At 39.5% G+C, this 288,358-nt stretch overlaps 1 protein-coding gene across 1 annotated transcript; it reads right to left on the reverse strand.

Moving 5' to 3' along the window:
- Positions 1-59,999: 59,999 nt before the first annotated feature.
- PDGFD (platelet derived growth factor D) lies at positions 60,000-196,310 on the reverse strand. Its single transcript, XM_062514587.1, has 7 exons — positions 195,855-196,310; positions 115,240-115,444; positions 111,103-111,283; positions 86,503-86,562; positions 81,037-81,238; positions 70,423-70,637; positions 60,000-60,134 (listed from the first exon to the last, which is right to left on the reverse strand). The coding sequence occupies exons 1-7, from the start codon at positions 195,982-195,984 to the stop codon at positions 60,000-60,002; spliced, it is 1,128 nt and encodes a 375-aa protein (XP_062370571.1). The 5' UTR covers positions 195,985-196,310.
- Positions 196,311-288,358: the final 92,048 nt, after the last annotated feature.

Here is a 288,358-nt window from a genome sequence, read left to right on the forward strand (position 1 = left end):
AGAACTTCCGCATCTGTCCCTTTTCTATGCGGTTTTTTTTTTTTAATATTCTCATGATAGTAGAAAAAAGTGTCAAGAAGGGAGACTTTTTATGTGAAGTCACTTTTTAATCTTGGGCCTTGCACTCCTCAGTTCACAATGCATGGATGTAAAAGGGTAAATTCTTCACAGACATAAAACTGTCATGAAATGTTCCTTGTTTTGGAATGTAGAAAGTAGCCACAGGCCACCTTTTTTAAAGTTGAATTTCAAAAAAAGACCTGAAACTGTGAAATCACTTCTTTAGTTTGTTTTCTACTTTCCTCTGTCTGAATAAACATGTCAATCAGTCTCAGATCCTCTATCTTTCATAGGCCTGGGAAAAGAACAAATAAAAGAGGTTTCTATCTTGTCTCATCAACTTCCTCTGTTTTCTTGAGTCCTAGTCCACAGGGTATGTTTGGAAAGAAATTAAGAGTCTTGACATCAGCTCTTAAAAGATCTGAACCTTTCTAAACTAAACGTTCCCCAAGCTTCACACAGGAAACATTTTACCTTAGCAGAAAACTAAGTGAGATCAGTGCTTGGAATCATAATGATAGAATCATAGGATGCTTTGGATTGGAAGGAACCTTGCAGATTATCCACCTTCTCTGCCATGAGCAGGGGTGGCTTCCACTAGATCAGGCTGGTCATCCAGCTTGGTGTTAAACAATTCCAGGGATGGGACAGCCACGACTTCTCTGGACAACCTGTGTTAGTGTCTCACCATTCTCATAGTGAAAAAAAAATCATAGTTTATTTTATTAAGTGATACTTAAATTAGCACCAGCAGTGTTAATTTTGTTTTATCATGAATACAGAAGAGAGCTAATATAAGAAAGGAAAAATGAGAGACAAATCAGATAGGTAGACATTTGTGGTCTGACTTGCTCAGTGATTAATTTCTCTATGCATTTTCCAGCTTCAAATGGAGTATTCTGGTCAATGTCATTCTCTCATGCAGCAGCACGTTTTTTCATGAATTATGTATTTGCACAAAGTACCTACGAGTCATGAATGGTGTGCTTAGTAGTCAGGTGCTTCTTTTTCCTATAAATTGGATAATATGTAAATGAAACAAAGACTGTAAAATTTCACCATAAATCTCTTTGGCTGTAGTTTATGGCTCCTCTACTGTTCATGTGTATTTTCTCTTTGCTGGTTTTTTTCTTTTTTTTTGCTCATCTTCTTGTGTGCAGGTTTTATTGCATCAGGTTCCCTTTCCAGGTCCTTATGCAGCACTATTAAGCTTTCAGTTTTTCAGTTCAGAACTGCTTACGCAGGCAAAACTTAGATTTTGTTCTCTTCACAGAGGGATTTACTTCAGTGAGACATACTCACAGTACTTCATTCTCCCCTGCAAGAATTTAGAGGGAGAAGGGAAGAGTTCAATTTCTTTTAAGATAAGTGACTCAAAGATAATATGATTAATAACTACTTAGAGAACACTGCAATAGATTATTTTTGCACCGAAAGATATCTGTGTTCATTAACAAATATTAGCTGACTTGTTACCTTTACAGATCCATGTGTTGGCTTTGTACTTCTATTAATTTTGTTTCCACTGTAAATGTAAAATACATTCTGTGTTGTAGAAGCTCTAATTAGCACTTGATATTGAAACTACAGACCTTTTTTCTTTTCTTTAGTCTTTTTGAGCTTTCACTATAACTTCAGGTTAGTATGTGCCTAGTTTGCGTCTGTCTGTAAAACTGACTTCATGTCGAATTATATATATATATATGTATATATACACATAAGAAACTAAAAGAAACAGCTTACAATCAGAAAAAAGAAAAGTTGAAGTCAACATGGGATAAAAGCAGGTTAGGTAAAGAGTATATTTTATTCATTTTGATGCCTATTAGCTGAGGAAATCCACCTTCCAAGTCCACATTTGCATGTTCACTATGTTCAATGCTGCCAGTGGACTGTAAATAGCAGGTATTCCAAGACTGTGTCTGATAAACCTTTACAAGACAAATAGCATAAAGGGGTCTTGTTTTAGCATCTAAAGTGTGGAAATCCGTGTGTCCCAAAATGTTTTGACAACTTAGTGGTCTGCACAGTGTCTGATTCTAGGTTGTAAAAACCCCTTCTAGCAATGGATTTCATAAATAGATACCTTATGGCAAACAAAACTAATCTTTTTTACCAGGTTTGTATTTCCTACTCCATAGTATAAGCTTCATTGTTCTCTAAGACACGGGTAAAGAAGCAGCTGAAGCTCCTTTGGTGTTCTGTGTTTAGCATTCCATGCAGAAATAAACAGTTTTGGTAAACAGATGCAGGAATTTCTGGCTTCAAAGTGAAATATTCTCCCAAAGTGACTTCCCCTATTACTGAAGTATATCAAAAAATATTTAAATTGAAAACAAAAATATGCAAACACAACACATCAAAACAACTTTTCCTGCTGAATCAAACTATTAAACTAAATGTAACCCTTTGGTTCAGTGGGCACAGGTAGCACCTGAAGGCTGCAGGTCATCCTGCCAGAGGAGGTGAGTACCCTGAAGCTTTTGTTGCAGGTGGACAATAACACTTTCCTCTCCTTCCCAGTGAAACAGCACAGCACTGCCTCCCATTGCCCAAAGAATAAACTAATGTTCTTTTGCACATTCTATTCTTCTTTGTACTTGAATTAAAAATCAGTTGAAGTTACTTGACAGTGAGCAACTTCAAGAGCATCTTGCTGGCTATAAAACAGCATGTAAGCACTGTTGGAAATCCCTCCACCACACTGTGAGTCTTTCTGAGAAACCTCTTTACTGGTTCTCTACATTAAGACTGCCAATTATTTTTCCAGTAAAGGCAAGTTATAGTGTTACCTTCTGTAAAGGGAAACCACAAGACTCCTTTCAATGAGCCATTGAGCAGGTTTTATGCACCTTTTCTTTTCTGTCACTGTCAATAGGAGCTGACTCCAGTAATGGCCTAACTTGCTGTGTCCCAGTCACTCTTTGTGGTTACTGAGGTGTCATTCAGTTCCAAGGGAACCTGAGGTTCATCTATCACTTTGATATTGTTCTGCTACTATAATTGCACAGATGACTCATCATGGACTGCAACAAAGTCTTCCAAGACACTTAATGGGAACAGTAAGGACTAAGATATTAGCTGCTGCTCACTCAGTGAAGAAGTTCCACTTTGTTTTTATGTGGGGTAGGACACTGGGTTCTGGCTGGCCCCTGTCCTTGATATGAAAGCCTAGCTATTCAACCATGCATAAACTAGTGGGTTTGGGATAGATCTCAAGAAATGGGTTCCAACAAGACTTTGCCCATGATACACTTACACTTGCTAAATATTTTCCCTTGCAGCTACTCCCTGAGTTTTCTAATCACTATGCATTTACATACAGTCATCCATCTTAAGCCCTACCTGCTCCCAGCTATGTTTAGAAAACTGTGGGGTCCATTAAATTATTTAAACAAGTGTTTAATACAGGAAGTGTTTGTTGGGTACTGGAGCTTATATGAAGAGTCTGGTAGCCTTAAAAGTAGGGAAATTCAGGTATGCTCCTGTATGAAGAAATTCCTATAACTTAGTATGTGGCTTCTGCTGACTATCTGGATATTCAGATTTATTTCCTGAGGTTTTCTGTTTGTAATAACAGTGACCTTTGGGTTTCCAATTAGTGCCAGGCATATAAAGTATTTGTGCTATGATATCCAACTTCAAGGTAAGTAAAACCATGCTGAGGCTTGCTCTGAAGTTTACTTCTCTTACCAAATCAATTGAGCCAATACAAGAAAATATGATGCGTAGAACTGTGGCAGAATCTTTATTATCGCTGAGATCCTAAACAATTAAATAAATCAGTGAGGCTATTGAAGAGCATATCCCTAAGTCAGTCTATCACTTTTCCTTGATGTGATGACTTGTATTTCATGCTGATGGTCAGGAAACCTGAAGAGATGATACTGCAATGGCTGCTTGTCTCTGTCTTTCACAAGACTTTCAGGATGGCTGAACAAAGGCTTGTCACAAGGAAAATGAAACTTTTCAAGACTTCTTGTTATTAGAAAATGTGAAGATAAAATTAAACTTGAGACTGCAAAAAAACCCAAGCTCTTAATTGTCTGGAGCTGCAGCAACTTAATTTACCTCCATATTGCATGTTGAAAAGTATCCAAAGAGTTAATGTACCTTTTCTAAAGCAACCAATACAGGCAAAGTTTTAACACTTTTTCCTTATTCAGTCTGCTGAAACATTCATCTGAAACTCATTCTTTCAGCTTGTTATATCTCCCTGCATTGCAATTTGTTCAGTACATTTTTTTCCTCCTAATTTTGTATTGTCCCTCTTTACTGAAATATGAAAGAGACCTATCAGCAGAGACAATTATTGTAGCTTTTCTCTCCAACTTCAGAACGTAATTGTTAGTCTTTTGATTTGCTTGGGTGCTATGGAGACTCTTAATTGACTTTTAATTAATAGCCAAGCTCAATACAGCTGAATATTGTTTAACTGGCATATATACCTTTAGGATTTAGAAACCACCACTAACCCACTTAAAACTGTGCTTGAGCATGCTAAAGATTATGCAGAGTTATTCAGAGAAAGGGAAGCTAAGAAGGGCAAAAGTTGCAGTCATATGCTTCCTGGGAACTTATCAAACAGAAACAAAGTCTATTTAAAAAAAGTCAAGGTTATTCCTTTGCCCAGGCTAATCTGTTGTCCTCTGACAGATCAAAACTTCAAGGTACAAACACAGTTTTGGAATAGAGAACTGCTGTGAGCCATGAATTTGCAAAAGTGGAGCTGGCAAAGAGGGTGAAGGTGAAGCAGTCTGGGCTTAGCTTTCAATGTGTGTTTTTAGACTACCTTCCTTATATTCCATTTCTTCTTTAAAGCTGTGGAATTTTTGCATAAAGGACATTTCTTTAGCTTTTCATAATTTCATTTCCTCTCCCTCTGATCTTTCTGTTGGCTGCTTACAAAGAAATCCGTAATAAATTATCACTGGACTAACTAGAAAAAGGCAAGGATGCCAATGCTAAATTTTGACATTTACAATATCTCCTATATTTCATCCTTATATTCAGTGATCTCAAATAATTTCAAATATTTTTGTGTAGACCACCTACAAAAATTGTACCCACAAAGAAATTATGGAAATACTTATGCATTCAGGAGCTGTCAACCTCTGCTCAGGATAGTGGATCCAGACTTCCAGAAAAATTCATCTGCAGAAGCCTGTTCCCTCCTGCCTTTTTATTTCAGAAGCCATCAGATATGGGTAAACAAGGTGAAGCAAGGGCTGTCCTGTTTTGGCCACCTGACAAGCGTTCAACCTGTTAGATGATGGGCTTGAGTAGATGTACGTGACCATCTTGATGGAAAGAGCTTAGTCAGCTTGATTTAAAGAGCATCTTATGGCTAATGACAAAGAAAATGTTGTGCGCCAAGATCACAAAGTTACACAATCCCATGTTATCTGTTTTGAAGCTGCAAAATGAAGCAATTCTGACTAGTGCTTGTCACAGGCAAATGCTCTGTTAGTGCAGTTACTCAGCCAGAGCAAACTGAATTTGCAAGAGAAATTTGTGAAGCTCTACTCCCATTTAAAGAATCTCAGTGGATGACTAGAAGCTCTATGCACTTGGGAACCTCTCCCTCTAAGTTGTGCATGGCCATGTGGTGGCTCAGCAGCGCAATGCAGGACCAAGAACTCCAGTTCACACACTTCCTGTGTCCTCTTTTTTTCCGATCACCTTTAACTCTAGCCCAGTATCTCAAATGTGTTTTGGTTCATAGAACTCTTAGGAACTTAAAAGAGTCTGTGAAGTCTTTATGGAGTCCAATGTAGTATACAAAAAAACAGGGGGTTTTATCATGCCTAGAAAAGTTGTTCTGATGACTGCAGAAATTTCTTTTCCAACCTTCATGGAAAGGGAAATCAGATATAGTAATTTTATAAAATAATCAGATTTTTTTGATGGTAGCATTTGAGATGTGTTTGTTATTATCAAAGAATCAGAATAACCAGTTGATATTTTGTCTTATCTACACTATTTTAAATGCTTTCATTGCATAGGTCAAGTTAATATGTTAGTAAATGAATATTAATATATCTCAATGTCACCTTTTGGGTTGTGAATTTTGATTTAATGACATGTCAATTTCCCTGGAATTACTCTCAATTTAAACTGGTAAAAAAGGAAACCAAAATGACTCAAAAGTTTATGAATCAAAGAGATTTTCTTTGATTTTGATAGGACATGCTTATATATTCATAGGCAGAATTGGTTGTGCAGCAATCATCTGGCATTTTGCAGCTCTCACACTACTTGAATACAGAAAATGAGAAAGAAGTTTTGGAAACTCAAATAGGTCTCATTACTAAGTGATGCATGAACACCCTCATGTGCACAGCCTGCAGCACCTAGGAGATATGAAAAATTAAGAATGGCATAAAATTAACACGGAGCTTGCTGTTCCTGTATCTCTTCAGATGTAATTTAATGATTAATTCTCCTGAGAATAGACTGTGTCAACTGATCAATGCAAATGAAAGCTGTTGAGTGGTTAATACCTGCAGTGATGGTTTGAAAAGTGGATGGAACGGGAAAGCCTTAAGCACCACAAGTAAAACTTGTATTACATTAAGAGACGCTCTTTTTGCTTCACTCAAAGGAAGTCTAGTGTGCCTGTGGAAGTCAGGAAAGACTCTCACTGCAAATAGGTATCTTGTGTGACCCAGGTTAAGTCTATAGGGTGCGATGGGACCATGTTGAGTATGCCCTTATGTCTTCTGAAAACTGTCTTATTCTTTATCTCCTGTGAAAATACAGTTTTCTCTACTTGTCCTAATGTATTTTCTCTTTGTCTTGATTCTGAGAGTCTGGAATTCTTAATTTGAACTTAAAGGAGGATATCATAAGTATCTTGGTATCTAAATATCTTTCACTAATATGTTGAGAGACATATAGCAAATAACTATACTTTCAAAAACACTATCAAAAACAGTGAGCAAGTAACTCACTGTCTAAAAATATCTGCATGATTCTTTTCTTGATTAATATTACATTATTGGTCACTGTTGCTCTTGTCCTCCATTAGTTCATCTCTGTCAGTTGATGCTGCTCTGCATCTCCAGCTGCTTATGTCTTATTCCACTGTTTTCTATTTTTCTTCTGTGGTCTTTATAGTTTTAAATTTCACTGATCCACTTTAACAAATTTCCGTTTATTTCCCTACATTCATTTCATGGACCATTACTTGCATAAATTTTTGAATGGCCCTATGGATTAAAATCTCTCTTGGATGAAGATTGGCAGTAAACCATGATTCAGAAAGTCTTATCAGGTATTACCAATTTATAACATCCCTCTTTTTCTGAAAGTCTTCCTCGGTTTTAGACCTTTAATGAAAAACTGCATTCCTTTTTTTTATGCTTAGGAAAGCAAGGGTGAATTCAAAATGAACAGTAAAGATGAAATAGAATTAAGAGCAGAAAAAGTACAAGACCTTTTCACTGAGTGTATATACTCACAAGGACAAAAAGTAGAGGACAATATGGTGTGGTATAGTGTGGTGTGGTACATAACTATCTCATGAAAATCTGTTTTGAGAAATGGCATCCTGTTGATATTAGCTTTGTCATAAAAACTGAGATTTCTCCTAAATTGGGCAACCTACTGAGAAAGCAGAAAGGATTGCCTGATGAACATTTACTTCCTGCTACAAGAACACTGTGCAACTAATAAGCATTAAGATGCCATTTATGATGGAATTATAAGAGCAAATCAGAATGTGCTTCCTTGAGTTCAGTGTAAGCTGAAAGCTTGTTTGACTTTTATATTTGGCTACACATATAAATGGATATAAAACTCCCTGACTTCATGGGATGGACAGCACCACAGCAGCACTATATGGTCCTTTATGAAGTTAGACCATTTGCTGTTTTTTTTTCAAAAGATGAAGACTAGAAAGGGATTTTAAACACATCTAAGCTTTCTTCAAAGCTACCTTAGCAATATAATCCATGTTGGAATAATGTCTGGCACATGTGATCATAGTTGTTGGATGGGTCACTGAAGCATTTAACACAAATCTGCATCCAAAACATCAACCCAATACTGCCTAACAGTTGCAAAGCAAATGGTGAGGCAAGTTCTGGCAAAAATTACATGACCGGAAATCATAAAGAGCTGGTCTGATGCTCACAGCTGCTGCACCTGCTTCTGAAATTCTTTCCAAAAATTATTGTATTAGGAAGAACAACAAACTTTATATTACTTTTTCTTCTTGCTCCAAATTCCTGGTTTAAATTATGTAAAAGTTGTTTCAGTTTAATAGTTTTTTAAATAAGAAGCATAGATTGTGTTAGGTATTGTAGACTTAATCAGCAGCATGATGGCTGTTGTGAAAATTTATTTTTAAGCCAAAATTTGGTTACTTTGTATGAAAAGCCCATTTTTGTGTCAAGGCTGATGAATCATATGCATAGCCTGAAGTAGCCATACATGCAGTGCAGGTGGAGGCAGTTTCTGGAAAAGCTCTGGTTGGAGGGAACCGGTCAAGACTACAGATCAAAGATTGAGAAGACATATGACAATTCTGAAATGTTCGTGCTTGGTGTTTTGGTGTTGCTGTGACTGCCAAACAGTGCAGGATTTGAGGAGTCTGTTGCCATTTTAAGCAAGCTAGGACAAAACAGGGTTCAGCACCTTTGTGATAACCTGGAACAACACCTAGAGATTTGATCCAGGCAGCAGTCTCCCAGCTACGTGACTTCATTAACTTCTCTGATCTGGTTGAAGTTGATGAATGTTGTGGGTTTGGACTTTATGTGCTCTAAGTCACAGCAAAGGCTTTAAGGAAGAGGAAGAGCCTGACAGTAGCTGGCTTGGTCTTCTCTTAGATGTCCTAGTGGTGCTCTTGTGGGAAAAATAAGACTTCTGGAATTGCATCATCACACTAGATAAAATGAAGATAAACAAGCACCATTTTTATCCTTGGAAGTGTATCGGAGGCACTAGCAAAAGACCTGAGCATATGTAACAAATATGATGAAATTTGACACACTGAGACAATGAGCCAACCTAGATTTCAGAGCATCATGCTAAGATTGTCCCAGAAAACAAACTTTTGTTCAGTTTTGAGACAGAGAGTTCTGTGCTGGTATATTTAGAACAGACCTTTCTAGTAAAATGATAACCCAAAATCCAATATGAGAGTGTTCGAAATCCTTTCTATATTCTTTTATTTTTCACTAAAACTGTTTTGAGTCCACATTGGCATTTATATAACACTATCAAGATTTTTTGGAGCTTCAGGTCAGGAGATATTTTTGATTATTTCAGCAAGTGATATCATCCACTCTAAGTAATGTTTGCAAACCACATTCAGCTATGAAATTCTTTTTATTTCCCTTATTTCAGTCATTATCAGGAAGTAAAAACTGCATATGTGAGGAATTTTTTTCAAGGAGGGCCTACTTAAAGTATAGTTTGTGTTTTGGGGAACCAATCATGTAAGTTTCATACACATTACTGGAAAGCACATACCCAAACATTCCCCCCAGCATAAATTCTGACAAGGTCCTACCAATTTATTATATCACAAAAGTTCCATTTGCATGTACAGATTTACATTATGCTTACATCATATTGCTAAATATCCTATGATCCTGCTATAGTCATAAGAAGATAAAGGCCAGTTTTTGAGCAGTTTTCAATGTCCATGGAATTTCTTCACATTGTCATTGTCTGTCACTTTGTTGGCTAAATTTCCCTCAGCTTCAAAATAAACAAAACAAGTTCTCATATTGCACAGAGAAGTTGGGGGTCACTGAAAGATAATGTTTATATGAATATAGTGAAAAAGTTAATGCCAAAAACTTCTTTCAGACTTCCTGCTTTGGCTGCTCTTACAGTGTTGGATGTGTCACATTTATGATCTTTTAACACCAAAAAACATATTAGATGCTTTCCAAAATGCCTCTGTTGATGGTCATTCTGACTCCGAGACAAAAAAAAGGTTCAGGTATTTACACCTGAGGATTTTAAATAATTCAACGTTGTTGTATGAAGACCCAGTTAGCAGAATCAAGTGAGTGCATATAAACATATTGGTTTTATATAAAAAATTTATTATATTTTACTATTACAAATATATAAACTCAAGAGCCAAATGTTTGAAAAATATAAGATAAATACTTGTTTCTTCAAATAAATATTCTCTCTGAATATGTAGGCTTAAGTGACACTTTTTGAACAGCAGGTGTTTGAGATTATTAAGAGAGGATCATACAAAATACTTAGCCTGACTTGCATTTCCCTGACTATTTAATGCAGGAGTTTCAGTGTTACTTCATTTTTGCCCTCTGTACTTTGTGATCAAGAGTGATATTATTGAGGAAGAGGTAGATTACTCAGTCAAATGCATATGTGATGATCACAAATATTTTCCAACAAAATTTGCAGTAATACCCAAAATATGCTCTAATTATTGTCCTTTTATTCTGGAATGCTCCATAATATTCTTGTGTATATTTATAATGTTGCTGTACACTGTCTTCTTCCTTCTTTTATCTGAATATTCAGTGTTATCTATTAAAAGGCATAAGATGAAAGGAGCTCCCTTTTGCAAGGTTTCAATTCATTGTAGAACTGCCTTACCTGTTCTATGTCATTCATCAGAAGCACAGGAGGGATTCATCCTATCCAGCTGTAGACATCCTTACTAATAGCCATAGCTGAGTTTGTGTCTCTAGCGTGTTCATAATGACTGGAGGGAAGTGGTAATCTGTGGTGTGCATCAGCTGGTCCATTCTAGACATCTACTCACAAAAAAATCCATGAGAGAAACACTAGGCCCTTTAATTTCTTCACTGACTATGAGAAGAGTCTAAGGCCACCACATATCTGAATTCAAGATATTGGCATTTACTCAGTTGACTCAGTCCCTTGGTGCATGTTGTCAGCCAATAATTTGTTCTACTATTTAGGACAGAGCAAAGTGGTACTCAGGATGAACATCTTCAGCAGACAGGCAAATGTCCCACACAGCATAAAACCTTGCTTTCAGAGCCATAGGTGGATTGGGTTTGATTGACAAGGAAGGCTGAGAGAAGGATTTTGGTTGGAGAAGTGTAAAAGCAAAAGAAACAAATGTCATTTCTAGCTATATGTATGAGAAAACTGCCAGCTAGCCATACTTTTTTCTTGGCTTTAGATATGCTTCAGTAACACAAAATAAGGATAACCATAATTTTCAGTGTGCTGTGAATTTCCATTACCATGTCTGACATATCTAATTAAGATTTAAGTAGAAGCAGCCTGACATCTTGAAATATGCCAAGCACCTAAAGCTTCTTCTCATTTCAATGTTTCTTGTTAGCCAGAGTCTCTGATAGCCAAGCAAAGAGATTTAAGGACTAACTATAGGCACTGAAGACAGAGACTGGGCCACAATAATCTGTAGCATTTCTAAACTAGTATAGCTATCTACGATGAGAGATATTAAGTGACCATAATCAGAACTGATGCAGAAATCCAAGGCTTTCAGAGGGAATTGGTCAGCTTTCTGGCCTTTTGACAATTGAGACTCTTATTCACATATTTCAGCACAAATGTCTCTAAAACCAGAACTAAGAATCTGTAAGAACTGTAACCATGGAACTATAAAGGTTACCACACCTGTAGTATCCTATGGTAACATACTCTACAATAATTAATGAAACCTTTCCTGGACTAATACAAACCTTTATGCAAATTATTTACAGCTGAATTTTGCAGACCTATTGTCTTCCACAGAATCTGGAACTAAATCTTGCACATGTCTAGAGTATAGGTTTACTTAAGAGTTCACAAGTCTCTCAATGCATCCTTCATAAGCATTGCTATAATAAAGATTGAACAATAGATATGCATTTTATGAGGAGTTTGCATGAGTTTATAAGATAATTTTTTCATCCCATCTTACCAGTGTCCTATTCCCAATAAGTACAATGTGCTTTAACATGGTCTCAAGGAGAAGTCTATTTGTGGTTTATAAATAAAGGCTGTTTTCCAGAGAGCTATCTGTTATATAATTACAAAGAACTCTGTAAAATGACCTCACAGTGTCTGTGGTGGTGCTGTTCAATGCTTCCTGGTGGCTTGAGAACAGATGAAAACATCTGTGCAGTCCTAGCTTCTCACCAAATTGGGCAGCTCTTGTATATTTGCTTTTTCTTAAACCACGCAAACACATTTTGTAATTTCATTCTCTCATTTATAGTGTATTGGGGGTAGGGATGAGATGTAAATTACTGTAGTTAACCCTTTTTCTTTCTGCAGGCAGGTAATATTTCTCTTTTTATGTGTCTGTGAGCGGCATGCTGGGCATTTTCTGGGGGACCTTGGGATGCAGCTGTGCCTGATATATCATTAAGAGGAGTAATATGCAGCAGGATCAGCAACTGAGAGGAAAAAAATCTTTCTTTTGACATTTGCATCACATCTAAGAAAAGAAGGAAGCATGACAGCCCTTGGTTTGTGCAGGAGCCTGCTAAGTGGACTCTGAGCAGGGTGTATCCCACCGATCTTCACTGGCATAAAGCACTCTGGCATCTGTGTGAGTCTGAGCAAGGCGCTGGATTCCTTCACCACTCTGTGAAATATTAATGTCAATATATAATCATCCAGCCTACTGTGAAAGGCTAGTTCTGTTGGTAATGGGCTTTGAGCTTCCAGAACACAAGGTGCCCCAGCAAACACAAAATATATGATGGTTCTGAGATTGAATTATATATCTAGCTGGATAAAGGAAAGGACCTTACATAGTGCATAGTGCACTGCATAGTGCTTCCAAATTGTTTTAAAATTCTTTGTACAGGTGTAAGAAACAACAAGGTGACCAGGTCTAGCAAAAATGTTATTTCTGTTAGTAGGTGGTAGGATTATACAGAAAAGAGGAAGTCCACCTTCTTCTTCCTAGCTTTCCTCCAATCTCACAGTGTAGTTCTTAGTAATGGAAAATCAACACAAAAATCAACCGTGTTTTCTTTTTCTGCTCTGTAAAACAAATCCTTAATAACAGACCCTTCTCAATAATCTCATAAACATCATTAAATACTATTGCAGGCTATGTTCTGATGAGCATCAGAACACATCATTATTGCATGAGTAGGAAAGAAGAAATTTTTATTTAACCTTCATATACAAATTTATGTATGGGGCTTAATAGATGGTTAATAGATATTTAAATAAATAATGAATTATTACAGAGTTTATCAGGTCATTATTTTGCCAATGTCATGTATGTACATGATTCACTTATAAGCATTTGGTACATGTCCAGCTTATACCTGTTCCATGCTCCTAATATCTATTAATTATTATAAGTAATTTTAAATTTTAATATTTTAATTATGTGTGAGTTTTTGCATATGAAAAATAGCCATTTCAGGTTTCTTAAAAGGAAATAATTATTTACTTATTGGTTGTATGTTCAATATGTTCAGCATCTAATCTAATTTTAGCTTCTCTTGGTTTATGACATGATCTTTCCCTGACAGCTTTCCTTTGACAGTGCCAATACTTGCAGTTGCTTGTTCATGTGTGAATACCATTTGTTAAGTCTCTATATCCATATGCTGTCATTATTCTGCAGTAAAACAAACCACCATCCTTTTCAGACATTGGTAGAATCAGATCAGAGCTTTTCTTTCCACATTAAGATAAAATAAAATGCTGAAGGACAGTATTGCCATGTTTTGGGAGCTTTTTGAACTGAGCTTATAAGGAAGCAATTAAAGACAGGAAAAAACAGTCCCACTGAATCCTTCTCATATAAATTACAGGACTCAGAAAAGCTTTTCCCATGTAGAAGCCTGATTCAAAAGTGCTGCTTTTGAAAGCTCTGCTGAGCAGTGACAAGTAAAAATACCTGATTTGTGAGCAATGCACAAAATGGACTAGTGTGAACAGGCATTAGTTCCAGGAGCTTGGAAACTGTGATTCACCTCTATTGTGTAATAAGTATTTTGGGGAGCTAGATGTCCAAGTCCTTCCAGATGTATTCACAGATTCTGAACAATAAAGAAGAGTTCTACTATGATTGCAAAATGTTAAATATTTCTCACTTACATTTCCTTCAGGGGTTAAAGGTCAGGTCTGCACCCTTCCTGACTGAGACAGAAGGCACAGGTTTAAAAAAAAAGTTTAATTCCTTGCCCACTGGAAGCAGATAGGAAGGGATAGTGCTTCATATTAAGGACTACAGATAATTCTTCAAGATGACATTTAGGGACTCACATATGATTTGCTGTGAGTCAAAGTCAGGCAGCTGCCTCTGAAAGTGCCAATTATCCAACCTGTTCCCAGGCTCAGGCAGACTCCCACCACCAGCACTGCTGCTGCTGCCAAGGATGTCCAAGTCTGGTACATGGGGATTGCCCTCCACAGCCACACAGGGAGGCTAGTGCAGCACTGGCCAGCACACCAGCTAGGTTTTTACTCAGACTGAGAGATGGAGCAGGGAGTGATAGAAATTGATTTTAGCAATTTTCAGTGTAGCTAAGCCATGTGTAGGAGTCCATTTTGCCTTACACCTCTTCCACAGAGTTGTGAATTCTTGCTGCTTGCAGGGTAAAGATAAAGGAAGCTCCAGTATAACAGAATGCTACAAAAAATATAGTAGAAGCCTCTCTTCCCTCCCTCCATCACAGGTGATTGTTGATTAAACAGTGGTGAAAAGATGTTCATGAACACAAGAGCTAAATTGACCTGTTAGTAGGGTTCCCTATATGCTTTTCATTCTTGCCAGTACCCTCACCCACATTACTCCTGGAAATGACACAAGGGCTATTTTCAAGGGGCTGCCTGGGTACAACGACATGATCTTGGAAGTTCTGAGAGATCACTCTATGAACACAAGCTAGATCAGCCCTGTGGGTCTCAGGGCCAAAGAAAGATCCCGGGCACATTTAGTTTACTCATATATGTGCACACACGGTCCTTAACTGATACATTGGAAAATCAGGTCCCTCTGCAACCACCCAGGATAGGGAGAATGGAGCAGACTGTCACCCTGGATCTCCCAGCTCCAGGTGGCTTTGGCAATGGTGGTGCTAGGGTGCTATGCATGGCTGCATAAGTGAGATCCTCACCCGACTCTTTATTCTCTCATTAGGGACTGCTGCTCTTGTCAGTCCCACGGTCAAGACAAGATTGTGTAAGAGAAATGAAAGCAGAGAACAAAGCTCCTGACCGTCACCACGTTAGCACAAATCAATGAAAAGCTGATGAGCAAAATGTTTTGTGAAAGATGATATTGAGCGCATTAATCTTGTTAAAGGGGAAATTAGATTCAAATTGTTGGAAAGCAGTGCAAATCAGGTATACAAGAAGTAACTCCTGGAAAAAACTCAGGGAAGTCAAGGGGCAAAATGCCACAGTATAATACACAGAAAGGAACATGGCTGTGACATTGATGGGGCATTGCATGATGGCACAGGGTTGCACCTGACAGGGAGGATAGAGGTAGAGAATTCTGCAGCTACTGTCCCCTCCAGCAGAGACACAACATGAGTAGAAGAGACAGCACACCAGGACAGGATCAGATTGCCCCAGTTCATTATTTCATCAGGGCCTTTGTGCATGGCAGACCCCTAGGCATCTCCAGTTTCAAGATTTGTAAAACCCAGAAATATGAAGTAAATTGATGTCTAGAGGTGAACAGCACTAAATCTTCTTACAGTGTTTAGTGCGAGGATCTCAATACCCTGTAAACTCATCACTGTTCAGAAACAGCAAGATGGTATTTTTATGCACAGATTTTTTTCTTGAACAGACAAATAGCAAAATCTAAAACCCATTAATTCAGTAAAGCATCACAAATAAGCACCCATTTACAATCCTAGTCCAACAAGTCATTTTTCAGTCTGTTTTAAACTTTTCCTTCTTTTTATATATGATAAGGAAAACAAATGTGATATTATAAAATCAAACCTAATTTATATAGGATACCCTATACATGCTAAATAATGTTAATTGCAAACTATCTCTACAGGGTTATGTACAACCACAATTTTCTCTTGCAATTTGTGCATTTGGCATCCCTATGGGATCCCTGATCTGGGGCTGATCTGGGAACCTTGTATTCCCATGGCAAGACCCATTAAGTAAGTGAAGATCAAGCCCATTTCTATTTCATTTAAAGGGCGGAATTCTTTCTATCTCTTACAGGAGTCCTAGGTAGTTAGCTTACATTAGATTCTAAATTTACAGATATCTAGACCCAAGCAGTGTGACTGTCAACACAGGTTAAAAAACAGAGGCCTTTATCCTAATAAAGGTTACATAAAGCTACAAAATTTCTTGCTATTTTGCTTTTAGCAGGAAGAAAAGCAAACAACAGTCACCCTCTTCTGTCCTGCAGCAAGGGTGGGAGAAAATGTATGGTAAAAGAGTTTATTTGTACAGTCCATGCAGAAAGGACTGACTTGAAGTCTTCCACCACTGCTGGAGGTGGGCACAAGAAAACCAATAAAGTCTAATGTTCCATTGCTGCTGCAATTGCTGTACTGCAGTGACCTCAAAGAACACCTGCCATACATCAGCACCTCACTGTGCCATGCTCCCACTAATGTAGGACAAAGGATGATCCTCCCAACAGGTTTACCATTCAAAAGCATAATAAAATATTCTTTCTGCTAACACTCCCTGATCCAAACTGGTCTGAGTCACAATAGAAGAGTGCACCTGAGACAAAACAATCTCTTCAGTGATATGAATAATGCCTGAATCTCTACTTTACAATTTATCTTTGACCACTGTTCTTCTAGCTCATGTGTCTGGAAGTGACCTGTAAGGCCATTTCTGCATGCTGCTGCTGGAGGACCTATCCATTCCCAGTCATCTGTACTTCCTTCCATTCTGTTTGCTTGGTTTTTCAAATGTATCCTCCTAATGATTCCCCATTCCTCCCAGATGAGTTTCACTCTCTCAATTGAAACAACTTCACCAGCATCTGGATGTTTCTGACATCTGGAAACTGGCAAAAAAGTTATTTTAAAAATGTCATGTAGTTGCCTCTTACATTATAAGTAATTGGCAGCTTTGAAGGCCTTTTTCAAGATAATCTGTGATGAGGGAATTTATACTGCATGTAATTAGCTGGGTTTGTTTTACGGAACTAAGGATAGGCACCTAAAAAAAAAGTGCATTAGCAGCAATTCTCCTTCCACAGAATTGGGCTCATCTAATGCATAGAATTTAATCCACCTAGTAGAAACACAGGTGTGTAGAAGGACATGAAATGACAGTGATGTAAAATATGGAGAAAAACATTCTGAGTTCAGTTAAGGGGTAATGTAATAGTGAAAAAATCAAGTGAACAGAATTTGTGCACACAAAATATATTGCTTTAAATTAATAGCATAGCACAGGCCTAGATGGCAATGAGCACAGCTATGTATTCGTCTTTGTCATAACCCTGCATTGAATACTAAATTAACTCAAAACCCAAAAACAATTCAGGGACATAGAAAGCTTGTCTAAGTCATCAGTGCAGGAATGCTGGTGTAGAGCCAGAGTAATATGGTTAGAACCAGGGACAGTGGTTAAATCAATTGTCCTGAGATGCTGCAGTTCTCTTAAAGAAAATAATTTATTTCCCTTGTGTGGGTCTCTGAGTAAAGACAGAAAAATGCAGTGGAGTCATAAATGAAGAAGCTTTTATGCAGCAAAATTCTAGCCTGATCCTGTAGAATAAATTATTAAAAAATAATTATAAACTCTCCCAAATATTGAAAGATAATTAAAGGAACAGTATCTGTTTCCCCTATTTGTCTTTCCTATTCAGTTCTAATCATTTTTATGTTTATATATAAACAACAATAATGTCAAGATCTTAAAAATGTTGGTAAGGCAGGCCATAGACACTACCTGCCTCACCTCCATTTGTGTAAAAAGAATCTGAACCTCTGACAGCAGCAAGGTGGAAACTATCTGGGAGAAATGATAAAAAACAAAATAGACTGACTTGCTCAGGGTGGAACCATCCTTCATCTGTGAAGAGCTGCTTGACACAGTATGGTCAACTGCTTTTGTCTGTGGATTAATCTTGCTAGAAGTCAAGAGAGAGAGGTCAGGGTTCAAAATGCTAATAGTGAAGGAAATTAATTTCCTCCCTCATCCTTCAGAAATTAATTGGAAAGCCTTCAAATACCTGACCAGAATGATGGTGTCCTGCCTAGCTCAAGGGCAGTAAGCAAGCTTCAGCATGGGTGGTTGTGGGGGAAAGGTCCAAATATGGTACAGGAACCAAGTGCCCTTCTGCTGTTTGGAAATATTTGAAGTTTTCAGGGTTGGTGTTGAAAAAGCAAAATAGGCCGGGAAATCTAAAGAGCTTTCTCAGCCTAGATGTGGCAACAAAGAATTGTGCAGACATGAACAAACCTTGTTGGCAGTCATCTAGAGGGGTAGAATCAACTCCCATAACTCCTGGTGTCCAAAGCATCTTGTTTATGGTAATCTCAGTTTCCTTTGGGGTGACTATAGGGATGGAGGACTGTTAAAAAAATACTATCAATTCCTCTCTGGATACACTTTTCTTTTTTCAGTGACTAGAGGAGGTCCAACAGCCTGCTTGGACCAGACACCATACTCAAGACGTATGGAATCAGGTAAATCCTATCTTTAGTAACCCAAAACATACCAGAATCTTGCCAGTCAAAGAGGGTGACAGAGACATGGGCCACACCAGGCTTGCAGCTATCATCAGAAGCTCCAGTATTTCTGTGTAAGAGTGGATTTTGGGACAAAACCAGCTCTCCATGTCAGCCTACTGTGAGACATTTCTACCAGCTCAGAAGCATGTTTCCATAGCTGCATGAAAGCTGGTCAGCCCAGATTCCTACAACACAGCTGGTGCTCAAAATTAGTGAGTGAGTGCTGTTTTGAGTGAGGATGGTAAAGCCATTGTGCTGAGTTTACCAGGGCTGGTAAAAATTTCTAACTTCTGGAAAAGAAGAAAAGATTTGAAAAATGGATTCCAAACATGAAATTGGTTTTCACATGAACATTTCTTCCACAAGGCCCCACAGTACATCCTCTTCACATGCCCTGCACAACACAGAGTATTCCATTTGATTAATTTGATTCTCCATTTTAAGTTACAAGCTTCTGATACCAAATTTGTAATGCACTTCCATCTCTATGGGCAAAAGATCCAGGGATGGTTATCCTCTCACTGTAATTCCTCAATCCCCAAAAAAGTTTGCTGAAAGGACTATAGATTACTTTTTGGATGGTGTTTAATTAATATTCTTGTGTGCACATGTGAAGAGACAGGTGCCAGATGTTGACTACAATATCTGTATGATCAAAATTCATAACCATTTTGCATTATTTGTTTCATCACCACCTTGAATGTATAACTCAGAAGCTGACTAGTGAACACTGGCTGCCATGATCTTAGCAGCGTGAAGAACAAACCTGGCAAAGATTTACTTAGGAGCTCAACACCTCATTAAATAAGGGACTGGAAAGAGATATAATAAAACAGCTATGAGGCTGAAAATAAAGAGTTTCACAAGTTTGCCCATGCCCAAGGGAATAGCTCTAGTTCAAAACATAAAAGGGATGCTTTGACTTACATATGGCATGCTTGTTTAACTCACAGCCATTAAATCTGCAAAAAATAAGTAAATATTCTGGCAGCTTTATTAGGCATTCTGCTGTCCCTAGAACGGCATATCCCAGACTGGATTCACTTCAGAAAGAGGTTCTCAGGCGTTACCAAAGCACAATATGCAGGAATTATATCACTCAATTGATGGAGCTGCCATACCTTCCCTTGGGAAACTTTTCAGTCTGGTAGAATCTCACCACAAGGAAAATCACACTAAACTGTCAGGTTGAGATTCAATATTTTTATTTCCCTTTTTAAATATTTTTTAAAAATATATCTTCCTCCCCCTTCAAATTAATGCAAAATATTGCTACAATCATCAGCACTGAGACATAAACCCTTCAACTTCTGATGTTAGTTGTCTTTTTCTTGATTTTTGAGCCTTTTTGGCTAAGTTTTAATAATTTCTAGTGCATTTCCTTTGACAGAATCAATCAGAACCTTAGCTACTGTAGTGACCAGATATTACTGCCAGCCAGGAAAACTTTCTACCTTCAGTAAAGCCTGTGGAGCCCTCTGTGCAATGCAAGGAGACATACAGGCATGTAAGCAGGGAATTTTCTGAAAACACAGAGAAAGAAGTATGATTTGTCTAATAAAATCTGACTCCTCATGAATCTCTGCCATTTAAAAATAGTGGCTATCCACTTGGCATTCCCAGTTAATGTATCCAGACCAACACTTCACCATGAAGGACCTTGAAGTCAATTGTCAGTGTGTTCCATAGGTGAGGTCTGTGTCCTCTCTTTTTTCCTCTAATTACTGCTGAGTGCAGTTAGAAAACTCATAGACTAGTCTCTATCATGCTCCTGTATTTTCTTCCAGAGAGAAGGATTTGACACGTCGCTGAGCTTTTGGATCTAACCTGCTCCAAGAAATGTACTTCTCTGCGTTTTGTGAGGACAATGGCCTTGTTTAGCCTCAGATGGGGTCAGTAGCAGAGGCTATGATGGGAGCTCTCAGCTGTCCATCAGGGACACATCGTTGGTGAGCTGGAACAAGCATGCAGACATGAACATAAGCACCTAATGGCTGTTGCTGTCTGTTTAGGCTCTCAGGTACTGTAAAGTGAGGTTGTAGTTGGGCAGAGGGCTTGAGAACTGAAATGACAGTTCACTGTGTCTCTGGAGAGACCTGAGACCTGTATTTGCCGTTGTGTACCTATTTGGTTTCCTAGAACTGAGAAAATGTTCCTTGAGCAGAAAGGAATATTTTTGAGGGAAAAGGGAGATTAAAATGTATGCAAAAAAAAATTAAAATAATTTTGTCTTTTCTTTTCCCAAAAAGAACTGAAAAATAATAGCAAAGTAGGTCTATAGTGGTTTCAAAGCAAAACCAGTGAGAGACTCCAAGTCAGAAATACAATTTAATAGGAAAAAAGAGAAAAATAAAATGCATGCAATAGTACAAAAGAATATCACTGATAGAGTCAGAATACAACCAAAACACAATCAAGATAGGGTGGTGGTTGCAGTCCAAATGGTCTTGTTGAAGGGATCCTGTAGAAAATTCTGGTAGCTCTTGTCCTCTGGAAACCAGTGGGTAAGGGCTGCCTTGGTGTTCCAAATCTCTGTTTTTATCTAGGTAGGAAATGTTTGGCTCCTCGCCCTGGGTGAAGCATCTCACAGTGGTATGATGCAATTTTATCAGTCATGCAGTGGGACTCAATGGCCCATTAACAGAAGATCTCTCCTAGGAGGAAGGATGGGTCATGGAAAAGATAAAGAACACTGCCCCACCCGGTTTATAACAGATGGCCCATTAACAAAGGATATCTCATACAGAGATAAAGATCACTGCCCCCATTGGTTTCAACAGATGGTGATAGAATATATACTGTTGGACACATCTTTACATTGTAACCTAGGACAAGTTACAGGTCCTGTAACTTGGTCCTACAAGTCCTACAAGAAAAGGTCCTACAAGAAAACTTTGATAGTGGTGAGAAGGTCGTGTGACTCTACTTGTTACGGATTTATTCTTGAAGCTGAAGTGAGTTTTGCAGCAAAACAGCACTGTCTGTGGTGACACCTGGCCTCTGTGAAGTCACTGGGAGAACCCCAATGATCCCAGAGAATGAGCAACCTTGAATGTGGAAACCAGTGAGCAGGATCCAATCTGCTGTCTGTCCTGTCTGCTTCTGAATCTCTGACAGCTGGGTGCTCAGCTGCAAGTACTTTGGAAGAATATGGTAAGTTTAAAATACTCAAATTCAGTATCTTGTAGCCAAGATATTGTCACTGTTTTTTGTCCTTAACCATGATTTTAGATTATTTAGACATGTTTTTCTCATTGCATGAGATGCTACCTGTGTTCTTTGGACACGGAAAAGCCACATCCTCAGCCTTGAAGACAAAACAACATTTCAATTTCTTTTTCACTGAGTTTCAGGTGATATTTTGTGCTGTCTCTTGAGCAGAATGCATTTTTTCGTGGTCCAGACCAAAAAGCTTCTGAACTAAAAAGCTTCTCCCTTACCCAAACCCCAAGGACTCATCATCAAAACTCATGAGATACCCAGTGCACTATGAAGTTTTCTTCTTTCTCTTTAGCATTTAACATGAGTTGGACAGAGAAATACAGAGTATGCAGAGCCCAAGACAGTCTGGCACTGCTGCTGAGACATGTCAAACGCATTAGTGGGAATAATGTATCAGCCTGCACCAAATTCTGCACAGGTTGGGACGTAACGCAGCCGCAGTCCTAATCACCACTGCCCTCCCAGGGGAATTCCGTGCATGCTTGTGAAACTTTTCCTAGGGGATGTCGCTGGCTGGGAGGGTGTGAGAATAGAGCAATGGACACAGCTGTTTTCCTCATTCTGTGTGCCAAATGTTTTCCCTTCTTGTTTACAATGCTATAAATTATTTTTTAGTTGAACCTTTGTTCTGGGTGCAGCTTAGCCTTGAGCTGGGTTTGCTTGTTTGTTTCCATTCCTGCTTCATTTCCTCTGCCTGCCTCCCAGCATGACTAACACTGTCTGTGCTGCTTCCCTTGTCTCCACAGCTTCCCTCCCAGTGCTCCATCCTGGATACAGGCAGCTGCCCTGCTGGTCCTCCCTGCGCTGCGAAAAAGCAGCATTGACCTGCGCAGCATTGAGCAGAGCGGGCAAGTCTGCTAGCAGTGATGGAGAGCTGCTGACTTCATAGAATCACAGAATTCTTTAGGCTGGGAAAGACCTCTGAGATCATTGAGTCTGGTTATTAACCCAGTGCTGCCAAATCCCCCACTTAAGCATGTCCCTAAGTGCTTGTCTTTTAAATGCCTCCAGGGATAGTGACTCCACCATTTCCCTGGGCAACAGATCTTTGTTTCTTGTTAAGAAAATGAAAACTTCACTAGGCTTTCCTTTTTAACTTACACTATGTGAGCAAAGAAAGATGGATGTGTGACAAAGAGAAATAAATCTGTGTTCCCTGATGTTGTAGTTTAACCCCCACCAGCAGCTAATCCCCATACAGCTGCTTGCTCACTGCCTCCAGAGGGATGGAGGAGAGAATCAGAGGGGTAAGCATGAGAAAACTCCTGGGCTGAGATCAAATACAGTTGAATAGGTAAAGCAAAAACTGTGCATGCAAACAAACCAAACAAGGAATTAATTCATCCCTTCCTTTGGTCAGGCAGGTGTTCAGCCACCCCCAGGAAAGCAGGGCTCAATCACACATAACAGGTTTTTGGGAAGACAACTCCATCCCTCTGAATGTGTCCCCCTTGCTTCTTTTTCTCCAGTTTGATATGCAGAGCATGATGCCATAAGGTATGGAATGTCCCTTGGATCAGCTGGGGTCAGCTGTCCCAGCTACGTCCCCCTCCAGCTCCTTTTGCACCCTCAGCCTCCTCACTGGTGGGGTGAGGAGCAGAAAAGCCTTATCTCTGTGTAAATCCTGCTCAGCATTAATGAAAACATCCCTGAGTTATCAACAGTGTCCAGTTTTTCCAAACCCCAAACACAGCCCCATAGTAGGTACTAGGAATAGCATTAACTCTGCCCCTGCAAAAACCAATACCTGGTGTAATTTTTGATGGATTAATGTGTCTGGGAGATGTAAAGTGGCACCTGCCTTCATTTGATCATTCATATTCATTTTGTACTGATATGCATTTTTCTTCTTTTACCTTGTCTTATATTTTGCTGGTCTGGGACAAGTTTTTTGCTCTCCTATAATCAATATAATACATCTTCATAGATAACAACTCACTCTATCATTTCAAGCTTGTTAAGCCTCCCTGCAGACCTCCACCACAGTCCTTCAGACTCTACAGTGCCTTTGTTGTCTCTGCAGCTGCTGGCAGCCTCTGAACTCAACTTCTGGTTTATGGGTTTTCAATGCTTCTCAGAAAGTGCAGACACCCCCTTAGCACAGGAATGGCTTCATGCAATAGTGGGTGACCATGAACTGCAAATGTGGACCTGGTGAACTGACTGGCTTGAGCAAAAAGGGTTGAAATATTTCCTTTATTTACTACTCCTTTAACGTCTTTTGCAAGTTGAAGTGAAAATGAACTTGAACCAAAGCCTGCTGGGGCTGGTGAAAAAATTCCTGCCTATTTCAGGGATACTGGAAACTGGCCATGAAACCTACAGCTCCTCAGGGTACCTGCATTGACCAGTTTTGCACCTCAAGTTATCCTACTGACTTCAGGCAAGTATTTAGAAGCTTTGCTTAATCCATTTGGAGCTCACAGGGACCATGCTTCAAAGGTTGTGCGGCAACAGAGCAATGACAGCTCAAAATGCAGGAAAGAAATGGGAAAAGCAAGAGTTCTGTTCCTTAACAGGAATGATTCCAGAGAATCAAAATAAATCACTGTAAGTTTGTGAGTGCATTTATTGAAAATTTTGCCAAACCTAGCACATGTTTTGCAATAGACAGAGTTCACAAAAAGAGAATGTTTTCTCTTTTGTGTTTTTTGTTTGTTTGTTTGTTTGTTTTGTTTTCTGGATTTTTTTTTTTTTTTAATTTCTCTGATATAAATTAAAATGTTGATGGCAGGTTTTTTTCACTCTGGACTGTTACCTGTCTCGTCTCAAGTGTGAAAAACAGTGTTGTGGGAGTTATTGTATCCAGAGCCTGGGATGCCTGTTGGGACTCAAAGGACCTGGATCATTCTACAGCTTTGTCATGGACATCATAGATGGTCTGTGTTAGTTACTGCATCCCATTTCATTGTTTTTAGAATATGGATTGCAGTGCCTTTCTGTTTTAGAGAATGTTGTCAGGATAATGCCTCCTAATGATTATGAGACAACAGATAGTGATTGAAAGCACACATGCATATAGATGAAACCTGCTGAGAGACACAGATTGACAAAAAACTAAACGGGGATAATCTGAACCCAGAGAATTGTTTTCTGTTGAATTGCACTGTAGCAAATCTGTTATTACACACACCACCCCAACACAAAAACAGATACACTGTATTCATCCTTTACAGGAATCCCTCTGAATGCATACGAGGTCCCAACAAACAAGGGGAAGTATTTCAGGATATTCTCAGTGCACAATCTTAGTCATTACTCATTGGAAGGAAGTAAGCCAGCTAAGCATTTCCCCAGCTTGTCAGCTTTCTGGGAAGCTGAAGCCAGGCCCTATCACTGAGCAGTCAGTGCCTGTTGAAGGTTTGTCTTTCTTTAACTGAGGAGCCCAGACCTGGACACAGCACTCCAGATGTGCCTCAGCAGGGCTGGGCAGAGGGGCGGGATCACCTCCCTCGACCTGCTGGCACTGCTCTTCCTAGTGCATCCCAGGACACCACTGGCCTTCTTGGCCAGGAGGGCACTGCTGGCTCAGGGACAGCGTGTTGTCCACCAGGACCCCCAGGTCCTTCTCTGCAGAGCTGCTTTCCAGCAGCTCAGCCCCCAGCCTGTGCTGGTGCCTGGGGTTATTCCTCCCCAGGTGCAAGACTCTGCACTACCCTTTGGATGTCAGTCCTTCCCCCCAGTTCTGCATCATTAGCAAACATCATCAGCTGAGGGTGCACACTGTCTCCACATCCAGATCACCGATTATTAAGTTGAATAGCTTGTTCAGTTTAGGCAAAGTTGTGCAACCTGCTGATTTCCGATTGCACATTTTATTACTGTTTAAGTCTGCTAAAATGCTCTAGCATGGAGGCATAGGAGCTTAAATAAATATTAGAATGCTGTGTAAAAACTATTTGCATTTTAAGCAATAAGTTCCCCATGCTGTAGGGGTCTTTTATGTATCATTCAACAAAAGGAATAAGGAAAGTTTATGCTTACTGATTTAAAATGTACTACAATTTAAAATTGAAAAATAAACTTAAAAATAATATTAAAATTTAAGTAGGCTGAAAACCAATGGCTGTTATTCTTTCTGGCCAAATACCTCACTTGTATGAAGTCCAGATGCCAGTTGTAAATTGTATAGTGCAATGCAAGTTCCTGGTACTGGAATATTGCTTTGCCCAAGTGTTTTATACAAAGTGTCAAATAACATGTTAATAACTTATTTAAATGCCAGTACATCCAGCAATTTCATTATATTGTTATTTAACCTATTCCCTAATTAAACTGAGAAAACTACAGCAGGAGAAGAAAGAAAGGTCAAAGAAGGTGAGATTTGAATGTAAATGTAACTCCATCAGGGACTTGGGGCTGGAAAGAAAGTATGCGTCCCATAATCCATATTATTTTTCAGAAAATATGGTTCACCTTAAAAAGGCAGCATCCAGACAGCTCATTATATAGACAACATGGAGTGAGAGAAAACCTCTGGCTTGCTCTAAAGAAATTTTTCAGAAAAAATACTTACTGAGGTCCCAAAGAGAACTGAACAAAGCTAAATAACTTGGAATTAAGAAAAAAAATATAAGAAAAATTATAAAAATTATGCAATGTGAACCCCAAGACAGTCAGGATAACCATCCAACCTCTCCTGAGGAAAACAAGGAAGACACATCTGCTCCCAGACCTTCTCCATGCAAAGACCCCAGGATGCTGACATCCCTAAAAAATTACTATCAGCATTAGTACCCAGAACAGCACTGACAGGGTGAGCATAACACCAAAGAAAAGGAGGACATACCAAGAAGGCTTTTCTGTATAAAATATTTTAAAGATATTGCAGTTTTTCTGTCTTAATTTGTGTTAGTCTACAGTGTGGAGAGATGGATGTGATGGGCAGATTGTGAGATGGATAGGAAAGTGGCTGGACAGTCACATCCAGAGGGTGATGATCAATGACTCAGAGTCCCAATGGACATCAGTGACAGATGGTGTCTCCCCAGGGGTCCATACTGGAACCAGTGATATTTAATATCTTCATTAATGACACAGATTAAGGGATTGAGTGCACCCTTAGCAGGTTTTGAGTGGACGCCAAGATGAGTGGTGCTTTGTTGACATACCTGAAGGACAGGATGCCATCCAGATGCTTGCCAACCTGGGCAAGCTTGAGAAGTGTGGCCATGGCAATGTCATAAAGTTTTACTAAATCAACTGCAGGGTGCTGCATCTGTTTCAGGACATCCCCCTGTATCAGCACAGGCTGGAAACAGATGGAGAGCAGCCCTGCTGAGGGGGTGGATGAGAGGCTGGACACGAGCTGCCAGTGTGCACTCCCAGCCCAGAAAGCCAAACGTGTCCTGGGCTGCATCCAGAGCAGCGTGGGCAGCAGGGCAGGGAGGGGATTCTGCCCCTCTGCTCTGCTCTGCTCAGACCCCACCTGCAGTGCTGCACCCAACTCTGGGGGGCCAGCACAGGGAGGACAGGGACCTGATGTAGAGAGTCCAGAGGAGGGACACCAGGATGATCAGAGGAACAGAGCACCTCTCATATGAGAAAAGCTCAGAGAATTGGGATTGTTCAGTCTGGGAAGGAGAAGGCTCTGGGGTGACCTAATTGCAGCCTTCCAGTACTGAAAGGAGCCTACAGGAAAGATGGAGAGACACTGTTTACAAGGGCATGTAGTGACAGGACAAGGGTGAATGGCTTCAAACTGAAAGAGTAAGTTTAGATTAGATATTAGAAAAAGACTTTTCATAATTATTCTTTACATTATAAATAACATATCCGAGTTTCTGAAAACAGCCTAGCTCTTCAGCAAAGCAACTAAAGTTCCTCAGACCATGGGGAGCCTATCCTATATGAATGATTCATGCACTGTAATAATTCTTCGTTGCAAAGCTATGACGTGTTTTATTTCTCATTTGTAGAGTTATATGCTATGATATAAGTTTTGGAGTGCATCATGTCAGTTTAAGTAAAACTTTCTTCACTGAATCATTTGCCATAAAGCTTTTTTCAGTGACTAAATTATGATTCTGCTAGTATCTTCCTGTTCTATTTTATTTTGATTAAAAAATAACTTCCTATTAAAAGGAGCTTAAAATAATAATAAAAAAATGTTTTACTTACAAGTTCAGCTGCAGCAGAAGGGATTATTTTTTGACAATTTGTTCATGAGCTGTTAGTTTGGCTGTTTAGAGGGCTCAGGCACAGGTGAAGTTTTCAGGTACTTCATATTTATCCTATAGGTAGAAACATGATACCACAGGAAATACGTGTTGGGGCAATTTTATGAAGAAAACAACTTAAACCTGAGACCACATTTTAGGAAGTGAGTACTTAAGTGATTTTCTTCAGATGAGTATTTTCAAAACTAGCCTTTTTAATTTTTTTTTAAATCAACATTTTGGTGACTGAAAATAGGACTGAGTTTTTAAAAGAACGTAAACACCACAAAGGTTTAAAATGAAACATTTGATGCACTGTAATTGTGTAGCCTTTGGCAAGTCATGTAATGGTTTTTGTGCTGGGTTATGTACCATGAAGCTGGTCCCCAAACACAGAGAATCCCTCAGAATCAGTGTGGGGAACCCCAGTTACATCTTAAGTGGCTGCTCCTTGGGCATCAACAGAGGGTGGCTAACCCCCTGAAGACTTGTTCCCTGCCATGAAGGACCTAAAGCACAGGGACATGTAGATTCCTGGTGTCCCTATCACTGACATGAGGCCCAATTCACCCTTCTGGGATGTTCTAGGGAGCCTCAGGTCCTGGGCTGGAGCACCTCATCACCACAAGCCAAAGGAAGAGTTGCCATCACCCCACTGAAAAAGGGGTCACTGCCCGGGATGTGAGGATCACCACTGGGGGGGCAGGGGAAGGATGTTTTAGGATTGCATGGGATTTATGGGATGTTCAGTGAAGGATGGGGGAAAGGGGGACCAAGGTGTTTTGGAGAGAGGTGAATGGGAAAACAGTAGGATAAGGGGATGCAATATACAAGTATGGGCTGGCCAGAGCACCTGCCTGGCTGTGCCCTATGTGTGACCAGTGCAGTCCATCCTGGACTGTGACTGAACCCCACTTCTAGCCATTTTTCCAGGCAAACAGCCCTGTCCTATGTGCAGGGGTTCTCAGTGACAGCCCCTCGACTGAAACTAGGGGCTGGAGGCCCCTGTCTCTTGGGTGGAAAGAAAGCTCTGGTGTCTGGAGAGACCAAGCTGGCTGCTGAAGGGACCAGAGGGTCCAGATCAGAGGGGCTGTGGAATCTGGATGTCAGCTGAGACCCACCTGTGTGTGCGTGTGTGTTTTTGCATATCAGAGGGTGGTCCGCAGCAGCAGCTGCAGGGTGGCAGCCTGAGAGGCTCGTATGTCCAAGTGCCAGCAGCTGGGGAAACTGGGAACCCCTGGCAACTCCTGAAACAGCTGAGTGTCTGAGCCCAGTTGCTGATGGAATTCACCTTGCAGGATCACATTTCCCAGCATGGGACATGCTTCCTGAACTGGCGGACAGAGGACAGAATGAGGCCACTGGTGTGTTTTGTGTCTTTTGGAGCTCTGTATTCTCTAGCTCTGTTGCTCTGTGTGGCCAGCTAGGTATATATGTACATATGATGTATATATGTGTTGTATATGCACCTGTGCCTCCTGGGGACACCAGGGCACTCTCACTGATGGCTGGATTTGGGGCTATGGGGATGTGGCAGCCTTGCCTCTGTCAGGCTGCAGGATTTAGCAATTTCCTAACATCACATGTAGCTTCACCTTCCTTCATGTGCCAGTAGCAAGGCAGTCCTCTGTTCTCTAATATACAATCAAAGTAAAGAAGTTGTCAGTAAACAATTTTTTACTTGGAACAAAAATATGGTGTTCAAAGGACTCAAAACAATTTATTATTCTGTGGTTGTGTGGTCTCTGATCCAAGGTGTGAGGCCAGGCAGTTCAGGGGAATAAGGAAATTATCTGGTGTCCAGGAATGGGAGTGCAAAGCCAATCTCAATGCAATCACTTGGAAATGCAGGTAGAAACTGAACCATGGGGAAGAAGCTATTGGACACTAGTCTTATTTTACAAATTGAAAAACTAAGTTGTGTTAATTTCCTTATCTGTGTTGAGATTTTGTTTCATGAGTCAATGTAAATAACTGTCTTGAGAATTACAGTAATTGCTGGGAAACAAAGCTGAAGTCCTAGACAGTGTCTCTTGGGTCAAAGCAGCTTTGACATTTATCAAAGATTTTTTTTCTCTCCCGTACTCAAGCTGTGCAGATGTGACAACTTCCTCTACACCAGACAATACAGAATGATTACTGTGACTGAAAGCACCAGACTTAGCCAATGACCAATTTTCAGTTTCTTTTTTCCTTGACATAAGAGGGTCATTTTCTATTTCATATTTCTCCCCGAGTCTTGCTGCCTGAATGGCAACAACATTACTGACATATGAGATGGATTACTGTGATGGATTGCTTGAGCCTAAGAGCCAGTGTGGGGAGAATACCAACAACTTATACAGACAGAGAAAACAGAGCAGGAACCAGCAGATGGCTGGGGTACACATCTATAAGAACTGTTTGTCAAACACCAAACAGAAACTCTAGAGGATCATTTTATAGGCACATTTTATGCATTGTTTGGTGCTTATTTAAAGACTTGCCATGTCTCTTTCCCAGTGAAGCCAGGTTGCAGAAAAACATAGCAAGCAGTTACATGTGAGACAGCCCATGGATTCCGGTTTAATTTGGTAATTGGTGTCTAATGGACAGTGGACATTCAGTGATGTAATTACAAGTATTAAAATTAAAGGACAAGTGATTTCCTGTTTCTCGGGGTCTCACAATGCAGTGAGGTGTATCACTCTGTCATTGCAATCCTCATGTTTCTTGTAAGACTCAAGGATAATTTTTGTCCCCCATAACAAGAAAATCCTGACCCTACAGCATCTCTTTGACATTCCATATTCTTAATTATTTCTCTCTATCTCTCATAGACACTATTTTTCACTTTTATAACAATATGCTTAGACATGCCATTTGATTATTCTGTTGTGATTTGCTTATTTAATTACAGAGCCTAGAGAAATACAAACCCATGAAACCTTAGTTCTTCATTCTAAACTATGAACTGAAGAAAGGTGAAGGGGCTGGTTGAATGAAGACAAGGGTCAAGTAAGAATATGCTCAGCTTACTTGTAAGTAGGATGTTGTTCGTGGGAAAGGCACGTGGATTTTCCATGCGATTCATCCCATAAGTTGCTTGGACAAGCCAAAAAATAGAAAAAGTGTGGGACCTGTGGGTCTTTTGTGCACCTGCTGAACTTATCATATAGTGGTGCAGTACTGCAATATTCCAAGAGTTACAAGCATAGGGAAGAGAATGCACAGGAGCCAAGGACCCTCACACAGACATCACATTTTATAAGAGGGACTCTAACACTCAGAGCAATTTATAACCACCCTGCAAGCTCTTGGATGCAATGTCTTTAAGAAAAAATGCTTTGCTGCAGAGTACAGCCATGCTTGCCCATCCTTGTCCTGACTTCCTAGAATCTGTACATCCTATGAGAGCAGATTACCAAAGCTTTCTCTGCTCTGGCAGCGTGGTGGTATCAGCTACTCAAGCCTGAAAACAATATACTGGTTACAGCACCTAAAGGCCTTGGGTATTAGCATTTGCACAGAGGTGTGTTACAGGATAGGGGTTTGGGTCCAAAATGTCATTCAAAGGAAAAAAAAAAAAAAAAAGAAGACTACATCAGTTTCAGAGTCTTCGTTTTTGGGACTTTTCTTCAAAGGGGAACATGACCAGAATTTCAGCAGTGTTTTTCCTCATGATACCTCCTCATGACTGACAGATTTTTGAGTTTAGAAGGTTAAAACAGGTTAATAAAAGTGGCACAGGGTTGATCTCCCCAGTCCCCATCCTGTAGCAGAGTGATTGGACTAACTGTGCTGAGTATTGCTGACTACTGCAACTTGTGTGGGTCAGTGCTCATGGCTGCCTTTTTTTTTTTTTTTTTTTGTGCATGTGCAGTTCACCAAGGGCACAATGATATGTTAATTCTGCATCTTTTTTTCAGTCTGGGGAGTTTCCATGATATTCCCAGTATTTCAGGTGAGGAGGGTTGCTCTTTGTGGACACCACCAGCCCCTCCAGCCCCCACTGTGCTGCCTCCAGCCCCATGGTTTGGCCACCCCCAGGCAGCAGTAGGGCTAGTGGGTGCTGATGGCACCAGCAAGGCCCTTGCAGTAGAGCTTGCACTGCTACAGCTGAACTCACAGCTGGTTAAGTGCAGGGGGATCTGTGCAAACGCAGATTGTGGTATTCTTGGGTTTAGATCACCTTTATATCAGCTTTATGGCTGATTGAATGAAGCTTATGTAGTCACAAAATCTTACCTCATGGTATTGACATTGCCACGATAGGCACTCTCAGACTCATTATTAGATGATGGTAAACAACTCTTAGAGACAGAGAGACTATACAGTGACAGTGATTTAGTGCCTGGGTGTCCAGATGCACAGAGCTAGCTGAAATCAATACCTGTTAGTTATCTGACCAGCTCCGAAGATCTGGGACAATGGACTCTAAAGCTTCAGCAGCTCAACAAGAGCAGCTTTTGCTCTGAAAAACAAGGGCGGAGGCTCCTGCTGAGTATCTAATAATGCCTCATTATGGCTGCTGATTTCACATAAGGGGTGCTCAGACCATCTGCAGATGGACAGCAGCACAAATCTTTCAGGATCTTTCTGCCTAGTAAACTCGGTGTTCAGTCCATTGGATGCTGCTGTTTCACATCGATGCTTCTTACGCTCCTTCTTGTTACAGCAGTGATAAACTGTCAGGCTTATCAGCAAGTTCTTGTCAAAAGTGTGACATGCATGTGCACTCAGAAATCTCTTTTTTCAGTCCTACTCTAGAGTTATCTATCAGCATAAATTTTAATCACTGTTATCTCAAGAGGAAATGCTATACTGCAATTAATGGCTCAAATAATTGTGCTTAGTATGCGATCTGGCTGACAGTCACAGCTCCTGTTAACTGTATGATAACTGTTGTGGCGTGTACTAGAAAATCATGTTATTACCATTCCAAGATAATCAGCATTAACTCTGTGAATGCGAGGCTGAGCAGGGCAGAGTCACACAGAGCAGAGTTACTCTCTGTAACATACTGCATTGCAGCAAGGCAGCTAATAACAGTGCAGCAAAGCACATTAGCTGTCAAGCAATGCACTACACTGTGGAGAACAGACTGACACCATGTCATATTTTGTAATCATGCATACACTGGGGGATTTTTTTAGGAGCTGAGGCATATTTCTAAGAGGGAGGCTAATATAATGAGCACTCAAATGCATTTCTTTCACTTCTGTTATTTGCAAAATATTACCACTCTGCTATTTGTAGATGTTGGTAAGATAATTCTCTATGTGTTAGAGTGCATGGTTTGCCTGATGGCACATGTCACTGGGGACAGAGAATGATGTGATGAGCCTGTTGCAGAAGTTATACCCTGATTTAAAGCAAAATCCAACAGCAAGAGTTACAGAGCCACATATTTTAGGATGATTCTACCTTTTCAGTGAGAATTTTCTCAGTCATGCAAACCAGAGATGGGCCTTTGTTTTCCAGTAAATATGAGCTGTTCCTCTACAACAAATGGAAATTTCACTGGAGAGTCATCTTTGCAGTAATGGTTGTCACTGTTTTGCCTTGTAATTGAGGAGGCTTGCAGCAGGGAAAGTATGAGAGCTAGACCTACTGCCATGAGTGAAAAACTACAGACCACACTACCTTCTCCCATGTCTTTGCAGGTGATTTGGGAACTCTCTGTTAACTCAGCTGTCCTGGACTTTCCCATTGGCCAGTGCATAGTAAGGGTGGTGGTGGGAAGAAAGAGAGGCCAAGTTTGATGGGTGCTCAAGAACCTGTGCAGACCTAAGCACAGTAATCACACTTTGCAGCACCTTTCAGACCGTGAGGTGACTTGTACCTCTACCTTTTGCTTTGCACCATTTCCTTACAAAAAAGTGTGTGCCAATCCCAAGAACTGGAGTATTTTCTCCCTAGGGCATGTCATTGCAGCCCATTAGTAGTTACAGATGCAAAAGGAGTGTTAATAAATCGTTCTCAGACAAAATATCCCTTAGCCTGTCCTCTAAAATCTGTCCTGAGAAACCATCCTTCCATTTCCCACACACCCAAGTCACCTAGCAATGCACTGGTAGATAAGATCAAGTAAAGGCTAACCATTACTTTACTGTCTAGTTGTATATTAACACATATTTAGACTTAATTGGGAGAAAAATCCGCTAGTTTTCTATGCATACGTAGAGAAAAATTTTCAAAATTACTTCAGAAGTATTCACAGAAGATGCAATTTAATAAGTGGGCGGTGAATCAGGTGGAAGACTTTTCCAGATTTGATTTTATTATGACAAATAAATAAAACAGCTTTCTGAATTTTCACTGAAATACTGAAAATGCTTTTAAAGAGCTCACATAAACTACACAGCAATCCAAAGTAAGAATCAGAGAATTTTAGTGCAGCACAAACTTAGAAAATTCACAAGGATATATTTTTTAAAAAACCCTCATTTATTGTACACAAAAATAGCTATGCAGAAAACTGAAGAAAGGAAAGCATCTTGCTGCAGTATCTATGCCAATAAATGGTTACATTGTATATATACAAACTAGGTATACCAAATTTTAGTGTAAACATAAAGACAACAGAGAAAAGACAATAGCTTCCTGTCTGGCTTCTAAATTTCTGATGAATCAGAGTGTGTGATTGTGGAGACAAATTATATAGTCTGGTCTACAGTCTATATGGTCTTTTAAACTTCGTCATAAAACAAATGAAGAATCATGCATAGAGATGTTGATCTCTTTAAAAGTGCTTTATATGAATGGAATATTTTAATAATAAAACAAAACAAATAGCAACAGCTGTTTAATGACCTTGAAGTGATCTAGCTCAAACTCTCTCCAAATACTCCTCTTGTCAGAGATAAATACAGGAAACTCCAGGTTTATAGACATCTTTTAGAGAAAAAAACAAGGAATGTGTGATAAATATTTGCCCAAATTCATAGCCTTAAATGCAGTGCCTTTTTTCAATAAATTAGGATTATTTAAAAATTTTTAAAATACAGATTTGTCTTTGCATCTTTGCATTCATAACTTTTATGAACATAAAAATATGTTTATGTAATTAAAATATTTTATTTAAAAATAAAATAAATAAAAAAATAAAATAAAATATTTTATTAAGGTGATTCCTGAAATTGGTTAGTCTTTATTAAACACATTTTAGGTTATGGGCAATTTTTGAGTGGTTCTCTGCACTATTTCTTCAGCTGTGTGACAGTTTTAAGCCATCATGATGCTTAAGACAGAAGGTGAAATTAGTTCTGTACAAGGAACCAGGGCAAATTATTTATGCCTGCCATGAATAAATTGATCATGATTTCCCTAGCAGTGTATCTCAAAGTATGATCAAGGGGACTTGTTTGTTATGTTACTGCTGTTATTTGCATCTTTGCAATGGGCTTCTGCAGCATCTATGAATATTTTGTCTCTAATTAAGTAATTTTGTTAACAAGTCAACCTGTTAATCAAAATGTATTCTGCTCCATGTTCAGGGAGTTAATCTTTCAGGATCTCTCTTGCTGACCAGTTAAAAAATCACCTGTAATATATATGTAAGAGGCAATACTAAGTTAACTAAAACATACAGAGATGAATAAACTACCCTTTATTTAAGAGTACTGATTTCCTGAAGTGTTGAGTTGTAGAGCTCTCTGCTCCTTATTTTAGCCTTAGAGTGAGCTTTTTAAACTTATTCTTTTAACAGCTCTTATGATTTTGGTGTGGAAAAGAAACAATATAGCTCAGCTAGGAAACACCACTTTCCCATCAGTAGCCTTGAATATTTTATCACCAAGTAACTAACAAAATGAAAAGTACTGAGACAATGTTCTCTTTCTTTGAAGTCATTTTGACAAAAGAATGGCATTAAAGAAGCGTTTTCTGCAGAGGATAAAAGGCTTCTGGGCTAACTAGCTGCTAGCAGAGCTTCTTGTGCTGTTTTGGGGTCAGTTTTGGCTCAGACTTAACAAGCTAGAGTCGATCTTGACTGGAACATGAAAAACCATGATGGTCTGAAAATGGTCTGGCTCCATCTCCTCTGTAATATCCCATCAGATAACTGTAGACAGCATCACCTGTTTTCCAGTCTCTTTTGCAGGGTGAACAGTGCCAGCTCACTCAGCTTCTCCCAGTATGACACACACTCCAAAGCATAAAGCATGCTTTTTTTCCCCATCACCATCGAGAATAGCACTCCACAAAGCTTAGTTAGAACTACCACATCTAAGAACTGGTTAAAGAAGTGAAGGATTTGTGTGTTCAACATCGACTGATCTCTGCTGTAATAGGCTCAAAAAGTAATCTTTTCAGCAAATTAAAAATAATTAGCTTCACTGTTTGAAAAAAAATACAATCTAATGCACTAATTTTGGAAACAGTCATGGCTCTCTTTTGGGTCATAGAAAAAGGAAGTGTGGTTTTAAATCACTTGGCCGTTCTTGTGAATCATGAGTTTCTTGTGTGCTTGTCTGCACAGACCCTTGTTAAGGTTCAGTTTCCACCTGCTCTGATTTGAAGCAGGCACTGAACAGGCACCTACAACAGAGACAATGCATGTCCCCTATCTACCTCTGCAAGTTGTTTTCCTGGGCACAGGTAAAACAAAACATCTACAGATTAATTTGTTTCGTGCTCGGTAAAAGAGTGTTAATCATTATGAACTAATGTGATTTTAATGGGAATGCCATAAGTACCCCAATGCAAATTCTATTTTAATGTAGCCATTAATTGTGCTATAATTTCTCCAAATGAGTAGCTTGCAATGCAGCATTAGAGCTGGTGCACTGAAATGATGTGATCTTTGATGCAGGCCTGTGTTACTGACAGGATCTTCCTACATAAACCTTGAAAACAGAGTGTGGGTCTGGTGGCTGGAAGGGGCTATGCACAGAACAAATTTGATTCTCTACTCTTGTTTTTTACATAATAATTAATCCAACTGAGGGAATCAAAAGCAGGCTACTAGAGGATGACTGGCTAATATTTGGGATAGAGAAACATAGTTTATAAATAATTTAGGACAAGAATTCTTAATTCTCAGAAGGAAAAGGACCTCTGTCTCCACTGACCAGTGTGTATTATTTCTTTGCACTCATTTATCTCTACTGGCATTTTCCCATTACTTGTAATATTTCCAAGAGGCATAGACAGGAGAATAGACCTTCCCATCTCACAGAGAAGTGGAGAAATTCTCTCTGTAGTGTAGCTGAAAGAAATGGCTATCTTCCCAGTGAGCTGGGACAGTAACAAGGGTACTTAGTCCTCAGTACCTGCATCAACAGTGGAGAAAGAGGTGCTTGGAGAGGTGTTTTGAGGCTGACATGCTCTGTCCCACACTTCTATGACCACCTTATACTGAAGTGGTCTTCTCACACCTCCCTAACTCATGTGATATCAGCCATAGACCTGCAGTGATCTTCAAAGAGAAGAGAGAAAGGGATGTTAACTCCTCGCAGCTACTGGTAGATGCAGGTGGTTGTCCTGACTTTGAGCAACATTTCTCTCTCTATCAGTGGGGAAGAGAAAGGCTGATTTCAGGGCACTGGATACAAGCAGGAGTCAAGGTCCCTTCCAGACATATTCTGTCCTCTCAGCTGGAATTTCACTTGCCTTCTTGAGTAATACCCCAGTTCTGCCAGCGTTGTGGTTTTTTTTTTTTTTTTTTTGTGAACTCAGGGCATATCCTGGGAAGGGAAGGGAACCAAAAACAAGGAATTCAAACCCTCAAAGCCTGAGAAGGAAAATATCCAAAATTTCTTTTTTCCTAGGCAGCAGTCTGGTTGATAAGTAGTCTTCCAAAGTAGACCTCTTCTAGAGGTCTAGATTTTGAATGGTCAAAGGAGCTACTTTGTATAAAAAGGGTTTAAAAGTAGGTTGCATATAAATTTATGCTGGCTCATTGTAAAAATCTGGGTAATATTTTTTCAAGGTGAGTAAGAGTAATTTGAACTCTAGGACTTCTCTGGCAGGAAAATTAATTGGAACAAATTGGTTATAAATAAAAATAGGTCAGAATTTACAAGAAATTTTCTAAACTTCTAAAAACTGAACCTCTGGTAGACTTTTCCAAAGCTCCTCCAACTGGGGAAACAAAGTCAACACTCTTTAAGGTAGAGTTTGTTCAAGATAATTAGGAGAAACTTATAACTTGGCTGAATGTAACATCAAGAGACTGGACTGAGTGAATCAGGAAGGCTTTTTAGTTTATATTCTTAGAGCTATCATCTTAGCAAGTGCCTTTGGGGCAAGACTTGGCAGCTTACATGAGAAGATTATGAGGGAATTGCTATTTTTCATCCAGTCAATTTTGCCTCTTGTTTCTGCCATTTCATTTCCACTTTTCATCCAAAGTGATACCTGTGATCAGGTTTTGTTGTTCTTGTTTTCAATCAGGATGAACAGAGGCAATAAACACCTGAAATAATCCCACAGCTGTTAGCAATTGGATTTCTTTTTTTTTTTTTCTTTAGGAAAGCCTTACAGATACTGAATTGGAATCAGAAATGAATTTGGGAGTCAAACAGTTTTCTGAGTGATGCACATTCCTGTTTTCTAGATGAGACTCCTGTCCCCCAGAGCAATGAGAACTACATGCAACTCATACAAAACTTGAGCCTTCACTTGTGGCTGTTTCCTGCAAAATATTTTCAGAGTAAATTCAATCTGCTGCATATATCTCAATTACACATTTATTCCAATTGTTAGATTCATTGTCAGGAGGATAATAAGGATAGTGGGGACAGGGAAGATTTATCTGGCTAGGAAAAATCATGTTGTGTTCAGACTCCCTGTAAAGCTTTCATTGACTTTGCTGCCAACACAGATTAGTGCAATGCAAAAATGTTAAATACAAGACCAGCACTTCCTATTTAAATGGTTCAAATAATTGGCAGTTCTGAGCCTTTCCACTTACATCTCTTTAACCGCTGGAAGACTAATTTTCAAAAATATATCTACATGTATTTGTCTGCTCCTTTAACACTTCTGAATTCAAAGTCTTTTACTGGGCAGTCAATAACTTTGAATAAATATCTTACCCAGTGCAACATCTTCAGAAGAATAATAAAGGCATTAAGTCACTGCCTCTTCACAAAATTAAAGAAGCCACATTTCATACGTAAATTAAATTATTCATTTATATCAGTCATATAACTCCTGCACCTACAGGGTTTTATATTGTGTGGTAGCATGAATACCATAAATTACTTTCTGATTGTCTTTCAATCAGATTTCTTTCTACTGAAGATATTCAGTCCTATCTTGACTTCAGTATCTAATAGTTTATAGAAAGCTGCCAATGTTTGCTCTCAGTTGTGAGGCAATGTGCCATTTCCAGACAGCCTGGTATTCAGCACAGGATAGGAAGGAAGTGAAGGAAGGATGGGTCTTCAAAGTGTAATATTGGGTTTTCATGGACAGGTTTTGGAACTGAAAGGGACTACAGGAGCAGCTTCTGTGAGAAGCTGCCGGAAGATTCCCCCATGTTTGAGAGAGCCAATGCCAGCTGGCTCCAAGATGGACATACGGCCACTGGCCAAGGCCAAGCCAATTGGCAATGGTGGTAGTGTCTTTCAGATAACAGATTTAAGAAGGAAAAAAGGTTATTGTGCAGGTGTAATTGTGGCCAGAAGAGAGAGGAGTGAGATTATGTGAGAGGAGCAGCCTTGTAGACCCCAAGGTCAGTAGAGAAGGAAGGGAAGGAGATGCTCCAGGTTCCAGAGCTGACATTTCCCTGCAGCCCCTGGTACAGACCATGGTGATGCAGTTGTTTCCCCATGGAAATCCATGACAGAGCAGACATCCACCTGCAGCCCCTGGAGGAACCCCATACTGGAGCAGGTAGATGCCCAGAAGGATGCCATGACCCTATGGGAAGCCCACACTGGACAAGGGTCCTAGTAGGACCTGTGGTCCCATAGAGAGAGAAGCCCACACTGGAGCAGATTTGCTGGCAGGACTCCCCTGTTCTAACACCCTGTGCCTAAGGACTTCACCCTGTGGAAGGGACACATGCAGGAGCAGTTCATGAAGATTTATAGCCTGTGGGAAGGACTCACACTGGAGATCATAGTTGACTTTCTCCTGAGGGAGAGATCTCAAACTGGAGCAGGGGAAGGAATCCTCCCCTGAGGAGGGAGCAGCAGAAGAAACAACATTGTATGAACTGATCATAAACCCCATTCTCATCTCCCTGTGCCACTGGAGGGGAGGAGATAGAGAAATTGGAATTAAGTGAAGCTGAGGAAGGAGGAAAGGGTGGTGGAAAGGTGTTTTTAAATTTAATTTTACTTCTCATTATTCTACTCTGATTTGATTAGTAATAAATTCAGGTAATTTCCCTAAGTCAAGTCTGTTTGGCCTGTGACAGTAACTGGTGAGTGATCTCTCCCTGTTTTAAGCCATGAGAATTTTATTATAATTTTTTCTCTCCTGTCCAGTTGCAGAGGTGAGCAATAGAGAAGCTTTGGTGGGCACTTGGTGTCCAGTCAGGATCAATTCCCCATATACAGTAATCTTGTCCTCAGCTCTATTTCAGATCCAAAGGGCTATACTTCAAGACAGGGATGGTACAGGAGTAAATAGTTTCTGTGTGTTCTTGGGTGTTTCATTATTGTTGTGTATGACCAGCACTTTCTCTGCATTGGTTTGTACATGCCATATAAAATTTTCCTTCTTCTGCCTTCTTGTCTGGCTGAGTGATACTCGAGATTTGCAGTAGAAGAGGCTCAGAATTCCAAAGACATGTGGAGAAAATAGTGATGGAGAGGAGGTGCACACTGTGTATAAATTGTCTACCTAAGAGCAAGTATTGCTTCGGACAAGGTAGAACCTTGAGAAAAAAAAAAGAGAAATGGGACTCTAAAATATTCTTATAGAAGGAAAAGCCACTGTGACCCTGCCAGAAGCCTATCCACCAAGCAGGTCGACTTCCTTTTCTTGTTTGCATACACCCACTTTCCCCAAAAAGGGACAACAGCAGGATTAAAGAGAACAGCATACACTTTGGCTGTACCATGTGATGACTGCAGATCCAGAACTCAGTGCAGTGGTATTTTTTAATTAGTTTTGATTTATGTCTTGCCTCCTGCCAGACTCTTTTGAGTCTGATACTTGACTTTAGAGAATTACCCCTATGAATTTGCAGGGACCACTTTGCTTAATCTGTTTTGAAATCACAGATGACTTCAGGGTATAAAATGGGAGACATTAATTGGTAATTGTAATGACCACATGGCTCAAGTCCAACCCTGTAAAAGTTGCTGCCTCCAAATCCTATGACCTTGTATCCTTGTATGCTCCCAGGCAAAAGGTCTTTACACTGGTAGCTGTGGAAAATCAATCTCAATTCCCTAAAGATGGAAGTGCTGTTGCTAAATGTCACTGACAGTTAGTGGCTGCTTTTCACTGGCTGTAGTTTGAAGAGAAATATTAAAAAACTGTTTTGGGGACTGTATACAGGTTCAAGTGTTTAGGTTGATGTTTCAACTGTGAATTTTAGGTTTTGGTATCCCTGTCTGAAGAGATTTTATCTCAGTGCACCCTGTTGTCTTTACCTCTCCTAATTTTTTAATGTCTTTTGGGGGTCATCCATAGATCTGCACATGTTGTGCGTTCTTATTCCAGGCGATGAAACTGAATGGGACTGAAATTCACATTATTTTGGTCCAATAAATACTCTGTGGATAACTGGTAAAACAAAATACCTGAATTCATGAGAATATATTCTTTTATTTAATTAACCAAATCAAACTCAGAACCAAAATATCTGAGGAAAAAGACCCCCCCAAAATTAATTAGTACAACTGACAACTAGAACATGTAAGTGTATACCAGTGTAGCTCTATTTGTGGTTTCTGCTGGGTATAATAAGCAGCGATTGATTGAGATTTTTATGTCTTTGTTGGTTTCTTGATGAAAATAAATAAAAAACCCAAAGAAAACCCAAAAATAACCAAAGGAAGAAAAACAGTGCAGGTGATTAAACATGGAATTAATAATGAAAAGTTTCAGAAGTCCCTAGACTCAGCTAAATCCCTATATTTCCTCAGTGTGTTTGGCAACTCCTGAAACCCTTTTCTCTCTAGAATATGGGCAAAATAAGATCTCTTTGTCTAATTCATTGTGAATTTGAGGCTTTCATAATAGTTATTTTTATGTTTTAACTGTTGTTACTCTGTTTTTTTAACACTCAAAACTGCTGAAGAGCAATATATTGAAAAATACAATAGCTATGGTTGTCTTCTATTTTTCTGTGGCTATTTAATTTCTCCTTCTAATTCTGAGTTGCACATCAGCAAATTATATCTCTGCCCAGATAATCCTGTATCTTCCTTTTCTTCCCAAATTTGTAATATTACAGTTATTAATTTGGATGACTGTTACTTATAAGCATTGGTGTCAGTCTTGAATACACAGATTGCAGAGTTAAAGGAAAATAGTGGTTAAAATGTAGTTGTGCTCTCAGGATATTCATAAATCCTTGTCAATGTGCTGACAAATACTTAAAGGCAGTACCATAAGACCCTGAAAATTATTTTAAATGAGATATTACAATTTTATGTTTTAATCAGCAGTATCAAATTATTGCTAACATTAACTATCTGCCACAACTGACATTTAAACAAAAAAGCTTCATTGAAATGTTAGCCTAGCCATGCTGCCACTGTGCTCAGAAGTACGATACACTATTTGACTAATAGGGTGGGATGCAGTCTTCTAAATACAGGTTTCAAGCTGCCTTTCTAGAAGGGTTTTGGGCTCTACAGACATTGTTTCACATCTCCTGGTCCCAGCTGGGTGTCTCAGATACCACAGTGCATCTAAGAAACGTGTTTCTGAATATCAGTGTTCAAGAAACTGGTCTCCTCTCACTATGTGTCTTATCTATTTGTTGATCTGCCCTGGGGGAAGGAAGGTAGAGAAAGAGGAAGAGGATACAAATTAGTTGCCATTTCCATATGTGGAACAGCTTTAAAAGACCTTGAAATTACTTAACTAATTTCTGAAAATTAAGTCCTCAGTCATTTATACTTTTCCTATGCTTCAGGACTATGTGGAAGTCTTGGAAAGTCACTTAAATGATTGGGAAGAAGTCCTGGAATCTTCTTGTCCAACCTCTTGCTCAAAGCAGGATGGCTACTGACACCTGATGATGGCTACATGGCTTTAGTAAGATGAGTCTTGAAAGCCTCCAAGGATGGAGGTTTGAAAGACTCTCTGGGCAGCCTGTGCCAGGGCTGCACTGCTACAAAATTTTTTTTCCTCATGTCCATGCAGAATGTCTCAAGCCAGGACCTGTGACATTTGTTCCTTCTTACACCATCTCATACCAAAATGTGTTTCACACTGCTGCTTCTCTAAGTTTCCTTCAAGCAGCCACTTACAATTATTAGCTTTTCCCTAACTCTCCTCTTCACCAGATCAAACAAACCCAATTCCTCAGCCTTTCCCTCTGAGCTCAAGGTTTCCTCACTGTCTTGTATTTTCTCCAGTCTTTCAATGTTTTTCTTGAACTAGGGGGACTAAATCTAGACATGGGATTCCTGATGTTGCCTCATCAGTGGTGAATGTGGGGGGGCACCACTTTCTCTTCAGCTGATGAAAAACACCCTGATGTATCTCAGGATGCAGTTTGCAGTATTTGCACTGAGAGCACACAGCTGGCTGATGTTCAGCCTGGTGCCAACAGTAATTGTCCTTCGACCACAGCTGCTACTCAGCTGGTCATCTCCCAGATTGCACTGGTGTACCAAGTTAGTCCATCTGGGCACAGAGATTTTTTCTTTCCTCTACTGAAATCCGTGTGATTTCTGCTGGCCAGCTCTCAAGGTCCTTCTGGACTGAGACTTTATAATGCACTGTCTTCACAGCACCTTCCTTTTTTTCACCTCCTATGTATTGTCATTTAAAGATATCCTTAAGTTTTTACTTCTCCATATACAGGACAATGATGAACACACTAAACAAGACTCTTTTGTACTGGCTTTTGGGTATCGTGTTTACAGTCTTGCAGAGAGTTCACAGCTGTTATCTGGTTTACATTATTTCCCACTCAGTACTTTGTTGTTTGTTCACATGTATCAGATTACACTGGCACTGCATATTCTTAAACTCAATAGACCTCTTAAATTAAAACAGACAGTTAAGGTCTAAGTGCTGGGAACATATGCTTCCCACAGAAAACAAAGACAGCTGGGTGAACTCAATAACTTAGAAGGAGTAGAGAAAAATTAGTTTAAATATGGACTTAGGTACTAATTTTTGTGATTAAATGTTTTATTCTTAATGAAATTTATGGCTTGTACAAGGTCCAGAGAATGCGCTAATTTCTACAGTCAGATATTTAACAGATGTCAAGGTAGAAGCTGTATTTCATTACTGAATTCAGTAAAGGAAGGTAAGAAGAGAAGCACAGCTCCATCCACACACAACTTTGTCCAGAGGGTACTTCATCCCACCTCAGTGGCACCTTTGACTCCTGCAGTGGGATTCCTCTCACCTGTTGTAAGAGGTCCACAGGGCAGATACTGAGCATTATGTTAAAATTGCAGTAGGGAAATAAACATTTTCAGGAATAGTTCTTCTGACTAAATGTAGAAATCCACCTTAGGTTGTGTGTTTGTCTCTCTTGGTTATGTATGGGATGTTCTTATTGTTGATTTACTTGTGAATGCTTATGTTATGGACGTCTTCATGTGGCCAACTGAATCTCATCCTTTTTGAGTATAGAGGGATCTCGTGGTTTACACAAATTCCAAACTTCCATTCCTAAATATAATTGAGTAAGTATGCTCCTTCTTTATGTTCTGCAGTGAAATGGAAGTTCTCACTTACTGATTTCTCTGACCTCAGATCAAGAGAAATTCATCAGTTGCTGTCAAATACCTCACCTAAATGCTTTGTAGCAACTTAAATCCATCTTTGCTATACTCATTTCTGTTCTACATTTTGGTTATTGTAAGAATGGGAACTCCAAATATCAGAGTTATCCTTTCTCCTGTACAGCCATGATGAGAGGACATGTCTGGAGATTATAAAAATACATCCTAGAAAGACGTGGTTTATACAAACTATAAAACAAAGAGTGATCTAATAGTAGTTGAAACTGCAGGAACAAAAAGAAAAATCTTTAATAGAATCAGAAGAGAAATAATCAGGAGGAACATCTAGAGGGATGACAGAACACAGTAAAATTCAGTATCCAAATAGAAAATTAGATGAGCCTTCCTTTACTCAGTTAGGCAAGACTGACTCCATCACAGTGAAAAAGCTGCTTACGTAGCTGTCATTTTTGTATTAGAATGTATGCACAAGATTTTAATTTCTTGCAATGGTACACAAATAACTAGAGACCTTGAATCACTAATTTTAACAGGATTGAAGAAGATACCTGCTGTTATTGCCATGTGGGAAGAAAAATGGACTGTCCCTAGAAATAATACAGCATAATACCATTAGTAGTATTAGGTGGCCACTAGTATCAAAGAATCACAGAATATCCTGAGCTGGAAGAGACCCATCAGGATCATCAACTCCTGGCCCTGCACAGGACACCCCATGAGTCAGTCACACCCTGTGCCTGAGAACATTTTCCAAATGCTTCCTGAACTCTGCCAGGTTGGTGCTGTGACCACTTCCCTGAGGAGCCTATTTCAGTGCCCAAGCACTGGAAGAACCTTTTCCTGATATCCAACCTAAATCTCCCCCAACTCAGCTTCACGCTGTTTCCTTGGGTCCTTACTTTTTTTTTTTTTCAGCTCTTTCCTTTGGGATCTGCTACCTAAAAAAACTTTCTTCTGCTTGATGTAGAATTTCTTTTGCAATCCTCAGCAATGTTCAATGTTCTAGCATAGAAGAGCCCTGACATAAGCCTGAGAGGCCTTTTTGTGTTATGGAACCACAACTTTGGACTTCAGTGGGTAAGGAGGATCCTTCACAAGGCAATGCCAAACACTACCTAGAAATCATATTTTGTTTGAAATAAAACTATTTTCTACTGTTTCATATTCTCTTTGTTGCATAGAATTCCTAGTCTGGGAATTGGACAGTTGCCCAGTTGATCTCAGTGGGAATTTCTGTAGTGAAAAAAGAGGTAGTTTATGTAGTGTTGCATATGATAAAATCCCTTAATGAAATCATGCTTTTATTGGCTATAAAACACACCTGTCCTGGTGTAGTAAAATTCTGTAGGTTCTACAGAAAGCGCTGATCTGCACTGCTCAGATAGAATTTCTTCCCTGGCAAGTGCTGAATCTTGCCTCAAAATCCAAAGTGGTAATGTATGCTTTCAGAAACTAATAAGCTGTTTAAGATTTCTACCTCTTTTAAACACTGTATAAAACTTACAGAATAGTTGTTCTGACTGCAGAGTGTAAAGAATCATTTGCTGACTGCAGCACAGTATTATTCATAAAAAAATTGCTGAAAAATTGGTGCTATTTACTATGCAGTCAGTAGGGGTGGCAGGTAACATTTAATTACATATTTAAATGCCTGCATGTTCTGCTATGAACATTCAAACAAGAGAAAATATCACATGTTTTAAATAACACTAATTCCCAGTCTGGCTATTGTTCTTCATGGCAGGTGGTGTTGCTAGGCTCACAGAGCTGTAATCAAAAGGGTATTAAAGCAAGATTGATAATTTTCAGAACATTTACTTTTTTCAACTTGCAGGATTTTTACAGTTTTTCAGAATGGTCTCACTTTGTGCCATTGCAATTCCATGCAAAGGCACAATTTTCTGCAGTTGCAGCTCTCTCCTTAAGCATTGGATTTCATTTTCTTTTTAATTTATGTGTTTCCCTCTCCTTCCTTCCTTCCTTCCTTCCTTCCTTCCTTCCTTCCTTCCTTCCTTCCTTCCTTCCTTCCTTCCTTCCTTCCTTCCTTCTTCCCTCTTCAAAGGGTCATAAATAAACTTGAGTTTAGCTAGCTAAGACAATTAATTAATTATTAAAATTACCTAATTTATGATAAAGAATTTACTTCCAACTGCAAAAATACAAAGCTGAATAAGCTCCACACTATGCTGTCATGGAAAAAGTTGATACTTCCTTCCCCAGCCAGCCTCTATTAACAGCTTAAAGTGATGATTCTGAGGTGGCTTTTTATTTTTTTTTCTCTTTTCAGTTAATTTTACTGCAGATACTTCCATGGTGCAGCTCACTTTGTGACTATGTGCTAGCAATAGTGGAGGTCAAGCAGAAGGAGCTAAAGTCCACTAGACTGATATCAAAGCTGCTGGAACTTTGCTTTTTTGGATGAAATACAAACTGTCCTATGTCAAAGTGACAACATTTCCAAACCTCATTACCTTCAAGAAATTAACTTAAGCATGCACACACAAGCTTTGCTGACATTCCATTGTGAACAAGTCTCTTTGAGATTCAGAGATTGAGGCTGTACCCTCTAGACATGCTCAGATCCATGAAACCAAACCAGAATTAATGACACACAAATTAGCTTGGTTTCCAGCTTATGATGAATTTTCTTATCAGCTTCCAGCTTTGGGACCCTTATACCTCTCTGGCATTTCTCTTTTTCTTTAAAGTTAAACCTTAAACCCAAAATCTTTTTAACTGCAGGAAACTGATGCTTTATATATTCTATATATATTTCTACCTCATTGTAGAATAGTTCTTGCAAATGGTCTTTCTGGATAATGTTTTCTGTCTGAAAAACTGCATAGGTAATTATCTGTAAGCTCACTTATGATATTTACTGTCTATAATTTAAAAAAATGTTTTGAGAAATAAACTGCAGCAGAAATCTGTTTTAGTGTTTAGAATCTGTCTCTGTTTACTAGATAAAAAAAAAAATTAATCCAGTCCTTCTCTACAGAATGAAAGCAGCACTAAATTAAATGGTATCATCCTCATCATTCTGCCAGTGTTGCTAAGAAATACAGCACTAAAAATAAGATGCCACAGTACCTATCTTGCACTTTAATTCCTGCAAGGCTTCTATCATTTGTTTCTCTGAAATCTAGGATTTCTTTAGCACAGTAAGAAACACAGGGAAGATTTTCGACAGAACAAAAGCATAATTTATAGCATGCTCCTTGACCCATTCCTCATCTAGGACGACCAGTTCTACCCTCTGTGATACCTGAATGTCATGGGGAGTTAATCATCAGAGCTTTTGGTTTTGTTGCACAGTTCCCACCAGGCTTACTGTACCACGGTTTCTCAGTCTAATATCTCTTCTCAAATTCATATTTCTTATCCTGTCCATATTATTCTGCTGAATTATTTCTTTGGGCTTTTTACTAATGCATCACACACTTCAGTAGGCCCAACATTGAGTAAATGAACACATTAGGCATCTACAAAAATTCTGAATTTCAAAAGTGATTTTCAATATCCAGTTTGTCTTTAATGTGACTGGGAATATATAATCAGCTATGCAAGACAGCTACTAGATAAATATTTTTAATTTTCTGGAACCAGAATCAGCGTGTCTGCATACCTGTGTCTCTTAAAAAAAATAATCCTGCTGGTTCTAGCTTTCTGTCATTACCTCTGCAATATCTACAGTTTCCTTGGGTGCTCTGGAGTTCAGCCTCTTCTGGCAGGTTTTATTGGCACCCATTGCTCAGGAATGAGCACTGGCTGATGCCAGTGAGGTTGGACTGAGCAATGTTGCTGCAGGGACACTAGGTGCAATCAGGGCTTGCAAATCACCAGCTGTGCACAGGTTGGAAAGGAACCTGTTTTAAAAATTGGATGTTTTTCTCAGGGGAAAAAAAAAAAAAAAAGGTTTTCGGTGAGATTTTATCCTCAATAACTCAGGAAAGCCTCTACAGAAAATAAGTATTTGTGAAGAAGGTACATACATATTCTAAGTTTTGCTATTTTTCCAAATATCACACATCAGGAAATTTGGGCAAGCTGAAACCCTGAGCTGCCTTCCATCCATTTTTGAATGTGTGCTCTTAGAATGTTTTTCTAGCTTGTGGTGATGTCACTTTGATACATGTAAATAAATACTCAGCACAAGCTGAAAACTATGGCTCAAGTGAAGCATGGCTGTTCTGATTTGCACGGAGAGGTTTGCCCCATCATTTTACCAAAATAACTTTCTTGCAGTCAAGATCTATAGAAAAATAATCAGCAGGACTACCCCAGAAAGAATAACTGTTTCATTGTGGACCAGAATCAGTTAACTTGTGAATTCACGGGAGAAGAAAACTGACAAGGACATGGGGTTAAAATGAAATCTTGTTTCTGTACACTACCTGATATGGAGGGACCTGAAAAACCTGGAGCAAACTGGTTGTGTTGGAATAGAAATAATAGAAATACCTGTGAGTGGTAAGCATGTACTCTTAACTAAGCTTGGAAGCTTAGGGATTGGCATTTTGCTGTGGAACTGCCTCACAAAACAATTGTAATGATCCTCACCACAAATGACATGATATATGACATTGTACTCCTGAATAGAATTGGTACTCTACAAGCGTGATGAATCCATCTGCCATCCTTCCCAAATGAAAGAGGAATTTCTATAGCTTCCTCTGTCTCACACAATCCATTTCAGCTGAATTCCAAACAACGGTTGGGCAGGGTAGATTTCCCAGCCACTTGTACATTCTCTTGTAATAATTCTTTTAGTGGAACTCGCTCTTCCTGTTGTTAGTCAGAATGTACTTTATAATTATCCATTGCTTCACTCTGTCCTAACTGTTCAGAATTAAGAAACAGTTCAGAATTAACAGACGGGAAGTTTCTGTTTTCTGCAGTTTTTATGGCTTTTTTGTTACATTGCATCCTGCCATTCAGTCATCACTGAAAAGAACAGAGAACATTGTTTATGGGAGAGGACTTTGCAGTGATCTATCATTTATTTTTAGTTTCAACAGATTTTAGTGTGAAATAATGGATGATGTAATCATCATGGCCAGTTTAGTTGGCAAACACTGTCTTGGACTAGGCAGTGTGAATAAACAGCATTGTATTAGTAATTTTCTTCAATGAGGAAAATTATTTATTTGCAATGCAGTAGTGTGCTTGTGCTTGAATTTACCTTACTCCCTACAGAACACGCTAACATACCTGCATTCTAGTCTTTAAAATGCTATCTCAAGACCATATTTAACAAATATAACTGCATTTAACATCATATTCATATTCCAGTTCAGGTCTGTGTAGCAATAGCATGTAAAACCACTGTTTTAGAAGGAAGAGGCGGGGAATGGTTACACAATCAAGTAGGAACAGCTAATCTAGATGACCTTTATTCAAAGCCCAGGGAGAGGTGTGTTTAGTTACCAGCAACAACTCAGTCCAATTATTTAGCTTTCCATCTACAAATGTGTCTACCGGGATCAGCTTTCAACCTTCACCAGAAAGTAACCCTCTGTATTACCTTGTATGAGGTGCTCTTCCCATGCCTCACCAGTCTCTACTTCTTATGGTACCACCTGCTAATTAGCTGTATGCATTAGGAGCCAAAGCTGTAGAAATTATACTGAAGTGAGCTTTTGGGTGACCTTGACAAGGGAGCGTTTCTTCCTCTCTGTTCTCCTTCCCTGACCTGTTTAGATATTTGTCTTACGGTCAGGGAAGCTTCCTTGCATGTGTCTGATTCTTTCCTGTGACTATCAGAGGATAAAAGGTTGGACCAGAGACATATTGCCAGGTATTTTAACAGTGCTAGTTTCTGGGCCAAAGATTCAGTTAATTACCCAGTGCTAATAACTGATAAGCAATGTACAATCATGATACTGAATTGAAGCAAAGAGTCTCGAAGCAAGACCAATCTTGCTGCTTTGAGAGGAAAGAAGGCTCATACTCATCATTCATCCTCCATGTGTCTTTTCCCACTCTCTCAAGACTGCTGTAGTACGTATTGGATAACTACTAAAGGTCTCCTCTCTCCATAGCTTGTGGCCCTATGAACGCGAGACTAATTGTCACCGTAGATGGAAATGATAGTGCTAGAGGGTTTTCTAGGAGTTACAGAGCAAGGTTGCTGCAAGTGAAATGAGGTAAGGAGGATGTTCATTCTTTCATGCAGTTCACCATTTCCCTAAGATCTTCAGGCTTTGCTGTATCTTGAGACAGTAAGACCTCAGGGTTCTTCTAACAGATATCTGAGGTTAACAGCAATGCCTAATTCAAAGACCTTGGCTGAGGTATATGTAGCATTTCCTCTTTTCTCGTGCACTGAATTTCTCTATCAAAGGCACGTTTCTTTGATGCCTTGTAGGTTTAAACACCCAAAAGACAAAGCATAGCTGTTGGCAGTCTTTCAAGTCTTATGCAGACAAACCAAACTACAAAATTCACAGAATGAAATTCAGCTGAAGAGTTTCAGTGAACTACAACTAACAACCTTCAGCAACTGTGTTGAGTCAACATCTCAGATTTTTTGTGTGAACAATGGAAGCCTGGAAGAGAAGACGGGAGAAAAGTGAGACTGGATTGTAGAGCACTTGTATTAAAAGCCTTCAGTGATTTTTAAAGAAAGGAAATTTACCTAGAGTGTAAGAATATTTCTCTTTGCCTGCTGGCAAATTTTATCTTGGTGAAGGATTTGAACTTTTTCTGCCTATTTTTAAATGTAGAGTTATGTAATAGTTTGTATATTTGTATATGAAAAAAAATTTATATACATGTGTGGCTATATTTATACGTAGAGATAAGTTCCCAAGATGCATTTGATCAGAGAATTGTTGCAATTTTTTATTAAACTGAGGAGAAGCAGCTGCTTGGAACAAAATGCAGTTGAAATTACTCTGGAAACTTCCTGAGACCAGAAAAATCACTACAACTTAAGAGTAATTTATCATACACAATTGTACAGCAAGTTTCTCTATTATTTGTTGCCTTATCAGGTGCTCTACATGCAGGAAAGTTCATAAGGTCCTTTGCACCTATCTAGGACCACCTAGATATTTTTTTTTTCTGGAGCATGCAGCCTCCATAAGTTTTCTCTGAGTTAAAGGCTTTAGCATGGTCTTCTAAAATTTTCAGCATTTATCTACAGGCAACTTTTTACCTGCTTTATGCTGCATGTAATTGTGTGTCTTACACACATTTTATGAAGAGGAAATAACAATATTGCATGTCAGCCTTCACTCTGATAAGATAAAGAAATGTCAGGTTGATTCTTTGGTCAAAGCAGTTGTTGAGTGTTTACTTGAATGCCCCTGAAGGTCAGTGTCACAGGGGATCAGACTGCAGTTTGTGTAATGTTAATCTGATTTAGAGTCAGGATGCAGTGGAAAAGGCAGGAGGTGTCAGTGGGAGGAAGGGCCCACCTGGCAAACGCCTCAAATATGGTTTATAGCTGTGTCATCACTTTCAGCTGATAAGTGGGTTATTACTTTGCTAAAATGTAGCCATTGTTGATTATTCAGTAGGGTTCTACATGAATATTCAACATGGTGGTTTGGAAACTAAAAGCAAACGGCTGCCTGTAAACACATCAGCTACAAGAAAACTATCTCAGCGCACACCCACAAAAGATTCTAAACACGCTGTGGTTTTCTTTTTTTTTTTTTTTTAAATGTATAGATCTGTGTGTCCATGGGAGCTCTGGTCTACTCAAGGAGTACCCATTGGTCTCTGTTTTTCAATAAGCACTTTTGTGAGGGTATTTGATGAAAGTTGCATAGCTTCTTAAAATGCTTGTCAGACAGAACTCAGATAAAATAAAAAGCTCTTGATGCTGGCTATAGGTCACTGCAATCAGCTATGATACTAAAATGCAAGGACTAGTTTTCATTTGCTCTTTCATTTAGCTTTATGTAGAAGGACTTTTCAAGGGATACTTCCATTTTGATTATCAAAATTGCCAACTCATTTGCTCCGAAACATTTCAGGTACACAGTAGCTGCATTTCCTAGTGAAACTAATATGCTTACCTTTTCTTGTCAGGGTCTTAATTTGGACCCAAGTGTCTTTACTTTAATTGAAAAAGAACAATTAGTCTTCTTTATGCAAGCCTACATGACTTATCTTCATTTAATAATCAGTTGTGTAATTGGTGCTCAGATACAGTTTAACTGAGAAAATTGCAGCATTTCGCCTATGTGGGATTATTTGAATACTGAAAGTGCAGCTTCCTATAATGTGATCAATTCCTTGAGGGCACACAAATCCTTGCCTGACCTTTTGAAATAAATTAGCAACAGAATCCAAGGGTTGGTATTTTGATGTAAAGGTTGCAATGAATGCCATCTGCCGGGTATCAGAACAGTTTAATGAAGGCCTCTTACATCCGGTGCTCTACAGGTTCAGGAGGATGCTCTGGGGGCTCTGCTCTGCGCTGTGTCAGACCTGGATACTCTGGGAAAGCTGGACAATTTGCTTTCCTATGCCTTAATGAGAGAATCTATCTGAAACCTTCAAAATAACTGCAGTCTCCAGTCTTCCCATGATGTAAAAAGGATCCCTGTGATGCCTTGCTGAACAGTGTTAGTGGTTCCTGAGTCTGGCAGCCGGATGGAGGCTGATGCAATCACCCTTCCATGATGATCCCATGGCAGTGACCACCCCTCCCTCTGAGGGTGATAGGGAACCTGTCCTCTTGGCTTGTGCTGGCGGGTATCCCACATCCCTGAGACTCTCCAGGGCAGTCTGGAGTGAGGGTGTTCGCGCCTCCACTGCTGTGGTGAGGTGACTGGGTCTCCCTCCCATGCCTTGTGTCCCTCTGCTCTTTCTTGTGCACTAGCAGAAGTCTTTGGTCATTTAAAGAAAAAAATTGTTTCCCCCATGCCTTGGGGGAAAAGTTCTCCGGCATGGATGTCTGGCCCTTCTCACACAACCTAAGATTTTCTGGTCCTGGAATTTACTGTCCTGGTGATACTGTTGGATATATGTGGCAGGGGGAAAAGCCTGGTCATCACAGACTGGAGAGTCTTCCATGAACCACAGCCCTCAAGGGTTCATCAAACTTTCCTGTCTCCACACAGTTTGGCAAATGCCTCACCCTTTCTCTATATAAAGTCTAGTGAAAAGAGCTGAATTGCCATCCTTGAAGAAATTCAAAAGCCAACTGGACAGGGCTGAGCACTGCTATAGTGCTGTAGATGACACTGCTCTGAACAGAGGGCTGGCCAAGACCATCTGCAGAGGTCCCTTCTCACCTCAGCCAGCCTGGGATTCTTCAATGTAAAATGGTCCCCCATTTTGGGGGAGGGAATCCTCTTTCTTCCTGTAATACATGCAAGTGGAAGTACAGTATTACCAAAGAATATGGGGTTTTTTTGGGTTTTGTTTTTTTGACAAAAAGTGATGAGAATGGGAGCACATAGACAGATTTGTCAGAATTGCATTGATATGAAGGGCAGCTCTCCAGCTTCATCTCAGAAAGAGTAAACTGATTTCAGACTGAAAAGAGAGAGCTCGTTTCAGTGTATCCCCTACTTGAGATGATATTCTCAAAACTCAGAACAAAAAGGTTAAGATGTCTGCTCCTATTTTTCTAAGGAAATGCAATGAATAAAAGTTAAGGGTTTTTTTCTTATGTCATAGAATTTGACCCTTTATGTCAAAATATTTGAAGGTACCCCGTCGTTTTTATCCCGTTTGCTTTGTACTAGTTCTGAAGCTGAAATTTTTTCAAGTGAAGCAGAAATCTTTGTCAGCTTGAAATTGGAGCATCAAATACACTAACTGTTATTACATAACTATTTCCATTTTTATTGAAGCATGTCTGTGCCACAGCAAGTTTCTATAAGCAATGCATAAATGAAGTTTTGAAACTCAGTTTCAACAATCAGGTTATATAAACTCAGGTTCAAAATATAATTTTTTGCTACAACAATTTCAGACCATCTTAAGACAAATCAGTTTTAGAAGACAGACTGAACTTAGATTATTTCCCTCCTATTATTCATGGCAGAGCATTTGCTGGTTTGGAAATTCCATTTCTAGGAGAAGAATCTGGAACTAGATGATCTTTAAGGTCCCTTCCAACCCAAGTCATTCTATGATTCTTTGAAAAGAAACAGAAAATTGAACTTTGAACACTTAAAGCAGATTTTATCAGCCTGTCAATGAATGACCAAATAAACTATGAATGTTATGTATTTCAGCATATTTGACTAAGACTGTCAATAAACAAAGTTAAGACTCCTAGAATGAGAGACAGGAATCCTGATTTCTAAATTTTCATTATGTGCTTCACTGGAGTCTCTGGGAGAATAAGTCCAAATTGGACCTCTGCTGAATTTACATCACAGCAGTGTGTATGGGCAATGCACTCCAGACAAGAGCAAGAGAAATCTTAATTGAATTTACAGGCAAGTATTTTTACAGCTGTTACAGATCTTAAAATTAGCTAGAGGAAGATTCTGTGTTCAAAAAGGAGAAGATGCATGTTTAAAAAACGCACTACTTTTAGAAAAAGGTGATGGGGAGTTCCTGAATGATGTGAACCATATACTTTTACAGATGAGGTGACGCAGAGCTGCTTTCCAAGTTTCAGATTTATTAACACAATTAACACAATTCTTGTCCTGTGAGCATAAGGACAAACTGGTGTTAGCTAGCCATTAGTTAGGGAGGTGTGTAGCAATGACAGGTGGGAGGAGCTTTATGCCATCCTTGAACATTTTGCAGTTGCTTAGTTGCTGCCTATGAAGTGTATTCAGTGCATTTCCAAAAGCCAAAAAATATTCCTCTATCCATTAACTATGGCCCTGTTCACTGTATGCAAGACAAATGATTCCTTTGTTACAAAATATTTCTTCTTACAGCCTTAAAAAAAAAAAGGAACAATATACAGTATTTCTTTTCTCTGAGTAACAAGGACCAAACCAAAGTGGACAAATATGCTCATCTGAATGGCTGACTGTTTCAGATCAGTAGCATTACTGTATAGAAAAATGCATGTCCTTATGCATGAGGACAGACTAAAAAGCTGGGTTCCCAGACTACTGTATGCTACCTGTATTTGCCTTATCAGACAGGGGATCTAGCTCAAGGGGATTTAGTGAATAATCAACTGGGAAAAAAATTAAAGTTCTTATTCAGTCCAAGATCCAGTGGATGCCTAAGGCAGCTTCAGCTTAACATGAGAACCTTAAATTGAAAGTAGTTATTGAAGCTTTGAAGGTTGTTATTTGCCACAACACAGCAGAAGTTGCTTCTGGCAAAGCTGGAGGAAATGTCCAAATGCAGGAGCACAGCTCAAATTTGCCCAGCTCGAGAAGCCCTAGGCTCCTTCAGCTGCTCTGCACATGTTGGATGCTCAGCTCTGCCCTTGCTCAGGTGAGACAGGTGAGCTCAGGTGAGCTTCTGCAGGTTTCCTTTGGCAGTAAGGAGCAGCTACAGCAAGACAAGTACAGACATCTCACCTGGAGCCAAGCCAAGCCTGCAGGAGCTGAGATCATCACCAAATATGGAGGGAGTGCGGGGAGGGGGGGGGGGGGTGTGCCCTAATCCAGGTCTAAGAAATGCTGTGCTGCTGTCACACTGCTGCTGCTCCACAAGGAAGCTCTGCCAGCTCAGGGGTTCAAACTTGATTATCCCAAAACTGCACTTTGGTCCTTCCCTGATGCTCCTGGGAATGAATGCTAAAATTCAAAAGAAGACCTTGTGAGTATGGATTGTGTCACGTTGTGGAAATGTCTTTCAGCAAGTAACAGGTTTTTCTTCATCCAAATATGAATAATCACTCAGACTATCTTATTTCAAAAGCAGTATTTATTTTTTCATCAAGACACAATACATACTGCATAAAGTAAAAAGTACTGCTAGGAAAGCTGCATTTAACTCAGATAAAAAAATATACATAGATTGCACTTGAGAAAGTAGGCTCTATCCCAGAAGAATATAGTAAATAAAAAGCTGATGAGTGGTTTGAAATTAGGACTCTTGCTGAATTGCCTTTGAAAATGTATTTATTTTGGGGGGTTCCAATTCCGCCAATTAAACTGAACCAGATTTGCTTTTTTTAACAGCTTTGCTCTTTAAGTTAAAATAGTATTATGTAAACAACAATTATACAAAAACAAAACAGGAAAAAGAACCATGGAGATACACCTTTGCAATTTCTTCTAATAAATATATAGAAAAAAATTTGCTGATATTTGGGTTCACCAGGGCCACTGCATCTCGGGGCTTAGGTTTTGAGTATTTTTAGTTCACATTTATGTTATCATCCTCACACTGCCACACAAAGCCCATCCTTGACCCTCCTGCACAGGCTGGGAGCATGGTGTCTGTATGGAAGCAGGAAGCAGGGAATGATTCTATCAATTAGTAAGTGTCCCAGTAGTAATACTTTAAACTTTGTAACAAGCCCAGCTTACATTTAAGAAAGCAAACCCATCATTATGCAAGATCATTTTTTTTTACTTTGCATCTGAATTTTTCTGTTGGACCCTGGCATTCACTGCTGCCTTTATCTAACTTAGTAGAATTCTCAGCTGTTCAGTCTTTAAAAAGAGTATTCATACTAACTACCTCTGTGTATCCCACTTAGATGCCCAAATCAAATTTCTAATCTTTCTATATAGTCAAGAGAGAGAAAGGAATACTCCCCAACTGGGTGATCTCAACCTTTGGACTAAGGCACACTATGGGAGAGCCTCTCCCAGTTGCCTCTAGGGGTAACTCAGGCTACCAGACAAGGCTGAATCCCCTGATCAGGAAGCATAAGGACCCCTCACAACACATGGCTGTTGGGAATTAAAGAACCAGTTGCAGCACAAAGCCTTGTGAAACTTGTGTATCCTGCCACCAATGCTCATATGAAATCAGAGTGCATGATTCAGTCAGAGATAGGAGTGTGGTATCTCCAAAACAATCCATACTGCCAAGGTCTTGCATGCAGGTTTATTCCAAACTTAGCTAAAACTTATGGAAGGCCTGGGCCAATCTTTTTATTAAGCTAGAGACAGAAAAAGAGTTAGATGTTCTTTAAATAGTCCTGAACTACAAAATTAAGGTGGTAATCTTTGGTTACAGGGCTGTTCTTTACATGTGAATTGCTTTGAAAAACGATGAATCACTTCCCAAGTAAGCATTCAGGAGGATTTTTAAACAGACATCTGGGAGTCAGAGAGGAAAAATTAATATAAATAATACCACCCCCCCCCCCCCGCCCACTTTCTGAATCTCCAAGGTTAAAGTACAGGAAAGAAAGTAACACAACATTTCTAAGGGATCTTTCAGCAAAGTTTAGCTAAAATTACAAAAAAGCACTTACAAAATACTTGAGCTGATAAAGAGGGAAAATGAGAACATTAGGGCGCTTTTGTAACAAACCTGTGGAGTACTAAAACATACTGGTTTAAAGGCCTTTTATTTTACAGCACATGCCATTTTCCACTAATTATAATGCATTATTGTCAACCCACTTCACTCTTTCAGAGAGACATAAAGAGCCAACACAGACAAGATGATTCGATGCAGCCTATGCCTACTATTAAACATAAAACCTCAGCCATTAAATGTGCCAGCCTATTCCCTCTGTTACATTCATGATAAAAACTACAGTTCTTTTCTAGACTTAAATCTGCCTGATTTCTTACATTTTTGGAGCAGCATTTGAAAATCCTTAAAGCTAGTCTGGAAGGATTCTTATCTTTTTTCAGCTAGAGCACTTTTATAATAGTTTAGAAGGCATAGGAAGTTATGCTGTAGCTTTTAAAGTGCTAATTTTATCATGAGGTGGTATTTAGTAATATTCTTCTGGAAGTGAAAAAATGATGCACATTTTCCATGACTGACAGACATTACTTAATGAGTTAATATGCTTCAGCAAAATGCAATCAAAAATAAAAAAAAAAAAAAAGAAAGAAATCCACTGTCAACACTTTAACCACAGAGCTGGAATGAGACAACTAACCTCAGATAACTAAGATTAATGCATATATGACAAAGTTAAAAAACAAATAAAGAACCCCAAACCAAATAATGATAATTAAATCACAAACACAGTTTTGTTTCCCAGTAACACAACTGCAAAACAAATCAATATTTTCAACATACAATTGCTCTGTCTTCACCTCCTCCACAGGAAAGCACGGCACTCCTTGGGCTGCTGCGAGGAGGATCCAAGGGGAGAGCTGCCTCTCCCTGCTTGTGTAGAGGGGGCTCCTTTGGGGCAACTGTGGGGCCATTCTGGGCAGGGGGCAAGAATCCAGATCAGGTAGGTAGTGACCAAATTCAGTCCCAGCCCGCAGGTATTTACCTGGGGAGCTGGCAGGAGCCCTCTCTTGCAGAAGCACTTGGGTGACGGCTGCCACGGAGCCACCGCAGCAAAAGCAGCAGCCTCGGCACCCCCTGCCACCCTCAGTGTCCTGGCTTATGCAAAGCATCTACTAATTTCAGCACATGATTTGCTCAAGTACAAACAGTGAGATTTGACTTTACTGATGTGTAATTTCATGTAATGGTGGATTTTACAGATTCTATCTCACTCTGTTGGGCCAGAATGCTGGGAAGCTCCCTCTGAGAGCGGGGCAGGCCATTTTGCACTCCTACAGGCTCAAGTTCTCTCTTCATTTATACCCACCATAAAACCATAATTACCATCAGGAGAGCCGGCGAGGTAGAAATGGGAGCAGAATTTGAGTGTAGGAACTGGTGAGTGAAAAACAAACCCAATGCTATTTCATTGCCAGCTACCACAAATACCTACATAGCTGGTACTTAAATTGAGTGGGCACTGTGTGCCTAAGGACTGCAATTTAGCTTTTAAAATCTCAACCCTCAGTATCTAGCTACAGATAACCACAATCCTAAATTCCTGGATGCTGATACATAAATGTATGATATATCTGTTTAGTTGCCATGACACTAATCAGCACAGCAATGATTTTTGCTAATTGCAAAGGCAGACTAGTAGCAAATTTTAAATGATTAGTGAGTAAAGGTCCTCAGAGCAATCCTGCTTGAAAGTAAATGTCCGGTAAGATGCAATTAGTGTGTCTGATGCAATTAGTGTGTCTGGCTTTTTCTTTTCTTTCTTCATTTTTCCTTTTTTATCGGGGTGGTCTTGAACTGCAGACACAATCACAACGCTCATGGTGATCCAGCTGTATATCTACCAAGGACATGTTGTTCCTGATTCTGCCTCTTCTTCTGGTATGACCAGCCTCAGGGACGAACTTCAGCACCTGGGAGGATCAACAAAATTGCATTGAATTAGAAAATGCTGTTGATCTGAGGATGAGAACGTTGGGGCCCCAAGGGCACCAACAGCCCTTAATGGCCCTGACCAGCATTAATTTGGACACATTTTGGTTTTATTTCCAGTTTTTCCTTTGCACCTTTTGACATCCTGCTGTACTGTTTGTCCTGGAGCTTGGACAGACGGTATTTTTTCCTATGTCTGGTACCTTTTTAGCATGCAGTTTCCTAACCATGTCCAGAGTTGCTCCTTTGCATGTGAACTATCAAGCGTGTTTTCTTTGGCTCATCTTTGCAGTCCCATAGCTATTTGAGTTGTCCTGTCCCTCCTCTTCCTTGTACAATATTTCTCCTCTTTAAGAACAAGGAACATCTTTTAACACAATTTGAAATTTCTGAAGCACGTATCATTAGAATTGGTCCAAAATTTAAATACTTGTGAAGGGCAGGAGATAAAGGAGCTCACACAGAATATGCGTCAGATACCACTGAGTTTCTGTGGAATATGAGCTTTGTTGGCTTACCTTAAAAATCTCTGCCTCAGCCTAAATGATTTCTGAAGAATTTATTGTGAAAAATGGCAAGCAAACAGGAAAACAAAATTGCTTCTGAGGGAAGTAAGCGTCATAATAGACATTTGTGAAAAAAATTCTATCTAGGCAAGATGATCTTGAGACCCCTAGGAAAGGGGTGGTAGCTTATAGAAAAGAGCTAGCTTGGCCAAGTGACTGCTAGATCAGCTGGATTTCTCTTGCTTGTTCAAAGATGGAGAGATGTCTTTTAAGTGCATGATCTACCAAAGACAGCGGACGACTGGGAAGTAGGACCTAAATGTCTGTAACACCTCAACTACTGAAGCACCCACATTTCTGCCCCAGCAGATTGTACTGATTTGTAACTTTAATAACTTTTATAACTGATTTATAACTAATTTATAGCAGATCACTCTGTTACTCAACAATCTTTTTTTTCTTTTTCAAAGTAGTTTCTGTAGTTTCTTTCTTCATTAATTTGCCCTATTAGAAATGCAGAAACATGTAATTTTACTTTTTTATTATTATTTTTTTAAGCAACAACAATATCGTATCTTTGAATTGATTTTAAACATTGGCTGCATCCAGACATGCAATTAATCCTGATGGACACTAGGAAAATTTGCTGTATCACACTGTCATCCCAAGCACAAAGGAACTGAACCCCATCAAGCTGCTGTAATTATTACAGAGCTAAAAACAGACCACATCTTCAAAGATGCTTTTTTTAAGAAAACATGATTTTAAAGTCAAGTACAGCTGCTGACATTGAGCCCATGATAAATTCCTTACTTAAACAAGTCTACCAGCAAAATATGACAAATGCAGATGACTGGCAGTTTGCAAGATCATGGGTAGGTAGATCTGATGTTTCCAGCTGAGAGCAAATCAAAGTATGCAATGGGATGAGAGCAAGATGTGGACTGTATTTAAGTTAACAGAACATCTGACAGCTTTCCCTGTGTTTTTTATCAAGAAGCATGAGCACAGTACTTCCTCAGACATGACAGGAAAATGGTGATTGAACACAGCTGAAATTATCAAATCATAGAATACTTTAGGTGGGAAAATACCTCTGAGATCAATCGTAATCCCAGCATTGCCAAGTCAACCACTAATTCCTGTTCCCTAATGCCACATCTCACATGCTTTTTGAATACTTCCACAAACAGCATCTCTTCCACTTCCCTGGGCAGCCTGTTTCAATGTCTGACCACCCCTGCAGTTAAGAAATTTTCCCTTATATCCACTCTAAACTTCCCCTTTTGCAACTTGAGGCTATGCCATCTTGTTCTACCTCTTTTATCTGGGAGAAGAAGCCCACCCCACCTGGCTACACCCTCCTTTCAGGCAGACTCATAGAGAGTGATAAGGTCCCCCCATGAGCCTCTTTTTTTCCAGTCTAAACACCCTCAAGCTCCCTCAGATGTATGACTTGTGCTCCAGACCCTTCTACAGCTCCGTTGCCCTTCTCTGGATTGGAGCTGTGGCCTCAGCAGTGCCCAGCACAGGGGGACGGTCACTGCCCTGCTCCTGCTGCCCACACCACTGCTGATCCAGGACAGGATGACAATGGCCTTCTTGGACACCTGGGCACACACTGGATCATGTCCAGCTGCTGTTGACCAGCACCCCCAGGTCCTTCTCTGTCAGGCAGTTTTCCAGACAATGCCCCCAGTCTGCAGCACTGCCTGGGGCTGTTGTGACCCAAGTGCAGGACTTGGCACTTGGCCTTGTTGAACCTCACACAACTGGTCTCAGATTCAGCCGGTCCAGATCCCTCTCCAGAGCTATTTTGATAGGTGATCACAGAACTGATATTCAGAGCTATCTGTCTCAATCCCACCTGATAGTTTTATTTTCATCTAACCACAAGGGAATTGAAAAGATTTTGGAAGTAAGTCCATTTCTGGTAACCAAAGTAGATGGAAGACAACCCTTTATTCTGCAAACAGCTGCTGCTTATTTATCACATGGTCACATCCTTAAAGCTGAGGAACTACTGAATTAATGAGAACAGTTCAAATAAATTCTGTCTGGGACACTTTATCACTATTTTTTTCATGGGATCAGTAGCTGTAAGAAAATATGGATATGACAGGTCTAGAATGCTCAAAAGATTTTTGATTTTTTTCGTGGGGGTGAAAATGAACAACCTTGTAGTTTTCAAATTAAAGGATCAGTGTCTGTCACTTCTCATCAAACTGCAGTGCCTCAGCTACTCAGATCACTGCCTCACAAAGAGCATGTAACTACAGTCATGTCCCTCTCATCAAGCACTTAGTAAATGGTGGTCATAAAACTATAAAAACAATTAAAATAAAATCAAGACAAATTCTTCTGCTTCTGAGCTGGATTTGGTGGCTATAGGTCATATGAAAAAAGTGCAGGGCACTTTCTGTGCAGAGAGCCCCATAGGAGCACACCAATATGCTGGATGACATTTTACTTTGTAGATGTGCCTGAGCATCTGAGAAGTTTCAAGGTAAGATGACTGTAGCCACCACGTAACTTTCCTTGGGGGCAGCGATGTAGGAAATATAAAGAAAATGCTTATATGTGTTTCCCTGTCAGCAATCTTGCTCCTTGAGCCTGTATTGAATCTGGATGCCAGCTTCTGAAAGCCTCCTTAAATGAGATCAAAGCCATGACAAAAACCAGGATCTGGAAGCTGAAGCAAGAAAAACTTCAAGTGGAATTAGGGCACACTTGTTTAAGTCAGGCCCACTCACTGCTTGGACAGCCCTCCAAGGAACTGGGGTGTTTCCAGCCTGTTTGAGGACTGCCTTTCCAGGAGGTGTGCTGTACCAGTCTGGGTTGTGCTCTGGGGGCAGCAGGTGCTCTCCTGTCGCCTGTGGAGCACAGGAAGTCAGGGCTGATGGCCCCTATCATCTCAACAGGTCTGTAAGAACACTGATTAACACTTCAAGATCAGGAGCTGAGGACAGCAGAGTTGCAATGACTGCCAAGAAGAGGACACAGCTGGAGGCAACCTGCTCACCCTGATCCATATGTGGCATGTCTCCAGTAGAAGCCACAATAAAGCAGCAACACAAGAGCATGATTCACCTGGAACACCCACTTCTGGTGGGACTAGCTCTGAGGACTAGGAAAGGAACCCAAAGCTTGGACTCACAAGTGTTAAGTGGGTAGAGCCAGATGAGGTGAACCAACCCTTCAGCATCTGCTGACAGTCCTAGACAGGTATCACTGACCCTTGAAGTCAGGCAACATTTAGATGTGACAGTCCATGATGGCCAATTTCTTTTTTATTAAAAGGCGAAGAGGGAAAGTTCCCCACAGGCATTTTTGACTTATCATTTACATATTAGTAACAACAGTAACATAACTTTTTTAAAATTCTTAATCAGTATTTTAAGACCTAACAGAAAAATGAAGCCTCACTCAAAAATCAGCTTTTTTTTCCTTTCTGTTTATCTTAAGAAGCCTACAGAAAATCAATAATACGACTGTGGCTTACCCAATATCTAATTAGCTTCTAATTCTTGTGACAGAGGATGGTGAGCTACTCTGGATGCTATTTTAGATAGTGAAATTTGTACTTTGCAGAACTTATTTTAGAATTTTGCTAGGCAGCATTATCTAATCTCCTTCTGGACATCTAAAAATAACAGCATTCTAGCATGCAAACCAAATTATATTTGTCTGAGATTCATGAAAGAGGAAGCATCAAAAGTACAAAACATTCAACACAGATCCAAGTTCTGAGAGACATAAAAAATCTTACTCCACAATTTTGGAAAGTTACCTAATCCAAAGGTCACTGACGGTTTAGCTGAGTATAAGAAGCCAAGCATTGTGGGAAGGTGGTTCATAATTTAGCATAAGGACCTTTACTCTAGTAGGAACATAGCCTAAACCAATGACATAGGCTCAAAGATGTATTCTTTCTTACCAGAAATAATTACAGGGTATCAGGGACAAGAAAAATGAGTTGGCTTGCTGATCAGTGGTGGCAGGCAAACTAAGGGATTATTAAATATTGATGTGATTATTAAATATAGATGGGATTAATGTTTCTTTTTATTTTTTTTATTTGTATGCATAAGAAACACCTGGTTTTAATGCAACAAACATGGGAAGAAAGAATTGGCTTAAAACTCAAGTACCTGAGGCACTCACTAAACCTACGATGCTTCTGACATATGTGACATCAAGACCCTCACTTTTGCTGATCTTGTCAGGAATTATGTGTGCATCATGATACAGCTGTTGTTTTATCACTGACTAGATACAGGTGTTCCTCCTTCACAAACTGCCTCTCTGTCCTGACATGTATCACAGGATGTCTCACTTGCTTCACTTCCAGATGTCAACCCAAGAACTTTATTTTTCATCTAGTTAAAAAATGAACCTTTTTCATCTCAGCGCACTTCTGTGTTCTCTCTGCTCATCCCGTGACCTAGCAGTCACTTCTGACTCATTTTGTTTCCTTGTACTTGCATTCCAAATAAATCCCATTGCTGCTTCTTGTATAATATTCCATGAATTAACTCTTTTGTCAGGCTAATTCTGTGCCTTTATTACCATAACAACCTTTTATCTCCTTTACACATGTACTATCAACTCCAGGACATACAGCAATCAGACAATATTCCTTACACACTACTTTGATGATTATAGCTCTTTTTAATCCCTTAGCAAATTCCCTTTGTTGTGTCAGCAGCATTCAGATAATTTTTGACCAGTTATGTTATGTTTCCCTGTGTAAATACACTGTGAGAATTACTGTCTTCTCTCTCAAGTGCCTCCTTAAGGTTTGCTTCTTATTTCTCAAAAAAATAAAATAAAAAACCAAAAAAGCCCCAGCAGCACCAAATTGTATTAGGTACATTTCTTAACTCCATTGCAGTAACTTTGTCTTACTGAAGTTTCACTTTTTAATTCTCTATTGTTCTTTTCTCCCGTATAATATTTCCTCTGTCTTGTTTTCCCTTTGCAAAGTTGAAGCTGTTTTCATGCCCCAGCAAGTTGTGCCAAAATACAGTATTGTATGCTCTGGAGTACCTATTGCCTCTCTCAAGGCAGCCAAAGGTTATGAAATTGCCACCCTAATGCTAATCAAAACCTTCTCTCTGAGAATTAACTGAATGCATGTCCTGTGAAAGCTCCAGTCAAGACTTGAATGGAGGCATAATGCTTTGAAAAGGGGTGTGGGTGGGGGAAGAAGCACTTTATAGACAGTGGACAACACATCAGTCTTTACAGGAGAGACAAATAAGTAGGTAAAAGTTGCAATCAGCTATCACCGTTTTTCTTTTTTCCTTACATACCCCTTAGCTGTGCAGCTCAGCACTGTGCAGAGGTTTATACATTCTGACAAATTTTGGTTGCTACCTTAAAAGCACTTACTCCCCACGGAAACTTATTTCACATCTCATCAGTTACAGCAATGACATGGGGAAACTGATTTCTTGTTTCTCTGAGGCTGGCTGGATAGCACTGCCACAGATACAGCTGAACTGAGTCCTGGCCTGAGTTCCCCCACACCTTCTCTGTGCTGAGTAATCTCTAGGTTTAAAGCCTGTGCCTCTTTAAAGAGCAGCTCCAGGTATTTTTAAGGAAATGAACTGCAGTGGGAAACACGCTTTTGCATCAGGTCCACTTTAGAAAGTTAGACAGCAGTAGGGCTTAGCTTTGATTAAGGTGTGCTGCATCCATTTCCTTTGCTTTATCTTTCCCTTGCACAGAGCATTGCAACGTAACTCAGTATCATTTATGGCAGACTATGCCTGAGAGACGTTTTCAGACACTGCCAGGACTTGGCCTGTTTGGTTTGAAGGGTTTGTGACATGATGTGGTAAGTCATGAGTATTTGTCCAGAGTATTTGCTCCGCTCCTAAGCAAACTCAGAAGCCATGGAAAACCACAGAGCATCACAAGACTCCTGCAAGTAAAAAAAATAAATAACCCACCAATAAAATTATCTGCTTACCCAAGTTATGACCCCATTCATTTCTAAAAATTGCTGAGTATTTTGGTAAAGTCATGGCAAACTTCCAGGCTATAAAGAAGACCAAAGATCTCATGATTAACATGTCCCAGGGCAATAAAGAAAAGCTCCCCTTACTGTGGCCATCTCATGTTCTCATTTTCCCTGCTGTTACATCACTTCTTCCAGTCGGACACGATAGAAAAGAGCTGTACATTCCATTCAGGGAACTGGAGCAGCACTCTCAGCTTGGGAAAATTAAAGGCTCCATGTGATAGCTATTAGTCCTGAGAGGCTAGGCAAGGAGAAAGTGCTCAGTGATTACAGTGGGAAGCTTTGAACAGGAACTGAGAGGGAACTAAAATGCATTAAGAGCAAGAGAAGAAGATAACCTTGAAATCTCTCTGGAATAGAAGCCTTTCTTTCAAGAAACACCCTGGCCTTTAAGGTTCCCATAGCTGCCAACATGCAGCTACTCCAGCACTCTCCACAAAGCCAAAAAGGAGCCTATGGCTTCTAGAAAATATGCCTGCTGTCTTTCTCACACCAAATACTGGGCAGCTCAGAAATGCTAGGGGACTTTTAAGTGATCTCCAAAGACATTTTTACTTTAGAGGACAAGCATATCCATTTGTAGGACACAAAGCTCTTGCAGGTTCAGGAGCTCAGTAGATGAAGCTCCAGGATACAACTTAGTCTGGCAAGAGAAAGAGTCTGGGGTCTGCAGGACTCCATTTCAGGTACTTGAAACACCTTCCTTCCTCCACGACCTAGTATTTCCTTCTGGTGTCTTCTGTAAATCAAATTAAAAGAGACTTCTGTTTGAATCTGGCCTATGTCCTCCTGGAGCAGAAGGCTGAGCTTTTTAACCAAATTAATGGTGCTGGGGATTTCATAAAGTGTAAGGCTCCATCCTTCGTTATGCAACTAAAGGCTCTTTGGATAAGGTTAGTGGGTTTCAAATTGGTTTTTAAGGGAGTAAACTGGCTCTATGGTTCTAAAACTGGCATGTGGATAAGCCTCTCTTCAGTGCCTTTTCTACCTGGTATTTATGTAAAATTAAAGTGTCAAAGGAGAATAAGAATAAAACTGATTAACTGTGTGTGGCTAATAATAATAATAAAGTGGAAAACATTTTGGACTAAAATTAATGGACACATCTTTAGTATGTCATACATGAATTTATCTGCATGACTTCCACTCATGTTAATGGGAGACACTTGGCTAAATATCTGCTCAGTGAGCTGTTAATTCATCCCTAAGGGATAAAATTTAAATTTGAACTTACAAAGACCATTTAATATTAAAGATGAAACACTGTCTTGAATTCATATGGTTTTCAGAGTAGAAATGAGTAGGAAAATAAACTAGCAGTGATATATTTGTGTCAATGTTGAATTTCCTGCATTTAGTGATTAATTTGGGGCAGTCATAAATCATGAAATCCTGATGCTGAGAAATACCTAGCTAGTGTGATATTCTGGTGTTCCACCACTAACTGTTTCCAAACACCTGAAAAAAGTAAGTGCTTGATAACATAATTATAATCAGCATTTTTCTTTCTAGTTGCTGTCAACAGTTGGCTTAATTTTTGATACAGGCATAACCCAGGATTCCTTAGCTTATATTTGACTTCTAGTTCTTTCAGAAATCTTCTGAATTATACACAACTCATATTTAAGTGTTGAAATTCCATACAGCTTTACTGTGAGAAAAACTCAACTCCTTTTCATAATTTTAAATTAGTTCTCTTCCAGTGTCTCTCTTATTACTTTCTTAAGGAAAAGATTATTTAGGAAGATCTGATTTTCCTTTAGCTACTATTCATTATTTCCTATCTTTCACTCTGTCCTCTCTTTAGAATTTTTTCTAAGTGAAATGATCCAAAACTCTTGAGTGACTTTTTCTTATAAATGTTTTTGATCTGTATTTTCCCCTACATCTGTCATGATGTATGCTTGCTGCTTCTATTTTTTTTTCTAGTCTGCCTTTGTCCTTTTAAGCATCAATGGTCAAAACCTAGTCTAAGTCCCCCACCAATTTATCCATACCACAATATTTGCAGTGTTATTACCCCTTCATCTCCATTCCTGCAGAAGACTGTCACTTTTTCTTATCACTGCACTAAACAACAGTTTTCCTGAAGCTCTTCACAGTGATTCACTGCTTGACCTTTAGCCCAATTTCCACCCCTCATTTATTCCTCCTCCCCTCACACACCCACTGTTATATGAATAAAAAGTTGAGACCACTCATCCTAGTGCTTGCTGCTTTTCTAACCTGCATTTAAAAGGCATTACAAAGACCTTCTGAAATTCCTCACAGCCTTCTCTGCTGCTCAAGTATGTTATCTCCTGTGCCACCTGTCACTTTTGCCACCTCTCTGTTCACCTCCCTCCAGACTGAACACACATGAAATAATAATCTTTGTGCTGGGGGCACCCTCAGATAGCCCTTTCCCATTTAGGAAATTGCTTGTCTCTTCCACCTCGTTGATCTGTATCTCTTAACCAGCTTCTAATCCACATCTGATCTTGTCTGGTTGACTGTTTGCTCTCTGCAGGAGGTGCCAGTCCTTTTAGCATTCTTGTACAATGCTGTGGTTCTGCATAAATATTTATTCATATATAAGGCATTCCGAGTTAATTTTATCAGCTCATTGTCATCTAGGTGCTTTAGACCTATTTATTTTTTTCCAATTAACTTTTCTACCACTGAGATAAGGCTTTCTGCTCTGTAATTATTAGGGTCATCCCCTGCATCTTGTTTAAAATTAGAGAAAATATTAACTGCTCTCCAGTCCTAACATGTGGTGTATGCTGTATGGAGTATGCTGTGTTCTGCAGTTACATGTGAGAAAATATCTCTTACCTTTGAAAAGAGTAACCACACTGCTCACAACGTGGGCAAGTTCTGACCTTCAACAACCCTCTGCTTCTGCAGCCCCAGGGCCTCTCAAGATAATGCCTTAATGTTATGAGCCTACATCGCATCCAGGTTTAAAGTCCGTAAAATTAATTTTCACTTGGGCCTTAAGCCAAGTGTTAAATCAGGCTCTTACAAGAGATACCTGTCAGAAGTAAGTCAGCATGGCATGCAGCTTACCCTACCTTCCAACAACTGAAAGGCAACTACCAAGTAACTCTCCTAGATAGGCTCACTTTAGGGAACATTGCTCATAACTTCGTCTGAAAATACTGCGTTAGAGGCAAAAATACAATGTGTTTTTCCTCTCTAGATGTGTTCTGAAGGGATTAAAATAATGGGCATTGTTCCTATGCAAAAATTTTGCCTTCCTAAAAAATTGCTGAGTGGGGTAGAAAAAGCTAAGGCAGAATGATTCAGCTGCCTCCTATAAGTAATAAATTTGGAAGGGAGGAGAGTTTACAAGTGAATTAATTTTAATTTCCAAATGTGAGCATAAGTTTAAAGCAAAAGGAAATTAAGTAAAATATCTCAAGAAACCTATGTCTCTATGTTACTAAAAAGAGTATTTCCAGTGGTATATACATTTACTTTGTACTAGTTCTTGACTGGGAAAAATCAGTCTAACATAAGGCTCATTCCTGAAACAAAATTCACTAGGATGCTGTGGTGGCATCTACACAGAGGCGGCAAAAGCTCTCTCCAACTTCTTCTAAGTTAATTTACACATAAATACTGCCCAACACCTCTTTCTCACATGTACACTGTCTACTAACAAACAGCACACACAGCTCTGAGAAAAGACTTCAGAATCCACGGAAGCAACGAATACCAAAAAGAAGTAACAAAGAAAGAATGAAATACCTCGTGGTATTTTTTCACTGTTTTCCCTGACACGCAGGTGCAGGATTTCCAGTTTGGAGTCCCACAGCCACAGTTTCCGCCACAGCGCTGGACAAGGAGGCAGCGGGGGAAGAAAACTACATTTGTCAGCTTCAGCTCCTCCCTTAAATTGACAGAGTAGTTCCTTGGAGTGCAGCTGTAACGCTTCACATCATCATTCAACCTGTCCAGGTCAACTGCAATGCAAAAGAAGTTTCATTAGTGAGGTTAGAGTGGGACATTCCTCTGGTTTATGCTGCTGCCCAGGCAGTCAATATCACAGAGTGATGGAGTGCTGGTTGAAAAATATGTGAACTAGAGGAGTGACTTCTGAACAGATAAACATAAACCTACCAATTTTACATCATTACAGGTGGCCATCCAAGCTGTCATCCTTCTCCCACTGACTGCCACAGCAGAGATCACACTGACTATAAAGGTGAAGGGGAAGTTTGCAGTAGTGTACTGGCCTGAAAGCTGAAGACTGGAAATTTTATTTGTTTTGTCACTCATTGCTGGATCCTTGGGCAAGAGATTCCACCTCTGTTACTCTTTTGCCTCCTCTGTTTATACCTGGCTTACTTAGATGCTATGATCAATGTTTTTATTGTGGGTAAAAAAAGGCACTTCCTCTGGTCAGTAGAGAAACATTTCTGGGGAGTGATTCATCCCTTACTTGGCAAGAGGATTTAGGACAGCCTGCATGACTTTTTCTTCAAGTTGCCTGTCATTACTGTTTAGGAATAGAATTTAGATAATTCATTTTTAAATGGAGAAACCAATCTAAGCAGTATTATTTCATCTGGTAAATGTTACTATAATAGGCATACAAAGAAATACAATCAAAATTAATAGGCCCATTGAATGCCAGTAGTTGGCTGATGTTTAAATGCCTAGTATCTGAAATCTGTCATGTAAACAAGTGGTAAAGCCAGCCATAAAAATAACTAATAGACTATCAAATGTGAGTTTAAATGCTGTATCTAGCTTTAGCTTGTAAGGCTAAAACAAAACATGAACCCGCTTTTATAAATATATTTTCCACAATTGTGACACACACAAAAGTAACAAATCTAATGAGTTCTATTTCTATAGAAATAGGTTCATTTTTCCTTCCTTTTCTCTATTCTTTCCTTAGAATTCCGTCCACGAACTAAGTGTTCAAAGCTCAGTAATTCATTCAGGAGTGGGGGACATGTGAAGTCGTGTTGAGTTTGATTGAAAACAGTATTTGCTAACAGAAGCCTCAACAGGAAAATAGGGATGGCTCAAATGAGAACTGAGGTAACAGTCTGGTGTTTGTGAATGTATCAGATTTTCAGGGCATGTTTAACAGGTCAACATAACCTGTGGTTCTGAGAACACTTATGCTTGTACTTTAATACAAATATGTGAAAACTTACAACAAAGACACTTTATACTTTCTGTGACTCAGGCCTTGTCAACATCACTAAGTTAACGGGGGATCAAAGCTCTTGATTTGTAAATATCATGCACTTTTATATTCTGACCTGGAGATATTCACAAGGCTGATATGCAAGAGGCAAGGATACATAAATGTCAGAAGTGCTATTATAGAAAATCGTACCGGATACGCTTTCCTGACAAGGTATTATCTCAGTCAATGGGAATTTAGCAGATAAATTGCTATTTTACAGCAATTATGATACATTCCCCCATGAAATCTCAGTGGTTCACTCCAGAGAGCTAGCACCTCTCCACAAGAGGTATAGATCATCCTCCTTCTATAAGCACAAAATCAATGGGACTGGTGGCGTACTCATGCACCGAGAGAAAAATACACTGTGAGTGTCCCTAGCGAGGACTAGCAAGTCCAGGGTATATTGATTTCTTTGTTTTAACAGATGGCATTTTCTTCTCTACTGTCATTCTTCAAAGGCACCTCTTCTCACTGCAGGCTGTCAGGCTAATTCTTTCCACAGGGAAGTGTTTCCCACTCCTCTAAACAGTCTCATCAGGACTTATGCCATAAGCTTTGCTAACTGGTAAAGCAAAGCACTACCTGGCTAGTATTCATTTCAGCCAACTGAAGTGAAAGAAAAATCTACTAAAGGAAGAAGAGTGCTGAAAATTTTCTGCCTTCATCACTAATGAGATTGCTTGAGGGGAAAGCCTGAATCATCCTCACTGACACTGCAGCAATCCAGGGAAGCATCTGTGAGATACTTGGTTAAGCAGAAAGGTCTTATTTTAGTGATGTTGAAAACATGAAATAAGAAACCCCAAGCAGAAGAAAAGCTTAAATAAACAATTTAAGAGATATACAAGTCATCCTCCATTAAAATTCATTTGGAGGTAAACACCTACACCTTTTTACTCTGCTCTATAGAACTGCAGTGCTTGGTGGGAATAAGGTGAGCATGCAGTGTACTCTGTGAAAAATGTATCCCGTACTCTGGTAGCACCACACTGACACACAAGAACAGTTCCAATTGACTAATTAAATTCTAAGCTCTAGATCATGGTTTATTGCCCCCTAACAAAAGAACACTTTTCTTCTGAGCAACTCTCTCTCTGCTGAAAGCTTCAATATGGTATTTTTCCTGTCTTTGGATTGTTTCATTGTCTGGAGCTAGTCCATTTCCTCTTCCATATAACAATGAGATTTTACAGTACAGTCAGTTTCATGCATCACTTCACTGCTGTGACTAAAATGTAACCAAGCCTTGGTGTGATTGGTGTGAAATCCAGCTGCTTTACTTATCAAGAACTGAAACCACTGGAGTCCTTAATTTAAAACTAGAACTAAAAGGTTCTTTAGACTGGATGCAAATATTTCTCAAGTATTATTACAGAATATCTGCATCAGAGACAGCTTAAAAGTAAGGCAAACATAAAAGAGATGTACTAGAGCACTAAACTGGATACTTGGGGCCCAATTTTTGCCCCTTCCTTCCTTTAAACCCTCTGCTCAAAACCATCCTCATTTCACATAGCTCTATGGCATGTGTTTACCTTGAAGCATTCATCAAAATATTCTGTGATTCTGTGATCTTAATCAGAGGTAGGCACTGAAATCAGAGACTGCAGCTAATGCCATGTTTAATTCTGAAAAAGGAAGCCCTTAAAGATTGAGGAGAAAACCTCTACTGCTGGTCAGGGATTAATTTCAAGAAGACAGGTGGTCTGTTAGGGTTGCTCTTAACACTCTGTTCCAAACTCACACATGGTCTTTAACATCATCATATCTGAACATTCTACACTTTTTTTCATGCATCAGTCAAAGAGCAGAGCTAAGGTGTGAGAGATGGTAGCCACCTTGCCATGGTGGCACCTATACCACCTATACCACATGTCAAAGCCATCTACAAGCAAGGCAAGAAAGATTCGGACAGCTTCAGACTGGTCAGCCCACGATAAAATTAAGGGAAAAATCCTTCTTGGAAGCAATGCCCAGGCACATGACAGACAAGACTGGGAACATCCAGAATAGATTTAACAAGACCAACCTCAGAGCTGGCTATGATGAGACAGCTGTCTTGCTGGGTGAGGTGAAAGCAGCAGAGGCATCTGCTGATTTTTGAAAGTGATCCACAGCACCCTTGCAGGTATTTCTGAGATATAATGGAATAGGTGGACTACAAATTCAGTAGATAACTGGAATATCTGAGAGACCTCAGGAAAATGGTCAGCAATTCCTAGTAAAACTGGTAGCTGGCTAATATTTGTGTTCCTCATGGGGTGAGGCTGGGGTCAATACTGCTAAAGATCTGCAAGTAAACAAGAGGCACTGTAAATGCCATCAAAGACATTCAGAGCAGTTCTGTATCTGACTGAAGCTATGGTGTGACTTAACCTGAGTTGGAAAATCCACATATAAGCTGACCAGGGACATTTTACAAGGGCAAGTAGTGATAGGACAAGGGGATATTGCTTCATACTGAAGAAATGTAGGCTTACATGATATATTATGAAGAAATTCTTTACTGTGAGGCTGGTGAGACACTGGGAAAGGTTGCTCAGAGAGGTTGTGGGTGCCCCATCCCTGTAAGTGTTCTAGGTTGGATGGGTTTTGAGCAACCTGGTCTGGTGCAAGGAGTCTCTGTCCTCAGCAAGGGCACTGGAACTAGATGATATCTAAGGTCCCTTCCAATCCAAACCACTCTGTGGTTCTATGATCTCAACAATGTAACAATGAACATTTGCATTACCAACATAATGAGATCCTCACAATGATATGGCAATAACAAATGAAATATAATTGCCCAGTTGCATCTTCTGCTGGTTAAATAATCTGTGTGCTCTGACATTGATTAAACAATTCTTCTCCATACCAAATTTGGATCAAACATTGTGGTTTTTAGACTTCAACACATATGGCTGATGGTTTTAACTGTTCCATTGCACATACTTAATAATATCAAAATAAGCCATTTTTAAAATATACCTGGAAACTTGGGAGCTATCTAAATCCTTCTCATGGGAGCTAAGAAGATCTTGCAATTTGTGTTTACTGCAGAACCTCACCACCAAGACAAACCTTCTCAATACAGCAACTATTATTTTAGAGGAATGAAAGATCAAGATTTCAGCAGGATTATAGCTGTTTTCATGGAACAAAGGGCAAAATATATAGACCTATTATGGACTGGCAAACCAATTATCAGCTGTGGTACAGGTCAAGTACCAAAAGCAGGCCAAACTATTCGACACAGCTTCATTGAAATCAATGAAAAAGAGCAGCTTATTCCAGTGATAAATAACATGCTATAAGTTTCACTAGCATTTTAAAAAAGGGCTTAATAAGAAAACCTTTCACTGCAGTGACCAACAATTACATCGCATAACACGCAAGGGGAAAATCTCATTTGTCACAGAGGGAGAAGGTAGGAATGTAGATCTCAGACTGTGAAATGAATGAACGTGTGCTGTTTGCCTGCAACAGGCAACTTGTTTCCTAACTGAAGAAAGGTGGGAGAGATATTCTGTTTTTTAAGCACAGGCAATACTTTAAATTATCAGCTATTTAAGAAGGTATTCCATTTACTTAAATACTCGAATTTGCCATGAATTAGGAAGCATTCAGCATTTGTGATGCTGCACTCCCTGTCTGATGCACTGAAACTTGCTGGCAGCCATCCCAGAGTCTTTCAAAGAAGAGTACATGGACGTATGCAGTAATTTATTGGCCACTGCTTGCAAGCCTCTGAGTAATATCATTAAAATTTTACCTTCTTGCTAGGCCATTTGAAGTAATGACAATTAGAAACTATTGTTAAGAACATGGTGAAACTTGCCTGATCTTGGGAACTGATTTGGCAATGAACAGCAGAACCATTCTGTGTAGACCCATGGTCTGACCTCACTACTCCCCTTCCAGAGAGCAGTATGGTTATGCCAGCAAGTGTTTATTTATTTAACTTGTAAAGCTGTCACTGCAGACAGATGCTATTGCAAGAATGTCCCACCTGATTAATTTCCTCTGATAGCCAAAGGCTTCTTGTGTACAATTTCCAAAAAAAGAAAATGAGCTTAGAGGCAGGGGTAGTCTTGTTAATTATCAGAATGTATCTATCTACATGTGTTCCTGCTTCCAATGTTTATTTATGAGAAAACAAAACAGAACACTCCATTCCTTTCTGAAGACAACCTCTTTCTATGGGTACCCATGACATTCGGATTTACTTCTATGATGAGAAACAGTGAACTTGTTCTTGTTTCCTTTCTTTCTTCATTTGTACCCACTTCACAGGTGGAGGTCTTTTTTTAATTAAAAATTGTTACTCAATGGGAGGTAAAATATCAGAGACAACAGCAAAAAATAAATGTAAACAAATACGTGGGAAAAGCTAAATGATGTTTAATTGATGGTTGGAACTCTTTACAACAGTATCACTTAGAAGCTCTTCTAATACTATTAACCAGATAAACTCGTGCTTTCAGAAATTTAAACTAGGATGAAGATGCTTCCTTGAAATATGTCTGAACTCTCCTTATGACTCTCTAGAGAATAGAAACCTGTTTGGGAAGAAGTTCAACATAATTGTGAAGCATGGCTGTTTACTTCTTTACCTGTGGTCTTTCCATGAATGCTATTAAATAACCCCATCGCCAGTGATATCTTTCTGGAGCTGATTAATATTTGTAATAACCAAATTACTGTGACACTGAGGTCAGCAATATATTACAGCAATGTAAAAGCAATTATTTTAAAGCATATACTTTGGTGAGACCTGCTTTTTTTCTAAGAGCCTGGGATGAACGTAAAGCTGAGTATTTGTACTTTCAGAGTTTCTAAAATGCAGCAATTGGTAACAAAACCTTCATGAGTATAGTTACAACTGCAAAGGTTATTTGACATTTCTATCATATTTTCATGTAGGTGTACACCATAATTTGTAGCTTATACAAGGCCTCTCATTTCAGAATTGGGAAAATCTGTGTCTTACCCTTTCTTTTCTGTCCTGTTCTGCCAGTCTGTATTGCACTGTGATTTTACAGTCAGCTTTCACTGGAGTGGCTAACAGCAAACCTTGCTGAACATATATAGAATTAATTTTCAAACTGCATGTGGTTATTAGTGAGACACATTTCATACTAGTATCTCACTTCAGTAGTGAGAAATGCAATAGAAATTTCAATAGCAATGCAATTTTCGTTCCAACAGAAAGAAAAGCACTTAACTCAATAAAATTGCATCAGTATTGTAGAGGTGTGAGATCAGATTTTGTAGACTGAATGGAGTTATCATAAATATAGATTCAATCCACACACTCTTCAACATTCAGGCACTTGCAAGAGATATGTAGGAAGGGACTGATCTGTATATGAATATATTAATGTGTACAAATACAAAAACTTATAGAATGCTTAGGCCTGGAAAAGACCTTCAAAGATCAAAAATACAACCATAAATCAAACACTGCCATAATCATCTCTAAACCATATCCCCACATGCCACATCCACACACTTTTTGAATATTTCCTGGGATGGCAACTCCACCACTTCCCTGGGCAGTCCACTGCAATGCCTGATGATGCTTTCTGTGAAATTATTTTCCCTAATATCCAATCTAAACCTCCCCTCTTGCTACTTGAGGCCATTTCATCTTGTCCTGTCACTCATTACCTGGGAGAAGAGACCAATCCCCCCCGGCTCCCCCCTCCTTTCAGGCAGCTGTAGAGTGATGAGGTCCCCCCTGAGCCTCCTTTTCTCCAGGCTGAACACCCCCAGCTCCCTCAGCTGCTCCTCACAGGACTTGTGCTCCAGACCCTTCCCCAGCTCCGTTGCCCTTCTCTGGACACGCTCCAGCCCCTCAATGTCTTCCTTGCAGTGAGGGGCCCAGAACTGAGCACAGGATTGGAGCTGTGGCCTCAGCAGTGCCCAGCACAGGGGGACGGTCACTGCCCTGCTCCTGCTGCCCACACCACTGCTGATCCAGGACAGGATGACAACGGCCTTCTTGGACACCTGGGCACACCCTGGATCATGTTCAGCTGCTGTTGACCAGCACCTCCAGGTCCTTTTCTGCCAGGCAGTTTTCCAGACAATGCCCCCAGTCTGCAGCACTGCCTGGGGTTGCTGTGACCCAGGTGCAGGACCCAGCACTTGGCCTTGATGAACCTCATACAGTTTGCTTTTGTCCATCACTGCAGCAATGATGGGAAGAAGCAAAGATGGGGCCGGAGTCTACTCTGAAAGAACAAAAGGTTCTGGACTTGAATTTTAACATCGGACAACCTGTTTAAATGTTGAGAACTACTTATGATTTGTTTGTTTTTTTTCTGAGAGTTGTTCTAGAGAGATTGAGCAGCTGCCATTCTTGGAGATATTAAAAACCTGACTTGACATGGTCATGAGCAACCTTCTGTTGATGACCCTGCCTTGAGGACAGCCATTTAATTCTTGAGGTTCCCACTTCATCTATTCCCTGATTCTGTGAATTTCAGCTATGATAAAATACTGTCTTCATATTTGCATGACCTTGGTATTTGCAGATTATTAATTGGCAAATAAAGAAAACATATCATTTAAATATAATTTATGACCTATCCCTGTTAAAAGAATTAGTATTCAGCAACACTGCCTCTTTTAGCTCAATGTTGTGCCAGAGTTTGGTATAGGCAGAAGATTGGATAGGGGTGAAATTATTAGTGATTAATTTATACCATTTATATGGCATGGTCTCAAAATGCTGTGAGACAGGCAGAGATTACATCAAATTGCTCTTACCTGCCTCAGGGCTGTTCTAACTTAGGATAAAAAAATAAAACCCAAGCCAAAACAGATACGTATCTGAAATAAATTATGATATAATCTGCTCCTCTCTTTGCTGCAAGGTTACCCCAGTGCCTATAAACATTCCTCAGAGATCCACAGCGTCTGTGTTTAAAAGCCACCAAGCATTTCTAATTTAAGGATTTGTTAAAGCTATTCCTTACTCCTCATCCTTAATCCTCCAACAACAAGTCTTTAATCTTGTCAAAAGTTTATGACTAAATAAAAATTCTTAACTGAAATTTTTAAAATATTTCATTGAGGTGAGGTACTTTAGCCCAGAGAGCTGCTAACAGTCAGGGAAACTGGCCGTTAGTTTGAAAACAAATGGAAAACAGTCATAAAACTTTTTTCTCTTTCCTGTAACCAAACCACCACCAAAAAAATCCTACTGAAAGAAATCAAGTATTAAAACTGTTAACTGGAAAAATGTTTAGTTTCTTGCTACTGAGCAAGCTGAATTACATTTATAATAAATAGAGAAAATGTTATGCATCTGAATTTTCTGAGCACTACCAGATCTACCCGTAATCTGCATAATTAGCATCAACAAAGCATCAAATACTATTTTATATTTATGGGGTTATTTAAAGATATGGGATACTGGGCCAAATATGATTTAAGAATGAAAATATATCTGGAGAACAGAAGCAGTACAGGATCCAGGATTCTAATCAGCTTCTATTAAGAACAGAACAGACTCTTCATTTGTTTTTTATACATATCTACTGGTGCCAGATACAGCCTGGATGAATAAGGGATACACAGATCATGTTCCACACACTCCCACAGAGATCAAAAGACTCTTGAAAGTCATGCAGTGACACTTAGGTGAAGATTTTCCCCAACAGTGGCTGTGGTGGTTGCCTGAAATTCTTGACATGCCAAAAGGGAGCAAAGTAAAGGAGTTCTCTTTTTGCTGAATGGGTGCTCAGGGCTTTATCACAGATTCCTTTGAAGTGCTGAGCCCAGAAACAACGAAAGTCAGCATGTCTTTCTGTACATATTGGCTTTCTGTATAGAAACTGTACACCGGTACTGTGTCTACTAAAACACTTTCTGTGCCAGAGGTTATTCTCCTACTCCAAGGACAACAGCCACGGAACAGCCCACATTCCTACCATTCACCTCTTACTCTCCTGGTCAAGGTGGACACATGAATGGCAGGTGCCCTCTGCCAGATCCTGGTTCAGGCACAGCAATGACCAGGCTGACAATCTAGCAGTATGGTGATTGCATTTCAGGGCCTGGGAACACTTCTTGACACAGCTTTCCCTAAAACAGATGCAGTCTACATATCCCTTTTAAGAGCAAAGCCTCATAATTTGGTAACAATTAAGTTACAATCATGGAACTACAATTCTCTCTCCCTCCTTAGAACATGCTTGAGGTATGGGGGGTGGGATCTGAGATGTAAATAAATGGCAGATTGCACAGAATTTGAATTGTGATTTGAGAATTATAATTTTAAAGTTATAAAGAAGAATGCATATGAATACACAACTTGAAAATAGATGACAACATGAGAATTCAAATAAAATCCTTCAGCTTTTCTTTGAAAACTACAGTGATTGTCATCCTGGAGAATCCTAACAGATCTCCTACATCTATACTGCACATGAAGAGCAATGTCATCAGGCCTTTCAGTGCACCGTTACCCCAGAGCACAACTGTGTCTTCTCAATAGTGTTTCTTTATCATTAATGCTTTGTACTGCCAGCTGAATGCCCCTTCGCTTTACCATTTGGTGGATGATTTGACCTAACAGAAGGAAACAAGAAACATAGCCCAGCAATGTGTGCTTTGCTCAATTACAGACAAACATGTTAAACCATAATAATGTTCCCTGCCAACATAATGAAAAACAGTGAGATGTTCACATTCTAAAAAAAAAACAGCTGCACATACAGGTGTCTGCACCAGCTGCTTCCCTAAGCACAATGCGATAAAAGTGATTATTCCTCACTCAACAGAGAACAGTCCCTAAGCAGGTATTTAAAGAAGGATGATAACACAGGTAATTACGAGCCCCACGCATTACACACAAGGCAGTGCTTAAGAGGGTAAAGCTGAGAACCATCTGTCCCAACATGTGGACCTGTGTTTTTATTTGTGAATTTGTAATTAAAAAGAGCAGTTTTCAGTCTGATTTCTCAAGTGAGATCCTGCCTGGAAATTGATTAAGGATTAAACTACACATCCCTGGTTTTAATAGGTGGTACCATTCTCTGTGACTCCAACAGGAACACGAGCATCAGAATGTAATACCTGACTGATGGACTTTCCTATGAGGAGTGAAGGAATATCCTGTCCTTGTCCCAAAGTATGCAGAAATATGTCCCAAAGTCTTTTCCTACCTTTGGACTTCCTGTCATGGTAGCTCCTGCCTCGATAATGGTGCCCACTGTCTGTGTAGAGATTCTCAAGGTCTTCTTGCCAAGAGTCCGGGTTAAAGTGTTTGAGCAGATCCTCCACCGTGTCAAATGCGGCAATGGTCTGATCCAGTGCTTCTGCCGTGAGCGTAGGGTCAGTCACTGATGGAGAGGGATAGGATACCCCCTAAGAGTGACATACATCTCAGTGTACTTGGAATAAATCACAGCACCACTTCAAACAACTGACAACAGTTACTGACGAACTCCTTTCAATGTTGAGTGAAACTGTTACTTCAGGCCATCTTTTCAAGTCTTTGGGCCAAGACTTTCTTATACCTGTGTTTTCTTTTAGCAAGGAGAAGAGATACCAAGAAATTCCCAAGCAAATCCCACAGGAGATGCAGGGAGCAAAAGCACTGCCACTGGTGGACTGTCAGTATTTACATGCACTCCTCAAAAGGAATGATGGTTGTCATATATACAAAGATGTAACGAAAATGTCTTTTGAAAGCACCGTAATGGCCATGGCCACAGAAATGGAGATGCCAGTTCTGTTGGTACCACAGCAGAGAAAGACAAATGCAAAAAGTCCACTAGACTATCTTTCTCTGGTCAATTTAGAAAATTTGGCATGGTTAGAGACTTGGAAAAATGGCCTTTTATTACCCAAAATTAAATATATTACAAAACACTGATGAATTGACATTGAACTGACCTTTTACCAAAAATACAACTTACTAAAGAAACAGAAAAAAACCATGATACTTGGATCTTTGGGATGCTGGTGGGTGAGAGGCTGAACACGACCTGGCAACGTGTTCGCAGCCAGGAAAGCCAATGATGTGTCCTGGGCTGCATCCAGAGCAGCGTGGGCAGCAGGACCAGGGAGGGGATTCTGCCTCTCTGCTCTGCTCTGCTCAGACCCCATCTGCAGTGCTGCACCCAGCTCTGGGGGGGCAGCACAGGGACAACACGGACCTGTTGGAGCAAGCCCAGAGGAGGGACACCAGGATGATTAGTGGGATGGAGGAAAGACTAAGAGGACTGGAATTGCCTAGAGAATAAAAAGCATCAGGGTGACCTAACAGTGGCCTTCCAATGCCTGAAGGGAGCCTACAAGAAAGATGAAGAGAAACTTTTTGCAAGAGCAGGTAGTGACAAGACAAGGTGGTACGGCTTTAAAAAGAAAGAGGGCAGGTCTGGAACAGATTTGGGGAATAAATTCTTTACTGTGAGGGTGGTTAGACACTGGAACAGGTTGCTGAAAGACTCTGTGGATGCTCCATGACTGACTGTTCACAATCAGGTCGGAGAGGGCTTTGAGCAGCCTGGTCCAATGAAAGGTATCCATGCCCACTACAAGGGGATTGAAAATAGGTGATCTCTAAGGAACCTTCCAACACTAGCTATCCTATAATTCTATGATCTCATTAATGTAACAATGAATATTTGGATGACCAACATAGTAACAGCCTCACAATTATATCATAACACCAAATGGAATATTTATTTTCTACCAGTAAGGATCAAGTACCATTCTTTGAGTGTTCCCACTGAACTTCTTGCACAATTTGACTTTGACAGAATGATTGCAGCATTTTCAGTTTTATTGACGAGGACTTGAAACATTTTTAAAGTTCTTCATTTAGAATCACAATATTCAGTATCCTGATATCACTTTTTCCCTTATTCAAGCACAAGGCCAAACAGTATGTAAAATACGTACAAGGAAAACTATTAATGCAGATCTGTTACTTTCCAAAGGACCACAATCAATTCTGTCCAACAACAGGCACAGTATAGTACATGAATTGTTTGGTTCAAAAAGTTCAAATGTTGGGGAGAAAGCCCTAGAAACCTAAATTCTTTCATGAAAACCCAGCTCTGGAGTAATGCAGCAGAAATATGCCAGTTAAAATGAATGGCTTCCCAAAATATTTGTTTTGCCTCATCTCCCAAGTAAATGCATATGCTAAACTATTAATCTTTGTGATTAACTTCATTCAGTTGGGTTGTAATTGGAGGGTCAACTCATTTGAGTGAATTCACTCACTTTTTGTAGGATTGTGTCCTTCAATTCCTCCTATAATGGCTTTAAAGTATATATATTTAACTTTTAAAATAAAGTACTTGTCTTCAATGGCAAGCTGTATCACAAACCTAATAATTCTTGGTATTTTCCTGCATATGTTTGCCAAAAATATGTACAGTCCAAATTATTACAAATCAGGAAGAGAATAAACAGCAACCATAAAAATAGTGCAGTTAATAAAGCATAGTTGCATTTTATGGCTTACCACCACAGGCCAAGAAGTTTCAGTGGGCGCACCTGTGACTGCAATGCCTCTCTAGTGAAGTGCCAAGACACAGTGCAGAGGCCTGCAAAAATTCATGACCCCTTAGAAAGGAAGGGACACCTCGAAGCTTCTCTCCTGACCTCTACATGGCTTGGAATAGAGACTGTCAGAGTTGGAAGTCTGGGCAGTTGAAAAGCTCACACCAGCAAAGTGAACCCAGCACTGTTATCTAAAACAATGCTGCAGAAGAGAGACACTGCAGCCAGTCTCAATTCATGCAGCATGCTAACACAGCTGCTGAGGTTACAAAAGGAAAAGGCACCTGAATGCTACTTTCTTACTGAGGAGAGCCGGGTGGAGCTCATGGCAGTCCAGCAGGGAAAGTTCAGACCCTGATTGCCTTTCAAAAGTGAGAGAGATGGTCCAAGGATGCTGAAGAAACAGAAGCGTAAGAACCAGGCCACTGGCATGTGGCTTACTCAGTGCAGGAGGTTTTTTCCCACATGTTCAACTGTACATATCTCTACAGAAGTGGAGGTCAAGCTGTAAATATGCAGGGCATTTCAAATGCATACAGGCAGCTGGGATTCCCTATTCTCTTTTCAAATAAAAGCTCCTACTCAAGAGATTTGTGCAGCTTCATTCAAACACAGAAGAAAGCTTAACTTTTTCTCAGTGACAGCCAAATCAAGAGGAATTATTTCAACAGCTGATATAGCCTCCTGGCAGCAGCATCATGTGACAGGACCAAAAGCAACTTCAAAGCTGCCAACCCAACTGCCTCTCTTTTGTCCTGCCAAAAATGAGGCGCTGGCTTCAGGAAAGTTTGTGCTTGTCATAATCTGACTTCTGAGATCACATCCAAAGAGGGACCAAGAGAAAATGTAAGAAGCAATGAGCAGCAAAGATCTTCCACATTACGGACCTCCTTTGCATTTCTTAAAAGCACTGAATGCATTTTTAGTTTACTGGAACACACAGGTATCTTTTTTGGTATGTGCTCTTGCCATTAATTTCTGTTCGCTCATTCTTTTCACTTTCCTATCTCTATTGTGAGCCTGACAGGCAATTCAATGTGCATCACAGTTTTTGTTGGTCATAAAATTACTTTACATATAAGGGAAACTAACCTTAACAGGAATTAGGTTTTGTTTCCTTTTTTTCCCTCACTTTGCCATGATGGGTTAGGAGCAGAAGCATTTTTTTAACTTTCTGAGAAAAATCCCAAACAAAAATACCAAACCAAAATATAACTCTGTAATAAAAAATTGTAAAACATAACTCTGTAATAACTCTGTAATATGTGGAAGAAAGTATTTTCTTACTAAAATTTTCATTCTGAGAGTTATAATGTGTCTATATCCTAAAATGAATCTTTGGGTTACATGTGGGTTTGAGAGAAGAAACTCAGACCTGCCATGCTACCTGATCATCAGCAGAATTGCATGTCATCTTGTCCAAGACTGGCAGGTCTGAGTTTGTCCCTCTGCCTCTCAGGACCATAACAGAAACCCTGAATCTTTCTCTCCAGAACAACTTGGATGTCCTCAGACATTTTCCTTGGTGCCTTTGTGAAAAATTGCTCAATCTCCCTGCCTTATATTCTCTGAGGATAAAAAGCACTTGTGGGTGCAATGTGCTGGAGAAAGTATATTTTATTACACAGGGAATGACATGGGAAAACCAATGAAACCAAGGTTCTGCTTCTGGTTTAGCTTTATGTTTCCATGTGACCTTGGGCATCAGCCTCCTACCTGGAATATTTGTATTGAACTTAGCTGCAACACATTAAAAACATTTTTTCAGAAAAAAAAGAGATGAACTTGGTTTTTCAATATTAAAAGTATACTGGGTTATTGTTTGGTATATTGCACATTTTATGATGTTAAAGATGTTAACTAACATGGCATTTACCACAGGCATAGCCTCATTTACATAGTTACCTGATGAGGGAGCCCTAGGCTTACCTTTTCAAGCATCAGCCTACCATATTTTTAAACAAAATATTCCATCACACTGATTTTTTCACCCAAGCCCACATTAGAATGAAAAATGAATCTGTGTATTTTAGTAAAACTGTTCTAGATTCTCTTGCTTGGCAAATCCAGTAGATCTCAGCCCTCCAAACATTACTCCTAAAGACTTTCAGCACAGTTGGTTCTAGGCAATCAGTGAATTGTATCATGAAGGGTGTCATTTGCAAATTCAAGAGTAAACACAAGTGAGACTAGCTTAACATCTAATTTTGGCAGCACAGAGTTTTCTCTGTATTTGCTGCCTGGATTGGACCCTTATCAGTAGAATTTATCCATATTTTATTTACAGCTCCTTCACCAGCTCCTCCTGGCAGCTGCTGTGACAGAGGTGCTATCATAAGCTCTCTTCCATGTCTCAAGTCTACTTAAGCCCTTACCCCCATCTCATGTGTTTTAAGAGGAGTTAACAAGAACCATGAAATGGTGCAGAGCAGGCAGCAAAGCACACAGAAGAGGATTGCCCATATTATGAATTCTCATGCTACTATGCCATTCCCCAGAACTGGGAAATGGCAGGGGACAGACTTTTTGCCAATGACACAAATCAAATGTAATTAAGAGAAAACTAAAATTTTGTATTAGATTACTTGGGGTCTTTTGTTTCTTAATTTTTCTCCCAAGCTGCAATTGACTGCTGAATATGGAATAACTGTATCTGACTTCAGATATAGTATTTTATTGAAAACACACACACACAAAAAAAAAAACAAACCCAAAAACAACAACAACAAAAAAAATCTCAGTATTGACAATGAAAGGCCAGATCCATTTTCCTGCCAGCCTGCTTTACGTATAGTCTTCCAGGTAAGTCAGGACATTCTATTAATAAAATTTTTAAGCTTGTATCTTGTATTTTCACATTGGCAGGATGAGTCTGAAAGCAAGAAATGTTTCCCAGTGGCTGTCTCATGTGTTTACTAACAGCTAAGGGCATATCCTGAATCTTCTATCCCTAAACACATAATGTTTGAATCTATTATCAGTTGGATAAAAACTTTATTCATCCTCTTTCAAAGGTGAATACATGGTTTCTCTGTACAGATGCCATTTTACGGAGCTGGATTCAAGCTACCCTTTCAATCCATCCATGGGCAAAACAGTGAGAAACTACTTACTGAAACAGAGCTTGTGACTGACTCCCAGTTGGTTTCTGAGGCCGCATGCTGAAAATCATCCTAAGGGGAGAAATGCACAGGAAAAATCACCATTAAGGCAATATCCTAAATTAACTGCAGAATCTAAAAAGCCTTTCAGCATTCAACATCTGTCATTTTTCTAATACAAAAGTCCCTTTTTAATACAAAAGTCCCTTGCCATGTGTCAGTCCTCAACACTTCAATAAAGCTACTTCCATTCAGGCTCCTCCCTATTCAGTGTTTATAGACTCCTCGTGCGCTTCCTTGGACAAGAATGGGAGAATACTATTATTATTGTTGTTGTTGTTGTTGTTATTATTATTATTATTATTACTACTATTATTATTAACTGTAATAATAATACCAATCTGATATATGCTGCTTTGCATTGCATAGCAGGACCTGATCTGGTCAAGGACATTACATTCATCTGCCAACATAAATATTAAACAACATCACTGAATGTCTACAATCAGAGCATTAATACAGTTGCCAAATGATCTGTTGGAAAGAATGTGAACAGGCTAATTCCCTGGTTCTACTTAGTCAAGGTGAAAAGCAGGGTAATCTAATCCATTTGAAAAGTAGTGCTAACATGATTGTACTGCTTTTGGAACTTGTGCTGAACAGTACATGATCATCACTTCACTATGTTTTGTTTCATCAAAAAACCCAGCCACGTGACATTCTCAGTGACAGTGTCATTGCACAGAATCTCTGGGCATTTATGATGAATTTGAGTACAGGGATGGGATTTATATCATCTGTCTTTGGACTTCTACAAAGCCAGTATCTAAGCTAGTTAGTCTTGTTTCCACTTACAATCAACTAAACCTGGCATTTCCGGGGTGCAAATCATCTGACCTGTTTTAGAAGCTTTGGGATGACAGTGAAACCTGAAAATGCACTTTTGTCTCCATTGTCTCTATAAAGGAAACCCCGGGGGCTGATCTAAGATACATATGTCAAAAATGTAGATACTGACATGTGGTCACCTAAATCCCAATCTACTTGTCTGACCAGTGATGAGCAATCATTACTTAAATAATGAAGAAGCCATTTCTTTAATCTTTTGGCAGCTTTACTCATTTCCAACTGGAATTAACTAAACTGTGAAAAATGGGAAAAAAAGGCAGCAGTACTGAATGGTTATTAAACACACACATGCAGTGACTAGCTAATGATTGGCATGAATATGCAGGTAAGGGGACTGAAGTGACAGCATACCAAGATTTTAATTTCTAATAATATAATTTATAATGAAAAGGTGTAAAGAAGATGGATCAATGCCTTGGCTTAAAATTTCATACTGACTCAGTATCTGATAAGCTTTTTTTTAAGATGGTAATTGAAAGGGGAATTGGAAAGTAAACCGCACTGCTGATGCTCAGTTGACTTGGTCCTGTATTGGACCACACACACATATATATATGCACACATTAAATTATTTCTTAGGAATGGAAAACAGAAAATTGATCGTATAATTTGCTAATTCACCAATAAAATGTTCCTTTAGTCAAGGAGGAACATAGCTGCTTTCAGATCCAGAATCAATATACTTGTTCTTTTAATGTTTTTCATTAGACAAAAATATTTAAATGCCTCAAAGGTCACAAGATTGTTTATCCAATACTGTTACCATTTCTTTTTCCTCAGTATTTAAGATTAATAGAAATTAAGAAATCCCATCACTAAGTGACCACTGAAGCTGCAGAACAATTAAAATGTTAATAATTATGTAATTTTGTGCTAAGAATACAGAAGAAAAACACTGGTGAAATTTTCAATTGAGATTTTTTTCTTAAAAACAGTAAAGAGATCTGCAAGCTATAATCAAGTCATATGCCATTCTGAATATGCCTACCTTGGCCACATTCTCTACACATTTGGTTGCCCAGCTCTTGACAAGCCACAATTTAAATTAAATAAAAATGTATTTGAAAAGCTCATGAATCCTCTGGTAAAGGCTGCCAGTTGCAAAACTTGGAAATAATTTCCTCTCTGTCATTAAGTTCCATTTAGAACTTCCAGGGAAAAAAAGTGGCATTGAGTTCAAAAGCACTATTTTAAAACAGAAACAATTTGCTTCACTGAATGTTTTGAAAAGACTGTAGTCTTGTATTCAAAGGAATGGACCACTTGTTTTATCTAAACACAGATATCAAAATTGTTTCTTTAGTCTGTGATTCTTTGAGTTGGTTCATGCCAGGAAACCCCTCCAAAATCCTGATATAGACACATGTACCACCTGCTTCTTGGATCTCAAACCTGATGACTGCACATTTCAACTCTGATTATATTCAATCTGCATAAACTATTCACAACTCTATGGCTTTGTTCCACCACCACTCAAGGCAGCTGCAGTCATTCTTGGCTTCTCGGTGCTTTCAACCTCTACAGTTTGGAGATTATTATTATCTGCTGGCTTCTGCTTGCAGCTATTTCAAATAATAATATCAAAGTGGTTCTCATCATTACAAAACCTTCTCCTCCTTCTTACCATTGCCCCTAGCAGAAACTGAAGGACAAATCTATTTTCAGTGCTATCCGTTCAATTCATTCTACCTCGTTCATTTGAATTTGCCTGTGATTGCCTTGGCTCTTGTTTTGCTGTTGTTTTTTCATTACTTAAAACATCAGTAAAACTTTTAGTTAAAACATGTAAAACCCCAGCAAAATTATCATATCTTTTCTTATTGAATCAGGAACAACAGGGTGGTAATAATTTGGCTGCATCACCTTGACAACGGTGCTTCTATTTTTGTATTTGTGTCATGGTAACATAAAAAACTTTACTAGAGACTTCAGCAAAGCATTGAATTAACTGTTCTACAAGCAGCAAAAATACAGGCAAAAAACCAGGACTACCTATCACCTTCTAATAGCACCTACACTCAGTGAAGAAAAATTACTTCCAAACATCAACTTCCAAAATTACATCTCAGCAAGACGAATTCTAAGTCAGTCCTCAGAGTCAAATATGTATGGACATTGATATATTGTTCCTGGCTCTGTTTCAGACAAAGAAAAGCTACTCTCTCCTTCACAGACGACTTTATAGCCTGTCTCACACCACTGATCACCAATGAGTGACAAGGAGTCACAGGGAATAATCGGTGTTTGACCCCGGACTTTCCCAAGTGGAGATCATGATGCAAAATCACAGCTATAAATGATGTATGAGACTGCAGAGACAGATAGCACTGCTACCTAAGGAAGATGATTTGCAGAATGGGGGCCCACGACCTGCAGCAGCACAGGCTCTGCTGGGTTGAAGCCATGGGGCTTGGAAAGGCCAGGAACAGAGAGGCATCAGGGAAACACTAGGGATGTGGCTGGGAAGTTCGCCAGTTTGTGAAGCATGCATGACTCACTTTGTTGTACCACCCATGTGGCAAAACATGCGAGTACTCCCAGCTATGCTGATTTACTGCCTGGTCCTCTAATTAAAAAAAAAGAAGCACTGTGATTCTTCACTTTTTAACATAGTTTTTCACTGTAGGTTAGTCTTTTGTCATCTTGGTGCATGACTGCTATCAAGACGGATGCCTGGAATAGGCAATAACCACCACAGGACAAGCACAGCATGCTGACAGCCCTCTCCAGCACAAAGAAGCAGCCCCACACCTCTATAAACTTCTCTGACAATAATTTTCCTTAATCTGCAGGTTTCTGGGGTGATTTTATTTGGTAAAAAATTGTTCATCTGACAGAACAACTACAAAATATTGCTCGGGAAAGTTGAGGCGATGCTCTCCACTTCAGTGAGTGGGAAAGGCTCTCAAAAGAGCTGCCATTACGAAGAATCCAGGCAGCCCCCCTGACTGATGATTAGGGCCCACCAGTTCAGCAAGGTCCTCTCCTAAAGGAGCCACCTTCTCTACTGTGTCCTTCCATTCAGAAGGGAGAAAGGGTCAAAATGAAGGCATGTTCTTGGGGCAAGTAAGCACGAGAAAGGGGAAGAATGAAGTAAACTGAGAAAAAGTTAAGACAGAGAAGCTGAAGCGTTGAACTCTGCCTGTGGTCACCCTAATTGTGGTATTTAGACACCACTATTATAAACAATCCAAAATAAAAACATTGTCTTGAAATTTACAGAAGAACAGGACTAAGGGAAGTACTGAGACACACAGAAAATCCTGCAGGAACAAATCATGGGTGAAATGCAGCATGTTCAGAGAACTCCAGTATGGAAACAAAAAGAAGTTGTGAGCTCTCCTGGAATATAAGAATTAGGGATGAAAGACAATGGCAGGTCTGTAATGAAAAATTAAGAGCAAACTGCAACTTGAAGAAGAAAGTGACAAAATTATCTTAAAATTTAGATTAATAAAAAGAAACTCAATGACATCCATTGTTGAACAACAGTCAACATGTATCTATTGCATTCAGAGCTATGTGTAGACAGGTAGCTAATAAGCAGATAAACTTGTATTTGTATATATTAACAACGAAGTAAACAACTTGTAAATCTTTCTTTCTTTTTTTCCTGCTCCAAGCAATAGTACCTATAGTCTCAGAATCAAATTTACAGATATTACATTTCCTATAGAAAGCGACACATATTTCAAGCAAATAAACTCCAAACTCAGAACATGCTGTATAACAGAAATTGTGTTATACAGTACAGGCAAAAGAAAAATCATAGCTTCATTTAAAGAAATGCCATGATACATATTCAAGGCTGTACACTTCAACTGATTAAATTTAATTTCTCATGTAGCATTTTAGTACACTCCAATTTCTATAAATATAAGCATATAGACTTCTGCTTTGAAATATCTTTTTCTTGTACCATACTTCCATTTTGTCACATTGCTGGGTTTTAATTAGGTATCAAAATGGTATTTATTAACACCTCCTAAGAATTCTGAAAGATACCTACAGCAGGCTATTAGTAAGCCTGTGTTTTTCTCACAGTTTTGATTTTTCTTACAGTAACAATTAAATCATTGTTCTGTTCAGCTCTGCTGATAGGACATTAAAATGAAAAATACTGAATTTGGAGAGCATGCAACAATGCTGGTTTGTAATCTGGGAATCATGCCTTGCAATGAAACATTAAGTGTGGGCCAGCGTCTTTCAAGAAGGTTAGATGTGAATTGACCTTGTCTCCCCAGATAATAACCCATACTCTGCTAAAAGAGCCTACTATCAATGTTAACAAGCTCTTTTATTTGGCGGTGCAAGCATTAATAAATCCAGGTAGCTGTAATGTGAAAGCAGAAATATCCAAACTGGACGTATGAGTAAATTTTACCACTGACACCAGCTATTATTGGAACAGCTAAGAAATTAACAAATACCTTTAGTAATATTGAATTTTCTTTTTGTTTTTTTTTTGATGCAGACCCATAAAGGCAGGCTATCCATGACAACAGTATTCTGAAGTCAGGAACAAAAGGTCAGACAGCCACCAAACTGTCTGATCTCAAATGTAATAGTGTGATACTCACCCCTCAAAAAAGACATATTTTGAGTTTCTGAAGCCCAGTTGCCACTACATATCAGTATTTTGAAACCTTATCAGCTAAGTTAATGCTAGTGCAAGGCAACATAGAAAACCCCTCTTGATTTTTTTCTGACACGTTTACTAGCTATAAATGAACAGGAAACATAAGATACTTAAAATTTCAAAAGTTTAAGGCTGCAATAATGACTCAGGTTATCTGCAGTTTGTTGAATTTGTTTATGAAAAGCTGAAGTAAAACTGAAGCAGAAGAATATATTTAATAAGCTGTGTACTTAGGATAACTGCAGTTTGTTGCATTTATTTATGAAAAGCTGAAGTAAAACTGAAGCAGAAGAATATATTTAATAAGTTGTGTTTCGTCAATACTCCTCTTCATCCTTCACCTAGCTCTGGAAACAGGCATTGCTGAGTGCATAGGGGAAGAATGTCAGAGACACTGACTTTTAAATGATCTGTCTAAAAGGTCATATAATACTTGCTCAAATGACATGATAGTTATTCCTTTGAAAAATCAGATGTTAGCTGACACTATTATGCCTATGAGCATCCTGTTTGCTACTTATACCCACAAGAAAATGTGCAGGACTTCATGAGAATGCTGTATAAATTGTGCGTTACCTTTATTTTTTCCATTTATCTCAGAGGCCTGTCCTCAGATCTCCATGTACAAGGGATTTGCTAAGGACTAATCTGCTGCATACTGTAGTTAAGCAATTATAAATAAAACACACAAATCAACTAACATTCATTGTAAATATTCTGCATTTCCTCCTTTGCCATTTTTATCTGAATGGCAAATTTTGATTATGCAATTAAACACCGGGACACAAAACTTGAAAGGCTCTCCCAGGCTGTGTCTTCCAAACCCATCAGACTGGTTGGCTGTTTCCAAGCTAAATTTATCTTTATTGCACTTATGTAAGTACCAGCTTTATCCTTTTCTTCCCTTCCAAGTTTGCTTCCTGCAGTAATTCTGAAGAGATGTTATATCTCCTCTCACCATCCGTTTTATTACACTAAGCAAGCCAAGCTGTCTTGGCCCTTAGTAAGAAATGTCCTCTTCTCTCCCACTGTCCCTGAACTCAGTCCAAGAAAAATGTGGTAGCTCTGTACCATGAAGACCAGAACTGTACAAAGTATTCCAGAAAAGTACACTAGTACACTAAGAAATTTTCTTTTCCCCTCTTCAATAACCAGTAATATGCCATTTAACAGCAAATACTTTCACTATTAATCTCTATATGAGTGACCTCTTTACTCATTTTTGAGCTGTTCCATTTCACTGCAAATCAATTTGTGCTGCTCAAGGTCATCCAGATTGCATCTCTGATACTCCGATTTTCCCATTCATGAGCAATGCACTTCAGCACTGGGTATGCTGCAAAAACCACTGAAATGCTACTCTGCAGGTTGCACTCTGGTCCCTAAAACATCCCAAAAATAAAACTGACCATAAGATCAACTTTTTAGAAACTCCCATTAGCAAGCTGTCCCTGGCTGAATACTCCCTTCTGTATTACAGGACACTGCCTGCCCTTTGACAGCCACGTGCATCTTCTCCAGCACAAGGGACTGTTTCCTGCATGACACTGTGTGAGATGCTCCTCTGAAGTCCAACTGCATTTTCTAGACAGCATTTCCTTCCATTCCAGGCTATCCTCCAATCTGGAATGAGTTTCTTTGATGAAGAGATATGGAGTTTTTTTCTGGTTTCCTGCACCCTTAACCACCTTTTTTTTGTTTGCTGACAAGTGCCCCATAAGCATTCTAGGTCAGATTTAGGAGCGTGAAGGTGCCCTGGCTCCTCTCCTGCCATCGATGCTACAGGCCGCCACTGCATTCACCTTCTCCACGTGAGCCCTGGCTCACCTTACTGCAATCCAGGGATGCAATCCAGGTGCATAACACACTGCATCTGCTCCTCACACCCTTTCTATTCCTCTTGTATATAAAGGAGACCTGCTTTCAGAAGTGACTCTTGGTACCTTATAGTCTGCAGTGTCCATCTTTGGGCAGAGACAGTGGAGCAGTCTGAAGGCAGTGGGGCTCCTTGCTTGCCTTCTAAGCACACCTGGGCCATGGTGCCATCCCATTTTGCAGGGTTTGGTGGTCCCCCTGTGATACCCCATGCTGCCTCTGCCAGGGCAGTGGGAAGCAAACATCCAGAGGAGTCCTGATCAGGGTGATGCTGCACATCAAAGTGTGAAAAGAACTTGGGAGGAGTGATCCCATGAGCCAAAAACTTGCTGTCAGGTCAGTATCTAGTGCCTTTGTGAGGACTTGGGTGAACTTCTGCCACGCTGACTGGCAGGATTTTGGAAGCAGTCTCCCTGGTAATAAGTGACTCTGCCCTGAGCAAAACTGAAAAGCTGATACTGCACTTGCCCGGTAGTGTCCAGGTGGGCAAAAAAACTCTTCCAGAGTTAACAGAAGGTGGTGACAGCTGGTTATTTCAGGTCCTCCTTCTTGGTGTGACTCATACCAAATGGGAACGTACTGAAAGGCCCCAGTACAAGGGATATAAGGAAAAATATTAATGAGAGAAAACCACCTAGGAGCAAGCTATTAATTTTCTGACTTCTTTCCACTTGGGTTTCTACATGTTTTTTATATATTTAAACACAGTCCACAATCAGAGAAAAATAATCATTAACAAATACAGTGTAATTTCATTTAATATTCCAAGTCTTCCATTGTTCCAGGAGGATCTGCTAAGAGCTCAGACATGCACACTTACATTTCCAGATGTGATGTGGGAGAAACATCAGAGCAACAATAATAAAATAATAATAATGAAAAACTCAAATGTAGCTAAGCAAATTAAATTCTAAAGCTGAGGACACAATGTAGAAGGGTAAGGGACATTAGCTATCCCAGCAGCAATCCCAGCCTATTGATTTTTTGTGAAGGATCCATTTGTTTTTGAGCTCTCTGTCAGAGGATGGTGTTTAATTCTGCAGTAAGCATGCAGCAGGACCATGTGTTATGTTTCACAGATAATGCAAAACAAAGCATTTGTTCACCCTCCTGCTTTGACTGGAAGGCACTGCATTTTCTAGGATAACAAAAAGGACTGCTATCCAACTTTTCAAAGATGTTCAATAATCATAAAAATAGCGAGAGAACCTAATCTTTGAAAAATAAAAGAACCATTTTCTCTCAGCTTTTCTAGGTTTTTGATGTGATGAAAAGCAAGTCAATTTACTGCACACAGCACAGCATACTGCTTACTGGGGATTTTAACTTGAGTGTTATCAAACAGCTAAACTAAGGAAAAAACCAAACTATTCCAACCGAACTTCCAGATCTATTTCTCAGAAACACCACTGCTGTTAAAGCTAAATACAAGTATACTTTAGGAGCAGTTAGGCTTCTCATTTCTCGTATGTGTAATTTTACAAATATCAATTGTAAGTGACGCTATGAGTAAAGACCAGGTAAAAAACACCTTATATTTGCCACTTTTTGTAAACAATCTAACTAAACCATGTCATCAGTTTTGGGATCAGTTTACAAAAAAAATGGCCTTGAAAATCCTTCTAAACACCAAACTGAGACCATAATCTCAGGACCAGGAGGGTGTGCAATGGGCCACAGTTACTGTGTGACACATTCTATTTGAATTCTGGCTAAATATAAGCATAAACAAATAGAGTAAGGATGGCTTTAAAACTATAATAGGCTAAATATTTTCAAGCAATGAAAATCAAGACAAACACTTTAATTCAGTTTTATACTAATGACCTGGAAAATGTCACAGAAAATTGAAACTGGCAAAAAAAAAAAAAAGTTGTAAACATCATTTAATACAAAGAAATATGGTAGGATGACCAGAGGTCAGAAGCACTGGCAGGTAAGAAAAACAAGCCTTCACTTTAAAGAATGTAAGTGGAGAAAAAGGTACAAGCCATAAACTCTATCTGATGGCACACACACAGACTCAGAAAGGAACTGGTGCCAAGAGCCTGGAGGGAACAAAGATAAAAAACCATGACATTAATCTGAAATGTGACACAGTGGCACAGCATGGAGGGTGACTTATGCCTGGCCACACAGAGGTCTTCCCCACGCACAAGGAGATGCTCTCCCCATACCAAGAGGACACACGCTACCACAAATCACCACCAAGGGGACAACCACATCACCATAAACCATCACCTCCTAGGGGACATGGGCACAGGTAGGGCCTCTCCTCACTGGCAGGGATGTGTGAGTGTCTTCACCACCTTCCCATGCATGCAGAACAGGGTTATTCTCAGAAAAAAAGCAACATTTGCGGGTGCAAGCAGCTCTTCTGGAAGGTAAGGATGGGTATTCTCAAGACGACAGGTATAGTTAGGTTTAATCTGCATAGGTGTGACAACAGTATCAATAAAAACTGAGAGATGCCAAGGTGACACCAAACCCCTGCCATCCTGGCCTTGCAGTGCTGGTCTGCACAGGGCAGGCTTTTCAGCAGCCCACCTCCATCAGCAATGCAGGCTTATGAGGAGAAAACACTGGGGAGGGCTCTCACACACTCCAGCAGAAAGGCTTTGCTCTGTGGCATAAAAACTCTGAGTCTTTTCTGAATACCAGATAGCATTTTCTGAACATGAGATAGAATTTTTAAAGCACCAAACCCACAGACTGTGTAGTTTCTACTGCTGGCTTTTAGCACAGTCTTCCTGACCACCCTGTCAATCTTTGTCCACTTTGTCCAGGAGGACTGGACCTGGACTGCACCAGCAGTAGTCCTGCACCTATGCAATAGTCCCAATTTCAGCAGCTAGAATTACAAGGGTTGTCTCTGCTTTTAATCTATTCCTTAATGCACCTGGAAAATGTACCTGAACCAGCACTGAGCTAGCACTGTCAGCACACAAAGTTGCTGCTAAGGTGGGAAAACACTTTATTTTCACCTATTTCTGATGGAGATAAATTATGTGTATAGGGAGCAGAGCGTCCTATTTTCTGCTGCCTTAAATTGTCTTCCCTGAGTTGGTCTTTTTGCTCTCTCTTCAGAGCTTAATAATGCCAATTTTTCTGTATAAACTCACCCATATTAAAAAAGAGGTGGAAGGCCTGAATAAGAACATGACTGATACATTCAGGTTCTTTCCTAACATCAGCATAAGGTAAGCACACAATACCTTGTGTACACTATGCCTCCACAGAGGAGAGGCAGCTCAGAGATAATACACACATGTAAGTACAAGGCAGATTTTGAAATAGGATCCCATTTCCAGTCAGGCACAAAAGTTCCACCTCATCTGTAAAAAACAGCAATTGCTTGTTTAGGTTCCCACACCAACACAGCATTCCCAATTTCTTGTAGAAAAAGCAAAGTTTTAAGCAGCCTACTTCTATCACTGTGTGCCTCTTCAGCACACAGCACAAACCACACAGAGGAGTCAGACTACTTGCCCTCATGATGCCCAGATTCTTTCAAGACTTGTTTTTTGTTTCAAGTTTATTGCCCAGACCTTGGTGCGAGATAAATTTTTGAGGTCCCAAGGTGGATTTTTTTACCCTGCCGTACCCTACAGCAGTGGAAAAATTAGCCTCATACTTTCTAAGCTGTTTTCTCAAGTTTCAGGGGTTTTTTGTTATTTTCATTTTCCTTTTCTCAAAAATAAAATTATTTTTCAAACTTCCCCATAAGTGTGCAAACATTGAATCCCAGGGCTCACAAATGCCATTAACTGGTGTCACTCACAGTGTTGTCAGGAGTGACAAGAAAATGAAAGAAAAGATGACTTCCATGTAAGAACTTCTGGGTTACGTCTATATAAAGTGGTAAAATGAGGTAGAGATTGATCAGATACGGTGTGACTCATGTCTTCAGACACACCTATTACCCTGTAAAACAGAGTGGCCATCACAAACTGCACACTGGAAACAGCCCAGGGCCTGTGCTAGCTCCAAACTAGCCATGCTAAAAATGTGATGTGTGCAAACAACATTGTGCCTATGCCTTGATTCACATACAGTCTGTTGAAAAGTCTCTGCTGACAATTCTGGATACACAGACTTCCTTATTAGAGGTACTGATCCTGCAAGAGCTTGCATTTAGGCTTCCTTTATATGGCTGATGGCTGGACAGCAATGGTGCCAAGAATCAGGAGCACACAATGACACAACACAGTTCCTGATTCCTACAGTCTGAGGAAAAGTTAATTACTATTTTTCACAAAACATTGCCTATGGAATACATCAGGACACAACATTGATTGAAAGGAAGCATTTTTATAGCTGTCAAGATCAGAAGTATTATTATTACTAAAAAAAAGGCTTCTTTAGGTTAGGAAACAGATCTAGAAAATAAGTTTTATCTGCCACAAAACACCATTTTGTACAATTAAGCTATATTCCTAAACAAAATCTATTAAAATTAAAAAACCCTGTTGTTACGGGTCACAGAAAAATTGGATGTTATTTGATTCTGCTGAAAATGATCTAACAAGAAGATGAACTAATTCCACGAACCTAAAAGGTATTTTTAGCTTTCAGTGCAACAGATGAGTTGCAAAATCTGATGTTTTTACAGGCTCAGTCCTCCCCTAATTAAGCTCTGACTAGTTATCAAAATGACAATTGAGGAAAACAGAACTGCGCTTTTCTTGGTATTACAAGAGATAGGAAATAGGACTTTTTTTTTTTTTGGCATGCCATGTATGTTCAAAATCAGTTCAATGTGAATAGAAATCTGTGGGTTGAAAAACAGAGACAGAGTTGCAGGCAAAGAATGATGGTAACAATCAAAGCCCTGGGCTGGAGTAGGTGTTCAGTTCAGTAGCACAAAGCTCAGCAATATGCAGAGGATTGTTTTATGCAACAGTGCCATTTAGCCAAGCACTTTCAGCTAAGTCTACCAAGTCTAAAAATGACAGGAATCCTGCAACTAATAAAAGATGTGTGTGTGAATATACATGAGTAAGGGCAAACCAAAACCACTCTGCCATGTCTAACACCTATTTTATTATGAAGACATGCAGGGACTTTATCAAGTGCTCAGGGCAAAACCAAAGGTTCTAAATTTAATAGAGATTAAATAGAGCATGCAAATCACAAGTCAGATTTACACAGCACCGTGGCTGTCTTTGGAAATGTGGTGTAGAGTGTGAAGGTTATTGAAGCCAGAACAACTGTGCTGAGCAAACAACAGCAGCAGCCTGTGAGCAAACCAGCTTCCCCAGCAAGGAAGGAAGGACCTTCTCTGATAATCTCTGCCTGGGGCTACAGAGTCAGAACAAAATTAGGAATTGTTAAAAGAAGTGTGGAGATCCCAAGAGCTCCACTCATCATGCCACCTAACAAGGAAGAGGGGGATGAGAATAGCAACAAACTTTCTCAAATCACCAGACCAGTGGCTCAGGGTGGTCTGAAGCTGATTTTTGTTCTTTGAGCTTCCTGGTTTGGAATCCAGGATTGTTGTTCTCTATTTTGTAGACATGCTTCTTACAGTAGAGACGGCCCAGGTAAATCTGGCAGGCACAGGAAAAGTGAGCATCTAAATAAAACAGCACAGCAGACAAACCCCTTTGTTCATCACTCTTGGTCTGGCCATGCAGCCCACCCTGCTGGCAGTGTCCCAGACTGGAAGCTGGAACACCACCAGCTGCTTCTGTACTGTCTTTCAGAAGTTAATTTCATGGCATTTTGCAATTGATGTGCCTGTCTTTGAGGTGGGAAGGTCTCAGGATGTGATAAGGTGGAGCCTGGCCTGGAAGCCAGCACCCTCCCTGAGGTCATGATTCTGCATCCAAACCCATGGAAAGTGGAACTGCAGGAGGCACAACCATCTTCACTGAGGACATGCAAAAATCACTAATGGTATCATAACCCAACACGAGGAAAGTTTGCTGTGGAAAGATGCAACCTAATGTGTTTTTAGATTTTAGACATGCTGAATGGAAGAAGTAGCCTAGGAAACCTGGGAGCCCAAAGATGGACTGAGCTGACAAAAGAAAACCCATTAAAGGACACAGTGTTAGGGCAGACAGGCTGGCAATTGTCATGCAGACCTGCCTAAGCAGGGTAACCTGGCAGGTGACGCTGATGCCAAAATAATTTTTGACAACACCACCACCCATAACACAGCCCTGGTAATGCCTGAACCACGAGACTCGGTTCTGTTCACTACCATAGAGAAACAGTAAAAAGTTAGGAAAATCTGGGGCAGTTCTGATATGAATGTCAAAAACTCTGAGGGGATTAAATAGCATGATTTCGATAAGATTTTTTGGATAAGATTAAAAGCTAAATGTGGACATCATTGCTTGACTAAGCAAAAAGCAAAGAAGTGTGAAAGCACACTGCAAATATCTAAGGGAGATATATACCCACAACAAAAAGAACAGACTTCTTTATCATAAATCAAGAAGGAATATAATTGCAGGCAATGGTATGGCATTAAAAATAAAAAGAAAATTAAAAGTTATTATGAAAGAAAAAATGTCTTTGCAACAGTGATTTATTAGTCCATGGTTAAGCGTTCTGTATGTGGTTGTCATATTAAAAAATTATACTAGATGATCAAGCAATGACTTTGCAATACAGAAAATTCTTGTCCTGAAGGAAAGTTGACTGAATGACCTCACATCAGAATTCTAGGTTTGTCTGCCTTAGACACTACTTGGGGGGGGCGGAGGGGGGGAACGACAACAATGCCTAAACTAAGATTCAGTAATCTTAAAACAACCAGTATCATCTGATCCAGATATGTAAGTAGTTTACAGCAGTTACAGCTGCTGCAACAAACAAGGCAAAGATTTTTTATTATGTAAGCAATTAAACACCCATTATACACAATGCATTGTGTTCCCTGGCTTGCCAAGAGTGACAAAAAACACATTGAGCAGTGCTAAGGTTGAAACAGACCCTGCAACCCAAACTTGGCTAGAACAGTACAAGAGCAGGATTGTGCTGCCAGGCTTCACAAGGTGCTGACACACAGTCAAATAAACAGTACTGGAGGAGTACAGAACATAAAGTCGTGCCTTGGAACCCCTCTCTACACAAGGCTGTGAAGACACACAATCCTTGTTTTGATTTAAAAGACAACTTGCAACCAACACCTGCTGTGATGGATTCTCACAAGATCCTCAGTGCAGCTGGAGGTCTAGCATGTTTCAGTGCACCATACCACTTTCAGTATTTGCTTCTGACAGACTTCCAGAGGAAGCAGACTGACTTCCTACTCTTCTCCAATACTGTTGGTACACTTACATTAGGCTGTACACCTTCATTTTTTGTAGAAAATCTAGAGCAGAGTCTGCTCAACAGGAACAGGGCCTGGGAAGAACAGGCCATGTCCTCTTCCCTTGTGGACTCAGAAGTAGGTCAGATTAGTGTTGCCACACTGAAGAACCAGGAGAGTTCTCTTTTCAGCATTGCAATAGAATGTGCCCAATTAAACCTTTCATGGAATCAAGCATGGCACCTCTCTTCTCCCAACAAATCTGCCATTTTAATTAAATTTTTAGAAAACACCCTCCAGATTTACCAAACCAGTTAGTTCTTCATGTTATAATCATTTCTTGTGCCAACATTCTTCAACTGTTGCTGAAGTGGAAGTAAAGGACAGAATATGGCTTTACAGAGATAGCATTATGTCCTCAAGTCAACAGACTAAAACAGTTCTGCTTTTCAAACAAACAGCTAATGTGATCGACAGGTTAATAATGAGTGCTGTTAAAAAAGTCTGCCAGTGTAAACTCACTGCCTGTCCATGCATACTGATGTGCTGTTTAGGGTTAACAGGGGAGAATGGTTGGATTTAGCCCTCCTCTTCAGTGCAGAGACAAAAGAAGATCACAAGTCTACCAGCAGCACTGTTTTTGGCAGGCTCAGTTCGCTACGGCATTTCCCATCTCTCCTTCTAGTGTCTTCTTAATAGTTAACTCCAGGCAGACAAATTAGCTATGAGGCTTTCTGTGTCTTCTAGCAGAAACTGAATTAAAGCTGTGACTGGTCTGTCTCTCCTACAGTGTCAAAACACCAGGTCCAAGCTCCTTGTATCTTCAGTTTGTTTGCACAGACATGGGAAACAAAGTCAGGGAACAGGGCGGTCTTGGTCCTCTCCCAGGTTATGCTCATTATGGCATATAAAATATACCCCTCCATTTCATGCACTATGATTTTTGGTGTTGGATCCATCACACCTTTCTGCTACCTACACATATTTGATGTTAATTAAAAATATTGCTTTATAGATACCATGAGAAAGCTGTCCAGCACACCTGGTAAACATAATTATGCATTTTAATGCTGGCAAGCTCTAAAAAAGTCTTAAGTATTAAATATTTTTAAAAATTGACTGATCTACCCAGAGAAGTTTTAATAAGACAATACCTTGCATTCCTTTTCTAACCAAAATTAATTCTAAAGATTCAGAGACTACTAGGCATAACTGATTTGTTTCCCTAATTAAAACAACTGCATAAGATTTTGCCAAGTTTGGGAATGGGTTTAATTTCTTATTTTTCCAATAGAACATTTTTGCCACCAGTATCATGAACTCTGGCTCACTGCAAGTCTACTTTTCATGTACTCTGCATTGTTGTTTAACAGAGATTGCTTGACTGTAACTGACATTTGAAGAAGAGCAAAAAGATTAGCTTTTGTATTGAAGTTTTTTATGTATACAGATACATTATGACTAAAATGTGGCTGTGAACCAGGAAGCAATATGAGCATATGTCCTGGTTTCAGCTACAGTAATTTCTTCTCAGTAGCTGTTACAGTGCAGATTCAGAAAGAAAATGGTGTTGATCTGACACAGATTTATGTTTTTTGCTAAGTCATGTTTATCCTAAGTCAGGAGCTCTTTTCTTCTCTCCTAGTTTCACGCTTTGCCAGTGAGGAGGCATGTAAAAGAAACTGGGAGGGAGCTGGGACAGCTGACCCAAACTAACCAAAGGGATATGCTACACCACAGAACATCTCTATTTGTTTCCTGTCTGCTATCATCATTATTACTGCATTTCACTTTATTTTCAATTATTATACCATTCCTATATCAACATATAAGTTTTATTTTGGTCCTCCTCCCCATTCCACTAGGGTAGCAGGGTGGAGAGAGGAGAGGGGTGAGTGAGCAGCTGTGTGGTGCTTAATTTCCAGCTGGGCTTAAACCACAACAGCATGAAAGCTAACAGGGCAGACAATTTACTGCAAATCTTCACACATGCCCTCACTTAGTCAAATACAGTGGCAAGATCATGGCCAGTTGCTATAATACCATGGCTCCCTTCATTCAATTAAAATACTGAAGTCATTATTCAGCATTACACACTTCCCAACAACTGCAACATTCCTGTGGCTCTTATTCTGCTATTCTTACATGCTACAATCTCATTGCTAATATGAATGTGTGCTTCTTGGAATTTGCATTTTCCAATTTGCTTCTGCTGTGTTTTGCAAGAAATCATCTTTATACTGCACGAGGCTTTTGAGTCTCTTGATTATTTTTGTCTGGCATAGGTAAGTAACTGTCTTGTACTCCACATGGTGATCTTTTCCTACTGGTGTCTTTTGTACGTCTAACCTTTGAAAAGTGGAAATTTCCTCTGGGTCACTAGTTTCCTCAGGAATTCTTTAAACAGGTAAATCCTGACTGCAGAAAATGCAATCCTTCAAAATCTAAAGCTGTCCTAAATGAACAATACCTCCAAGTCTTGTTAGGATTAATTATTTGAGACAGTATAGTGGATTTAAAAATAACATGTTTGTGTTTGTACGGTCCTTTAAAGGCACAAGTGCTGCATTTCCTCATCCCTGGCTACCACCATGAGTTTGGTTGAGTTCTCGTCCAGTGTATAGCACATGACTGGGGTTAAGACGTAGCATTTTCAGCAGGAATTGGACAGTAACAGGACTACTGCTGTTCTGTTAAGACAGATCAATGACAACATCCTGCAAAGAAGCCACATAACTGAGCTGTCAACAAATCAAGGACAGAGGAAAGCAAATGGCCAGTTCTCCCTCATGCTGTTCAAACAACAAAACTGCCAGGTATACATGCTTGCAGCTGAGAAAACACAGGCATTAAGGTCTATTTTCTTTTCTGATTAAAACAATTGTTTTATCAGTTGAAGTCTGACAGCTTCTGGGAGCTTCTGTGTGTTTATATGGTCCCACTGCTTCTGGTTCTGCTGTCTTCCTGGCAAGAAGGACTGCATTTCCCTGGCCATAACTCAACTCCTCATTCATGTTCCCAGTCGACTCTTCATTTTTGAAATATATTCAAACCCACTCCTGAACTTTACAGTCAGAGGTTTTGCCAAAAGAGGCCAATCTAGTGAAACAATCTTACTTTTGTCTTGCTTTCTACCTGATCCATACCTGCCCTCCCTCCATTCCTGGACACAGTCTTTCTTATTTCAAGTCCACCTCCTCTTTAAAACCTCCCATTAATTTTCCTATTTATTCCTTCCAAACCATGCCACCATGGCTCTTCCTTCCCTTCATTACCTTGTTAAAAGTGTTTCCTTATTGCCATTCATCCTTTTGAGTCCAAGTGAAACTGCATTCATCTGACTGTAATGAACAAGTGACATGTGGACATCTTCCTAGTGAAGAGGGAAGGCTCCTTCTTTCATTGTGTGCTCACAAAGATACTTCATGAAGTTAGACAGAATCACAGCCTCTCTGTACCTTGGTTTTGTAATATTTCCTTTTTCTTTCAAGAATATTTGCTTGTCTGGGGCTTCACCTACCTCTCCTAGCATGGCATTTTGGTATTTCTGCTGCCTTCTCTCTCTCTGTGGACTTTACTCTTCTACTAAGTGTGTTTGCCTTACCCACAAAAACCTTTATTTCTGAACTTGGACTATTCTTAACTGTCCTCCTTTGTCTTTGCTGCTGCCACTATTTCATTGCCATTCCTGGATGATCCTGTATCAGTCCTTCCCCCTAATACTTTGAGTGTCCTCCAATACCAAGCTGGTAGGCGATTTCCTCCTCTCCCTGAAATCTCTGAATTTGAATGGCTTTAAAAATTAAGACACAAAACAGGGAGACTCCTAATGAAGTTTAAAATTCAGAGTCATAAAGCAGAAGGACTGGGACCAATCTTAGTGTCTGAGACAAGAGTAAAAATGGAAGGGGCATCAGACCTTCAGAAGACCTGCCAAGAGAGGGACAACGTTAGGACCACAGTCTAGGGAACACTGGGGAACAACGGAGTCTGGGACAACTGACTGTGAAATGCTGGGTCGTGTCAGGTTTGGCTGCTCTGGCTGCAGCCCCCAGGATACCTGTGACTCATACACTGTATTCAGCCAGTCCATCTCAGACTTGAAAACCTGCAAGTTTTCTCACCCTGGAGGAAAAAAGATTGGCTGGACAAGACTTAGGAGTAAGTAAAGGTTTAGGGTTTTGGAAGGTGTGACAGGATGCTGAAGGCAGAAAAAGCTCTTGGCTGGTACAAATGTCAGAATGAATCTTTTTATTAGAAACTTTGGCTGTTCCTGGAGCAGCCAATGCTGCCTGTGAAACTGATCATCCAGACATGCCTTCTGAATCCATGAATACCCTTTCCTTATTGCCAAGCAATCTGACTCCCACTTCTTGCTTTTTTTTTTTTTTTTTTTTTTTTTTTTGTATCCTTCACTATCTTTTGTTCTGCTCTGAGTGCTTGGAGAACCAGAATGTGCCTGCCTACCACACTGCTTTGCTTTTCTACCATGCCACCTTTCTTTCTTAATCAAATTTTGCAGAATGACAGGTAAGGTCCTGTGAATTAAGCACCAGATTGAGGATTATGGGATTCTCAGGAACCCTTTTAAATGGAAAGCATTCCTCCTCCCCATAAAAAATTACTCTGAGATACTTCATGTCTCAAGATGCACCGAGAAGCAATGTATCTTTTTAAGATGCTGCCATCTTATGTTGCAGCTTAAAATTTTTAACATCTTCCAGAGCAAAAAAAAAAAAAAAAAAAAAAAAAAAAAAAAAAAAAAAAGTGCAGAGATAATCTCTTAAATTTCCTGCTTATATGAATTTGGAGAAGTAATGTTAAAGATTTTGAGCAAGTCTTATCTAATTATAACCTAGGACTTAATTACTTCTCTCCTAAAAGATGAGCCCCTGGCAGATAATTTTATGAGGACGGTATGCCTTGAGCAAAACACAGAAAATAGTTTTCTGTCAGAACTTAAGAAAATATAAATGTCATCATATAGATTGTTACATGTTTTGCACATGGGTTGTATTCATAAAAAGTCTTTGCTGTCTAGCATAGACAGGCAATCAAAGCTGAAATCAGAGAAAGAAGTAGAAGAATTGATAAAAGATCCACGATTAAGCTCTTCTTTCTTCATTGTGAAATCTATTTCATGTTCAACCACTTCATTAACCAAGACATGCCACTCCACCCTATTCTTTCCTTTTGTACTCCCGGCAATTGACTGTGATTCCTTCTGTGAATTACCTAATAGCAGGAAAGGTATAGATGTGCCATTATCACTCCTGTTGTCACATGAGATATATTACATGGAGTTTCAGGCAGAATGTTTTGTCCTGGATACAGAAATGAATTATCTATCCATTCTGTGAAAGAAGTGACAAGCTAAACCAGAAGTACAGCAGCAAACTCATGCAGCTTCCAGACTAGCTTCAGCTTAGAATTAATCATTCCTTATGATCTTTATGGATCTGTAGTCCCACTGGTGAGTCTTTTTGTGATTGTGCTAACTCTTAAGGGCATTTATTTACTGACTTATTTTAAAAAACCCTTAAGCCTGCTGCTGCACTACTTGTGCAGACAAGTGTAGTAAAATACAGGGAACCAGTCACCTAATTCAGAGTGATAGTAGTGAGGGTAAGTATCAGAATCAGGTTCTTATTTTTCCCATTTTCATTTTCTGATTGGTCTTCCAGTTTTGTTTGTTTTCTTCTGAACTTAACAGGCAAGTATTAAACAGTTTAAGCCTAGAATTTGAGCAAACTTTGATTGGTCAATATTCTTAGCATGAGAAAGTATTTGAATGTTATTGTGGTGTCTTACCCCTTTTTGATCACAGGAGTGGTGACCTATATACACGGTGGTTAGCAGCAAGCTATTCCCTGTGAAACTCCAAATACGTATCCAAACTCAAAGTTCCTCCTTCCTCCATTCCATTAAATTCTTTATGGCTCCCTCATCCAAAAAAACTTCATTTTTAAACAAGCCAAAATTACTTAGGATTTAACACACTGATATGTATTTTGATGCACAAGCTCATCTTGGGACAAATGCTCTTATGTTCTCCTCTTTAATACCACATGTCCACACGTATATGTGTATGTAAAAGGATGTATATGTAACCTTACATCTTTATATACATGCATATTTATACAAGTACATATACATGTTTCTAGTTTTTGGGAAGCCCTTGTTTCCAATGATGATTTTAGTCAAAATTCCAAAGTAAGGATTTCATTTAGGATTAACAAAATAATTAGTAAGGCAATAGGAATTTATTGTCATAAATGTACAGCAACTATGTGCCTTCTACAGTAAACTTAAAATAATGTTTGTAATTATCAAATGGAATTCAGCATTTTCTAGCTGTCTCATTAAAAGGAAATTAGATGCAGAGTTGGGAATTTTAATTCCAAACATTCACCTTTATTGTTGAAACATGATCCTCACTGAGTTCCTAGACTATTTCACTAAATGTCCATGCAAATTAAGTTGTAAAACATGGGATCCAATCTTGTTAACATTCCTTTCCAGAATTATGACATTGAAAGAACTTCAGAAGGAAGAAGGGGATTATATAAATTTATCTTCTTCTGCTTCATGGATTTCTACACTGTTTGTTGTGAATTATTATTTCCTTAGACTAAAAAATAATGTAACAAAACCAACCAACCAACCAACCAAAACCAAACAAAAAATGCAACAACAAACAAACAAACAAAACGCCACCCTAGAATACCTCAGTGCCGTCTGTAATACAATTTAATATTTCTAAGGCAACTCAATCAAGAAAAAGCATTAAAAATGCTGATAAATAATGGCTTTAAGTGATAATGGTAGGAAGGAATTTCAAACAAATTTGCAATCAAATGAGGCTCATGCCTAACAGCTGTCTACGTCTTGTACCAGACCATTTTTTACTCTAGATCTGTGAAGCTTCAAGAAAAAGACAATTTTTAAAGAGGTTCAAGGGAAACAATTCTCTATTGGATACCCAGACTAAGCCAACAAACTTCACAGCTACAACTGGGGGCTTTGAATATGAAGTGTGGAGTGTAGACGCTCACAGCTGTGCACACCTACATCCTGCTGAAACCAGCACAGAGGAGGGACTTTTTCCAGAGAGCTCAGGACACTTTTGACTCCTTGGCAACTTGAGATCAGCAGTGGGAAGTGGGACACACTCAACTCACTGACAAACTCTTGGAGCCGGGTCCACCCTGGAGCTCCGACTCCAGGGAGTGCTATAACTTTGTGAGAGAGGAGCAGATCTGGGACAGGCAGAAGCATGCTGGACTTTTCCTGTGCTTTCAAGACCACCATCACTGCTCCCTCTCCAGCCTTCTGAGTTCCCTCAGACCCACAGAGAGGAGAGCAGAGGCAGAGGTGCCAAGACACAGAGGATGAGGGAAGAGGAGGAGGAAGAAGGTGGAGAGACACAGCCTTGGCAAGCAAAGTTTGCTAAATACTGTAACTAGATGGTCAGACTTTATTTCAGAGATTTTTCTCCCTTGTGCCTTGTCTCTTATCTTATATTGGGACAGTTAAACAGTCACACATACCCATATAGTTTTCAACCTTATATTGTTAAAGACCATCCTTGTAGCTTTTTGGTCTAATTTTCCAGAATGAGTCTGAGTTCCAATCCCATCAAGCCCCTTCATCCTACAGGGCATGTTTACTCTATACCTTGTTTCAATAGGGCAAATGTGATACAAGTCTAATTTATATCTTCTAGGAAAATAATCCCCTTTTGTTTCTCTAAATGGTACCGGAATGTGACGTTAATAGGAAAGCAGAAGTCTACAAAGATAGTGAAGGATGCTTCTGCTAAGTTCTGTGGTGCCTTATTTGTGCCTCATGCAGAGTGCTGATCTAAGTAAAAGCTCGATCTGCACCAAATGTAGTGAACTTCACTGACTGCCTTGAAGATTTATAAATGAGAGGTCAAAGAGTCAAGCTGCAAGGCAGTTTGGCTGAATGAGTAACTGCGAGAAATTCACCCAGTCATTCTGGGATGATGCACAGAAGATGGAGCTGATCAATAAATTCCAAATCACTTGCTTTATTTTCTCTGGAAAATTATCAGTGCCTGGTGTACAAATAAACAACTACCATGCAGATCCAAACACCGAACATAAGAAAAAGTAAGGGAATTAAGAGATTTGCACATGTCTTGTGCACCATGTTCCAAGAAAGGGCCCACAAATAGCCCTTTGTTGGAGAAGGTTAGAAAGGGAAGGAAAAAAGGTCCTTAATTTCATCTCATACAAAATACCATATGTTTTTGTGTGCTTCATTAATGCTCCCTGGTTTACCGACCAGAAACACACAGCAAGTCCAACCTTCAGGGGTCAGCAGTGCTCAGGATATCTATGAACTGTGCTCTAGGTGACTGTGGAGTAAGGGCTGACTCTGCTCAGTATTAATCCTGCAGTTTGTGGTTGGACAGTTCAGAATCTGAAGAGCAGCTAAGTACAAATCACTCCCCACCTCACAAATACCACCTATCACCTGTACAGGGCTCCTCTCTGAAATAAAGTAGTATTTAATTCAGAAGGTGCACTTAGAGATTATTCTTGTAAATAGATTTGTGAGATTGCAAATTCTCTGTTTACTCACAGTTTTGAAACAAGATAAATACAATAGACTTTTCTAAGCTTTCTAGTGCAGAAAGTCCCGTGTCTTATTAATGGTAACATTCATTTCTGGAAAGCCTAATACTGTCAGACTATTTGCATATTCTCTGGCATAGAACTTGCTAAATGCAGCAGTTTCTAAGGCTGTGCTGAAATATGAACAGTATAAAGAAAGGATGCTGCTTCACTCTCATTTTTATGCCCAGTGGTCTTTCACAGACTGTTCTGCCTGAATTTGAGTTTTAGTAGATTATCTTCAAATTAGAGCTCAGAAATGTACTTACAGTTTAATGCCTTTCTCCACTAGAAGCCTAACAATTCACAGGCAAGGGAGCAAAATCTTTATAGCTTTGCCCTGTCTTAACAATGTGCTGTTTATGGACTCTTTTTAGCATACACAGGCATACATGCATGCAAAGCCAAGAGGTGGAAGTGAAATGACTCAAACAATTAATCTTTCCTGTTACAACATTATTGCTATTCCAGGCCTTCTTATTTGCGTTAAAGAACAGTGGATTGAATAAAAAGGGAATAAGAAGTATGATGGATAGGAAAATATAATGATGACAGTATAATAAATTGTTGCTTACCATTTCCTGAGTGTTTGCAAAATCTGCCTCTTTCGAGCTACACTGCACCAAAAGCATTATAATATTAATCAGAGAAATACAAAAGAATACATATTTGTATCAAATTCTATATGAGTACTGAGCATTCCTGCTCCTTTAAAACAAAATGAAAATAAAAATAAAAAAAAGAGGAGGTTTTCATGCCACTGAAACAGTACATGATACACTACCAATGCTTCTGCATATACAGAGGTATGCTGATATCTGATTAAAAACACAGTCTGAGCCCTAGCACACTGTCTTGCATGCAGACTTTTATTGCATACAGAATAAACTACTCTTTATCTGAGAATCACAGCCATAACCCCTCAAGGTATTATTTGACCTCGAATGAACATGAAAGAGGGGTTCACAGAGAAGCCATTTCTTTGCTATTTCTGCAGCATCTCTCAAAAGTAGTGGCAGTGCAACTTTAGTATAGAAAGTGTTAGTGCTTCTGAAACACGTTATGCTATTAGAGTAAATCTTGAACTGAACTGGACTTTCTTTTATATTTAATGACACGATGTCAAAAATACTTTGATCTGCATTAATGCAGTTGCTGGAATAAAATTACTTTCAGTCATTTAGTGTTTTGATCCCATGGTTAGCTGCACCATCCAATCTTCAAGAACTGATGCTTTTACAGTGCAAGCTGTCTCTTAACCCTATTATCCCTAAGAGACTTACCACAAGAGAGTAACATATCTTGAATCCAGGTTTAGCCACAAAGTAGTCATCGGATTTGAAGGTTATCTTTATGTGATTTGTTCTTGAGGTTATTCTTGGAGGTACTTCCTTGTGTCCACACCACCGTCCTCGAATAACTGTGCTGGTCTCTGATACATCTTCAACTTCCACAAAGTCATACCTGAAAAAGAGTATGAAGAATCAGTTTTTGCTGACTCTGGTTAGAGAGAGTGCCTGCAAATTGACAGGAGCACAGCTGGACACACAAAGACAACTGTTCCCTGTTCTCTGCTCCCAAAACATCAGACTAAGTATTACAAATGGTGGACAAGTTTGTGTGCCACAAAATACACTAAGCTTCAGGCTACTGCCTGAGTGCTCAAATGACTGATTTCTGTGCTCCTGGAACATGACAGTATTTGCTACCATGCTAAAGTAGCAATAAGAGGCACTTGCATGTACTTAGTATACAGCAAGCATATGCATTGCATTTCATGTGGTGGGTAAATAATTTAGAGACCTGCTAAAATATTATTTAAGGCAGGCTGCCCAACCTGAGCAGCTGCAAGCAGTTGCGCACTTTCTGGGGGTCGCCCAACTCCCTGCAGCAGCAGCAGCAGCCACCAGGTGCCTGCCTGCTGTGCCAGACAGAGGGCTAGAAAGGGGCAGCCACTGTGCCAGGAGCAAAGGGAGATCCTGGAAGGACACAGGGCAGTGCATGTTACTGAGAGGTGCTTTTCAGGACTTCCCTTGTAGGTGGCACATTGCTCCTGTAGCTTGTTTGGAAAGATTTATGTCTAGCTTTCAAGCGGAAAAGCATGCTGCTGCTCTGTGTGCTGCAGTGCTCTGTGAAAAGTCACATCTTGGCCAGGCACCTGTGCCACAACAGAGGTCCCTGAGCCCAAAGAGGGCTCTGCCAGGAGCAGAAGGCACTGAACCCTAGGGATGAAGGAACACAGTGGTAGCACTCACTGCTCCAGCCTGTGCATTTGCCTGCTTGGGTATAAATGACCATACAAATAAATAAAAAATGAGTACAGTTATTGAGCTGGAGAATAATGGGGACAGAGAATAAAGTTCTGTTTTTACTAAATCTATGACATAACATCTCTCAATATCTTTGAGCCAGAATTAGGCCCCACACATTGCTGCCAGCAAGGCAGAGGTGATGACAAGAGGGGCAGCTTCAGTGCCATCTTCACAGTACAGTTAAGCCTTAAAACTCTGGAAGTCTTTACCAAGAATGTTTTCTATTATCAAAGCATCTGCTCCCTCCAAAGAGGGAGTTCAGAACTGTTAAGTGATTCTTGCTAGCAGTGCACTGCTCCCTACCCCCAGGTCTGTGAGCCAAGCACCCTCCTCCTTGCCCAGTTGTGGGAGCTGAATACCTCTGTAAATAACAGACATGCTTTTCTTTTTTTCTGCCGAGAGCCCATGAGAAAGAAACCACAAGTACTATGAGGTTTGAGAATATCAGATCTGCTTTTATATTCACCAACCCCAAACTGCACAAGAACAGCAAATAACAGATCCAGCATGACCACTTAAATCTGCCCAAACACTGCTGAAATATTCTTTTTTTGTAACACACCAATATTTAGTTCCAGGCAGAGGTGAACTTGTCTCAATCTCTCTCCACCATCCCCAGCTCCCACTCCCTGGTGGTGATGGATGTGGTACCCAGCAGTGCTCCCAAGCATCCACCCCCGCCCGCCGGGCAGCACAGAACTGTGAATGCCTATTGCAACACAAGGGGTTGTGGTGCTCAGCAAGAGATAACCTCATAAGCTTTGGTGAAAGTTGTCCTGACTAGCCTCCCCACTTTTGGAAGCCAGAAGCCAGACTAAGTAGCCAAATCAGGGAAAATCCATGGACTTTCAAGGATTGTATGTGCTTTCAACGGCAGAGGCTTTGCTGCAATGATCAGGGAAGTAGGTGTATTCTCAGTTACTTCTGTGCATCCAAGGAGCATCAGAGGCTGGGTAATTTAATTGCTTTTCAGAATCAACTCTTATCAAGTGCCTGTGGAAATGGTAACAGTACTTTTTGATCATTCTGTAAGACCTTGAATATTTCCTCTCCTTCAGAAGATCAGCAGAAATATAGCCCTGCTAAAATATACCTTTTTATTCCTCAGCCTGAATGAATTTCAATCGGTTCAGTCTTAATAGTATGCAAATTACAATAATTAGCATTAATGAAAAATTGAAAGAAAACACTAGGAAGTTTCTGGAGAAAAAAAGATTAAGGTCAAAAGCAAATACAAAAGCAAGGTAAGGTGCAGAGGTCCTGAGTTACTTGTCCAGTATGCCCAGCCTTCATATGCATATGCTCAGCTCTCAGCATTCATTTCAATTAAAAGAGTCCTGGCTGTCTCTCTAAAGCAGCACTGCAGGGACTGTCAGGGACTGAAGCTGCAGAAAGGATCTAGTTTTGAAAAATATATTGAGCATTAACAAAAATCCAACTGCACACAGTACTTAACAGACTTAAAGCCATCACAAGCTGTCTGACCAAAACATCCCTCACTCTAGAAGTAATACTATCTAAATAAAGGTCTTCCAGAAACTCTAGGGAAAGCTTTACTGCAAAAAGGGATGTGATATTTCTCCAGCTTCTACAGACATTATGGATGATGGAACGTCTTTGCTTTTCTCTGCAGTCATGGAAGAAGCAAGCAGACTGTCTTCCAAGATGCTCTCCAAGCACACAGTGCCAGTAACAGCTTGACTTTCCCTCACTGTGCCACCACCTTTAATGGCTTTTGACAGAGAATACTTCATCTTTTTTTTCCACAGTAAATCAGCCTTCTGTTTCAAAGTTGCAATGCTTTCAGGTCAGCCACAGTTTATCCACTATGTAAATATTAACAGGATGCTTCTGCCTGCATTAGGCTCTGAATGTGGGAAAGCCTTGGGGTACTGGGAGGTTACTGTTGTTAGTGACTCTGCTGCTGATCTTGGACCAACATCACCAGAGCAGACCTGCCAAGGAGCAGGGAAGGAGAGCCAATTTTAGGCTGCATACTTTTATTACTACATGGAAAACAAACCTGCAGGAATGGTTGCCTCTATCAGTAATGCAGAAAATTTAACAAAGAAAAATAAGGAAAAAAAATCCACCCTGTAAAATGCCTGCAGAGATGCCAAACCCTACAAACACAAATTAATTGACAAAGATAAGATAAGAAGAGGCTGGGTGTGCAGAAACACTAACAACCAAGTTCTCTGCATAGATAAGGTATAAGTAACAACATGATCAGGCAGAGTTGGAGGCTGAGACTTGAGCATTTTAAGTAAGTAGCATCACAGCAACCTGCCTTTTGGAGGGCATGGGAACCCTGAGCCTCTCTTCTCCCACAGAAAAAGAGAGCTCAATAAAAGAAATATAAAAACATGCATTTATACTGTTTTAGTGAACGCCAGCAAGATTCACCTCTGTACTCTAGTAATGCAGAACAGTTTATCCACCTAGGTTAATCAGCCAGATCATCTGAGCTTACGGTCACTTTTTCTTAAAAGGGGACCCAAAGCAACTGGGATATAGTAGGGTAGGCTTTGACAGATTTATAGATACATACATCAACATGCATCGGCATGTTCATGATTGTGGACCTATATTTAAGCTTTAAATAGACTTCTACCAGTAAAGAGTAAAACTAATGATAAGCAAGTAATTTGAACACAAGTATACTTTTCAAAGCATTTTTATCTGCCCCTCACACCCCAAAATAAACACTTACCTACTCACTCAAGCCTCCTAAAGTCCTGCACCTACTGAAAAAGATGTTTCTTACCTGGCTGAAACACGACAGAGGACAAAATCCTATTAAAGTAGGATTGTTGGATAAAGTAGGATATGCTACTGTAGCTGGATCTGAGCATACAAGTACCTTGTGCTTAAAACGTTATAGAAGGACTAAAACCTGACAAAACTGCTTCAGGTCCAGGACAGCTCAGTTTATTTATGAACTCAAAGATCAATTTCAGCTGGGAGGGCCCCTTAAAGGTCTGTTCTCCTTTTGCAAGGACATCCTAGACCTGGCCAGAGATGCCCTGGTTTTGCTTTGCAGTCTCATGCCAGTGAACTTGAAGGTGATCTTAAGGAACCCTTTGCAAACATCTGCTTCCCACTCACCTGCAGATCTCATTTTCGGGTTCCTCCAGCCCAAACTGATTATCAAAAGCCAGCTGGATCCTGGTGCTCTCTGGGGAGTGGAGCCGCCACGTCAGCAGGAGGTTCCTGGGGTAGCTGCTGGGGAAGCGAGGACTGTGGATGCAGCCGTTCCCTGCCACGCTGATGGTCTCTTCTTTTCGGTACAAGTCTGTGAGGTGATTGCTCTCTGTTAGTAGTCACAACTTGTAGAAATTAGTATGTTGTTCCAGTTACAGGAAGGCAAAAAACACAACAGTTTATAACACAGAGCAGTTATTTGCATTTCAAGTCTATAAAAAGTTGGGTCTAGGAGCAGTTATTATTAAATAGGAGGTACAGTATATTTTCTCTTAATTCAGACACCTATTAAACAGTAAGAACAACAGAGCTCAAGTATACAGACTCTTTATTTTACAAGGAATGTACAATTATTTTTACATCTGTATTGATTATATAATGCCATTTTCACCACTTTGTTTTTAAAACAAAATTAAACTTTAATAACAGGTACAAGTTTGAGAACAATTAAGTAAGGAAGACTGAAATAAAAAGGTAAACAGTCCTGCTTCTCAAATTTTGTGCTCTGGGGAACAATGCCCACTAAACAAAAGCAGCAATGAAAGGCTGCAGGAAAGTGAGCATGGATGAATTTAAATTTCTTTACTGTGCTCAAGTATTTCTTCCCAGGAACGTGTGTAAGGTCATGTTTTGATTTTATTTATATGGTGTTAACCATCTGCTGCCTATGGTCCATTTACTCAAACAACTACTCTATGCTTATACCGATGTAACTGAGGCCAGATCCTGTCCCATCAACCATCTTACTCAGTAATTTCAAGATAAATAGCTAAGCCTTTATTTAACTGAAATTCCACAACTTTTGCCTCAGCAAATATTCAGTTGTTCCTAAAGTTTACTTGTACTGAGGAAAAACCTCTGCTGCTGTAAATCCATGGCTCCAAGGATTCCAGGAACTGTGTCAAGACCCAGCGCTCTAAAAGCCATAATGTCTTCTCAGTTGCACCATGCATTTGCACTGCCCAGCTGTTTCTGATACAGTAATTTGGGTCAGTTTGCATCAAAGAGCTGCAGACAACCATTCTTCCATGCATTGCCAACTTCAGTATGTGGACATTTTGAGGATCAGAAGGCTCCAAGGCAACATGCAGATCACTTCAGCTTTCAGTTCCCAGTCAAGACATGCACCTCTGAGCCTCCACATGTGGGAGAGCTACCTGTGTTCCCTCCCCACATGATGTGTGGGGATCTACATGAATTTGTACACTTGTTTTCATGCAAACTCCCAAACTCTGGTGTCTTTATCTTAAACTGAACATCACTCCATCCTGCTGAATGCCACATCAACCACCAGTTCCACTGCAAGCAGTAGAAACAGAAAACTGGTATCTTCTCCTGAACCTGGATACTGAAGAAGAACAAATGGGGGAAAAGTATTTCCACCAAGCCACTCTGTGAACGCTGGAAATACAAAACCAAAGCAACCAGCCACAGCCATCTGTCTCACACACTAATCTAAGCCTTCACTTTTAAAATAAAATCTAATGTGTGACTGAAGTTTTCTAAGCTCTTTATATGAAATACATTTACTTGTTTTATAAATGCTCATTGAAAATGGGAATCCAGAAAAATGGTATAAATTTCATGATTAGTACATCCATTTTTCAGGTTGCTATTCACTGGCTCCTGGCTGTAAATACCTCCCTGCGTGCAGCTGTAAGCAAGGCATGTCTTTCTTACAATAATTCATTGTACCCTTCTGACAGCACAGTAATTCTAGCTTCCAAACAACCTGAAACTCAGAAGAAAAAAGTCTGTGTTTCTAATAAAACTATCTCCACAGACCTAATTGTGACATCTTTCTAAGATGCTTTCAGAGTCTGAGCCACCCTTTCTAAGCAAACACCGCCCTAGCTCACAAAGTGCAGAACTAGTCAGTTTTGTTTTGTTCTGCTTTGACCAAACAATTTGGATTGGAAAAGTGCCAATTTGGTGAAGATAAAGACCACCCACCTAATAGTTTTGTTGCGATTTTCATCAGGGACATCTATGCTGAAATCTGTTTTGTATTTGCTTTTATTCTAAAAAAAGGGAAAAAAGACATCTGCAGGGTTTTTTCCTCCCCTGATCTGGAATGAAACAAAATGTCCAGCCAACACTACTGAGTTCTTACTGAAATCCTGAGGACCTTTGGACACTGAAAACACCCAGTACATGAAGAGGACAAGATATTTCACAGGACTTTATCCAAAACATCCAAGAAAAGGGATAAAAATAAAACAGATTTGATGATAACAAACTCTAGTGAAAAACAACCATTCCCTAAGTCAGAACAAAAGTTACTGCAGTTAAACATGGCAAAATTCATCCTGCGCCTGAGAATCCTTTACTCTTCCTTCTTGGACAGCAAACTATTGCCATTTTCCCTCTGTCACCATGCATTTCACTGTGTGGTTCAATCTGGTTCACAACTCTGAGGGAAAGGCTCTCTTTTCCTAGGCACAGGCTTTGACCTCATGTCACAAGCTGCTGAAATTAAGAGTTATGGGGACAGTATCTCTGAAATGTGCTCATACATGTACCCCCAAACAAAACACTTGTGCACACAGCACACCAACAGAGAATGAACACTACCTGCTCTCTTGTACATCAAGAAGAGGGTCTGTCACAGCTTTCAATTTAAGTTAAACTCTGAATCCCACAGACTATAGTGCTCTGCCTGCAAGGCAGTCACACCTGACCAAGACTAGTGCTGAAATGTCATGGCTGGCACAGCTCTGCAGTATCCAAGTTGTACAGATACACAGAGCAATAGAGTTGCATGTGTTATGAAGCTTAAAAATCAAAGCACAGTGACGTTTTATTTCCATCAAGGTAAATGCAGAAATTATAAAGTCATTAATTGGAGAGGAAAGGTTGGAGAGAAGCATGGGGAGAAAATTCTCACTATAGTAAAATAAGGGATATTCAAATACTCCACTCTGAGGAAAAGCCTGTTCCACCAAGGAAGAAAATATGTTTGATGAGAATGGCCATACTGTTTCTGTAGCCCACATGGAATGAAATCTAAAGCTATTTGGAGCCCTCACCTGATGCTGGAACAGACTCTTCAGGAGCTCTGAACAGCCTGATTCCCTCTCACCCTCCTCACCATGCACTAAATTACAAGCTGAAGTGGTGCAGCCAGCACTGTAATCAAACACACTAGAATTTTCTTAAGGGGATTTTCATTGGGATTTCCCAGTGCTAACAGGCTTAGATAGAACACAGTCAACCCAGACTCGCTCCCAGAAGGTTGGATCCTCATGAATCATCAGACATCTGGGAAACAGCTTGAGGAGATGTGAGCAACTCTTGTACCTTTTGTATCAACAAAGCTATGAGACTAAAATAAGACCTTTTCAAGCAGACAAGACACTGGGGAAATTCATGGAAATCACACATTCACCAAGGGGAAAGTCAGGGTAAAAAACAGTTGATAAAAGATATAGGCAAAGGAAAAGACAGTGCATCTTTCAAGGCAAAGAACTGTCCCAAGTTGCAACACAGCACAGTGCAGCACTACGCAGTGTCCCGGATGTCGCATTCTAACTGCATTCCATAGTGCTTTATGGGAGTAAATGAAACACGACAGTGCATAATGCACTGCCTGTCACATTCACTAAACAGCATATAAAATCATTTCACAATGAATAAAAGCAGGTGCTAAGTCATAAGGCAAAAAGGCCGTTTAGGCCATACACAGAAGGAGGATATGCTAGATGGCAGGAGTCACAAACACATCCTTGCACTAGGGGAGAAAAACTATCTCATAAGGAAGATGAGTGGAAGGAATCTGGAAGAAATCCTTTTTGGTGAGGCAATTCCCTGTAGAGAGTCTGAGCTTATTGCGAAGCAGCTTGCTCTATATTTTATTTATCTGAACTAATCTCTCCTTTTTTTTTGATTCTCTTAATTCTTTCGCAACCACTAATTTTAAACATAATGGCATACATGATAGTCCAGCTGTCCAAATTAGAGGATCTCCCATTTAAATGCTCATGGCAGCTGCATTTTCCAAAGTGCTTGCCTTCCTCCCTGCAAGGAGTGCAGCTGGGTGTCAGAGTGGGAACAAGGAAGTACAGTTCAAAAAATGTGCTTGTCTCAAGAGAGTCCCCACCATGGGTGCCCACTACATCCTATGTTTCCCAGCTAGGCCATGCTGCAGGAGCAACAAGAATCAGAAAGACAAATTACACATTTCATCCTGTGTTTTCTCTGGATGCCTGCACTTCTTTGTGAGCTTTAGCAATGCATCAACACTTTCCTCTTAAAGCTACTCCTCCTAGCCATGACATGCCTATGTCATGCAGACAGAAGTCTGCTTCTACCATCATCATTGAACAGACAATTCCTCCATTAAAACAATAGTAATAACAGTTTAAAAAACCCAACCCACTCAAAAGGCGACTTCTAACTGATAAAAGCTAATCTGACATCTGCTCTATGATATATCCAGCAAGGAGAGTCTGTAAGTGTCAATTCCTCTAGAAAAAAAAAAAAAAAAAAGAATTAAGAAAATGACCTTTTCTAAGGACCTAACCAACAACATGGAATACTTAGTTACACCTTCCTAAGGTTTCTGGAATTTCAGCTTCACCTCCAAAGCTGTTGTCTTGTGTGTAAGTCTGCTTCTGTCTATCTTCCCCTTGGGGAAGTTAGCCAACCAATTTTGACACAGTGGTAAAGGCTGGAAAAATACCATACTCTGAATGTATTATGACAAGAAATATACCCTCTGAAATGCCATGAAGCATAACCTGGCGAGCTCATCCTCTGGTACAGCTGAGGAGAGAGTTTCTGAGAACCATGGTGAAGTTCATTTTATTACTTGTGAAAGTATATGTTATTTCAGGAAAAAGACCTTGGGGTTTTGCCCAAGGGATTTTCCAGATATACCTCTCCTCCCCTATTGCTGTTGTCTTTAAAAAAAAATAAAAATACAGCAGTCAGTGGTTTGCCACCAGTTTTTAAACAAATGAGATAACCTTCAGGGAGAATAATAGCTCTTCAGTTCCTCCAGCTGAAATTAGCCTGATCTAAATAGCTGAATCCACAGAGGAGCAAAGAACAGTAAAACAATTTTGAATCCAGACCACAAATCAGTTCATCTCGGGGACAGGCATGCCAAGCAATTTGTATTTATAGCAGCCTGTTCAGGCAGCCACTGGCTTTTTTTATTCCCCCCCTCCCCCTTCCAATAAGCAGAAACTTTGTTATCCATAAGGTTCTGTATAAATCAGATGAAAAGATAAAGGAGTTCATTGTCAAAATAGTGTATTTTGTAGCTGGTCACAGCTTGTTGGGAAGATGTAAAACTGTAAGGTCATTTTCCTTGTTAGAAATGGAGGCTTTTTGGATTTGGTTTTCTATTTTTTTTTTTGTGGGTTTGTTTGTTTAACAATAAAATAAATCCTAGACAGTGAACACAACATCACACTTCTGCTCTCTAGTGCAGAATATAATACTATATGGTAGTACCAGTCCTAGACATCTCTGTCCTTTTAATGTCAGAAGCCTAACTCACCTAAATCAGCTCTGCTCCCATCATGATTCACCAGCAACTCTCCAAGAAGGCAAGCCAAAGGAGGGAAAGGATTGGGATGGTCAGGGATAAAACATGTATAACACAATCCCAGCCAGGATAAAAGTTGCAAATTGTCTCTTATAGAGGCACTAAACTGACAAAGAGCCAATCTGGCATAAGGATGTATATGCAGGATTATATTAAGGCAGTGGATCCAACCAAAACATCACTTCAAGTTGCTTTCAGCTTTATACAACTTCAAGAACCCCATTTATTCCAAGGACACAATAAACTTTTAGTTAAGCTTATACTTAAGGAGTTTGCTGGATCAAGACTGAAAAAAAGAGAACAGCATTTTAACACCACCTAACATGTTACTTACCACCCAGCAAATGACCAATTAAAAAGGGAACCTAAATCCTATGGGAACTGATGAAAGCCTATCAACTTGGTTGGTTTGCCACGGGACTTCAAAGAAGAAGCTCCAGGTACCTGCTCCTTCTCTTATCAACAGGCCTCTTCTTTTCATCAGGAGTGTGAAAGATATTCCAAGCAACATCACAGTTCAAATCTAAAGCACGACCTATTCTGTCATAGAGGCAATATCAAAAGATGCTCTCTGCATGTTCAGCTAAATTCAGACCTCACACGCAATCAGCTCACTCCAAGTCCCTGAGCTGTGTGCAGATCTTTGCTAGAAGAACATATCCGTAAAGAATTTACAAAATAAAATAAAAATTGAACTTTAGTTGAAAGAAACAAAATTAGTCAGTGCACAGCACCAACACCAGAAGGTATCAAAGAATGAAAACACTCCAGACATCTAAAACTCAATTCAGAGCCATCATCCACTTGGTAACAGAAGGGTTAATAGTCTGCCTGTGGTTTTATGCAGAGCAACCCCACTAGTCTTAGTGGTACACAGGCAATCTGTGGTTGAACATTACTTCAGCAAAGACCACTTATGAGAGTATTAAATGAGCAATTGATATGGAAGTCTAGGCACATAATTCAAAGAGACAGCCTGTCTCTACGCTTCTCGCTGTAATAAGCATAATTTTATTTGCATTTAATAATACTATTTTCCCCATGGTGAAATGGTCACCATCATAACTGCATTCTGCATACAGAACTAAAAGAACAATCCTGAAATGAAGAACAGACAGGACTGCATTTTGGTGGGGTGAAGGTTCTCCTTTTGTCTGCTTCGCTGGGGGTTTTTCTTAAACTTCCACAGATGAATGCTGCGAAAACAAATCCTTAATTATGTTTACAAAGATACAAAGCTCAAGAGGTGTTTGCTTTTAGCAGTGACTTATATTACTTATTTTTATTTTACTTCTTGATAGAGATGTTCTCCTACACAAAAGAACATCCTGAATGTCTTATGGTAAAGCAAGAGTGTCTTTAGAAAAGTAACATATGTTAGGCCAACAAATAAAACACTTTCTTAACTGCTAGTCCTTTCATGTTGGGCAGTAGTGTTGCAATGCACTTCTGCTGGACTCTTAAACCAACAGCAAACTGAATGCTGCTGTGTATTTTTATTTCTTGGGATTTCATAATTAAGTATGGAAAACGTGTATTTCAAGAATGTGTAGCTCTAATGATGTGCAGTAAGACTAATGCATATATCCCTATGATCATGAGTATAAAAACACATAAAACCTTGAGAAAATGTGAGAAAAAATATACAGAGGGAAATGGTTCTCCTGGTGCCTCAAAGAGCTTCAGTGAAACATGATAACTGAAGCAGATGTTTGCAGTGAATGCCAACATCTTTGTAAGAAGGTTGGCACATAAAACTTGTGTAGTGCCTTGGACAAGATGGTGCCAATTAGAGACACAATTGTTATTAAGCACAAATATCAACACTGGACATTGGCTCACAGTGTTTTGCAAATAAATAGCACATGGTGAACTTAGACACTCCGAATTTTCCTGTTTAGGCAGTGGCTTCAAGAAAGTATAGAGTTTATGGGAAGCTTCCTTCAGATTCTCATGGTGCAACAAAAATATATTCCTTTTCCATTTTCCCTTCATTATTTTGCAGTTCTTTACAACCAAACAAGGATTTTTTGCCTCTAAGTATGGCATTGCTCAAGTCTTAAACAAGAATTTGTTTTAAAAATATTGTTTTAGAAACTGTTTCACTCAAGCACTTCTAAGTCTGAACAAGACATTGAATTTTTCTTACAGAAAGAAAAATGTTGATGGAAAGAAAAAGAAGATCCAATCAAAAGGGGAAAGTCTTCTCATGATGAACATATTGTAGCAGATAGATGGGCAATTACAGAGTGGAGGTCGCATGTCGGAACATTAGGCAGTAAAAGGACATCTGTCCCACAGAGACAAATCAAGGCAATTTTCTCTTGTGATGTGATATTTCCTTACCCTCTAGGTCAGCACTGAAGATCCAAAATCTCTGAAAGAGAGTGAAAGGTCACTTCTTGTAATGGAAAGTCTGGCAATAGTATTCTAACAGACATCCTTTCCTTGGAGTGCATTTGCCATAGGCATGATTTTGTCTCTTAGAGTCCATATATCAATCAATTGTGCAAAGATAAAAGCTTATGGGGATATTTCAGGCCCTGTAAGGTAGGTGCACTAAATACCTAATACTGTAAAGTTACCTTAATCTTTTTTTTAAAAAACGCATATCTCACTGCATTGAAATATGATTGTTAGTAGTCTGTTCCTTTTTATACAGCAGCCTAACAGCTAAAAAATGAATCCTATTCTCAAAATGAGGACACAGCTTAATCTCCTCCAAGGAAACAGAAGCCCATGTTGTGATTCTTCTATTTGCTCAAGAGAATACAGACCACTTCTGTCTCCTCCCAAGGGATGGATGGGTTCTGGATGCTGCTTCAAAGATGGCTTGCCCATTTTTGAAAGAATGGATGGAAGTAAAATGCAGGAAATCCTGGCACAAGGACCAAGACTCAAGATTTAGCCGAAAGAGTGAAGACCCAGCAGGTTTTCTACTTTATACTCCAAGGCACTCTGTCATCAGTCTCTGACAGTTCAGACCAGAGCAGAGCATGCCACAGCCCCCCCTTTTGCCCCCATGCCTCAGTTTTCCTCTGCTGAAAACCACAGCACTGGTGCAAAAAAACCAGAAGTCATTGAGATCTTTTCCTGGCATGAAGGCAGAACAAGAGTAGGGCCACAGGGGCAGCTTTACATCACTGAGATAAAACCTGTGTTGAGAAACAAAATTCCCAGTTGGGGAAGTAATTGAAGTCATGCATACTGAAAGTACCGAGAATTTGAAATGCGGGGGATCTTTCCTGTAAACGCTTAGGATTTTCTCTGGAGGTTTGGCAACAGAATGCTGCAGAGCTGTCATGTGGATAGATACTGCAACTCAACAAAGTTTCCAGGCACATAAAATTCTTGGCTGTGGCCTTCTTTTATTGTTATGATCTTGCACCAAAGGATCATCTAGACATTTCCGTAGTCCTTCACCTGGGAACAAAACTACGTGTGGTTGAGTTGCAGGAGAGCTCATTCACTGCCAATATATAGGAACCGGTGGCTGGGAAGATGATACTGTTATGTATCAGCATAACCCACAAGCTCAGGAGCTGCTGTACCACAGGCAGCAACCATCTCTCATACCAGTACAGACACATCCTGACCACCATAAGCCAAAACCAAAACTGGAAAATGAACTTGCTCCAAAGATTTGATTTACACACCTCTGCTTCCCAAGTCCTTTCTGGAAAAACAGCTATTTGGCTCATTACCAAGAGGAAGTTATTGGAAACATTTCTTCTAGGGTGTATGGGGGATGCTGATGAAAAATGGGAAGAACCTAACTTACTCGGTTTGTTAAATTAGAGGCACAACAGATCCTACATGAGCAGATGAAAACACACTGAAACCTACACAGAGGCAATGATAACCAGGACTTCCCTAAGACTCCACAGGGAGCAGACATTATGTATCTTTATGTTCTGAGCAGGGCTGAGTACACTGCTGGCGAATCAGGTTGTAATTAAATAATCCTTCACTTTCATGGACCTTCAATGAACTCTCACTTTTAAACGGAAAGCTGGAGTCCCCAAGCAATTGCACTGGAGACAAAGCCAAACTTCAAACTTATCCTTTGACTGCGGATTCAGTGAAATGTTTGACTAAAAAAAGAACTGAGTGGTTACAATGAAAAATTTAACCAGCTTTGGCCACAGATCTCACCAGCAGGAACACGGAGGAACACATTTCACTCCTCCAGCTTTGAGAAGACTGGTGAGATGATTTAAGGTTAACCAGCAGACACCATCAGCAATTCTCTCACATTAAAGCTTCCAGAGAAACATGGTGAACCAACCAAACCCAGTTTGCCCCCACCTAGCTGAAAGCCTAATGGTGAGGAGAAACGCCCATAGGTATCACGGCAGAGGGTTTAAGGGAGCAATCTCAGGCTCTGCTCTACACTTCCTGATGAAGACTGCACAGTAAGAGGAGAGATGCACACAGGAGTGGCATGCATGTGGCTGGACAGCAGATAGGACTTGGATGCTTGGCTGAGACAGGACCAGAGTAGCTCCCTAAGGGCATATGAAACACAAGAGATCAACACCAGGCCACCAAGGCCTGCAGCCTGCATTTGAGACCTTCTAACCCCCATCTGTTTTAGACAGGGAGGTCAAAGGGGACTCCTTTACTCCTGTCTCACCCCAGTTCTGTGCTGGTACTGATGCTGCACATCTGGGTGAACACCATGTGCTGAGGTCCTGTCTGCTCAGAGGGCACAGCTGTGTGTTGACTATTAAACACAGTTCTGAGCAGCTGTTTGGCCCAAGAGGAGCCAGATTAAGAGGCTTATGTAGCTGAGATAAATAGGGTGAGAAAGTCTAATAAATACAGTACTCTCACATCATTTCGTGAACACCCTGTATCAGAGCTATTGAAGGGAGACAGGGACATACTGCATTCACATTTCCTGTGAAAACTGTTTTCCACACTAAAGCTTGATATGCATAAGGATACCTTGGCACTCTTTGGACTACCCAAACAAGTGGCTTTTACTCAATTGGCATTGCATATTTTTTTGACATCTAGGATTACAGTACAGTAAGACAAGGAACATCTCTGCTTATAATAGCAATGAAATACACAATGTGAGAAAAATGTCTTAGCTCATGTATTTGATACAAGAAAGAAAAAAAATAATCCTGGAAGAACACATATGAAAGTTGGATTAATGACAAAGTTAGTGTCAGAATTGTATTTTCCTGATTTCTATTTATTATTTCTAAGAATTCCAGAGACCATTTTTTTTGCTGTTTGAACTTCCAACCCGCTTCATTTATTCCTGCTTAGTTTATCTCAGTCTTCTCTATGGAAACCAGGGAGGAATAGTCCATCAAAGGATGAAATTTTAAACCTTTCTTGATTTAGAGACTTTGAAAGTCCTGCTTTACAGCAGACACTCTAGATTACTCCGTAAGAATGAATAGGAGCAACTATTTTTGGACTCCCTAGGGTGAAATATTCTGGATCTTTTTATAGTTTAGACTGTAAATAAGAAAATACCACAAGTATGACCTTAAATATCATCTGGTATGAACTATAATTAAGTAACTGACAGCTTTGGTAAAAGACAGCTTCATTGCATTACTAAAATCAGTTGTGAGCAGTTTAAGTACTCTACACAGCACTACTGTCCTATCATTTCCTAACCTATGTACTGATTTACTTCATTTAAAGTGCTAAATTTTTGAATTTTCATGGCACTCCCCATTGACAACAGCTCCATCTTTCTCAGACCTTCACTTCTCATTTGCTACTAAAACAAAGTTCCCACATGATAAACCTCATGAACGGTTATGGACACTGATACACTCCATGATTCTCCTCTCTGCTCACAGCTGCACTGGGCAGCTGCAAGGACCAGTGAGATGCTGGAAGTGGCCACAGCGGTGGGGAGGGGAGCAGACACCAGCTAAGAGAGGCTGCAGGAGCACAGGTGGAATCAGAGCGAGACATTTCAGGCCACCTCCTCCCCACACAGCACATTTGCCGAGCCAGTCTTTGCCCTTTCATTGCACAAAATGAGGGGAAGCATTTCAGAGCCATTGCTCTCACTTCACTCCCCAAGTGTGTCACAGGCTATGGACGGGATGGAGTATGCAATGGCACAGGCTGCCCATATGTGTGCTCTTTTCTCAATTACAGGTTTGTACGAGTTGTTTTAAGCCCACACTGACATATACAAACACTACCAAGATTTGTGCAGCAAATATTTGCCAAGGAGAAGGCAATCCTCCCTTTCTTTCCCTCTTTCCTTGCCTCCCTGCTGAGGAGCAGCAGGGTCAGTCCTGGCATGCACTTCCTGGCAGAGGATGGTGGCATTCCCCAAAAAGCAACCAGAAACCCTAAATGCCCAGCAGAACCCCAGGTTCCCACCAGCTGAGTGTTTGTCTGCTACACAGTTGGCAAGGTAAAGGCTGAGTCTTCCCTGATTCATTCACTTGAATTAAGTGACTGGTAGTCCCCCACCTGCCAGTTCAAGTCTAGCCTCATACACATTTACTTGGTTATTTCATACATAGAGCTCTAAATAAAATGCCTTTCTTTTTTGTTCCTACTTTTTAATGGATGCAGAGAACCATTCCGTCAAGAACAAAACAAATATCCCACTAAAACCCATTTCAATGGAGAATTTGTTTCGCCAATGCAGCCTTTAAGTAATAAAGCAAGAATAAACATAACATTCTCCTAAGAAATAAAACGAAAAAACTCTTAAAAAAACCCTGCTTGTCTGAGGCACACTAAGATGTTAATAAACTCAGCTCAGGCATTTACAAAAAAAGCTTGCTCACCAAATCCATTTTCATAGAGCAGTAAGACAGCCTGGAACCAGACCACCTGCTTGTGTAAATCAGCAGCATCCCTACAGTGATCACAGCTATTTACACCTGCTGAGGATCTGACCAGAGCAGTAGGTGAAAAGTGGAGGAGAAAACTTCAATCTGAGCAGCAGCAGCAGCAGCAGTAAGTGCTCAGTGCAGTGATACATTGAACTCATGGGAAACTGAACTAAATCTGCTCATAGGGAAAATTCAAGCTGTGCCTCTCTGACCTATTAAACAGAGTTGAAGAATTTATGCGCAGGATTTTTTTATTCGCAGGCTAAACTGGGGAGGATTCCTAATTATATGAACATGGACTAAGTTGCTTGATTCCAAGGAAAACATGTTTATTTATTCAACACAAATATTAATATATTGTTATTTTTTGTCATTTCAAATTTATCTTCTGTACATAAACATAATAGGTGAATTCAGCAAAATTTGTGAATTTCATTTGCTCTTTTCACACCTTTGGTGCTGTTAGAATTTGCTAAGATCAGCAAGTCAGATGCCCTTGAAAGTCTAAGCCACATACATTGGGGACACCCATATGATTCAAGAGAATGTCAACTCCTCAACCAGTGCAAACCAGTATTGCTCATGGGACCCAAATAGAGCTTCCACCCAGGCAACATTGCTCCTGTCATGGCTTTTTTCCTTTCCTGGTCACACCTCTTGAACAAAACAAACAAACAAACAAACAACCCCAAACAAACAAAAAAACAAACAACCAACAACAACAAAACAAAACAAAACTATAGTTTTGAAGTAAGAATCTGACATTGAAATATACAGTTTACCATATACAAAATCACTCAGATGCTATACCATTTGTGGATTTTGAAAAGCTAATGTAATGTCTGTTACTGACAGAGACACTTTCAGGGCCTTATTTCAAAATTCACCTAAAATCTTGTCAGTGCCAGATTACTGTATAAGATACCTGACTTTAGGGCTTTTTCCTTCCCTTTAATCATCTGAAATATTTCCATATGGCTATAAAAAGACTGCTTTTGAGAAGTCCTGAAAAAAATGCTAACTAGTTATTAAAAGCCTAGGAATCAATTACATATGTACTGAGTTCTTCACATACTTCAAATACATGTTGCTGTTTTGTCAAGATGCAGAATTACCAGCCTTTATGTACTATAATAATTAATGAAGAAATCCAAGAGCAGAAGGAGACAGCTCAAAAAAAGAATTTGGAAGAGGTGGTTGCAAAGAAGTCCACCGGCAACACCACTCTATTAAAAGAAATAGTAAAGAAAAAAAAATTCAAGTCAACTACAGGCTTGAAAAAGATAAACAGTGAAAAGAGAAATTTTAAAAAGCAGGGACTTATTTTCTCAAATGAGAATGATTAGAATGGATGTAGGGATTAACTTCTTTCTCTCCTCAAAAGACAAGAACTCATAAACTGCACCAACTGTTAGAGAGGAAAAAATTTGCAGAGAATGACTTTCTACCAGAACATAACAGGTGGCTGATTATGAGGAAGCCAGAAGAATGTATTTTCACTCAGAAATTAAAAGAGCAGGCCACAAAGACTGTCAAAGCACTTGATGTTACCATAAGTATCTAAGGCTAGTGGGAGGATATGAAAGAAATTATTACTCTACAAAACCAGTGGCAGATAAGAGAAGGGAGTTTTCTTGGCTGCTGGAAATGATCTGAGACATGTTAGAGCTATAAATTATTAGCATCGTAGTAGAAGCAGAAATATTGTTAATATACAGTTACTTCCTGCAGACTAAGACCAAGGCTCTGTTATGACAGGTGTTGACAAACGGAATGGGAAAAAGATTATAGTCCTAGGAGGCCATGTATTGAATAGATATCACCAAAGTATTCTAAATCACCTTGGGATTCAGACTAAATTTGCAATTCAGGGAGATTGGACATGTATTGCTTTATAAGGAGAATCAATACATTTGTCATTACTCATAATTTTTGTACTCCAAATTGTAGCTAGATCCAAAAACACCACTTGGGCATCACATTTGTACTACAATTCTGTCAGAATTGTATTTCTTAACTTCACTGTAAAACTGCCATTTCTCTTCTTAGATACCTGTGAGCACCACACCTTCTGCAGGTCTTCATTCTCCACCCTCTGCCCCAGCCCACCTCCAGGAGATCCCAAACACAGACTGACTGGTCATGAATTACCCCTGATTCTGTGTTTGTAAGATATTAATAGTTATCTTCTGGCAGACCACAAAAGCTTTTCATCAGGCATGCCACAGAGCACGCATACTGTGACAGAAGTCAAAATCTTGATAGTCTGAGTTTCTGTGCATGCAAAATTATACATTCACAGCCCTTTTCTTGAGAATCTGCATACACAGCTAAGACATTTCTGCATGCATGCCTCTGGTGATTTTTTTTTCCCCCTAGATGAGTACATCTATGATTAAATTATAAGTTTTCTACATAGCATTCTTAATGTTTAGACAGATTGATAGAAGAATGCATTTTACTCACATTACTCGAAAAAGCTCTCTTACTGAAAGTAAACAGTGATTAAAGAAACCATAAACATTGCTTCATTCAGAATTAAAGCCACTTCAGCTACTTCTTTTGTAGAAATGATGCAAAGAAGCAAGGCAGACATGGCACAGTTACTTCATAGATTCTGCTCACAGCACAAATAATTTTTAAGTGTTGTCATATTTTAAAAGGAAGAAATGCAATCATCAGAATTGGTCTGGATCTTCTTAGTGTGTTTGACTATCTCACTCACTTCCATTGCCAACAGGAATAAGAGAAACAAAGCAGACAGAAACAGAAAAACTCCAACCACAATTAAACAGCAATTAGTTATGAAAGGCTCCCTTGTTATAATATCCTTTATTCTAGATTCTGTTTGATTACTGCAGAAGACAGCTGATAGCTTAACCACATTTTGAACAGAAAACAGAGATCTGGAGAGAAAAAGTGCCATTTTCTTGCCAAGCAGAATTAGGGGAGGATAGTATTAGTGGATGTTCATGTAGACTCTTTCTTAAGATATGATATTATTCTTCTTGAATCTGTTCTAGTTTCATCAGTAACAGGACTGGGTTTCAATTTTAATGATGGATTTCGTTTCTGTGCTTCTTCTCATCCCTGCTTCATAGCTGGGAAAGATGTAAACCATATAAACAGATGGGATTTTGCTACACTAGTTAACATGTTGATCAATCACATCATCTGCTGTGTGAGCCATCCTTCTCCTCCCTCCCCTCCTTTTCCAATCGCACAAAAAAACCCAGCAGACTGCTTGTACATCATTGGTCAGGGTGACAGGCAAAACATTTCTCATCTGCTTCCCCCTTTGAGCACAGTAAGGTCTACAGAAGGTTTTCACATGCAACTTAACCACAGACACACAATACTTGGGAAAAAACGCAGTGCTGGTTTCTGCTGGGCAGTGTACAATGCAGGACAGACGTGCCCACAGCTTCCACAAGCCTCCCTCCTGGGCTGGCAGAGGAGCACGCCACAACTGCCTGGGGACACTTTCAATGACAAGATGTCTCTCCATGACATGGCTGTTGCTCTTAAAGTGCATCATGGCAGCAACTTGTAGTCCTCAGGATTCAAGGTGTTTCCTGAGCTAGGCACCATATGATTCCATAGAACCCTTCTGCAAAAGCTGCTGTGATGACAAGTGGCAAGACAGGAAAAGAACTGGAGATGGAGCACAAAATCCAGGGAAGTTCAACAATGACAAGTAATAGAAGAACATGAAAAAAGCAAGTCATGTTCACATCCATTACTAATTACATGGCCATCATTTGCCGGTAGAAAAACACTATGTAGTCTGAGGTAGAAAAGGAAGTTCATAAGAAAAAGTAACATTTTTAATGTGACTAACTGAATTGGTTTTTAAAAAAAACCTCAAAATGCCTTAGGGCATACCAGATTTTCACTGGTCCTCTCTTTTTTTTTGTGTCCATGTCCACTGTTGAGGTTTAGAAGTGGATTTTTTGAGATTTCCCTCCTTCTTATGCCAGACTGGAGAGTGCAGGAAGGGCAGATGAAATATACTCTCCAGATCACTGGTACCAGAGCTTTTCTCCTGGAATTGAACACCTTGAAGAAAATAGAGAAGAGCTAAACCACTCCTGACTGAAACAACTTCTTTACTGCATGCCAATGAGAAGCTATGGCTGAACTCCATTTTTAACAAAACCCAAAGACAGAATCATTACCTACTTTATGAGAATTTTTAGCAGCAATATTAACACACTAGACATAGACTGCAAAGCTCTTCTAGGAGCTGTGATGCTGCTGTTCTCTAAAGATGCTCAGGAAGCCATCACACTGCTCTCTGCCTTAAAAACTGCTAATAAAAGCAGGCTTTAATTCTGAAGTGCATTCAGGGCACATGGGGGAACAAAATCAATGCTTGGTTAAGCAGATCAAGGAAAACAACTCCTTGGAAAAGTAACTGTGTTCTTCAGACTCCTTATGTGCCTGGTTCAAATGCTACTAAAGTCAATGCAAAAAACTCCCCTGGGAATTTGACAGATCAAAAAAACAAGGGAAAAATTAAATCCACACCCAAATCCTTGACCAAAGCACATTTAAAATCCAACCACTATACACCTCATATTCTCTAGACCCAAGTGTTTCAGTATGAGAATCAGATGAAGGCGTACAAGGTCCCTTCAATTGGTTCACATATTAGTGAGAGAATTCTGCCAATCATCAAGATTTGAACAGAAATAGCACTTCTGTTTAATGTTATCTGAAAGAGCTATAGCTCTCTATATAATATTTAAACATCAAAGGAACTGACTAGATCCCAGCAAAACTATTCATCTTTAAAGGCAGAATAAAGCCAGTACTTTCAACACAATGAGAGATTGAAGATTTCTCTGTATTATCTTACTATTGTTCAATAATCTGTGTCCATTCCATGGTAGCAGCACATGCTTAAAATATTGAAGAAAAAGAAACTGCATTCCAGCCATGTCTGCAGTATGGATACAACTGACTCTTGACTTTGATTCTTTTGAAGGGAAAAGGCTGAAAAATGGGGCTGTAGTTATGGTAAAAGCAGTACAAAAGTAGTTAGAGAAAGATAGGAAGGAAAACTGCTAACATTTCCCTTTTAAAGTGACATCTGATCTTGAATATAAAGATTCAATTATTATTTAGAAAGATGTATTTTCAACAGACCTCTTCCTAAACCCACAAAGGAAAAACATTTCAGCATTACATCAATAACTTATTTCACTATGTTTTTTTATTTTTGTGAATAGTTTACCACTACAAAGTGGTTGCTAAAATCATACATTAATCTCTGAATTTCTTTAAAAAACTTGCAAAATTTTCTTTAAAAAATACATAGAATACAGGCAAAGAAATTAGAGAAGCAGTGGACAGAATTCATAATATCAAAAATTACTGATCTTGTGTAAGCATTATGTACTATGTAAGAAGAAGGACTTCTCTTCAGAATTCTCTTCAGAGGATAATTTTTTAATGCAATACTCATTCATTTCTGCTAGAGAGAAACCATGGGTCTTCTTAACTTCATCACCAAAATGTGAAAATCTTCTGCCTACTGTATTCTTACATGCATTTTCATTTTGTGACAGGATTTAAATCATAGAGAGCATTTTTCTTATAACAATCAGGCTCTTCTGCAACATTTTTAATGACATATTCTATGTCTAGTTATTGCAAATACATTAGAGAAAAAGACTCAGAACTGACTAGAGACCCAAGATCTGAACCTGATACACACTCTCTCCTGCACAGTTTGCTTCAGCAAAGTCTTTGCAAAATACAAAATTTCCAGAAATAAAAGTTAACAATTAACAACTGTGATTAAAAATAATTTTTTGTGACAATCAACAAACTTTATGGAGCACTAAGATAAACAATTTCAAAAGAGGAAGAATTTCTGCAGAGAACAATCTAGTCACAACCAAAGCTTGGAGCAGTATTGTTTATCTGTGTTTTATATGCGTCACTGATACAAGAACTGGTGAACACTACTGTGAAAAAGAAACTCAATAATGTATGAAGAGGATTACTGTTCATGCCTTTAAGTTGCTCCTGAAGTTGCTAGCACTCACTACAGTAACACCTAGACAGGTCTTGTGGACACACAGGACTGCCCTCATTCAGAAAGTCTATGGCTGAAGACAGAGTAAAAATACATGGAGAAAAGAAGTAAAATTTGGGATCCTCTCCTTTCAAAACTCACTGAGGAGGTGATTTCAGAGCAGTTGAGAGATAACAGGCAACATCTAATTAATAAATAAATAAACCAACAAACAAATAACCCAACAACACCAAACCTGAAACATTATCTAAATCCATGATCTACAGGTTATAATGACAGTGTCAATAGGAAAAAAAAAAAAGGGAAAAATGAGGACAAGATAAGTATTGATATGCATCCAAGAATCAACAAATACATTATTCTTGGCCCAAGAGCTCACAGTTGATAAAAATCTAAACAGAGCATTATGAACATCCATTTTAACTTTGGCAGGATACAGGCTATAGTCCACAGTCATTAGATTATTAACAATGTATTAAATTAGGAACAATGGTTCTTCAAAGAGCAGAACAAACAAAGATTGGTTTCTTACTATGTCTCTCTTGCTTGTTCAACTTCTGAGTTGAATTATACTAAGACATTCTGTTATGTTTGCCTTTTTTCTTATTAATTTTACCTCACTGCATTTGGCAGCATTCTAAAGACCTCTCTAGCACAGAGGTCCCCAAAGATGCTATGGCTGCAGCACGTCACTGATCTCTTCCAGGTCGTGCAGTAAAACACTGCCAGAATGGGCAGAATAACCTGACAGAACAGCAAGCACTCGACCTTCAAGGGCTCATGGTGAGCATTTTTCAAAGGCCAGACCCACTCTCCATTTCAGACTGTCTTAATAAGAGGGATCAGAGAGATCTGTAGGAACCAGATGATGCCAAAATTGCCCTTTCTTAACCTCACATGTGAAGATCAGAGATCAGGAGTTAACTGACAAAATGCTGCACTGGATTTTGCATGGCCAGATTTTGGTAGCAGGGGGCTCCAGGGGTGGCTTCTGGTGAGAAGCTGCCAGATGCTTCCCCCACGTCAGGCAGAGCCAACCCTGGCAGCCCCAAGACAGATGTGCTGCTGGCCATGGCTGGGGCAATTAGAAATGCTGGTAACACCTCTACGATAACGTTCTTAAGAAGAAGAAAAGAGAAGTTACGGCACAGATGTAACTGTGGCCAGAAAAAAGCAGAGTGAGAACACGTGAGAGGAGCAGCTTGGCAGACACATGTATTTGTGGTAACCAACACCTGCATATGGAAAAGAGATATGGCACTTGGCTGCTTACAGGGAAGTATTAGCAACTCAACACACAGGAGTCTCCCAGCTTGATTCCAGCAGCAGGATGGAATATATGTTCACGAATCTGAATCCTTCTACATGCCTCCAGGGATAATGAGGAAAACTAATTGAAATTACATAAAAAATGGAATGGCATTCTTTCTCCACTAAATTCAGGTATGAATTTAATTCTCTAAATGCTGTATCAATGATGGACTCTGAGAAGGATGTAACCACATCTCAGGGAATGTACATAGTATCTAAAGTATCTCTCAAATTGGCAAAATACAGGATGGAAAAGGAATGCAGAGAAAGTATTTCCAAACTGAATTAATTTCCAACCCTGTCCTTTCCCATAAATTATTATCTAGCAAACCAGACAGCATTTCTACTTTAGTTTCATCCACTGTGACAGTATATTTATGTGTTTGACAGGCATGAGCATCATTACTTGTCACCATTCATTATGGATCCCAACCACTTCTCCTACTTGCTGCTTTGGAAGCACACACATATGGAAAAAGCAGAAAAATAGATCAGCAATTGTATCAATTTATTCCACTTTCAATCCTAAGCATTGGGAGAAGCGTGTTTGTCAATGGTTGTTCTGTTGATGGAAAAGGTTGATGTGTACAAAAGGTACTTTTAATTTATCTTTCACAGAGAACCCACCTTCAGAAAAACAGAAGGGTTAGCTCAACAAAAGAAGCCAATTACAACGTTGGGTAAAGAAAAAATAATCTAACTCACAGTTATGGTGGCAAAATTGTGAAGTTCTGTGCAATCCAGACAATGTCTTTAAACAGCAGTAGTATAAGCAGACAATAAAAATGTCAATTACTATGAGGGGAGAAGGGTTTTGTTTGCAGTCTTTCTTGTGAGTTTTAATTTTTTTTCTCCAAATCCCCCATTTTATACAAATGAAACAAAAAATTCCAATTTACAAGACAGATATATACAGTTCGATTACAGGGGAGATAGTTTTCTGTGACCCTATAAAAATTTCAGGAATCTTGCAGAACTTTTTCTTTTTTGCAGCACCTTGGCTCTATAATGTGAATCAGATAAAACTGCTATGGGACCCAGCAGCTGCTCCCCAATATTCTGAAGACATTCAGATCATGCTTAGGCATACTGCACTGAAAAAATATATATTTTAATATATGTTTTCATAGGTCCATATTCAATTAGCAGCACTTTTGAACTTGAGAGCCAGGTAGCTATTCATAGAGGTTCACCCTTGCTCAGGGAGACTGAGATGAAGGGAGTTCCTGTCCTTTGCCAGAGGGGTCTTAAGTCCCTCAACAGCACGTGGTGCAACCTCTCATGTCTCTGAAGTTACATATGGACCTAAACATCTGGAACAAGGCAAGTGCCACTGCATTCTCTTTGTTTTCTAACAAGCACAAATAACATATGTACAGTTCACTTCCTACCATGTCAGGATTATCTGTCCTAGCAGAGATAAGACTGTCTGCATTTGGTTGTTGAAAATTAAATAATGGGCTATACTGTATTTGTAGCCCATGCTAGCTGGAAGAACTGTGTGTAGCTCAGCCAGCCCTGCGATGGACCACGGGATGGTGGCATTCTGCCACTCACAATTTGTTTGGTTTGCTCTGGGTCCTCCAGAGTCAGGTCAGGATGCCAATCTGACAAAGCTGTCTTGGTGGAAGCATGTGGTCCTGAACACCAATGTCCACATGCACCCAAAGCAAGCAAGGCTTTATAATGGAACTGAACAGCATGCTGGACTTCAGGTCAGGGAGGTTTGATATACTACAGTCAAGAAAAGTTATTTAGAGCTACAAGGCAAGAAAAAAAAATTCCAAAGTAAGAAACAGCCCAAAGTAGGGGATTTGTTTCAGGAACAAATATGACCTTTATGGAACATCTGCTTTGTTCCAAAGGTAAAAATCTAATAAAAAAAACCTTCAAGTTTCATTAGTCAGGTAAGTCCTTTTGAAGCGCTTTAAAACCAAACTTATGATGAACATTTATTTTAAAAAGCTATGGTCATGGTTTTCAGGGGCCAGTTTGAAATTCCTTGTTTGCCTGCTTTCCCTCATTCAAGAGTAAGTTGCAGAGTCAAGAGTGTGCCAAGCTGACAGAGTGCCAAGCTCCTTACTGATGCAACAGTCACAGACCTTGTACAAGTGTCACATTTCTGAGGACTGAAAACATTGATATTCTGCAATACTAAACAAGAAGAAAATGGAGTAAATCACCAAACCTGACACTGCAATGCTCACATACTTCTCTGGCTACTTTTTCACCTAGTACAACAGCAGCCATTAAGAAACCATCATTGTCAGGCAGTGAGACACCAAAGCCTTGCTGCACACTCCAAGCTTGGGATAATTCATTTCAACTAATAGCTGACATGCTGAGTTTTTCTATATTCAATAAAGTAGGTATCTATGACAAAAGGTGTACTGATAATGACAAGGAGAAATAGGTAGTCCCTTACATCTCATTTATTTGGGTTCTACCATCATATTTCTGGTCTGCAGTGTTGGCAGCACTTTCTCCCTCCAGGTCCTGTATTTGTAATATTTGCCATGCATACACTGTACCTGTGGTCTCATTGCAAGCTGTATAGCTGAAATGCAGTCTAAGCTGCAATCTCTACCTTCATCATGTGGACTTCTGCACCATTCATATCTACTCTGAAAACTCCTGCAGCAGGCCTATACCTTTGACCACATCACACCATCTATACACCACTTACTGACCCACTCTACTCTGCTGTAAGCACACACACAGTACTTGTTCCGACTGCCAAAGGCTGTATAATTTATCATGGCTTACTTGTAACTTCTTATGTGCTATCAAACTCTTGATTATAAACTATGCTCTATGATCTGCAGTCCTTGATGGCCATAATTAGTTTGCCATGTAACTTAATTAAGTAACTTAATGCATGTCCCCACCAGTACTGAGGAACTAATTTATGCTCCCTTAACACTCTCCTGCATATAATACCCACAGAAACTTTACAACGACCAGGTCAGACCAGATGTTGGCTATAATGATAATTTGTTTTAGAATGGTTTGCATTGGAGGGTACTTCCAAAGATCACCTAGTCCAAACTCCCTGCCACATCTGTCATTAGATCAGGTTGCTCAAGGCTCCATGCAACCTGGCCTTGAAAACTACCAGTGATGGGATATCCACAAATTCTCTCACCAACATGTTCCAGCATCTCACCATCTTAACTGCAGAAATATCTCCCTCACCTGCAATACAAACTTACCCTCTTTTCAGTTTAAAACTATTGTCCCTTGAACTGTCACTGAACACCCTGGCAAAAGGTTTCTTTCTTTCTTATAAGCCTACTTTATGTGTTGCAGTAATAGCTCCCCTGAGCCTTCAGTTCCCCAGGCTGCACATTTCCAACCCTTTCAGTCTATCTTTAGAGGAGTTATGTTCCACCCCTCTGATAATTTTCAGGGCCCTTCTCTGAACTTGCTGTAACAGAACCATGTTTTGTTTTTTATGGGCTCAGGGCCTTAGTGCTGCATGCAGCACTTCAGGTGGGGTATTATCTCAACCTGCTGGCCACACTGCTTTGGATGCAGCCCAGAACACAACTGGCCTTCTGGGTTGTGAGTGCACATTGCCAGGTAATTTTTAATTTTTTAGCCACCAGTATCTCCAAGTCCTTCTCCACAGGACTGCTGTTAACACTTTGTAAATTTAATGTGACACTGCTCATGTTGGACTCCATCTGGTCAGAGTAACCTCCTCTTCTTTTTTAGCTATGCCACACTCAGGACAAAAAAGATGACCAAGAGTACTAATGGTAGAAGATTAGACTAGTTTATGCTTGGGAAATGTGACCTAAGCAGAACCAGGAGTGGGATGTGAACATGCTGAAGAAGGTCGTATCTTTGCTGCTAAAAATCCCACTAAATTTGTCACATGGGCTCCATTTACATTCAGTGGACTCAGAATTAATTAAAGTATTTAGCTGCTGGCCCAAGCACACGAATCATCTCACTTTAGGATGGTCGTTGTTTGGTGTGGCAAATGCCCACCTTGAAGCAGGAGGCTGCAGGCGAGGGCATGGGGCTGTTGGTTTCTCCAGCTCCCCTCTGGGGAGCACCCACTCCCATCCACCGAGGACCTGCTCTCACCTGGGCAAGGTCCAACAACCTTCTTTGCTTCAGACCCCTTCATCACAGCTGGGTACTTTGACCAGGACCATCACAGCATCTGCTGTTACCAATGAGGACTTTGGGAACCACTGCCACAAGTTTTAACCAGCTACTGGAATTTAACATAGCTTCTATAACAACAGCAAGTGAGGTTTCAGGAAAGATTAATTGGCTTTCTGGTCTGCCTGCCTGCTGTCAATACACTGCACTCACTAGAGTAACAGGGGGCTGCTCACACACAGCGTGAAGTGAATGGTTTGTATTAAGTTTTAGTGAGAGGCAGAGAGCTAAATTACCTCAGGAGTACTTTGATCATGCCTAACTGGGGACTGCAGAAATTTTAAAAAGATTCACTATTGTTTTTCCTCTGGACAAGACCACAAGTTTTTTTCTTCCCCTCCACTAATTCAAAACCAGGCAGACAGCACTCATGCCTACAACAGACTTGACACAATCTGATACACATACAATACTTGACAACACTGACAACTTTATCTGATTTTGTAGAAATATATTATTTCTGACTCCTTCCTGAAAGCCAGGTTTGATTCTGTGTTCTCAACATGCACAACCTTGGATACTGAAGACATTTCTTCCTCCTTGTTTCTTATCCATAAGCCTCCCCAAACTAGCACAGATTAGGAGGAACAAAGAGGCTAAAAAGAGTAGGGCTTGATTTATTTTTTTTTCCCCTTCCACCATTTGGTGCTGCTGTGGCATCACAAACCTTGGCTCTTGGTCTTTTTTTTTATTAATATAAATGTGATGGCCAGCCCCCAAACCATGTGATCACTCTTTACATCTGAAAAAAACCTCATCTGCACACAAGACAAAGTGCCTAGTACCTCACCCTCCAACAACCAGCACAGATAAAGCCACTAAGCATTTACATAGGTTAGAAACAAACTTAAAACAGGGCACACATCAAAACAGGACTCCCACCATCAGTGACCGCTGCTGCCTGGGTTCAGTGGCAAGAGTGTGATTTCCAACTTCATGTTGCCAGTTTTGGGTATTCTGAGTACCATGCCTTGGGAGTCAGGAATCTGCGAGGAGTGAACCAGAGACCCCAAATGCTGTAGGAGCCAATGATGCCTGAGTACACAATCCAGCTCCTGTGCTGGAGACAACACACCTGTGCTGATGAAGCAGAACATCATCACCCACTGCTTGGAGATGGAGGAACAGAGTGTGGGGCTCCCTCCTGAGCAGTCCCTTCCTCCTGGTGAACGTTGGTAAATACAGTGCTTCCCTTACACAAGACAGCAATATTCTACACTACTCAGCCAGCTGGGATGTCACAGAAAGCACATGTACCCCTGTGTTCCCCATGGAAGCCCTGGTGTGGCCACAGGGAAATTTGTCCTCGGCCTCAACCAGGAGATTTCCACGTGGCTTCACTACAGGAGCTCCATGGAATATCCACTCAGTGCAGACAAACACACAGCTTTTCTCTTAGATATATGTAGGAGTGGCACAACAAAACCTTGTTTTTTAATAGGAAATTCAATTCCTCATCCACACCGCCAACCACCTCCTGACAAATTTCAAGCCTTCGTCAAAATAAAGAGAAGCTATAGCTACTCAAAGTCAACACATTTATCAAGATCAGAAAACAAACTTTTGCCCCCCCTGCTTTAGTCCAAGAAATTCCTGACATTTTCTGGTCATCAGTTTTCTAAAGAAAATAATTAAAATAATATGGCTTAGGGCAGATATTCATCTTGGAAAAACTCATCCCAAGCTGTTAAAGTGTAGCACAGTCATCAATTTCGAGGGGAGAGGGAAAAAAAAAAAAGACAAAGAAAAAGGAGGAAATGAAGTCTTCATAAGAGATGTCATTCCCAAGAATACTCAGTGGGACTGTGAGTGGACCTGAGCTGAGCCAATCCTTCCTTCAAGAACACGCTGGGTGGTGTTTGGTGGGTGGTGCAAACTGCGTGGTGGGACATGTTCCAGGCAGCTCTGGAGTGTGCTGAGGGCTGGCTGCCCTCAGGAGCACGGTGGTCAGCGCTTCAGCTCTCTCTCCAAGCACATAATTAAAAGGACAAACTCCAGGCCATGTAAGTGAACTGAATGTGGCTTTAGAAATGAATGGCTATGAGCAATAATCCTACAGATACTTTTTAAGAGCACTGTAACTGTTTGCCCAGGAGCTTCCCTGATCCATCTTCACCACAGACCCCCTCCCCCTGCTTTGGTGTGACACAAGGGTTTATCAGCACTCCTCCAAGAAAAGTGCATAACTGCACCATGGATCATCTCCAGTAATACAGACAGACCCTGTAACACTCACAATAAAATCTTTATCTCATATCCCACAGAACACTGTGTTTTCACCCCCTGTTCCCTCTCACTCTTCTCTCTACCTGTAAATGCATACAACTCATGAGTGTAATATTGTATAAAATTTAAAAAATAAGACCACCATGAAATGCTGATCACATTACAACTTTCAGGTTTTGTATGTTAAAATTGAATAAAATATGCACACATCCACATAAACTGAGAAGTTGAACATGTACTCCCAGAGAAAATACCTTTAACCGAGAATTTCCTTCATGTCTTGCCTCCTGACAGGATATAGTTCTAAACATAGTTCTGTACATCTAAGTAGAAAAACCTGCATTGCTAACTAATACACATCAGTCTCAACTTACTTTATTCCTCAGGCATTGATGCTTTTGCCCTTTAATGTAAATCATTTAAGAAGACAACATTTTGACTTTTCAGAGCACTGTATATTACAGGAAGTGTTGAAGAAAGAACTTCACTGAAAGCCCTTGGCAAAACATTCCTCTGAAAACAACCCCAAAAATCAATAAAACCTTTGAAGTGTTGTTTTGAAGTACAACTGGTCTCATTTTCTGATGTGCCAGCATAAAACTGACTTCTGAGCAATTTCTAATGAAAGAAGTAAGTATGAACTGTCTTAGATGAAATGAAAGCCATCATAAAATCAGTAGAAAATGTATACAATCTTTCCAATAAATGCAGTTAACAATTTCAAAAACTAATGGCAGAGACAAATTCTTGAACTCAATGAGGCAAGGTTTCAGCATCTACCTGGAATTTTGGATTGATTTGGAATTTTGGAAGGTTTGAGCTTCCTGTTCCCAGGAACCTGACAACTGTCTTGGAAACAGAGTTGAAATGGTCTGTTGGTAGTGCCTGCAGTCTCCCCTGCTTTCCCACCAGTGCTGGTGTGGCTCAGGAAGATGACATGCACCCCATGGGGGAGGGCACACCCAAGCCCACAGTTGCAGCAGACTTGGAAGTCTGTCAGTGCTTAATAAATGTCAGGTTTTAATAGCATGCATCATTACTGTTAATTGTACTCAAACCCAGCAGGGCCCATGCCCATATTGCATTCATCAATCTGTACAAAAGCTAACAAGCTTTAACCTCCACATGTGCAAAAGCAGCCTGCATACCTGGCACAAACCCAAGGAAGCTGCAGCAAGGTGGGAGTCAGCCTCTTCCCACAAGCAACCAGCAATAGGAAAAAGCCAACAGAGTCACACTACATCGGCAGAGATTCAGGTCAGACATCCCGAATAATTTCTACACTGAAAGGGTTTACGAGCATTGGAATGGACTGCCCAGGGAAGTGGCAGAGTCTTCAGCACCCTGGAGGTGTTCAAGAAATGACAGGATGTGGCACTGAAGTGTCATTGTCTACTTGACATGGAGGTCCTCAGTCACAGGTTAGAAATTATCTTGGAGGTCTCTTCCAAACTTAATGACTCTGTGATTCTGTGATTTGCACCAATGATCTCCTGATCTATTAATTCAACCCTTGACCTGAGCACTATATCATTTATGGAATTGTATAATCTCAATTCATCCTAATCAATAATTAGTAATTGCAAAGCCCAAAAAGGCTACTGGCTTAATATGGAACCACTAACTGACAATATTACCTGATAGAGCTGAAAAAGACTTTGCCATCCTTCCTTACATAAAATCTGTTAAGTTACAATGAGCAACTGAAAGTGTACAGTTCACTGTTTTTCTTCAGAATTTCAGAAACATCTCCTTGTATTTCCAGGTTTATCAGAACACTTATGGGATACTCAGAAGTATCAAAGTTTTAGGCAATTAAAATATCACCACATATTCATGTTGCATTGGTGAGAAATATTATTGATTTAACATGGTGTTTTTTAGGCATATCACTCCCTTAATGCATTTTCACACAGTTGTTCCCTTTTCCTGTTCTCCTCTCCTCTCCTCTCCTCTCCTCTCCTCTCCTCTCCTCTCCTCTCCTCTCCTCTCCTCTCCTCTCCTCTCCTTTTTTTTTTATACCATGATTTTTTTATGTGTTAAAGTACCTTTGTGAGATTGCTATTCAAAAGGCGCTCCTGGAGCAAAGGTTAAAAGCAGTTAGGAGAGGAGACTTCTCCCATTTTCTCCCAAGCATCCATCAAGAGGTGGACAAATCACTCTGACCACGTCCAAGGGACCATGGGCAATGCTCACATTGACCCTAAGCACGGATCACTGCCCTGTCCATGTCTCACAGCTCCCACCTCTGAAGCCACCTCCTGAAGAGCTGCTTCCACTCCCCTTCTGATGTTCCAAATATTTTTTTCGTTTTGAAACATAATTCAGCATCACCCCCACATTGCAATGGTCTGTTCAACCTCCGAATTCAGTAATTTCCAGTACACCAATGGGCTGGCAGCATGGATGTGTCCATGCCACCCCAGGCAAACACTAATGTCAGCAACTATTAACTTTGCTGAATTCATCATGCATTGAGTGTTTTTCTTGAAATTACTCTTATTTGTAATCTTGCACTGTATAATGTTATGTTCAGGATTCTATTATTTTCAGAATAGTGTGGAATCAGACTTTGAATACCATTATTACAGAACAGAATAGTTATCTTTGTATTTTCTCATTTTGGAGATAAATAATTGCAAATAATAGAGAAGAAACATATGGGCAATCACAGCAAGCAGGAGCAGACATGGTCTCTGTTTAAACTGTCGCTGACTCATACCACCAGAATATCACTTGTGCCAAAATGAGAAAACATCCCACTCTTCCATGAGCTACAGGATTTCATGCAATCAAGCAAAATGATAGGAATTATGCTAATATTATCATGAAGCCTCAATGTTTCTAATTAAATATGTCATAATTTCATGACTACTGAAATATTACAGGGCTAATTTGTAAAAGAAAAGAAGTGTCCAAGCAGGCAGTCATGGACTTATTTACATCTCCAGGCTCATGCAGATGACTCTGAGCCTTCAAAATAATCTTTTAATGATCTCTAAATACCTTTTTAACACCTTCTGCAGTATTAGAGGGGTTTGGTAGTGTTAATGGGAAACACCTATTCTGAAGTACTGTGAAAGCCCTCTCAACATCTCTGTTCCAGCTTGTCCTTAATAATATGTCCAGACTGCACTAACAGTTTTTGAGTCTTAGAAGAATTCCTAAGATACTCCAAATACTCAGTCTGGTATGTGTGGGTGATATAATGGATCTCATTGTCTTTCACCCTTTTTCATGCTTGTACAAGGACAAATAACCTGGCTTGATGCCTTCATTAATATTTTGCAGTTCACTAATAAATGCTATGAAATACAGCCTCAAGTGAGAGGGAAATAAATTAACTTACTGAGCCACTGGCAACTAGTTTTGAAAGACTGTGTAGATATGGTGAGCTCCCCTCCCCCCCAAAGGAAAAAAAAAAGAGAAAAAAGAAAATGTGGCCTCTGTTTTTCACAGATACAGTTAACAAGTTCCTGAAGAGCAAAGGTACATGCTGTGACCCTTCCAAAGGCAGGCAGCTGAGTCCCCAGCCTCTACTTACCCACTGGGTGAACATACTATTTGCGTGTCACATTGAAGAAGCATCAAAAGAACAAAAAACTGACAAACTATAAATGGGAAAGTGACCAAACTGTGACATGGAAGAACAGCATTTTTCTGCATCATGACTGCTTTTGTAAAAGCAATAAACACCATGGAAGTTCATTTGCAATGTAGAAAATCACATCCAAGGGGACAATAGTATGTCCCCAAAAGAAATGCTCCACATAAAGTATTTGGCTTTATTTTTAACCCATTTAATAATTTACAAAGAAAGAGTATCAACGAACACCTAATCAGAGTCTTACCTACTTGAGTTACAAAAACCAGCAAGTCTGTCATTGCAAACCATCCGTTAGACTAAGCTGGCAATTCCTTTGCTTGTAAATCTGATGCTGCCTTTTACGAGCCCTTGTTGAAGTCATGGTGATGAGGTTGTTACTTCATAACTGAATAATGCAGTTTTATAGCTTGTAAATTCCCTGCTGAATGGCTTGAGGTGAACTTGTGGAAAACAGAGGGAGACAGAATGGCTGAAGAAGACAACTGCTGCAGAAATCTGCCATCCCATTGCCCAGAGGCAACTTCACGTTCTCTCTCACCAAAGGCTGAGTCTGCAGCTTGAGAAGGCGCTAGAGATTTGAAAAATATTTCAGGATGTATGACAAAAACGGTGCAATGTGTTCTGTCCCTGTTTTCTGCATTGGTTTGAGAGCAGGAAGAGAGCACTCAGAGGCTGTGCTGACTGTGCTTAGTTCATCAAATAACATTTTGTCTCTAAATTTATTTCTGTTCTATTTCTCAGGTGCAAATCCAAACTTTTTTTGCAGGTCAGGTCTGGGCTTCTAGAACCTCTTGGATTGTAAAACCACTCTACTACATACAATTTCTGTTCAGAATAGGAAATGAGCATCCTGGAAAAAAATACTAGCAGAGAAACTAAAAGAATTTATAAAGAAAATAAAGTGCTTTATTGCAAAATATAAAGAAATGAAATTGCAGTACAGCATTGCAGCAGAGAAATGCATGACGTTAAATGGAACAAAACAGCATTAAGAGGGAGAAGAATTCACAGAGAAACAAAGTAAAGAAAATTATTACACAGCATAAAAGATTAAACTGTATTTCTGTGCTACATGTTAACCCCCTAAGGTACTTTAGCATATGTATTTGCAGACAGTGTGCCTAAACAAGAGTCCGGAGAAAGTTATTTCTGCCAATGAAAGGCAGATTTTTCTGTCACCAGTGCTGAAGTAGCCATTTTATTCCCTGCCAAACTACGGTTTGCTTTGAAAGAAAAAGAGGTTTCCTTTTTTATTATGAGGACTCTAAACCAGTTACAGCTGTGCAACAAAACAGATGTGGGATGGCAGAAGTGGAGGAAAGTTCACTGGATCGAATGTAAAGGAAATAATTATGGGATAATACACTATTCTGGAACCCAAAGTCAGTGCAGAAATGCTGACACCTTCAATGTGGGTTCCCCCTTCCCAATCGCATGATCTGCTGACAAATGCAAGCACTGTTGAATTGCATTTCCCCTCTCCTGAAAGGCACTGATGCTGTGCCTGCTGCTGGGATGGTCTGAATTTTAATGCTGCCCTTCCACAAGAAGAAATGCACACAGTAATTCTTATCATAATGGTATCTTGAACTTCCCTCACATAATTTTCTTTACCTTTTTCATTTCCTGCAGTCCAACTGAATACCTGCAAACGAAGAAAAGCACTCTTCCTTTTCCATTTTCCATTATCTTGTTGGGTATACCCCATATATTACATAGAATACTCATTCACTGTGTAATCAGAGTACTTATTCACAGTCAACACTCCAGGAGTCACCAGAGCTCAAGGGAACATATTGGAGCTATCTTTAAATTAGCTATCTCAGTATTGACAGCAGGTAGCTATCATAACACAGAGCACATCACAGCATGCTGAATATTGCAGCTTCTTGGAAGTTATCACAGGTATTTCTAAGAGAGCTACAACCTCAGCAACATTTGTAATGAGGGGTTCTTTTATTTTTTCCCCCATATTTACTGTAACTATTGTAAGTTCACAAATGAAGAAAGGAGGATAATAAAAAAAAAGAGAAGAAAGGATGAAAACCAAAATGAATTAGCTGAAGGAAGAAAACAAACAAAAAATGGCTTCTTCATCCCTTAAGTCATTCAGGTTATTAAGTAGTACTTTTTAACATATTACCAGGTAAAACAATCTTTTGTCCTAGATCTGCTCAAACTGAAGTCAAAAGCTAAAAATTAAAAAAAACACAAACAAAATTAATGGGATGACAGTATCAGGTTGAGTGACTTCCCAGGGCTGGAAACTACATAGAAATGTGGTGACAAATGATAGAAGTTTGGAAAACCATTACTTTTACTAAAACTCAGGACTCTGAAAGAAGCTAAATTTGCAGTTATGTAGTGGACTCTTATACATTTGCTTAAATTATCCTGTGAATCAAGAAAGCATATGCTTACTTTTGGCTGAGAGAGGGACGTAGTCCTGGTCAGCCTTGTTTGACTTAAACCACTATCTCAGTAACACACTGTTCTGGATAAGAGATCTTCACCCAAGGGAGTACACATAGACAGATGAGCTGTCAGTCAGACCCCTCTCCTCCTGTTTTGAGACCTCTAAGCTATCTACTTTTCTTAAAGAAATATCCCTACTGATGCATTTTCAATGTATCATGCAACTAATATTCATTTTTACCCAGATTGTTTCCTTAGCTAGATAACTTAAATTATCAATATGCTATGAAGCCAAGAATTATCAGAATAGATTACAAAATATCTGGAAGACCTCAATAATACTGGAAAAAAGTTGTTTGAATTATATTCCAAAACTTGCACTAAGTCTCAAAACCTGTGTAAACCTATAGTAAACTGAAAACTCTACTCATTCCCCTGGATTACCACATGCCACAGGTCTTATGCAAGTGAAGCAGAGATATGGAATAAAAGGGAGCCCAAAAGCCAAAGTCTATCATAAAAGATTTAGTTGTAAAAAAAATACTGCTATAAATACCCATGAAAAGCATTCCTGGCAAGTACTCACCAGAGGGAGTGCCACAGATCTAGGAAGAGATACTAAAGATGAATGCTGAAGCTTAATTTTCTAAGAGATAATCAGTTTTTTAATCTCTGTAGCCTCTAGACATGGGAAGTGAATTTGATAATGTAAAAAGACAGTGATCAAAAGCTCGGACAGTCAAAAATGTTCTGGGGGAAAGGAATAATACTGAGTAACACCATATTCCATGCTGTCCTATCGTCTGTACAGCTTCTTATCAATAACAAATTTATTTACCGAAACATATACAGGGCAAATATTGTCCCCAGCTTCACCAAAGCCACTCAACTGAGGTTCATGAGTTGAGACAAATGCAGAAGAAGGCAGGATTATGTTATTCAATGCAATTCATCATTTATGATCCACGCTAACAACATCCACTTGCAATAAAAAAATAAATAGAAATATCTACACAGACTGTTAGTGGTTAGTTTTTTATATAAAATTATCTTTCTCTTTTGAAGAAATTGGTCTTTTTTAAATTAATGCAGCATATTAATGGGTGATTATGTCCTCAGAGAACAGTAACATTAGAAATAGTTATGAAGCATCTTAATTAATTAAAGCTGGTTGTCCACCCACTTAAGTTTTTAATCTACTGCTATGCTAGCCAACTGAAAAGTGACACACTGACAGTAAAGAATTGATTATATCACCACCAGCACTTTCTGAAAAAACCAAGAGCCAAACATTGGCTTGTTGGGAAAAAATTCAAGTCTAGGAAAAAAATCAAACTAGACATGGTAGAAGTAGTATCAGATGTAAGACTTGAAGTATTTGTGTACTAATGTCTCTTCCCAAAGCCCAGTTTCAGGAAAATATGTCCATACTGGCACAGGTAATAGGCCAGCAAGAGATCAATTTGACAAGCACACACAAAAGACAACAGAACCAACTTAACCTCTCTGCAATGTGAGGGAACAAAGACACAATTTTGGCTTACCTTAAAAAAGGCTTTTCAGAAAGAATGGTGCTCACATGCTCCACATTCAAGGCCACGTTTTCTCCAAATAATGTTAAACATTTTGGCCAGGAATAACTATACTGTGGCTCTGCTTCTTTAAGTGCCACTGCATAGAAATACAGGGTAATACTTACTGGATGAGAGAAGTAATGTCCATGCAATGGCACCTACAAAAACAGAGCAGGCCACAGTACAAATGTTCTGGACCAAGACTTGTGGGGAATGGTGCTGTTAATTTTCATTCATTCAAGAAAAATAAAAAGTAACAAATAAAAGATACCAGTGGGTCCAGAAAATATAACTAATTTCACAGACAAACTTCAAAACTCCTGAGTCTGATGATTATTTAGTAAATGTCCAGCTCTGCTGGACCCGATCGTGATCAACAAGGACTGATCAGAAATGTGAAGGCTGGGGGCAGCCTTGGCTGCAGGGCCAAGAAATGGTAAAAGTCAGGCTCCTGAGAAGATGGAACATGGAAAACAGTAGGATCGCAACCCTGGACTTAGGGAGAATCAGCTTTGGCCTGTTAGGGGACCTGCTCAGAAGAACTTCATGGGATATCATCCCAGAGCAAAGAGGTGTCCAATAACTAGGATGACTTTCAAAGATCGCCTCCTCCAAGCTCAAAATTAGTCCATCCCTAAAAAGCAGGAAGTCAAGTGCAGGTGGCAGGCAGCCTCCATGGATGATTAAGGTGCTACTCAAGCATAAAAAGGAAGAGTATTAAGAGGTGGAAGCAGGGACAGGAGAAATGCTGAAACAGCTTGAATGTGCAGGAACAGGGCTGTGAAAAACTAAAGCTAATCTGGAGTTTAATATGATTATAGGCAACAGCAAAAGCTTCCACAGGTACATCCACAACAAAAAAGCTAGGGAAAATGCAAGCCTACTGCTGAATAGGAATTGAGACAAGCTGACAAAGGACAAGGAAACAACTGCATTTTCTAGCTACAAAGAGATGAAGCATAGTCTAGGTAAGTGGACAGTGAGTCGGACTGAAAACTATGAAGACCACAGTGCTGTGGTCAATGACATGAAATTCACATCAGCCTGAAAGCCAGTCACTAGTGGTGCACTCTATAGCTCACACTGGCATCTACTAAACACTGCCTAGTATCCTCATTAGTCACCTGGATGATGGAAGAGAGTGCACCAGAAAGTCTGCAGATAATAAAAGATTGGGAGGAGTGGCTGGTACATTATATGGATTTGCTGCCACTCAAAAGAGACCTCAAAGAAAATTGAGAAATCAGCTGACAAGGACCACATGAAGTTCAACGAAGAACCTGTGAGGGAGTAATGCCAAAGACCAGGACAGACTGTGATCAAACAGCTTTTCAGAGAAGGACCTGGGGTCCTGGTAAGCACCTAGATCAACAAAAGCCAGGAAAGTGTTCCTTTGGAGTGACCAGGAGGCCAAAAGCCTCCTGGGCTGCATTCAGCAGATCATGCCCCTCTGCACAGCACTGCTGACACACCTGGAGTGCTGTGCCTAGTTCTGGGGTCCTTAGTTTAGGGGAGACATGGACACACTGAGACAGTCCAGCAAAGGTACACAAAGATGATTAAGGTCTTGAAGCACCTGTCACATGATGAGAGGCTGGTTCTGCTGGTAAGAGCTGGTAAGAGCTGGTAAGAGCTGGTTCTGCTCAGTCTAGAGAAGGGAAGGCTCTTATCAATGAATGTAAAGACCAGATGTAAAGAAGATGAAGCTAGAATCTTCTACCTGGTGCAGAATCAAAGAAAAAGAGGCAATGGGCACAAACTGAAATGCATGGACTTAATTTACACATAATAAAAAGCCCCTTAGCCTCAAGAATGGCCAAATTCTATAAAGGGCTGTCCACAGAAAGGATGGAGTATTATCTTTACAGACATTCAAAATAAAGCTGGTATCAGATCTAGGACATCTGCTCCAGCTGGCCTTGCTTTGGGTGGCCTTGATGATTTTCAGAGGTGCCTTTTGACCTCAGCTATTCTGTTAATGTAATTCTGTTTCTCTTAGTATCTCCTACAGTGTGAAAATACTACTTTTTAAGAGCACGACAGAATGAAGTGCATACATGTTCACATGCACACAAGCAGATTACACAAGCAGAACAGCAAATGCCTTTAACGGTTTGCAATACTTCATGGAAGTTGTACCACAACCTCTGTTCTTCTGCCAAGAGAGAATTGACCCAAGTCCCTAAACAGCAGAAAAGCAGTGTATTCATCATTTTTCAATCAAATGAAGAGAGAGAAATTGTGATGCGCATGCTGCACAGATCAGGAATGTTGGGAAGCAAGCACCAACCATCCAACCACATCTGTACTCCTGGTGTATCATTTTACACTGCTCATGGCTGGAATGTGCTGCAGCAGCATGGCCCAATTGGCAGCTGGAGTGTCAGCCCCTGTGCCTACATTCAGCTGGCTGCCTTTTCCCTGGGCAGCACAAAGAATGGCTGGCTGAGCAGCCAAACACCTCCTCCCATGCTGGCTCACAGGCCTCTGGGCTTTCCCGCCTGGCTCTGAGGGAGCAGATGGGGAGAGCTTGCTATTTGTGGGAGTGAGAGAGTGAGAGAGGGAATAATCTTTGGTTGCCCATGGGGTGGGCAGCACACCTAAGGAGGTAAAAGGTGTGTGTGAGTTGCTGCTGCCTGTTGCTGCCTTGCGGTGGTGAGGAAGGCAGGTTCTGGTGCAGGATATGTGGATATGGGATGATGCTGTTAGAAGAGTGGGTGGTGTTGCAGGTGGAGAAACAGGGAGCAGCCCCCTCTGGGATAACACAGATACAGCTCTTGAGATCACTCTGCACAAATGCATCTCCATAAATTCCTTCTAACAGCACCAGTGATGAAACGCCTTGCTTCCAGTACCACAGCCCTGTGCTATTTCATTTCCCACCTTCCCACTTCAGGTGTGAGCACATGACCTCCTTGCCCTGGTCGATGCCCAGATTCTCTGCTACATGCACAACTGCAGCCACTCTGCCATGAAACCACATATGTAAGATCACAAGGATGGAGTGAGCTACCAGTCTAGCAAGCCTCTCCCAAACCTGCACATTCCTTCCTTATATACTCACTTCTCTGACAGGTATTGCTTAAGCACCTTTGGTGCTTTGCCTGAATCCTGTAAACAAGAAAATTCCTGTAAGTATGAAGAGGCATTAGCTTTTTCTGTACCAACAGACCATTAATAATAACTTACTGGCAGTTTCCTGTTCCTCTCAAGTCAACTTTTCAGGTTAATTTCACTTTACTATAGCTATGCAAAATTATGAGGTAATTTTCCGCCAATGCATACAAACTTATCTAGATATATGGACACATGAAGTATTAGACAGAAGAGACACAGCATCAGAATTTATATTAAAATATAGTTAGTAACTTGATTGACCCAAGACAGAATGGACATGGACAATCAAGAGGAAAATATATTTGCAGCTCAGATTCTATACACTCAGTGGCCCCTAACCTCACCACTCCTAGGCAGGGTAGCACTCTGGCCAAATGCCTAACTCCGCTTTCAAAAGAAGGGCAAATTCTAAAGCCAACTTGCTTATAAGACCCACAAAGCTAATTCCCCAGAGAGTCTGAAGTGAGGTGCCCATCTACTGGAGATACACTTCCACAGTGATAAAGAGCTGCTTAGAAAAACTTTGAGAGACAGTAACTGAGAACAATATAAATTAAGACAAGTTATATCAGAAAAGTCACTACAAACCCCCATGCATTTCTGATAACAAACCAAAGGGCCTGCTGTGATGTAAAGACCTTCTCCAGCTAGTGGCCCCATAATGGCACCCTTAATCCCCCTATGATCCACAGATCCAGGACATATTTTCTACCCTGCAGGAAAATTATCCATCTCTAATAGCTGCAGGATGCTAGACAGATGGGGAATTAAGGCCATACACTAAAGACATTGAGTTTTGTGTGACTATCTTTCTTGTTTGGCAGTACAACTGTCATGCCAGACAGAGGGATGTGGCCTCAGCTGTCAGGAAAGGGAGAGTCCCTACAGGAGGTGTCTGGAAACAGCTGGGAAGTCTCCCCACACTTTCTACCCCATGATAAATCAGCAATAAAACAATGCTTTGTAAACGAAGCAAATACCTGGATTTAGTGTGGGGTGACCCTTGCAGTACTGTACAATGATGGGAAAGTGCCACAGTGTTCATTTGACACCAGGGGAACAGGCAGTACTTCTAATGACAGTAATGGAAACTAAATCCAAAGCTGCAACACTGGCTCCATGGTTATCTTAGAAGTTTTACCATTAATATAATTGAAGCCAAATTTCACTTAGTTCCTCTGAGTCTTCAACGTTCTTTTCAGTCTCTTTTTCTGGTATAAATTTGCATTAGCTTTTTTTAAGGTGTGAAAAGAGCTTTTACCTTGGATTCCTCTTAGCAGTATCCGTTTCTTTTTTACAAACACACCCAATACGTAACAGGGAAACAAATATCACTTTTGCATTTCTTAATTCAGAGTCCTAAGGTAGATATAGAGAAAGATGAAGACTTCGAGAAGCTGTGAAAAAAAGCCTGAAATTCAAAACAATAACCTCCAAAAATTGATGGACTGCTTTTGCTTGTATTTAGACTGGCAATATGCATGGGACACAATGCAAACCTTCTCCATGATATCCCCAGAACACACCTATCACCAGGATCCAGTGGAGTCAATTCTAGGAGCAGACAGCACAAATATAACTGAATGCCTGTAATCATTCATGTTGAGACTTCAAAAGTGAGGCACATGGCAATGCCAGCATCAACACGCCTTGAGCATGATGCAGCACCTCTCCTGTTATTTTCTGTCTTACAAAATATTCATTACTTTTCTTTTTATCCTATCACTAACTTCTGCTGGAAGTTCTCTCCCATGGTTGACTCTCTCACCTTGTCTTTGATCCCCCTCAAAATCTGCCCATGACTTTCTGTTCCCTGATCCCTGATCCCCACCACCTTAACAATTCTGCCTTCATGTTTCCAAAACAGTGCAGTCCCAGTGCCAATCCCTCCTTCAGCTCCATGGACCCCCATTCCTGCCCCCGGCACTTTGATCCTTTCTGAAGTAATTCTGATGGTTTAACACCATTAACATTTACAGAAAAGCCATGGGACCAGTACTTAAATATGGGCTTTGCCAGAAGCTCTGGATTTGGCTCACGGAGGTTATACACCTCCAGCAGAAACCAGCTCATCGATTTAGGTACAGTGCCAGAACACTAAACCTGATATGTAGAGAAAAGTTATTTCTTGGTGTCACAGAAAGACACCAACTTGTCTTGTCACCACAGACAACCAGAACAGCTCTCTCCATACTCCAAACTCAAAACCCAAACACGCAAAAGAACTCAACCAAACCAAAATCAAACCAAACTAAAGCAGATCTTAGTCAAGTCAAGAACTGTTCTCAAAGACATCTATGCCCCTAAAGGTAATACCATACCTTTGAACAACATCAAGCCACATCATACCAGCAGGGGCTAATTAATTTCCAGTCACTACAGTGCTTTAAAGAAGGTTGCAGGAAAAAATCCTTACAGAAGGAAACCCCACTCCATACCTGGCCAGCATTAAGGGAATGGCCATCACACACCATCACTTGGAAAAGCAGCAGTGTTCACCACCACCTCTCATCATGGGCAGAGGAGTAAAGCAACTCAAACTCAAGTTTGGCTGATGTCAGGATGCATATATGATGATGGCTTGATCTGCCTGCATCCAGCATCATATATCATCAAATACAGTAGACATGCTACAGACTTTTTAAAAGCCACAATGAGGAGACAGCATGTTCTTCAATGATAGATGGCTCTAAACAAGCTCATACATAAAATTAGAAGCAATCTGTAGAGCTGCAGTTTCCATTCTCCAATGGAATTGAAAGGAGGATGCTTATTATAGCAGCAATTGTTAGGGCTGCTATATCAAAAGGTCAATTACCTACAATTACCTACACCCCTCAATACATACACACAGAACAAACAGCAAACCATTCCCATTTCAAGAGCTTGTAACTCCTCTGGATATGTCATGTAGTATACAAATCTCAGCCCAAGAGCGCTCACGTGCCATAGTAAAACTAGAAGGTCTATTTGTAGGTACATTTGAAGTTGAGAAGGGCTCGTAAAACCTGGGTATGTTTTCATGACAGCTTTTTTCACACACTTCAGCAAAACAGCTTTTATTTTTTTCTTACTGAGAAATTTTGCACCCTATTAACCTTTTTTCTATCGTATCAGGAACATGAGCACAGCAATGTTATTCTCTTTGTGCCAGAACCAGAGTCCAGACTTTGAACAGGGACTGATCCTTCTCACTGATCCTTTCACCCTCAGTATCTTTGCAGAATGTAACCAATTTACAACCCACGTTCCTACAGGACTGAAATGTCTATCCACAGTAGAAGGTGAACTACTTTACTATAACAAAAACTTTAAACTTGCACTGTCCCTTCAGCATTGCAAAAGCTTCTTCTGAAATCAAAGCCATAATATCTGCTGGTTTCAATACATTTTTAGAATTGATAAATGTTTTGTGATTTTGATCGGAGAAAACAAAATTATTTTATTCCACATAAGAGCTTCAGATAATAAAAATATTATCTATCACAAAATGATACACTAGTTCAATAAGATGCTGAACTACAATACCCCACAAGAATATCACTGAAATTTTGGGTGATGAACGCTGTAATATTGAACACTATGTAAGACCGAAGGAAAAAATACGAGGGAATCTTCAGTGCATTAAAAGCAATTACCAACTAAACTAAGATCAATGTTGTGACAAAGTACAACACAGGAATGATTTTGCTTGCTTGCACTGCTTCATCTACTTTCAAGTTCCAAACAGAAATCTAACTTGGAGCTTCTGAATTTCATGACCTTCTAGTATATTTTGCTTAGTTCACAGCAAAACCTTGCAGATAAATTTATCAGTACAGTTACTCTGATGGCACAAAACTAGTCCAATCTGTTGAAATTAATTCTGTTTCAAAGCAACAAAACACCATAGATTAGACACTGACATTATCTCAACCTAAAATGTACATTTACTCTTGACACCAAACATGGTATTTATTTTTAAAGGGCAGCTGTAGTTAGGTCACTATATAAAACTACAAGAAAATAAATCTTCAGTGTTTCAACGGCATCACACAGTTTGGTGTCGATGGCAAACTTTCTAAGAGTGCACTAAATCCCACTGTCTCATCTTGGACACTGAGCCACTGACCGTAACTCTTTGAATGCAACCATCTAGACAATGCCTTTTACAAGCAGCCATACTCACCTTCCACTCTACTTATGAAGACCTAGTATTTACTACCTTCAAACCTCCTCTGGGCTACTATATTTGGCATCTGCATAGGCACTTCATAGCAAACTATTATTACAGAACTACTGCTCCCCCATAGCTATCAGTTTAAGAAGAGAAAGGGGAACTCATATCAGGAACTCACACGTCTTTAAGTTTTTAATGAGGAAGAAAAAAGAACCTAGGAAATTAATATGGAACTGCATTTTGATTTCCAGTTTATGTCTGGCATCTTTTGCTTTATAATGTCTGTTTGTACACTAAAAGAGAAGATACAAAGGCCTCACCTCAGCTACAGTCTACTGCCTAAATACATTAGGGATAATTTGTGTGAAGTATCAAAAACTATGGCAAAAGCTAGGCCATTAAAAAAACCCTGCATATCTAAATACCATGGTTATGTTAAGGATAAAAGAAAAATGCATTGCAGTTGAAGTCTGGCATGTGTTTGGGAATGTAAAACAGAGCACTCTTGCAGAGGAGACATTGGCAGAGTGTCAGTTATAACACACAGTCATTTTCACTAAAATATAATTCAGATATTTCAAATATTTCAAACATTTATACTTTTTCATACAATCACAATAATTTTGAAAATTCACTGTGTTTGAGCAATGCATTTATGGGGCTGAAGGACAGAATGTGGCAGACAGAGATGACATTAATCAGTCACGAAGCAGGGGGATGTCTCTGCCTGAGGCAATGACACAGTTCTAACACACATTTTTACATGCAGCTATAGAATTTCAGACTCCAATAACAGAGTCTTCTTTTACTACCCTATGTCTAAAACAGCTATGTCAAAAGGTGTTAAGTACCCTGGTCTTTTGCTTCAGAGAAACAATTCTTGCACAGTAGGTGCAATTTCTTCTTGATCATGGCTAGCCATTAAAGTAGTATTAAATGTTAGTACAAAAACGGTAAGGAACTTATGAGTATTTCCTATTTAAAAACAGGACCAAAAGCTTAACATCTCTACCTACTCCTATTAAAAGACTAAATTAAAAATAAAATTATTTAATAATTTAATTCATTAAACAATTAAAATCTTACTCAGAAAAAGGAAAGAAAACTGAATATATTTAAAATTTATTTACTTTGCACTTAACAAAGTGCAGAGGAAACCTGTATCTCTACCTCTGAAACCAGCAGGTTTTAAATATGGCCGTGCTTTGTTTTCTTTCCATGCAAGGCAGTATCTAAATCACTGCTCTACAGCACCCACATAGCCATACTCTTACGCCCCTGACAGAACCTTTCTTGTCATCTCAAAGAGAACAAAGGCTAAACCTTAGTCCTATGAAATCAAGCTGAAGCTTCCCTTGCTGTCACCAGAGCACCAGGAACACACAGTGGGCAGTTCACACCGCCCACCAGAGATACAGATGCTAGGACTGGATGGACCCCCTTCGAGAGGTGGATAGCTCCTTCCATTGACTGTGGAGAAAGACTGATGACGCCTTTCCTACGTTTGATGTGCAATTTTTAAATCTCCCAGACCATATGGATACCAGTGTGACTAGGGAAGAAATCTTGGACTTGTCACAAAGGAATGTCAGAGCACAGCAGACACCTGAGGCTGGCTGGTAGAAGGTCCAGGACAGCCACTGGGCTACGCTTCCTGGGACAAGGACCAGCCCTACTGGAGCATTTACAGCTCTGACTTCTCAGAAACAGTGGCTGTTCAGCACAACTCTGTAACAACTTAAGGGAAGCCACAGAAGGAGGTGGGGTACAACAGACACTCAATAAAAAGGTGTGTATGATCCTTGAAAAAACAACCCTTACACCTCAAGTAAGTTTCATCATTCCCTGACTACCCAAAATCGTTTTACCATCTGTCCTCTTTACAATCTGTTTTCCCCACCCACATGCTAAAATATAACTGAACAATGGACCGTGACCCCCTGACTCACTCTGCTACTGACACCAACACCATTTTTTTTGGAGCACATGTAATGGATGTCAATGGAACCAACACAATCCTGCAGTTTCTTGTGTTGCTCCCTCCAAATGATCTTAATTCACATCACGTCAGTGAGGCCACAGTGAAGCCACTCCTTCCAGCAGGAGTTGTTCATACAAATAAAGGTCACTCCCTTGACCCCAAATGCGAAAGATGTCTACAGGAGTACCACAGCCATTCCAGCTCTCTGAGGCTGTGAGAGCCCTAGATTAGTTTATTAGAGGACTGGAAAGTGCCTTGCATCAGTGCCAACTTCCTTGTATCTGACAATATACTATAGAGTATTTAGCTCTATATATTTAAGCAAGAAGAGAAATCCAAGACACACTGCTCACTCCAATCACTCACCAAGATGTGAAGAATCTCTCATCTCATGAACATAAAAACAAACAACAGTTGTAACACATATTCCTCTGAGAATAAGCCATGGCTGTTCATAAAGCCTTTGAATTGTCTGGCAAGTTCTTTCTGCTTATTGACAGGCTGTAATTACTGCCTCTTAGCTCAAGTGAACCTCCAGCCTGATGCCTGACCTCATCCCTAACCCCCACTTTCATCTTTTGTGTTGACTTAGATACAATCTGGGCCTAACAAATTTTGGCAAAGTACCACAACTTGATACTGTTTTGCTTTTGACAGGCTTCTCCTAACTCTGGCCAGTTCTGTGGTTTCACTCACTGCAACTATCTGGCATCATTGGGGGATTGAAATGTGCAAATGGAATGCTGCTTGTTAAAAAAAAAAAAAAAATAGAAACCCAAAAGCCTCCTTCAGGCCAAAGGAAATTCACTGCCTGCCCTTGAGCTCAGCTCTCCTCATTCTTGGTCTCCCTGGGCTTGAGTCTGGAGGCAGAGATTGGCTCCAGGTCAGAGCAGAGGCTGCCAGCCCAAAGCAAGACTCAGGTCTGGCACAGACTCCAGCAGAGACCTTGGCAGCACGTGTGACAGCTGGGACCTGGGACAGAGGTGGAAAGGCTGGAGTTTTCAGAGCAACCCCAATAAGAAAGCTGGCAGTTCTGCCGTTAAAACAAGATTTGAAACAGATATTTTGGCCGCTCTTTGCTCATACGTTTGGAAACAGAAAGATCATCAATAAAATTTCTCAACAAGAAAAGCCACAATGAAATCAACATTGCAATAGAGAGGAATGCAGGCCCTTACAAAGATCCAGGATTTCTAAGTAAAAAGTTCCAGAAAAAGAAGGCAAAGCTGACACTTACTTGGTTGCTGATGCTCTCTGAACAGAAAGATTGAACTGGCTTCTTTATGTCAAGCAACTATCCCTGGTCCAAAAATCTCCCAGAGGGGAATGAACCACTCCTACCCTGTTCCTGCTTTGAGTACAAGATACTTACCAGCTTGAACCTACACAGGTAATTTTCTGTCCTCTCTCCCTTAAAGTAGTAGAAAATAAATGCATTTTATGTTACCCAAGATGGGGTTCATCCAAGCACAGTCATCTAAAGCCAAGGTGTCTCTGCCACCTCAAGGCTTTTTTGGTAGCTGGCCAAGAGAAGATGCCTTGGAAAGGAGCTCAACCTCCATATACCATAGACCAGGAGGCATTTATTTTAAATGAACAAAATATGATTACAAATTCCCACTAGACAAAGTGTGCCATTTTTCAGGTACCTTTTTTCCTACACAAGAATAAGACAATTGCAAGGAGGGAGTGAAAAGGTTGCCAAAGTAATACTAAAATAGATGCAGTCTGCACCAGTTCAGGGTAATCCCTGATTCATATGAGGTCAGAAATTTCTGTGGCAGTAAAAGGTAGCTCTCTGGATTTCACAGTGGGGTCTATGGTCTATGTGACAAAGTTACCGAGCTGTTTCTGTGTCACAGGATTGCTCTCCTAGCCCTATTTGCAGTGTGTTTGTGGCACTTCTATGGTGGCAGGAGAGCATAAACAGACTGAGATGAGAATCATCTGCTGTAATTTGCTGCATTCAAATGTTAGAAGGCAGCTGGCTTCAGCTCTTTCATGCCAAGCAAAGTGATGGAGAAGAGAGACAGAGGGGAAATGCACTATACATGTTCCTTGCAGCCTCACTCCTCTGCTCCCTTGGTCCTCATTAAATGTTTGCTCAATCCATCAAATTTATTCAACTATTGTTTTCCCAGCTTGGCTGTTTTGCAGGGACTCTGACAACACAACCATTCCTGATGAACATCCGGGATCCCCAGCAAAGTATTTCAGAAGAATTACATGTAGTACAAAAGACCAAAAATTGGCAAAAGACTAATTCATCCAAACTGTAGACAACAAGATTCAGAACCTCTCTTTTCCATGAACAGAAATGAAGGAGGAAGGCTAAAATGGTACCTTCAATGAGCACTACCATGCAGACTGTTTAGTAGAATACATACACTTCGAGAGCAGTTTTTATGTATCATAATAAAAAGTGAGCGTGAGTTGATACATGATCCCTGAAACAGAACAATTTTAAAGCCTCATCAAGGATAGGGAAGGGTACAACAAAGAGGAGATCTAAATAAAAACCACTAACTGATTAAAAAAAAAAAACAAACACTAGTAACTGAACTGGGAAGAGTCACTGGAAAACTGTCTAGCAGAGAAGAACCTGACAGTGTTAGTCAACAGCATCTGAGCATAAGACAGCAGCGTGCCAAGAAGGTGTCCAAGAAGGCCAATGTCATCCTGTCCTGGATCAGCAGTGGTGTGGGCAGCAGGAGCAGGGCAGTGACCGTCCCCCTGTGCTGGGCACTGCTGAGGCCACAGCTCCAATCCTGTGCTCAGTTCTGGGCCCCTCACTGCAAGGAAGACATTGAGGGGCTGGAGCGTGTCCAGAGAAGGGCAACGGAGCTGGGGAAGGGTCTGGAGCACAAGTCCTAAACGGAGTGGCCAAGGGAGCTGGGGGTGCCTTATTTAAAAGCAGTTTGTACTGAGGTCAGGGTTGGTCCCTTGTCCCAGGTAACAAGTAAAAAGGTGACAGGAAATGGCCTCATGTTGCCCCAGGGGAGGTGTAAATTACATATCAATACAAATTTCCTCACTGAAAGGGCTGCCAAGCATTGGAACAGGATGGCCAGGGAAGCAGTGGAGTCACACCACCCTTGGGGATATTTGAAAGACTCCACTTGTAGCACTCAGGGACTTGGTTTAGTGGTAGTGCTGGGTAAACGGTTGTACTTGGTGACATTAGAGATCTTTTCCAATCTAAAGGACTGGGATTCCATGAATGGGTCCTTAGGGTTCTCAAGCCTCTGCACAAGCTTCAGTTGCCTGTGACCTAAGAACTACATGGAACTTAGCTCTCCAGGGCGCATCTTGTCCAACTACAGGTGAGCAAGGGTCAATTAAGAAAGGACCAATGAGAACTTAGACTACAGAACTATATTTTTAAATTATGCTATTGCATTTAAATTCATCTGTCTCTAATAAGCCTTTTAAACTAAATGAAAACAATTATGTCTATTAAAACATATATTATTAGTACTGTTTTACTTACACTGGGTAATTTAAATAATATGTGCTTGTTGGTAAAGTTTCAAAACAAGTCAGACACCTGAAGTGGTTTTTTAGTAACAAATTAAATAGGAGACAGTGTTTAAGCACCTAGAATACAAAGTGCAGAAACCAATTCTGACAGCCCTAGTCTCTTCTGCAAATACATATAATGTATCTTTCTTGACAGTTTATTTAAGTGTTTTTGGTTCACTGAATAATTCATTCCAAGCTGAAACCAACCAAGAGCTGAGGAAATAACCAAAACAAGAAGCTTCAGAGACAGCTTTCTTTCTAATTTCATCTTGTGAATAAAAGCACAGGATGAGAGGATGAGCACTGCCATTCTGAAGCCTTGTGTACCGTTATTAGAAATAAACACATCAAGCCAATAATTAAAATTTCTTTTGTTGAATGAATTACTTTGTTATAAATTACATAACTTGCAGAAAAAATAGTGAATGGCAAAATATATTTCATATGTATAAGGTAGTTCTGACTTTTAAACATTTTAAGAATGCTGCTTTTGAACACTATTCAGTAAATCCTGTATTTTCTTCTTGTGCAAGTTGGGACAATTATTATCCAGGAAGAAATGCATTATTCCTTTTGGCTTGTTTGTTTTACTGAAACTTGTAGAGCCAGGATCTGAGTTGAGCCTGCAGTTTCTGGGTTGCCAAAGAGTTGCTAACAACAAGATGCACTTGAACAAGAGAGTCCGGTGAGGGTCAGAAGCCACAGCTCTGCACATGAGGACCAGGATTAGCTCCTGTCAAGCGTAAGCCAAGTGTGTAGACCTCATGCTCAACACACAACTGCACTACACGCAACATCACAGCCCTGCTCTGCCATGGTTCCCTACCTTCCTCACAGTCCTGCAAGAAAAGTGATTGAGGCTTGGGGGGCACAGCTGGCTACAGAAAACATCATATGCTTTAATTGGCTGAAGAAAGACTACTTAAATTAACAAGAAAAAGAAGCAGAAAGAGGTGTTCAATACTGCTTCTTACTCCTGCAGAAGCAGATTCAAACCCGTAAATGATCACTATAGCTAAGTGAAAAAATGAACAAAATAAGGGAAGTCAATGTGAAGAACTCCTCTTTCAGATATGATGTTGCTGAAGTATTTGCTTTCTTTTAAATTCTTCAAGCTGTGAATTTAAAATATTGGAGGTCCTTTATCACTCTGAAAAGAAAAATTTACACTGCCTAATTTGTACCCAGAAGAAATGAAGGCAAAAAAGCTTCACCTGACATTCAGTTATGCAGTCTTTTCTTAGTTCTGCTGTACTACTGCATAAGAGATAAAATACCATCACTGTTGAAGCTTTGAATACTTCAGTGTAGCGAACAGCCTCCTGGGCACTTGTCCTTGAACAGCTCTGCAACAGCTTCCCCCAAACTGTGTTGTGCTGGAAATGAAGGGCTGGCAGACTCCAGGAGTGCCTGGCCACTCTCTGCAGAGATACAATCGCTGGAAAGACTCTAAACAGTTTTCTTCAAAGAGGCCACTTCATTAAAACTTCCATATATAAATGAAGTTTGGTCATGTCAAACACTGGGCACAAGAAAAAGACTGCTGTTGTGACAGACAGAAAGTCTGCCTAAATTGCATGGTTTGGCACTAGAAAAATCCCAGCCCCTTTCTGCACTACAAGGAGAGAAACAGCAGCAAGAGTTAGTCAGCAGTGGGTCACAAAAGCTAGAACAATGCAGGCCTGCTTTATTTCCACTAGCAGAAACCAGAGATTGATCTGCACCATACCTGTATAAACAACCTACTTCAATGCTTCATGCCCAGAAAGTAAAACAAGAGGGTTTACTTCACAGCATGTGACTACAACATGACTCTGCTATTCCTCAGATGCTGGAGAGGAGAGGAACAGTGCCCACACCCCCCACCACTCTCCACACTGAGCTGCCCAGCTCCATTTTGGGGGTGAGAAGGAGGACAGGCAGTTCATCGACTGACTCCAGCTCCCAGTGCAGAGAGAGTCACAACCCTAGAACTGGGGATCTTGGACAATCGTAACTCCACCTGACTTGCCATGCTGCCACCACCACAGGTGACCAGGACCTGGCAGCTCCAGACCCCTCCCTGCTCTCATGATCTCCAGCATCACAATCCCTGCAATGTTACCCATGCAACACAAGAGGTCTGAACTCAAGGATCCTTACTTAATTCCCAAGACCTCAGTAAGGAAACAGAAGCTTCTGAAGCATCTTGGCCTCCCAAGGCAAAGCAGGAGTTAGGTGTTTTGTTTATCTCCTTGGCTTCTGCCAGGGTGGCTGTGTGTGGTGCATCTTGAGCACAAGGAGTTGTACAAGCATGAACAATGTTCTTGGGCCTTTGAGGGTATTTCTGGTGGGTGTGGAGCCATTCCTCACAAACACCAGAGCAGCTCCACCCAGCTGAACCTGAAAGGGCAGTTATCTCCCAAGGCCAAACTTTATCCTGGAAGATCATCAATTTTCTGACAGAGAATCATCGACTTAAGGCAAGATTTAGTCTCTGAGGTGGAGAAAAAGTTACTGTGGGAGATGCCAGGAGACAGCACCCTGGGTAATCAGTCCACCATAAAAAAAACCCTCTACAAAGCAAGCCATGCTGTAGCAGAGCAGTCCTACGGAACAGGTATTCTACATCCAGGACCTACAGAAATGTTAGAGTTCAAGAGGAATTACTCTAAAAAGCCACAGGATTTATTAGAAGGTGTTAAACTTTCTGTTAGCATTTTGACCTATCACATATAAAATACTACAGGTATGCAGCTTTTGACAGCATGTTCCCAATATAAACTTTTTTTTCTTATTTTCTATTAAAGGTTTCATGAGCATTGAGCAAGCCATTTTATTCCTATAGAATTTGAGATCCTTGTCTGTTAGTCCAGGGGTGGTCCAAAAGCACTTGAAAGGTCTCTTAACATTTTTCCCTCCACTGTTAGATCTTTGCAAAAGGTGACACATTCTCCACAAACTGCTGGCCAGCTGCCCAGCAGAGGAAAGAGATGAAGCACCTGCCACCTCTCCTCCTATTTCTGTAAGGAGGAGAGAAAGGGAAATCTTCTACCCTGAAGAACATGAGGGAGCTGCACAGACATGCTATTGTGGATGGCCGCCGGGCAAAGACATGTGGGAAGGTCTCCAGTGAACAACTGAAAGGAATCAGGAAAAGTGTCATCCTCAGACAAAAGCGAATTCCATATAAGAAGTGAACAACATGGAAGGACCTTGAAAATTCACATTTAGGGCTTTTTAGCATTTCTGAACAATGCTGGCAGACCTGGGAAGATGTCATACTGCAGAGTTGATGCTGCTGCACTTGCAGAGTCCCTCTCATGCCAGAGGGACCCATTGCTGCACAGAGATCTGCACCAGCTCTGCAAGACACACCACAGTCACAGTGGGTTTAAGAGGGAATGCAGCCTCCTCCCTGCTCCCTTCTCTTGTGAAAGCTAAGAAACCAGTCCAGCATTCAAACACAATACCAGATACATACATCTCCCCCTCAACTTGGTATTAAAAAGAAACAATAGAAACCACTCAGATCTCAATGGGTATTAATTCTCGCCTTATATACTATTGCTATCCACCATCTAAAATACAATTGGCTGTCTATAAAAAAATACTTCACATATGACTTTAAGTTTCTCTTTTTTAATTAGAAGAAGTAAGTGTGTTTAGGAGGTTTAACTAAAACTAACTTAAATAACTGGTTGGTGGTTTCAAGAATTAAATGCTTTTTGATTTCTAGGCTGAAAATGAGACAGCATGCTAGAAACACAGAGGATGTCGGGAAGGTCAGACACTTCATTGAATATAACTTCATTTCAGCCTTTTTCCAGGAAGTCAGAAAAAGTGCCACTGACACCTTATTTTTCTGCCAAAAGAAAGCAGGCCAATAAATGGTTGGGTTGAACTTAAAAGGATATTCCTTTGCTTTCCTATAGCCAAGGAATGTCATGTGAAAAGGGCAGTCATGAATAATTTGGCACACGAGAAGAGGCAAAAGGATGGTCACCACATGCCCATGCTCAGCCAGGTACTCCACGCCACACTCTCCAAAATCTCTTACCCTCTGCACAGGGACAGCATGAAAGTCCGATCACAGTGAGGAAAATGGATATTGTGGAATACAAGCAGAACATTTACAGACAGCAAAATCAAATAGCTACCATGCAGCATATAATTACCTTGTATAGCTCACTGTAAGAGGAAATTGAAAAGGTTGACATGAGTTTTAAAAATATTCTGCATTTGTAGAGGATGAATTCATCATAAGCTTTAAAATACGATGGTTTGGATGCAGACTATGGCTCAGCAAGCCTCCATAGTGATATTGATTACTGAAAGTTGGAAGACTAGCAGAGGAAAAGTCTCCAGCTCTACTCCGATTTTATATTTCTTGGCTCAACCTTGTGTTATTGCAGTCTTTGCACAACTGAAAGCAGCCTCTCTGCGTGCAAGAGGCTACACCAAGAAAGGCAGGAACTACTTTGTATTAGGCACTGAATGTGTTTATGGCCCCGGGGAAGGCATGTGACCTCATTTCTCATTCTGCCACCACCAAATGCAAGCAGTTTGTTGACAACAAATTAGCTCATGTTTATATGTCTTAAACATTAAAGAGAATTATAGAATCATTTAGATTTGGAAACAGCTTTAAGATCATCAGGTTCAACCATTAACCCAGCACTCCCAAGTTCATCACTATAACCCATCTCCCTAAGCACCATGTGTTTCAAATACCTCCTGGGACAGTGACTCTACCACTTCTGTGGAGAGCTTGTATTTCCCCCTGTATCCAGTAAATGACAGAGATTCTCCTTGACCCTTTCTTCTGCTGCTAATGAATTTGAAAACATATTTTTTGTTGTCTCTTATTGCACTAGCCTGTCTAAGTTCTAGTTGGGCTTTGGCTCTTTTAATTTTCTCCCTGTATAACTTCATGGTACTCATTTGTAGTCCTCTTAAGATTCCTTCCTCTTCTCCCAAAGGTCACAAGCTCTCCTTTTCTTCCCAAGTTCCACCCAGATCTCTCCATCCAGCCATCCAATAACCTCCATTCCCCACTGGCTCATTTTTTGACATATGGGAACAGCCTGCTCCTTCTTCTTTAAGATTTCCTTCTCAAAGCACATCCATCGTTGCTAGACCCCTCTGCCCTTTATGACTCAGTCCCAAGGACTCTTTTGGCTGGGCTTCTAAAATGGATCAAAGTCTGCCCTTTGAAGACCAAATTTTCCTGGAACCAAAAACTGTCACTGTCACTGTGCCCAGGACAGCCTCCAACCACAACACCCACCAGCAGTCCTTCTCTGCTCACGAACAGCTGGTCCAGGGGGACACCTTCTGGCTCCCCTCACCAGTTGTGTCAGGAAAGTCTTTTCCACAGACTCCAGGAATATCCTGGACTTCTTCCTCTCTGCTGTGCTGTACTTCCAGCAGACATCTGCTAAGTTGAAATCCCCCAAAAGTGCAAGGGCTAGTGATGGTGAACCTTTTCCCCGCTTGTTATAGAATATTTCATGTGCCTGTAACAGACCCCCACTAGGACAGTTGCCCTCTTGGCCTTCCCCCAGTTCTTACCCATAAATGATCAACTCTATGGTCACTATGGTTAAGCTCCAGAAAACTGAGACACTTCCCAACATACGGGACTACCCCACCACCTCCCACTCCCTGCCTATCCCTTCTCAAGAATTTGTAGCTGTCCATTGCAGCATGCCAGGTGTGTGAGTCATCCCACATTTCTGCGATGGCAATGTCACAGTTTTCCTGCTAGGCCATGGTTTACACTTCCCCCTGCCTGTTGCCTACGGTGTGTGCATTGATTTAGATGCACTTCACGGGCTACTGATCCCCCTGCATTTTTGTGGGGAGAAGTCCGAATTCCAATGTGACCATTCTCAGGCACATCATGAACCCTTCCATCTTTGCTGCTGACTGGATCGCCATCCCCATTTCCACTGAGATGGCACAAAGAAGGACCTTGCTAGCACACCATCTCTCAAACATTGGTATGATGTCCCCAGGCTTATCTTGTGACCCTGGTTTTAATCCTTTCCCCCTTCAAATCCAGTTTAAAGGTCACTCAATGAGCCCTGATAACACGTGTGCAAAGGTCCTACATATCATATTCTAATTATCATCAGTTAATCTCATGTAACAAACCCCAAAGAAAAGTATTTATGAAAAATCCATTTTCTTTAGGAACTTGTACAAAAAAGTAGCTGTTGCAGCTTCTAGTACAGTAACCTGACATTAAAAAAAATCATCAGTATATTAAAATACCATATTAAAGCTGTACAGCTTTGAGGATGAGATGTAGATGGCAGCCACTTCTCAATTGTTACACAGTACTAGCTTCCAAGTCACAATACTAAGTTTACAAGGGTACATGCTAGAAACTTGTGGAGGTAAGATACTACATAAGCAGGGTCTTCCAGATGGATCTCGACTCAGAGTCTGTAGAACACAGACATGACTATGTCATGGTCCGCTGCAATGGTAATTCATGGAAACCACTGCATTATCTTTTAAACTACCTACATCTGGATACCTGTAACAGTACAGGTGCAGCATCATAAAGCTTACGCTGAAATAACTACCAAGGCATTTGCCCAGTTCCTTGGGAAAGCTTCCCCAGCTATCCAGAGCTCTATGCATATGCTGATGGCAAAACATAATCAACATTACACTGGGTGTACACAAATGCAGTACCCACAGTCAAAGAGCTTACTAGGTGGTATAAGACATCTGAAGCTTCCAACCCCATCTAATTCAATGTTTGGGTGTCCTCCATAGTCAAAAGAGATGGAATGTCCAAGCACGGACCTAAAGCTGACATTTGGTGTGTAATAATAAATATCCATTTCTGGACATGAGATTTTCTGGGTACCAGATGTGACCTGCATTTGTACCTCCATACTTCATTCAGGTTGTCTGCTGTTCTAATTGAATAAAGCAATAAAACTCTCACTGTGCTATGTAAAAAGCCTTAATGTGGCTGCCAGAGCAAATTAAGAGACAAAAGGACCAGTAGTTTATCACATCATTTATTGCTGAGAAAAACAGTGCATTCAGGCTATTAGCACTATTATGCTACAGGTTATAACAGGAAATCAATAAGGGTAAGAAAGAGAAATGTCCACATTCATCTCCAAGGCACAGCAATCTCCGCTCTTTTATGCAAAAGGCAAAGAAAGAATGGAATGACTGCAGTGTTACTGAATGATGTCAAAAGGCACAGCTGTTACTCACAGGAGTGTTGCCACTGCCGCCATTTAGTGAACTTTGAATATTTTGAATTCAGTGAATTTCCTAGCAGACAAGCATCACACTATAGCAAATGGGGTGCAGATGCACATCCTCTGCCCAGCAGAACTCTCCCCAGCCCTGACACTGACTGCAGCTGGCACCTCAAGATGCTGAAAGTCAGGTCTAACTCCCATCTCCTGTGCAAGTGCCTGGAAAGGAGCTCCCCTCTCCTCCTGCTCTGCTCCTGCTTTTCTCTCACCAAGCCCAATCACAGCACAGGTTGTTCTTCCTACCCCAGCTCATTGCTTCCTGACCTTCAGGACCTTTTGCTGAATGTTGTTACTTGCTATTATCATTGGTATACTTAGGAAGAAATACATATGTACTACAGAACAGTAGTAGACCAGCAAGTAACAGACCTCTGAATCAAAGGTCAGTTCACTCTCCTTGGGGGAAAAAAATAACATTAAAAATTACTTTTATGCAACTACCTTGAATCTATTCCAGTTATACTGTGGCTCTCCTGAGGATGTGAAGGAGCGAAGTACAGGCAGTGAGGTCACTCACGATCATACCTCCTGGAGTCCCTTCATTCCACCCTGCAACTTCTGCTACCACACACATTAATCCACTTTTGCTGCATTATTTTCTCCAGCCTGTGCTGTGCAAGAGTTAAGCCACCAGAGTCACTTCTACTGATTTACAAGGGAAGTCAAATTTAACCTAAGGTGTTAAAATTATGAGGGATGGACTGCTGCTAAACATTCTACATTCCCCCTGATTTTTCATTTCTCCTCTACTCTGTATATTTTCATTAATTTTTTTACTATGTATTAAATGTATTAACTTCTCTCTAGCAACAAGACACAAATACAGCAACTGGCAGCTCACAGCTTTCAGCTTTTCCAGTCATTTTTGGTTCCAGTTGTGCAACATCTTTCATGAGCTACAAGCTCTTCAGAGCAACACGTGGCCTAGCCTACTTAGTTACAAAGAGAAGGAAAAGAACTTGAAAAAACAATGTAAACTAATATATTTTCCCTGGGGACTAGGGCAAATAGAATAAGGAAAAGAAGGAAGAAGACAGGTCATAGATCAAAGAAATGCCCTAACCAAAGTTTTTAACTGAATGGAAATTCATAAACAGCTAGCGTGCTTTGAAATACAAATAGTGGGATGTAGATTTCTGTTGTGCAAAACCAGTCCCACAGGATAGTAAGGAGGTTAGGGGGAAAAAAAAAAGGAAAGAAGAGGGGATTAGTATCACCTTGCTTTAACATCAGTCTGAGGTGTGATAAAGACTTCTCAGGATGAGCCCTTCACGGTTCACTGCCCACAGACAGAACCCAGATGAACAGCTTCAGGTACACACTGCCTAAATCACTGAGTGAGATAAATTGAAAGGTGTCACCAACTCTGCCCCATTTCGGCAGGACATTCTTCAGTGAGGAAAAAAATCTATCTGTAAGGCAGCCTCAGGGAACATCTGTGCAAGTGTGCAACTCTGAACCCACTGCAAGTCTGTGTTCTACTGCATCTCACTGTAAACAAGATGATATCACTTTCTATTTTCATCCTCTCTGGCAAACTATTTCATCAGCATTTCTCCTGTGATCACTAACAACACATGTTAGCATTTGTAGCACAATATTTAACATTATATACAGAGAGATCTATGCCAAAGTTTCACTGTCGTATTGGGGTGTTAGATAATGCCAGAAATGTTCTGCAACCAGAAAGCCTGGCACTTCTACAGTCTACTTTTTTTTTTTCTTTTTTCTTTTTTTCCTGGGAAACTACTTCATAGTCACTCTTTTCTGACTCTGCAAGACTCTCAAACTTTCTGGAATGTTATCTTGGTCTCTGAAAGCTTTATTACAATAATTAGTAGATTAATATAATTTCCAGTAAAGTTCGCAATGTCCTTTTTTCGTAACAACATCCTAAACTGCAGTCCCTTGCTTCTGTTAAGCAAGAGGTAACAGCTCTGACTAGTTATGTGTGGGGCTAACAAAGTAGCATGAAGCTACATCAAATCTGAAGGATCACCACACTGGAGACAGTGGTTGCATTCAGATATTTTTCCCTTTACATATAAAACCATGTCCTCCAGACCCCATGGGTTAAGTAACTGTACATGTGTCACTGTCTCACAACAATCCAGGTTTCTGGGGACTGAAATGCACCAACCACAAGAGTCCACACTTTCAAATTTTTATGTAAAACTTTCTTCAGCAGTAAGGAGGGCAGAGGGCAACAGCCATCAGAAGAAACACAACATGCCCTAACAGGTAGAAGACAGGAGATAGAGGTCTCCTTTTATCAGCTGGAAAATAGCTCATTCCAGAGTTCTTCCCCATGGGACGGAACAGACCCAACATAGTGGGGGCAAAAATTCTTCTCAAAACAACCACCTTCATGGAGGATTCAGGATATAAAGCAAGGTATGTATTTTTGGGAAAGCAGATATGTTATGACCATGATTTTCACTGGGAGATCATAAGCTGCTCTGAGCCTGGAAATCATCCTGACACATACCTCACATAAGTATAGCTATTTGACTTCATGTCACATCTTATTTTAAAGTTTAGTAATAAATAAATAAATTGTAAAGTTATCTTGAAAAATCTGAATTCCAGTCAGACTCTTAAGTGACAAAACTGTATAAAACTGACATAAAGAACAAGTTGTTTTACTGCCTTAAAATGCTGGGAGTAGTCTCTCATACTAGAGCAAATTCACAGAGAGAAAATTTTCTTAGCCAGTCCACATCTTCTATTCTCATTACCATTATCACAAATATTTATATTTGAGGCTCAACAAGCTGCTACAGTTCAGACAAGCCTATACAAATTCAGACTGAAAATGAGATTCAATTAACTCCAAAGCAGTGGAATGACTTAACAATGGATTCTAGCAAGTTTAAATGTTTTTAAAAAGGATTTTAAAGTAATTAAACAGAAATTTCCTCTAACCTTACTCGGAAATATATCATTGCAATGAAATAACCTTTTGGTGAAATACTGCACTCTGTTTAATGAAGAATGCCAGAATCAATCTAGTGTTTTTTTCAGGCCTACAACTTCCTTATCAGCTCTGCAAGAACTCAAGTTATTCTTGTAGAATAACTACCCTGGGATAAAACCCTGTGCATTCATAACAATCATGTGAGCCGACCACAATGGCATTATTTGGAAGACCACTGTCAGCATTACAGCTGTAATGCATCAAGCCTCTCCTCTGTACCCTACTTCTACTTCAAAAAAACCCCATAGCCTCTGTTAAGAAATGAGAAAGGTGGGGAGATCAGTCTTTCAATGCAACATCTGCATGGTGATCAGCAACCACAATGGAAATAACAATAATACACACATGGTGTCAAAAGAGATTTCAGTGTAAGAGAAAGATTCCTCAGTCCTTCAACCAAAAAATGTATTCAAGTTTATTTTATTAGACTGTATACATTAACCTTATTCATTCTTATAACACATTACCCCTCTCAACAGAAAAAACAACTCCATCAAGTAATAATATCAAATATATTAGGTAATTCTGAAAAAAAAAAAGGCAAGTATTGACCACATTTCACCCTGCAGTAACATGCAACTTTTGCTGAAAGCCCCTCTAGTTCTTGCAGCTGGCACATAGCAGCACTGTAATCTCCTCAGTATGAGGATTTTACAGTGCATCTCAGGAGATTTTCACCTTTAGGCCACTGGTTCATGCAACTTCTGCAATCAACTCTTTGTTAATGATGTACACACGTGGACACAAAGAAGCTTAGTGCTTCTGAAGTCAATGAAATAGAAGTATGTGCTTGAGAGTTATATTCATTCAGGGCCAAAAAATAAGTCTCTTGAAAACATGAGGGTCAAGAAATGGGTGTTGAAAGTTGAGACTCACTCTGATGGAGAATTCTTCTAAGTATGTAAAACCCCGTAAATCATCATGTCAAAGGCTCTTGCTCCCTTTCTTCCACTTAAGCCAACAGAAAATCCCAGAGGTGCAAAGCTTTAGAGCTCTGACACTTAACCACCTCAATGGATTGTGTATGCCTGGTATTTCAAGAGTATTAACATTATCTCCACTTTCCACTAAGAACTGTGATAAATAGACAGAGGCCAGGTAGGAAACCAGCCTTCAAATTGTTTCTACAATAACTATTTAATCATATATATTTTTTGTCAAACTATCTTACTATTTTTAAGTATGTGACACATGCACTTGGTAAGCTCTAATTTCATAACTACACTTTGATTGAAGCATGCCCGATAGCATCCAACAGCCAAAGGGATCTTGTACAAGATTTACAAAATGTACAAGATGCACATTTACACGCAGAATTTTAGCACTGGTTATCCATGGAAGCACACTAAGTCACCATGCCTGCTTGTCAATATCCAGTACTGGATTTTTAACCTTCAAGCCAACTGAAACCAATGCGAGGAAGGAAAAGAGGCTACAAGGCATAGCATTTCTGCATTTAAGAGAAAACAGGATGCCAGCTAGAAAAAGGGACTCTGTTAATGACACTGGTTCAGGAAAAGGCAGCACAAGCGAAAGACCCTTACCAAGTACCAAGGAATCCACACTGGCTCCCATCATAAAGGCTGAAAACCCTAAAGAAACCAATCTTTATTTACTGCTCATAAAACTACTTATTGTCATTCAGGAAAGCACTTTAATACCTTAGCACCCAAAACTTAATTAATCTGTCATCTCTGTAAGTCTTCAATCACTCTTTATACTGCTTGAACAGCAGGACAGCCCTCATGTGCTAAAACTGGAGACCAGCGTGCTAGTTCTGCATTCCAGAAGGGACCAGGAATCAAAATGCCTCAGAACATCTTCCTATTAACAAGGGTCAGTTTGTCAGGACACAATATGATCATTTTCTATAAATACACCATGGTTTTAATTTCAAAGAAAGAGAAACACCCAACATGGAGGGAAGAGTTCATCTGGGAGCAAACAGACGAAAACCTGGCACATATAAATCATAGCCAGAATGGTAGGAAGGCTGCTAAGATGCTTTGTTACAGCCCCCAAGTAGTACCAGCAGTAGCAAAGAATATACTACTTTTAAGATGGAGTTCATTTGACCTGTATACAGAGACTTAGACTGAGGCAACCTTTTCAACTGCAGTGTCAGCAAAAAAAAGGGACAAAGGGGAAGTATTGGCATAAATGAAATGTGTGAATTTTAGCAAAGGATTTCATAGAAAGTGTGAAGAGCAGGAAATTACCTTAGTAATACTGCCTAGCAGGAAGACAGATGCAGTTTTGTTAATGGGCAAAACCTCATACCCCAGAAAAAAACAGTTTAATACAGCATAATAAAAAAGACACAAGAAGAGAAAGACAACCTGTGGGTAGCATGAGGTCATACTTACCCCTACCGAAGGATACAAAGTGGAATGAGCTGCACAGGAAAATGAAGGACAGAAATAGCTCCATAAAAAAACGGGAGAGGGCAATCAAGATGAGGAAATTCCAGGCACAAGGCAAAACAAGTCTCGGAAAGTGGACTATTGCTTAGGGTAGAGAGACCACAGGCTTGCAAAACATGAAGTAATCATGACACTGAGTAATCTACTCCCAGGATTAAACACATTTAAATTTGTTGCTGTATCTGAGCCACAACTCCCAGCATTTTAAAGATCAAGCCAGAAAGGAGGAAAAAGCCACCTAGCAATTGTGAACCTCATGAAGATGTCAAGTGAAAAGATGGAGAGCTGCCGGACAAGAAAGGAATACCTTAGCTTTACTTTTAATGCATGTTGAAAGTCTTCAATTTGCAGACTAAAATTTAGATATTAAATGCTATTATTGTCTTCAGTTCCTTCATTCTGAACCAGCTTTTCCCCCAGTGTACAGCTTGTCAGTCCAAGAGAGGACTGATGCTGAAATCCTATGGTTCTGATCACTTCCAAGTGAATTTTTTCAGTGTGTCAACAGATGTGTCAACCAGAGAGGAAAACCAGCCACAGCTTGTCCAAACCATTATCTCCAACATATTACACACATCTGCCTTTGCTTTTCTGTTTAATCTAAGAGCAATAATAGGAGCCAAGAAGGAACTCTGATGAAACAGGTCAAATCAGTCATTCAGTCTGATAACTCTCTACTGATAGTGCTTGTGCCAAATTCCTCAAAGGGCAACTTAAAACAACAACAGGCACAAGCAATTCTGTAATATTAGATAACAAAGGAAAACATCAAACATCTTTTGGTTTACTTTTTTCTTTTTCTTTTTTTTTTTTTTGTTTGGTTGTTTTTTTATCAATTCTATTTGGATTCCCAGCCCCACAAACATTTGGTTAATTTTAATGACAGTTTCTATTCAATTTCATTCAATGTCCAATATTGAACTTTGGAAACAAAGATAGTAATATCATTATCTTCCAGGGCACATGGTCAAGTCCAGAAATGTCTTACCATTGCTCAAAATATATTAAACAATTTGTCTCACATTAGATGCAAATACCCTTCAGAAATATTCCAAATTGTGCCTTCTACCACATGAATTTTCACAAGTGAATTTACTGAGTGAGTAAATAAATCCTTATGAGACCTCTACAAAATTACTGTTTTCATTTAAATTGGGTTCCATCATATTCCCAAAGAGGGTCAAAGAAAGAATCTCATTTTAGCTTTTCTGTATTGTGCCATTTATATGTCCTCTCACATCTGCATTTCTACTTACTAGCTCTTTCATTATTATAATTACATATATAAATATATATATATATATACACATATATACACATTTCTATTTCGTTTTAGTGCAGTTCATTTAACCAAATAAAAAATGCCTCACTGCAGTAACAAAAAATGTAACACTCAAAGTCCCCACTGAATGTTTCTGTCTATCAGCTTTTCAAACTTAACTTTGAGAAGACAACTCATTAATAGTTATACCACTTAAAGTACAAATTATTTGTACTTTACAAATGTACTTTGCAAACATCCAAGTTGCAAATAGTTTTTTTTAACACAAGTAGTTGAAATAAAATAAAGAACTGGCTGGGTAAGAACTGGCTGTGTCTTTCCTTGAAAAGAAAGAAATGGGGCATGCTGAGTTATGAAGTTTTAGTTGCGTTGCAAATTCAGTATATGTGAACCAGAAACAGTATTTGGATGGTCAGAGAATACTCAGTTTCTAGCTGCAATTATTTTGGTTTCAGAGCCACTGCACAATGCTAAACAAACCTCATAGACTCATGGGGTTCCTAACACAATATAAATCTCAGTCTAATATCCAAAATGTGATTTACCTCTCTACTACTTCTCCCATGCAAACTGTCATTTATAATATTATGTATATGTTCTACTTTTAGATAGGAATCATACATTAACTACCTTTACTGGCAAGTTTAGATATACAACCTTATATTCATTCTTAATGGAGAAGAATCTCTCCAGACTCTTGCTTTCATTAATTTCTTTTGACTATTACCATTTTAAAGAGCCATTAATTGTCTCATCTTGAAAAATAAGAGAAATTCCCTACCTTTTATGATTCTGACTTTGTTCATTTAGGTACTTAAATTCTAGCATCTGAAATAATCATTGCTCTCTGAGAAATAAAAATATAACTGGATGGGCATTTCTGAAAGCTCCCAATACTCTATTCCCATTGAAGTCACTGATAGTTTATTCCACACTCTTGTGAGATGAGAGCTTAGGCAGCAGCACTGAGGCCTGACTTCATGTTGTAATGTTTCCATAAACGGACTTCTAGGTATACACAAAATCTATTTTTAATCCATAAGCACTCAATAACATCAACAGTGTGGATTTGCTCTATGCCTATATTCCCACTGTTGAACCTGATGGATAATTGAGGATAAAGCCTCAAAGGTATTTCAGTTCTGTGTGCTTTCTGAAGACTAGCAGGAAAACAGAGAAGAGAGACTGCATTAATGTCTCCCAGGGAGCTGGGAAGAGACTCATCCTCACTCTTCAGCAGTCAATCCAGGGGGAAAACATTATGGTATGCCTTAACACTGGGAAAAGTTGAGCATGCAGCTCACATTCAGAGACTTACAGACTCACTGAATCACAGTACCAAAGAATAAGCCGAGTTGGAAGGGACATACCAAGATCAAGGAGTCCAACTCCCAGCCCTGCACAGGACCATCCCCAAGAGTCACAGTATGTGCCTGAGAATATTGTCCGAACACTTCGTGAACTCTGTCAGGCAGCCTACCAATGAGGTAAAAAGCCTTAAGTTTGCAATACTTTGAATGTACAAAGAATTACACTTAATTTGAATGAAATAAATTATGTTTAAGCAAAGTAACTTACAAAGTAAGACTTAGCCATTTCATATCTGAATTTAGATATTTTAAGGAAGAAAATGCTAAAACAAATTCGAACTGTACTTGAGATTACTTATTTTGTCTTTGCTTTCCTATCATCTGATCAACGAGGGAAAATCAACAAAAGAAAACAGTATCTTACAAGATGTGAGCAGCAGATAGGTACCAAGTATCGCCCACTACACAGTCTGAGCTGCAGGAACACGTGCAGGAGTCAATTATTACATGCACTACAGCTGCTCCAGGGAGGAGATCTGCAGGCACAAATCTTTCAGTCAGCATTTATGCCTGGGTGGGTTTGGACAGGATGAATGAAGCGAGGGAAAGAGAAAAGAGCTGGTTGGGCTGTGAGACAAACACAACTGCAAAGATTCAGAAGGTAGAGAGGTACTGGGCTCAAAAAAGATAAATTCATGTTTGCACTTACACATCATACACATATACATCAGCCAACACCCAAAGTATATTCCTACAAATGTTACCACACGGAGATTTATGATGTTCTTTGCAGTATTCAATCAATCCCTTTTCCCTCCAGTACCTGCAACTTCTCAGCAACCCCGGCTCAATTTTTGTGACTATGTACCTTCAACCAGGTGCTGACAAGAGCTGCTTCCTTACAAGCAGTGAATTTAGACCCCGCCAGAAACCTCTGTTAAATTCATTCTCCACGAGTCAGACACTAATGCCATTATGAGGGCTAAACCAGCTGGCAGGGGTGAGATGTATTAATCTCAGTTGACCTCTGTACACATAAAAAATTGCTAACATAAGATCTTGTGGAGTATACGCTGGCCTAAGTCTATCTAAGTCTATTTAATAACTGCCTGAGATCCTGGGGAAAAAAAAGAAAAAAAAAAAAGCAAGCAGAATCTAATCCTAAATCTTCTCTTACTCCAACAGTAGTGTCAACCCTACACATTTTATCCCAGAAGCAGTGGTAGTGAACATTTATTCCTGAAGCTCACATTTCACCAAGTTAATGGACTGTTACGACTTGCTAGTCAGAAATAACTACTGTAACGCCATTGCTCATCACTCTAAAGAAATCTTTAATCTTACCTAAAGATGCAGCATTTTGAAGAGATAGATCATCAGGAAGATCCAAACCACATATCTCAGATAGTAATAAAAGCTGACATAATTTTAGGTACATTTTGTGAGCTTGCTGTGCTAGTGACCTACTTGCCCTAGACTTGCTCTGAGTGCAAAAAGAAGACATATTAAGAAGGTCATTCATCCCACCTGAAGGCAGACATCTAAAACAAATGGGAGGAACAGTTCTCTGCAGGTGTCTTTCTCTCCCCCTCAATTACAAGGAAAGCTTTAGCAAGATGCCCCATTTTTCAAACCATGCAAGTTTTTTGAAATGAACTTTTTTTTTCCTTTACCAGTTGCATTCCAGCCTCATTTAAAAGGTAAGGCAGAATGAATCCAAATGTAAATGTGCATGAATCCCTTAAGCACAAGGCAAACCAACACACAGACACAGGTGGCTGCACATGCACATAGACACACAAACACCACTTTTCAAAGGCCTGCAGCCACAACCTGGGATGAAGTGACTGACTTCATGACGTATTTTCTGATCTATCATCGAGCTACGCAGGCGGACTGAATCACATCTGAGATTTCAGCTCAGTTCTAAAGGTACTAGTAGGAAACCTATCTTTATATCTTAATGTTATTCTGAGTTTTCATTTTTACTTTTTGAGACTGCCTGTTTTAAAAGAGTATTTAAAGACACTGCCATCAAGAACACACTGTCTACAATTACATACAACTTAGCACAAGATAAAGTACTTCTGCTCCCTAGGAAGATGAGCTATGTTCAATAGTATTTAAATCTATTTTGTCTCATCATACAATATATTGTGCAGGCTGAATTTCATGATTTTTAAAATGTCACAGAACATATTCACAAAAAGTTGTTTTGACTATGGTTTGCATTAAATTCCATTTAGACAGAAATCAGAATTCAATTAAAATGTGTATATCCCAGAATTTTGAATAGTTCTTAGTTAAGAAAAACCACCTAATTATGTTGAAAATATCAGAAAAAGAAATAACATAACATGTTTGACTTTGTAAACAAAGAAAATTTGCCTATTAACCAACTCCCACTGGTCCTATTCACCCAACAGCCACATTTCTGAAATGACTCATGGGCCCCAAAATAAAATGAAAATTTAAATCTTTCTGCAAGCATCTGTGCAGGTGTGTTCCTATTTTATTTTGGATGTTTTTCTCTGCAGTGCTGACTTCATACATTTGTTTTTTACTTATGGACTGAAAGAGAAAACCAGTTGTTCTGTTAGTGATTTGTTCGGTTTGGGGACTTTGTAAGCCCAAACTGACTTCTCAATTTTGAGTGAACTAAACAAAACAAAAAATGAATATTCACTCTACAACTGTCAGGTAAATTGAAAACAGGAATAATTAAAGAAAAATTTCTGTACAGTAGCAATTGAAGACTGCAGATTTTTGAAAAACAAAAAAGAAATATATGCCAACACCATTATTCAATCTACTGTAAATGTGATCCATACTGATATTTAATGAACTGCATCTCACTGTGCTATGGTTGCAAAACTTGAGCTGACCTCAAGAGATAAAAATAGTTCTTCAATTCCATACATAATTAAGAAAACAGCAATATTTCAAGCAGAATTTGACAGATTTCAATGAAAGCATTTTGCAGTTATCCGGTAATGCGTCTTACATTTTGCAAAGTATTACATTTTGCTCACATCTTCAAATAAGCTGCCATGATTTCAAATGGGTTTCTTTTTCAAACTAGATAGCATGCATCTTTTTTATTAAGAATGTTTTTATTACACAAGTGAGCCCTGGGTTAAAGAAATAATATATTTTTATATAATTAAAAAGAAAAGTTTGCAGATTTTATGGAGATTTGTGCAGAATAGTCTCCAGAGTGTAGCAGCTCCACCAGCATTCATTTTGCAATGCAACATATATAAACAATACAGAAAACGTAAACAAAAAGCTACTAATTTCATCAAGGCCATATGATATCAATTCTTCAAAACAACATAGGATTAGAAAGATTTTCATTGAAGTATAAACCAATATTATAACTAAGAACAACACACTTAGGATTGTAGTATTAAAGTTTTATGTTCAGAAACTCTGCAGAAACAAAAAGAAAAGCATGACCTGCTTTTCAATGTCTATCAGAACAATAAAAAGTCCTGCACCGATTTTAAATAGGAGTTTGTAGGGCCTGTTAACAAAAATGTACCATTTTGACACCTGAATTCAGAATTTGGTTCCAGCTACTGCGAGATCAGCATAAGCTTAAGACCATGCATACTACCAGGGACTGTGAAACTGAATGAATCTATAAAACTCTACACTTATTTGAGAGGAAGCCTACCTATATGTGACACATAAAGTTTCTCACTGGCTGACAGTGTCACTTGGTCCACACCAGGAATCCTTTGCAAAACAGGCAAACAGAAAAGGATTATTCTGAAACAGTTCCGGCAGGAAGAGCCAAAATGAAAAATGCAAATGTTACAGCATAAAGACTGCATATTATGCTTGCAATGCCCTAGATATTTGCACTAGAATCAAGCAAGACTGCACACTGATTACCTTTCCACAGACAGACTAGCTGCTACGCACATGGGCACAGAACCACCTCTCTTAGACAAACAGGATGTGGGAGAAAGTGGCAGAATATGCTCAAGGTCCTAAAGCTAGATCCTTGAGAGCACTAGAAACCAGAGAACTCCGGGGAATCGCTAAGACTTCCACCTAACACCCCCAGCACTGGCATGATGAATGCAAGCCTGAATCATGTTGCAGCAGAGAGTTTCCTTATGAGGAGCTGTCTGAGGTATTAATTTTTCAGTTTAGCAGTTACCAGAATAATCGTAAGGACAGAGACAGTAATCACTGAGGGATAATACAAGATAACAGAAGAGTAACTCATAATTTACATACTTAAAATTAGACAGAATAAGCTGCTGTCCCAGCATTGACTGAGTGATCCTGATGGATTTAGGAGACACAGTGCTAGACACTGTATTCCTCAGTCAAATACTCCTCTGCCTACAGGACAGCATTCATACACCAACTCTAGAGGGGAGCACACATGAAGACATTCCCCTCTCATGTTTTCTGTAATGTTCCTTTCTCCTCTGTCAACCACAAGGGAGAAAAGTCATTACTGTTTTATACACTATTCCTTCTCTTCTCTACTAAAAGTCAAATATGGATTCATAGAGTATGGATGTAAAGATACCAGTTAATACTGAAAAGACAGACCTGAAGCCACATTAGCAATACCAGCTTCATTATACTTTGACTACTTTCAGCAAAGATGTCTAAAAACTAACAAATTTGAGAAACTAATCAGTGTACTGGGGACATTAGTGCTAATTAAGTTACCCAAGTACCTGACCTTTTGCAACACAAAAACTGTAAAACAGACTAGCATTTTATTTACTGTTCATTATTAAGAGATGAGCTGCAGCTGAAATCACACTGCATTAATAAGGTCACAAACACAGTAAATTACTTTTTTTACAAACTGAACACAATCACACAATGCTTAAAATTGCATTATTCCCAGTCATGGGAACAAGGTGAAGACTGGATCTACACCTAGTGTCCATTTTCCACAGGCAGTAAAAATGGCGTGCACTGACAAACAAATGCACAAAATACCACACATGGACTGTCTCTGCCGCACAGCTCAGTGAGGAATACAGAGACTGAACACAGCACTTGTTTTCCATAGAATCATATAACCATAAATTGGTTGGCTGGAAGGGACTTCTGAAGGTCATCCAGTCCAACCACCCTGCAATGATCAGGGACAACTTTTTCTTAGCAAGAGCTGCAGTACCTTATGGAGGAATTGTGAGAAGTGAAATCTGGCAATATATCAGATTGCTTGCTGACACAGGGCTAAGCTGTGGCCTTGGTTATACCGACACAAGGAGAGAGGCAGGAGGGAGCTCCATCCAGTGCACACTGAAACGAGAGGATGCCCTCCCACACTCACCAGCAAGACAGGGAGCAGATACTTCAGCAGGGAGCAAGGAGGAGTCTTAGCACACTACCCAACTCCTTCTGGCCTCTCTGCCTTACCCATCATTTAAAATGACCCCCCTGCTTCTATTGCACCGTGTAGGCAGACCCAAGAGGAAGATTATTTGGGAAAGAGAGGGAGGGCTGTAGCTCTTTCATCTCCCCTATGACACTCTGTACATGGTTGGTGATGCACCTGGCTGAACATGCATGATTTCACCCTTTATTCCTGCTGTGTCTGGCCCTACAATGCATCTAACAAAAAACCCCAAAACATAAAAACCACCACCACAACAACAAAAAAACTTTTTTTCTTTATTTTGAATATTTAACAACGCTGCATAGTCAATTCAACTTTGTACCTAATGTGATTTTGAATTTCTTCTTTTAAAAGGTATGTTTCAAGTTAACCCACATGTCCAGTGATCTGACAGTGCTGCTTTTTTTTTTCTTTTTTTTTTTAATGTCCTGGCAAAAAAATGGAATTAAAATCTATGTGATGCTTTCTTTTTGGCTGCTTTCCTTTGCTTTATTTTAGAAGCATATATGTAGTGAAAAGGTTGCAAAGAGATGTGCTTTGTTTTGAGCACAGTGGAGATTTGACAGGTTCTAGCTTTGAGTATTGCCAGTCTATTATCTTTTTCTGAGCCTTAGATGTCAGCATCAGGCAGTCAAAATTTGCCAGCTTTTTAACAGAAATCCTGTGCATATGTGCAGGAAAAATTGGACACTCCACATGAAATTATTCAGCAATTATTACGGGTAAGAACTCTTTGTTAGTGTCCACAGTAAGTAAGCACAGTGTATCTTGCATGCCTTATTGTAGCTCTCTGACAGAGGTTCAGCCAAGCCCGCAGTGGGAGCTCCCTGGGCTTTTTCCAGTCAGTTCTTCCACTCATGCTCTCTGAAAAGCTCTGCCAGCGGCTTCTGCACGCACAGGAACCTCTGTCAAAACCAATTTAGAGAACTGCCTGGTTTCACGTGCTGCCATTGGATCCTCTATTGTATCTGGCAATTTTAAGCAACTGTTAACTGGCAAGAACATCAAATCAGAAAGATAATGATAATAATTTGGAGTTCATAGCGGTTTGTACCTTAAGAATAAGCATTGCTTCAGCCGCAGTATATGTAAAATAAAAATTTAAAAATTTCAATACTGATAAATAATACAATAAATAACTGAAGGAAATGCTTCTCTCCCACCTTTGGAAACAGAAGGGAAGCAGAAGTTGCATTAGGTGACTAGGCTGGCTATTGCCCTAGAAAGAAACAAGGCGGCTCACGGTAATTTTGTTCTGGTTTGGCCAAACACCTTTGAAGATACCTTCAAATACCCTTTTGAAATTGATGTGCTAGCAATTCATTGTCAAAACTGCAATGACACGTACTTAAATTTGCACTTAAATGCACTGTAAAAGCATATACAGAAATACATTCTGTCTCACTTCTGATAAGAAAAACAGGTGACTTTTTTTTCCCTTGCCTAAGGTAAGCTTTAAAAGCAATCTGCTTGACAAGGTTTAACTTTAGGTCCTGCAAGCATTCGTGATGGCACAAAAGATAGCAGGAGAATCAGGAAATGGCACAGTCATTGGAGAGAAATCCTGAGACAAAATCCCTGTACAAAAATAAAAGGGAGCTCCTGCAAGCCTTGAAAAATATCTTACATTGATAAAAAAGCCTTTAAAGTCATTCTTCAAAAAAATAAACTGAACTGACATATCAAGTCATTATGATTTCTTGTTTGTGACCTTCCTCTATATCCTTATGCACTAGATGAAACCAAACCCAGGGAACAAAAGTGCAAAGAACAAAATGAGAATAATAGCTTTCCCTGTTTTGTTCCAGGGTTTCTTTGGAGAAGAGACTGATATTTAACTCCCATGCCACTGAGATCATATTCAGGCAAGCATGTGAAAACCAAGGTATTTGATTTTTATACAGGACATCACACTGTCATTTTGTGTAATTCTTTGTTCAGCAAACCTGGCTATTCATGTGCCCTGTTATTTTACCTCAGTATGGCACATAGCTTTCAGTCTATAAAAAACAGTGGCAGCTCTGAGCAGTAGACAGGAGGTAGGACAGCACAGACAGCAAGGCCACAGCATTTTAAGGATGGCTACACCCTGGTAAGGATCTCCAGTCTTTCCCCACCTGCAGCAGTGGCTGCGGGTGACACTTCTGCCTCTCCAAGCTGCCAGGGCTCAACCTTTACAGTGAAACTGAAGTTATTTACATATAATGATATTGCCTGCAGGAAAATACTGTCAAATGTGTGAACATTGCCCAGGAAAGGCTTACTGCGTGTGCTGTGACTGGTTAGGAGACTGGGGAAAGAGCAGGCTAAACAGCCATTCCGATTCACTTCTGATCCTCCTTTTCTTGTCAGTGTGGGAACACAGGTACAGGATCAGTCCTGAGATGCATGCTAGAGTATAGCACGAGGTTCCTCTGCAGTGCAAACAAGTTTATTTCTGGAGTGATGCTTGTTACTGTGTTGTCACATGGCCAAGAGAATTACTTATTTCTTGAAGTCAGCTGGGAGGCAGGATTTATGTGTGGAGATGGGACTTTGCCATGCAGGTCCAAGAACAGACTCAAGACACCTTAACATTACTCAAGGGTTCTGCAAAGATGGGGTTGTCACTTGCAGCCATTTTTCAGAGGCACTGCTCAAGACACCCTGAGCATGCTGTAAACAAGGTGTGCCCCCTCAGAGAACTGACTCTGGGGGTTCAAATGTTTGCACATGCAAATTATGTAACAGCAGACCACACACACACACACACACACAAAAACAAAGAGCAGCCACATTACTACTATATATGATGCAATAATTGTATATTTTATTTAAAACAATAATTTAATTTTCCCGGATCTTACAAATTACAGGAACTGGTGAGAAAAGATTATCACATCAATAGGTCTCCTGGGTGACAAGTATTAATTTAAAAAAAAAACAAAAAAACAACAACATAAAACCAAGCCTATTCAGGTACAGATAGTTTTCTTCCATTAGGAGTATGAGAAAACAAAGAATCCCTTTCCCCTTCTCACAGTTTCAAAGACATCTTACTACAGTAGCAGTGATATATGCTTACCTGGGGGTTGGGGAACCCCAGGTCACACCACAGGGACAGAGATGAAGCCAATCAGCATTCCCCTGTGCAGACTGCCAAACATTCAGAAACCTAACAAAGCAATGTGAATGGGGCTAATGGACCAAGGGAACAGGCTTACAACCTGATCCACAAAAGGGAAACTGTGCCATAACTTTGGGGCTATCAATTTCAAAGCAGCAAATTCTCTGTAGGAGAATTCTCCTCGGCAAGGAGGTCTTAAACCCTTGTACTGAGATCTGGATGTGTGAGTGAAATGACTCCTATCAGTGATTATCCCTGCTGTGGTATCACGATTAAGAAGCTGCGTTGGTCCATCTCCACAAAGAATCCCAAGGCATTATCACCACCCACTTGCTGTTCTCACTCAGCATTACTGCCACTGGTTTGTTGAGGCGAAAGATTTATCTTTCAAGAAAATTGGCTGAAAAATTAATGGCAGAACAGTACATAAAGGGTTTCCAAATCCCACAGTACTTCTGGTGATCAGCATTCTGTGTATCTATTTTTATTCCTTCTCTCTAACCAGTCTGGGTCTCTGCTTCACCCTCAATACACTTTTTTTTTTTGTGAGTCATATCAGATTAGAAATACATTCAACTATGAGAAAAATCTTTTGCAACTGATCCAAAAAGAAACAATAACAGAAACCCCCGCATATTATATTTGGAGCCTCTTTAAGAAGCAAACAGAAACAATGCACGGCACTGAAAAATACTGACAGGTTTCCTAATGGTCTTGTTTAGAATGAAGTCACTTGTAGGATATCCTGTGGGTGACACATAAGGTAGTGAGTGTGGGAGAAAAAGAAACTGGACATTTGAATACAAGGCTTTGTTCTGTATTTTTGCTACACAATCTGTAACTCTATCAGTTATCCCTCCATCTCCACCAGTGCAAAGGATTTGTTTGGTTTGTCTCAGTGTATGGACACTAACTGAACATCCTAACTCTGAGTACTGTACACAAACCCCTCACTACAAGAAAGAAAATGAGGTTCTAAGGCACATCCAAAGAGAAATGAAGCTCAGGAAGAGTTTGGAGCACAAGTCTGATGAGGAGTGGCCAAGGGAACTGGGGATGTCCAGCCTAGAGAAGAGGAAGCTCAAGGGGACCTTATCACCCTCTAGAACTCCCTTAAAGGAGGGTGTAGCCAGGTGAGGCTTGATCTCCCACGTAACAAGCAATAGGACAAGAGCAAGTGTCATTAAGCAACTCCAAGTGAGATTTTGATTGGATATTAGGAAAGACTTCTTCACTGTAGGGGCTGTCAAACACTGGAACAGGCTACCCAAGGAAGAGTCCAAGTCACTACACCAAGAGGTATTTAGAAGATATGTAGATGTGATGCTAAGAGATGTGGTTTAGTGGTGGGCTTGGCAGTGCGATGTAGCCTCAATCTTAGGGTCTTATTCAAACTAAATATTTTGATGAGTCTTTGATTGTATTACAAACTCATCAGTGAATTCCTAAGCACTTTATTTTACCCTGTATTAATTCATGTGAACTGTATGCCAGGCCCTTGCTACAAGAAGTGCCGATGGAAGTTTTGTCATCAATTTTAGTGCAAAAAAAAGTCAAGATGGCTATTTTTCAAGTTTTTCATAGACCTAGTGCTTAATAAATAGTTCTGAAGAGTCTCAATATCATCAAGTCCCAAGGCACAGCAGGGTTAAAATACATTGGGAGGAAGTTTGGGAAGAAGGTAAAAGTGTGTCCTCCTGCATCATCTCCAAATACGCAGAGCTCTAATTAACAAAGCAGAAACATGGGATGTTGGTCTTCATAGCGTGGGATACAGATCAAAAAGGAAACATGAAACAGAACATTACTCAAGTACAATAGGAAGCTTGAGATCATGTAGGATTTATTCACTACCAAAAATATTAGAGGCAAACCCAAACTCCCAAAAGAAAGTATCTCCAATTTCACACTGTAAACAGGACACTTCCTTAGCTTTGTAAACAGGAGACTGATTTGAAACAAACTGCCAAGCAACTTTATGCAATCCAGTATTTCAGCCAAGAGCACCTCACCAGAAGCAGTGATAAAAGTCCTCTCTTTTTTATCCAAAATGTGGTAAAATGTAATCAACCTCATAAATACAATAGCAGGAATTTTGGAGGCAATTATTGAATACAGCTTCAATCAACTGACTAGAAGATTACTGCCAAATTTCCCTGCATTAGTGGGCAGATTCTTACTACAGAGAATTCAACACAGAGCCTTCATGGTATTTCTTAGGACTACTTTAGTATCCTGATGTCAAATCCCTGCAGGTGCACAAAAGCCAGAGCAAGCCAGGGCAGCCCTTCTGTGGGGTTGGGGTCATGCTAAAAACTTTTGCGAGTTAACCCAAGGTTTCTCAGCTGGGTAGGCAAAGCTGAGCTCAGTGACAAAGGGAATAGAGGGGGACGGCAAGGAAAAGGGACACAGCTGGGCCCACAGATGTAAAGAGCCAGACTTCATGTTCCTGCTACTGCTGTGCATGGAGAAAAGGGGCATATTGGCAAAGAGGAAGAGCAGGATAAAGAGATAGGAAAGACAAGCACTACTTCTTAGGACCAATGTGTTCCAGCCATCGCCACTCCTCTCTCAGCTGTAGTAGATGCCATTGTGGAATGGCTGAGGTTGGAAGTGACCTCAAGAAATGAAAATTACTGCTCTGGAGACAACAACGAGATGGTCTGGTCAAAGAGACCTTTGAGAATCTGGTATCACATGCAGATGCCCACCCTGTGTTCAGTGCCAGTCCTGTAAGATATTTTAATTGTTATTGAAAAGATCAGTCTGTCATTTGCTGCAGATATATTTTAGTATTAGCCAGACTATCCATAGGAAAGGACTGGAGTATAAAACACATAAACTCCTGCTGCAACTTTTGTGCATACAGTATATTAGAGGAATGAAATAAAAGCCATTCCCTGTCCTTCTAATTTACAGCACTCCAAAGGAGTTTCTTGCTGTAGAAATGATATACATTTTGTGGTTATGTTCATTTTATGTAATTGCTACACACAGTCTAAAGAAAAAATGACAAATATATTGTAGCGAATTTGTATATTACTGAGCTCAAGAAATTTCTGCCTTGATGATCCTTTTCTAGTAAGTTCCTTTTAATAATTAGAAATTTTAATAATGTAAAAGTCACTTTCAGAAGATCAACTAGCAACCTGAAAAACTGCCAGACATTATTAAACATAACTGCTTTCAACCTAAACTCCATAAATTACATAGCTACCAACATCACATAAAGACCTTAACTACCCTGAATAGTTAGGCTCAAATACGGGTCTAATAGTTTGCTGTTCAACTAGGAATTGAAAAAAATTGTATTAAACTTAGGGTGTGGGTTCATTTTATTTTTTTTTACTCTAAAAGAAATGCCCAGGTGCAATATTTTTATGATTTTCATGCTGATTTGGAAGCAACTATATCAAGTGTACTTAATCTCACTTCCTTGTGCTTCTGTCCTTAATTTATGTATTCTGTACAATCATTTGAACAATGCTCTCAGGTACATGGGGTGACTTTCTGTTCAGGGCTAAGAGCTGGACTCAGTGATTATTCTTGTTTCCTTCCAACTAAACATATTTTGTGATTCTCTGATAGGTATCTATTTTGCTATATTAGACAATATTCTAAAGATAAAAATTATATTTATTCTGCAAATGCATGTACAAAGGACTCATGCCTACAATATATATGCTTTTTTTATTTTGATAGACTAAATACAACTGAGAAAAACAGCAACAAAGCCTGTAGAAAAGTTGAAGTTATGTATGTTCTCTTTGCCTCAGTCTTTGATAGTAAGACCGGTTTGCTTTGGGTATCCAGCCTCCTGTACTGGAAAAGAGGGACAGGGAGCAGAATGAAGCCTCCACAATCCAAAAGGAAATGGTCAGTGACTTGCTACCCCACTTAAGACACTTGTCTATAGGGACAGATGGGATCCACCCAAGGATCTTGAGAGCTGGCAGAAGCGTTCACCAAGCCACATTCCACTATTTACCAACAGTGCTAGCAAATCTTGAACGTGCAATTAAATGGAGGTCAGCAAACGAGAAGGACAAATACAGGCCTGTCAGCCTAACCTCCATGCAGGAGAAGGTCATGGCATTGCTCATCAACAGGGTGTCATCACACAGAACATGTAGGACAACCAGGAGATCAGGCCCAGTCAGCATGGCTTTAGGAAAGGCAGGTCCTGCTTGACCAACCTGATCTCCTTCTGTGACAAGGTGACCCTCTCAGTGGATGAGGGAAAGGCTGTGGATGTCATCTGCCTGGACTTTATATAGTGGGTTTACCTTGGCTGGACACCACGTGCCCATCAAGCCCTCCTTATCTCTCCCCTTCTCAGTGGGACATGGGACAGAAAGTAAGATGGAAAACAACTTGTAGTTTGAGGTAAGGCACTTTACTAAAGCAAAAAGGAAAGTGAAAATTTAGTGTGTATCAACAAAGAGAAAAGTTTACTCTCTACTTTTCATCAGGGGATGATATCCAGCCACTTCCCAGGAAGCAAAGCTGCAGCATATGTAATGATTGCTCCAGAAGGCAAACACTGTAAAATAACAAATGTCCCCCATTCCTTCTCCCTCCCTTAGCTTTTTTATCTGAGCTGATGTCACATCAGCTTTGGTTAATTTGGGCCTGGCTGCGTCCCCTCCCAGGACCTTTCCCACTCCCAGCCACTTGATAGGGGCAGAATGTTAGAGAGACAGCCCTGACGCTCTGCCAGCACTGCTCAGCAGTAGCCACAACACTTCTGTGTCATCAGCACCTTTCTAACTACCAATGAGAACCACAGCACTGTGAGGGCTGATGTGGGGAAAATCAACAGGGTAGGAAGGCCCTGCAGAAGGATCTGGAGAGGCCCAAGGATCCAGAAGTGTCTGGATCAATGGTCCAAGGCAAATTCTATGTGTGCTGACAAAACAGCTGGGCTTGGTGATCTTGGAGGTCTTTTGTGACCTAAACAATTCTATGGCTCCTAATTGTGTAAATACTTGGTACACTTGGTTGATCAAAAAATACAGTTATTTTTACTCACCTCATTTACATATAAGCTATTCGAGCTTTCACATTACATTGTCATGTACAACTTGAATCCCTTGACTTTAACAGAATTATGAAGATGGTTGAAGTTAAGCACATTATGAATATTACTGCACTAATGATTCCCTGAGAATTTTCTATTTATGCCTATTCCTAGATGTTTTATGAAACACAACATCTCTGTGGCATGACAGTGGAAAAGAATTCCCAACTTTTTTTTAGATTTTCAGCACTGTTCAGTTTCTACAAATCAAAGCAATACAACTATCAAGTTTTCTCTTCCAGCACTTGAAGAATTAGCCAGCCTAATCCGGTTTCATGGTAATACTTTAAAAGCCCCAAACACCTAGAAGTTTCAAGAGACTGAAGAATTTATAGTGACTTCCACTATGACATACATCTGCCTGATAAAACATATTTCAAGTTCCTTTAGAGAATTTCTTTATGCTGCTTGTTGCTGAGTCAGGGTTGCAATTCTCATGCAATATCCTTTGATATTTCAGTCCAAAATATTAATTATACAGATAAGAGACATCATCAAAGTCAGATAATTGTAGACCAAAGTGCATTACAGGAGGGAAATTGGTAAGGCTTTTTTTTAAACTGATGAACCTTGAAATACACATTTCTATACAAAATCCAGAAAACAAGGAAATAAAGCCCATAAAACCAAATTTATTTTGGCCATTTTACAGTTTACACAATTTTATGTTAGCAGAGTCCTCTAAAAAACGTATACATGCCTACTATAAAATAATAAGTGCATTCCAAAAGTGATGGCCTAGTGATGGTCCAACTCTAGTGATACCAGAGACATTTCACAGAATCACAGAAATATAAAACCATAGAATCATGGAATGATTTGGGTTGAAAAGAACCTTGAGGGTCATCTAGTTCCAATCCCCCTGCCATGAGCAGGGACACTTTGCACTAGATCAGCTTGACAAAAGCCCTTGAACAGACCTCTCTGGGCAATCTGCGCCAGTGCCTCACCACATCCACAGTGAAGAACTTCTCCTAATACCGTAAAATCATAGGATCACAGAATGGCTTGGGTTGGAAGGGACCTTAAAGCATCTAATCTAAACCTACTCTCTTTAAAAAACCAACCAAACAACCAAAAAAACAGAAAACAACACAATCTCCTCCCAAGAGCACTTAACATTTATTTGGTGATAGAATACCACCCAAATCAACATATACTTTTACCTGTGATTAGGCATCGGCCAATACAAGGAAGAAGAGAGCAGAGTTAATGGCACACATCCATTTGGACTGGCCCTTAAAGAGCCAAAAGCTGTTGGCAGTTCCTCAGAACTATAAAGTGCAGTTTTTTCTTTGTATTTTGGTGGTGCTCAAGAAAAGCAAAGTTTGAAAATTCCTTTTATTTTTGGATTCATAATGAAAACCACAAAAGCGCGGAATCATCTCAAGTCATCTGATGTTATGGTTTCAAATCCACATCAGAAGATATTGATTCCATGGCTTTCAGTTGTTTACATACTGAAATGACCTGACACTATGCTGTCTGTTCTCTTCTGTTCTGTCTTTTCTTTATACTCTGGAGTTTGAAGTTTAAAATATGTGTGGTGATGCTTAGTCTGAAGATACAGACTAGGCATACTTTCCTAGACTAAGCAGATGTTTGTTCAATAACTGATAAGAAAAAGTATGTGATGCTTCAGCTAGACATTATATAGTAAATAATATTATTTACCACTTTTTATCTTCTACTTTTCATCTCCAAGTATACATAAAGAGCCAAAATAGGAGAAAAAAAAATCAGACTTCTTATAATTAGGCAGTATCACCTGCATACTGCAGACTGGGAAAATGAGTCAAAATAGAAAGATGGAAGCATCTGGAAGACCTCTGTGTTATTCTGATGTACTTCAAAGTACTTAACTTAATAGCATTAATAAACACTCTAAGTGAACACCAGTACTTGTGCTATAAAAGTCACTGGCACCTCCAGGACACTTTAAAAAATTGATTAGTGCTACACTGGACTGCTGAGTCATCAATGACAGTCCTTCAACCAGGACAAGAGGATGTCTTGTAAGCAAGTTATTTATATTCTTATTATCTTCAGCAGAAAGTACAGTCTGGTTATGTTTGGTAGTGATTAAGTGGCAATTTTTTGTATGTGATGCCCTCATCTATAGATTTCTTATCAGATCAACTTCAGTCATAAGTAAAAGCAATTACAAATAGGCCAACTTCTTTTAGTCTGAAAGAAGAAAGGCAATATTGAATCATGCACACTGCAAAGGTTTGTTTTGGCCAGAAGCAAGACCAAGCCTCCATATTAAACTCTGTGTATGAAGTACCACTAGTTTATCCTGCTTGGAATCAGAAGAAAACTGGAACTCAAATGAATTTTTTTAAAATAAAATGCGCAGGTGGTCTTGGACTTTCCTAGATTTTTTTTTTTTTTAAGCTGAATGGGCCTTGTTTCTTCTTCAGTATCTCTTTTAATTTCACAACCTAATAATCATGATAATCAACTCAGAGCAAAATATCAAACTACTTTTTATCTTTGCTGTGCGTTTTGAGACTATTGTAACACATATACCCCAATGTATTGTGTGCTCTCAGATCCCATTCTGTATTGTCACATCTTTAAATATTTACAAAGCAAAAAATACTGTCTGACTCAGCAATGCAATTCACATCTTTCATGCTGTTCCATATCATTACTTCAGACCAAAACAACACAAAAACACCACTGTGAATTACAAAAGGCAGAAATACTATTAGTGGCCTACAGCCAACTGTGGTCTAAGCATTTGTGTGCTCGTCCCATGCATGCAACATTTGGAATACCGCTCAAAACTTCTGGCTGCACAAATATAGACCCTCGTTCAAGGAACTCAAGCAACTGTTTTATTTGAGCAAAATCAGGGGGATCAGCAGTTGATCTGCTTCAAACGTTGCAACCCCACACCCAGCTCCATTGGACACAACAGAACCCGTGGTCTTTGGCAGAGAAAAAGCAACAGGATTCGCAAGCACAGGGAGAGAGCAAGGCTGCAGCATGCTAGGGGTCTGCATGTGGTCTTCATTAAAGTCCTCTTCAGTACATCCACAACATCCACTCAAGAACTGCACAAGTGTCTGACTTCAGCATGGGCACATTCCCTGTAGGCTGCAAGGCTCAGGAGCACATGCCTCAGCAAAGATGAAAGGTAGGATGTAATTACACATAGATCTGCAACCCTTCAACAGCCCCAGGATCAGCCCACCTGGTACCCACCAAAGATCAACCACTGCAAGTTGCCTTGGATAATTTTAAAGGTATAAAGCTTAATCAAACTGTTAAATTATCACAACTAGGAAGACAGCAATTAACTAATCATTTCAGAGGCTTGTTCTCTACATCACTCCAAGAAGTAATTTCACCACAGGAAGTCTTCTGAGGAGTAAAATACCCATCATACTGCCATTAATATGAAAACTTTATTCATATGAGAGGCTAATGATTTCTTCATTGACTATACAGAGAAGATCAGAGTAACACACATTTTGATGTTCTAAGTATGTAAGTTTTCAATTAAAAAGCTTGTTTGAAGTTTGAGTTGGACGGAAGCATGCTTAGCTTAGTTCAGAGACAGTCTCAGTTCTTCTATGAAGACAGCAGGCTAACAAGTCATGAAGCTTGATAAAACAGAGAATAATTTTGAAGAATGGAACAGAAATAACAAATACTTTTACTGCACACACATGCTTTTTCTTCTTTAATGAGATTAAATTTGACTTCTGTATCAGAAAGAACTGCAATTCAGTCCTGCTTCTGGACTCAACATTTCCATTCTGAGAAAAAAAAAAATTCTCCACCTTCTCTAAGTCTTCTTCCAGTGACTAGGAGAAGCATAAAAAATAATACTAAGTTCAATACGGCTCCAAACATTAAACAAAAACATCTTCCTAAATCAACTGTATACCCATTACATGCATTGTATATATGCTGGAAAATAAACACTGGCAAACACAGTCTTGGAAATGGTTCAAGTGACAGGGTTTTTGAAAAGGGTTTATAAAATACATAAATGCTGTCAACTGGAAGATGTTAACTTGAGGACTGATGTTAACTCTGTTCATTTGCAAGGAGAACATCTTGCATTTCGCCATGTGAGAAGATATACAGCAACGTGCAAGAGCAAGTTCTCCACGTGAGGCTGGAACACACGAGGCTGCTCCCTGACCAGAGGCCCATCACTCTTCCCAAAACGAAAGTCGTGGATTCTAGAGGTGAATCTCAGCAGTGCTATTTTTATGCAGTCTCCCCATTCATTCCCCGTGGGGTCACGGCACACGGCCACGTTCACTCGAGGCACCTCGTCCCACAGAGGCGCTGCAGACCCTGGGCAGCACCCGGGCTGTCCAGGACATCCTCTGCCGGTGGATGCCGGAGGGAACCGCACCGGAGCTCAGGGGGAACACCCTTCCTACGGGGCGGGCGGTGTGCGAGAGCCCGCTGCCACCCTGAGGCACCACAAGGGACGAGGCCAGTCCTGGTGGGGCAGAGCCCAGCAGAGACAGGGAACACCAAGCCCCGAGTTCAGACCCAGGTCGAGGAAGTCCCCTAACGCGCCGACAGCCCTTACAGGAGCCCTTACGGCGAGGCTGTGGCAGGGCCGGGAGACGATCCCGATCCCGCCAAGAAGCCCTGGGGCGACGGCAGCACCCCCGACACTCCGCCCGAGAGCCCCCGCAAAGCCGCCGCTCGCCCCGCTCTGCCCCGCCGCCGGCACGTCACAGGCGCAGGGGGCACAGGGGCCCAGGGTGCCGAGGGGCGCCCGGCGGGGCCCGCCTGGGCAGCCGGGACCGAGCACTCCGCGTTGTGAGGAGCGAGGTGCCCCCCGCACCCCAGCTGCAGGTACCGCCGAGTCCCGGCAGAACTCCGAGAAGTTGCCCCGAGAAGTTTGGGACCGCCCGGAGGCGCAGCCGCCGGGCAGAGTCGCCCCCTCATTCCACACCTCCCTCCGGCCACCTGGCCACCCGCTCCCGGACCGGAGCCCGGAGACCGACCCCACGACCTGGATGACCCCCGGGGACGGAACCCCACCCGGACCGACCCCAGTTGTCCTCTGGGCACGCGGCCCTCGCTCCAGGGACAGGGGAGCGGCACCCCCGAGGCGTGCCTAAGGGCTTCCCCCGCAAAAAAACAGCCCTCTGGGAATAAATAACGCAGCAGGACGCTTACCATCTCGCCTGATGTTGGAAGCCCGCAGGGCTTTTATAGATCCGCTCTGGGCAGGGGCGGTGGTGCCCTGACGGCTGCAGAAGTTCGCACAGACGACGGCGTAGAGCAGGAGGAGGATGAGCAGTTGCATTGGGACCAGCTGCGAGCGGGACCGTGTCCCTGCGAAGAAACGGGCTCGCCTCTCCCGCCGAGGGTGCTTCCCTCGCTCGTGCTCTCTCCCCCCTTACCGGACTTTTTGATTGTTGCGGGTTGCTTGTGTGTTTAGGGGAGCTGTGTGAGTGGGGGGAAGGGGGGGCAAAAAGGCACAATCCCCGCAAAAAAAAAAAAAAAAAAAAAAAAAAAAAGCCCAAAACCCCAGAGCACGCGAAGCAGCGCTCACCGCCGCCGCGCTACTCTGCGAGCCGCCTCAAAACTTCCTGCATGCTGAACTCTCGACTGCCCTTCTGGGCCGGCCAAACTCGGCAGAGGTGCGGAGCGCCCGGGCCGGTCCCGCCGCCCACTCCCCTCGTCCGGCACGGCCGTGCCCCAGCCAGCAGCAGGCGGGGGCTGCCGCAGCCGCGCTCCCCCTGCCGCGGCCGCCGCCGGGCTGGGCTGCACCGCGCCTCGCCTCGCCCCTCACCGCCCCGCCCGCCGCGCCAGCCGCGGGAGCCGCCGCCGGGGGCTGCAGCGCCGGGAGCCGGAGCAGGAAAGGGGGCCCGGGGGAAGGGAGCGGGAGTGCTGCCGGGGCTCTCCCTGAGCTACCGGCCGCGCCGTCTCCACTCCGGGCAAAATTTGGCAGGAGGGATGGTGAGAGGAGGGGGCTGTGCCCGGTGCGCGGTGAACGCGGGGCTCCCGGCGACTGGGTAGGACGGGAGCCGTGTGTGCCAGGGGCTCTCAGCCAGCGCAGGGGCCGCGCACGCCCGGGTCTCGTCACCCTCGGGCCCGCGGTGGCCACGTAAAAGTCATCGCTGGGTCGAATGACTCAAGTCTCAGAGCTGTGCCAGGGCGAGTGCGGAGACTAGTGAATAGCCCGACGTTGTCCTAGGGAGAAATACACGGGCTTCTTCTGTCATGCCAAGCACGGTCCAAAGCCTTTCATAAAAAGCTAGTTCTTACTAATTTAGACTCTCATTAAATTGGGTCTGGTATTCAAGGATTGTATTACTGCCTGGGAGAGTTTAGGTCTAAACCGAAGATATGTGAGGGTTGTGATTAGATTGCTAGTTTAATACTCTTTTTCTTTCCATTAGCCACAATGAAAATAATAAAAAGGAAGATGCAAGGAAAAAAACAAAAAAACAAAAGGCACTCAGGTTTTAACAGTTCTTTAATAAAGCTTTTCCCTACCCAGTTTATTTCTTACAACATTTTATGCAGTCTTAGCCAGTCTAACAAACTGTTACATGCTGCCAGATCTTTAACATCACAAAACATACGTCACTAGCACAAGAATGTCAATATGGTGCTGCATCCTGAGTCTTGGATGAATCCTGCTACACTGTGAGGACTGCCTCTGGCTGTGTGAAGCCTTTTCTCCAAGAGCATGCAAGATGACAATGGGACTGAAACATCTTGTATGTCTTAACAAACCAGTAGGGTGCAATTCTGTTATGCATAATTCATGCCTCTTTATTCCTTTCATGTTCCCCAAAACTGACAGCGAACCTAATCCTGCTCCCATGTGGTAGATAATGGAAAGGCTCCAACAGGCTTCATTTGTGAGCAGATGTGCTATATTTTAGGTGCCCATTTCAGGGGGGGAACTGGGTGAACAGGGGGAAGGTGGCCAATTCAATCATCCTAATAGAAGCAGGAAGTCAAATAGAGGACACAGAGTGAATGAGTACGGGGGAGCTTGGGAGATGTTCTCTGTTCATCCATCCAGTCAATGGGTCTGCCTCTCTCCAGTTACCTTACACGGAACTGCCAGAAAACGCCAGTAGAATCCCAGCTCCCCAGCTCTCTTCTGACCTTAACCACAAGTCATGGTGAAATCTTGCCTTCCTTAGTGCCTTCAGGCCCTCCTTCTCTTTTAGATTCAGGAAGCTGGAACCCATAATTTGTTCTCTTTGGGGAAGTGGACATTTTAAGGTGGAAGAGAAAGAGACAGAAAGACAGATTGCCTTCCAGCCAAGAGTCAGATGAAGTGTGTTTTGACAGTATCTGAGCAGTTGCACAGTTCAATCAAAAAATGGCAGTATTTCCAAGGCTGCTTCTGTATCCAATTCATCCATATAGATTTGCTTATATAAAATTCATCTTCCCAAGACCTGGGTCTAGAGGCAGTGTCTCTGGCCCCATGCCTCCCTGGCTGCAAAGGTCCATCTTTAACAGAAGAGTAAAGGAGGCTTTTGCCTTCGACACTCCACAGCTGTTTGGCTGATGTTTGGCTTGATTGAGACTGTAAGTTTAAATAAACTTCCTCAGTCTAATCAAGGCACAGAAGTGAGGTTTCCTTAGTACTTCTTAAAAAGTTTTTTCTTTTTTTTTTTTTTTTTTTTTTTTAAGAGTACATACTGTTGTGGTACTTAAGATTAAATTCTTGTTTATGCAGCAGAGATACCTGGTTGCTTAGAGAATTCTCAAGCAAAACAGCATGAGGTCTCATAAACTAGATGATGATGGAGACAGGCAAGTGGATTCCACCACCAGTGGCTTTGATACACACTAAGAGGAGCCCTGCATAACTCTTATCATATGCTCATGGTACATTTCTGTTTCTCCCTGTACAAAGCATGGGATGGTGCCACTCCCTGTTCTTAAAGCAAAAAATATTTCTGTAGCAGAATAAACAAGTCGCTTTCTCAGGTCAGAAAACAGGGAATAACATTGTGGAGTCCAAAACAGAGACCTAGCTCTATGAATTATCAGATAATTATTTTAACCCTAGCATCAAAAAAAAAAAAAAAAAAAGCAACCCAGATTTTCCAATTTGATGTACAGAAAGATTTTGGGACAGAGAAGCAAAACTAACATGCATTGGTAGACTGTTAGAGGAAAGGCTTGCATTCCAATCACTGTTACTACAGCTTCTTAGCTCACTTTAATAACCACTAGACCCACTAAAACCCAGAAAAGTATCTTTACAATATGGTGTAATAGCCCCCCCCAGCAAAGAGAGAGAAGTTTGAATTATATTCAGACAGTTTTATAAGCATATCACTGGCTCTTTCTGGCAAACACTCTAACACATTGGCTAATCTGTGTTCTAAGTGCTTGGGATAATTCAAAGCATCAGGTGGCTTCTACAGGAAGACCTATAGGAAGTCATGGTTGCTGCACAAAAGGACACACTGATGTATAATTATGATAAGCTACATAATTATAGATTTATCAGCTCAACTGGGATCCTTATAAAAAAGTCTTCACAACTGATATGAAACTCAATTAATAGAAATTAAAAAGAAAATAGTATGATTATTTTCAATCTACCTGGAAAATCTTATCATGCTATCTTGGAAATCTGGTTGACAAGCAGAATAGAGTCTAATTATGGCTTTCATAACATACCAATTGGTACTGCATGATTTGAATCATATGAAATGAAAGCCATGCATACTAAATGTTTTCAAAAATTCGTAAATGACAGGCTTAAAAATGTTTATTAAAAAGGGAAACATTATTAAATGGATTCTCTTTGAGAGAGTGCCACATTAATTTTTACTTCTGCATTGGTTTCCATTTCCAACAATGACCTGTGGAAAATGCAGCTATTACTGATGACTTTTGAGGATGACAAAATTTGGGGGGAGTAACAATAGGATGACTTATAGCATTGGTGATATATTGAGACAGATGTGTAGATACTGGATATAAGTGTAAAGCTGAGCCCTGGCCCAGCTTCTGCTTTGAAATATCCATTGGCAACACTGCCCAGTGCCTGTGGCATTCCACCTCACCTCATTTTAGTCCTCTGGAAGTGCCTGGTGTTTGCCAGTCACACAGGTTCTTATTGTTCATGGATAGAATTGGATTTCCTTCAGAGGGCCCTCTAGCCCAGAGGTTATAGGCAGTCATTCTGGGGTGGTTTGGAAGGTCAGTTTTTCCCCAGTGAGTATGGAGAGAGTGCAGGGAACAAATGCATTCATAGTTACAGGATAGAATATTTAATCCTAGAAAGCACTGATGCAGAAAAGAATTATGGAAGTGGATTATCAAGGAAGTCAATGGACTGTAGCCATCTCTGTTATCATTTGGTGACTGGGAGATGCTCCAGAGTCATACAGCTTGTTTGTGGTGCAAAAATGCACTGTTTGTCCAGAACATTTGAACTATGTTGATTAAATAGCAAAACCCAAGATCTCTGTGAGTGTTCTCTGGGATCCTTGAATATTTATTTAAAGAAGGGAATATCAGTTAGACTAGGGGCATTATGCCTTCTTCTGTTTTTATTAAACTGCTGCTCAAGTTCCTATGAATAAAGTCTTAGAAAGGATCATAATTAAATGAGAAACACTGAGAGGAAGACCACAGGGTTAGCTGGAGGTTGAGAAACATGCCACTCAGGTAAAAGCTTAAAAAAAATCACAAGCCGTTTAGCTTGTCAAGGAGAAAATCAGAAGGGTCACAACTACCTCCCGGAGGTAGGATATTGATTCTAGAAGGCTATTCTGTCTAGTGGACGATGACATATCAAGGTGAAAGCTGAAGATAGGCAAATTCACTTTAGAAGTAAAAGGCACATTTTTCTCTGTGGAAAGCTGTGCAAGAATCAAAGTTCTTCACCACTGAAAATCTGAAAGGCAAGATTTGATGTTTTCCTAAAACCAGTCAAGTGGTTTCAAGGTGTGCTTAGGAACTATTGGAGTCTGTTGATCATTTCTAGAAAGTGTGTAGAGGCAAAGGAGGAAAGCATGTTCGTATCTTTTATACTACAAGCCACAGATAAATTTTTAAATTATTCTGAAGTTTCTTGGAAAACAACAACTGAAAAAAATATATCTCTAAGGATTAATTCCAGGCACTGTGATTTCTGTTATATAGGAAGTCCGTCAAGTGAGGGCAATAGGGGATCTCATCCCCCAGTTTATAATCTGTGAATAAGATATAAAGAAGAATGAGCAGAGGTGCATCGAGTAGATGGAGAAACATTTCAAAATTGCTAAAATGTGTCTTAAATAAACAATTGTGACCATGATGGAAGACCAAAAGAATGTAAGGAAAATTAGACCAAAGCCATTATAAGTCTGGAATTAGAAAACACAGGCACAGTCATGTGTTACTAAGAAAATTGCTCCAGGCACCATGACATCAAGAAAGAAAGAAAGTGCAGCACAAGGATCTATGGCCAGATTTACTTCTTGAGCTACAGGCAGTGATTCAACAACACACATAGAAAATCCCCAGCGAAACTGATCACTTTAGGTGATCAGACCTACCAAACACAAGCCCAAGCACTGCTGCCTGGTATCACTGCAAACGTCGCCTTGATTTGTGGAACCTCATGTTAAAACACTGAACATTAGATCTGGGCCACAGGCATGCAAGAGGTGCTGCTGTTTGTCCTCCTTGAGCAACCAGCTGTGCAAGGTCACTTGTCTGGCCCATTCTTGAGAAAAGCTGTAGGCAGCTTTGATTTATCCGATCTCCTGATTTTCCTTCTTGTGCCTGCACCGCTACAGGATGCTGTGCCCTTCTCCCTTTTAGCATATACCTGCTTCTGGTCCCAACTCTTAAATTACTTTTGCTGGCTTTATGTAACTTTTGGATAGTTCTCCACTGCAAATGTTGAGACAAATATTGCACCAACATGCACATAGGGAGAGTAAAACAATATCCCAAGCTGAACACACTGATAAATTAAATTTTGAGAAACTGCTATATAATTCAGTGTCTCCCTGGTACCTAGTAATGGTAGCAGTTGAATATTGCATGCAATATTCAGAGTCATGCTTTCAAAAACTGAATATAATCCACAATGAAATAAGAAATGTTGCCCTTCTGAGGTTAGGTAGGATTTTTACCCCCCCCATTCGTATCAGTGGAATCAGCATTTAAATGTAAGTTTGGGTTTAAAAATACTGGGCTATGTTTTGTTGTAAGTTTTTTATAATAAGAAGGTAATAGCTTCAAAAAGACTTCATTTCTTCTGTAACCCTGTTCCCAGGTTTGTAGATTTAAAGAGACCTTTCTGACATTATATAGTTTGACTTGCATTAATAAGCCAAACCATTTCACTGTCTGACCTCTTGCTTTGTTTGCTTAAATCATGGTATCTTTTAGAAAAATAAAAGGTAAAAACTTGATTTTAAAATAGTAGGAAGTCAATTTTACAGTATCTTGAGACAGCGAATCACCCACCATCAATGTTAGGTAACTCACATAATTAATGACTGTTTTTAATTTTTTTTTCCCCTCTGGATCATGTGCTGTGTATACAGTAATGGTTTATCAGGATTCTGTGCTTGGTCTTAAATGTTTGGATGCAAGTAATCTGAAACTATTGTTTGGATTTAGTAAAAGAACTGTCCTCAAACCTTTGTATCTTCTACCTAACCAGTTGTGTTGTTTCTGTGATCAGTTTCTTTGCACCTGTCAAAATTATGTCAGATTTTGTTTGTCTTCAGTGCATTTGAGTTAGAAAACTGTCATCTAAAATTTTAGATAAATTCTAGGAATGTTTTACTACAGATAGTATGAGATTGCTATGATCTGAGGTTTCAGACTCAGAATTTTTCATGATAATTCATGCTTTCTGCCTGCATGGTGCAGATACTACTTTACATATAAAGCATGAGTTTTAGTAAGATAAAAAACAGTAAGGTGTAGGTTCTTTGTATGTAATACTGCCCAGACATTCCTTCTGGACTGCTCTGTGTTCTCTCCTTTGGGGCAAGATGTATTTGCCTTCTCTTGATTTCAGCATCTGTTTTTTTCAACGTGGGAACATTTTTCAAATTCTGTAAATTATTGTCTTGTAAACAATTTAGGAGATATCGCCTGCACATTGTTGTAAAGCCTGAAATGCATCTTGATGCTGAAGCCTGAGAGCAATAACTCATGTCTTGGCACCACAAAGATGACACACATGAACTTCTTGTCATTTTGTGCGTTGCAGTTTGTGCTCAATTCAGAATACACTTAAGAGATCAAATATCTTCTTTTGGCAATTGAAGATTTCCCCTCAGTTTCCCAAGGCTGAAGTTCTGAGCAGCCATCATACATATGGGTCCTATGTAAATTACTCCACTCAGCCACCTATACAATCAGAAGTTCAGAAGGACTGAACTTTCTAGTTATGTAAAATTCTTTCTTGTCCTCCCGAGTTAAAGCTTGCCTTTAATCCTTTGTTAAGTTCAACAGAACACCACTGACTCATATTGTCAGCTGTTTCAAAACTGCTAAACCATGGTGCTGGGCTTTTTTTTTCATTCATTCATTCATGGGTAATTTTAATCCTTTTTGAGGTCTGAGCACACATGTGCAGTGAAGATACTTCCTAAACCTGATCATCCAAAAGCTTCAGCCCTTATTTTTTCTGTTTTTCATTCACACTCAAGAATTTCCCAGCATCACTTCATAAGTAGGGAAGATTCTGGCTTGCAGTGAGAAATGTGCAATGCAGAATGGAGAACCCTTTATCCATTGCTGACCCTCTCGGTACTGAGTTTAATTATATTGTTGGAAAGCAAACTTGTCATATTTCCTCTTGATTTGCCTGTATTTCACAGATACAGCAAAATGAAGCATTTTCAGTCATTTCACAATCAATAATTTGACATTAAATGGAAAAATCCAGAACATAAAAGTCAAAAATGCAAAACTCAGAGGCTCAAAATTCAGACCTTTTATCATAGAATCATAGAATGGTTTGAGGTGGAAAGAACAATAATGATCAATTAGAGAAAACCCCCTGCCATGGAGAGGGATATCTTTCACTAGATCAGGTTGCTCAAAGCCCCATCCAACCTGACTTTCAACATTTACAGTAGTGGGACAGCCAAAACTTCTATCAGTGACCTTTTCCAGTTCCCCACCACCCTCACAATGGAAAAACACAAAACAATTATTCCTTACATCCAATCTGAGGCTCCCATTTTTTGCTTTAAACCCATTGCCCCTTGTCCTGTCATTACAGGTCCTGGTAAAAATCCCCCTCATCTTTCCTGTAATTCCTGTTTGCATATTGACGGAAGTCAGAAAGGTCCTCCCTGAGACATTTCCAGGCTGAATATTGCCAGCTCTGTCAGCCTTTGTCCATAGGAGAGGTATTCCAGCCCTTGGGACATTTTCAGGGTCCATCTCTGGACCTGCTCTAACAGGTTACTGTCTTTTTTGTACTGGGTCTCCAGAGCTGCATGCAGCACTTCAGATGGGGTTTCACAAAGGGGGAATTGAGGGGGGAAACACCTCCCTTGCCTTGCTGACTACACTGCTTTTGATGCAGCTCAGGATATGGTTAGCTTTTTGGGCTGTGAGCAAATATTGACAGGTCATGTCCATTTTTTCATCCAGTGATATCCCCAAGGCCTTCTTCCCATGGTTGGTCTCAATCCATTCATTCCTCCAGTCCACATTGATACTGGGCATTGCCCTGACCCACGTGCAGAGCCTTCCAGTTACACTTGTTGTAAAATGCCTTTGCACCTCTAAGTGCACCTCTGCACTTAGAGTTTGGGTTTGTTTTTTTTTTACAAAGACTGTTTTAGATCATAAGGAAAACAGAGCCTATATACAACTGATTAAAAAATATACAAGTAACCAGATTTTCAAATGGAATTGATTTATAAATATTGGAGAAAGCACATGAAACACATTTAAGATTTTCTTTTAAATATATGCAGTTTTAAAATCAGCTTGCTAAGAAAAAGTATTTTGAATCTGCTTTGGATGGCAGTGAGAATCTTCAACTTCTTTTAGGAGCACAGGCGAGAATGACTTATCTCTGGTTCCAGATTAGTGGGAATACACTCAGGCTGCCCAAATCTTTCTTGAGATCACATTGTCATAAGGAGGAGTTGAGTTCACAGTTTTATGCACACAACACATTAACACAAACTAGTTACCCACCTGGCACTGGTTAAGCAGAATTTATGCTGGTACTGTGCTAATGACCTTGCACAATCATCACACTAAATCAGTCTCCTGGGGAAGAACCCAACAAGGCATACTAATTCAATGCATTCCTAGGAAGTAGCATGTACAGTAAAATATATTTTATCATTTATTGAGCTTGATTTTAATTCAGAAGTGTTAAATTAAATACCAAGGAGATCTCTCCAGAGACCTCTGAAAATGGCAGAACAAGATAAAAAAATGCAGAAGAAAAAGACAAGGTAAAGAATGATTTGTGCACACCTATAGCAATTGTGGACATTTTAAAGTACTGATATACTCAATAAATAAATGTCAGAATCATCTGCTCTAAATACAGATTTAAAAAGCAAAACTTAGAAGGGTAAACAAAACTTTATGTGCTAAATCTGATGTAGACATGGTAAGTTCATTCCATTTACAGTCTGAGAGAAAAGCAGGTGCCACCTGCCACCAGAGGGTGCTTGATCTCCCATGCTATTTTCATAATTAGGAAGTTTTGAGTTCCCCTTGCCCTTCCCCCACCTCCAAGGGCTTTCTTTTTGCCCAAGAAGACAAATATGGATGATTAGCACAGACTTAGATGTCTAACCTAGGAAAACCTAACTTACCAATCAGGAGTTAGAATATTTCTGAAGTAAAACACTTTATGAAACTTAATTCAGCCTCCTTTTTGCTTATCTAGAGCATGTGTTGTAATTACTATGTGTGAAAACTACTTTTTTCTGGTGATTAAATATACCTAATGGAGATAAATAATGACTTCTCAGTACAAAGAGAGATAATCTATAGAACCTGTACTTCATTCGCTACAGTGCTTAAAGTTATGACGTGAGTGGGGCAGGAGGCAGATGGAAGAGAAAACTGAATCCCTGAGGCAGTTGAATGCTGTGGAAGGGATTCTACACCCACCTGTGTGTTGTTACAGAGATGACACAAATCAGATTTCTCACAGCTGGTTTTCAGCTCTATGTTTCTCATTTTCTGGATGCCCAACTGGAAACAGTAGAGTCTCATTAGAAGAAGTTCAGAGCATGCATAACTATATTTGAAGTTAACAGTTGTTAGCTGTTTCTTGAATATGTGTAGTGCTAAATACTAGCAAGCATTATAAATCTTAGCAACTAGAACTAATGGAAACTTAATCTTTCTGCACCCCAATCCCATTTGAGAAAAGGGATTATGTACTTCACTATATGCTGTAGCACCCAAATTAAATGACTGGTGTATGATCTCCCAAAAAAAATCCTGCACCTAACCATAGATATGTCTGTATCAGACAAAATTTGACAGTTTTTGAACAGGGTTAATGTGTCTATCTTATCTAAGAATAAGCTGAGTTGTACTCTGGAAGTACCTTTTTTTTTTTTTTTTTTAGCTGGTGAGACTAAAAGAAGCGCAAACTGTGTACTTCAGCTGTAGACATCAGGGCTGCAGATATCTGGAGGTGGTACACGTGAATCCTGTCTTCTGTGCTGACCTCTATTTTGGGCACTGAATGAGGCAGAGATTATAAGAAAAAATAGTCTCTGATCATGTTATTTGTTAGTTGTCTTTGTAATAGCTATGCACAAGGGACCAAACTAAGTTTGTACAGAATGTTTTTTGAAAGTTGGGCATGGCAATCCTAATAGCAGTATAATAGTTATTCAGTGGGAATAAAAAGACATCAGCCTGAGGCAGACACTTGGAATGTTGCATTTCAGTTCAAACAGTTAAAGTTTGAAAAGAGAGTTGAACAGTAGGAAAGGAGAACAAATTGATAATAGGTAATTTTGCCAGCTCTCTCTGAAAAACTTCCAATATTTCTCAGTCCCGTGGCATGCAACAGAGCTTGCAGGGCAGCCCTCTAGGCCTGTGCATGTCTCAGCTCTAGTACCATGTTCAGCATTCCTCTGGAGTTAGTAAGGACATTTAATTTTCAAGAGTTTTTCACAAAAATGGCCTAATCCTCAGAGCCTTTCGCTGGAAGTTGTCTAGGTGTTTGTTAAAATTCACACAGTAGAAATAGGGAAAACATGGACTGCAGTTATTTGTCCAGTGTCACATTGCCCAAAATTATCAGGTAACAAATGGAAGTACTAGTCAATGTTTAACTCATTAGGCTAACTTTCCTTACAAAGGAATTTTTCTCTCTTTTCTCTCTGTTTTTTTTCCTGGCAAGGCAGCACTGTCCCATTGCATGTGGGCTTTGTATGCTGGTGTTTGTATGCTAAGCCCTAAGAACTGCATGATATGATCACTGAAAACATCTCAGGGATTACAGTGTCTGGCAGGAGGTGATTGTACTGCTTGAGTCACAGTTCCTCAGACACAGTGCATGTTAAACTTACAAGGTGTCTTTCATGTGTCTTCCTGGTAAATCTTGTGGATATTTTATGAGCAACAAAAAGTCTTTCGATCTTACTGATCAGCATTAGATACCATTGTACTTCCTTCCTAGGGTTCTTTCATCTGCACTTTGCTTGCTTAGAAGCTGCCCTGGATGGGGGAAGTCAGTGAGATCAGGCATTAGAGGCTCTGCTGTAGGATTGCTCTGTCTGCATTGCAATGAAAACTTTCTTTAAGCAGGGGTAGGCCATGTGAGCTCCTTATTAGCCATTTTGAGCCCACTGAAGAGTGTATGAGAATTTGTGACCTTCCTGGGCAGGGCATAAACATCTAACATATTGTAAAAGGGCTTTGGAGGCATCAGTTCTGAGCCTGACTTGATTTAATTTACCACAGGACACCAGAACACTTATTTTGACCTTTAAATAAAGGCCAAACCCAAACCAGCTTACAAATTTTGGAAGTCTGATTTTCAGAAGAGACCTTCAGCCACAGTAGATATTCAGGCATTACAACTGTCTCTATTGTTGTTGCAGATATACTTGGGAAGAAAGAAGAGAAATGGACCATGAACTTTTTAGTCATTCTATTAACACTGACCAATTCATCACCTTATTAGATGTATTGACATTACTACCATTCTCCACCCACACTTTAAGTAAGGACCATGAAACTACTCATTGAGTAACCAAGATTTTTTGGAGAACTGCTGTTTGTGTGGCTATACTGGCAGCTGCCTTAAACAAAACTCACTGGAGGTGGGAATGAATTGTATTTCTCAATCTGAGATCTTAATTTACCCTATGCAGATCTGCCTGACAAAATGTCACATGGTGATGCTATACACAGACAGCTGTTTTAGACTGAGCACATCATGGTTCTGGTGCAGGTCTAAGACACCAAGCCAAAACTTAAACACATGTATCTACAGATATTTACTGATGAAAGAAATATCCCTGCTTGAAACTTCAGAATGATAAAATCTGCAGCTCTTGTCGTCAGTTAGGTGTCAAAGTAAACTAATCTGGAGCAAATTCAGGTGAGTCACTGAGATCTGAAAAGAGCAATTTGTAGAAGGAAAAATGATCAGTCTCTTGGATTAAAAAAGATAAAAGAGGCTTACTGCAGATTTTACAAAAGCATTTAAACAATGTTTTCTGATCAAATCTCACAGTTTTAACAGAGAAGGAATTTGTTTAGGAAATTGAAATGGAAGTTATGTGCCTATTTTACTGTATTCTTACAGCTGACACTTTTACCTCGTCTCACACACACACACACGCGCGCGCGCACACACACACACACACACACACACACACTTTCAAACACACACGGACTCATATATTTGCCTGAAAAAGATCCTATTTTATGTCCCTCACTGGATCTAGTCAGTGATGAAAAGGACCTCAGTTGTAGTAGTGTAGCTTCATGATATTGAGGCAGGTAACCAGTCTCTATGATTTATAGTCTATTTTCTGATCATTTTCATAACAAAATAAGGATAATAACTCTCTACAGAAGCAATAATAATGCATTCTTCTAAATTCTGTTTCTGAACACCCAGAACAAAAAGCAAATGAGGTGGAAGGGGCAATTTTCTGTTTGTCTGAAAATGTCCTTTAAAGTCTGTTATACTTTAAATAGTGTAAACAGAGATTTAGATGAAAAATTAGAAGACTTGCTCTTATATTAGGCATTTGAGAAGCACAAAGAGAAAAAGTGAATCTGAGGAAGATGAGCATTCTTAGCTTGGAATTCAGTACATAATTGCAGAGAAAGGAGCTACAGTTTAAAGACGTAAATCAGCAGTGGTAGTTTGCTATTCATAAAAGCTGAACAGCAGGTGATTTTAATGCTTGGCTGCCTGTCAGTATTTTCAGACACAGTCTCAATGTGATCAACAGCTGAGCTGCAGTCCAAGTAAGTAACTGTTAGTTGTAGCCCCAGTAGCCAATTATTAATGTCTGTGGAACTATCCTGCACAGCATTTGTGTGTTACTTTACCTTTACCCTGAGTTTTAAGATACCCAAGGTGATAATTTTTCCCTTTCCAAGGGAGTGATGCAAATAGCCTTGGGCTTATTTACAAGCAGCACTGATTCATGAGCAGCAGTTTATTTGAAGTTTTTTGTTAGTCTCCATAAAATATTATTAATTGTAAAAATGGAAATCCATCATGTTAGACACACTTGGTTTGGTAAGAATATCTCACATTTTGAGTAAATTAAGCTTTTTGGAGCTTACACCAATTTGTATCTTTTCAGAAATACTGAGTATCAAGTGACAATCTACCTGGTAACAGAATGAGGTGTCTCAGTATGTTCCATACCCACTGAATTACTGTTTTAGTAATCTAACTCAAACTTAGAGACTGTAATTAGTGAATTCAGATCTTGTGTAGTTCATACAGAGGTGACAAACAGGTGTAGTGAAATAATAATATGTTTCTGCCTTCTTTTGATTTACAATTAGCTTCACCTTCATTTTCCTGCTGTCTTCCACAATTCACATTTTCTTTCCTTTTTTTGTAGCTATTCTTGAACTTTGTTATGCACATCTGAGGCTTTCTGAAGGCAAGTATATTGGTCTATGCTGCACTAATCTTCCATAATTGATTTGGGATGTGTGCCAGTCTCTTCTATTATTCTGTGCTGATATCTTTATGTGACTGGCTTTTATCCAAATGCTGTCGTCTTTTGCATTCTCTTTATCCTTTTGCTCTTTTTTATGCTGAGAGATCATATTTTTAGCCTTTGAGTGTTGCCCCTTCTTCTCTCTAATTTGCAGTGTGAAAGGTACAAAGGGCAAACTTTCCTAATATTGAGATCCCCATCTTGGCCTTTCTAATATTTTTCTACTCTCTTTGGTTAAGGTCATTGTTGCATGTAAAATTATATTTAAAGGTTTCATTCATTTTATTCTGATTTAGTGCTGTGGTGAACTTATTTTCATTGCCTTGATTTTTTTTTCTCATCATTTTACTTTGTATTTTCCACATTATATTTGATTCATTAAAGAAAAGGATGTGATACATTATCAGAACACTGTACTCTCATCATGTTCCCATATAGGTTTCTTATGAGGCAGCTCCTCTGTAACTGCTCCATTCCCCCATCTGCCCTGGTGTAATAGGGCACAGACTTCTGAGGACTTCAGTTGATAGAGTCCCTTGGGAGGCAGACCTGAAGGGCAAAGTAGTGCAGAAAGGCTGGACATTCTTCAAGAAGATCTAAAAGCCACCTGGGAAGGCTGTCTCCATATTCCAAAAGATAAGCCAGAGAGGCTGGCTAAACAGAGAGCTTTATCTGGAACTGAGGAAGAAAATGAGAGTTTATAAAACGCTTTGGAAAAAGGGGCAGGCAACTCAGAAGGACTGTGAGGATATCGTGAGGTTATGAAGAGGAAATTTAGAAGAGCAAAAGCCCAACTAGAACTTAATCTCCCTACTACCATAAAAGACAACAAAGAATGTTTTTTCAAATACATTGTCAAAGAAAGAAGGGTCAAGGAGAATCTGCACCCTTTTTTGGATGCAAGGGAACACTTAGCAACAAAGGCTGAGAAAAAGGCTGAGGTACTTAATGCCTTCTTTGCCTCAGTCCCTATTACTAAGATCAGTTTTTTCCCAGGTACCCAGTCCTCTGAGCTGGAAGACAGAGATGAGGAGCAGAGTGAAGTCCCTATAACCCAGGGGGAAATGGTCAGCAACTGCTACACCCCTTAGACACACATAACTCTATGGAGCTGATGGAGTTTTCTGTGGGGTGTGGGTCAGTCTCTTCTCCTAGGTAACAGGTGACAGGACAAGAGGAAGTGGCCTCAAATTGTGCCAGGGGAGGTTTAAATTGGATATAGGGGAAAAAATTCCTCACCAAATGGGTTACCAAGAACTGGAACAGGCTCCCCATAGCACTGGTGGAGTCACCATCCCTGGAGGCATTTAAAAGATATGTAGATGTGGCACACAGGGACATAATTTATTGGAGCACTTGGCAGTACTGGGTTAAACTTGATTATCTTAGAGATCTTTTCCAACTTAAACAATTCTATGATTTCTGTAAAACATTTTAAAATAGATAACTTTATAATGAGCTTTAATGTAATGGAAAATGATCTTGGTTCTGTACTGGGGATCACTTTGTTTTCATCTTTATTATAAGGCATATAATATATATGAATTCAAAGCTATATATATGAAAATATATGACTTCTTTTTGATCAAAGGAAAGAAGCTATTCCTAGACAAAAGAAAATTCCTGTGTTGTTTATATTTGACTTTTTTTACATGGTCCAGCTCTTTCTTCATGTGTCACCTGTTGCAAAATGAGCTCTGCTCTAGATTATATAGAAGAAAACTTATTTCCTTGGTATCTTGCTATGAATTTTCAGCAGCAATCTACCAAGGAAAAAAATGTAAAATTCAGTTTAATTGTGGGCCAAGAGAAAAATCACATATGACCAATATCCTCAATAGATTGTTTTTGTTTTGTTTTTAATCCAAATTCCAGCCAAACCATTTCTCATTTCAGACCATTTAAACTTGTATAATAGAGGAACCTTATTCCACACAGTGCATTATCATTCCCTTAGCCAAAAATCTGTGGCTAATTCAGTTAGTTGAACTAATATGATTAGTAGGCTTTATGTTAGGTTGACATTGATAAATTAAGTATTTGCTGGAGAAGAGGGCTTTACAAACTTTCTTTTTTTGGATTTATTTTCAGCTAGATTCCTATCACCAACTTAGTGAAGACCTTGTAGCCATACTGTCCTATGTTCCATTCATTGCATCATCAGTGATTCATTCTTTACTACTCTAAGATCCAAGTTTTTTGCAGATGGGAAGGTTTTCATGGATGAACCCAGCCAGACCCTAGGTATCTGACTGACTGACTGACTGAGTGAAAAAGACTTTTTTTTTTACGTTCTTTTTGTAAGCAAGACTATGATTTTCATGTCTACGGCTTTAAGTTTGTAAATACTGGAGAACATATGTATAGAAGTTGAAGATCTGATTCCAGAAAATTTAAGGATAGTTACCTGGATGCTTTAGAGATTACACTATTTGAATGCATTTCTGGAGTATTAGATTTCCTTTTGTACCATTATGCAAATGCAGACAACACCTTTTTAATTGTGTATGGGGTTTTTTTAGTAGTACTAAAAATAATAAAGAATTACCATGTCTTTAATACAATTTATGTAATATACTATGTGGAACTGATGCAATTGCAATCATTCCCCATCTAAAATAGTATCTGAGCCATTTTCAAAGTATGTTTATCTCCACAGTACCTCCATTACGCATTATTAATTACAACTTGCTATTGTTTTACAGAAGAATTGGAAAAGGGAGATTCTGTGTACACTGTTCTTTGAAAGCAGATTCACTAATTGCCCATGTTATTCATAAGGAGTGATGCTAAGGCCAGGTTTAGGGTAAGCCAGCTGCTGTACACAGTAGGAAAATTTCTAGTACCTCCTGCATAATAAAGTGCAATTGTAGGCACTGTTATCTGCTGGGGCATCAGATCAACCCTAGCAGAATGTGTCTGGCTGTTTTCATATTTTTTGGCCACCTCTGCAGTGGCATCACAGGACTAATATTATGCATTCAAGAGAGAACAAAATTCTTAGAAGGTACTGATTTACCATTTACAAGACAGAGTAGAATTTTTAGTCAATCCTCATTCTAAGTGCTTACAAGGACAGGGTAGGTATCATATCCCATTGTAATATTGTAGGTATTTGGCCTTCTGTCCTATAACTGTGTCAACTTATACTTGCCAGCTAGTGTTCAAAAATGTAAAGAAGGCAGGAGATTATTATCCTGTGTACACAGGTATTAGCCCTGAGCCCAGAGGCTGTAGTGTTTAGCTGATTTAGATCATGGATTTGAATTTTCTGAGCAATTTGGAATTCAAGGCACAACATCACAGAAGATCAAATCCTTGTGCAGTCTATCCAAATGATTCAGTAGGCTACTTTGCCATCTTGTCCTATGATTAACTATAGCAAGTAGTAATTAGCAAGGGTGCTTTAAGCTCTTGATTTAATGTGCTTTTAAAATAAGATAGAAGGTAAATGGAACCCTGGACAATCTTTCTGGCTTTATCTTCTCTAGCATTTCAAAGGCACCTAGAAACTTGGCTTCTAAGTACCGCTAAGCAGATTTTAGACCCAAAGGGCATGAGATACATAAAAATTACTGCTACTGGCTGTAACAGAAAAATGGAAAGGGCAGATTGACAGCATTACATCACAGAACACAATTTCTTCAGCATAAAAGAGGAATAGAATGTGATACCAGGTTGGTCTGTCTCTTAAAACTCTTAGACTTCATATGACATTAATAAGCTAATTTTTCTCTCATGCTAGCATTATTATGTACAGGAGAAGAATATAATGATTTTTATTCTTTAGTCTAGAATATAAATGCATAATTTATTCTTTCCCCAAGCTAATCTCATACTCTGGGGAGAACTTTCAGAGTTCAACTCAAAATTTACAGGACTTGAAGAGATGTTGAAGTGTAACTGCAGACACATGAACATGAGTAAAGCTGACATTAAAAAAATAAAGCAGATAAGCAAGTGAACTACCAATATAACTCACTGCTACTACATGTACTGAAAACTAAGAATTCAAGAGGAAACAGAAAATACTGGATGATTCATGAGTGAGCATACAGCAACCTTGTAGTACCTGAAGATGACCTAGATGGAAGCTGGAGAGGGATTTTTAAAAGGACCTGTAGTGACAGCACATAGGGGAATCGCTTTAAATGGGAAGAGGTCAAGGTAAGATTAGGTGTTAGAAAAAATTCTTTACTGTGAAGGTGGTGAGGCACTGGAACAAGTTGTCCATAGAAGTTGTGGATGGCCCATGCCTGGAAGCGTTCAAGGCAAGTTTAGATGTGGTAATGGGGACATGGTTTAGTGGGAATTTTGAAGTGGTTGGTTAACAGTTGGACTGGATGATCTTGGAGGTCTTTTCCAGCCTAAACTAATCTATGATTTTGTGCTTCTTGACAGAAAAGCAGTGTGATGAACCATGAAGTTTAATGTGTAATATAATCTCAAGCCAGCAGAGAAAGAGACTTCTATTGCAAGCTCTGTAAGACCCTCTGAGCATTAGTGTTTATTTCTCACAACATAGCTTTCACAGTATTTTCCATCAAGTAATTTGCTCTGGACTTAACTTTCTATTCAAGATTTAAAAGGGTGAGGAATTTGGCTCTCTTTTGAGTCAAAAATGGTTGACTCAGTTCATTAATCAATTAATGTGTTGTTAGTATGCAAAACTGAAGCACAAATTCTATGAAGATAGGGTAAGTGTCCAAAATACTGTGGAAAAGGACTGCAAAAGATCTGTTAGACTGAATTATTATACAAAATTAGTTCCTGCTGTGAAATGGGATAAAAAGATAGTGGTTAGAACTGATCTTTCAGAAAATATTCCTAATTAGAAGTAGCTCAGATTTAATACCCAAATCATTGTATAATTTAAAGTAGAACAATGTAAGAAAATAAAAATGAATTGCTGTTAATGAAGTAGAGGTTCCTTTCTCTCTCCTTTGGTGCAGTTTAGCATTACTGATTTTTCTGGGAACTTACATTGTCACACTTGATATAACAATCACTGTTCCAGTCTCAGTCACTATATAAACATCTACATTTAAGTACACATCTACTGCATATAGTGCAGGGGACTGATTCTATGAAGTATTTGAGCACCTAATTCCTACCCTTGTGTTCTCCAGTATCTTTCCTAATCAAGTCACACTAATCTATCAAACCCTTCCAGTATTAAGATAGGCATCTACTTTGCAAATAGTTTATTAAATTCTCAGGGCTCCATGAGTTTGGCAGACTTTGGGCAGCTATTTTAAAGACCAGTACATGCAAGTTCAAAAGTGCTGAATTGATGATGAGGCACGTCAGTGGAAGAGCTGTGTCAAGTACTTATCAGACTTAAATTCTATTCCTCTGCATTCAACATTTCTTTATGGAGTCACCTGCATATCATATAAAGCCCCAAAAATGTACACTTTTAATAAAATTTCTTGTACTCACTAATCTCTAGTGTATTTCTCTATAGTATTCTCTTGTACTTGAGATTCAATACATAAATGGTTTCCTAGAAGTCAAAGCAAATGAAATTTCAGTATGAGTTCAGGATGAGTTCCTAAGGCATAAGTAAATGGGAATTTTCCAAATTTCATCTTGCTGCTGAAGTTTATTCTGACTTTTTAGTTATTGGGGGTATTTTTCAGTCTTTTGTGCAATGATTTGTTAATCCTTATTGCCAGAGAATATAGAGCTGTTCCATGCAGTTTTCTTTGCTTCATATATGACAGCAGGAAGACACTGACAAAGGTTAGACATGGCAAAATTTACTTTATTTGATACAAAATAAAAGAGGAAAGATACAAAATTCTTTTTCCACTCTATTAGAGATACTACAAATTAGATAAATTGCAAAGTACCTTGTCATTGAATGCTAGGTGGCATTCTGAGCTGTATAAATTATACAAGATGCATAAGACAATCTCACACATAAAACATTTTTATTTGAAATTTCTGTATAAGCAAAGAGAAGCCATATGTAATTTGTAGAGGAGGTTCATACATATTTCTCAGCTGTAGTAGCTTGCATTCCAGTAAGTGATATCTAAGTCACCTTAGCGCTCTCACTACATATCCACTCAAGAGGCAGAAATCCTGCAGCACTGGCAAGCCATAAAATTGTAAAAGACTCCATGTAAAGGCTTTCCAGCTGTACAATTTCAACTAAAGAAAAGCTTTGCCATTATTTACAGACTTTTCCATGCCTGTCTTCACAGGCAGCTATGATTACATTACTGCTGGACGATTTTCTGCAGCCCTTTGATACAGTATGCCTCAGATATAAGGAAAATAATGAGGCCCTGAGTCTGAAAAATGTCTTGAGCCTTATTTTAAACCTTGCAGCATCCATCTTCAAATTGAACCACTTTACAAGCCTAAGTATAAGCACCCACTTAATTATTTTGTGGAATGGGAATGCTGATGAGCCACAGAAGTAGTAGAGAGCTTTACCAAAAGCTTTTAATAGAGCTTCTCTCTGTGCATCAGCTTTTCAGCATACTGTAAAACCAATGGTGTAGATCAACAACCCCCCGCCACCCCAAAAAAAAGCAAAAACAAAGAAACCACCCAGAGAACAACTGGGGGGGAAGGGATACATTTTTTAAAAGTACACAATTGCTACTAAGAAAAACTGTTAAAATATGTATAAATAAAATTTTCTATTTTTCAGATATATGTTATGTGAAACATAATTATCTTAAGGAATATTAAAATATTGAAAATGTATTTCAAGTGCTATTAAAAAAAAAGTGTACTGACTAAAAATGGATTATTTTGAAAGAGCTAAGCCAATTCCAAATTCCTCTGAAAATCTACCCAGGTGCTCTTTTAGATGTTCCAAGTATATCTCGCTGCTATTTTTCATTTTAGTCTTCCTATAGATTTTTCACAAAATTTGCTACGTGATAAAAAGTGATAACTTCCATTTTTTTGGTGTTTGATTGATACCATTGTCAAGATCCAAGTTTTTGGGCTGCCTCACCGCTACAAAAGGGAAAAATTAATCCCTGTTATCTTTTTTATAAAGTTCGTCAGGTCAGTATTGCACCTCATGTACATCTTTGGGCCATGGGGATTCTAAGTAAAGAACCTGAGTATTTTTCAGGTGGAACCAATAAATATTAATCAAATTATGGAAGTCTTGGACACCTTCACAGGACTGCATGAAATTTAAACATTCCAGTGCAGAAATGCAGGTACTAATCCCATCCTTTTAACAGTAAGGTTCAGCAGATTGCTTTGTGTTCTTGTCCTGGGCAAGACCAGACACAAGTCAGTCTTTGATGGGCACTGGAATGTTTGGCTCCTGACTCAGCAAGAAGCCCTTTCTAGAGAGCAGGAATTCCCACAGTCCGTACTCGTAAGCAGCCCAGCTCAGTAAGGGTCCTTTTAAGAGGACCTACAGAATCACCACACCATCAGAAAAAATTATCTGTGTTCACACAACAAGACTTGAGAATATTTAATCCACTGACTCTAGTTATATTTAAAAAGATACACTATACCCTCTAAAATAGAAAGATAAAGCAAGAGTTGGAAAACAAAGATATTGGAGGTTTAATTACTTGACCAATTCTGAATTATCATCCTTTACAAGCAAAAGCACAAGATTTCTGAGGAAAGGAGAAGTTATCAAGTAAAGGGTAAAAGAGAATTTTCTTATGCAGCAGAAAGTGTTTTACAGAACACAACTCCATCATTGATGCTACTGCTGAAAGGAAAGAACACAGTATGTACTGAATTTTGATGATCATCTCTCTTCTCATGAGACAGCACCTGAAGTAATGTGTCCAGGGATTATTCAGCCTGGAGAAGGTTTCAGGGGGAATTTTACTGTGGCCCTTCAATATGTATAGGGGTCTTATAAAAGAAATGGAGACTTTTTAACAGGGCCTGTAGTGACGGGGAAAAGGACAATGGTTTTAAAACAAAAGAAGGGTGGTTCAAAATGGATGTAAAGAAGATTTTTTTATTTATTTTTTTTTTACCATGGGGGTGGTGAGACACTGGAACAGTTTGCTGAAACACTTTGTGGATGTGTCACCACTGGAAATGTTAAAAGTCAGGTTGTATGAAGCTTTGAGCAGCATGATCCAGTGAAACCTGTCCCTGCTTATAGCAGGTATGTTGGAATAAGTGTTCATTAAGGTTCTTTCCAACCCAAATCACTCTGTGACTCTATGTTATGGAGTATTTTGTGCAATTCTATAGCTCTCAAATCTGCAACTTGCTCCACTGATGGAGTAATCATTGTAGCATCTCTTCTGTATGCGTGCGAGTAGACAGAGATACAGAGGCTGGAGAAGTTTGTTGAAGTGGTCTGAGGCTCTCAGCACCCAGCTGACCTCATGCTCTTATCAGCCTGGCAGCACAGAAATGGCAATGATGCAGAAGTTGTTCTAGATATCACACCAATTCTTTTTAATTATTTGGAGCATACACAGTAGGATTTAGTTATGTAAAATGTATGTATGCAAGATTAAAAATATTCTGGAGAATTCATTGCAGCTTAGTGGTAACACTCAGGGCTTGTAGAAGTCTGTTCCCTTCTGCAGTAGTATGTGAAGGCCCAACAGGATACAGAAGGCATTTCAAATGGCACCAAATACCTCTAGAAAACAAGACCCATTGGCTTGAAAATGTGTGTGTGGAAAAAAAAAGGCACAAAGTTCAAAGTTTCACTAAAACTCCACTCCCACAGGACAGATTTTTAGGCAGAACATTAAATCAGTCATTTTTAAGCAGTTTTAAATCACAAAATTACTTTCTTTAATCAGATTTGCTCTTACAATAAAAACAAAAACCGTCTAACAATTCTGTTGTTACAATATCCATGTAAGTTCCTTCCCAGCAAATCACATAAGTTTCATTCTGATCATTGTTGCACACTGACCTTGAATGCTTTCTCTTTTAGACACCAATATATTCTCATGAAATCACATTGTATTATATATTCTGGATTTAATTTTTATTACTTGTGGCATAACTTGTTGGCAATTACTTTTAGAGGATGTCAGTATTTAAGACAGTTTATTATAGCACTTGGGTACACAGTCCTGAAAAACCAATAGATAAATAGAAAAAATTCCCTTGTATCCTCCAAATTGCTTCTTTTATATTAGTGTGATTTATATGTTTCATAGGAAGCATTCACTCTGTTATACTTCAAACCAAAATTACATTTACTTAGAGAAGCAAGACATGGATTTAGCTGTCCTTAAGAAGAATGTCTATTTAGGATTCACTGGAAAATGGACACACATTTCAGGAGAGGAATTCACATCCAAAGAAGAAGGAAAAAGACCTTTCTGTGACCGCAGCAACACCACCCACTACTGAATCATAGCCTAGGTAGCCTGGCTTCTACAAAGAGGGTGGAGAAAAAGACTATTTGAAACAATATTTGAATTTGATCACTGCCTATGACAGCTGGCAGCCTTTCTCCAAACATAAGTTCAGAGTGCCATGATCTTTGTACCATTGATTTTGTGATCCAGTGCAGAAAAGAAGCAGAGAAAGTGCAGGGCTGGAAAAAAAACACATGAAGTTCACAGGTATCAGTTTAGAACTAGAGAGTGGATGTTGAGGGTTAGTTCTCTCCCTTTTCCCCTCTGTGGAATTTTCCCCATTGTCATGCTAAGATACCTGTTGACTGGGCCCTGGTGGCAAGGGGGAGGGGAGAGAGGAGGGAAACCCTTCCAGATTCAAACATCCAGAAGAGCAAACGGAAGGCTCTGGCTCGCCCCATTTCCCCCGCGGAGTTGGGATGAGAAGGACGATCGCTTCCTCTGCCTCATCCCCACCATCCCAGCGCTGGGATCCATCCTCACTGCTGTCGGACCCTGCCCGGCTGTCTTCTCGCTGTGAACTACCACCATCCAGCACTCTGCTGAGCACCAGGACCCACACCGTGAGCGGAGAGCTCTCTCTCCATCTCTCTCTCCCCCTGGGACAGCTCTGCCATCACCCCCAGCCCTCCTGCGGCTCTGCGGGACCCGCCCGCCCCCAGCACCGGGAACTGCAGCTCAGGGAAAAGGTGTCTGCAGCCAAAAAACACTGGGACTGAGTTACTGTTCTGTTTGTGGGTAATTTCATGGCTGTTGTTGTTCTTGTTTGTCCTGTTAGATATACTAGTAAAGAACTGTTATTCCTACCCCCATATCTTTGCCTGAGAGCTCTCTTAATTTCAAAATCATAATAATCTGTAGGAAAGAAGGATCATATTTTTCAGTTCAAAGGGAGGCTTCTGCTTTCCTTAGCAAACACCTGTCTTTCAAACCAGGACAGTGGAAAAGTCAGACATCAGAAAAATTTTAAACTATGAGGAATGGCATAATTTTCCCAGGAAAGTAACATCATCTAAAATGCACTGTGGAATTTGTTCAAGTGCATTTTCTGTTGGATTATTACAGACATTAAAAAATAACACTAGGCTTATAAATGTCACCTGGGAATAACACATAATCAAACTATAACAAATGATTTTCTGAACAGCTGGAGTTTTCCAGTGTTCTTTTATGTGGCTGGGGTTTTATTTCCCTAGTTTTTGATAACTGTGCTGGAGAATCGATTCCTATATGGGATCTCCTTCACTCGATGACCTTACTTAGCTTTAACAGTAACAAAGAATGGATTAGGCAATAAAAAGAAGTTTTCCACTGACATAAGTAGATCTGTGCTAATTTATGTAGACTGATTCTAGCTCTGGAAAGCCAATACTGCACATAGGAAAAAAAGGCTGTGGTTTGGCAATGCCTAGACCTGCAAGTAAAATGGAGTCACTGAAAAGTATAAGTGTGACAGAAGAAGCCCTTGGATGACCTGAAGCATTAAGTACACAGCTTTAATCATGTTCAGGATTACTTTGTGGGATCAAATAAAAGCCATCATGATGCCCTAGCACAGTAGATATTACATACATTAAAACTCACAAGCAAAAGTAAGAACTAAAAAGTTGCTGCAGGTACTAATAAGAGTCACTAATATTTATTTAATGACAAATTATTCATTATTCATGACCAGCAAAAAATAGCAAGGAGCAAAATAATTGCTTATGCTGGATACATAATATTTAGTAATCCAAGTCTGTGATTAAACCTAATCAATTCACTCCCAAATGTCACTTTGCAGTGGAATTCTAAAGACAAGGACAAAATTGTGCATACTTCCATTATATTAATGCAAATACCAAAATCCCTTAGGATGAAATTTTCACAGAAGGCATACATCATATAACACAAGAGTTAATGGATTAATTACAAAATCATTAAACTTTACCAAAGCATTTAAAGCTGCAATTATTTTGGTGTAGTTTGGTGGAACAAGTCTTTCAAATGAGATCATCTGGGAAAGATACTGGTGTGTTGGTTCTGGGTACAAACTGACCCATCAGGAAGAGAATTATTTTGGTCTATGAAATGGTGAAAAATCAAGGAATAATAAGATATGAAGCTCTCAGTTATTGTTTAGATAAGTCATCACACTAAGACCAACAACTGTATCCTGGCTTCTGCTCAGAAGATGAAAATACTGGATCCTGAGTTGAGAGCAGAATAAAACCCCACTAATGATCACTTTGTTATATCCAAGGTATTTCTGACTTGGAGTGTATCAGAGAGTTAACACTGTGCATAAAATTATTCTTAGATATTAGAATTCTGGTATGAAGGGTCATTCTAATATGGAGCTATTTACCAAATAGTGATTGAAATGGGAAGACAGCTTCATGCCATTGTGATAAGATGACTTTGCAGTTTGGCCACAGAGATGTTGAGATAAGGGTCTGTGAACACCCTGACACTTTATAAAGCATGTGTATCCAGTATAATTTTATATATACATATTCTGAACTCTCCGTACACATTAGTTCAGATATAGCTATTCCTATGTCTGAAGCTCAGTCTATCTTTGTCTGTTTTAGAGCCCTAAGCATGACAAAGGCAATACCAACTACAAACCAGCTTGCATAACAGGAATGCAACTTGCTTCAGTGAGAAAATCATTGTATAAAAATACCAACTCACGACCAAAATATATGAAGTTATGCAGTCCATTTGACCCAACAGTCTATTCCTTCACTTCAAGCATCAATATTAGTTTTGATTCAGTTTTGTCTTGTTTGAGCTTCCAGTCGCTGAATTTATCTTTTTTTTTCCCCCCAGGTTCTGCTAATTGTAATTTTCTGATTTTTTTTTCATAAATACTGAGTTTCTTCTTTTAGTATAATTCAAGATTGCTTAAAGTTCTAGAGATCTCTGATACTTTTCACTTTTCAGCATATGCTTTTAAATAAAATTAATTAATAAGCAGGGAAGGAAAATCACCTTATTCTTTGCTACTGTCTTACTTAGAGAGACAAAGTTTATATTTGCCCAATTAGATGCTGCAGCTTTCTTTTGGGATTGTACATTCAGTTCATGATTGATGTTTTTCCAAGGACATTTCATCTCCCTGACAATAAACTAGATGCCCTTTTATAATAATATATCCAATAATTTATCTAATATTAACTCCATTTCAATGTGATATATGTTCCTTGCTTGTGGATTTGTATTATTTGATTTAAAGCAATGCGATAGCAGAATAAAAACAACAAATCCAAGATAATTCTCAATTAAAACTGTTCAAAGAATGGAGAAGTCTACTTTCAAACAAATATCTGAAATTATATGGCCATGTATATGGCTCTGGTCTTTTGGATAATGGTCAGAGTGTCTTCCTCACTCTAGCAAATTATAAATACAACACTTAAATATACTGTATGTAGTCATCATATTGCACAATCCTTCCCATGTTATCTGGGAATTACCATTTCCTTACCTCCTCTGATGTGTCTGAGTGTGCCTTTCTCTTGCCTTTCTTGTGCAGCCTAGTGCACCCGTGTCCATAGGGAATATCCAAATGACAATTTGTGCAATCCTCCAACCACTGGCATTTGACAGTCACTTCTACAAAATTTCCAGGTGGATGCTTTTTGTACCAAAGTGTTGAAGGTTCACAGTACTTTCCACTGAGAGCTCTTCTCTGTACAGCATACATTTGTTCTCCAGACAACATATTCATAAATGACATGAAGAACATGAGCTCACAATGTCTGCTGATGATATGAATCTATTCAAAACAGAAAAGGCAGGAGACCACTATGGATGACTACATAGGGAGCTTATGAGATGAAGTGACTGGACAACAAAATGAAAGATGAAATTTGGTGCAGATAAATCTGAAGTAAGGCATGTGAGCAGAAAAACGCTCAATTTCCTGTATAAAATGACAGAGTCTGAGGTGACCATTAATGCTATAAAAGTAAGACTTGAGGTTATGACAGAGAGGTTAGTGGAAAAATGCACTCAGTACCTGACAGAACAGCTAACCAACAGAAACAGAAAACCACCAAACCAAAATCAACCAATCACATCCCGCAACCTACAAGAAAATTAATTGGGATAAAAGAGAAAATAAAACTATATCACTCTATAAATTCTTGTTGAATTCACAGAGTATTCAGAGCAAGAGCATTTGTGTCTACACCAAGTGTCCATTTTGTGCAGAAACCAGCACTCCAAAGGAAACAAAATTACAGCCTAATGAAGGGCCAATTTAAAAATGAATCTTGCTGACAGCCATGTCAAACAATGACTGAAACATGTTCAAACAATCACTGAATACAGTAATAAAGCCTTTGTTTTGTTTGTCTAGGAAAAAGATGGAAAAGCGCTTAGCAAAGTTTGTGGGAATTAAGAATATTTGTATTTGTCTAGATTTTGTGTATCTACATATATATCTATATATATGTATCTAAAGGAAGACAGGCTTTCAGAGGAGCAAGCTTTTCACAAGGACAAACACAGTAAGTATCAAACTAAATTACAACTGTGATCAATTGAGAGGGATATCATTTTTATACCAGAGAAAAAACAGACTGTTGCCATCTCTGGGCAGAGGGAAGAAGTGACTGGAAAATTGCAAAGCGTTGTGAAACCATATCTCTATGGTCTGTGACTCCAGTAGTTATGAATTTTAGTTGCCAATATTGTAGATGACTATTGAACAACAATACTCAGATGCAGTGATGGGTGGAAAAGAAAGGGATTGGAAAAAGCCCATATCTGATCAGCAACTTGCCTATGGAAAGCAAGAATGTGATTTTCCTCCCTAAAGAAATGAGTTTGCTTTAAACTATACTCTTCTTCCCCATGGATTTAGGAAACCGTCTTCATTCGGAAGGAAGATACTTATTCACTCACATTTATATCACAAAACATGGATAAAGAACAACTCAACATACTTTATTCAAAGATTCTTACATTATTGTACTCGTCCAACATGTGCAAAACACTTATAACTTCAATTTCTTCCTCCATGTGAGGAAATTGTAGCAGTAACTGTGTCTTACCTATGTAAATTAGAGATATTCCTGGTTGGGGTACTCAGCCAGATACTTTAGTGAAGCTGCTTCATGTTGTCTGAGATAGGCAGGTAAATTCTAGGCAGGACTTGGAATATCCATAATGGTAACAAAGGCCAAATATAAATAGAACAGCCAGTGGGTTTTTTTGTTTGTTTGGTTGTTTGTTTACCAAAAGATTCACCACAATATAAACAGTTTCCCAGATCTTTGTGTTAGGTACAGCTCTAATCTTTCCCTTAAATATTCTGGAAGTTTTTTTTTTACTTTGCGTAAATTTAGTTCAGAATGTGTCCTCAAGACCTCCCACTTCTACCAGTTCAAACCCTCACAGTGAGATAAGCAGAAAAACTAGTTTGATAATATGAGAAAGCACAGGCTTTCTCCAAAATATAGTTTAGTACTTTCAAGACTAAATTTATGCTGGTTGTGGCAGTAGTGGCATTTACATCTTCTAAGGGGAAGTTAAACAGCATGGTGCATAATTTTTATACTAAAATTTAAAAATAGGTCTCCAGATGAGATGTTCTCAAAGACAGCCAACATTTGCATTGATACACTGCACTTTGCATTACACAGGTGCATCCATAAAATATGTGATGGAGTCCTAAATTTCATGTCTTAACACCAATAGAATAGTTTGGATTGGAGGGGAGTATCAGAGATAACTTAGTCAACCCCCTTGCCATAGGAAGAGGCACTTTCAACTAGTTTGGGTTGATCAAAGCCCCATTCAATCTGACTTTTAATGTATGCAGTGATGGGGCATCCACAACTCTCAGCAGCCTGTTCCAGTGTCCCACCATCACGAGCGTAGGAAATTTCTTCCTTTTCTCCAATATAAACCTGCCTTCTTTAAAACCAGCCCTTTGTCCTGTCATTATAGGCCCTGTTAAAAAATCTCTCTCTATCTTTCAATTCCCCTTTACATTTGGAAGACCACAATACGGTCACACTGGAGACTTCTCCAAGCTGAGCACCCCCATCTCTCTCAGCCTGCTTTTCAGTGCACTATTTCTATTAAAGCCAAGAGAAAAATTTTCAGCAATGTTCCAGAGAGGGGCACAAACTAATCGTTAAAGATGAATGTTTTTTTTTTTTTTTTGGATTACACTAATGCAATAAAATAGCATTGAGTTTTTTCCTGTTTTTCCCCTTAATAAGTCCAAATCTTCCATCAGGAAAGAACAAGAAACTGGATGGAAGAGAATATAAGTATGCCTAAAGAATTTAAATAGAGGAAGAACACAGTCTTTCTGATTGCCTATATATTTCTGTCCTGCAGTGATGTTCAAGCTCACTAGGGAATAGGGAGAAATAGGGAATAAGAGGAAATTATATACTGGGGAAGTAGAAATTAATAATTATTACTGTTGCTAGAAGCTTTTCATTCAACTATCTTATATTGGTCTACAAAGAAGGAAATGCATCTGAGGGGCAAGGGTATGGAAGAAGAATGACACTAATATCCTGTAATAGGTGGGCAGCTGGCACATGGGTCGGGCACAAAGAGTTACAGTAAATGGGGTGATTATTAGGCTGGCATCCAGTCACTAATGGGATTCCTCATGGCTCCATCCGCAGCCCAGTTCTCTTCAACATCTTCATAAACAACTTGAATGCAGGCCTTGAAGGAATACTAAGTTTGTCAGTGACACTGTTGACTGCTTCAAAGGAAGAAATGCCCTGCAGAGAGACCTCAACAAATTAGAAAGGTGTGCAATTACCAACTGTATGAAGTTCAGCAAGGGAAATTGCTAGATTCTGCAAATGGGACAGAGCAACCCTGCATGTGTGTACAGACCAGGGAGTGAGAAGCTGGAGAAAAGCACTGTGGAAAAGGACCTGGGGCAAGTGGAACATGAGGCAGCAAGTGCCCTGGGAGCCAGGAGGGCCAGCCCTGTCCTGGGGGGCATCAGGGACAGCATCACAGCTGGGTAAGGGAGGGGATTGTCCTGCTCTGCTCTGAGCTGGGACAGCCTCACCTCCAGTGCTGGGGGCAGGTCTGGGTGCCGCAATATGGGAAGGATATTAAACTATTAGAGAATGTCCAAAGGAGGAGAACGAGGATGGTGAAGAACCTTGAGGGGAAGCCATGTGAGGAACACCCGAGGTCACTTGATGCATTCGGCTTGGAGAAGACTGAAGAAAGACCTCACTGCAGTCTGCAGCTTCCTCATGAGGGGAAGAAAAGGGGGATAGAGACTGATCTCTTCACTCTCATGAGCAGTGACAGGACTTGTGGAACCTCCATGAAGCTAAGTCAGAGGTGATATAAGTTAGATATTGGGAAAAGGTTTTTCACCCAGAGGGCAGCTGAGCACTGGAGCAGGCTCCCCAGGGAAGTGGTCAAAGCCTGTCTGAGTGTTTGGACAATGCTCTAAGGCATATGGTGTGATTCTTGGGATATTCTGAGCAGGGTCAGGTCCTCCATATTGAGGACTACTACCAAAATATATCTGCCAACATCCTCTTACAAGCTTGCCTGAAATAAGTTGTAAGTAACTGGTCACAAAGCGTTTGTAATTATGGTGAAGAGGACTGTTTTGTTCTGTTGCTGTTGTATATTAATTAAATGGCAAGATCTGAACTGGAAGTGCTGGAGAATGGCTAACTCCGGGTCAGAAGGCTATGACATCTACTGGGTTTCAAATACTTTTTCTGTTTCCTACCACATGGAGTTTTTCCTGAAGGGAAGGAAAAACTGCAGGGAGTGAGAGGACAAAAAAATTTTTATGACCCATGTTGAACTACAGCCAAATAGGGAATGGCAGAAGAAAATGGACTTCCGTAAAGTGAGAGTGACATCCTCTCCCACACACCATCTCTTAATCTCCTTTGCATTTTAGCTGTAAAGCTCTTTAGGATCAGACATCCTTTTGACAGAGGTTACAGACAATGACTACTAGGCTGATGTTCTTGTGCGAGGAGGGGATGGATGCCAGCAGCAGAGAAGCAGAATCTGCAGGGACCTCTCTGCCAAACGTGGGAACAGGTAAGACTTGCACCATGCACAGTTACATACCTTATGCCATGTAAAGGGTAGAAGGGATACTGAATTGCTTGGTGCCTGGGGAATGACTCACTATACACACTTGGGGGGAAAAAAACCCTTTTTTGGACATGTGTAGTGTAATAGAGTACATGCACTTATAATGTGTAGGACAATCTAAGAAACATGGATTTGGATAATCTAAATGGTGGTATTTGAAAAGAGATCATAGGAAAATAAAAGTCAAATTTTCTGGGACCAAAGCTACTAGAGAAAAAAACAAAACACTAACACACATATTTTCTGTTAAATCTCTTTGTGTGAAATTTGGCTTCAAAAACCTGGAATAGGTTCTCTTGCTCTTAAGGTGAGGACATGGTAAGGGGAGAACAGTAGATTTGGCAAGTCTGAGAAGCAATGTATTGCTTATTTTTGTTGGCCTTTGCATTCACCCTGCTGCTGAAAGAATAATTTTTCAGAATTATGCAGAGAGGAAATCTATTCATAAGAAAGTCCTGACTTTTTCCCTTCCTGCTCAGATTTTATCCCTAATAAAGGGTGTTGCTACATGGTACAAGTATTCATGGGAGCTATAAATATAGTACTGAAGTATTTTTTACTGTTTGGGACCCTGAATCATGTTAGGGTAGAACATGAAGTAATAAATTACAAGGAAAAAAATGGCTTTTGATGCTACTGTTTATATGTATTATTCAATAAATGTGCCATGCAGACTGCATAAATAGCCCTGGTGACACCCAGAACTTCCCCCTCTTGCATAAGTGTTTAAAATATTAGCGTACAGAGACAAGGCTTTGGGGAGCAGAAAAGTTCATGCAGTTAGAGGACATGGTCTACAACCACCAGTCTGTGATGCTGAAGAGTCATCCTTTGTCCTTAGGACTGATTGTGTTAGACTCTTGTTACAGTCAGTGGAGAGAAACAGGAACATTTAATGTTGCTATTCATCTTCATCAAAGGGGTCATCTGCTGTAGAAGTACTGATTGGTCTCCACTGACTCAGTTGTCCACGTATTTGTAGAGACAGACATCTCTATATATGTCAGTAGTGTATTTTTCTGTGGTCAGAGGAGACACATACCAATCCTCGGGGATTTTGGTGGTACACAGTTGTTACAAAAACAAAGTCAGGATGAGATGAATAATAAATATTATGCTAAGAGACCTGAAAAACCAGGCCTCAAGATTTTGAGGCTGGGCATCCCAAATTTGAAGACACTTTTAACTTTTTTTTTACCTTGGAATGCAGTTATAAAGTCTGTAAATCTGTATAATTTTGACAGTCATCACAGGTAGACCAGAGAAGAAATAATGTGCAATAGCTTTGGATCAAGACAAAAGTACCTTGTCATGAAACAACTTACAGGGCTGTGAACCAAATAACACTTTGTCATCATTCTCCAACTGAGTATAATTAATCCTGTGCAGTAATGGCCACCATGGCAGTCATTCTGTTTGCAGGATTTACTAAAAGTTAGGAATTCTGTAATAAATTATTGAACACCCATTCATATAGCTATGACTTGTGAGATTAAATGTTCTATTTAGAGAATGAAGGGTCATTGCTAGTGACCACAGCACTGGCTCAAGAGGCTGTCCACAGAGACAGAAGTGACAGCAGCTCACCCCACTGGCCATTTCCCCACAGGCCTGAGCTGTGGGGTTTATCCATCTCACAGCATTTAACAAGGCTGAAGAGTGACAGCCCTCTTTCTCCAGGCAGCCAAGACCTGGACATTCCCCCTGGCTGTGGCTCCCTCCATTGATATGGTGGCAGCAGGGAGAGCACTGCTGGTTGCTGTGGCACAGGGGCCCAGGACATGCACAGAAAAGGCTGAGTGAGTGCTGGCCCAGAGGGGAGGTGAAGAGGCCAGTGCATGAGGCAAGAGGATAGGGAGAAGGGAGGGAGAAGGGAGGGAGAAGGGCAGGGAGAAGGGAGGGAGAAAGGCAGGGAGAAGGGCAGGGAGAAGGGAGGGAGAAAGGCAGGGAGAAGGTCAGGGAGAAGGGAGGGAGAAAGGGAGGGAGAAAGGCAGGGAGAAGGGCAGGGAGAAGGGAGGGAGAAGGGCAGGGAGAAGGGAGGGAGAAGGGCAGGGAGGAGGGAGGGAGGAGGGCAGGGAGAAGGGAGGGAGAAGAGCAGGCAGGCTGAGCCCACACAGTGGGCAGGGGCTGCCCATGGTGTGACAGATGGCAGCTGCCCCTCCTCCAGAGCCAGAGGCTCACACAAGGCTCTGGCCATGTCCTCAGCCACACAGACACAGATTCCCCACCTTCTCTTATGATGCAGACACCAAGTTAAGGTATAGGGAAGCTTGTAGGTCCATGGGAAGGGGTTGCCCAAGGCACATTAGTGTGGGTGCACTGTTGCCTCTTCTGCCTTTTACAGCCCCAGGTGCAAAAAAGGAGAGGACCAGATGTGGCATACACTGATCCTAAGACACAGAGAATCTCAGGGACATGAGATGAGAACAGGGCAAACATCTTACTTTAACGTGTTAACAGCTCCACAGTGTGCCTGAAGTACCTATGAAAATAAGTGACATGACAAAAAAAATAAAATTCCTTTCAGAAAAGTGAATGAAATTCTGAAATCAGAGAACCAAAGTGGAACAAACACTATTGGAAGGAGATATTATCAAATTAAAATGCAACTGAAAAATACCACAAAATCTGAAATGCAGTGATTACAACCAAGTGCAGTGAAAAGGACCAAAACTTGCCAAAATTATTCCCATTGAAATCCCGAAAGAATAAGGAAGAAAGGTAAACAAAGAGAGAAAAGAAACTGAAGAAATGAAATTAAAAAAAAAAAAAAACAAAAAACAAACAACCCCCCCACAAAAAAAAAAAACAACCAACAAAACAAATACTGAATGGAAGTGAAAACAAGAAAAGAGAATGGGATGACCTAAAATGCAGGGAAAGGGACTGAAGCTTGTCCAAATGATCCTCATTGAAATTACAAGATTTCACTCCCTTTCCTGAAAGGAAATTCTTCAAACGCATTTTTAATTATTTTGGGGATAATGGATTTTTTTACAAGTTATTGATAAGACACAAATGATATGTATTTCATGCTAATTAATCCAATAAATCATAAAAGTTAATTATTGTCATTTAGTTTATTATCTAGATATGTACATTAAGAAAAAAAGCAAGAAACCACCATCAGGTGTATTCCTTTAGTCAAGAGTAGTTAAATCAGAGGGGAAATGTGGTACTCTTAAACATGGTACTTATTGAAACAAACACCTGGAATTAAATGGTCACAGTAGACTAGTACACATGAAAATGAATGGACAGAAAGAGGAACATGGGATGTTCAGTTTAGGAGAAGGAGGATTATTATAATGTTGAAGGAGGCTGAACACTGAAATAGATTGTTTGGGGACACTGAAATCTGCATAACTAGGGTAAATAAAAATAGGTCAGGAGTGATTTAGGCAGAAATAATTGTGCCCAGGGACAGGATGTACTACATGACTTTCCTTTGTGAATTATGTCATTATATGTCTTTTTACTGATGACTTTTGAGGAGACCAGGAATCATGTGAATATGGAGAATGACTGCTCCTAGTGACAGTCTTACTAGTATAGTTGCAGTTTATTTTAATGGTGCTTTTCTTTGGAACATGTTTACAGGAGACTGACAGAATTTCTGGCTTTTTAAAGTGATTTGGAAAGAGAATAATCAGAAATTTTGGCAAAGAAAATTGAAGAGCTTATGCTTTTATAATTTATGTTTATAAAAACTACAGTCATTCTCTTTATGTAAGAATTTCAGTGATGAGTCTCATCAAGGACTTCAAAAGCACTTAAGGTGAGTTCTGAAACTTGTTTATGACAGCAGAAATTTTCATATTACTTCTTAATGAGCTTCATGTCACGCTTTTGTGTGCTGTTCATGTGGTGACTGCTATTTTCTTACTAGGAATGAACACACACAAATGTTCCTTTTACCTTGATTAAAAGAAGTTTCTTCCATGTCCACAGTCAGCTGCATGTGTCCAGCACCATGTTCCTAGGCTGTGTAGAGGAAAGCTGTGATATATTTCTTGAATCAAATCTGCCTGCCTCAGTGAGTGCAAGAGACTTTGACTGTTTTTGCCTGTTAAGAGATCATGATACATCTTATGAAAAGACAAGCTGTGTTATCAAAATGCTGCTGGCCACACAGAAAAGCATAAAACCCTCTTACCTTTTTCTTTAAATGCATCTCAGACTGAATTTAATGGTGCTGCCGTTTTTTTCAGACATATTTCAGACTACACCCCTCTGCCTGACACAGACAACATCCTTATAAAACACAAGAAGAATTTAAAAAATTGACTACAATTAAACCCATTAACATTTGTTAACATGTCAAGACTAGAAGTCTGAAAACATGTAAGTGCTGTTTAAGATTGTCACACAAATGAGCATTTCCCCCCCTTCCCTATGTCTTTAGGTGAATCTTTCCTCTGCTTCCCTCCCCCTACCAAGTGCAGTTACTTGATAAGTTTTTAAACTAGAAAGAACTGTTCTCAATGCAGTTTAAGAAAATAGTTACTATTTTCTTTTTTTTTTTAAAAAAAAGCATAGAAGCAAGAATTACAGTAAGATGAAGCGCCTGGAATGCCCAAACTTGAAACCAGTATAACTTAAAGGTGTTTTAGGAGGAACATTGGATAACCATGAGAATAAATATTATTGAAGAAGGTATAAACATACTGAACTTGAAAGTAGAAGGCTTCAGACCGTGTATAGCATTTTCAAAGTTCCTCTGCAGTCCAGTAGAGTTTCTGTTATAGCAACTCAGATACCTTCTTTTCCATGAAAAGCAGGAAAATCAGACAACACACGTATGTCCAAGTAGCAGTGTTGTCCAAAGCCACATTCATCTTGTGCTGTTTCTGACAGTAAGCCAGTGAGTAATCACACCTTGAAACTTGGATGGTTGGCCTTCAAAAAAATCCAGGGGTCGACGGGAAGGAACCCTAGGGTGAACACAGCCTGTTGGTTGCTGAAGGTACAGTTTGTGATTCTGGGGGCCACAGCTTGAGGGTTTCAGAGTTCCTTTCCTCAGAGATGCCTAATGGTTTGTGTGGCCAGAGCTTTGAATGTCTGCCTGCCTCCCTGTGGCTTGTTCTTGAGTGAAACCCAACACCTGTGCCTACTTTTTAACTTACAGTTTCAGTCAGGTTGTAGGAGGTAAGCAGGCGATGTATGACAGAATGTTACTTATGGTTTTGAAGCAGTGACAGGGAGACACCTTTAATGTGTATAAGTCATGCAGGGAAGAGGTAAAAGCCAAAGGCTGTGAGGGAAAGATAGCTTTGTTTAAATTATTTTTGTGACCAAAAGACTGGAGAGTGGCTACCATGAGGAGTGGTGGGTTCTTCATCTTTCTGGATATTGAAAGTCTTTATACTTTACTTCAGGTAAATAATGGGAAGCAAAATTATAGGAAGAGCTATAGAAAAGGTTGGAATAGGGGATCATATATCTTGTTCTGGCTTTATTTAATTCACATGTAACAACTGCTCATTTACTGCATGCCTCTCAAGTCTGCTTGTCGCATGTTTCCTATAAACAGCTAATGATTTTTTGCAAACTGGAGTATTTTCTGCCAATATATCAAATACAGATCCAGCCTCTTCTGCAACAATCCCAATAAGTGAGGTGGGTTACTAAATCAAGGCATATGGGCTTGAAACAGCCGTGAGTCTTCTTTAGTGCATTTACTGGAACCACACAAAAACTACTATAGGCATTCTAAACCATATCAAGTGTAATATAAGGATCAGGATTGTTTTTTACTTCATGGGGAGAAAGAAGGTTTTGATGCCTATATTTCAGTAAAAGCTACTCTTGTTGTTCCATTGTAGTCTTGATAGTTAAAGTTTCTTAGCTGCAGCCTCAATGTAGTGCATATAGATTTACACTTGACTAGTGGTACTGTTATGCCATCTACATGCCAACTGTTTATGGAATTGCAGTATAAACTGCTGGCAGCTCACTGTGTTTGTCTGTATTCTAGATATTCTAGACAGATTACACTTAGGTTGCCTTTCCCCCTGTCCCCCCCCCCCACCTCCCCCTACTCTATACTCCGCTTTTAAAGGGTTTTTGGCTTACTTTTCTTAACATTTTTGAAGTCTAGGAGTAAGAATAGGATTCGAACTTTTACTTAATAAGGAGCAATTAGTTCAATAATTTATCATTGTTTCCGTCATACTGAAGTTCACAGTCTTTCAACAGTAATGCCATTTAGAGTGAACTTAAATATTCATTTGATTCTTATCAATAAATACTGAGGAAGCTCTAACTCAATAACGAGTACACTGTGTGTCAAACAAAATGGGCAGTTGGTTTGACAAAATTAGCTACAGTATTAAACAGCCAGTTATCTCTCCTTGTATGCTTCTTCAATTAATAATCTCTTAGACATCCAGTTGGAAGCGATTTTTAAAATATTATTTTCAGTGAAGTCTACAATATGATGTAGGGTATTTTTAAAACAGATGTTCTTTGAGCAATTTAGTCAGCTCCAGTTACTGATAAGAAATGGCTGAAACTCCTGCTTGCTTTGTGGAAAATATTTCAGAAGAAACAGAAACAGAAGGTGTTTCTGCCTACAAAGTAGTCTTGTTTATCTCTTATAAAATAAAGACATAAAAAGAAAAAATCTTTGTCGCCTGCTCAGTGTTGAGGGTTTAGTTTATTTTGCTGGTGCTTTTTTAAAAATATTTTTCACTGTTTTGGACAACTCTCAAAGATTCACTAGAGTTGTTTAACAGCAAAATAATGCAGCCAGAGCAACTGGGCAACTACTGGACAGGTCCTAGTCTGGACATTAATGTGTATTCATTCCATAGCCCTTTTGCTAGGACATCTGCAGAAACACTGACATGATTTTGCTTGGAAGCACAGGCAAGAGCAGGGTGCTGTTGCTATGAACCAAAAGGGGTTTCTGAATCCCTCGTTTGTTCTTCCAGGTGACACTGAGCACGACAAGGAAAGACTTGGTCTTCACAGGTTTGTTTACAAATAAGAAAGTAATCCACCTTATCTTAACGTACTTTGATTGTACGGCCGTATTATAACACCTCTTGTTTCCTTTTTTCTTCTGAGACAAGTCTACTCATCCTTCTTCATGAGTTTCTTGGACTTTTGATCTATTTGCTGTTCTTGTGTTTAGCCTCACCTCACTTTTAGAAACCAAGAGACAACAGAACAGAGGTTCCTTTCTGCCACCCTGTTCACTGCCATATCTGTACAGGAGCTGCATAAAGCAGCTATTGAACTGATACTTTTTCCTCTCTATTCTGCAACATAAAGAGATTTGGTTTTTTTCTGCATAAATCAGGCTGCGTGTCTTGGGGACGGTTTATTATCCCATCCCATTTTGGGGGTCTTTGATCTGTATTTGTGTTGCTGTGTGCTCAGGGGTGGCAGCTGTCCCTGCCCCACCCCCATCCTCCCTGGCTCCAGGTCTGTCCCCAAGGAATGGAAGCTGAGCCATGGTTTCTGGGGAGAGCTGAAGGTAAGGCGAGCAGCAGTCTCCTCTATTCCAGTGGGTAGTTTGACTGGGCACTCATGGCTAGTGTCTCTGACCAGGCAGCCTGCTGTTTCTGTGGGGTTTGCCTGGATTTTTTTGGGTTTTGGGAGATTTTGGTGGGGCTTTCTTTTTTGTTGTTTCTGTTTTGTTTTGTTCTGTTTTATGTTTTTGTTTTGTTTTTCTTTTGGTGAGTTTTTAATTTTTTTAATTTTTTTTTTGTGTCAGCACTATGACTGAGCTTGCCAGCTGGTTTCTTTTTCTGCTCTGCTGCTGGGTAGCCTAGAGCCCAGGTGCCCCACCAGGACCCATGACTGTCCTCTTGGGCTGCCCCTGCCCTCCGTAGAGCCCGGATCCGATGAACCAGCCAGCACTGGTGAGAAAAGCCCAGGGAGCTTTTTACGGCACTCCAGAGCCAGATTGCTCCAGCCCCCACCATACCTCTGCCATTGTTCCGGGTTTGTGCTACTCTGTAGCTTTTCACCCTCTGCCTGCCTGATGTCCTGCCATTCTATCCTGCTTCCCCGCAGGTTTCCTGTACAGCTCCTTTGCTATCCAGAGGGGGAGCCGGGACTGGCCATCCCCGGAGGTTTGTAGGAGAGGCCTCTTCTCCATCAGCGCCCCCTGCAGGTGCGTGGCAATCACGGCGCCTCCCTGCCTGGCCGGGAGCCCGCAGCGCCCCTGCTGGATGTGCCCGGAACTGCACCAGGGGAGAGCACCTGCAGCCCAGCAGGGTCGCTGGGTTCCAGTTCTGGTTGGTGTTAATGCCATAATTGTAGTTGTTTGTTTGCTTTATTATACACACTAGTAAGGAACTGTTATTCCTACTCTCATATCTTTGCCTGAGAACCCCTTAACTTCAAAGTTATAATAATTCAGATGAAAGGGGGCCATATTTTTCCATTCCAATGGGGTCTCCTGCCTTCCTTAGCAGACACTTGTCTTACAAACCAAGACACTGTGTCATAAAAGTTTTGAGAAGTTAAAGATCCCTATATTTTCTGCAGTGAGTTGAATTTGGGTTGTTTGAGAATTGAGACAGTATGCTCACCCTCCAGCCAAAACCATTCCTATTTTGAACACTCCTAATTGACATTCAGAATAGATTATTGAAAATGATCTAACAAAAAACTTCAAGTTGTGACTGGACCACTGAAAAATTCCATGAGCTGCTAAGGGATAATTAGTGAGGATATAGTATAAAATAAAGCCATCTCCATAACAGCCACAGTCTATTTTCCAATTTGGTATGTGTTTTGTTATGTTGCTACAGTGAAACAGCCAAGCTAGAATAGCAGTAGCAGGAAATGTATAGATGCTTGTATTCAGCATAGTTTTGCAGAGCTCACCAAATTATGCATCAGCTACAGGCAGCAAGAGATCTCTCAATTATTTTTTCAGTGTTCTTCCAAATGTCTCAGAAAGACGCTGCTAATATTTTGCAAGTTTCTTAGAGAATTAATCTCTGAGGTCTAGGTAGCTCCTCTGGTACCACAAAGGAAATACCTTGTTATTGGGTCCCAGCAGTGCAGAGAGCAGTCAGCCTCCCATCATTTCCTGTTGCTGTCACTTGCTGCAGAGAAGTGGTGCTGACAGGTTACTGTAGAGAGCAGAGAGCTGTTGGTAAGCCTATTTGATTTTCAATTTTCTTATACTATGTACAGCGTAGCTGAGTACCCTGCAACTCTCTTCTATATTGTGAATAATTCCAGTGAATTTCATAGATGAATTAGAATGTAAAGATCCATATCAAAGAATGAGATGGAAGGTAGGAGGCAGAAGAAGGAATGATTGCATTTTGAGAAAGGAGGTTTTAGTGCATATGACTGTGGGATGCTGTGACCTGGAGGCTGTTTTTTCACTGTTTGCTGAAAAATATGTATGCTGAGGCCACCAAGGGCACAAACAAATACTAACACAAGGAAAGGGCAGGAGACCAAGCCACCCCTCTTTTTCCTGCTGGAAACAAGGGCTCATCCCACCTTTATCTCTGCAGAGGATTTGGTTTCTGAGCTGCATACTGTTATAATTGCTGAGAGAATATGCCTTCTGCTGCTGCACTGTGTAAGCCCTCTGAGCTTCATGTTTGCACTAGAGATATTTTTCTTCCTGGTGGATAAAACTCAGGTTACAGAGTCTGAACACCAGCTTCACCACCTGTCTACCATGCATCACTTGGTGACCTGGGCTTTTGGTGAACCCCCATTTTTGGGGGCCTCTTAGTGACCTCCATTGCGCCAAAGAGGGGCCTCTCTCTGACCATGCTTAATGTCTTGAAGATGCACAGAAAATGCCTCCTAGGAAATGCTATTATGATGGGTCACTGCTATTAACGTTTGCTTCTCTGCCCCATCTTTGACCTTACACTAGTGTGCATTTTTAAGACTATAATCATGTCAGAAGGCTGATGTCATTGCAGGACAAAACAGTGGAAAAAATGGGGTCAGAGTGAAAGATTTTATTCCAGTATAAATATCTGAAATAACACAGGCACTCCTAAGTCTTGAGAATGCATTTCTCTTTCCATGTGTTTCCTTTCCTTTTTAATAAAACATGCTCAGTTCCCAAATTCCTGCTTCTGTGATTGAAGTGTTAGAATTGGACGAGCCACATGTTAACCTCTTGAAAGATTAGTGATCCTCTAACACAGATTTTAATGGCTCATTAGTGTAAAAGGAAGGGTTGCTGGACTGGTGGGACATAAACATTATTCATACTCAAAAATAATATCTTGCTCTGAGTTCACTTGCTAACTCCCTCTTGGCAAAAAGGGCAAAGTGCAGCCATTAAAAGGTAGAAACCAAGAAAACACAGACAAGTGCTTCTGACCTGAGTGATATGCAGGCAAACTCATCACTGAAAGAGGTTAGATTGTTTCACAGGTCTAAGTGGGTGCTGCTCTCTGGGATTAAGTAGAAATACTTGTCTTTTCAGCAGCAGACAAGGTAACATCAAATGTTTAATAGTTTAATACCCAGTTCAGAGAAAACAAGTCTACATCCATCACTTAATTTTTTTTAACATTTGAACCATCCACATTTTCTGATGTCTCCAGCTCACATTGTCACAACAAAGGAAAATACCTGGAATATAAAAAATGGGATCTTGTCTAAAAATGAAGCATTGGAGTTGGGTTTGAATTTGAACATTTTGCTTTGTATGTTTCTTCTGTGGGCACCCCCTGTGTACATCTGAGTCAAGACCCTTTGGCAGAGGTATGAGTGTAGCTGTTTTAAAGCCTACATTGCCTGTAATCACTGGTGAGCTCATCACCACTGGCTATACACCAGAAATAGTGTAAAAGAGTTTGTTTGGCATTGCTTTCTGCTGAGAGCTGCCTGAGTTAACCTGGCTACTTCTCTGATATCACTGTTCAACTCTAGAGACACCTTTGTAACATTTCCTCAGGCACTTTGGAGGACGTGCTTATATGTTTGGCACCTCCTTTGACATTTTGAGGCAACTGGGGGGAAAAAAGATGCCCTGAAGAGCTGAGCTGTGAGTACCCCTGAAGTGGGAGTAGGGTCATGATATTGCCATGCTAACAAGATGTACTTAAGAATGTTTATGTCTTGCAGGTACTCAGGAGCATTACTTTAAGTTGTAATTCATTCAGGAGTAATTATTTTTTTGGCTTACCAATATGCTTCAGTTTAGAAATTACTAATTTGTGTTTGACCTGCATTTGGGCCAGTGATCTTGATTTAATAGTTCTTCCCTGATTTCTAGTGCAATAATTCATCCAGGAAGAGTTTTGCCAATATCGGTAAGTATATTAAAATGCCATAATTCATTTTTAGTACAGTCAATAATGGCAGATCATGATGAAAGCTCAACAGTTTTTTTTCTCTACCTCCTCCAGTGAATCTACATATATGTACATATTCTCTTTAACAGCTGAGGGTGTATGCCTTTGCCATGTTAATATTTACACTGAAAGGGCTTTATGTTGAAAAATTAGCTCTAATTGACTGTACTGCCCCTTTGCATACTTACATTATCTGTTGTCTTTTTATCCTTCCCACTGCTCTTTCACTATAAATTTCAAGTATTTGTGCCTCTATTCAATGTTTTTTCCTCAAGATAGATTATAGATGAGACAAGTTACAGTGGGTTAAGAATGTTGCTTTAATCCTTAATGACTGATATAATTGATATATCTGAAGCACTTTCAAAACAAAATATATTAAACTCATGCAAAAAGTCCTCCTGATTTTTTTTTCTATCCTGTTCATTTCAAGGATCAGTAATAGCAGAGGTAAATAACTGGTTCTTAAAAAAAAAAGGAAAAGGAGTGCATGATAGGGAAGAATGCTTTTTGTGAGAAGTTGCAGTAAGATACAGGATGACACATGGAGAGCCAGCAAAAGGAGAAGGAAATGCATTTATCTGACCCAATTCATATTTCTTGTATTTTCTTACACCTAAGTTGGCTGTTGAACCTTGTTTTGCAGTCAGTGGAGAGAAACAGGAGCTTCTGAGATTTTGCTTGTAGACAGCTAAAATAGGTCAAACAAACCAAACCTTAAAAAAAAAACAAACAAAATTTTCCGTGTGTTTACAGGGAGATCCTTGAGTGACTATTTTCAGAGCAGACATTTACTGAGGCGTCCCACCATATGAGTCTCGATGTTACCTGACATAGTTTTAGAGCAGTGGCTATGATAAAGGGAAGGTGCTCTGTTCCAAATTCACCTAAGTGGATGTGGCTCTAGCATGGGTCTCTCTTGCACTGAGATGATGCCATGAGGTCCTGATTTATGACTGTGTGGGAAGGCAATGCTGTGTCCCATGGTGGTACTGGAACCTCAGACATAATTCTTGGTCAGGGAGCTCAAGTAGCTGGCTGAAATTAAGTGGATAAATCTCAGTCCAACATGGTCAGTGTGGCTGTTTGGCTACTCCTGTTTCATGAGGAAAACTAAGAAGCCTTGTTTCTGGTGAGGAACAAGAAAAAAAATACTTAACCTGTTTATATGGGCAATGCATGATAAAACCTCAAAGCATGAGGAGAGAACTGACAAGGTCTGACTTTTTTAAAATGAGAGATGCGTTTTCAACTGCTTGAGAGGATGGGATGCCCAGAAGTAAGAATGTTAGTCTTTGGAATATTTCTGTAATTTCAAACAGTTATTCTTTAAGTCTGATTGCATAGTGGTATTTTTTAAATCATTGCCATTATTAATTTAATATGCACACTGTGTCTGTATCTGTTCCTTAAAAAATATCCTGTTCTTGAAAGAGCTAATTATCTGTTTCCTCTCCTTTTCTCTTTTTTTTTTTATTATCATCTCCTGTGCTATCAATCTCTGCATGCTCTTTTTTTTTTTTTCTTTCTTTCTTTTTTAAGAACTCTGCATCTATTTTTCTCTCCTAAAGTCTACTGATTTTTGACTGGAGACCTGCAAATAAAGCTGGTCTCCAAATGTAATTTCCACATATATTGAAATAATGATGGTATTATGTCTAAATTTATTTTCCAAAGACTTGTGTTCCCTCCAAAATGTGAGCTGTGTAGATAAAGAGAGCTTATGGCAGATAGCTGAAATTAAATTTTTCTCTAAGAAGTTCAGAATCAGCTAAAGAAGTGTTGTTCTTAACAGAATGGTGGAGACACTGCTGCAATTGATTGCTATAATGTTAGCCTAGGAGCTCAAGCTGACTGCACAGTGTAATTAATACATTGTAATGAAGGCACTGGATGATATCCCTTAATAGGAGGAACTTGTGCTAACCATCATTATCAATACTGCTTTTTCAATTTCAGATTGTGGTTAACTGATTTGACATTAAATTCCCCTTTACTTTTGTCGTGTACTGCAGAGATTAATTGTTTTGTGGCCAGAGATCAACAGAATATTGATTCACAAGTTAAATCTGTCTACCCACCTTTTACACGCTTTTTGCTTACTACATGGCGGAGTAAATTAAACTGATCTGCTACTGTAAGCTGCTATTTCAATATAAATCTCCCCTTTTATCTTAAGCTCTTTATCACACTTTTAACAGTGAATTCTGCTCACTCATTTACTCCTGTCTGTTCAGATTCACCAGTCTTAGGATCCTTCATGCCAGACAATATCTGCTTCAGTAGGATTGGAATAATTTAGCAGCTTTGAAAATGCTACTGTCATTTATTCCAGGAGTCAGCTGTCTTAGAAGGACCCAGGAAAGACCAAAGTAGTTTGCATTTATTGGTAAATTATTGCTTGTGTTAGTACTGACTTTTAATTTAAGTGCAAAGATGAGAAAGTAAACTTTATTTTAGAAACTTTGGAGACAAAACTGGTCACTGTATGCACATATTTACCTAATTGAAATAGGCTGTTTCATGAGCAGAGGACTAAGGTGCATAAAAAATGGGAGAAAGAAAGGTCTATCCAACATTATCCATCTCTGGAAAAATACAAGATCCATCTTTAAGTCACAATAGTGACAAGTCAAGAAAATTCAAACATATATCCAGAAAGATCTAGTCTGTGTCTCTTACATTTCGCCAAGGATCTTTATGAAACGAGGCCTGCCCCTACTTAGAGAGGAACTTATGAATAAATCCAAAAGACACTTTTACCGATGAAAAATGTAACCAGAAATAATCAGCATAATTCGGTGAGTTGTGTACCATATTCATTCACAATTACTGCAAGAAAGGCTTGGAGATAAAAATTACTATTTTGCTGAGAGCTCTGAAGTCTTTGTACATAAATTATAGGAAAGTCCTAATTCAGTCACTAAATAAACACCACCACCCATCTAGAAAGATGCGGGCAAAATGTAGGCAGTTTCTGCTGTAGGCTATATACAGTGTAGAGTGGAAGGGAATGAAACACCAGTGCCCACTGGTTTTAGCAGAAATGTACCTGACTTGCCCTTCCAGAAAAATTAGTTGCAGCACCACCTGTTCATAAAATAAAATCAGTGCTATGAAGGGGACTTGGTTCTTTAGAAGTGTATCAATTAAAGCTATCATAAAATTTAGAAGTTTCTAAACTCTGAAGCACGCAGTCTATTTCAAGAGTTTGACTTATCATGATATATCAACAGGACCTGTAATATGGCAGATAACCTTCACTATTTATTCAGCTTTTGCTTAACATTGATTCTATATATAAAAGTGTGGTGGAGGGATTATAAAAGTGGTGTTGCTTATCAATGTTCAGTCTTAGCAAGACTTTGCAGATGTTAAACCAATTTATTTGTATTGATATTGTAAAAAATTGTTTTGCTGCTGATTTTGACTACAGACATTATTAATAAAGGCTTTAAAAATATTTAGCAGCACAGATTAGGGATGAAAATCCCAGTTTAAAATAGTTTCTAGGTTCCATAATTCTGCATTAAGTGTTTTGCATATAGACTTTCAGCCAGACTGGTCAAAATATTCCACTGGTACTGAAGTATTCTGGAGTTACTGTAAGAAAAAAGCTAGTAAGCAAAAAATATTTGACCAATGTTTGAATACAGCAACATTTCTAAATTTGCTAATGGTTTTATAAATCTTGAACAATTATTATTTTGATGTTCTTTCTAGCAATGTCTGTGCCTTTATGAGTAGGAGCAATGAGTAATTACTCTTCCTCATTTAGATTGCAAATACCAGTAGCTGTCTCTGCCTTCACTCTGAATCAAAGTTTTCTTGCAGGTACAAGAGAAAGGGTTCATTCTCCCGCAAAAATAAGAAAACTTTTTAAGCTCTTTACTGCACTTCTACAATGGACAAAAGTTTTAAATTTTTCAGTATTGTCAAGTCTTGCGATTTTTGTAAATTATTGGGGGGAAGGGGTTAATTGTCATAAGCTTTAATATTCTCTTTGGATTTTGAGATCTGGGACTTTGGGACTTATATGAAAATCCTGGTTAGTACCAAAGGAATTTTTTTTTGTTTGGTTGGTTTTTTTTGGTTTTTTTATTGGGGGCGGGGGGCAGTCAGCGTGGGGTTTTTTTGTTTGTTTGTTTTCTGTCGGTTTTGGTTTTTTTAAATTTTGTTTTGTTTTGCTTTTTTCCTGGGGGCTTAAAGGGTGATGCCTAGCAGCTTCATGTAGCTCATAAAGAAATTAAAAACACTCTCTTCACTTTTATTTCATGCTGTTTGGTCACAAGACAGGAAGAACAGAAAGCAGAGCCAAGCCTGATCATTTAAGAACAAATGCTAACTTTCAACATTTTCAATCAAAAAATAACTCTTTCACTCACTCTGACTTCTCTGTGGCATCTCTCTGGTGGACAACACAGATATTTTCTGGAGGAGGTAACAATAACACCATAGGAAAAGTCTTGAGGTCTGAGATACCATTGAACACCAGAAAGGCCATCTCACACTTCCTGGACGATGCATAAAGACGGCACTGAGCAGAGCAGACCGGTCTATGCTGACTATTAGCAGTAGAACTTTAGGTTAGTGTCTTTCCTAAAAAGTCAGTTTACACATGTAAGATGTTAGCAGTGCTGTTGTACTTCCCCAGCATAAACAAGTGCTACTTCCAGTAACTGTTTCCCTACAAAACAGTAGGCAGCAGAAAGGGGCACTATGTCATCTCAGTGACATTTTTATAATTATCAACATTTCAACTTGAAATTCTCAGTAGTTGAAGAGAGGCTCAGTTGCTGAAATGAAAGTGCCCACAACACCGATTAGAAGCTGAAAGGATTAGCTTGATGTCTCTGATGTTAATGCTTGCTGAAATGAAAAGGAAAAAAAATGTTCAAAGGCCCAGATGTAATGTACCTGACTTCCTCAGACCTATCAAAGGGTTAGCATCAATAACCAGGTAATGGCTGCTTTATAGTTTGAATTTTCTGACCCAATGTTTTCGAAAGGCTAATAAAAAGCCACACCGCTGAGACAAAATTTTAGCTTGGAATTGCTATAAAAATAAAATAGTAATGATAGAGCAATTTGTCTCAGTCTAAGAGTGGAAGTTAAACCTGTAAATGTACCAGTCTTGAAGGCCAAGCTGGAAAAAAGTTAAATGTTTTAATGTGCATAGCCAAGTGTGCTAAAAAGCAAGGATTGCATAGGAATGAAATTTTTTAAATGCTTTTGTTAAATCTCTGCTTCTCATGGAAAATGTCTCTTTTTGCTCTACAAGAGGGTCTTAAACATTATCAAAGTCTAGGTTGTTGTAAACAGGCATTTTAAAGATGTTGACTGCAATGCCCTTTGATTGTAATGTCAAACTTCATGTAGGCTACATTTTAGGCTTTAAGCATGAAAACAATTGTTAAACCATTTAATTTTTATGTATGCCTCAGACTTCATGGAACTGGAAGTAGAATTCAGAATTTTTGGGTAATACATGCATAGAAGTATAAAGGTCATCTGGTAGAAAAGGTTTTTTCTCTCTCAGATGAAATAAACACTTGTTCCCTTTCTATCTGAAGCTTGAAAAATCTTCCATCTAGAAAACAGAGTGCAGGAAAATAGTTGGTTAAATTATGCACAGTTTTGGAAAACAAGCTTCTGCAGTCCATATGTCAGATAATGCCATCAGCATCTCTGGAGATTGCACCTGCCTTTCAGGTTATAAAATATCACAGTGGATCTCCCTGGACACAAAGAAGGTGTGCCAAAATTTGAATTATAAGAAATCATGTCTTCAGCTATAACAATGTGGGTTTTGAAGACTCTGGTGTCTCTGAGTTATTACCCCCATTCTACACTCAGAGGCCAGGCCACATACTGCCAGCTGTACTTTTTTTTTTTCCTTCTCTGTTTGGGGTTACATCCAAAAGATTTATTTTCCCTTCATAAATGTAGTCCATGGAATACTCAAGTTCACTTCTTCAAACAGGAAAAATAATGTGAAGTAATGGGAACAGAAATCCTATAACCCTTCCTTTCACAAAGCAGATTATTTTCCCTCTTTTTGAATAATTTTTATATGCATAAACCACATTTATCAAGTTTTGTACTGTGGAATTTATTATGGTGGAACTGAGAAGTGATATCTGCCTTTGCAAGGCAAAATTTGTGGTGCAGCCAAGTTTCTTCTGCTAGTCTATTTTCCACACAATCTTTCTAGATGGCTTCTCTTGAATGCTGCCAAGAGTTACATTCTTAATTTTCTTAGCTTGTCTAGCATTTGAATTTCCATTATGTTAGTTGGATGTTTTGTCCGTTTTTTCCGTAGCTTGTAATCTCAGTGTATAAGGAAACTCATTTAGATCTATACACTTCATCGAGACCGAGGCTTTGCATTCCAGTTTTTTGTGACACTGCAGGAGAAATAAACTCTCCCAGTCATAATGAAAGATTATAGGACATGAATGTTTTTTCTTAAGGTTGGGCCATGTGAGATTTAGTCATAGTTAGTAAGTATTATGTATATTCCACTGTCTTTTATGTGACTTTTTGTCAGTCCTATTAAGTAGACAAGGTCCCTTGTTAACTGGTAGCCAGGGTCATCCTATATTGAATGACAAAATAAACTTGAACATCAAATAGGCTGGAAACATTGGACAATTTCCTTTGATAATGACAAGATCTGTTACAATAGACTAAATTTCTGGTTTGATTTTATTTCAGTGAAGTTATATGTAATCAGTGGCCCAGCACATAAAACGAAAACTGTATAATGTGCTAATTGTAATATATTTAGAAATATGTTGAAATAATTTAGCCCAAACACCTATTGCTCAGCCTAAAACTCTGAATAAAGTCCACCTTCCATATTTTGTTTTGCTTTCCCCTCCAATGATTAACTCAGATTTTCAATGCCTCTTCTTCACCCCACGCAGAAAATTTGAAAATAGCTGTTGGGTGAATTATGGGCTTCTGGCATGAAAGAAACTGGTCTCTGACATTAGTATGCCCAGGGAGCATGCTGAGAAGCTGTATTTGAACTATAAGACTTAAGTGGTAGTTTTCAGTCATTCTGTGATACCCATAAGGGGATTGCTTGTCCACAAACTCAGCTAAATTCACCTGACTTTTGGCTCCAGTAAGCCATCAGCAGCTCTAATGCTTTTTCTCCCCGGCACTTCCCACCCTGCCCCCCAAAACAAAACAAAAAACTATATGTAAAACTGAAGGTTCGAATACAATAAACACAATATATTCAACTGTCCAAAAATGTGGTTTTCAGTGAGGTCACGGCTCACATTATTTGTTTCACTGTGAAACTGTACTAAAGAAAGAACTCAATTAATTTTTACATGGGTTGACGTTCTTATCAAGTTTGAGCTTTTGTAGCTGTGACATTGACAAGACTTTTTGTTTGCTTTGTTTTCCTAAGTACATGGGAAAAGCTCTATGCTTGGTCAAAGAAACCCCAAAAACAACAACACACTCTCAAAAAAAGCAAAAACCCAAACACAAAAACAACAACAAAAAAAGGAAACCCAGTTCTACTCCCTCCTAGTTTCTTTACAATAAAATTCAAAATTTATTCTCCTCATTTCTCTGTATGATCACATAGGATCTGAATGGTTCAGGGTGCCTGTTCTTTCTGCTGCCCTTATGAGTTACAGTAGTACAATTATTTGTATCTTATTTTAGATGGAGAGCTTAAATGACCTTAGTGTCGTACAGATGATCTCAAGATTGAGCTGGGCTTTCCCAGTAATGCTGAGGTGAGGGCTCTTCCCTTGACAGAGCTTTACTTTGGGGCCTCCAAACCAGAGCATAAATGCAATGGGGTTGAAACTTTTCACATTCAATTTGTAAGTATGAAATCCTCCTGTTGCACCTTTCCTTTTGTGTTAACTCAGTTTATCTTTGGAATGATTTATGGGTGAAGGATGCCTGATACAGGCATCTTTTTATTCTGCAGCTGTGGCTGCAAAGTGATATTTATAGCGTCTGTAAATTGATAAAAGAGATATGGAAACCAGGTTCCTCTCTATTATTTCCATCCTCTCAGTAGGCCACTTAGTTACCAAAGGCTGGTAGCACTGCAGTCTTTTCTTCCAGGATATGTGGTAGTGGTAGGCCTAACTCCTTTAGAAGAAAGGAGTTTGTTTTTCTCTGGGGAAAACAAACTTTTTTTTTTTTTCAATAGTAACCCAACATTAAGGAGTAGTACTTCATCATACCTCTGTTCTTGCTGGTTTTCAAGAACTGGTGGTTCTCAGCATGCGTGTTGAAAAAAGCTTGACTCCATTGTTTCCAGCCTCTACTCATAATCCATGTGATGTATGACCTCTCAATTTTGCTTTCAATGCAGGAGGTTACAGGGATAGGGAGAGCAAAGTGTTGTGGCAGTGTGTCTGTCAAGGTAACTCAAGGACTAAACAAGCAAGCCAGAAAATTATTTGAAGCCCTGGGACATTGATCGTCTGTACCAGTCAGGCCCAATTTGGTGCTACTTCACCTACTTTGCTCCTAGGTGAAGAGAGAGCTGGTGCCAAGCAGTGTTCAGTTGAGCTTCTTGGACTTGCTGGCTTCATAGTCTGAGCCAGCTTTTCAGACGGGCCCTAGATACAGCTGGCCTCTGACCTCTGAAAGCAGCACACCAACAAGCAAGCTACTGGCTTTCCTTAGCCTCTTGCATGAGTATCATGAATGGTCATTACATTATGCACTAATGAGGCCGCCTGGTCCTTCATAATAAGAGCAATAATTACACCAGTGCAATGTAATTCAGCATCAGAGGAACCTTGTCTTGTTGACTTTTGTAGACTTCTTATAGGGAGAACCATGTTTTCCTCTGACTTTGGAAGAAAACAGCACTGCAGATCAGAAAATTGAAATTGAAGAAAACAGCACTGCAGATCACAAAACTGAGATTGAAATAATTGAAAAAGGAGTTGTGTTTTGAGTGTTTGGAAGCATTCGCAAAGATGCGTCTTTAAACAAAGCATTACAGGCAATTGTTGCACTGCATGGACTGTACCTCAGTGGGATGAGTAATTCCTTAGTTTTTAATACCACTCCACTTTAATGAGAAATGAGCCTGCCACACTTGTCTCTTTTAGAAAATTCAAGTGAGTTTTAAGGCCTTGTTTCCTGTCTTAGCATCATTCTTTACTAAATTTTTCTTACCACCACTCAGGGCTGAAAATACATTTTCAGTTTATTTGTAAATGAGCTTTTTAGGGTATATATTGACTCTATCTGTTGCTTCAGTTTTTTCTTTCATCAGTTTGCCATCTGGCCAACTGTAGGAATTGAACTGGCTGACATCCCAAACCAGACCAGTGTTTCTGATGAGTTGCCCCTTGGCCCCAGAGCTTGGAGGGCATTTGTTTAAGTTTATAACAGTTCCTAAGAAAGTTGTTGAAGTTTTTAAAACTGTTTATGGTAAAGCTTTATAACCCTCATTTCCTATTGGTTCCTCTATTCCCAGTTATGTCATCCCTTTTCTCCTCCCAGTTCTGGAAAGTTCTTGTATCCTTGTACCCCCATTGGTTTATGTTCACCGCATTGTTCCACCCATCCCACCTTATTGGCTCCTGCCCCATATTACTCCTCCCTTGCACCACTTTTCCCTTTACCCATTGGATTCTCACCCTGGACCCACCTCTCATCATCCCTTATAAATACCCTGGATTTTCCCACAGCCTTGTCTTCTACCCTTACCTCTTATAGCGTGTGCACGTGTTTTGGGCCTCGTCCCACATTTTCTTTTATGGTTATTAAAGTATTTAGTTGCAGAGTTGTGGTGTGGACCTGTTCCTCATTTTGCCACCTTAGCCCTGATATCATGGGACCCTTAGAGGTTGGTCAGGGAGACTGCCCTCGAGTCTTGCACCATAAGTGTTAAAAAAAAAAAAAGCCCCGACAGCCAACCTAAAAAGAAGAGGTCTAGTCAAGTCCCTGGACATTTAGCTATAGCTACATGACTTTTAGAGAGTTATTTTTTTTTTCTTTTATCTTAAGTCCTTTCTGTTCATCCTCTACTATACCTCTGTACTAAAAATAAAAATAATAAAAAGAAATAAAATAAAAAAATCTATAAATCAAAAGATTTTGTGAACTTTCCATCCTTGGCAGTGTTTAAGGCTGGATGAGGCTCTGAGTGACTTTGTCTTGTGGAAGGTTCCCTGTCTATGGCAAGAGGTTTGGAACAAGATGATATTAAGGGTCCCTTCCAAGTCAAAGCATTCTATGATACTATGATTCTATGTCAGCAACAAACTGAAATGCTACCTCTTTTTTCACTGTTATTTCATATGTGGGTTCATATGTATTTTTTTTTTCTTTTGGTATTTCATATTTCTTTGTTTTTTAATTTTTGCTTTGGGAACTATGTAACATTCTTTCAGTTTTTGCTGTCAAAAATCCCATTTTGATCTTGTTCTTAAATTCAATAATGGGTCTACTTCTTTTTCTTCCAGGTAGAAAACCTAAGCTGTTGTTATATAATCTACAACTTAACATTTGTTGCTTTCTGATAGCCCTGATAATCTCTGGATCTATAAATACATTTGTCTTTTTAGAACACCTGTTTTTAGGGGCCAGAACATGAAAGTACAAATGTTGGCCATCATCCTTCCAGCTGTATACCAGAACATCCTGCTTGGCTAACCCTAAGACAGAAAAAGTAAAAATATTCAGAGAAGATTTTCAAGTTACTCACTACAAGTTTGGAAACATGCCTCATGTGAAAACATGGATTGATTGATTTTGTTCTATCCAAAGGAGCTGCTACAGTTAACTGTGGGATAACAGATACAACCATTTACTCTCTTCCAGTGTGAATGTGTGAATATCCTATGCACGTTTAAAGAGTGAAAAATACCTGGTGAATTATTTCATTACTAGCAATCTGGCTGTGAATTGACAGTGTGAAAGCAGAACGAACCAAAACCTTTCCCATAAATTATCTGTTGACAGTTAATCCTTATGCCTACATGGTGTTGCTTTGGATACTCTTGTGTGGAAGTGTTATTGGGAATAGAGTGATCCAAGTAGTATTTCAAGTATAAGAAACTAAAAGATCTTGGCTTTGTGCAGATTTGTATCCCATGACTCTTTGATTTTGGTGAGTCTCTTTTTGAGATCCAAGTGAAGCTTTCTCATGATTGGTACATTGATGAAAGGAGAGGAAGAAGGTGGAATCTTTGTTATGTTTTCTAGCAGTAATGACCCCTTTAATTCCTGCATTACCATACTGTTTACTTGCGAATTTAATAGGGTCTTTCTTCTTTGCTTGATGATCTGCTTGATTGATGCTACAAGTATTGTATACACTGATATTTTTCATGTGTTGATTGGGTCTTTCCATAAAACAGATTTTGAAACTAGTCAGTGAACAGAAAAACTAATGGTGAGAAAAAGGAGAAAAATACAAATAGGGATAATGCAACTGCATAAGGGCTCCCAAGGGCCTTTCCTGCCACGGCAGCCAGGGTCACAGCACAAAGATGTAGTGGCCTGGCTTCAAGAACACAATTGAGGCAAAGCTGGAGGACGGTGAATGGGGAAAAGTGGGTGCCAAAAGATGAGATTTGCAGCAGTGTTTACTAGACTAAACAGGGAATGGCTAAACCAGCAAAGAGGGAGTGCCAAAGGGGCTGTATCTGGTAAACCCACCTTTCTCCTTGATTTCCATGCCACTGCAGCCAGGAACATGAGTGTAAAAAGTGTGTAAAAGCACACTCTAAGGGAGAGCAAGCCACTCGCTGCCTGCTTTTTTGCAGCAGAGCTTTTCAGTTAGAACATTCTCTGGCAATATGTATGTAGGCTTGATTCCTGAATTTCCTGGATGGAATTAAACAACCTACTTCACAGCAGAGGGTCAAACTAAAGCATTTTGCTGAGGTGGAGATTTCTTGGCTAATATTGGAACCAGATACCTCCATCACTGAGCTGAAAAGCTGTCTCTTGCACTTTAAGCAAAAAATCTGTCAGCTTGCTTGCTGTCAGCTGTTGCCTGTCTTCAGTAACACAACTTCAAGCACCTTCAGAAAGCTTAGTTTCCTGATAAGCCATAAACAAATAAACTTTATGTAGGAGACATGGGAAAAGCTTTAAAGCTCTTTTGCACATAAACCCTTAATGCCTACATTTCGGAAAACTTTGTGCTTCTTTAGATTTCATGTAACTTTTCTGAAAGACAATTTATCTAGTGAGTGAGACCGAAGGAAGGAAAAACTGACTATTCTTGGCTATTCTTAGTTTTTTGAAGAACAAAAAGTATATCAAGCAATTTTTCATCTATAAAACAGAAAAGTTTCCAAAAGAAATATAAATAGTTTTTAGGAGATAAAGATAAAAGAAAGTGCACTAAAATTATTAAATTAAATTAAAGAACATATTTTTTAAGGACAAAATTACTGATAAAAAACCAAGTGTTTTTAGTGTCCTGCCTCTGTGTTTACCAGTCCCCTTTGCTTATGCTATTTCTCCATGGAGCTTTAGGCAATTTAACTTTTCTTACTGACTACTTCAATAGGATACAGTGAGTTTTTGGGGCAACATGATTCCACCTCAGGGAGCATCTGTGACTAAGAAGAACTTGCAACCAGCTGAACCCAATGAGCCTTTAAGTTAAGGCCTATGTCGGCAGTTATAAATCTGTAATTGTGTCACTCAAAAACACTAAATATTAAGAGATATTGTCCAGAACCACAGAATCAAGTCCAGTCAGGAGTAAAACCAGAGTATCCTAGATCTAAGTACTGTTTGCTAATTGTATTGCAAGTTGATATTCAGTATGCTGCATATCAAATTTCATTAACCTGGTTGGTATTTATAGTAAACATAAAGGTTTTTCTGGTACAATTCAGTGAAGGACTGTACAGGCATTGAGTACTGCACAACAAATATTTAGCAGGTGAAACCCCAATGCCACCTGTAACAATGTGTGTAATACTGTAGACACCAAGTAGATACAGTATACATATTTAGTGTATTACATACCTAGTTAGTCAAGGAAATTATATCTTATTATTGGCATGGCCATAGAAACGCATGAAAAATTCTTCCTCTATGCATAGAAATAACATCAGTATTAAAAACATTAATATAGCATTTGCTTTAATATCTTATCTCTGGAAATTATGTCTCCTGAAAAAGAACAGTGTTTAAAAGATCAGGTCTTCATAACACTTCCATGAAGCCTGAATTTTTTATTTTGTGAAAACTGTAGAACTGCTGTGGTTTGTCTGTAATGTGGAATCATAAGAAGACTATCTAAGGAATGTAATTTTGCTAGCCCAGTCTAATCTTTGAGTTATTAATGTATATTATAATGGGTCTTGCTGAGAACAGTGGTCTACTGAAACCATCAGCTCATTTTTGTGAGGTTTTGTATCCCAGACAAGTGGTCATAACTTAGTGATATTTCTATCTTGGCTGAGTTTGCACTGTCATTGGAAAAAAGTTATTAGTCACACAGCTATAAATTACTGGGAAAGATATGATGTTTCAAACTCTACTGTATGATAAATTGAGCCTGAATAATCCCTGGATTCCATTTTATGAAAAGGCTTACAGGGACTCACAGAGACAACTGAATGAATGAAAGACTTAATGGTGAGGATGAGGATGGATTGACAGGGCAATAAAAGAATACTGCACTGCTTATCATGTGATCTTCCAACTCCCAGCAGTATTTCAGAAGTTTGGTAATCACTTAAGCAAGTTGACATGTCTTTAACACATGATAATGGAGTTTGTTTCCATGTGGCTATTATGAATTTGCATTTCAGAATTAGTGATGTCATCTTTAGACTTCATCTTGCAAGGAATGAAGTAAAAAAACAGCTGGTACTGTGTCCAGGCCTACTTTCAAACATGGTGGTAAAAAGACATATAATGGCAGTCAGAAGGGCATCTTCTCTACAGGGCTGTTTCATGCCATATCAAATAAACATTGTGCATTGAATTATTAGTGATGGTGTCTGTTGTATTTTTAGAGCCTCATACATTCTTAATGAGGGCTTCATTCCTTGAATAAATCCCTACCTAAATAATTGTGTGCTTTCTGCAAATATGATCATGCGCCACTCTGATTCATGGCCTTTCTGAAGAAGTGGGAATTAGGTTGGCAGCAGTGTCAGGGATAGGAGGAATGCGAATGAATATTGTCAGGTTATCAGTTTCTCCTAAATACTTTTTATCATCTGAATGAACACTCAGAAAGCTAAAAGATGAATTGCCAGTGTGACAATCTTTTCTGGGAAAAAAAAGTCTGCCCCAACATGTACACTGCTACCTAATAGGATGCTATACAGACAGATTTTTCAAGTCTTACTGAAGGCATCTTGCAAAAGCACATGCTAACTGGAGGCAATAAATTAGTAAATACAATAAATTTCATTTTTGCTCTGTAATCTTTAAAAAGCCAAGTTAATTGAGATTGAGAGATTATTTCTACTGTATATTACATTCATTTTCCTACTGAAGTACTTTTCTTTTGTGCATACCCATGGATAATGCATTAAAGGAGTGCATACTGTGTTTTAATATCACCTGTATAGGAATGTTGATGAAAGGAGAGGCATGCAAGGAAAATAATTTACATATTTGAAATTTCAATTTAACATTTAAAATAATTTAAAATAATTATTTCATTTTCAAAACAAAGCGATGGCAGGCAGTTCATTGTGGATTATTAGTAACTGAGTGATGAGATGTGATATTCATCAATATGTAAAGTAAGATTGGAATGGCAAGTCTGAGGTTTGCAGTACTGAAGCAGTGCTGTGAAGTGCTCGGAAAGGGCTCTTTGTTTCTCGTGCTGAACGTTATCAGGAAAACTTGATGAAATCAGCTGGGAGAAGTCACAGTACTTTGGGGGGAAGCTGGAGCTATGGCATTAATGCAGGGGTTTCACACTGATCCAGAACAGATTGTACCTCTATTCTTTGTATTCCTTTGAGCCCATAACAAATCTGCCAAGAATATCAGAGGTTTGTATAGAGAGACTGTAGGTAGAACAAAGCCTTAACGCAGTAGTTGAATTTACTTGTTTTGTTGGATATAACTGGAAAAATGTAACCTTACATTGTCATTTGAAAGCTACGTGAAGTTTTGTAGTCTGTAGTTATTGCAAACAGGGAAAATTTGTTCAAGTTTCTCAGGTATCTTCTGTTCAGCTTGGACCATAGAATCATAGAATGCTTTGGACTGGAAGGGACCTTAAAGATCGCTTAGTTCCAACCCCCCTGCTTTGGGCAGGGACACCTTCTACTTGATCATTACTTAGCTTTTTTTAAAGTTACTACAGCAATGTTTTTATAGGGATAAATAACTGATGGCATCATTGCCTTTCTGCACTGTTTTGTGATTGTACCAATAAAAGAGACAACTGATATAGAAAGAAGTGATCTGCACAAGAAGCAATACTGCATCTCTTATTCTAAATCACAAACTCTTGCCCAAATGGGAGATTTGGTTTTAAAACTATTCTTTGAGGTAGGTATTTTTACAGCTTGACATTTCCATTGCACAATATGAAGTATATTTGGTAGTTTACTGTTTGCTTTCAGGTCATAAATTACTGAAACTTTGTTAGAGTTACCCCTATAAATGATAACACAGAATATATTTTGTAAATTATTAGGAATTTTGGAACTGATTATAATAATTTATTCTTGTTATATCAAGAACATGGCCTGATAGAAAGTATTGTTTCATCCATGCAGCAGTGTAAGGCATTGATATTTCAATACTCATCTGTAGTATTATTTATGTAGTTAAATGGATAATGTTGAAAGAATAAATCACCATCTATCAAATAAAAAAACTGTCAAATCCCAAAGATACAACAGTAAACAGATCATCAGTGCTCAAATGCAGGATAATTAATTGCAAAGCTGAAATGACGTATCACAAATAAATGGGCATTTTATTAACTTTCTAGAAGCTGATACAATTATTGATAACTCATCCCAAGGGATGATTTAATGGGATTCGGCTAATATCATAAAACACGTATATAGCAAATGAAAAAATAGTCCAGTACATATCCAGACAAAGAAAAGGTAATAGAATGAGGGAAAAGCATAACAGAAAAATAGGACTAGAAGATGTTTTTGGTGGTAGGAGGGGAAGAGGTAGTCCACTGTAGCCTATAAAATATATATTGACAAATTCTCGGTTAGCTTATTCTTACAACAACTTCTCCCTTTCCTCCTTGCAGTTTATTTGAGCAGTTCACTATCTTTACCAAAGGAAAAATATCCTTAAAGTCCTTCTTGAATTTTTCTTAGTACAATTTCTACCTCCTATCTGTTGTACTAGCTGTCACTAGCATGAAAGAGAGATTATTCTCTCTCTGTTTGGCAGTTGTACTTTGTTATCAGCTACCTCCTCAATCTTCTCCTCTATGGACAAAACAATTTAATTTTTTTTAATCTTCCTGATTTTAGCTCACACCATGAGCTAAACAAATAAGAGGTGAATTTCCTGTCCTCTCATCATTCTGCTAATTCTCTCTTGGACTTTCTTATTTGCAAAGTTTTGATCAAAACTGATCCAAATGCTGCCTGAGCATGAAATTTCTTCAAGAATTGCAGATTCTTATTCTTTCAGTATGATCTGGAGATGATGCTACTTTTTTCACAAGTGTGGCACTGTTGACTCATATTCAGTTGTCATCTGCTGTAATCTCAGACCCTACTCTGAAATGTTTCCTAAGCAGTTGTTCTGTATTCTGTTTAAATGGATTGTTCCTGCACAAGTGTACAACTTGCCTCTTATCACCCTTTGCATTTCATTTATTATTGCTACTCCCTGTGTCCTGTTTGTCAAGATTACTTTGAATCCTGTCCTCCACTTTCGTATTTCCTGCAGATTTCATAACCATAAACTCTACTTCATAATCTATGTCATGAAGGGAAAGATAAACCCAAGCCCTGGTGAAACTAGGGTTTATACTAGACATTCTTCTATTTCATTGCTGGTAAAAGATATTATTTAAAAAAAAATCAAACAGTGTAATATTTAAAACTAGATCATATGTTCATAACTTGATTTTGAAAGCATCATTTGAGCTACCTGGAGTCACAATTCCTAAATATCAGATAGCTCATGTCCAGATTTGAGTATTTATTATCTGTGTATTCTTGCTTGTAGAAGACAATTAGACTAACACAAGGTGTTCTTCAAAAGTACATGATAGCCATTGTGTGTGCACACAATGCACACACATCTAGACACTTTAATCTAGACACTTTTGCAAGCTGTTTTCCAGTGTCTAGATTACTTATTCATTAGAAAATCTGCTGGGAATTTAAGTCAAAATGGTCAGTGTGTAATTCATCATCTCTTATTTTGTTCCGTATTTTAAAAACAGCACAATATTCAGTCTTTTTTTTTCACATTACAAGTATTTTGCTGCCTTTTCACTTTGTTGTTTCTCAGAGAGAAACATTAATGGCTCTGATATTGCTTTAGCTATTTCATTCAGTGCTGATAAATTAATTTTATTAGACCAAATGAAAGTGCATTTGACACAAAACTTCAGTAGAAGCTGGGTTGTGTTGGAGGAAGCAGATTTCAGAAGTTAATACCAGGATGAGTCTGTATTCCTAAGTGAAGACACTACAAAAACACAATCAATTTAGATCATAGTGGAACAGGTTTGGTTCTGCTGTTTTTGTAAAGACAAGGAAGCATTGAAGCTATGGCTGCCCTTATAGCCCCCGTGCAATTCTCTTTATTCATCGTGCCATAGGCTGGGAAAAGTTACTGGTAGTATCAGGGAATGGAACATCTTTCTAATAGGAGTTTATGGGTGACGCTTGTTTTCCTTGAAAATATAAATGCAAAAGGAAGACAGGTTGCTGTTGATATTACAGATAACTGTAGTACCACAATTATGAGACAGTGAAAAGGTTTTGTGTTTGTAGGTCACTATGGTTATATATAATACTCCTCTTAGGATAGCTGCTTTTGATTAGCCAGAGGTGGAAGTTTATGAATTTTACCATCTTGATTGATTGAGACTATTGTTTAGACTAATAACCTTGGCTGAACCTGCAAGTTGTACTAAGTCCATCCACACTCCATGAAAGAAAAGTAAAAAAAAAAAAAAAAGAAAAAAAGAAAAGAGGATAATAAAGAGAATGAGTTAAAGAATGGAAGATCATTTGAAGTCATTTCTCCTTACAAGCACCCAGGACAATTACTGTAAGGAATGTTTACCATATTTATTATTAGATGCGGATTGCCAAAGAGAAGGGCTCATGTATTTTCTGTAGTATATAAACTGCAAAAAAGAATAATGATTCTTAGAAAAATAATGATCAGAGAAATTATAAAGATTTTCTTTCTTATAAAGATAGATACAGACAGTTTAACCTGCTGCAACAGCACTGCCAAGCAGACAGGAACATCTGTTTCTGCTGGCTTGACAGGCAATGGTTTTAAATGGTGCCAGGATTATGTACCACTAAAAGATTCACTTTTCAAGCCCTCAAGTTCTATGCTGACAAACATCCACAAGGATCAAACTGAAAGGTAGATTTCCTATGACATAAATGGCATGCATTTGTTTAAAGTAAAGATGTGAGATGTTTCAGTGCTGTATGACAGCAAAGAATTCTATTTCCCTAATTATGGTCTAAAGTTTTATCTCCCGAGTAACTCAACACTGCTGTTAAAAACAACTTACCCTCAGTATGATAACACTTGTCATGTTGCACTACCAAATCTCTGAGTACAGAATAGCCTACCAATTTTTTTTTAAAAATGACAGAATAGTTTAAATAGTCATTCAATTTTATTCAGTCTGTCTTGACAAGCTGTTCTCCAAGAATAAGATTATGTGCTTGCTAACCAGTAGCAGAATATTTATATACATTCAGAGCTCATTCAATTAATTTGTGATCAGGAAATGAAATTTTCAGTGCATATGGCTAGTGAGGTACTGTTTGGATATATTGTCCATGTTACTGGCAGGCACTGGAAGACAACAGTTCCCAGTTTTACAGTGTTCTGGTTCCCCTCTATTTCATTTGCTCTGATAGAGCTATGAGCTAGTCAACCAAATTCTCTGGATAGCAGTGCAGAGCAGCCCTGTTACTTGGGGAAATATTTTTTTTTCGATCTGCCACTCCTAAAATAATGTCTAGAGGACACTTTGAAGTACTGAAAGTCTCTGCACCAGCAGATTTTTCTCAAATTAGCAGGCCTTTAGTGGAGTTCTACCTAATTGATTGAATGGCTAGGATAAGTGATTTATGAGAAAAGATTAAAATAACTTTAAACATATCGCTTGGTTAAATTACAATTACCCTGCCTTTAATAACGATCTACAGGTATTATTTGAGAAACATATGTTCCTTGGATGGAGATGAATTGTTCACTGTTATCCAGGGACTTGTAACTAGATATATAGCTTCAAGAATGATACAAAACCAATCACCAAGATAATATTTGTGATCCCTTTAGTCACTTAAAATTAAGATTCATGCAAAACCAATTTCCTTGACAAGAAAGTTAATAGAATATTCATATCAGAGTATTCCTACAAATGGAGCATACCATTTGTGTGCCTAGATGCCCTCCTTGTATTGGCAGCAGCTAAAAATCAGCAGAAAAAACCTTTAGGATTGAAACCCATCCATTGTTCAGGCAGAAGGAATAGCTCTTGCTAGGCAGATACAGCAAATAGCCAGCTGTGAGTGGATGATATTCAAAGCAGTAATCAATAATCACTTAGGGAAGGATCATCTGCAAATGTTAATATTAGCCAAAGAAACTATAAGCTAAGGATGGGGAGAAATGCAGCAAGACAGACTAGTCCAGGATATGGAAAATAATTTCCTGAATTTTCTTAATTGAGTAACTTGTTTATTTGTCCCTACACCATATTGACTGGTGGCATTCTCCCCAAGCTACTGTTGGACTTTATGAAGACCCCACTGCACTGTCTGAAACATATCCAGCTTGTTAAAACCATGTATCATGTAAGAGTACAAAGACAGACCTCTGTCTCAGACACTGTAGTGGTGTCAGGGTTCATTCAAATATGACTGCTGCTCAAATTTACATCTGTTTTTTTTTTTTCATTGTTGTGGTGGTTGGATTTTCTTGTCTTTGGGAATTTTTTTTTTGTTTTGTTTTTGTTCTTTGTTTCTTTGCTGTTTTGTTAAAATAATTGATTGATTCTTTGTTTTTGGTAAGTGACGCTAGGAAATTCAAGCTGTTTAGTGTGGGTGGGACTTGCTGTGTGGTTTCCTGATACAATGCTAGGCTTATGCATTGCAGATTGTTTTCCAAACCAATCTTACTGCTGAAGTACAGGACAAATGAAAATAAACCATCTTTTCACTCCTGTTTAATATTTTCATGTTTTGGTGGTGTCTCAGCCATGAATGACCAGGGGCAGAGGACTGCAGTACAACTAGAAAAAATTACGCTGGATGGTAATAGATGTTGGGAAGCAGCACTGAGCTTTGTGTAGAATTTACAGCATGATCAGAGAACATAGGCCAAGGAAATGTCATGAAGGTGGATGAGAGAAGAGTCAGAGTATAGTCAGTCCTGTGATTCTTGCAACAGCATTTATTTGTGCTTGTACACTCAGACTGTTTCCAGTGACATCAGCTTTTTTTCACCTGTATGCCCAATATAATTTGAAAGTGTTGTGACGTACATGGGTGTGTGCCTCTTGTCTGCAGATATATCCACACATGCACCCCACCAACATCTGTTATAGAATAAAAATCCCTCTACTAATATTTCTGATTCTGGACTGCTTCATAAAGATTTAATCACGTGTTCCTCTTTAAATCATATATCTGTTTTTCTGAAAGAGGACAGGAAGATTAAAATGAGGGTGAAATAGTAGAGCCCTTTTCCTATTAAAAAGCCTGTTTTTGTAAAGTGAAGTGATCATTACTGCTAGACCCAGGGATAACAACTTGATACTCTATTAAAACCTGATAGAATCTAATAAGATGCAGGATTTCATATCTTTATCAGAAAACTCTAAAATGAATACTTTTATAGGCAGACAGTTCAGTGTAAAGTGCTACAGACAAGACACAGTTACTTTGATGCTGTTTCTTGAGCTTTAAATTCCCTGAATTTTATACTGTGATAAACAGCTACTATGAGTTTGAGTGTGTTTTACAATGAGATGGAAGATTTTTAGAGACATGACCATTGTCTTTTTTTTTTGATGTTTCTGACAGATGAAACGAGCCTTAATAAGAATGCAGAACAAGAATTTGTACCCACTTCAAAGCTCCTTTATACTGCCAAAGTGGTGATTAGTGTCTTTTGTGCAAATGGCAATCAGACCCTTGTGATTTTGAACTGTTTTTTGATCTGTGGAGAGCAACTTAGTAGCTGTATGCTGTGTGGAATGACTTCCCATAACTATATCTTCCTTAATTTTTTTATGGTTAAATATGGAAAGGAGTGGGGGTTAATTGTAATTTTATTTAGTTAGGCTTCTCCGAACATTTTCTTGTTCGATTTGTTCTGCTGCAGCTGCTCTTTTCTTTCTGACAATTTCCTTAGAAGTTGTTTAGGGCAGGGAGGTGATCTTATTAATTTTAGAGCATAGTAGGGACTCAGTGTCTCAATGAAATTTTAAGGTGATGTAGTAAATAAATACTTATGACTACATTATTCTGTTTGCTAAAGAAATAACCATTTTTGGTGATGTTCCAGGTACAATGCAAAGGAACAAGTTAGTAATTGTACTGGAAAGAAATTCATAGTTTGGCTCATAAGGAATCAACTTGAAGGCTTGTCACACCACATGAGAATGAGGAATCATTTGTTATTCTATGGAAATGAGATATGAAGTTGTAATTACTGATGATTTATCTGTTGCATTTCAACCTCCTGTAGTTTATTCTGACTAAACCAGGCTTTTTTCCTAATGCATTAAGTACCCAGAGCAATATATTCAGACCAAGTTAAACTCAGTGAGATACAGGGGGCAAAATGCATATTTGCCCTGAGTAGGATTGGCAGTTAAGTTAAATTTTCAGTAACATTTTCATGCCTGTGAAGGCTTAGAGAAAGTCACGCTAATTTCTGGGAGACTTAGAAACTGTGTCACAATGGCTCATCACAGTGATGATATTTCTGCTGATGGTATTACCTAAACACTTGCTGATGCTTCGAGATCCCAGCTGCAGTGCCACCTCAGCAGAGGGCTGGCTCCTGTTCCAGAGAGTTCTATTTCATAACAGGTATCTCTTACAACTGTGTATTGTAATACACAGTCAAACTGTAAGGGTGCAAGAAAGCAGTGACGTTTTACAATCATAGAGCCATAAGGTACCTAGTCATGAGAAGGCATGAAAATGCTTCTCTGAAGATAAAGTGAGAAATAGTCTTGGACCATCAGGAGAAGGAAACAAAGTGTTTGATGAAATAGAGAAGGGGCTGGGACACTTCATTAGACCAGGTTTCTTAGAGCCCCATCCAACCTCACTTAAGCACTTCCAGGGATGGGGTATCCACAACTTTTTGCAGTGCCTCACCACCCTCATACTAAAATATTTCTTCCTGATATCCAATCTATCTTGCTCTCTTTTTTTTCAGTTTGAATCCATTCCCCCTTGTCCTGTCACTACATTCCCTTGTAAATAATCTCTCTCCATCTTTCTTTTAGTTCCCTTCAGGTACTGGAAGGCTACAGCTAGGTCACCCCAGAGCTTCTCTTTTTCACATTGAACAACCCCAATTCTCTCAGCCTTTCTTCACAGGAGAGGTTCTCCATCCCTCTGATCATCCTGGTGTCCCTCCTCTGGACTCTCTCCATCAGGTCCCTGTCCTCCCTGTGCTGGCCTCCCAGAGCTGGGTGCAGCACTGCAGGTGGGGTCTGAGCAGAGCAGAGCAGAGGGGCAGAATCCCCTCCCTGCCCTGCTGCCCACTCTGCTCTGGATGCAGCCCAGGACACGTTTGGCTTTCTGGGCTGGGAGTGCACACTGACAGCTCGTGCCCAGCCTCTCACCCAGCACCCCCAAGTCCTTCTCAGCTGGGCTGTTCTCCATCTGCTCATCCCCAGCCTGTGCTGGTGCCAGGGGGTGCCCTGACCCAGGTGCAGCACCTTGTAGTTGGTCTTGTTTAAACTGCACAAGATTCCTAAGAGCACAGTATTCAAGCTTGTCTGTGTGGACTCCTAGGTGGGACTAGGTGTGTACAAGATTCATCCTGAAAGTCATTTTAACTGGCCTTTCTTCCACCACGCTGCATTGGCAGTACTGTCAGAAACCATATGTCAAACCAGCCTGGAGGGAATTTTTTTGAGTTCTCATCCTTTTAAGACTGGGATTTAAAGTAAGAGCTAAGATACAGATTTAACTATTGCAATCATTTTGAGCACTGCTGTAAGCTGAAGTGTCGAAATAGACAGATAGGTAGATGGATAGATAAAAAAGCCTTCTGAATAGCTTCTAGACTTCTGCTTTTCCCCATGACAGACTCCTGTGAGTGATTGTATGGATTTACATTGCATACAAATTACTCAGGAATTTGGCAGTACATACTTCAATTATTTGCTATCACTTGCAGAATCAATGCTTTACATGCACAAGATTACATGCAGAACAGCATTTTAAACCGTTTAGTAACAATTAAAAATTACAATAAAAGCAAGAGGAGGAAAAAAAAAGGTAGAAATACTGATTAATAGACATAAAGGCAAATCTTTAGTAGGAACTTTTATTAGCTGTGACCCTATGCTATGAAGGTAATTTTCCTGTGCATATAATTTTCTTTACTTTACCTTTGCAAATAGAACCTTGAGATGTATTTCAGACTTAGAGGAAAGTTGTCCTGGTAGAAGGATTATATAAAAATATGGGGGAGGGGGAGAAAATGTACAGGTTTTACTTTGGTGTTATCTAAATGACAAAATGATCATTATAGACTGTAGTCTGTTTTCGAATGATTTTTTAAAAATAATAGATTCATAATTTTAGTGCAGAAATAATTGCATGTATCTCTGAATGTAAATAACATTTTTTTCTTGGAAGTTGAAAGAATAAAACTTCAGTTGCATAGCTGCATTTAATTTACATGCTGAAGAAATTTATACACTTAATATAATTGTAGCGAGCTTTTAAAAATCACTGAAATAAATTAATCTCATGACTCTTCTTGATTTTCATTCTTTCTGGCTCCTCTAAAGATAGATTTTACCACACATTGCTGCACAGGCAAGAGCAGCAGACTAGACTTCCCTGCCTAGCTGGAGGCAGTCTGGCTAAACAGCATAAGGGTCTATCCAGCTGATTAATACCAGTGAAAAGCACAGAGATCTGTGCTGCAATGAGTTGTTTGCTAACAGGATTTAGGATTTCAGTCCTGAATTCAGGATTGCTTTGGTATCTGTGCCCACTCTCTGACCTAAAAGACAATGGCTTGGCATAATTTACCATGCTCTCCCCATGGCTTTGCAATAGTTTAGTAACATATTTGCTGTGACAATCTCTGCTGCTTTCTCATCTGAAAAAACAGTTTGATTAAGTTGTGCTAGTTTTGTTTGTGGGTGTGCAGGAGTCCACGTGTTTTCCTGGAGAGGCTGCAAGGAAGATAGAATAAAGACTGCTTAATGTTATTTTGATTGTAACAAATAATAATAAAAAAAAAGAGCACTGAAAACAGAATATGCAAATGGATGGAATGCTAACAATGTCAGCCACCTGCTGGGATTGCAAAACACTGAGACAAATTCACATAAAATTATGATCCTGATTCTGTGATCCATATGTAACCAATAAGTTTAACAGATAAACTATAACTTTGGAGTAATTAATTTCTTCCTTTTCACACACAGTTGCATACATATGGACAATATGCAGAAAAATTATAAATTAGTGTGCTTATTTACATTTTTAAAAATGCAATAGAAGATTCACAGAAATGCTTAGCGAAAATGAAGAGCAAGAAGATGTTAAAACCAAATTTCTTATTTAATTATATCCTTGGAAATATAATGAAAATTATCTTTCTATAATAGCTTGAAATTACAGAGCAACCTTGGGAGTTCAAGTAGAAAATCAATTTACAGCTCTTGTGAATGGATGCATAAAATTCTACTGGCCACATCAAATAGCTCTGCATACTAAAATACCTTTAACTTTGAAGTCTCTAAATTGCATTAATTAAAAAAATGTATATAAAATTACTCCATTATTTAAAAATTGACCTTATATTTTTAGTAGAAATCTGAGCACCTGTTGGAGAACACTATAAAAAGTAAATGCACTATAACATGTTACCAGATGGCATATGTACCTCTCTAGAGTGTTGCATGTGAGAAATCAGGCAGCCAGAAAATGACCATTTTTAGAAATGAATGAAAGTCTAACGCTTTTTTGAAATTTCCACTCAATTCATTAAAGTCCTTTATTCAGCCAAGGAATGAAGATATATCCCTGGGACAAGACTGTCCCACAGTATTATCTTCTGGTGCAGGAGTTCTTAAGAGAATATGAAGGCAGAAGCTATAATTCCCTTTCCAAGGGGCATGTGGAAAACAATTCCTGTATGTTCCTGGGCTGACAAGAATTGAGCTATGTGTAATCCCATTCACTCACAGCTGTGCTTACATGACTTTCTCTTGTACAAGGGAAAAGGCTTCCTACAGTAACTTTTAAAGAGATTTTTTTTTATTTTTTGAGGGTTTAATGTGTATTTCTAGTACTGGTACAATTTTGGTTGATTTTACTTCTTCTGTTATTTATTTTTATCAATCATTCAGCCAAAAGCTGAGAGACCTGTTTGTATTTGTGTGACCAAATTACAACCATTGTTTATATAAATGCCCACTGTGCAGTTATCAAAGCCAATAGCTGCCCTGATTTCTTGGGGAATGTAATGAAATTTAGTGTGAAATCTTAGGCATGTGGACAAGTTCATTTTTTTCCTCAAATGACAGTGGCCCAAGGTACAGCTGGATGATGTTGTGAATCCTGCAGTGTACTTTGCAATACCAGTGGTGTTACTTCCAGCCTCTTCTCCTACTTAAATAGGTACATTATACAAGTTAAAGAGCATTTACTCAACATCTGGACAGATTAAAGTTTAAAAGTTCCATCTGTTTGTGCAAGAAATCTGTTCTTATATGTCTTTTGTCCCATTTCTTACATTTTTGTAGAAGAAAATCTCAAGACCAAGGCTTCAGCTGATTTAAATTTAGGGAAGCTGGTTTGATTTATCGGAGTTACATTGGCTTAGAAGGAGCCAGGACCCCCTCTTAATTAGCATTTAATTTTATTTAATCTCTAGAAAATATGATTCAAATGAAGTTCGAATTGTAAAGCATCCAGGAGTCCTATGTGATGCAAACTGAAAAATTTCAGTGCCAGTTGCCCTCTTATCATCTGTAAATGACAATTAAGGTGATTTCCTTGCTAAAATAAATTTGAATTGAAAACTGGGATACAGGGATGGCAAAAGGCAAAGCAGAACACTACAGACAAACAAAATCAGGATCAATACTGACAAACTATTCCCTCATTTCACATGGAAGGTAAATAGAAAGATATATTGCACACAGATGCCTGAAAACTCTGTCTTATGCAGCAGAATTAGACACACATGAATACTTAAATCAACAGAACTTTTATGTGTGACTAAACCAAACACATAATGGATATACTATATCAGCTATGTTGCAGCTGTCCCTGGCTATCAAAGCTTCCTTTTTCTGACCTAAGGGAATGGTAACTCACTCATAAAATACAAGATTCAGGAAAAATGAGAATTGTTTAAAATTTTGGGAATAAAAAACCCCAAACAGCCCCATTCTGGTCACAAACTGGAATACGATGTCAGGGAATACACAGATCATCTGTTTGTAGAAGGCCATCTATTTTCATCCTCTTACATTATGTGGGAGGAAACAGAAGGACTTAAATCTTGTTAAGTACCTCAAGTCTAGTTGAAGCTTCTTTTTAAGAGCTGTTTTGATTGAAGCAATTAAGACAGACATAAGATGGGAGAAGGGAGGATGATGAAAAGTGTAGCTATTTCAAGAGAATGCAATTTCTGATGTTATGTACACAATACATTTGTGCTTAGGAACAATAATGAACTGGGGGGGCTGGGGGGGGGTGTCTGGGTACAGAGAACTGTGGCTTTGCATGAGCTAGCAACACGTATGTATCTGGGAACTGAAGGAAGAAGAGCAGAGATGCTTGAAATCTTCCCTCTCTTATTGTGCAGACTTGGAGATTGTGCTTCTTCCCCTGCTTCATAGCTGCTTCACCACTAGGCACGGACCTACAATGAAGCTTAGGGGCTCTCTGCTTTCTTCCAGTTTGCATCCTGCTGCAGTAGCTGCCAGGGTTGTGCAAGACAGTTTTACCACATTTCTGCCTCCCTAGTTTACACTGCATCCTGACTTGTAGCCTGGTGGCTTCAGAGAGATGTTGCCTCAGGTGGTTAGGGCTACCACTTACCTCAGGTCTTTTCTGACAGTTCTGTGAGAGAGACCTCTCTGCCAGAGTGTTTTAATGGTTCTTTCTACCAATAAGTAATGTTCATTCTCTTCTACACAAAGAAGAGAATGGAATGTAAAATCTCCCAGGCTTAGATGCCAATGAAATTTTCTCAGAACAATTGTCTGGCCCATAAATAATCCTATCGAGTCTGTTTGACCTGATAACACAATTTAGCTACGTCCAGTTTGTCTCACTAAGTTCGGGGAAGCATAAGGGAAAAATAGAAGCTTCTGAATAAGAAAACCAAGGCCAGAAAATCAAAGAAAATCAAATCTAACTATAACCAGTGTTTTCTACAACTCTGAACCCTTCTCATTTTGCCTGTCTAAATCAGTGTAAACGATGCAGAATACTAGTAGGGATCAGGCATTACCTGCATCCAGTACTTACAACACAACGTGAGTCTTTTGGAACAGCCAAAACAGGCCAGATGGAAATGGGCGTAGGCTTCTTGAAAGAGCACAAGGGAAGAATGCTCAATAGATATTGAGATTACTTTGAAGGTAGGAGTTGCCGTTGAATATGCAAGAGTATATATTACTAAATTCATAAAAATCTGTCACATTCATAATGCTTTTCAGTAAAGTTTTTTCCTCCCTAGTTATATGGCAGTTTCCTATAGTTTTGGCATGGACTGGAGCTATGCATGTATAACATTCCTCTGTCTTCTTCAGATGTGGTTCCCTGATATATAAATGTGCTTTTGCTTTGTGCTGATACTTTGCTTACCTGAACCAGACTGTTACAATCATTTCCCTGGGAAACATCCTCTTATTTCAGTAACTTTTATTGTTGAATTGCACTAGGGGGAAGGACTCTTTATAGGTGCAGTTGGGAGTAGAAGATCTTGTGCTACAAGATGATAATGAAAGACATGGTGGTAATAACATGTTATGGAGATGGATGTTTACAAAACAGTGGTGTTCCAACAGTGAGAAAGCCAGTAAGAAAGTAAATATGTGAGCCTTTTACAGATAAGCAAGTTAAAATCCAATCTTTTGCACAGCTTTTAAAAAAACTAATTTTAGCATTTTGTGTGAAATTAGCACAGTAATTGTAAAGCAGATTCCTGGGATAATTAGTATTAGTTAATAGAGATGTAATTTGACATTCTCTCTCTCTCTCTCTCTCTCTCTCTCTAAATATATATATTTTTTTTTCAATTTCCTATATGATTATATCAAGGAAAAGATGGAGAAAAATGGTTTTGGTATCCAATCCCAAATTCACAAATTATTGCCTGGTTTCTAGATCACACTCTATAACTTAAAAAATATATTTCAGATTTCATATATGAAATACGAAGTTGTGTCTGAGAGTGATGAGAATATTTGAATTCCTCTCCTTTAAGGCTGCAAACACTGTTGGTCAGGGCAGAAAAGCTTGTTTTGATGTTATGTTTGAAAAACACACTTGTATGGCACAAGAACTTTGTTTTTCCATATTTGAATGCTCCTTTAAAGAGCATAGAATACTTTTATCAGCAGCTTTTTATGGGAGTGGCCATAATCACTTTTCACCTTTCTGTTATTTGCTGGGCAAGTATCAATTTGTATTTCCTTCAGATGCCCTGCCTGATTGACATACCTGCTTTGAATTAGAGCAGTTGTTCCACTCCACAGCTGTGAAGTTTTATGCTGCCTTTTTTTTTTTTTTAATGTGAGAACATCTCAGGTGCTTATAATCAAATATCTACCTTTTTAAGATTATACAAGTTAGTTTAATGAAAGACAATATCTCTACAGACCTTAATTGACTTCAGACAACAAATAACACTATAAATTCTCTTTCTGACATTTTTGTTAGATTGCTCCAGAAAAACACTGCTAATACTCTTGACTAGGATTTCCTTATGTCTATATAATCTCCAAGTTGACTTGGACATTAGGAAAGAATTAATGAAAACTGCCTTTTTCTTGCAGGGAAGTTTTTCTTAGCAACCTAACCTAGGTGTTTTCGTAGGTCTCAGGTGGGGCCTTGGATATCTCACATTGCAATATTGTTTTTCTCTAGAGACAGTGATTGCTATCATTTTATTTACAGAAGACCATGACAGAGTGGTCATGTGCCAAAATCAACCAAGCACAAGTCAGACTACCTTCTGATTCATTGATCATGACACCAGGTTGTGAAATATCTTTCTTTACTAATACAGTCAGGCCAGGTTTTGCTGAAAGTACACAATTCCAGTAGGTTCCAGTTAAAGAACCTCATTCAAAGAGCTGTAACCATTTCAGCTTAGTCATTCATCACAGCATTATATTGGAAATATTTGAAATGATCTGAGGAACAGCTGCTGCAGAGAAGAATGCTATATTAAAAGTGCCATAACAAGTGAAAATGCAAGTGTTGACCAAATGCAGATAAGGCTGAAAACAGCATCTACTCGTCTATGAAACTGGTGATAGAGAGGCTGAACCTCAAAAATTTCAAGGCCACTGTGAATCACAATTGTTATCCAGCCTTGACCACTCACATAAGCACACTGAAGAATTTGGAGAGTTAAAGAAAATTATTTTGGAAAATAATAATGGTCCAACTCCCAATAGTCCAAAGAATAATTCAGTTTCTTGTAAAAGTAAGTGCTTTCTTGAGTACTTCTGTGATAGACTTGGTCACAATTCCGGGGAAATTCTTGCAGCCATTACTTTATTGAGAAATTTAGCTTCTGTTGCTTCTCTTGGGTTTTGTATCCAGTACTCTTTGGGAATTTGGATTCACAGATACTTGTGAAATATGTAACAGTGCAGGATAATCTACATGGCATTTAGAAAATACAAAGTGTTGAATAAATCTTCTTCCAAGAATGCCAGACAGAAGGAGGCTTGGTCTTTTAAAGTGTAGGAACATCTTAAAAAACAAAAGAAGTGAATTTTCTCCTGTGAAAACATATAGGCATTACTAATAATATTATTAGTCTGTAAAGCAAGAGATGAATTGTAACCAACTAAAATCCCTCTTTTTTATTGTCTAAGAAGCTGATGATGATTCAAAATGCTTTACTGCATCTCTTTTCAATTTTCTCTGCAAATGGTGTGTTCAGTCCAAATTAGAAGACTGTTTTCCAGTGTAAAACTAAAAATTTTATAGATTGCATTATTCTGTCTCTAATTAGCCACACTTTTAACACATTGTCAAAAACACTAAGCAAAGAGGCATTATGTTATTTTAATCTCTTAATTTTTTTTATGTTGACATGATTTTTTTTGCGTGGTTTTTCAAGTCACCAAACAACTGATATATAAAGGACTTCTTTTTAATAACATCTGTATTGTAATCTGCATTGACTGAAACATCCATGATGGGTTGCTAGGTAGTTCAGCTTTGTCTTTGCAGTATCACAGTAATTCTGTGGTGTCTGTGAATAGCAGCAGCTGTTATTAAAAAGTACCAGGCCATTTGCACTCAATTTTTATTATATTAGCCAGCAGGCTTTTTTTTTTTTCCTCTCACATCATTTCTGGACATCTTATTTCACTATATTAATTTTTCACTTTAATTCACCTGATTCAAAATATAACAGGACCAGGGATCTTTAAAGTAGATCATTTTGGTTATTTAGGCCTCACCATATAATTTCATAGATTGAAAAGAAATTATATTTGTTCTCTGATTGGATAAGCATATCAGCATCTGTCAAATAAACAGTTACAGAAGCAATTTTAGATGCATGAAATTGAAATTATTTTTGCCATGAACATATACAGAAATTAAGGTGGGCGAAGACAAGTGTAGCTGGAGAAGATTTTAAAAAGCACCTAAAGAAATCCCTCAAAACAAGAAGATCTGTAATTGAAATTTTCACAAGACTGAGATGCTGGTGTTGATGTTCTGTTTGCCTAATAGATTTTGGAGTGCAGAGATCGTAGCGTATCCCTACTCAGAGGCTGTGGAGTCTTTGGAGCTAACAGGGATGCTTCCTGATCAATAGCCAATATTTCAGTAGGTAGAGAATGAAAGCCTCATATGACATGGAAAAAATGTGGTCAGAGCAGACACCATGTCATGATTCTGAATGTGCCTAATGTCACATTGTATCAGAGTTATTATTACTTTGACATACAGTGTATATGGTTTTTAGGACAGGCCTATATAAAATATTTCATGTACAGAAAGAAAATATTGAAGCAGAGAATCCCTAGCCAAGTGTGCAAGCCTTTGGTAACTTTAGCTCTGGCCTTCTGCCCTGCACTGATCTGACAGCCAGGCATGACCAAACACAGTGCTTTAAAAAGAAGGGGGAGAGAGGGTGGAATGAAACTGTGGAATGCTTGGATTACTGTGTATCGTGGTCACACAACTTCTTTCAAATAACTGTCATATTGAAGGTAGTTATCCAAGGCATCTCAAGAGAAGAATAATTAGATTGATATATTTGATGTTATAAAAATATCAGCATATTTCTGACACTTTCTCTATCTGGCCACCATTTATTGTCATTACTCCATACATGAAGTATAAATCTGTTCTACTATCTGTTCTATTTGTTCTATTGTATTTATTAATTCTTGATTATTGATTCAATAATCAAGAAGTGATTATTTAGCAGGAGAATCTTAAAATCTTACCAGTCGAGTGACTTTTCAACATGATTATGCAACACAGAACACAACTTGGATTGTGTGTGTATTCTGTTGTGACAAACAGAGGTCTTCCCTGTCTCCTCCTCTCCAGCCTGAACAGACCAAGTGACCTCAGCACTCCTCATATGGCTTCCTCTCAAGGCCTTTTGCCATCTTACTGGCCCTCTTCTACTAGTTTTATATCTTTCTTACACTGTAGCACTCAGACCTGCCCCCAGCACTGGAGGTGAGGCTGTCCCAGCTCAGAGCAGAGCAGGACAATCCCCTCCCTTGCCCAGCTGTGATGCTGTCCCTGATGCCCCCCAGGACAGGGCTGGCCCTCCTGGCTCCCAGGGCACTGCTGGCTCATGTTCAACTTGGCCATCAGCCAAGGAACCCCCAGGTCCCTTTCTGTGGCACTGCTCCCCAGCATCTCATTCCCCAGTCCTTGCACACAACCATGGTTGCCCTGTCCCAGGCACGGAATCTGGCTCTTTATGAAACCTTGTGTGGTTGGTGATTGCCCAGCTCCCTAATTTGTCAAGGTGTCTCTTCAGGTCCTCTCAGCCCTGAGTCAACAGCTCCTCCCAATTTAGTATCTAAATGCTTCATCTTCCTTTCTGAAACTGGAAATTCTTCAGAGCAACTCTACCCCAACAATCATTCTGCCTTATTCTCCACAAAGCTTCTGAACATCACAGTGGCTATGCAGACTAGGGGGCACGAGTATATCAAAGAATATGAAACCAATTAAAATATTTTTGTATTGGTCCATCAATGTTTTCCATATTCTACTACCATAATTCCAAGGATACCCTCAATGTGTGCATAACTGTAGCAATGAGATCAGTTTTCACAGTGAGTGACATCTAAATTGAGAATGAGGGAGGTGCGTAGTTCCTCTGTACGTGCTCCTGGGGACTTCTAATTAATGTTGTCAATTCCAGGGTGAATTTGTCAATTTCATTCAAGAAATTATGTTTCTTTTCATGTAGAAATGGAGCACAGCTGTTTGAGGTTGCCCATAGCTAGTGTGCCAGGGATCTAGAACCTGCATGTAGCAAGAGAAGCCTGGATTGCAGAAGGGCAGGGACTGGAAAAAAGCCTGGCATTCTGTGGGGTCATGGATGGAAGTCTAGCTTTAGCTTCAGCACCCCAGGAAAAGGAGAATCTTTACAGACAGTTAATTTTAGCTGTGTTGAGTCCTTCCATTTAATTATCCAATGGAGAAAATGTGAAAATCTATGGTAGCAGTTAGCTTGCTGAGAGTCAGCAGGGGAGAGTGTGTTTTACAGGCAAACACAGCAGCAGGCAGACAGGAAGGGCTCAGTGGAGAGGGAGAGGTGGATGACTTCACAAAAAATGTGTCCCAGCCTGGAAACAAGAAGTATGCTCATCTAGGGTCAGGAAATAAAGTCAGAAAAATTAGAAGACTGGGTCTAATTCTCTGTTGCTGTTTCCCTGCTGTTGTGTTCAGGAAAAGAGTAAGAATAGGAAACTGGTGGGAAGAAGTAGGAACAGAATCCATGTGGCCCAGAGCCTGGGCTTCAGAATAGATTTTAGAAAGCCAGATTCTGCTCTTGTGCTTTCTGCTTGTCTAATACTTGGCTTTTGGATTCATGATGTCTCAGTGTCTCAGTTTCTTCTCGATTGCCTGCCTTTTTGATTAGACAGTGTAAGAATACAACAACAGCAAGAACAACAGCACCCAATAGAAATGTGTTCAAAAATGTTTCTCTTGCATTTTGTAGGAAAATTCCCAAAGGCCAGTAGTGTGACATAGGCTCAGGTCTGACTGCCGTTGTGTGACACATGAAAACTCTGTTACAGGGCTTGGAGCTAAGCTGAAGAAGCCCTTTGTATTTTCACTTGCTCTCCTGTCCTGACACTTGGGATTAATCTCACTTTACTTTAGGGTCCAGATGCAGTTTCATGACCAGCAGCATCTAGGTCTGTTTGAAACTATTGTACTCTGTTACGAAATTCTAAATAATGATGGTATGTTTGAGCCAAGAGTTCCAATAGTTCTACTGTTCTCTGAAATGGCTATGTGAGGTACCAGGAGATGGACCATGGCACCCAACATGACACGAGACATCTAAAGTTAGATAACTGAAGTTGTTCACTGGGGATCTGTATCTGGGGTAATCATCCTGTTAAACCTTATAGTGAAGGTCTAATCAAACAACTTTTATTGACTACCTCGGCAGAAAATGAACTGCATTTATACTCCACTGACTGCATTAACTCAATTTCTATTGACAGTAAAAGATCTGTGATTTCCGTTCAGATGTGCTTGCCTGCACCACAGATGCCCAGAGTGAGTCAGGCAAATCACGGCTGCTCTCAGTGCATTTGCTAGAGGATGGGGAGCCAGACATGTAATTGTTGTTCCCATGAAAAATGAAGATGTGTAGCACCAAAAAAGTTATGTCAAACTGATGGAAAACAATGGGTTATGCCAACATTTTTGAACAGTAGGGTTTTATATTATTTTTTTTCCTCCTCATTTGATTTGCTTGTTTACTCTGGCAGCCTACATTGTAAGATGAAACTGTTCAACTGTTGTCTCTTTAAGGATTTCAGTTCAAAGTATGTATAGGATGAAGTAGAAACAGAGGGAAAAAAGGCATCAGTTTTTATGAGATCACATTTAACTTTTGTTACAAACATCAAAGCACAGAAAATTAGTCTTGAATTCTTGTATTATGATATGCCAGCAATCACATGGAAACAAACAGGAAACCTAATCTCACCATTAGGCAAACTACTAATTTTCATATTCAAACTTTTCCCTCCCTTTGAAACACACATATAGTTACACATCTTACCTATGAAACTTTTTGAGTGTAAGCTCTCTTGAAAATGCATACCCTTGATCTCAAAGGTGAAGTTTGGCAAACTTTGATCAATGATTACAGCATATCTGTGGCTCAGAGTATTAGTAATTTAAAGGAAGTAATGCTGGGGGTTCAGTCTCTACTCAATTTTCTTTCGCAAGATGCTTTGAGTTTTGATTTGGATGTTCATTGAGGTGAAATCTGGTAGTCATCCATGACAGAGGGCTAGTACATGTTTATGATTGTTGATCTGAATCTCCATTACAGTCTGAAAGTTTTAGGGAAAAAAGAATACAAGAAAACAATAATGGAGACTTTGCTAGAAAACCAAGGGTTAATCATCACAACTACTTTAGTCTCTTATTTGCTAAATAGTGTTTTGTAGGTCATTTGTACTTCTCTTTCATAACCAAGCACATTAAGAAGCACAAATTATGCCTGCAAGAGCTTCCCACTACAATTCTGCACTCTTTTCTCATTCATATGTAACTGAAGTGATAATTGAAATCTGAAGTTCTAATATGCAGAGCTGTGAAATGTGTGTCAGCCCACTGAGTCCTCTACTCACCAGTACAGAACAGAAGGCAGCTTCCTGGCTATTTGAAAGCATTATGCTACCAACAAGATTCTCAGTCTTACAGCAGAGACTGTCATCTGTTCTCACCAAATACAGAATTAAAGTGTATATTTCAGGGTAGAGAGTAGGATGTTTAAGCTTCAGGCATGAGAAGAAATATCTGTTGGTATTTAATCCCCATACCTTTTGTCTGGTTAATCAGGTAGCTGGTTTGTTGCAGATTTTTCTAGAAACACATCGTATTAAGCAGAGAGAGAACTTGCATTGAAAAAGGGCAGGGTCACAGGTTAAAATTAGTTTAATGTGGTTTCTCACATATACTGGTGGTATCTGCAGTTATTTCAGGTTCATGCCAATGCCACTTACTTTTATTTACCCATCAGACAAACAGAAAGGCCTCCAGCCACCAAGATGCTGGGTGAGCTGTGCAAAGGTCAAATGACCAGAAAACCAACTGGAATATAGCTGTGAATTCAGATGTTCAACAGTAAAGCCTCTAGAAAGGGATTTTGTGGAAGAGAAAGTTTTTTCTTTTCTAATTTTTATTCCCTTAAATAATTTTTGCATCTTCCTCCCTTTTTGTTTTGCTGTGCTGCAGGATTACTCCCTTTCAGCCTTTTCTCAGCAACACTGGGATGCTTCCCTCAAGTCTGCACATGTACAGGAGGCCAGTGCTGGGTGGGTGCCCAAAGAAGTCGAGCCTTGCTAGTGCCCTGACCCATAGTACTGCTCCTCCAGTAATGGAGACAGCCTGCTGGGCACAGGGACAGGGACACTGGGAATAGAGCTGCCTGGATTTGGTGGGGAGGCTGAGGGCATGGGGCTTCTGCATGCCTTATGCCAGTTTTGGTGGGAGGAGAGCAGTACTAGGATGTGTCTGAAAAGGAAAGCTTGGCATATCTGCAGGGAGAGACAGAAAATACTGAGGTGGAGGAAGATCAGACTTCAAAATCCATAATGAAAAGTGAAGACTGAGCAGTTCTAACTGGGAATTGATTGTTATGAGGAAGGATGGTTGTTAGAGAAACTTTCTTTTGATAAACAATTTTTCAACATGCATTTGTTTGCATTTAGTTTTGAACCAGATTGTACTTGAAGAACAGAGTATGTGTTTAAACTCTGCTGAAAGCCTGCAGCCAACAAAGGAGATAAAGGCCTTCTGTTCCTCACGTTACACAATAACAGGGAAGGAATTAATAATGCTGCACTGAAAAAACCCCTCTGTTTAGATAGCTTTATGCAACAATAACAGGAGCCTGCCCATGAGCTCAGTGTACTCTCTATTTACTATGTATACTGCGTGCAAATTACACAAACATGCTCGAGCTTCTGGAATTGCAAAATTCACCAGCTAATTAATCAGAGCTTGACAACAAAGCAGAGTCTACCTCACCTCACATCCAGTGTCAGAGAGGAAAGATCATTCAGGAACAAGCCTGTGCTAGAAGACAGATCATTTTGACTCCTAACTTTGTTCACTTGGTTCTGCTTCAATACTTCTGGGAGTAGTTTTTCAGATTGACCAAGCTGTCAATGTTAATGATTAAAATTTGAAATTGGAATTTTGAGAGGTGGAGGGAGGAGCATGTGTACCTTTTGCAGAGGTGAATGCTTAGCTCAATCCATAATTACTTTTTGGACTTTATCTTTCTGTAATATAAATAATTACACATCATGTACAACACAAGAAATGAGCGACTAGCTCGCACAGACGCAACATCCTCTATAAAAAAGAAAGTGTCAGCTTGTCTTTAGAGTTTCTTCTGTAAGGTTTAGAATTGTTTGTATTTTCTTTTCTTTTTCTTTTTTTTTAATTTATTGGAGTTCAAATTATTTGTGAGATCTTTGAGATACAGTCTCTGTGTAAGATAATGCAAATTTCTTAGTTATTCCTGGGACTGGGTAAATTTCTCTCTTTATATGCCAAGTGGAACAGCAGGAGCATTTTCAGTAAGGAGATCTCAGCCAGTAGCTACACTAAAAAACAAATAGTTGGCTAGTACTGTGTGTATGCGACAATCATAGATTGGCAGGCTGAAAAGCAAAACTCTGCATAAAGCTAAAGCTAGGAAAGCAATCACTCAAACTCCATGAAGCATATTTATTAAGCTGTGGAAAATCTGAAACAGACTGAAATCTTCTTTGACAGAAATATTTTGGGGTATCCTATATTTGATAAAATTTTGCCTTGCTGGCCTTTCCAGAGATCTCACAATAGCATTATTCTTAGCTTTAGCTTTAGGCCACGTTTGTTCAGTCACTGTGGTCCAAATTAGCCACAGAAATGTGAAGCGTGGGCATTGCTGCCTGTTGTAACACCGTAACAATGGTAAACATTTGCCCATATCAGAGATTTTAACGTTTTTGTTGTTATTTTCTCTGAATGAAACATCTCAAAGTCAAACATCTTCCCAATGCTACAATTACCCCAGGAAAGCTTGTAAGAAAATTAAACACGTATATTTATTGGATAACCCAAGTTTTTGATGGATGTTCACAATCTTTAAAGCATATAACCTGTATTTTGGTTTTCTCTCCCTGTCTCCCAGAGGTGTACCTAGGGTACTGGGTATGTCTGTAAATGAAGAAGGATATGAAAAGACTTGATAAATGTTTTGAGAGATGACACATTTTGAAAGCTGGGTTGAGGTTTTTTGTAAATTATATGACCTACATAAAAAAAGTGATAGAGAAAGGCAGAAAAAAAGCTTTACTGGCGCAACCTTTATGTAACTCTCAAGTGTTATTCATTTATATATATCTTTAATGAAAAATGGAATATGAACTGGATTTTATTGCCGTTTTGAAAATGCAGCATATGGAATTTTTTCAGCCTTATATTCTCTGAAATGCATGATCAAACTCTCTTTTAGATTTCCTTTCTAAAGATCCTTTCAAAAAAGGTTCATTGGTGGAAAATATCTTTATAAAAATGTTTTTGTAAAGGGAAAATTTTAAAGGGGTTGGAGTCCTAGTGCAGGTTAACTTATCCTGTTGTTAATACCATAGCATTTTCATGTAAAATAATGATAAGGAAAATGTTCTCCATTTCTCAGCATTTTTTTTTTTTCGGTAAGAACAGATTGCTCTTCTCCTGTCTGCACAGAACTTGTAGCATCTGTATCAGAAATTCAGCACAGGAAAAGAAAAAAGGTCATTTACATTGCAGATCCAACAGCAAAGAGTATACCCCTCCAGTCTTTGGCTAGAGATGATCAATATAAAAAATAGATAGTTTCAGGTTATGTAACATTAGGAGATATGGTCACACATTAGGAACTATTCTAAAAATAAAAAGGCTTATAAGGAAGAAAGAAAAGAATGAGATGTACTGTCCTGGCCCTAAGTTTTGCAAGCTTAGGGTACATTTTTTTAGTCCAACCTGAAAAAAATTTCTAAAATATCACATTTTGATGTTTTAGCTTAAAGCTTGATGATTCATAAATCTGATTTTCTAGAGGATATCCTTTCAGACAATGGCTATTTTGCAAATTTCTCTACAAGAATGTAAAATACTGTCTAACTTATATGTGGACATATAGTTTCCATGAGATCTAATATATTTCTAAAAGACCCTCAACTGGAAGTAATAGCAGCAGCTGCTAAAGAAAATTCAAGTTTTCTTGCACAAAAAAAAAAAAAAAAAAAAAAAAGGGACTGTGATCAGGGGATTTTGTTCATCTTCTCCATTTTCAGGGCTCTTTTTCCCTCAGGAATTTCAGAAAGGGGAAAAGGAATAATGCAGGGAGACAAAAATACAATGAAACTGATTGTACAGTTTTAGAGAGATTTTCCATGGAAAATATCACTATTTTCCTTTGGGGGAAAAAGAAATCCTTGATAGTAGAGCACAGATAATTTGAAATATTTTGTGGCCACAGAACCTCAGGGTAGAGGTTTGGTTATCCCTAGCTGCATTCCTTGACAGCCTCACCAGCTCTGAGGCTCTAAGGCTCTGTGTCTTCCCTCACAATGCTTCATGGAAAGTGTGGACCTATTTGGAGGTCCAGACTGCAGAAGAAAATGGGACTGTGACTCATTTCCCTGTAATGGCTTTGAGTAGCCATTAAAAAAACCCTTTTAAGTTAATATGCATCATTTGGTTTTCTAACCAATATAATATTTTTTAACTTTTGGCTAAAAGAAAAATTTCATGGAAAAAGTTCTGGTTTTTTCATTCTTAGTCATGTCTCAGGTTCTTGTTATTTGAGCATATCTGTGCCATTTTAGGGTTTTTATGACTTTAGTTTACTGGTGACCACTGACATGGATCTTGCTCACCTCACCCAGAAGCTCTCATCTGTATTAGAAATTAGTCCTTACACACTTACACTTTTCTTCCATGAAGAAAACAAAAAGTCCAGTTGGGCAATGATTTGAAAAACTGACAAAACATTGAAGCACTATTTCACACACCTCTCAGATCACAAAAGGGAATGGAATTTCTGGAGGGAGCAGTAGCCATCTAACTAATTACTTTAAGCACAAAAAAAAAAAAAAAAGCTCACTGTCAAGGTCAAACTGGAAACACAGTAAGGCAGGATATATTTTATTACCAGGAACCTCTCAGTGTTTTGATTATGTTATTAGTTCCATGTAAGTGTATTAACTGAAAAGGCACGATTAGCTGAATAAATTTCAAGGAGGGATGTGAAAGCTGATGTCAGCAGTTAGAATATAGACAACAGTTTTTGCTTAGCAAGGCAAGAAAGCAAAATTTAAGGTGGAACTTCCCAGAAAAGACACACCAAATAAAAGGGAGGGGAACATTTATGTGATTTCTACTTGTCCAGATAGAGGCAAAGCCTCTTTGATCAAATGACAAGAAAAAGGACAGAAAACATAGCCTTTTGAAGGTCAAGTGAACCTTTGAAAATTAATCAGGAGAACAGTTCTAAAAAATTTCCAGTATCACCGTTGTGAGGCCTTGTCTGAAAAATTTTTGTAGACTGACAACTAACATTCACTTTAGAAAAAAAAAAAAAACAGAAAAAAAACCAAAAAAACAACAACCCCAACAACAAAGCCACACAACATTCATTTTGATACTTAACAATAAAGAAAGTTGACTCTGCTTCAGGGTGTATTTGAGGACTTAAAAGGTAAGACTGAAATTTCATCAGATCACCACTATATTCTTTTGAACAGTTTAAAGACAAGTGCTTCAACCATGCTGCCATGAACTCAGATATTCCTTTTTTTCCCCCTCTGCCTCTCCTTGTACCTCTGGGTATTCATCTGCTCTTTATGCTACTTTTAGTATTTGAGCTAATCTTATGATCTTTAATGTTGTCACTGCGGAAAGTAAAGAATTGAGAACACTAAGAATCAGAGACATCTGTCTTGACACCAAATGGCAATTGTTGTCTGGGCATGATATCAGAAAAAGTAGATTTTTTTCAGTGATGCAAAGGAAGAAAAGCTGAACCTATGCAGGAATTCCATATGTTTATAAATAATGTATTTGTGCTCTACTAGGGTGAGAAAAGTCTTGATGTTGTCTTTGACTTCCTATTTGCAAGGAGTCAGGACTGCTCATCCTTGGTGCTGCTGGCAGAGGCTGCGTTCCCATCCATGCCTGTGCTGCAGAGCTTGCAGAAGAGAAAGCAAGGCAGAATGAGGGGGACATGTTAAGAAAATACTGAAAACACTCTCCCTGAACATAGGAGACTTCTCCAAGAGAAGGAGGCAAGCACTCAAGATGAGAAGCCTGGGGAAGAAGCTGGTGTCCCTGGGCCATTGGAGGTGGCAGCAGTTCAGTCCCTCCAGCCCAGTGGGCTGTTTCCAGCTGAGATGTGAGCCCCAGATTCTTTCTATTGCTCAGGACCTGGTGTAAGATTTTTCTGCAAAAGGCTTGGTTCCCACTTTCATAAGAGATGACAGAACACGTCAGGAGGGATTCTTTGTCTCCTTTAAATTTAATGTGAGGTGCTATAAGTGGATCAGACACTTCAGAGTCTCTTTTACAATGGCACAAATCACAAGTGTCTGCCCCTCCAATCCTCTCCTCCATTCCTGTTTCTTCTGGATGAGTTGGCTTTTTCTTTTCATTGCAAAAAGGATTAAATCTGGGCTACCTGTTTCAGTACTCTGATTTTGTCCCATTTTGACTTGGATATTCATTCCAGTAGTGCTGTTTTCAGGAAAAAAAAAAATACAAGTAACTTATTTCTTTTACTTATTTTCTTTTATTTCTTTTTTATAATTTTATGGATTTATACTTGTAAGAAATCACTGATTTGAACTTTGTTTATCCAATATGTGGGACAAACACCTAGAAAGGAAGAAATTTTTGTTTTCCCTCGAACTTGATTGCCTTTGTCCACGAAAAGGTGTTTTGAGAGAAAATTAAGCCAAGTTGGTTTTGCATCCATCAGATATATAGCTTAGCCATTTACCTTTCAGAAGCCTATGAAAGGCTGGGACTACAGCACAGAGACAGAGGTGAATGAAAAGCAAAGCTTTAGAAATGGAAAAACATGCACCAATCATACTACTGAGTTAATGCCCAAATGAAGAGTATGTGCATATACTATATTTTAAAAAAGCTTTTAAAATAGCTCACATGACCATACTTTGACCTCTAAGCGGGTGAATTATCTTCCTATCAACCTATGAACTATTGGGTGGGAAGGCATCAGTTGTAGCCAAACTGAAGTCATGGGTTTACCAATCAGAGATGGTTCTGAAAGCTTTCACTGAGGAAATCCTCTTGAAATTATTGTCATCACTACCATAAGTCCCTATTTGCAGAAATAACTAGACACTCTGAAATAGCACAGGAAATTCTTTATAGTTTGTGTGTTTATTGAAACTTCTATGGTGTATATGGATTGAAATAAAAGCACACCAGTCACTGTTATCAACAGAGCACATCAAACTCAGTGTAAATTACATTTATTATAAACTTTGCTTTTCTATGGAAAAACGAGCTACCAAAATCCCCTGAGTGAAATTATTTGATGCCCCTTCCTCAGACAGTGATCCTTTCTATAGATTATTTTAAGGTTAATTATTAAACTCTAAGCAAATACTTGAGTGATATTTTTGGATCATAGGAGATCAGGCTGTAAGGAGTTACAGCTGTGAACAAAGGTTCCCTAAACTGGCCACTGACTGTGTTTCAAGCTTACCAAGACAAGCAGTAGTTGGCATATCTAATGTCCTCTTCTCTTTTGAAAGTGAGAATGAGACTTTGACATCATTGCATAAGAGTAGGAGGACAAGGTGCTACTCCAGGGCACTATTTCAAGGGCAAGACAGGAGATAAAAATAGCCACCTCTAGAGTGAAATGCATTAGGTCCATACTAATAGCCCAAATTCTAGCAATTACTCTCTAAATTTGTTTGTTGGTTTCATTGATTATAAGGCAAGGCCAGATGTGTAGAAATAGACTGCCTTTGTTAGATTCTCCCTCCACGTGCCTCAGGAATTTTCTCTTTGCTGTTGATCAGAGTAGTCTCGCATACAAAAGCACAGATGAGTGTACCCACAGCAGTATTGCTTCTTGGCATTTTATGGCTTCTGTGAGATCCTAGTCCCTCTGGAAGGTGCTTAGTAGTAGTAGCAGTATTAATATTGGGATAATTTGTTTTAAGCTTAGTGGGAAAGCTCCTACAATAGGGATATTGTTTTGTTTATCAATAAATATAGGCTCACTAAGTTAGGAGTGGTCTGGAGCATTGTTGACATGAAAGGAAATCTGAATCTCCAAATATGAGAAGTAGCAGGCTAGAAGATGTGATGAGGTGGATGCTAATGGGATCTCAGCTCAATGTTCAGCCAGTTCCTATTCTGCAACAGAGAGTCTGGCAATCTATTGTGATTGTCCACTTAACAAGTGCTACTCTTGATGTCTCTTCCTCTCAGGCCTTGGAGAGGTGTGTATCCCAGACACCTCAGGTTTTGAAATGAGGTTTGTGAGCAATGGTAGTCACTCCTGCACTGCAGAGTGTGCAAATGAATTCAGCAATGCCATGCTGGTTTGCATAAACTCTACCATAGAAACAACATCAGTAGCATGCTAATAAAGTATGAAACAAAGATAATTTTGTCTGCCTAATCAAATTCTGGCAATTTCAGGAAACTGTTCCTTTTGGGACCTTATACTGTGCCTAGGACCTTTAGGGTGGGTCTCTTTTAGCAGGTGACATGGTAGGAGCATCTCAGAAAATAATCCATGCAAAAAGTGAGCATATTTGTGAAGCAAATGGCATGATCAAGTGGCTTTCCTATTGTTTTCTTGCTCATAACTTTTCTAGCTCAGCTGTCAATGCAAAAGTTATTGATGTTGCTTGTGCATTACCATTCCTGCACTTTTGCTCTGATTTTGTAGTAGTTAATCTAACAATTTATACTTTGGCAGAATTCCCATTAAGATGCATGTGTATGGTAAATGATTAAAGGATTGAGCATGCATATTGAGAAAGCTGATGACTTGCTACTTGTGGCAATGTTGCTGTTCTTTTATCCTCAGCCACATGGCATTAGATGCTTACAAAACACTCATGTCTTTGTCAAGCAGCAGATAATCTGGAACCTCTTTTTTAACAATCTGTTCTTTGCTGAATCTTTTTGAGGTGCCCTGGCGTCCTTGTTCTGACTCTCCCTACAATGCTCTGAAAACCTCAAGCATCTTTAGATTTCAAAGAGAAGCACATGGGACTACATGGCATACAGTTTTCTGCTAGATACAACCATTTCTTTTTAAGCTGCTCTTTCTCATTATGCCTCTGATGTTTCTGTTTGCTTTCTTTCTCCTTGTGCCTCTGATGTTTCTGTTTGCTTTTCTGCCATGTAAGAAGAGAGATACCTGCGGGGTTATGAACTGCAAGAATATTTAGTCCATTCACATACTTACTATACCTCAGATTTACAGGACATTTCTTCTGGGAATAATTAGATCCTCTGTACATTGGGGAAGCTGTTTGCAGATTGTGATAATCAGAACTAGATCAATTCAATTAATGCTCAAAGAAAATTGCTAATATTTCTTTTCTATTACCATTTTTAAGGAAAAAAGAACTTCCCACTGCTATAATACATTGCTGTGTTAATGTTGGTGAGAGAAATTGTTTTTTCCTATTGCCTATTTTCCCATCTAATGCCAGCAATTTTAAGAACTGATAGCAGCAGCTGCCAGAAGCAGCCATTCGTGGTACACAATATTGAGTTTTATCAAGCCTGAATAATCAGAAGGTATGCTGTGTAACAAGGCTATTTTTCTCTTGAAAAAGCATATCAACAATGATGCAAAGCCCATACCAGCATTATGGCCGAAGGGACGCCTGTCAGATAGACTGTGATTATATAGACAGGAAATTATCCCATTCAGAAATGTAAACTTTATGACTTGGTCCTTGGACGGCTGCATCCAAGGTTTGATCCACTGGAATAGCCTGGGTGTTGCAGTTTGGAAAATTTGACTCATGACTGTCTGAAATCCCAAAGTAAGATTTGAAATGAAACTGTATTTGTTTAAGGGTATATATCTTAGCAGTATTAGCAGGACATTACCAGAAATTACTTACTGTCAACCTCATTTCTACAGTGTGACAATAAGAGGTTTCAGGTCAGAGATCACACAGAACGTTTTTCAGGAAAAGAAAATTTAATTTCTTTTTTAAAATTAATACACACAAAATATTCACAGAGGTATCTTCTAGAAGATGATACCAACATATTTTCCAGTAAACTTTTATTAGCTTTGAAAGCTTGTAACAGATTGGTGCTAGATCTTCCACATCTGTAAGCAGCACAGAGTGTACTGGCAGCGTGGGAGACTGTGCTGTGGAAAGCAGCAGCCTGGAAAGAGTGAGCTGAAAAGGGAGCAGTCAGGTATGGCTGAGGGAGTGAACATGCATAGAGGAAGTATGACTGAGGAGGAGTACAGATCTGGTACTGCTGCTCTGGAGGGAAGAAATGAGGAATGGGAGCCCAGGGTCCATTTCGTGGCCAAGAGCTGCGAGGAGATGTGCTGAGTCAAGGGCTCCCTGGATGACCTACAGTGTGATTCCAGTGAGGCTCTTTTCCCAGTCAGAGTCATAATACACTCATCCAATTTAGCCAGCCTGGGAGATATTTTAAGAGCAACTCGATAACAGAATTTAAATCTTTCTGTTAAAGTGAAGTCAGATCAGTTCAGAGAGAGATTATTTAATCCATTCTTAGCAGTAAGGATAAGAGAATATTGGAGGAAAAAGGTACAATGCAAGAGTACCTTTGGAAAATCTTGAAGTATCTATTACTGCAGGACTGTGTCAAAAAGACTTTTCTGGCCTTTCAACATGGGACTATGTTTTTCTCCCCACCTCTCCTCACCATTTCAATTAACAGCTGTATTGTTGATCATTATAGAGAAAAATTGTTTGGACTCTTTTTTTTTTTTTTTTTTTTTTTTTTTTCAGGCCCAGTACAGCTGAGTTGAAATGGAGTCATCATTAAATTTAGATACTGCTATTTTCTGCCTTTCAGATATTTCCATCTTTCAGAGGCTTCCATCTTGTTTTCATAGAATTCTTGCCTACATAATGGTACTTGGGAATAAATTCTCTGTATGGTGTGCTCCCTGAGGAATGTTTGCACATTGGGTAACATGAATAATAAACTCTATTTGCAGATATATCTGGAAAATGCTTTACTTCAGTTTAATATTGTGATGTTATCTAAATATTAACATATTTTAAGCCCATATTCATGTGTTCTGAAGGATTCTTCTTTCAATGAAGAATAGCCATTATTTAAACGTATGGTGCAGCCCATCTCTGATCCTCCCTGGCTTTTTCAGTCTATGCCAGGTTCCACAGTGCCAGTGAGAATATTAATGTCAAACTGAAAGAGTGCCCCATGGGTCTGGTTAGGACCTGCCACTTGAAACAGTGACCAGCTGTACCTTTTTAAAGCTAGTGAGAACTGGCTGAGCACTGAGCTACAGCAGAGCTTTGATTTATAGAAATCAGAGATTAATCAGAAGATAAGACGCTAATTCAAATGCTTTTCTTATAGCTATCTGACTGTACAGTGTTGCTCACAAGCAGTTTGGTCCAAAATATCTTTGAGCAGTCATCCAAAGTTTCAAAGGAAATGCTTGGGGGTTTTTAAACTTGATTTGTTTTTTATATGCTAACAAATTTTAAATCTTTTGAAATAATTGTATTTGCAAACAGAAATATTACAATTTGTTTTTAATATAGTAGAACATTAAGAAAAAATTCAAAATTTCAAAAATTTCAAAATTTCAGTGATAATCATGTTATGAATACTGAAATAAAATCAAGTCAAGGCTCTCCTCTTTATTTTCCAGAGAATCAGTACTTCCTGTTCTGCTTGTGTTATGAAATACTATGCCATCCATCTACCTCAGCATCTTATTATAACCTGCTTAATCACTTAAAGATGAACAGGGAAGGTGCTTTGATTCTGATGGCATTACACAAAACAAATTATTAGGAGCTTGTGATGTTCACAAAAACAGGATTTCCCTACAAGGTTTTGTATATGAAAAGCCAATACAGCCCCTTTCATCTTGTAGCAGAATGCCTTCCTCATTAATCTGTCTTCTCTTCATTTTAATAATACTTAGCAGTCACATAATGCTTTGCATCCTCCAAACACTGTACCTAAATTGAGGATCCTTTTTAGTAGATAGACATGTATACCTGCCATGGGAGTGCTATAGAAATTGTAAGTGCAGGTGCCTGTAAGTTAAAAAAAAAATAAAAAAAAAAATGGAGAGGCAGAAAAATGGGTAGAGGGGGCTCAGGGGGGAGGGGAAAGAAATAGAAAAACTAGAGTCTTAAAATCTTGCTCACAACATTTTTTCATCTTTTACAGCGCTTAGATGTATGTTGATAAACTCCTTGGTACCTCTGAGGAAAAGTAGATCATCAGGATATGGTAATTTTGCCTGAATATTGAATCTGAAAGAACAACAGGACAATAGATTTTATGTGGTTTGTGTAGCAATTTCTCTTATACTTGTCTGGGTCTTGGTGACTTCTGCTAAGTCTGTATTATTAAGTAATGTGGGCAAGTAAGATCTGTAGAAGTAACAGTTGATGTTTAGGGCCTGACATCTGTGATATGCACATTTCAGCAGGTTTATACTGGGACTAAACAGGTCCCATGACCTGAGTGTCCTTTATAGCTGGAGTGCATTAAGTACACTCCCAGGAGCACATCTTCCAGCTTAGTTCCATCTAGAAGGAATCCAGGTCATGTGCTCCGAGACCATTTTGTGGTGCAAATCACAGCACAACAAAAAGAGACAATAGGCAATTTGTTTCGAAATCTCACTCTTCCTTTAAATTGAAAAACCAAAATAGATGCCCCTCTGGGACTTGGGTGGAAATATACTGTTTCTAACTCATCAGAAGATCCTGTACAGGCACACACTGAGGAGTTAATGTATCATTTTGAAGCACTGAATGGCTTGTTTTTAGCAGCAAGGGATATTCTTATTTTATTATGGTTTGCAAGTAGCAGATAGAAATAGAGGTGGGAGAGGAGCTGGAATGAAAGACACAGATTTAATAAATATACCTAAGGATATACAGTTCCTAGAGCTCACATTATTTAGTTCTTTGCTGAATCTGAGCCCATGAAAGTTTAGACTTTTAGATGCTGGGGCATCTACAAGAAAGCTTTTCTGTGGTAGTCCTCACCTATCTATACCCACTGTGAATCTGGCCGTGTGTTGAGGTATGGATACCAACGGGGGAGCTGCTATGCCCATGTGCTGCCTGCAGTGGTGTTAACATTTCCCCAGGTAAGGCAGGAGCACCCCCTGCATTAGATGGCTTTGTAACAGTCTGCCCCGACATGAGATTGCCTAATTTAAGTGAGACAGATCAGATTTGCAACTAATGCAACAATGACTAACACCTATTCCAGAGTGCTAACAATAGCAGTTCTACCTTTGGGTACAAGCCAGATTAGAATGGTGTGTTCAAGGCCCTCCCTAGCTAGAGTGACCAGCAGACCCTGTAAACACAGTTTTAGACAAGAGTTACCAGTCGGTGACTGGCACATCGTGGGGATTGTCCAAACACAGCCAGAAATGTGCATGTGACTGACAGGCAGCTAGTAGAGTCACCAAAATCAGAGAAGAGTAATTTAATTTAATGTTGTCATTATATAGTAAAGTTGTTTTGAGTTATATGAGACTGGAAATGTCAAAAACTGCCCCTAAGGAAGAAACATTTTTCTTATTGTTTTGTTAAAAGCTGGGAAACATCCTGAGGCAGGAGGCTTCTATCCTTTCCAATATTTTTTTATTTATTTACAGTTTATATGCCTGTAACTTTGCATGGCCTCATCCATGCAAATGTTCAATCCCTTTTTCAGTCATGCCAAGCTCTTGGCTGTGTTACTGCCTCATGAGCAGGTGTTCTAGAGCCCGAGCAGGAAAAACACTCTTCCTTTTACTGGTTTTACATATTCTGCCTTTCCCCAGATGTCCCTCTATTACAGTGAAGTATGGGAAAAAGTACAGAGCAGAGTTCAATTTACCACCTGAATGCTCCTCATTAGTTTGCACGTCTCTATTTTGCACCTTCTTATTTATCTTCTCTTCATCTTTCAGTAAAATAGAGTCACATCTATTTTTTTCTTGATTTTTTGGTTCCTGAAAACCATTTTCTCTGGAGCCACCTTTTTGCTGTTCCACTGCTTTTCTTGCAGGAAAACCAGAACTCAACTTCAGATGAGGGACTTGCCTCAATAGAATCTATCATCCTTATAAGCCATTGTCATAACCTCACAGAAGTTCCTAATTTTTGCATAGGTCTCCTGGCCCAAGAAACCTTCATGTTCCTCTCAGACTGCTCTTTTCAGTGTTTTTACTGACCTTAATGTCTTCTTGCCTGCACACAGCCCAGGCCCTTAGTTTGTCTTTCTCCATCACACTCACTTCATCTTCTCCCTTGTTTCTTGGTGGCTTTATTGGCCTCCTTGGCACTCTCTGACCATTTGCCCATGTGTTTTATCAGATGGCAAGAACTGCCAGAGATTTTATCTAGTTCGCTCCCTACCACATTTGTATCCTGTTACCTTCATCAGCTGCTACCGGTAGAATCACTCTGATATTTTTAGTCCCAGTTTACATATCCAATATTTATTCTTCTTCTGACCAATTTCCTCTACTGTAACTCCTAAAAGTAGTTTCTTTTCTACCCAAATCTGTTTCTTTTCACACTTGAATATCCTCCCACTTTCTATTCTTCCCCATCTCACTTTTGCTTTTCTGCATTCTCAAAACCTGCTTCTCCTGAAGAGCTCTGGTGCCTGAGG

The sequence above is a fragment of the Cinclus cinclus genome, chromosome 2, assembly GCF_963662255.1.
Source record: "Cinclus cinclus chromosome 2, bCinCin1.1, whole genome shotgun sequence".
Taxonomy (NCBI): domain Eukaryota; kingdom Metazoa; phylum Chordata; class Aves; order Passeriformes; family Cinclidae; genus Cinclus; species Cinclus cinclus.

Excerpts from the sequence above, each read along its gene's own strand:
- PDGFD (XM_062514587.1), bottom strand. The coding sequence starts at position 195,984 with ATGCAACTGCTCATCCTCCTCCTGCTCTACGCCGTCGTCTGTGCGAAC. Across the intron at positions 115,445-195,854 it reads TTCCAACATCAGGCGAGATG|AGAGCAATCACCTCACAGAC; the intron begins GTAAGCGTCCTG and ends GACTACTAACAG. Across the intron at positions 111,284-115,239 it reads CCCGAAAATGAGATCTGCAG|GTATGACTTTGTGGAAGTTG; the intron begins GTGAGTGGGAAG and ends ACTCTTTTTCAG.